This window comes from Colletotrichum chrysophilum, assembly GCF_026319265.1.
Source record: "Colletotrichum chrysophilum strain AFK26 chromosome Unknown scaffold_8, whole genome shotgun sequence".
NCBI classification, from domain to species: Eukaryota; Fungi; Ascomycota; class Sordariomycetes; order Glomerellales; family Glomerellaceae; genus Colletotrichum; species Colletotrichum chrysophilum.
The window spans coordinates 258,898-534,002 of record NW_026517295.1 but is presented as its reverse complement, the minus strand read 5'-3'; the positions used below and the strand labels follow the sequence as shown (position 1 = coordinate 534,002).

The following is a 275,105-nucleotide window of genomic DNA, read 5'->3' as shown; positions in this document are numbered from 1 at the left end:
AAGAACGTCTACGGCGCCAATTTACGCACTGCTAAGTAGAAGGGCTTTCGGTGTCATGCGTTCGCATGGCGGTCCAGAGTCCCCGCATGTCGTGGTCATGCTAGGGCCCAGGGATGAAGCATGATCATGACAGGGGCCAAGATTGTCGCGGGAAGCTTCCGGCGCGCAAGAGCAAGACTGGCAAATTTGGGAGTACCTCCGATATTGCTGATTCTGTGGAGGAAACAGTGTACTCGGGATGGAGCCCATGGTGTATTAGTTCCATGTAGATGACAAGAGAACCGTTGAGAATTGTGATATTGAGCACAGGTATGAAGCCTGGTAATGATTGTAAGTTGAGTAGGGCCGCTGGTGCTGGAGGCCGGTATCGCAGTGATGGGATTGAATCTCTCCTGTGGCGAAAACCGGAGTATGGAGAATCTTTCATGGAAAGGGTACGAAAAAAATACTCTTGTTCGAAAGACCACCCGAGATCCGCAGAAGGCGTGGACTATTCAATCGAAGCAAATCCTCCCATTAGAGTAACTGCAACTCAACATAATGGGTCGCATGGTTTCGGTTATGCACTGAGCATTGCACGAAGACGCAACGACCGCATAGTCTGACGCCATTCCTTTAGTCCCGTCCACGCCTTGTATAAGGTTGTCCCTGGCGACAACGTCGTGCTCTCTGGGTAGGGGATGACACCGAAACCATAGTGGGATTGCTGCCGGCTGAGAGACTGCCCAGTCCCCCAGTGCTTCTCAACAGGTCGGCTTGAACTAATAGTTCATCAAGCAGGCGCAACTTGAACCGCATCTCTGCATGTACGGTTTCGATATAGCAACGAGTGTGCTGCTTAGATCGTAAAGAGGCCTTCATAGACGCCGTCTATAATGCTGCAGAAGCCTTCTTGGATGCCGCAACAGTTTTCTTTATGGGCACATGGTCTTCCTGTTGGCAATCGTAGTGGTGTTCTTCGCTCGCGACGAAGCGAAAGTAAAGCTTTTGTGTCAAGCATCCATTGTACCAGCTTTCGTCCGACCATTCACCCTCAGTAGTCGCCGAGAGGCGAAAGACGACGAGTCAGTGAGATGAGATGCAAGGGATCCTTCAAACCCAGGCATCGTAAGACGCCGCCTGGTTGTGACGACTTCGAACATGTGACTGGGGAAGTGCCTCTATTTCCTCAATTACTGGTCCCGGGATGTTGCGATGGCGATCCGTTTCTGCGCTTATGGGCAAACTCTTTCCAGATACAGACTCCCCAAAACCCGACAACCTGTAGCCGGTCGCATGTTCACGTCCCTAATAACAATGGCTCGCATGTGGCACCGGCTATGTTCTTTCGAGATTCAGTAACTGTTCCCTGGAGTGGACCATACAGAGTTCGTCGATACTTACGAGCCAATTCAGACCTTAAAACAGGATCTCATGGGCGCGAATGACTGAGAGTCATGTTGTTCCTAGGTTGGGATGCTGAGCTACTGCTTCAGCTTCGGGGCATCTGGCACAATTGTTAAAACTGATGCTGGGCTCTTCTCTTCTGGCTGCGCAGCGGGTCGACTGCTGGCCCGGGTGGCGTCCTGGAACTGAGCGCCAGAGAGCAACATTTTCTCGTGCCGTTTCTTGTGTCCAGAGGCCTTGAAATGACAATCATCTTGGGCTCGGGGGCCCCGATGACTTCGTGTACCGAAGTATTACTAACCAGTGAGTCCTGTGGGAGGCTGCTGGCATTCTGCTCGACTTTAATCGAATCGCAGCTGAGGTTGAGTTTCAAGCCTGTTTAACACCAAAGCGCGCGTGAAATCGACCATCCACGGCAGCGTCCCCTTTATCAGGCCTTCAGCGGCTGCATCCACTAGGAATAGCAACTTCTCTTCCGCACTGTCCAGTCCATGGTTGAGTGAGCGCGAGTGGGTATCTCGTCACGCGGCGATGTTATGATGAGACTTTTGATGGACAGAAGGACCGTCGAATAGTTGCCTCGTTCCGGGAAACAGCCCGCCAGGCAAAGGAGCTGAGGTAGGCTATACAGACTAATCCGCGGCAGTCCCAGCTTCCACCTGACCTTGTGTGTGCTATCCTCCTGCGTGATAGAGTAGACGAGGTATTCCTGCCGCAGCTCCCACTCGTTCGCATATACATTATACAACATCATTAGCACCATGTCGATCTGCCTGGAAATCTTGATGTTGTCGTAGGTCTTCTTGGTATCTTTTCGTCGGCTAACGACCGAAAACTCGTGGTTCGCGATGCTCTGTTACAGCGTTGCCAGCATGTTCTCAACCCAGGCCGAGCCGTGTGTATCGTTGATAGCCGGTGCTACGTGGTACTTTCGTCGAGAATCAGTCTCCAGCGTGGCCTCGACCGTATTGAGAAGAATCGCATCCCATGATCGCAGTGGCCCAGGGAGGGGGGCGCAACGCAAGAGATGATCCCACATGGCGAGGTGAGTGATTAACATATACCCCTCACCGCTTGGTTAAGGATATCAGGATTCAATCAAGAGCTGTACTAATGTACAGCCAATATAGGAACCCATTCATCCATTGTCGCTTTACACCTCGGTGAGCATGTAATGACAAGCAGGATCGCGAGTAAATTCGCGTGTCGGAGCGCGGGCTACCTTGCGACAGCGCTGGGACTACCCCACCACTTCCGGTTATACTGGACTTGTCAAGGCGAACGAGGAGGTGAATTGAAATAGTCGAGAGTACCCGTGGGCAGTCGACAAGCGCTCCCTCAGAAGTTTGGCGAACGATACTGTCTACAGTAATCGTCATGCCCTTAACAAGCCCATGGAAGAGACCACCATATGACTATCAAAGGACCCAGCGCTGCGAATGGTCGAGATACGTTGCATTTGGCACCGATAAGAGCACTCCAAAAACTGTATCCGCTAAATTGATAAGAAAGAGGCTTCTCTTGTCTCTTCGAGATTATCGAGCCTGCTCTGCGGTGTACTCCGAGACGATTCTGGCATACTGGTGGAGTTTTGTGCCAGCGGAACTCATCGTTTGCGGTGGAACGCTAGTCAGATAGCAGTATATGCAAGTCTTCACCAAGCCTTGTGTATAGGAAGGGCCCGGTGTAAGAATGCTGGCTACTATCGGCGACAAGGATGTCGTCGTTGAAATTTGCTGTAGAGCTGGGTTCAGTTTGGCCTTCTTTGGCCGCTCCTGTTTCTTTTCCGCTAAACTTGTTGTCGCAGTTTGTATGTCCGAATCCCCTAGTCATCAACTTCATGGAGGCTGATAAACCAGTATGCCGTAGCCAGGCCGGTACTGATGTTATTTGAGCTGTTCATCGGCTGGAGACCGAGGTCGATGCTTCCGAGAGCAGCGTTAGGACACGCTGAGAGACCAACAAGAGCATGCCTGACCGCCCTGTTACGGGGTACTAATGAGAAGGATCCACAGCTCCTGGGGCGTACTTCGATTGACAGTCTTTCCTGGCCTGGACTGGTTGCTTTATCATCGGGCAACGTGCGAGTGACTATTTGGCGCCGTGCCGCCCTCTTCATCGTCCGAGTGCTTCATCCTCTCTCCGGCCCACTTGTTCTTGTTGTAGTCTCCATCGACCCAATAGATCCTTCCATCCTCCTCATAGATCGCCGCGCATCATCTCATCCTTTGTAAGGACAGACTTCATTGCGGTCGATGAGAATGCAACGTTGTCCTGACCCACACGGAAGAGCGTCCAAGACTGACTTTAAAAGACGAGAGTGGAACAACGTAGAGCATACTACCATAATTTGTTACCACGGAGCAAGCCTAGCAGAAGGCTGACCCATTTCTGGCTCATTCTTCTCTTGTCAATGGAGAAGAGGTCCCCGTTCTAGATCGCCGGCAACGCGATGGTTCCTTGGGATAGGCATTGACTGAGCGCGGGGAGCGGCCGCCTCCACAGTATCTTGTAAGTCCTGACCGCGAAGTAGATGGGGCGGTTAAGCAGTATCTTGATGGCTTCAACCACTGAAAGAGGCGGGTTTAGGAGCCAGGCGACGGAGCTTGCCAGGAGCTTGCTCCTCACGGTGTGCCATCAGACGCGATCTACGTCCGAGTCCATTGCAAGGCACCTGTGAATTATCCACCGACAGAGAGACAGCGAGGCTTTATCATGCGGCTACAAGATGATCAAGGTTTCTTCCGAATGGAGCTGACTCTGCGTCGCTCCTATCAGCGTATCTGCTACACCCATGCATTGCCTGTATAATTGGACGAGCAAGACCACTATCCGGTATACGGAGAGTCGATAATAGGACATCTTCGTACGCAACGCTCCCCTTTTTGGATGGAGAAAAGGAGGGAAAGAAAGGTGAAGGTGTAAGATGAAGAAGGTGTAAGTGGTGCCCGTAGTATACGAACGAACTTTCCAGGAGTTCCTTGAAGTTCACTCGCACTTGCTATGGACGGCTCTCTCAACTTCGTATCTGTGTAAGACACGAGGACAGCCTCCTGAGCTGTTTGGGATCCGCCTTAGCATATTACACACTAGTATTGATTGCCTTCCAGAGGCTTACTTGTGAGGTACTCCTCTATGCATCACCGAAAGCCCTCAGTGGTTGGGGTGCGGTTGCAGTATACGACACCCACGCTTCCATCTCTCATCCTTGTAACTGAATGTTTGCGAGAGACGACGATGGTCCCAAGCCTTCAACTGCTTGCTTCTAATGAAGAAGACTAGAGGGCATCTCCACGATAGCAGGGCCACGGCCAGTGGTAGATAGATCCCCGATGGAGTTGGATTGTAAAAGCCATGTATCACCCGCCCATTGAGACGGCGGTAGATGATCAGTCAACGGCCTTGAGGCATTCTGAAGTCTCATCCACTGTAATTACTGTCGGCTTTTAAGAATTGAGCGCAGCAAACGTGCCACGCCTCCGGAGTCCGAGCCGCTTTTTCATAGAGAGCTTCCTTCGTCCACTTTCTTGCGCGCCAATGAAGAAGAGAAGGATGACCTCGAAGGGCCTCACAAGATCTGTGCGCATTCAGGGAGTTGGCGGTATTATAAGTATATCATCGGCTCTCTCCCATTGGCGAACTTGATTTTCTCGTTGCGGTGATCATATAGGAGTTGACAGGTCGCGTAACGACCCATGCAAAGAAATAAGAGCAAGTTCCAGCATGGAACTCCCCCAGTTCAGATAACTTAAGAAGCCATCGAAATATCGAACAGCGAACTTCTTAAGCCGAGGTTTCCCGAGTCAATTCGTGCACAATTCGGTCCATGTCCCGAGCCAACGCAGCCATTCAAGTAGAGCAAGACAGCAACGTGACAAATGATGGCAGGAAGGGCGTCTGTTTCCAGCGATTGTAGTGTAAGTTAGCTCGGGTGCAGAAAAGAGTGTCGAAACTCGGCCGCAAATAGCGAATTAGGGGGCGCGCGGTGGCGCCTTGGTGAGTTGTGAAACGAACATCGCTCAAGTCGCAGTTTTGTGTGAAAGCTCGAGACTCCTGGCATATGTGCATGAGAACCGGGTAGGCTGTGTGAACGATGAAGAGCCCGCATAAGATTGAGGACGACGAAGGACGATTGCATAAGCTGCGACTTGCTGCAAGAGGAGTCACATCTCAACGAGCGCTTGTGCTATGCTTCGTTGAGTTCCATCTCGAAAGCATCCATCCTCTTCGCATTCAGCATTGACTTTCGCTGACTGCGCTTCCAGAGAAACCGTTACGTACGCCTACATCCATAGCGCAGAACACGGTGTACTGATTATTGCGATAAACACTGCGCGCTTCATGAAGGCCTAGCTGCCAAAGACACAGGCATGAATGGGCCAGTGACTCCAATGCTCTCACTCCTTCGGAGTATGAAACGCCACGCCTGCAATCATGAGCTGAGTGGCTTCTTTGCTTAATAAACGCAGGAGGAAGGACAACGACAGAGGATAAGCAAGAGCTTCAACATGCTTGTTGACCTGCTCAGATCTTCAGGATGTGAAAATCAATCTGCAAAATCCCTGAATAATCAGAGTGGTTGCCCGAGTTCTGACCAGGGCTTTAGGGCCCGGGATGACTCGCATCAGTTGCGGTGTTTCCAGAGAAAAAGAAGGGCATTTGGTGTCATGATTTTGATAATGAGATTGGAAGTCACTGCCTTCAATTCTAGTCTACGGCAGGTGTGATTAGCAGTCGATATGATGACTGTAACCGAAGGCTGACTTACATGATGTTATAGGAAGCTATTCTCTGTTAAGGTCCATCAGGAGCTCTCGGTTAATGAGACAGAAGAGCAAAAATCATGCCTTAGTACTGCAATATCAAGAGTGCCACGACTGGCTGATCCTCGTTGCAGCTTTCTGTCCATCTTGAATGAGTCGTCATGGGCGTTTCGCCGATAAACGCAACACCAAGATTTCTCAAGAAGTGAAGTCGAGTTTGCCACGGGTCTGGCACTAATACAAAGAGACCGCCTATTTTTCCTGTGCTAAAGCGACTACTTTTCCTGTGGCTATACTCTAATCACTCCACTACCGTCGATATCGTCGTCGTCGTCGTCGTCGTCGTCGTCGCTTCTATTATTATCGTCGTTATCGTCGTCCTCGTCCTTGTCCTCCTCGTCGCTGTCGCTACTATCGCTTTCGATAGTAATAGTCAAGTGCACAGGAAATGTAACCGCGCAGACACAGGAAAATTAGGCGATCTCAATACAAATAGTGAATAGTGCTAGTAGTGCACTCTCAGAGGGCTGCAAAGGGCTCTTGCACTGCAAGATACCAGGCAAGATCAGCGTCTCTAGCCTACCGGTGGTTAGCTTTCATGTAGCAAGGCAAAAAGCACGTCAACTTACGCAAGTCCACCATTTAAAACTGTTCAGAAGAGGGCTATGCTGATTTACGTCCAGCCAACGACATCCGATGGTGTAGTATATGCCTGCGGCCTACCCAGTGGAAGAGGTTACGGCTCGGGAACCGAAGAGAATGAGCATTAGCTCGGATCCTCGGCTCAGAATAACGACCGCCGGTCAGTCGGCTCCGACAGCGAGTCTATGAGAGAATTTGCGTGGGTAAGTTCGATGACCCCGGTTAGAAGGTATAAGCTTCGGTCAGATCAAAGTTCAACTTTGTCCCAGTGAACTGACCTTCGACGTGAGCATCATAAGATGAACGGGAGACCGAAGGTACGTCGATCATGATTCCATTGGGCATGACAAGTCTTCTCTAGAGAAGAGGTTGTGAACAATATCAAGAGATTGGGGAGATTGACGGGCATTGATGACGTCTTAATTAACTACTTTGACCGCAAGCTGACGGCAAAGGGTATAGCGTCTTAAGAAGTGAACACGAATTGGGTGAGATGAAGAGCAGAGTAGAGTTAGAGCCTGGCGGTCGGTGCCGGGTATATGAACTCGAAGGGGCGACGTCCATCCTGTGTTTCTCTCGGCTTGGTTGAGAATGAGGCCAAACAGCTGGCGTGCTTGCCTGCACTGCTGTACAACTCTGATCGTAAGTGGGTAAATGGCATCTTTAGACAAAATGCTTGGTCTGCATGCCGGGTATCTACATCTAGCGGTGTGAGTGAGGCCATTTGCTCAAACCTCCAGCGCCGTATCAGAGGGGAAACATGTTTCTGGGAACGGAGGCTAGCTCAACTCTAGCCCACGTCAAGCGCTTCAAGCGCATCATGGGCCGCAAGCTCGAATTGAGAAGATGGCATTCGCCTTTGTCTTCAGCGGAACGAATTTTTGTAGATTCCTGAGGTCGATTTTGAGTGCATGTGCCCCAAAACCTTGACGGCAACCCCCCACTCAGAGGGTTTCCATGACGAAAACATAGCAGACCAGACGAGCAAGATGAAAAGGGTTGTTTGCGCAATGAAAAAGTTTGAGACTTAAAGTCAAACATGCAGCTGTCAGAACTGCTTCCTCGCCTCGTGGCTCTTTTGGGCAAGCTTTGATGATGAGCGTGCCAGAGAGACGGGGCGGGAGGGAACCAAGCGGGTGCTCAGAGCAAACAGAGTTGCGGATGGTGTCGGGTGGTGTCGATCACGAATTTGGTGTCTCAGATATTCAACTGGCCAACTGGGAAATGTCCGAACTACCGGCAGAGACAACACAAAACTTCATACAGAGACGAAGAATGAGCATCAAGTCGATGACTGGAAGCTGGAAAGCTAGGGGGAAGTGGGGTGGCGGCGGCGAAGAGAAGAACAGGAGGAACCTGAAGGACGGCTATCAAGAACACACACGATCATGATGTTCCATGGTTGAATTGAAAATGAGTTGTTGCTCATCTTCAGAAAGATGCCGGATCTCTGACTATGTTGATGATGTTGAGATGCTTGTTGAAGGCTCCTTACAGGTGTCGAGGAAACACTGTAGAGAGACTGCGGACCTGCATGTCCAAAGTCACTAAACAGAGACCCCACTCTAGGTACTTAGTCAAGCTAGCCTCTGAGTCAGACATCCAAGAGCGGACACACAAGCATTCTTAGTGTAGCGGTTATCATCCCAGCCTTCCATTCGAGAGAATCTGACAGCTGGGGACCGGGGTTCGACTCCCCGAGGATGCATTATCTTTTGCTCTTTTGCGTATTCCCATCAGCTGTCGATGTGTTCTGCCATTTTGGCTGATTTTCGAGTGGTTGAGTGTTGGGTTTGCAGAGTCTTTTTTTGCCCATGTGCATATCTTGCACAAAATGCGCATAATGAGATATACACTAAGCCCGGCCTTGTGATTGGCCAAAGACCACCCAACATGGGGCACTCGGACCTCCAGTCTAGACTTCAGTGCGACAAACACCACGTCTTCCAGACGCCGCTCCCGACACATCAACCTGCAGCGTGTGTTTCTCTCAACATGTGCGGCTTGTGAGCAAACATCCACAGACTGTCAAAGCATCGCAGCTTTTTGCCTTTGATATGTCAGCCAAGAGCCCTATCTTTGGGGTCAAACAGGAAGAAGAGCGCCGGGTGATGTCACTGTACCGGGCCCGGTCGGTTTTCACAAAGCGCATACTTCCGTTCTGCAGCCTGGCAGCGGCCAAAACCTCACCCACAGAACAAATTCAAAGTCGTTTCATTGTTTGGCAGCTCTATTTTGCCTTTCCCTCCTCTATTCCAAATGGTTTTCCGTATGAATTCTGGATGAAGAACATTCGGCTCCGGTAGGATCATCACAACTACTCGACGTCTGAATTTGCCCAAGAGGTACCCTTATTCTAAGATCTGATCCAAGGATTTAGAGATGTTTCGTGCCATTTCCAAAACTCTTCTTCGAGTGACCAACACCGGCCGGTCCCTGCATCGCTGCTTATCTATGCTTGTTCTCTCCCGCGCGGCCTTTGGCAATGACACCGCAAGTGCGCTTAAACTGACCCTGGCGCTGGCGCTTCAATAGTTGCCTTTTGCTAATACTTTTGGTCTTCAACTTCACCCTGAACCAGACTCAATAGCCTTTCTCCCGAACAACTCGCTCTTCATACTCACAAGGCAACCCCCATCTTGGCTCAACTTTACTTCATCACTCGTAGTTGCGTTCAAACCTAGTCTTAGGTGCTTACTCGCACGGCATTACCCATCTCTCTTCATTTTCCCTGGTGAGTGCCGAGCCTCCCGGCCAACCCCAAACAACATCGACCCAAACCATCGACATTCACCAGACGGCGTGTTCGGCATGAAGACCACAAACGTCAACTCTTGACAATCACGCACCTCGGCTGGCGCGCCACTGCGGGAAAACTACCCTCATCGCTACTCTGTCCCGAGGAACAGGTCTCACACATCCATGCCCGACGAGTGGGGGGCCTTTCATCCCATCTTTTGCGCCTTCCAGGTTTCGAAGCTTCCTTGCACCTCCTTGTCTCGAATGGCATCGTCATATCGGGAGTCCGAGGGAAAATTTTCAATACCTTAGCCTACCTTCCCTTCGAGGCAGAGATGCGACCAAAGCTTCGGGGTCTATCTCGATGCTCTCTCCTGCCAAGACACCCCCAAGCTGCTACTGCGTAGGACGGCGTTGAACGGCGTTTCTGCCCCTTCTGCGCCTCACGGCCCACTGACACTGCGGTCTTGGCTATCGTCCTGCTTCTTGGGTCAACGACTGTGCTCGCTCTTGCTCGTATTGAGTTTACTCTGCAGACATCCCGGCTGAGCGTCATGTGCAAACGCGCAAGCTGCAGCATGCAGATCACCAAACTGTTTTTGACAACATCTGACAGAAGTCTGCTTTGTTTCTGCCTTTCTGCAGTCAGACAACGATTGCCAATCATCCAAGCCACAATCATTCAAGATATGGCTTCAATGGAAGCCAGATGCAGGCAGATCCAGATGCGGTTACGAGACCGAGCCTGGCCCAAGGATACCACAGAGGCCCGTTCCCATTCTTCATCATAGTCCCCGAACCTCCCCGTCCATGCCGCCGGGGCTACCTCCGACTCAAGTGGAGTTCTTTCTCTCCATGTTTCCCAATTCGGCAGTCCGGTTGAGAGAAGAGAGAGTGACCGTATCTTAATGCGAGCCGAGGGGTGTTGCAGTCGCCCTGCGGTTCAATTACTTGACAGCAAACATGCTGCCCGACCATCTTGAAAGCTTCCTCTTTCGGACATTGTCAGAGTTCGCGGCCCTACGGCGCAAGCCATACGATCCCGGACTGCCACGCCCTCGGCAGGGTCCAGACGTTGGCCCACCCCGGCATCAACCCTCCGTCACAGTCCTGAGGCTGCCCGTCGTCCCTGCAGAGCACCGGCAGGCCGTAACGACCCAGCCACCTGCGCGATGACAGCCAGTTTCAGGATCAGCCGCGAGGGAACCGTTCAAGGCTGCCTGGACTTGCAGAATGCTGAGCCAAGTGGCCGGGACAGCATGGAAAGATATAACGTCGTTATGTCTGTCGTTTGGTTTCTTTTTCGAAAACATCCCACATCTACCTTATCTTCAGTAGCAACTTGTGAACCAATCCCAAGTCTTCTTCACATACCGCAGCAATGGCGCCAGCAATGACAGCTTCGTCGTTCAGCTCCGGCCGGCCGGCATTCCCTCTACAACTTTCACCAACGGCCCTCAAATCATCATTCGCCCAGACAGAGATTCCCTCCCCAAGGAAACTAGCCAAGCAAGAACAGAACCTATGCCTCCCAGCCCAAGACAACCTCTTCATCAACAAGTCCGATCAAGACTTCTGGGCCGTCCGCTGCGCAGAAACTCTTGACAGCCTTATGAAGGCTGCCGGCTCCTACACCCCAGCCCAACGCGCCGCCCATCTCCAATTAGTATCAGAACTCGTCATCCCGTCTCTCGGTCCCCATCCCACTAGCGCCCCGATAAAGCCGCTGCTAACTGCCGACGGCTCCCCATTTGAGCCGTCGTGGAACATCACCGATTCGGGTGCCTCTTCCATCCGCTTTTCGTTTGAGCCCCTCGGCAGACATGGCGGGACCGAAAACGACCCCTTTGCTCAGAAGATGATCCCTGCCCTCCTCCCCGCGCTGCGCTCGCTCGGTGACAAGGTAGACACCCGCTGGTTCGAGCAGTTCGCATCGGCTCTCTTCCTCAATGAAGCCGAGACGAAGGTCGCTCTCGAGAGACTCGGCCCGGGCCACCGCGCCCCAACAGCCTTTCTGGCCTTTGATCTTGATGGCGGCAAGGCCGTTTTCAAGACATACTTCTTCCCCGTTCTCAAGCACATTGCCACCGGCGCCTCCACGGAAATAGTCACCTTCGATGCCATCCGCTCTCTCTCCCCCGGCGGCGAGCGCCTCAAGCCGGCCGCTGATGTCACGGAGGAGTACTTCAAGAACTGCCCCTTCCCCATCCCCGTCGAGATGATCGCCTTGGACTGCATCGACCCCGCCGCCGGCGCCCGCGTGAAGGTCTATGCCCGCACGTCATCAAACGCCTTCAACGTCGTCCGCCAGGTCGTCACGCTCGGCGGCCAGATCAACGACGAGGCCACGCTCAAGGGCCTCGAGGAGATGCGCAGCATGTGGCACCTGCTGCACAACGAGCCGGAGCCCTACGGCGACGACTTTGACAAGAAACCCAAGGTCTGGGACATCCTCCACAAGGGCATCTGCTACGGCTTCGAGCTGAAGCCCGGGTCAAAGTGGCCCGAGGTCAAGTCGTACGTCCCGCTGTGGCAGTACGCCGATAACGACGCAGTCATTGCTGCCAACCTGGCCAAGGCGTTCAAGTCAAGAGGATGGCCTGTGGCCGAAAGCTATGAGAGCGACCTGCCCAAGTGCTTGTGAGTTGTTTCCGCATTGCGCCCATTTGTGATCTTTGCTGACTGGTGTTTTAGCCCCCGTTCGAACCTGAACCGTGCAACTGGTACACACTCGTACATCTCGTTTGCCTTCTCCGAGAAGAAGGGAGCTTACTTGACCATATACTATTCCATCAAGCCCAGCGACTCAGTCCCAGCTCTCTGAGTGCTGGTCAAAGATGTCGTCGCATGGTGTTGTGGCGTAGTTTGGTGATCTTCTTGGCACATATTTCAGGGATGTTCTTGCTCTTAGGCAGTGCGCCGTGCTTGGTGGCCATGGCCACTTGGCAGGACATACTCAACATCGCTCTTTTCGTATCTATGGGTAATCTGACGAATGATGGCATTGGCATGGGATTCCTTAGATGATATATGACATGAAAGATTGACATAGTTTCGATAAATTATACCTTCCTATTCTCTCCGTCTCTTGTCTGTGCTATCAAAGATGGGTTGCTGGCTTGGCAATTCCTGCATCTTACGTGACGTAGAGAAATATCTACTTAAATCTGATGATCGAGGCTTACAGCAAGTTACCAAGCACCCAGACATCACCACATGCCTATATAAATCGAAGTATAGTTAACCAACGTCATTTACAGGGCAAATGTCGCAAAAGCCCATTCTTTGACCTCAGCGGTCATCGTTGGAACAGACAAAGACTATTGAGGAATCCTCACTGCGATTGTTTGTCAACTCGCTATCCCTCTATCGTCCTGTAATCGCTTCAAAGTATCCACTGAGAAATACATGACTGGCAAGAACGGTTGGTGTTCATCGACGATGAGTAGCATGGCTACCCCATCGGGTTCGACCGTTCAGGCCCGGCCACCTGATCTGACCTGTGGCACCTTCTCCGGCAAAGATGTCCCGCTCGCCGTTGGCTGAATCGTTTCCATTGAGATTTTGAACGAATTGGTCACCACAAGCTGGATCCTAGCTAAGTTCTCAGAACTATATTGTGTGATGAGGAAGCAGCTACCTTCCTCAACTCTACCCTTTCGATGGCCGAACGGATTGATCGGGCTGGGAGCAAACAGACCACCGAAGATGATCTCGTCAGAGTGAAGCAGGCCCCTCGGGACTGATTCGCATCAAAGATACAAATATTTCGTTATGGCGAACAAGTCGACCCTGTCTCCTTCAGCCTTTCGGCATGAGAACGATACAATAGTTGCTGAACCGTACATATAGTAGTACATCGAATAGCTTCGTTCCTTCAATTTGGACATTTTCAAGCTGCAATGCATGAAATACAAAACTAATAAGAAGGCTTAGGCATTTCTACGTGGTCTTGGGTTCCATACTATCTCGTAAACTTTTGAGTCGGTTGAGCACTTTATTAAGGGGTTTATTGATAAAAGCGCCGTGAGTGGGTGGTCTTGTAGCCCTTGAACACGACAGCTTAAATGGTAGTGCCAGTAGTTTGAAGACTCACAAGGTGTTCATCCACTAACCTAACTATCTAGCCAGTATGGCCATCTAATTACGCGGCAAGCATGAGATTTCCATCATGGGCCAACATTCCCGCAGTATTCGCTTACCTAGTCACGCAGAAGGGGGGAACCTTCGGAAGAACGGTAATCTGTAAGGTGAAATTTCATCCCCTTTCCACCCCATCGACTTCACACCTTGTGCCGGGAGCGAAACCCTCTTGTCATGGGAAGCGAAACAGATGCATCAAGATTTGGCTGCACCTTGCACTGACTATACTAAGAGGTTTATATACCAAACGCAGTACACATCTTGCCTACTTGAGTGGAAAATGGGCACTGAATCACAGCTTCAAGAACCAATGATGCCAGTGGCGGATGTGATTGAACAATAATCTGCTTCCTTTGTGACATCAATTCATCATTCACGAGGGCAATGGTTACCGTATTCAACTACACCAATCTCTTTCTCTCAGATAGCGCATTGAGTACCAAGTATTGGCTCAAATGACTCAGATCAACCACGAGCGATGAGCGCCAGAGACGACGGAGTCTACTCCAGCCCGGCATTAAGTCGCTTGATGTGCAGGACTATGACCGTTCAAGATGTCTTCAAGATCACGATCTATCCATGTAATGCCGTTTAGTACAGCTGTTCGCGGAATTCCATTGCTTGAACCATTCAACCATGTTGTTTCTGCGAGCCTGTATTTAAACATTGCTGTGCTCCTCGACAACCCTCGCAACAGTCCGTGTTTCCTACAGCAGACTGTCGCCGTGGTTTCCATCGCGGACCACTACCTCGTGCCGATTATCACCAGAGGGTTGAGTACTTAAAGGCCTCTGGAGCGAGAAGTCTCCAAGTAGGAACGGCAATGCTGGGGGACCACGAAATTGGAGGCAATGGTAGCGTTTGCCACAGCCCGAAAAGATGGCATGGAGTCTGCTTTTCAGTGTCAACCCCTATGGAACGATGACATGGGAAGACTTCTGCTCACGTCTTGTTTCCGCATCCATCATCTCTCCCAGATTATCACCGCACGTCAGTCGTTGACAGGCAAGGGCTGCGGACGACGAGTACAAGGCATATGCCCATCAACAAGGGATACAGTCCGGAATCGGTAGGTGGCCCCGATTTGATGAGGTGCTATCAACGACACCTTTGCGGCCAGCCATTGCTGCTGTTTTCCAGTCTATTGAGATTGAGGTACCTTCATTTTATCCATTTGACGCCGCTAACCATGTCCACCCGGTCGTGCTTCTTTTCCACTAGTGTCAATGTATAAATGACAACCAACATTCACAAATTCTGGGCCACCGACGAAATAAGTTCCTGCGGTGTTTCTGTTTTTGAAGCTGTCGATGAGGCTTTGAGCATGGCTCCATCACTCCCACAGGATCTGCATGTAAATGAACTCATGAAGACAGAGACACCTCTGTAATACTTTCCGATGGTTATTTGACTAGAATTCACGCAAGACAAGAGCTTCCACGGAAGATGGCGAGTAATAAGATCCTGAACTAACTGTGTTCAGAGTAAGCCTCATAGCTATGATAAGGGCATGAATGCAGATTGGACTTGCGGAACGAGCCCACTCTAGACTATGCTTACTTCGAGTTGAAGCATGCCTATTGTGGTGAAATGTGAATATCGAAATTCGCTGTCAGATTTTTACCCTGCCGCGTGCCACACAATGCGACTTGATGCAGATGAAGAGCCCCAATTCGAAGAGCGTACCCGAGAGACGACAAGTTTTCTGACATTAAAGACACTCCAACTCCTTATTCTACTGGCTTCTATTTCTAAGCAATATTGTGTGAATCATTGCTTCTGGGTACGTTTATCCCGGCATGGTACCATTCTTCAATCAAGTCCAGCCCGGCGAGGAAGAGCCCGTCACCAGAAGCCAACGCCATCTCCATCCCCCATCGTCCGCGACGTAATACTCAGGAATACACTAGAAGGAGCAAAAGAACAGGACACTCAGTCTGTATGGGAAGACAGCCACTACCACGAGCGGCCAGCTGACGCAACTTGACGGCCGCTCATCCTCTAATCGCGACTTTTCATTGAAGCTGAGAAATGCACAGCAAATTTTGCCGCCGTCTCTTCTTCAACACGAATAAAACGTAACTTTTCATACCATTAAGCTGCCAAGCCTGCCTGGACTAAAACCTTCCTCTTTTCGCCATGATCCCCAAAGATGGCTGTGAAGCATCAGAGTAAGGATGAAGGTCTTGAGTAAATAAAAGACATATCTACCTCGTGAGTGTTTACCTCCGCCGACCCCAGCGAACCAATCAAGAGTTAACTCCATGATGGGCATTGCGAAGCTATCGACCACACCACCCTGGACCTGAATATCTCAGTGCCAGCGCAGCACCTACAAGCCGGTGGGTGATGAAGACAATCCTCCGTGACTCTCCATCGCAATGGTATTCAGAGCACACTCTGCTGTCGAAGAAGGACAGAAGCAAGAGCATGATCCGCAATAGTTCCACTTGCGTCGAGGATGCTACTGATGTGGCCTACCAACAGCAGCATATCAATGGATGCTCACATGGGATGTGCAACCGACGCAATCAGCTACGATTCTGTTAGTCTTCTCACCACACGCTGGTGAGACAGATGTATTTGATGAAAATCAACGGAACCACGTGATTCCCACGTAATCAACGACAATAGCCTGCAGCCAGTACAGCGAAGTCAATAGAACATATCAGGTCTCACCAGGAAATTTCAAGTGAAGGAATGTGGGTATTTTCAAGCCTATGGATACAATCTCGAACCCTTCAGTTATTCCGCTGGTGATGGATGCCGGAGCGAGTGTGCTTTCTGTGCTGATAACATCCAAGCCACTGTCGTCCCCAACTTCGGTCAAAGCCAAAGATGCAGCGGTGTTTTTTTCCTTGATGAGATATCCCCCTCCATGTAACCAACCCTTTCCTGTCCTGGTTCCAACCCGCTAACGCCGCTTCTTTATGAGATGTGTGGTTTCCTCTCTTGTCCAATCTTGGATTGTCATGTGGTATTTTGGATTTTTTTTTCAGTTCCGACCTTTCAAAAGCAAAATGAGTAAAATAGAAAGTGGTATCATCAGTTCGCACGATTTCGTGTTTCGGTTCCAGCTGCTTAAACCTGGGCGGTCTCGGTCTTGGTGGCCTCCTCCTCGTCGTCCTTGTAGGAGGGGAGGTCCTCCTGCTCGGTCATCAGACCAGCCTTCTCCTCGGTGGCAGCAACCTCGCGGTGCGAAGACTTGCGAGAGCGGCGGCGGCAGTGCTTGCGAGCGAAAGGAGACTGGCGGCGGACAACCACACGCCAGAGGCAGACGATAAAGGTGCCGACCATCATGCCAATGCTTCAATTCGTGTTAGCGAATCTAAATCTCGAAAAAAGAGGGGTCACGCGACCCCAGATAACGGGGGTTCACGACAGGGGATGAAACACTTACATGCTAACACTGACGCCAGCAACAATGCCGATGAGGATGGGCAGGAGGATGTGCGAAGTGATGTTCTTGGCGAGCTGGCCCCAGGTGTGGTGGTGCTGTCTGAAGTGACCAGCGTTGTGAGCGTGGTGGCCGTGGTGGCCATGCTTGCCGTGACGGCCCTGACCGTGCATGCCGTGCTTGCGGCCGCCGCAGTGCTTGCCACGCATGTTCCTCAAGATGGCGGCGCGCCACTTGCAGTACAGGGTGGTGCAGTCAGTGGGAGTCTTCTCGTCCTCCTTGGGGGTGGGGATGGTAGTCTCGGTCATGTCGACGTTGGCGATCATGAGCTTGCCGTCGGGGGACTTGATGAGCTTGACGTTGACGTTGGGGACGTCGCTGACGAAGCTGTTGCCAACCTCGATGATCTGAAGGTCAATCTCGAGAAGCTCGAGCTGCTGGTCCTTGTCCATCGCGACGGGGCGGACGGCAAGGCTGTAGCCCAGCTGAGGAGTGTTGGGGTCGGCCTTGCGAGGGTGCTTTGTAGCAGCCTCGGTGAAGGCGGGAACCTGAGGAGCGCGGAGAGCAGAGTACCAGGAGGCGGCCTTGGGGTACAGCTCGAATTTGTTAACGAGGAGGTGGTCGAGGCCGGCGGCGTCGGATTCAACGGAGAAAGTCAGCTCGAGGTGGTTCTCGATGTTGGTCATGGTGTGGTAGCGGCCATCGTGGTGCCTCATGGTAAGGGGGCAGCCAGGGCAGTCGAGCTTGACGAGCTTGTTCAGGATGCCAGTCTCGGAGACGGGCTGCTCGAAGGGGAGGGAGTTGACGATGTCGTTGTCGGCGTCGGAAATCTCAGGGACGACGACGAAGGCTTGCGTGGCCGTGATCGCCAGGCCGGCGGCGGCGAGGGATTTCAGCAACATGATTGCGGTGTATGTGGTTCCTCAACGTCTCGATAAATCGATGGCAGAGGATGTAGAATTTGGTGTTTCGCTGGGTGTGGTGAAGTGTGTTCGACAAAGGAGAAGATGCAGTGTCGAAAGGCAGTCTTCAGAAGAGTGAAAGTTTGGGGTTTCGAAGCCGGAGTGGGAGGAGAGCAGGTGCAATGACATGAGTGCGGTGTTAATGGGTGGAGCACAGTACATGGCGAGTGCTGCGTAAAGGGACCACGACCAGCAGGTGCCTGCCTTACGACGCAGTACCTTACGCACCACGGCCTACGCAGCCAGGTACCTGCCGGGCAAAAGATGGGGATCAGGTGTCGAGTGGCGTTACGAATAGGGCGAGGGGGAAACTGGCACACGCTAGGCCTCTCTTGAGGGACCGAAGTCACCACCCACAGACTTTTGGCTGCACCGGTACATGCCGAAAGGGCCGCTGATTGAGCGACTTTCCCGGAACGTGCGGAGAGGGATGGGGACTTTTCTGTGCATCCTTGACTGCTGATGCTCGCTGATGGCCGGTTTTCTGCCTGAGGTCTCAGGCCCTTTGCCTATCGCTCAGAGCGATTATGTCATTCGCCCATCCCTTCCTCTCCTCTCTCCCCCTTTGGTCCCTTCTCTTCGCTTCCCCCCCTGCCACAGCCGCAGTGCCGCAGAAGCAACACGAAGAGTCGATCGGTTGCCTCACCTGTGGCCCAGCCCAACCATTCACAGCTTCGCATCTGCCACTCTCAGTCCCGTCTCTCTCTCACCCATGACGTGGGACCGGCCCAGCCACTCGCTGCCCGCGACGACACGACGTATCGCAGGGCCGTGGGCATTGAGCGTGTCTGTGCAGAAACGCAAACTTCCGCGCGCTTGTTGACTCTCTCTTGCCTGTCTCCCTCCTTCTGTCCTCCTCTCGACGCAGTCCAGAAAGCTTAAGCACAAAAACGCAGCTCCCTTGCGTAACCTTGCCCTTCTCTTGACATGCCATGACGTCGACGGCGTGTGACTGCGTCGACGGTGCCAAGTCGACGAGAAGCGCGAGGAGGCAAGGAGGCAAGGAGCACCATACACAGACGAGCAGCTGAACGACTCCGAGTAAGCAGCACAGAAGTCAGTAGAGAGCCCCAACTACAGTACACAGTGCCGTGCAGTCCTGTCAATCGCTCCGCTCGGCCAACACCGTGTAAGGGGCGGTTTCGTCTGGTCTGAAACCCTCGTCGCCGTATCATCATCGTGATACAGCCACGCAGAGAACACACACATAACACACGAGCGAATCCACTTTGCCCATACAACGGAAAAATAGAGAAAGAGACGAGGAAAAAAGGGCTCATCCTCTGATACAGCGATGCTGGCGTACCTCACCACGTAGTATCGCCGCGTAGCACAGCCGCAAGCGAATGGCATGGGGGCGTAGGTATCCATCCATCTTGACAACCTCTCGTCCCGTGTCCCGAGACTCTGGGCGGGCGCTCTGCGACGTTTGGCGATTCCCGGAAGTCTGGACACGTTATTTCCCTTTCCCCGTCTCCCGTGCCGCTCGTGGCCGCCGCCGTCGTCGTCGTCGGCGCGGGGGGCTTCTGGAATAATGCACAAAATAATGAGAAACCAGCTCGGTTTTATGAGAGTGTCTTGTTAATGAAAGGACAAAGGACCCGTTCCTACGTCGTGTCAGTCACTTATGCACTCTCTCGGTGAAGACCGAAGGTAAGAGTATCTGTGTACAGCGCCACGTGGGATATTATCCGTCTTTATGCTTATGCTTCTTTTTGAGGCGGTTATGCTGGTGGGACGTGGCTGAGATACGGGGAGCTGGGCCCTCAGTAATGTGGCAACTGCCAGCAGCCTTGGTCAAGACGGAGGCAATGCCAACTTCCATCAAAATAAAGCGACAAAGGCCAAGGTGTGGTAGGAGTCGGTTGACTTGGAGCTGTCAGGCAGAAATCACTAACCTAGCTTTCTACACTGAATTTCATTTCCTGTTGTTGACGAAATATACTCTGCGATGGCGTCGTTCTCCTTTCTCTAGACCGAGGTATCAGACATTGTCAAGGAAGCGGCGATATACTTGTATCTAGCACTCTTTTCTGCCCCTAGGCACTCAGCTTTGACGGATGTCTTTACCAGATGGAAACCTATGCCGCCCGGCGGAAGTAACCCAGATATGTAGACAGCATCGAGTAGCAAACGCAATGAACCGCACAAAAGGCAATGGTCGCGCCGAGCCTAGAGCTCGCAACTCTCATTTTGTCACTTTCATCTGCCATATTGCCTCGTCGAGAAGACCCGTTCGCTCCCCGTCATAGTTCTGACACACAATAAAATCCAATCACAGTTTGCTCCCGCAACTGACTCGGTCCGACGACCTCGCCTCGTCCGGACATGACCGCCAACGCTTCTTCCGCAGAACCTAGACTCTGCAGGCAGAGTATAGCATCTGAGGATTGATGGTGACGATAGCTTCCACGAAGCTTCCGCTACTTTGGTATCCCAAGCACCGGCCGAACCTTCTGCACCCCAGAGTTCACGTCAACCTTTTGCCAACGCAAAACCTACACGCCAAGATAGTTGTTCAGAGAAGTCTGATAAGCCGGGCGGACGAATCAAGCATCGTCAAACATCCCCAGACTTTCAAGCCAGGTTGCCTGCGTGGCCTAAGCCCGTGGTCGTCTGTTGATGCTTCAACCAAGCGTGAGCGTCCGAGCTGGCGTAGGCAAGGTCTTACTGCCGGAGCGGCTGTGCTCTTGTGATTGTCGCGTCGCGCAAGATTGAGTCCCTGCCGCTATTTCACGGCTGTTGTCCTCGACGACATACTTGATATGAGTCTCTCGATATTGAAGGAGGCCGTAGATTTCGCGTCTCCCTCCAACCCCTATCACGGCACCACTTGGTGCATATATACTCAGAGCGGTGGCATAGGCGGTCGAGGTCTAGTGACCGTATTCGTGATCTCGACTTAACCAACCTATGTGTTTGATGCCATATCCGGACACTTCCGGGCCGTCCTCAAGAGGCGATACTGTATCATCCTAATCGCTGGCTGGTATGCTATGAGGACTTCGACCAAACAAAATATAAAAAATTCTCAACACTAGGTAACTTCAAGGACAAGTAGCAGCCTATGCGGTTTCTATGAGTCGAAGCGTCGGATCGAACAAGTCATGAACATACCACTTCAAAGCGTCGCACAGGAATGTCTTGACTGAAAGATCAGGACAAGTGGGAAGCCATTTGCCAATAAAACCTAGTCGAAATCCGCGCTGAAAATGTCTTCTCGGCGAATAGAGAAAAGATAGTCAATTGACAATAGTTTGCCAGCTCATCTCCAAAGTATCAACCTGAAGCTGCGTGAATTTGCTGTACGCATTCTTCCACTATATTTCTCGGACATGTGCAAGGACTGCCTTGTTGTATAAAGCTCAACAGCAAGCCCCACGCGAGGGAAGGACTTAAACAAGCCCTTTCAAAGGCAATTCCCGAGCATGTCGTATGCGGAAGGTCATACGCCAAGAAGGTTGATCCTCACGACCCCTTCATTGCAGTGGTACACTGTTTCGCATCAAGAGCGTCTGGATATCGCGCTTTACACGCGGCGTGTTGGCAGACACAAGCGATGGCTTTTCAAGACACCCACGACACCTTCTTTGATAGACTTTGTGGTTGGAACTGATCACCTGCGCTCAAAGTCAACTTAAGCCAATTGGATATTCATGGCAAGATCGACGCCCCGCCGGAATGTTCGGCGAGGATGTTGACGATATCTCGGGCCGGAAAGTGGATGCCCTGGTCGCCCACTAGTCCGGAAACCGGAATAGATGTTCGTCGCACAAGGCTTCGCGAATGTCCTTACGTCAAATGAAGGGTTCTCCTAAGTTAAGGAAACAGCAAACATGATCGACTTTGAGTGTTCTAGTCGTCCAGATAATCGGGCCTTGTCGTCACAATCCTAGGCACGCCAGTCATTGGATTGGCAGGCGGAGCACTGCTTGGGATCTGTGTGTTGCGTCACGGATAAATGATGCTTGTCCACCACGAAATGTCCAGACCCAAAACTTGGTGAACGCCTCCACACCGGAGGCTAGATGGCGCCGTGGGGCCGAGGGTTTGACGTTGATGAGAGTCTGCGGGAGCTAGCGCGTTGCCAATGAGAGCAGAGCTCGCAAATTAGCTTAGAATGAACCGCCAAACTCAAATCCTCATATGGCGCCGCGGCACGCCTTCAATATTGCCACAGCAGATAGCTTGTACTTGGTAGTACTAACCAAGCCGTAGTTCGTCCCTGACACTATGGCTCGGAGATGACGTGCCGTGGGCAGATAAACACGACCGAGGATCAGGTCAAAATCGGTGAACGGATCACCTTGGCCTGCAAACCGGGCGAATGCAGGCTCAAGATTTGTTGCTCTGGAAGACGGCAGACCCGCGTAGCCGTCGGCGCATTGTTTCGTTTCGTCCCAAGGTCCACGTGTGGATGGCGAAGACGGCCATACAAATTGTGCGGAGACGAGAAGGCGAAAACAGTCATTCGTGTCATTGAGTTTTGTCTGCTGCTGCGGTTATGCAAAGCAAAAATCTGTCGAGTCGAAGAAGCCGCGGTGGCTTCTGGGACAGGGCATGGACCCTTGAGCTCAGTCCATGCTGAGCGATTTGTATGGACAATGCCATCCTGAGCAGACTGAAGCTTTGCCCATGCAGCGGGAGCCTTACCTCAGTATCAAGCAGCCGCCCGAGAGCCATTGATTGCACGAGGGATTCGAGGGGAGATCATGGAGTTGTCAGAGCTTTCAGCTGAAAATTGGCCAATCTACGGTGGCATCGACGGGTCTACCCAAGGGCGTCTTTGTACCATCAGATTGTCGAGCGAGCCACGGATTCAACAACTGTCATTGTTGAAGGTCAAGAAAAGGGACCACGTGACAGGGTGCATTCTTGTAGGAGTTGCGCCTGACACAGCCAATTGTGACGGATATAGAGGCCGAAGTAGCGGGACGCCTTCTGAAGAGGGTGTGGCCCCTTTGGCCCTGTTCCATGCGTGCAGCATGCATCTGGCAGCTGAAACGCGTCTAGAACTCGGCGTGCAGTCTGCAGAACAAAAAGGCGCATCTGCAAACGCATCCGCCGCATCTGCGGTGAACAGTTGACGGTGGATGTATGTAGGAAGTAGGTGGTGGTGGTGGACGGTGGGCACCTTGTTGGTAGCGGTTCCCGCGTGGCCTGCCAACCTGCTGTGCCCCCTCACGGCTTGCGCCCGTCTTGGGGCTTGTTGCTGGTTGGGTGGAGCGGCCCAGTGACGAGGGCTATCTCGATTTGTCCGGCTTGCGTTAAAGAATGCAGGTGATGAGCAAGGCCGTCAGTTTGCTGTGTATCTCGGGCCAAAGAGGAAGCGCAACATTGGGCACCCTGAACGGACGCGCAGAGATGTCGCAAAGTGACTGGTGCGCGTCGAGGTGTTCCTGGTTTTCCATGGTGTTCCTGCAGGAGGGATGATTACAGGAACTCTGGATTCTGCACACCGCAGGCAGACCCCCGCTCAAATGCCTTTAAGGTAATGCCGATCAGCGTTCTGCCGCTAGGGTTGAAGGGATCCGAGGCGACGAGTCACAATGGTAGGGCGAGATGCAGCAATGAATTCCCATTCTTCCGCCTCTTGCGCTCGCTTGGATCCGGACGGTGATGTTCGTATTGGCCGGTCATCGTGTTGCGCGGCGAGCGAGCCTGCATCGTGCAGCCAATTGTCGACCAAGACTCGCGAATTAGACAGCAGTCTCTATCTGCAACTGAGGGCGGTGTTGATCAAATGCCTCGGAGGCTTGCCGACTGGCGTGTCGAGTTTGAAGGCGGGAGAGGGACGAGGCATATGTCTTCGGGGTATTTTCCTCTCATTTTTTTGTGGCAGACATCAGCTCAAGGAACGAGACGTTTCAATTCGTCCCGTCTTGACGTGGAAGGCGCCATTCGGCACAGCAGAGGTCGGGATTGCTGCGGTGGTGCGTGCTGGTGTGAGGTGTTGTTTCCGGTACTGTTGTAAGTGGCCGTCGTCGTTACGCAATGGACGGCCGGTGTTGGTTGGCGGGCCGCATGGCTGGTTGGCTGCGGTGGCCCCCTCCATGGTCCCTTCAACGGACGGATCAGAGACATCCAGGATGAACGGTGCGGTCAATGTCTGAGTCTGGGGAAGCGCGCGCGGTGATGATGGCAACTTGGGTGTCGCAGTTTGGCTGATGGTTTTCTTTTGCCTTTTTCCTCTTGGTCTCTTTCCAAAATTGGGTTGTTGCAGACTGGCATTTCCTTTCTTTTTGCCGCTGCACACCAACACACCTCCGGCAGCTCTGACAGGTGCAGAGAACGCTAAGCAAGCGCAGAGAAGAGAAAACCTAAGACGCGACGACGGCAGGCGAGGAGGGCATCCAAGACTTCAGGCTGTACGGATACTCTGTCAGTCTGACTTCGTGGTGGCTTCGGTTCTGGGCATGCCGCAGCTTGCTTGCAGGAAGAGAATCATCCGTACGGAAGCTCGTAGCAGGTGGGTTGAATGGTGGGAAGCGGACGCCGGGGAGGTTTCTTATCCGGGCGAATCCCCTGTCGCGTCTCTGCTCCTGGTCTTTGCAACCGGTGGGTATTTTGCCAAATGGTGTCGTTGTCGACGACGACTCCTTGCTCTGTTGGAAGCGGTTGAGTGTTCGCAGAATCATCGCAGACCCTCACCCAAGTCCCGTCAGCAATCAGTGGAGCAGACAAGACCCCCCCAGATCGGGCCATCTGGACCGCAAGTGCAGGGGTTGAAGGGGTCGCGAAGGTGTGTGCCTGCGCTAGTGTTTCCGCTTAAACATTTTGAGCTCGTCATTGGCCCGCCGTGCTCTCTCTGGCCCCACCTCGAGACTCTGGGAGACAGGGGCGTGACGGAGAGTGACCCCCCAGGCGGGGCAGGAGCGTTGAAGCGTTGGAGCTAAGAAGGAGCGCCCCCTGCCCCCTGGCACGCGAAGTGCAGCCAATGGAAGCCACAGTCCCCTTGGTGAGCCGTGCTTTCCTTCCATCTGCCACTTTGGTCGCTCGACCTCCTAAAAATTGCAGCGAGAGCAGGCGCAATTGCAATTGCAGCCAGGGGCAACCCGTCACACATGCTCTTCCTCCTTTCGAAATAGCCGCCTCCATATTGCCAAGTGCCCTGCAAAAAGCGTGCCTGACTATTGAATTGAACGACGCCTCACACTTGCCATTGCCAGACAGAGTCTAGGCATTCGTAGATAGAGATGATATGATGACTGAGACTTCTCAACGGCCTCTGCGTTTGCGCTCTTGTTGGATCTTGACGTGACTCTCTAGGGAACCGTCTCGTTGGTGACATGACCAACACCCCTCCCCCCACCGCCGGCCAGGTCTTTCATTTCCCTGTTGCGGCTCCATTCTTTGATTGAGTTGAGGTTGTCGTTTGCGCAATCCCGTCCCAGGCCACGGGCACGTACCCGTATCTCGATTTTAGATAGCAGCGCATCTTGAAGTCTCGGCGTATCATTCTTTTCCTCGCACCTGCCTGTGTGCAGATAGACTGACAGGAGCACTGCAAAAAGGACAAGACTGACTCCAAAACTACACACCCCTGATTACCCCCGGTGGAGCTGTGTACTTGTCCTGCTCGCCATCAACGGACAAATGGGCTGTCACTCAGGCCAGACCACACCCCAATATTGAAGCGCACCCCCGTCGTCGATAGACCCATTCGATCCAATCCAGAGCCCCCCGAACCCTCCAAGCCTCTTCTGGCTCTGGCACCTGGCCAGCCCTTCCTCTTTTTGACTCCGGGGGATCCCTCTCATCCCCTCTTGTCCCGTCTCGACTCCTCCTTTCGACCTCTCCCCGTCGAGTCCTGTCCCGTCTTCTTCTGCCACCTCCCCGTCCCTCCTCGACATTTGCACGCCGCCGCTTGCGAGCGAACGAGCACGAACGACAGACAACCAACGACACTCCTCGTCGTCCCGTCCGCACAGTCGTCGAGTCGACCAACATCCCACCTGTCGTTGCTGTAACACTGTGAGATCGCCCTGTCCAAGTCCCTCGACAGATCCCCGATAGCCCATCTCCGTGTGTCGTCGTCGCCTACGGATACCACTCTCGCACAACACCCACAGACCCGGGACACCCTACGCGCACGCACTCACACACACCGGAACCCAGCTTTTTTCACTTCTCGACTTTCTTTTTCTTACTGTTCAGTCGTCCTCGGTCGACACCTCTTGGCCTTTGCTTGCTTCTCCCGCTGCCAGCTCGGGAATTTCAGCAAAAAATAAACCGCTACCGCCTTGTCTTGAAGACAAAGCCGACCCTTCTCTTAACCCAACTGCCATCCCTCCGTCTCGGACAGGAGAAGAAGAGGAAACAACTCGATCCCGCGTCATTGTCATTTGCTGCCGCTGCCTCGGGCTCTCTCATTTTGTTCTCTACGGGTTCCAAACAATCCATCGACCTCCCCACGCGGCCTCACCTGTCAGTTCGCACATCATATCACCCATCGAATCCACCACGGGCCTTCTTCTTCGCCTGATTGTCTCTTGATCTTCAAATCTTCAGACGTCATTCACAAGGTTCCCCCAGAGAGGTGCTGCCTCCCCGACGCCGGACACACCCTGCCCGTTCCGCCCGTCTGAAACACTCTCAGTCCCTCTCGCCAGCACCGCAAGACCCAGTGTGTGTCGTGCACCCATCCGCGCCCGTCTCACCCACCTGATTTCTCTTGTCAAGTCGTGCAAACAGACACTCACGTCGTGCCGCTTCGCCGACCATCGTAGCCAGCACTCCTGCACGCGCTTCAGACGTCGATGCCATCATCTTCCAGCCATCCATCATCCTGTGTCTGTTGTCGACTGTCGCCGTCCAGCATCGCTGTTCAGAGCAACGACAACTACGACAAATTCTCCCAGGCGGGCGAATCACGTTGGACAACAGCAAAGTCTCGAAACACCAACTGTACGTGATCCCCTTTGGGACTCCCCCTACCCGTGGCCCGGCTGTTCAGGTATTCCCTGCTTTGGGGGGTGTGGCCGACCTGAAGCGACCCTCCCGAACCGCCGGGAACCTCCTGCTTCTGCACCTGGGCAAGAGTGGCAGAGTCTCTCACGCGGCGTTGTGCAGACAGACAGTACATGCTGCCTTTCTTGCCTGCCTTGCCTCACTCCTCGCCTCTTCTTTCTGTTCTGTTCTGTCTCTCAAACCCTTCACACTCTCCGGTGCTGACCTGGACTTTCCCACGATAGATCGTCGGAGCCTCGTTTTTCATTCTCTACTACCCTAATTAATTCATCTAGCATTCTCTTTCCCTGCTGCCGCACCCGCGGACGCAGTTCATTCCTTCTTCGCCGCCTTTCCTTTCTTCATTCGCCACCCCTCCGATCGCATTTCGCCATCGTCTAGACTTCGATTCTCGTTTTAATAGGCCTGGTTCCTGTTTTCAATCTCGCGCAGTTACACCGCCTCGCAATAGAGTTGAGCGACCTTCGTTTGATATACCCACCCGCCAGTCGTTTCTGTCCGCGAAGCTGCGTCGAGCACCTACAGCAAACCACGCTGTCATTCGAGCTTATACGAGCAACTCGTCGTCGGGCAATTTCGAAAGCGCCGCCGCATCAGCAAACTATCGGAGACCCGCAGCAATCACTGTCGTAGAATCTGCACCCAGGTGATACCGCAGGGCGAATGGTTTAATTGTCGTGTCTGGACGCGCAGGCACCTTGAAACGGAAAAGAAAAAGCAGAGAGGCAGGAAAAGGAGACTCTGATGTCGCTGGACCGAATTCACGAGTACTAAATGAGTCAACCCCAATATGGAAGAGATATGGATCGACCACCTATCGCAGGATCCGTCAAGCGGGCGCGAGAGCGGGCTCAAGCCGGATTTCCGAGGGACCAGTACGCACCGCCGTCCGCAACACGATTCCCGATAATGGAAGAGGACTTGGACAGCCCCACGGATGTCTCACCACCACCGAGCCGCCAGAACCCCGATCCCGCACCGTCACAAATCCCGAGACCATTACCTCCGGCCGCGCTACAGAACAAAGATGGCGGCATCGGCATGGCCATCTCGCGGCCTACGCAAATCCCCCAATGGCCGCTGCCCGGACCCATCCCGTCCCCATCCCCCGAAGCCGAGCCGTACCGACCTCCCCCAGGAAGGGGACCACCACCGCAACGCCCACCTCGCCCAAGTAGGGTCCCTTCGATTCTGGACAGCTCCCGAGTGCAAGAACACACTCCCGTATTTCAGTACACCCCCCAGATCGGACGAGAATCGACGCTGAGCCAAGATCCCTCGTCCGCACCACTCACCCCGTCATCGAGACATACGCAGTCGTCAATGTCTTCCGTAGGATCGATTCCGGATTTCCCATTGCCATCGACCATTCCTCCCGCTCCGATCCCGCCACCTCCTCCCGCCGCTCTGCCGAGACGGAGCGTCACCCTCGGACCTCCTCCGTCGTCTCGACGAGGTGATTCGTCCTTCTATTCCAATGCTTCATTTGTTTCTCCGATTCCCGAAGAGAGCCCAAGGTCGAGGTCGCATACCTCATTTGCTTCTAGCGCCGCTATGCCAGAGAGTTGGGGCAGTCAATCGCCAGGATTCAGCCCAGGATACCCCGATGAATTTTACGAGGATGATGCGTACTCCACGGAGGAAGACGAGGACAACAGCAGAGCAAGCACGGCACAGTATGGCGAAGGTGATGAAAGCAAGCTGGTCAGGAGCGCGAGTGTTGGTAAGATGCAAAAACCATCAATCGTCATGAACCGAGCTCCGAGCGGCGGCGACCCGTTACCGCAGGAAGCATTCAGACCAACACCATCACCTCTCCAGAATCAGCTCCCGCACAGCCCCTTCGACAACGGCACAGGCTATCTTGAAGGGTCTAGTTCCTCAGGAACGGTGCCCACGATGGCAGCTACGGCAACCACGCCTTCAGTAACAGCTGATGCCATGCTTGGAGCGTTTGCTGCTGCCAGTTCAACAAACCCCGAGGAAATGAGAAAAGTCACACCCGAGCCACGGCCGTACAACCGCCTATCGGCGATTCGTCGCCCGCCAAAGTTGGGCCTAGACATGAACTCTGTCAGAGAGATGGAGTCCAGAGGCAGTATGACCAGTTTGCCAGACTTGATCAAACGCGCAACTCGCTTAGCCGCGCTTATTGACCGAGGACGCCGGCCTGCAAGCAGATTTGACATGGACGGAGAATGGCCGGATGAGAAAGCGTTTGGGCGCGAGGGGGAGCACCAAATGGCAAACATGTCAGGTGAGTGAAATGAAGTCTTTTGCCCGTAGTCATCCGCTAACGTCGTCATCTAGCTGCTGAAAAACATCAGTCAGGACTCTCTGACATGTTGGCTGCGTTTCCTCCTCCAGCAACAACTCCTAATCCTCCCCAGCGCGGCAGCTGGTTCAGGCGTAACTCTCAAGGATCATGGCCTCTTGCACCAGGAAGCCGTGGCGGTACGCCAGTGCAACCCATGACACGCGCCATGGCAGCCAGATCATCTCCCTTGGCAAGGTTGGAGTCCAACAGCGATGAGGGCTCTGTCAAACGTAAGAGAAGGTGTTGCGGCCTACCACTCTGGGCCTTTATTTTGATTGTTGTCATCGTTTTGGGTATCATCGCCGCTGCCATCATCGTTCCTCTCGAGTTCTTCGTCTTTCGGAAGAACAGGACAGGCAGCACTCCCACTACTGAGCCGGCTCTGGGTCAATGCCAGAACCAGCTCAAGTGTGAGAACGGCGGTACGAATGTCATTTCGCAGAATGTCTGCTCATGCATTTGCACGAATGGATTTACCGGTCAGACTTGTTCTGTGGCCGGCGCAACCGGATGCACCACGACCACTATCACCGGCACCTCATCTAATTTCAATAATGTCACCCTCGGCCAGGCGATACCCCGCCTCCTTCAGCAGGCTCAGACCAATTTCACCGTCACCTTGGACGGAACCGACATTCTGGCAAAGTTCAACACGGAGAGCCTCTCTTGCATTGCGCAAAACTCGCTTGTTACCTTTGATGGGCGCTCAACTCGCCAAGGCACCACCAACTCGCAAGAGGTGGTTGCCAACGTGGGCGTCAACGCTGACAACATACCCATCCAAATCATCACGCTGCTTCCTGGGCAGGCGACGACGATTACCTTCAACTTTATCGAGACTGGTGCCGTTATTGGTCCCTCTGGCGACATTGTTGGCGGGTTCACGACCCTCTCAGGCCCATTCCGCGTCACGACGATCCACGCCTCCAGCTCGACCATGTGGGCTACCATCCCTATGATGCCCACGCCGACGACAATTAGCTCGAGCTCGACGGCTCCAGTCACGATGCCTACAATTCCGCCAGCAACCTCGGTGCCGCCAACGACAACTTCCACGCCACCGACGACAACATCAGCACAGGGCCCCCTGGTTCCCTCAGTACCTGTGTCTCCATCGCCGTCGCCCACGCCTACGTTCAGCGTCACGGAAGAGACTCTTGACTTCGCGAGAGTCGCCGTGCTGCTTATTCTCGAGAGGCAGAACCTGATGGCCGCGACGACAGCACAGACGGTGCTCCAGCGGTTCTTCACGCAGGCAGGCACAGGCAGTCGGACATCAAACGGAGGCGTCGCCATCAGCCAGGCATTGAATGTGACGCTCGGCGGAGGTAATTCGGTAGACCTGGTCCACTTCCTCGTCAACGTCCCCGGGAACACCACGACGCCGACGACGATGACGGCGACGAACAGCACCTCACCCGGTGTCGTCGCCGCAGAAGGGAGCTGAATTTGCGCCATGTGAGGATGGGGGACGGTGTTCAGTATGATGATGGTCGTCGACGGCGTGCCGAGGGGTAAACCAAAAAATGTACATAGTGACGCTTAATGAGGTGATGAGCTGCCAAGCCCGAGCAGCAAAAGGATGGAATGTAGGCACGCCGGCGCCCCCCGATCATCTTGTATTAAAAAAGAAGTAGTGTGGCCCTTTTTTCTATTTCTCTATAGCTTTGGAAGTGGAGGAGGAGGAGGATATCAGCACGCATAGCGTCTTCGTTGTGTACGAGTAGGAAGCCAGTCAGCGAGGGCGTTGAGACTTTTTTGGAGAAGTCGAGGAGCTGTGCAGATACCATTGATATCAATCAAGACATAATCCGGTCTGATGACAATATTTTGACTCGTTCCCCATAACTTGCCGTGAGGCTGTCATGAATTGTTCTCAAAATGCACGCAATACTGTCCCCATTTTCATTGTTTGTTGGCGCAGAGGGATATACTTCGGACCAGACGTCATTCTCATCAGACATTTTTTCTCGCTGTTCGTTCATGTTGGTCACGAAATGGCCCCAGCGGTGGGATGGTATCCACACGGCTCCCCATCAGACAGGATCGTCGTCCGGGATCGCCGCCGGAGGCGATTTCTCTCTGATTTTTAATCTCACGGAACCAAGGAGAAAAAGGCACGAACGGCATGGCATGCTCGTGGTGGGTTCAGGTTTATTCTTTTCTCCGCTTGGGAAGGATGGATGGTTCGCTTACAACTCGACGGTAACAAAAGTTTTAGCGCCGCAGGGCCGGCGATTCCCCGTCTAGATTTCTTCGACCACTGGACGATCCATGGGGAGAGAGAATGAATGGGTGCAGCGGCAGGTCTGGAACTTCCTTGACATCTCCGTTGGGTGGGTTAAGGGTTTGTGCTTTTCTGTTCTAAACTTCCTCGTTAGGGCGGCGGTTTTAGTGAAAAGGATATAGATGGAGCAGGGAGCCACCCGAGCTCCATAAATGAAGCTTCGGCGCTCCGAGGAAGGGAATTTGGCCGTGGGTTTGGATTGAGTGCGCGGTATTTTGGGGGCATTGGTTGGTGGTGATTGGGGCGTTGCGGTCGATTTCATATTGATTGGAGGCACAATTTCTATGCGACGATAGCTGTTGGCTAGCGAAGGGGTGGACAACACGTGTTTAGAGTGTTGTTTACGCTGTTTTAGAGGAAATTTGGAAAGAAAAAGAAGTGAACATCCAGGGAATGTGCGTTTGGTGGGTTCCTTTTTGGACAAAGATAGAAACCGGGGAAGATGTGTGGCCGGCCCGCTGGCATTGAACGAGTGCCGTTCTCTGGTGATGACTCGGAAGAGGTGAGCCGGTCAGGCCGGTGAGAGTACGAGAGTGCGAGTAAGTTTTGATTTATCCTTTCAGGATTGAGGCTGAAAGACTAGATTGAAGTGAGGTCATTGAGGGGGGAGGCCGTGTAGCCTTGCTTACCGGTGGAGGATGGAATGAGTCGTGGGCTTATGCTTTTTTACGGATAGAGATTGACGATCCAAGATTGCAGATTGTAAATGAGGCCGAGGCGAGGGGAAGTTGTGATGTGCGGGTGATGGTGAGGGCGCTAGGACGGATGCGGAAGGGTGGGAAGGTGGTGGTTTGCTTTTTCTCAATTTCACCGGCGAAAATTTGAGTTGCCGATGCCTTGGCGTAGTTTATCTTCAGCGTGCTCTTCGTGTTCACTGTTCAAAGTCTGTTGATATCGTGGGTTTTTGCGCTGCGCTCTTGGCTTTTCCGCTTCTCGGCTGCCCAGTTTCGGTCTGCCGGGCACGGCGTGCCAGCCTGGGTAATCGCTCTCGTCAGGGGACGCGGTCGTGGGAACACAGCCCCTCTCTGCGCGTGGTTTGAAGAAGGGCGTCGGTAGCGTGGCGTGGGGGATGGCGTCCCCCCGGGAGCCAGACTTGCAGTCTTGTTGGAGTCTTCTTTTTTTCTTGGTCAAATCAGTGTCGCTAGACTCCGTCTGCCGTCCCCAGTCACCCTCCGCCCCTCGACACCCCCTTTCAAGGCGCAGATGTGGCCCTCCATTGCAAGGGTACCTGCATCGGTGGTCCCCCCCCCCCCGGTTCGCCATCGCCTTTCGCAATAGAAATGGGGCAGGTTTTCTGACAGGGGTGGCCCGCTGTCTGCTCCGGCGTCTGGATAAGACGGAGAAGCAAGCAACTGGGACTTTGGGAGGCGAGAGCGAAAGTGAAGAGAGAAAAAAGAGTCTGCCGTGTGGGAAGTCGTTATTGAAAGGGGGAGGAATAGTTGAATAATTGGACCTTGAAAAAACGGCCGAACCAGAAGCTGTCAATCAGTGTCATCGGGTGGTCTTGAAACCTGTCGCCCACCTATCATCCGGTCTCTGCGACCTGGGCAGACAGTTGGTTCGTCTGTGAGGAGGGGGGACTTCTCGAGTAGGAAGGTGAGGCAAGGTCGAGGTGCGGGAATAAGAGGCGTTAAGAACGACGATGTCAGCGGCAGGCTGATGGCTGAAGCAGTCGCGTACAGTACCGCAGTAGACAGATCGTAGCCGTTAGTGGCTCGACGCAACCATCGTGTCGCAAGCGGCGGCGTCGTTGCATGCCACACTGAGGAGTTGAAGAGTCAATCAATGCCGGGTGCCCTGCCCTGCCCTGCCACGTCCTGGGAAGCTCGAGCACACACGATCCCATTCTAAAGGGAAATAAGGTAGTCTTACCCGTCTCCCCCCTCCCCCCATTCGCAGAGTGCAGACAATATCCCTTGCTACGCGCGCCAGTGAGGCTGTGGTCAGATAACATAGCGGACAGTCTGCAGTCTGCAGAAGGGCGAGGTGAGGTGGTGGGTATGATTGAAGAGTCTAAAGAAGGGGAAACGGCCGAAAAGGGCGAAGGGCGGCAGGCTGGTGATGGTGGACGGGAGGAGAATTAAGTGCAAGGCCGCCAAGCAGCGTGGTAAGGCAAGGTAGCAGAGCCCACTTGGTTGCAGTGAACTGCCTTAGCCTTAGAGGGGACGGGACTGGGAGGGAAAGGGCTGATTGATGGTGCATTTTGGGTGCTGGTTGCATCCATCCATCCATCCATCCATCCATCCATCCATCCATCCATCCATCCATCCATCCATCCATCCTGACTGGACTGTCCCGGGCTGTCAATCTGAACCTGGAAGTGTGGGCTCGCTCTGCCGCTGCCGTTGCTGCTGCCGCAGCCCGGGTGACCCCTTCCTTGCGCCTCCTTCCCTCTTTCTCTCGTCCCTCATTCTCAACCGCTACCTTTCCCTCCTTCTCAACCTCCTCCTCCCCTCTGCCTTCAACCTCATTCACTCATTTGCGACACGACCGAGGGGGGAAGCGTTCCTACACACTTCCAATCGCTCACCTGCTCTACTATACATCAGAGCCTACTTCCGGTCGCTTCCTGTGGTACATCAACTACGCTACTCATTGCATTGACTCAAGGCCGGCTACTGAGGGAGGACCTCGACGCGCGCACACATCGAAAGCCTCCGTCTGGCGCGATCCCACGCCTAAGCCTTCGGGGCTCGCCCAGCACTATCTAAGCTGGGACAAAGAGAGCTCTCCGCGCAGAAGCTCGACCTCAATCTCTGAATCGACATCTCATAGCTACCTCTCATACACCACTTACTCACCATCACCAACCCCCAGCTCGCCCACCATGTCCTACAATCATCAGCAGTCAGACTCCATCTCCAACGCCATGTATCCCGCCGATTCTTCCTACACACCAGGCGGCGGCGCTCAAAACCGCCAATCCACAAACTCCCTCGCCAATGCCCTGTATCCCGTCGACTCCGGATACACACCCGGCGGCCAAAATCACCACCCATCAGACTCCCTCGCCAATGCCGCCTACCCCCAAGACTCTGCCTACCGCCCCGCTGCCCCGACATCCCACCCAGACGACAAGCTCGCCATGCCTCAAGCACGCTACTCCCAGTCTTACAACACCGCAGCCATGACAGGGCCCGGGGCTGCCAGTCGCCAAGCTCCCACAACAGCATACCCTCAGTACCCGCCCGCCACACAACAACCACAGGCCTGGACCCCGACGCACGATCCGTACTCCCCTGCCGTGACCCCGTGGAGCCCCGATGGCATGTCCGCCGCGAACCCGAACCTGCCGCCACCGCCGCCGTACGACCCCTCGAGGCCCGGGACAGGAGCGACTGGCACAAGTACGCCGAGGGACCCAACTTCGCCAAACCCGAGTGAGAGCGCACTTCTTGGGCAGCAGCAACAGCAGGCGGTTGGACAGCAACGTGGGGTGCCTGCTCAATCTCAGAGCATTTACACAGCTTCGCCGCAAGTCCAGCAACAACAACAGCAGCAAGCACCAGCACCCGCAGCACCGCACATTGCAGACCCAGAAGGACAAGATGGACAGCAGCCGAGGGCGTACTTGCAATCAATGACGGGTGGCATGCCTGCTTACGGTAACAGCCCGGGCGGTCTGGGGCCGGTTGCCAAGGCGCGCAAGAAGAAGAAGCAGAAGCTCGCCATCCTCGCCGCAGTTCTCTGTGCCATATTGCTGCTCCTGATCGGTTTGATTGTGGGCGTGTTGGTTGGCATCGTCAATCGCAAGGATGACAAGCCACCCCCACCAGGACCGACCGGGCCCAGGATGATGTAAACCGGAGAATTTCAATCTGAATTGAAGGCGAGAAAAGCGAGAGACTCGTTCCTGCGGGGCCGATATGGCTGGGTGGTGACGTATCGCTCCCCGGAGAGGGAAAGTCAGGGCGTTATTTACGACGAACCCGTCGATTTTGACGGGTTCGGGCAATTACTTCAACCAATACCCCGTTACGTTTTTACATATTTTGACAACTTTTCTTTGTTTTCATACCAACCACCCAACCTTATTTCTTCTTGGCATTACTTGAGCGTCGCACGGCGGATGGGGCGGGGAGCATTGAGGCAAGCGACGTTAATGTTTGATCAACCTAGGGACGGACTATGGAAGGTGTTGTGCGAAGAGGCAACGGCGATTGAGCGGTGATATATATACATACACATCATGGCATACGGGCGACTTTGCAGCCGATGGTGGGCTTATAGACGATGGACAGAGCCGCGAGAGCGTGCTATGAGATTGGAATGAAATGAAAGCGTACGTTGATCAAGAACTATGCGCCTTCTGGGATACGTGATACTTGCGATAACATACTTCAAGCCTTCGCTTTGCGAAGCACTTGGGAGTTAGCATTGGAGCTGTCCACCTGCTTGTATTGAGATTTCTGGCGACGCGAGCCTTCTCGCAAGGGCGTCGGAGCGATGCCTGATCTTCCCCCGCGCACACGGTTCTACCAACCGAACTGCGACCATCCGGGGAATATTCCAAGGATTTATGCCAGGCGGCGATGGCTGACAGAGAAAGTGATTGACTGTCGGAAACGCCGTGATAAGCTACTCTTGTCGAGGACATTGTCGATTCGACTTTTACCTAGAAAGGATCAGCTTGTCATGGTGGATGAGCGATACCATCCCAACACCGGGGCACCACAATATGTGGCTCACCACTCAGTCTTGTTTTTGGACGGACTGGCTGCTCTTCTTCTCTGTGCTTTTATATCGCGGAGCATTGAATAGGGGTCGTCCTTCGAAAGGTGAGTACGGTAGGTATATGGTAGGGTTGAGCTTGAGCTGTGCTGGGTCTTGCGCTGACGAGGTGAGGTCCGGACGTCATGATTCGAAGGTATAAAGATGGCATGTTGGAGCTTGATGTTACAATCTTCAGGAATGTCATTGCCACATGCGTCTTCGTTCAACCAGTGCTGGTCAATTCCTGGACGCTCGTCCAAAGACTTTGCTGTGATCTCGCGCAGCGGACGGGGGCTTTGGCCGGCCATGTCGGTCGTGATTCATCGTCTTCTATGTCCTAGTGTTAGGCATGAATACACCCCGACGGATATCTCGAGGTCCTGCAGGAATTGTCGTACAAGAGGCCAAAAACTCTGAGGAGCTGTTCACGATACCGGAACGGTTGTCTTTGGTCACGTCAGTGAGAAGCCGACCCGAGGATTTGTTCGTTCTGGGAGAAGAAGTCGCATTAGCATTAGAACGTCTAATATAGCACCGGTCACATCGGGTCGGGACTTTTCAGCATGAGGCTTGGTCTACGCATGGTGCTGGTGTAACTTATAAGACATCAGTAACCCATGACGTTTCTGCCCGCAATGATCGTTCTTGGTGGCTTTCGCCTCTTGAATGTGCCATGGTGGTTTAATTTGCTCCATCGGGTTGGCCTTGGCAAGGTCGATGGCAATTCCCCTTCTCCATTGGTAACACCACATGGTTCAGAGTATTGGTGAGAAATAAGATGAGAATAGCGAAGACGAAAACTGGCAACGATGGGTATTTCAAGAATGGGCTGAGATACAGATGCGATGCAAGCGCTTCAAGAACAGAACCGGCGTGGCTTCTCATGTACATTCATCAATGATGCCCTGCTGCAAAGCATCAGGCGGACCAGATTGTGATCAAAGATGAGAGCGCAGCGACCTGGATCTTGCTTTAAATCAAATCATGAGGCGGGGCAGCTGAGGTTACGTGGGGCGGGTAGACCATGCAGGCAGGGCCGCAATCTCTATGGAGAGACTGCATAGTCCACGCTGTGAGTCAATGAATTCTATATAAACAGGCTGACCTGCCGTCTCTAGACTAAAGTTGGGAAGGACAGAAGTCATACGCTGGTGCTCGTCTGTACCTCAATGATCCATCGGCCTCTGTACTGCTCGATCTTGATACTCCACAGTGATGGCTGCACGATGGAAGCATGATCCAACTTCAAAATCTTGCTGGCGATCCCTTTCGTGTTATGCTGAGATATTATGGGCGTATTCAGGACGTGCCAGGCGTCAGAGGGAGGACCCGGACGGCGGCGACGTGTATTCTGCAACGACGTGGAAGCGCCACAGGGTTGGACGTTGCCAGCGAAATACGACTTGTAGTAGGTAAAAAAGATTTCTCGACACCAGAAACTCTTGGGGCCGTTTCGTGGTTGCATTGTCTGAGGAGCTCTGGCGGAAGAACGATATGCGGAGGGTCTTGTACGTTCCCCAGCGCCGCAAGTGCTCGGTGTGGGATCAGCAGTGAGAGCAACATGGCTATAAAGTGAGCCGAGATTCTGAACTGATTGAGTATGCGGACGCAAATCGTCATCTCCTTCCTCATTATTGTTCTGTTTGAGGGAATGGGGCCTGAAGGCTGTATGGCATTACACTCATGGGTGCCATTTGGATAGCACCTCGGGGTGGGTGCCCACGGTTCACGACTCCTGTGAATTTCCCCAGAATACATCCACCACGGTGACAACTAGCGTCTAGGATGCGCGTCTCGAAGCGTCGGAGAAGTGGTCCATTACGGTTCATCATCTGAGCAGAATGCCTGGCAGATTGATGCTGTTGGCTAGAACAAAACAAAGGCAAAGCCCGAACGTCAGATTGTCTGTGAGGACCCAATAACGTGATGTTGGCTAGGATATTACATGAAATTCATCGTCGTCCCAAAGCTAGAAAAATGGACTGACGTTGGCCGCTGTGCGTGTCGCTCTCGGGCTTGAGATGGATCGATCAGACCTACAGCCCGGGTTGCCAGCTGAGCAAATTTGTTCGAAACTCTTGGTGAACATGTAATTGAATTTTTATATAAACATGTAATAATTGCTCCTGTTACCATACTGAGCGACAAGAGAAATACACCCAGTTCAACGCGAGGTGTCTGTGACAAGCAGTTAATTGTGCGGCCCCCTGCAACAATGATCTTCGACATATGCCAGTCTCAGCGAAGCTCCTGGAAGACGACATTCATTTCGTTGTCCACGCCTCTCTTATTAGTATTTAGGATCTTGTTGATGAATAAAATGAGCAGCTTGCGCGTGAAATGCGTCAGTCCCTTAGGGACTTGAAGCTGCATTGCTTTCACACCCTCAGTAAATAACCAACACAGGCAAGAATCTATAAACTCTTGCCTTAAGATGGTATAATTAGTTCATTTTGCACTGATATAAACATCTCACTCTTGTATTCTCTGCAGGCTGGGTTCGGATTATGGAGCCACCTCGACGAGCTGAACCATATGGACTATAAAAGCCATACTTTCAACATGCCAGCGATGAAGCAGAAATGGTCGCGTCTCTATTCATGAAGACGAACTCTCTGGGCCGATACTGGACAGTTTATAATGAGAGAATTTGGACAGCTCAGCACAGGTTCATGTACATCTCTCTCCTCGGGTATTCTCTTAACTTCATTCACAGACGACAGATGACAAAATGCGGTTATTTCAGAAAAAACGGATCTCATTTCGCAGTCCTCGAGAAACTTTTGAAACTACGCTGCAGAGCTCGAAGAAGAATGACCAATAGACTTTCGCGGCATTTCTAGTACTAAAAGCCCGTCCATGGATGTTTTCGAAGTTCTTTAGGACAGCGCTTCATATTATGTTGGTCTCCCAGACTTCAACCTATATATATACTACTAATGTGCTGAAGCAAATGGTCCCCCAGTCAATTCCACCATCCGACTACTTTCAGGACTTGCTGCAATTCATCCTTAGCATGGCTTCTTCCTCGATAGCAATCAACACCTGCAACGCGTGTCAACGGGCCTCTTCACGGACACCAGCCGCTGCCGCTGTCCATCTCGCTCGAGCTGCACGTATACTGCCACAGCAGGTCGTTGAAACTGTGCAAGATAGATTGGCAACTCAAAGACAAGATAAGATACACCACTGGCTAAATAATAACAGTCGAACATTCTTTTAGAAAGACAAAGTTCAGGAATCTAGACGCCAGCCTTTCTTTTGGTCGGTAGTAGACGCTGATGCGCAGGCCTCAGCTAGGCAAACTCAGCAGTATCAAGTCATATTGTGCGAAAGAGACCAGTGATTATGCGTTGTGGTATGGGCGTTGTAGGTAGGAAGGTGTCATAGCACGAGACCTCTTAACCGTATGCTCATCAGCACCCGTCGTACTTTGAATTTAGATAAAGAACCGCCGGTATCATCCATATGTGTCGGCTTCGTTGGTTCATACCTGGTTTATCACGAGTGCGGAGTCCTGGCACGTTTGAAGTAAGCATATGACATCGCCTCAGCTACCTCACTAGAAAGATACTATAAAGACGTCAGTAATTGTCCCGCCAAAGAAATTGCCGAGTATCCGGCCTGATTGCGGCTTCTCTCCGAAGAGACCGAGTCTATAGGTCGCATACCACGTCTCTTAATAGTGAGAAGTTCCCCTTCCCATGGTCGTCTTGACGCTACGGTTCTGGCCATCCGCGGTCTCGCCTTTGTCACGCTGACATCTCATGCAAATTGCGCTTCCAACTGCGTCTCCTCTTGGTTGATAAGCGGGGTTTTCTCTGTATGTTGGCTCTGCAATGAAGGTGATGCTCTTCAGCATTCTGCGAGACCATTCGAAGGAGCTGCAACAGCTTTGATGGCCCTCATGGTGGTATCGGATGTTAAATACGGTCTCAAAAAACGCTTACTGATACGTATAATTCCAAAATTGGAGAGATATCGGTGGACAGTGACGTGACCGCTATGACTCAAGGCCAGAGGCCGACGTTGTGTTTTCCAAAAGCCCCTGCCTTCATCCAAATTCTTTGAGTGTGGTTCTTGAACTGAACCTCATCGAGAGACTTTCGATGCGGTCTTCATCTTTGCTCAAACAGGATTCTTCTCTGGCAAGTGCCCGTAGTTAAATAGGATGCGTCGAATACCATCTCATCGCGGCACCTTCATGTCCAACCCCGCCAGAGCACGCAGCCAGCCTTATTTAATCGCAGACGGTACCTTGACAAAACCTTGAATTGTCCAAAATAATACACTGTCCAGGCTCGCAGTCCAGCACTCTTCAGGTTCTTGCTTGCGGCAGATATTCAGACTTCATCGCCCATGCTTGATGGCTTGGTCTCGCCAATCGACCTTTGTGACGATTGTGCTCGTGGTGTATTCATCATGACCAATACACGGGCAAGAGAGATGAAGCAGCTGTCTTTCGAATTTCACTCGTGACAGTTGAAATGTCTTTCCAACATGATGAAGTCAACAAGTTGCAGACAGCCAAGTCACTCGACCCGCCCTACGTTCATTCTTGTTGCTGTCTGCTCCAACATTATGTACGCTTGAGTTTGACTTATATACACATTCTGGTAGATTTTCCCTTCAAACAAAATGTTCTCACACCTTTCTCAAGACTAAGAGTTGCATAAAAAGGATGGCTGTTGGTGTTAATCGTCGCAAGCCACACCAACCCAATACGCAAACCCTTTTGTCCACGGCTTCCGAAGTCAGAGCAAGTGCCATTCGATGGCGGTCTGGGATATTAGACTGAGATGTACGCGTCGCATACAGATTCATCTATGAAGGGCCAACAAATAGTCCAAGAAGGCAATTTTCGTCCTTGTCCGGCGCTGATGGTATCAACAACCGGTGGGGCGAGAGTCCAAAGACGTGCCCATCGCGTTCTACCGTAGGTAGTGTTACGTTGTCCTTCACACCCACTTGGTAGCAAATCCCTGAGTTTTATGTAAAACGCTGAATAGGGCTGTATTCACAAAATGTCTCCGCCGAATTGTTTGGGAAACGTCGATCTCTCGTGATTCGGTTTTACACATATCGCTTCAACAACGACTCGACCACGTATTCTAACGCATCCTCGGCAAGCTTAAAAGGCCAATGTCGTTGCGCTTCTCGAAAATCTATCATCCAAACCAAATCCAGTCGGATGTCGTCCCGGCTGCAATAAGTCCAATTTGATGCATGTGGCAATGGTTTGCACCATCGCAACTAGCCAGCTTGAACGTCGACGTCGCCGTCCACCATACCTCAATCACAAGCTTCCCATCTCGCTGCGATCGGTTGCATTGTGGATACAACCTGGAATAGTCAACGAACAGAGAAGCCCGAGGAAAAGAGAATCCAACAATTCCCGAGGCGAGCCAGCTCGCCACCTCTTCACACAGTTCACAGTGCTATCACCGCGGCTAGGTTTCCTAAGATTGGAGGACATGACAACTTGAGCCGAGCTTTTCGAGGAACTTCAGGTACTTCAACGCCGACTTGTTATCGCCAGAATTTTGTTCCCGTCTCTCATTGTCATGTCCTGAACTACAGACAGAGTAAGATTCCCAGTCGCTTCGCCTCGATGTGCCTCGGACATGTCAAGACTTCGGTCTCACGCAGCATATAACCCGCCCTAAAACCAATGTGTTGACTCTTCCTAACCGACAACAAATACGGATCGCATCCTTGCAGTCTATTATCCCAGCAAAATGTGAGAACTCTAATCTTCTCTTCGACTCGAAACACACAAAAACATTAAGCCTGCCATACCAACCAGGCTCCTTCTCAAACCAGCCCCGAATACCCTCGAAACCAAGCGGGACGATACTGACGAACGGTGACTCATGGTCCAGCAAACTTACCACATTCGTGGATCGTGCCAGAACATGGCATAACTGCATTCTTGACAACCGCCACCAAACGATCAACGATCAACCTGGACTAAATGTGCACACTGCTTGCCATCTCGACGCAAATAACGATTTTGCATCATCTGCGCCCCTTTATATTTGCCCAAACAAATGGCTATGGAAGATGACATGAGAAGCGTATGACGCATTCCCGGCGACTGTGGTCTCACTCTCTTCCAAATGCCCCTCGTCTCGGCCCGTGCCGTCTGTCACGAGCCCGGCCTCGCCATGCGTATCTCCCAATAGCGTAGCAATAGATAGGTAGCAGAGCCTACGCACAGATGAGGAAGAATCCAGCTCTTCAAACTTACTCTCACCGAAGCCAATTTGTCTGCTTCGCGATGTATGCGGCACGATGGCCAGTCAAGCAGACGTAGTTGCAAGTCCATGCACTCAACTCTCATGAGAAACGCAAACTCCACAACGTCACTAGGCCACTCACTATCATGCACTCTTGCCAGCTGATTCACTTGGGATACCCAAAGGCCAACAGCAGCTTCACTAATAATCGAGACTCGCATACATCCTACCCTCCGCTCTATCAGACCAAAGTTCCCCAGAGGCATCATCACGTACCACAGAGATTGAGCAGTGCGGTCATCTGCATTCACTACGGCCTCAGTTCCAATTCGCGCGGCTCCCACGCATCAGCACACCTTTATAGAACTCGATATCCGCATCGATCCATCTCATTGATGTTCTTTCCCTTTGCATTAGAGCCCCTCACCTCAGTCTACGATCCAACGACCAACGACATCCCCATCCCTAACCTGCCCGTCCACCCAGCGTCCTAACCTCCCAATTGGCATCTTGGCTTTCATGCAGTGTAACAGGAACCCAAATACAGAAGGTGTGCATGTCAGACAACACGATTCTGCATCGAGACGCGCCGTGTTGTGGGGGAGGCGAACGGCCCATGTGGGATAAAGAAACGTCGAAAGGCTGTCAGATCAGCATCGAGGAACAAAAAGTAGGGCGCATCATGGGGATATGCCGGAATCTGGCCAGGCCCAGGGCCCTTCGGCGATCGATACGCTAGTTACCCCATGCGTCCATCTCCTCCGGGCCACCGCTCGGCTCCGAGATGATGTGATGTCCGGAGCGTCGTCACATTTTGCGATCCACAACACCCAGCTAGGGTTGCATCAGTCACATGCCTCCTCGGTATAACAGTCAAGCCCACGCTTTTCGTAGTCTACACCTTGAATGAGGCCTGGAATGCCATCAATTGCTCTCGCACTCGGCAGGTCGACAGAGACCTCCGAGGGCTGTGGCCGGCAACAGCTGCCGGCCTCACTACCTCTCTGTAGGACAAAATGTATCCGGCGCAAAACCAATGTTTCCCCCCAACGCCCAGCCGCGAGCTGTGTACCAATTGGAATCTGTTTTTGTTTGTTCTTGAAACTCCCAGTTCCCCCAGTGTTTTGTTTTGTCTCTGTCCCTAGGTATGATGATGAAGAAGCAGAATAAGAAAAAGGAAAAGAAGTGAGGTATGTGGATACTGGTTCTTTGTCCAAAAATCGTGCCATCATGAAAGAATAAGAAACTTGCAAATGCGAAGCACCAGAAATGAAAACGACAAGTGGTAAAAGTATCGCCTGCGCTCTGGATCTGGATCTGGAATCTTGCTGCTGCAATGCTTGGAAAGGAAAAGCCCCGCCTCCAATGCCGTCGCTTGGATGAAGTCAATGGACGTGTAGAAATGAAGTCGTTAAGCGTACAAAAGGCCGTGTCGAAATCTGAAGTGAAATAGTTGAATGTAACAGGAATGGGTGCAAGGTGTGTTGTTTCAAATCGAGGGCTCTCGCGCGCAAATAAAAGTCGCCGTGATAAGCGAGTGTTTTCTGACGCCAAAAAATAGAAAAGCAATGCCTCGGGTTCACCGTGGTGAAGCTGCTGCGCTCCGTGATGCATCAAAGTGACATGGATAAGCAGTCTGGCGCGCTAGATGCCCCGCTGGAAAGATGGCCGTTGATCGGGCCTAGAAGGCGTCGGTTCGGATAAGGCGGCACTCGTTTAAAGGATGACACATCGGTGGCCATCTGCGCGTCTCCGTCTGCGATTCTTCCGCTTGGCGAAGCCCATGATGCCGGCGTTTTTCTCATTCTCGTGGTCGTCCTCGTCGTGGATGGCCTGAGCCTGGATCTTCTCGTCTTTCAGGAGCAGCTGGCGACATATGTCGATGAAGACGGCGTCAACGTTTGCTGAGAAATGGTCAGCAGTCTTCCAGTCGACACATTGTGGGACAGTGACGTACTCCTTGTTCTAGCACTCGTCTCATAGTATGGGGCATCCCACATTTGAGAGCAGGCAAAAGCTCTTTGTCTGGGTACTGATCGCTGCTCCTCCAAGTCGGCCTTGTTGCCGACAATAACAATAGGCACGTTGTCGTCGTCTTTGATGCGCGTGATTTCCTCTCGAAGCATCTCAATCTCATTCATTGACGAGGATGATGTGATGCTGAAGACCAAGATGAATCCTTGACCGGATTTCATGTACAAATCTCTCATGGCCACTGCTCTCATGTTAGATTAGACATATGGTAAGATGGAAGACTGGCTCACCAAACTGTTCTGTTCCTGCAGTGTCAAGGCTGCGGGCATTGTCAGATGCTGCTGTCTCATGACGCATAGTGCTACTCACATTTCCAAGACAACCTGCCGTCCCTGCGTTTGACCGAGTCAGTGATTCGTTGAGCCTAAAATGACATGGCGACTCACATCAACCTGGAGCTGTGTCCGGTAGGTGTCCTCAATGGTAGGATCATAGCTCTCAATCCACTCATTGTGGACGAATTGGGCTGCGAGGAATTGTCAGCATCAAACTCTGACCAGGAATGCCAGCTGAATGAAGTGTGGATGCTCACCTGTTAAACAACTTTTGCCAACACCTCCTTCAAAAAGGGTCAGAGAGGAGCACGTGACGAATGTTTTCTTGGCATAAACTTACCGGCGCCCAAAACAACGACATGAAGCTCGCGACTGGATGGGATGATTAGTTTGCATTCCCCACGAGAGGAGAGCTCGAAAGGGATCAATCACATACCATGATTGATAGTGTCTATTGTGGCGTGACATGTTTGCTGGTTGAGACTGCTTTTTTTTGCAGCGGTGCGGGTTGGGTAAGTCTATTTGTGGTAGAAGTGCGTTGGATCAAACAGTCGAGATTTGGGCAAGTGAGTGAAGTCGCCGGTTGGTGATGCTTTTACAGCAGGTCGGCCTCGGTTGAGAAAGGACCACCAGGCTGGTATCCTTCGCAAAATGGCAATTGGCGCGTCATGCGGCAAGGCGGTCGCAAAGGTTAAATAGATTGGCGGGGAAAAGTTGCAAGAGCGAGAGGCTGGCGGAGTATTGATGAGGTCCGAAAGGGAAGCCGGTGACGAATTGGCGGCAGCGAGTGGAAATGCCGTGCAAATCTCTCTAAATCGGGGGAGAGCGATTTACGATTTGCAGACCACAGCAGCGGGCAGCAGTAGGAGATGCAACAAGGTACCCGAAGTGGACGAGGGAGGATGGCGGGGGGGCCCGAATGCAATTGTAGTTGAAGCGCAGAGGGTCGAGGTTTGAAGGACGGGGGCTCGGGTCAGGGAGTTCTGGGTCTGGCCCGTCCGAATTGATTGGAAGAGTGGGGAACGAAGGAGGGGGGTGTTAGCCTGGGATATGGGAAGGGGGGGGTTGACGGGGAACGGGGGACGAGCAAAATGCAGATGCAAATGCAGATGCACGGGGGGGACAAGAACAGGTGCAAGGTGCAAGGTGCAGCGCAGCAGCAAGCTGGGTGGAAGCCAAAAAAGAATAATGGAAGATGGGGGCGGCCAAGCAGCGGCAACACCACCACCACCGTATCTAGGTAGGTAGGTAGGTAGGCAAGCAGCTCAGGATGGTGAGTAGCGTGAAGAGAGAGGAAAAGACGGAAGAGGAGGAGGAAGAGACCGAGGGTCAAGATGAGGAAGACAGGAGGCAGAAAAGAGAGATCGAATCCAAGTTCGCGGCAAGGCTCTCTCTCTCTTTTTCTGTGCCCAATGGAAGTTGGCTAAGGCAGCGCGCGGTAGGTCCGTTGGTACAGTGCAGCAGGAAGAGGCGAGTTTGGCTTGTCCACCCGTCGTCTGGTCTGCAAGGGCCTCTCGTAAGGTAGGTAGGTACCTGAAGCAGGTACCAGGTAGGCAGGGGACGCTAGGTCAATGTCGGGGTCGAGTGAATAGGCGAGGCGAGGTGCCCTGTGGTGAGTGAGGGTGAGCTGTTGAAGTTGAGACGTTGATGGCGGTAGCCAGAGTGCCTGGCGGTAGCAGGTAGAGGTTAATGTAGCGGCTGCCCGGTGAGGTTACCGCAGGTGAGAGACTTTGCCGCAGCAGGTTGCCTTGGATGTGGTGCGTGCCGCTGCTGGGCGGGCTGTCAGCTCAAGCATGAGGTGGAAAGGTACCTAAGTTAAGGCACCCACCTTGCGGGCCTGAACGGGTACGTACTGGGTCTGCCCCAGGTCGTGGTCCAAGTACACTACACTACTACTGTGTAGGTAGGTATGTGTAAGGTGACGGGAGGCGGAGGGGCGTGTGAGAGAGAGGCAAAATATTCGCCGACCAGGCTGAACGGTCAGGGTAATGCAAAAGATAAACCCAGCTGAAGGAAGGATTTGGGAGGGTGGGGGCGTCACGAGCAGAAGTCAGGTAGCAGAAGCAGGGAGGTCAGTGATTGTCAAATGCAGTCGTCACTTCTGTCTTGCTGTAAGGTAATCGGACCTGGTTGTGCTTTTTCTTCTTGTGCTTGCAGTGCTGCAGTGCGGTGCAGTGTCGCCAATGGGGTCGTCAAAGACGACGGTGTGTCCATGTAAGTAACTGGTGATCCCGGAGAAAGCCAGCAAGTGATGCGTTGGTTGGTTGGCTGGTACTGTGGCTGTCGTCCTGGAGGCCCGGGACAAGACAGGACGATTGAGGTTGATCTGATCCGATACCTTACTTGAGGTCAGCTAAGGTTATTTCCGCTTGCCGGCTGCCGGGCTCGACTGCATTGGCTGACCGAAATAGACACTGTAGGAAAAAGCAAAAGCAACAGATAGCAGGCCAGGCGGAGGGGGGAGGAGGAAGAGAGAAAGTAAAGGTAAAACGATCAAGAGATGAAGTCAGCAGCAACACGGAGAAGAAAGAAAGCTCAATGCCAATGCCGGAGCGCCAGGATTCAGGCTCTGGACAGGCAAGGCGAGCCGGAGGGATGAAGCAAAAGGCATCGAGTTGATTGATGGCAGAGCATGTGTTGATGGTTGCACGCATTACAAGACACAACCGCCAGGTGACATACCGCAACAAGGGCCAAGGCAAGGAAGGGCTGTTCCGTTTGGTGGAAGGAGCCCAAAGAACAAACGACTCGTCAGGGCTGAGAGGCGAGAGGCGACGTGTGGCGGCAACAGATGGCGAGGGGCGGGTGCGGGTGCGGTGCGATGCACGCGATGCACGCGATATACGCAGTCTCTATGTAGGTACGCGTAGGTGACGGGATGGGATGCGATGTGATGCGATGTGGGTGATGTGACTGGCGGGCGACGACGGGTGACAGGCCGAGGGATTGGACGAAGAGACGAGAAGAGAAAATGCTTATTGCTGACGACGGACGAGATGGAGACGAGACTACGCAGTACATGAGACGAGGAAGCGACGGCGGGAGGGGCATGTAAGAATCCCCGGGCGGTCCACGGTCCACGGTCCACGGATGCCTGGTCCGTACCTTGCCCGATGGATACAGATGCGCTCTAGGTACAGAGCAAGGTATCCGTACCTCACAAAGCAAACCCAAGGCACAGTGTCCGCCGGAGAAGGCGGATGATGAGACGATGCGATGAGAGAATCATCAGAAGCAGGAGGCGACCAGGAGTGGAAAGGTGTCTCGCAGCTTGGATGCTGGACTGTCTCGAAATAACGGAGAGGCTGACGCTACTGTCGGACGCTTGCGCGGTAGGTCCAACGTCGTCAATGGCCCCAAGCTATTTGGGGCAGCGGGCTATGTCGTGTGCACAAAGGAACAACGTGAGATTTGGGGATTGGCGGTTTGCGAAGACGGCGGCGGTGTTTGAGAGTGAGGTGGTTCCCCGTTTCTGCCGTTGCATGGTGCGCCTACCCTACCATAAGGTAGGTATGGTGAGGTGGTGATGTGGTCCCGTCGTTGGTGCGTGGTGTCGATGTTGATCCGGGGGTCCATCTCCACGCTTCTTTCCTTCCTTCTTTCCCAAAATGGCATGCTGTCCTCGCTATATGTCCGATAGTTGAGCCAAGATGCAGTGATATCTCCCCGATGGACAGGTTGGGTTCCAATTGGCCAGTTAAGGTGGCCTAGTGTATGTGCAGTAATACCCTGGCATCTCGTCACTGGCGAGTGTCGTTTGACCGGGCGAGTCTCATGCCGCTTAGACGGGGTTTTGGTGTCTTTGGGGCAGGTCCAACGGATGAGGTGCTCTGCACTCCGGCCTGGGCGGTGCCGTCGCTTTCGGCCGCGACGGTCAATGGCCAGAGAAGGCAAGCCGGAAGAACCGCTGGATGAGTCTGAGGTGGAATCTATGGATGCCCTGAGGAGGAGAGGAGTAGAGGAGTTGTCGAACGGCGCGGCGCGTCTTCTCCTCTTCCAGCGAGTCAGGCTGCCGTCTACCCAGAGACCCAGAGAGCTGCGACGCACGAGCACCGCTCCTGCATGGCCGGTGGACCAGCTCCAGCGGTGCTCAACCGTCCCATGTGGTAAGGTGCCTCCGGCCAAGGGGACGGTGGGCTCACGAGTGAGTTGGTTGACCTCTCATGTGTTGGGGTGCTGGCTCTCGAGCCTTTTGACAGGAGAGAAAGTGGAGTTCAGGTCGCAGTGGATGCCGACGAGTTGTGTTTTAGCGCCCTCCTGGTGTTTCTGTTTCTCAGTCTTTCCTGGCTTTTTTTTTTTTTTTTTTTTTTTTTTAATGGCTCCGCGTGTGGCAGCTGCAGGTGCAAGTGCAGGTGCAGGGCAGAATGGACAGGGCAGGAGAGACAGGACAGGGCAGGAGCGGCGATGGGACGGTGGACAGTGGACAGTGGACCCCAACGACTGCCTCACCTCGTGGTTCGTCCCGGTGGCTTCTAGCCATTGAAAGCCCTTGCCGCGGCAGGCCACGCTGCCCCCCAGTCTTCCAGTTCTTTTCCATGCCGTCCCATCGGCCATTTTCCTCTCGTGCAACCTACCTACCTACCCAAGCTGCACTTTCGTCCGTAAGGTAAGAGGTAGAGACCAAAGCCGTGTATTCCGTTGCAAGCTATTTCCCGGCGAAGATACTCGAGGTCGATGCAGAGTGCGCCTGCCCTGCGTCATTGACCAAGTGGGGAGCTCTCTCCTTCCTGCAATCAACGCCTCCCGTCAAATCGTGCCTCCCCTAGGTACCTAGGCGATTGATTACATTACGGATCCATATACCTTCCATAGGTAGACACATTCGCTCCTTCTTCAGTCTCTGACTTGACACTCGGCCGAGGACACAGCATCCCGGCTGCTCTTTCCCACTAGCCCTTGAATCTTACCTAAGGCAAGGTAGCTATCGGCACATGGCAGGGAAAGTCTCCACTCCACGACACTCCTCTCCACCTTCTTCCTGTCCGCTGCCCGCATCACCTACGCACTCGGGGTAGTCCAACCACTGGCAAGAGCATGACTGACTCCCTCTGAATGCAGCTTCCAGCATCTCCGTATCAGAGTTTCCATCCTGCGTCTACCAAACATTTTAGCTCGCATTTTCTCCTGCTTCCTGCATCCCTTTCCCAGGGACTAAATGCACAGCCGCACTCCAGCCAATGCACCTTGGATGCAGATGCAGGGCCAATGCACAGGGAATCGGCCATGCATTCGTACCTTACCTAAGGCCTTGCTACCTGTTCCTCCTTCTCCGTCTCCGTCTCCTCCACCACCGCCTCGCAGCCGACAATGCAACAACTCGCGCTCCTTTCTTCCCCGAGCTCTAAACCTTAAGGTACCTATCTACCTTACCTGAGGTAGCTAGGTAAGGATGGAAGCCACCGACAGCAGACGGGACTGACCAAGGCGCTGCAGCTATTCCATCCTGCGAGTCTGCGAGATGCTCTGATCCACATGCACCACCGTATCCTAACACAGCCTGTCCATGCCAGCCCGGGGCATGCTTCCATGCACTTCATCGACCAAAGTCACCTTGGACACTGCCGAACACGCACGCGCTCTATGAGGGGTTAAACTGGCACCCGACTCTTCAACTTCATCGACATTTCCCGATCCGGTCACAACCTTCAACAGGAACCACCGAAGAATCGACCGCGACCCGTCTCCCACTTCCTGGACCCCAGTCCCTCAGACGTTGTCAACCACTTCATGACTTGCCAAGAGGTCCACCCCTATCAACCACAAATCCTTCGTCTACACTCAATCAATTGTCAGAATCATCACCGCGGATACCCGTATATCCACGAATAACCCGCAACCGAACCAAATTTGTCGCGGACACTCGGAGCCGAAGACTAAGACACGTACGTCACTGTCCGCCTGTCACTTTCAACCTCTACCAAGTAGGCAGCTTGCAAAGACTCGCAAATTTCCGGATAGACGAGGGTCAGCCGCCTCCCGCCTTATCCCCGGTGAGCAATCGGCCAGTCCAGAGCAAACCAACAAGCCAAGACTATGAACTCGCCGTTAATTCGCCAATGGCAACTCGTCATTTTCTGCCTCCAACCCGCGCTCGTCATGAAAATTTTCTCTCCTTCCCAAATAGCCTGATATCAACATCTCAACAACAGGCTCCCTTGCGCCTTACAACTGTGAACCGACTGGTGGGATTCCGGGGGCCCCCAGAATGCTAGCCGCAGATGCGACTGCAGTCTTCTCGCTTCTCGCTTCTCGCAAAGTCCACTCCCTTCAACTTTCTGTCACATCACTACGGCCCGATACCGAGGCCATGACGACTGCGACATTCCATTCCTCGGCCTGGGCGTCCTTTCTAGGCAAGATCCTAACTTCAACCCTCCTATCACCATCACCATGACGTTGCAAGTCCATGGCTTGTCCAGGAACCCAGGCCGGATTCTGGCCCCCGACTCGGTATGAGCTCCTGTCTGTGCTGCTGGATGACATTGTTCTCCATGCTTTTGGATTACTGAGATGAGGTGGTTTCGTTTACTCCTCATCACCCGCATATCGACCCCGTTGCCAACCAAACAAGACATCTCGATTCTGAGATTGCTGTTCCTTGACCCGCTCTCCATGTCCGGCCTGCGGGCTTTACCCTCGAAGGAACAACTTCTGCTTGAACCGAGGAACCGGTCTGCCGGGTTACAGACTTGGCAAACGGCGTCTAGACCCTGGGCCATTCAAGTGCCAGCGACGGCCTGTCAACGTTCCTCCACCTGGAGCCCTGGTCCGTCCTAATGCCTCGGTCGTTGCAGCGGCAGAGATTTTCGACAGCGGTTCGCCCCTGGTTCGTTCGATATGATCTCCATCGACATGGCTGATGTCGTTTATTCTCGAACAGCCATGTGGAAACTGACACCATACTCGCCAAAGAGCCGAGATGTCTACTGCGAGACAGGCGCCCAGGCCAATTCTCCGCCATCTCACCTTTCCACGTGGCGGAGATGAGACGGACTGAACCATTAGCACCACAGAGTTTCAGGCAGGAAGTCTAAATCCTCTAACCACCCTGACCAAGTCAATGCGCCAATTCGTCGTCGATCCCCTAAATGCTCGGCCCCCAATACTCGGTCCCAAAATCCGGGTCACCTCATTTCGACTATTGATGACTTCTGCTTCATCGTAGCAAACATCTGTCGATGCAATTTTCAACCGTCCATTCTTCTACAGACAGCTGTCATTGTCGTCCTTGGTCGAAACTCCCGTTGTACCATTCTGCCGCGGTCAAATTTTGCCAACGCAATTGCCGCAAGTGCCACCCAATATCGAGTCTTTCGATGTTTATGCTGTCGACGTTGTCCTTTGAGCCAAACCTGGTGTAGCCTGCGCCGCATTGCCATGGGTTTCCCAGTGCTTCTATGCGGAGGATCTGCAATCGCACGAGCTAGTCTCTAGTTCATCTCGCAATCCCCAGTGGTCAATATCGACCTTGCGCTAAACTGTGCAGACTTATCCCCAGGCTCTGTGCACGCATCACAGGCCTTCGCCTTGCCTGCGTACCTGAGGACAGCCAACAAACTGATCTGCCTTGGAGAGAACGCACTGGCCCGTGCTGCTATATTGAGCACTCCAAAGTCTGAGCTCGATGTTCCTTTCGCGCGAAGGTCGGGCCCGAGTCGCCCGGAATCATCAGGGGCCAGAGTTCCCGAAGCGCGCGGTCAAGTTGATACCCGAAAGCGATTGAGCCTGCTACCGCCACTCAAGAAACTGCCGGGTCGGCCGCGCGGTCTCGTTGAGTGATCCCATCGCGCCGCGCCTTGCAATCCAGGACTGGATTGAAAGACGCCCTCCCATGAGGCACGGGTTTCTGCGTATCACCATGGTTCCGGACTCATCCTCCAAGTCGCTTGTCATTGCCTGACTATTGGATAATCATTCCGGGGAGGCAGGCTGCCGCTTGTCGTGTACCACCACGTACGCCACGTGCTTCGTGATGACGAGCCAGTGTGTCTCCGCTGCCACCGCCGTCCCAGGAGTACCCGACCGAGCTGGACGTCCACGAGCGGGATGCGGCTCAAGGCTGGGGCTGTGCCGATCTCGTACTATAGATCCACAGGTCACATGGCATATTCAACTCCATGGCTGGCTGAGTACGGATAGAGCCAAGATCTTCAGGCAGGTGATGGGATCATCCGCACATCGACTGCCACATACCGGACTCGACTCCGCCCCGGCCATCGTGTGAGCTCAAAGGCGGCGTAAATACGAGGCTGACACAATCACAGCATCGGGTCAAGATGCCGTAGGCTCCGACAACGACCAGCCGTCTCACCCTTGTCCGCGTCCCTGTCAACCTACCATTCGTTTGGGAGACTGCTCGATACCGTCGAGTGCCCCCACGCTGGCATGACCGGATGAGATAACGGCCACAGGCAGCGAGAGAACATCACTGCCCGACACAGCGCAACCGAGGGAGACACAACCTTGGTTTTAGAGTTGAATCGCAACCGACCTTCTCTTAACGTGATGTGAGCCCGAGATTGATTGGTCTCTCATCTCGCCGACCCACCGCGCCGGAATGCACCCCTCCACGTCGCGCCCACCACCCAATACTCGCTCGACGACAACTTCCGGCCTCGTCGCCGACCGTCATATACGCACATTTCGAAATGTCTTTCAACAATTCAAATGGTTTCGTGGTGTAGTTGGTTATCACGTCAGTCTAACACACTGAAGGTCTCCGGTTCAAGTCCGGGCGAAATCATCATGGGCGAATGGTTTAGTGGTATAATACTCGCTTAGCATCGGATGATTCCATCGTCCAATCTGTGAGTGGTCCAGGGTTCGATTCCCTGTTCGTCCAATCTTTTGCTATTTGGCTCTGTTTTAGGGGCCGATATTGCTTTTAAGGGTTCCTGGGAGCTTTTCAGAGCTTTAGGGTGTAGTTTTGATAGTATTCGTGTAGACTGGCGTGGTAATAGAGCTATAGCGGCATTTGAGGACGACTCTAAAGTTCTATGTTAGATTGGCGTGTGGCATATTGATATAAAAGAGGGGAAATGTGTCTAAGACGTAGATCGTCTTGCTTCCTGCTTAGATATCTTACGTGACTTGAGGTGCTGGGGAAGTGGCTACTGAGTTTGAAAGGTTGGTCACCCTTCCCTACGTGTTCCTCTCTTTGAAGCTAGACACCGGGGAGCGGCATCTGCTTCACGCATGAATGTTGTTCTATGCTCCGTCAAGACACGCAAGCCCCGACAGGAAAAGCTGTTTAAATGTGGCAGTCTGTAGGAGCCACGAACCAAGTCAGTGAGACCTGATAGAGGAGCATGCTTTCAGTGGCCTTGATAATTTTTTGACAACGGTTTGGTAAATACCGGAGGGCACCAGCACTTCAAGATTCTCTGTTTCAAGAGCCCAGGTATGTTTGAGATACTGCGACTACTTAATCATATCGGTTTCAAAAGACAGACGAGATCCCGCCAATTCCATCGCAGCGAATTCTCCTTGAGTGCCCATGACTGTGATGTTATCTTGAATCTATAGGTGTTTGACGCTTCTCAGCGAGTACCCCCAAGTCTTAACGACCGATGGTGTTCTTCCCATCCACCGCCTTCATTCCTTCATCGAACATTTGACGGAGCTCCACGATGTCGACATACGATTTCTCGGCGATGCTTTGAGAGCGGCGGGTGATTCCATGCTTGGCGTCCAGATGTTGCACGACTTCCGTCACTTCATTGGAGACTTCGTGGGACCGAGGCCCATCCATGTCGCGCAGACGGTAGCTCCTCGAAACCCAGAACATGAGGACATCCCGGTACTGGGCGAGGCAGCTGTCGGAGACAGCAGCGTCGTGGATACCGGGGGGCACGCCAAAGCGCACGACGAATCCCATGAAATACTTCAGGTTGCGCGAGAGGGACTTCCATTTGGAGCGACCTGAGTCGCCCGCCTTGGGAGGAGGGAAGCATGCCTCCTCAAGCTGGTCGCCGGTGACATCGTCTGAAAGCCTCTCGAGTTTTTTGACGAAGTCCCGAAAGTGCGCCAGAATGGCGTCCTGTCGCTGCTGGGTTTCATGCGAATGCCAGCGAAAGCCAGCAGCTTCTTCCGTCTCTCGCTCAATCTCCGCCATCATCTTGGAGAAGCCGTCAACATCATCGCCAGCATCAGAGTTGACACGTCGCAATCTGTCCAGCCAGTCGTCGGTGGTCTCGCCGCGCTGGCGGAATTCGCTCGGGCGCTCAGGCATGATGGGAGGATCCTGCGCCGGTTGTTAGTTGAAACTTCATGCAATGGCCGTATGGTGAAAGGACCTACGAGGACGAAATTGACAGATAAGCAGGGCGAGGAGTGTGGTCTGGGGAGGGTGTTGGTATCAGCTAGACTTGGATTTGATGGGGGAGAAAGAGGACTCTGGTTGAGAAAGAGCGAGGGAGGTAAGGGCAGACGAGAAGAAAGACCGTTAGGTGGAACTTCTCGTCCCAGTATTCTTGGTCGTTTGTTGTTCAGCTCGCTCTGGTTGGTTGGTCAAAGCTGGTGCTCAGGTGACGGCTTCCGGACTGCCTTTGGCACTTGATAAGACCAACAACCGGGTAGCAGCTGCCTGGTCCGTCTAGGTGAATGTGTGAAGGAAAATCAACCACATATATAGAATCAGGTTCAAGCATTGCTGTAGCTCTGCAGATTCAAGGCCACCTGGGAGTGTTTGAGGAACTATCCAGTAGCGTTGGTCGTTGGTCCATCGCCGCAGACACTCGTAATGGAATGAGCTTTGGGTCCTGCGTATTGGTACCTACGGTACCTACATATCCGTTGGCACCAGATGAGTCATTTCTGTTGTTACTATATCAGCCTGACGGCAGCTAGACCGCTTGGAGCTGTATCGAGCCGCAACACAAAGTTCCCGAGGTCCTCAACGCCAGCTACATAGTCGATGTAATAGATAGACAATGGCCACCACCATCAACGCCATGAAGATGTTTCAGTGGGCTCGCCATCTTACAAACAAGAAAATCTAAAGTCAAATCGTGTGGCTGTTTTCATGGTCTGATTTCCGAGCTGAGCTACTCGAGACGTCGACTCTTTCCGTGTGAGAAGTGTAGACCGTCCACGTAAGAGCAAAAAACTACTTACTGAAACTCGTCTCGCCGGCTTGAGTACAGCTCCCCAGAATATGGTGTAGATATCCTTCTTATTGAGTAGGAAAAGAGAAACTTGAGCTTACAACACAAGAACCCGAGCGGTCTGCGTTTCCATACTCAGTAACCATCTCACCGCCAACCTCGCCATCCTTCATAGTTCCCCAAGCTGTGTGGATTATTCATAAGTGTATCATATGAGCCAAATCGACCATCTTCTGCAGATCCCTTTCTGCCGAAAACACGGGTTTAATCGTAGAACGATGCGAGTGCGCCACTGACACAGCGTATTCATACTTGGCTGAAGTATGCCAAAGTCTATGATTCCCCCTTGTCTCTTCATAGCCCAAGTGGTCTTAATTTATAGTATATATGCACTACATCAGAATATCTGAAAGACAATGTTCTTAGTCTCGGCTACCTCCGGGAAACCCTGCCCGAAGTCTGCTAGACCATGCCTGTCATTGGAACATCGTACACACATGGAAGTATTTAAATGACGTAGGCTTCATAGGCTTTTGCTCGTCACGAATAAAAGACTCATCCAGAGCGCTGTACAGTGGCTTTAAAGGCCTGTCATAGCAGAGTACGGGGCCTAAAGTCTTTCATACGCTTCACTTGGAAACCGGGTCCAGAACAAGGGGATATCTTGCATACACGCTGGCGTCCACCACCTCTTCATACGTATTCGGATTTTTGCATCCATAAAAATGCTGGAATGTATTGGGTTCTCCATGTCAGAGATTCCATCCCCCATCGCATCGCTTCTGCTGGTCACACTCTCTTCAAAAGACATCGCAATGACCATTCGCGGTGAAGAGTACAATTTGCCGGTTCTGTCTAGAAGACCTTGAAGTTCTATCATCTGCGTCTATTTGACGTCCCCAAACAAACAGATGCAATAATACTGACGCTTGCATGAAGCCCGAATCTTCACGCTGACGCTACGTTCTGCAAAAGTATAGACATCACCTCAAGTTTTACCTAATACCTGATGGGTCATCAAGGAACTTATACAAAGCATCAAGATTGTCTCAATATCTCTCCCCAGGGTTAATGTACCTCCTCTTTCTCCCCTCTACAACCATTCATTTCCCAGATCGCATACCCCACATCCACGGACGAAGCGTCGACATCAATGAGCTGGCAACTAGCATGCAATCTCTGCCAGACATGGAAATCCCTCCAGGACACATCGGGACGGATGTATGATCGCAGAGCAAATTAGTTTACGGCTCCCTGCTTGTATACATGTTCGGAACATGCGAAGGTTTCTCATCGCTCCGATGATCTGAAAATGCCTAACGCTTAAAAGTATATTACATACTTATGATGATCATTTCTGAGTTCAACAGATTAGCGAGACTATATCAATCTTGTCTCCCTCTTTGGTTGTTATCACGCGTCAGTACATGAAGGGGTCAGTAGGCTCGATGTGAATATCAGCTCGGAGGCAAACCTTTGGAATAGACAACGGGCAACATGAGAGGATGACAATAACGTAATGAAGATCAAAGGGGTTGGGGAACCAAAGGTTTTTTAGCTTGAGCTCGTCGATTGTTCTGTTGCCATCATCGATACTCTGGAATCTTCAAGGCGGTGGCAAAATTAGCGGCGATCCTGGCTCAAGAAAACAAGACTCTCTGGGATAATTAGACTTATATGCAGATACAGCGAGGCCATGAGCCTGAGGCGTATACTTTGCGAAGCTCATGTCTATAATTATGCTGCTTGCTGCGGATATATCCACTCGACCGCAAAGATGTTGGTTTTAGTTGGTTTTGGTGGTGGCGCTCATCGCCTTGTTTGGCTTACTTGGCGACGACCCCAAGGCTCATGTAAGGCGCCCAAGACAGCAAGTCGTCTCCGAAGATGAGTAGTGTCTCTCGCCTGCATCGGCGTCTCCTATAATCTCAGCATTATCCGGATGTACTGATTCCCTGCAGTTCCGATATCAGAGCTGGTGTGCTGCTTCCAAGCAGCTATGTCCCATTTTAAACAGGTTTGAGAACCATATGCCGTCTCGATCGTGTATCATTCGGCTTACTCGGGAGCATATTTATGACATATCCTGGTGATCTTGGTCAGAACATAACCCAATTCGCCTGGGCGTTTCGACATTTACCAGCACCTCTCAATCAGCTGACACATCTTCTTGCCATTCTTCCGATAGCTTCGTCACCTCTTCCAGCATATTCCTCCGCGCATACTCACGACTTTTCTCAGAAAGCTCTAGCATAGCCATTAAGCTGGGTGCAGACATGGCACAGCTTAGACCAACACAGCTGGAAGTCCATTTTCCTCTCCATTTTGAACAAAAGAGATCGACGCTAATGCCATTGCTTAAGAAAACACCGTAGAACAGGGCAGCTTAAATCAAGTCGCAAAGGATACTTGACACTCCGCGACACAATCATCTGTCCAAGACTATATAAACCAAACACCTACCCACCACTCACTCACACCCCAAGCAAATGTCGGGATTCACAAGCTTTTAATCCATCAGGACTGCTCACCCGACAAGTTTCCGCTGCAGAGCTTGATAGATTGAGCCCCGGCAGTTTCAACTCTCTCAGGCCATAATTGACCATCCGTCAGAACCCGCCTTCTTCATTGCGTCGAATCTATACGTGTAGTAATACCCCCCTACCCTCATACTCCCGAGAGCCACTTCGTAGAGAAAACACTTCCCAACCAATCAGGGCAAGCAAATGAGCCCCTACATGAGCCATAATACACCGGGAACATCGATACTCAGGACCTCTTAGTGAGGCCAAGATCCCTTGGCCCGATTTGGTGTCGAACGCAGTTTGCGCGAAACCCATGTCTATTTATACACCTCGAAGCTTTGAGAACACCAACCCCATGAAGGTCGACGTGAACACGACACGAAAGTACGTTCAAAACCTTCAGTTCTTTTCCGACTCATAGGTTGGTCCCCCACGCTGTGACAGCGCGGATAGTCTTCGTATAAACCAAGATGCTGACTGGACCACAAGGATCAAAAAGCTTGACCTTATTTCCCGTCAGCCGGATCGATCGACCACTACAGATCTCTCGTGTATCAGATCTCACAATGCAGCATCTCATCTTGCTCAAATTGGTAATATTGCCATGTTCGTCTTCTTGTAGACATTACTAAGCCACTTGTGTGCCTCGACACGGTTGGACGCAGCGAGCTTGCACAAAAGACTTTCTCAGTGTCCCACAGTCAGCAACAACCTCCCTTCCCCTCTCACCTCCTCGTCAAGATCCCAAAACAATCCCTCACCCAACCAACCCACCCCTTGGCCATCTCAACCGTGTTCATAAGCCTAACCCACCTCCAAACGAAAGCCTCACAATCCTTGTAATCCTCCGCATAAACATCCCATGCCGCGACCTCATCCTCAACCGCGTTTTCCTCATCCTTAATCTTCGGCCCAACAAGAAGAGCCCTCCCGATGACCCCCTCGTCCGCGACAAGCCTCGTGGCAGCATCGACCACGTCCCCGAACCGCGCTCCGCCTGCACCGCCGCCGAGCAGCGCAGCCTCACCGGCGCGGGGAAACATGTTGCTGTCGCTGATGAAGTACGGGCAGAGCATGTTCAGCCGCACGCCGTGCGACATGTACGCCGTTGCGCGCATGGCGCGGAAGAGTCCCGTCACCGCGTGCTTTGACATGCAGTACGGCGTCTGGCCGGGGAGGTGGACGACGCCGGCAATGGAGCCGATGAGCAGGACACACCGGTCCTTCGGCTTGGACGAGTCGTTTGCGCGCTTGCCGTTGCGGGGAAGCCAGAACATGCCGAGGTTCGTCGTGTAGCTTACCCCTGTGATGTTGACGGCGATGGTCTTGGTGGATGGCTCGCTGGGGGCGTCGGGGTCCGACTTGGAGGCGACGGGCTTGTCAAAGGTGCTGTTATGGCCGACGTGGTTGACGCCTGCGTTGGCGACGACAATGTCGATGGCGCCGTTTGGAGAGAGGCGCGCGGCTTCCTTGAAGAAGTTCACTTGCGATTCCCAGGAGGTGACGTCACAGTTGACGAAGTGGTGAGAGGCATTAGGGTGACTCGTACGGAGTGAGGCAATCAGGGCCTCGCCATCCGAGGCATTGATGTCCCCGATGATGATGTTGGCTCCGTGGGAGGCCCATTCCCGGGCGAAGGCGGCGCCGATGCCGAGGGCTCCTCCGGTGATGAGAACTGTTTTGGATGATAGTGTGGATGGGTCATATGGTTTCGTGGTGTCGACCGGCTCCGACAAGCCGGTTGTGGGAATGAGGTTGTGGTATCCTTGTGCGACCGTCATGTTGGGCGGTCAGGCTGCAGAAGATATGGACCTTGTTGAGACGCAGGAAGGCACCTAGTGGATTTGATGCAGGATGAAGCTGCAAAGCAGTATTTGATACGCGCGAGCCAGTTTTTGAAGAGGATGGGCCCCGGCTTTGTCTGTAAATATGTTGCAGAAGACGGAGAGTATGAAAGGATACGCAAAGACGACAGAATGTCTAGTTTTCGAGATTGGACGGCATCCTCAACAAGCCATGCGATGCGAGGGAATCAATGAGGGACCTCCATCTGTTCGGTGGCTGATGACAGCGGTACTGGACCCTTGGCGGAGACGCCCCAGAGTAAGCACTGTATGTTGTAGTGCGATTGCGGCTGAAGCAACTAGCATGTGTCAGCTCGGCTGATGAGAGCCGTTCCTGCGTTGCGTTGTTTCCACCCACGACACCCATCGTCGGCGGGAGGATCAGTCCGGCGCGGAAGACGACGAACACGGACTCGACAGACCGAACGGAACGGAGGACAGGGATATCTCAATTCACCCATCTCTGACTCTGCCACTGGAGAAACTTTTTGACAAGCCGAGTCAGCGGGTCGGTTGAAGAACCATCAACGGCCCCGCTTGCTCCTGAAGGCGCAATCCGCCAGGCCGCGGCGTTAGACTCGTGGCCGACGGACGGAATGGACCGTTTGGTACCTAGAGCAGAAACAGGCGTCGTGTACACTGCACCAGAGCAGAGTCAAAAGAGACGGGGGAATGCATCAGCAGAGCTTGGGGCTCTCAGGGCTCCGTGCCAGGCTTGTTCCACCACAAACAGTCTAGGGAGTGCCTGCCCGTATCTGTTTCGGTTGTCTCGGCGTCGCAGGGCTGGCTGGTGTTCTTCCGGATGTGATCCAAAATTAGGTTCTGGGGGTTACGGCGGCTTTCGGACGAAGACTGTTTTATGTGCTGCAGCTTGCATGCTTGGTGACAGACAGAGCTTGGGGATGGATGGAGGCTGCTGCTGTTGGCCGCTGCTTGGGACAAGGGCGGGAACCCTTCCTTGCTTTGACGAATACAAGAAACTTCAACCCTTTCCGATATGGGTTTGATGCTAGAATTTCTGCAGAGGAGAACATAATTACTGCGAAATATCAAGTAGAAGGAATGAACGATGAGTGGCTGGTCGTGAAGCTCAGTCTGTCCACGCGGGAAGAATGGCGCTTTGTCTCGGAATCATGGCCGTATCCCAGAGCTACCTCTGTTTGACCGCTGGGGTCAAGGAGCCGTGAAGAAAGCCGGACCAGCATCGCGGGTTCTATGCTGGCGACAACTGCGCATGCTAAATTTCAACGAGGAAGATGCAGGTAGGGTCGAGAATGAGGCTTGTGTCGTCGACCTGCTGGCAGTCGCGTTATCGCGTTGCTCATTGCAACGGGGTCAAGCCGAATACGCCTTCGCGGAGTCTGGCCAGTAAGCTCAATATCAATGTCAAAGCTGAAGTTTGGGCTCCGAACTCATGAACATGGACAAATGTGTTCAGATTTTCTGCCAGCTAGCCATCGGTTAGCAATTGTCGCTGTGACCCTCCCCTCCAAGTGCTTCGCTTCGACAGACCTGGCCCTCGGGACGTCGGGCTCGGAACTGCATAGCAGCCAAGACGGCCACGAACGCTTGCTGATAGTGAGAGGTCATGTTTGCCATGTTTTTGCAAGCCTCACAAGGCAACCCCACTCGCCGGGTTTCTCGTGTACATGAGCACCAACAATGGCATGATGCAGAGACAGAGCCGTATCGTACTCCGTCTCCAACGCCAAGCTTTCCCAAGAACCAGTCGAAAGCCCCGCAGGCTACTTTAGTGAACGGTGGGACGCTGTGTTCGTTGTCGTATCGGAAGTCTTCCAGTGGGACACCCTTCCGCCCAGGTACGCACCCTCAACTGTCTAGGGCCGTTTTCAGTAGCCGCCCCCGCTGCCGTTCATTCTTGACGATGTTCGCAATTCAAATCATGCAGCTTCCACCGAAGCATGTGCTCATAACTCGTCATCGCGTGGTGCATTCTTCAGCCCACAGGGTGTTCGTATTTCTGAGGACTGACTGCAGGTCTCAGGATGCATTTGTTCATCGGCTTCTTCTCTGGCTCCGCTGTTGACTCACTCAGATGCTTCTGATACCGCAGAAACAGAGTTTTTGTCGACCGCCAAAGAGACACGCAGAGAGTATGCAACAAAGCCGAGAATGAAGCCGTAGACGACCACTTAGGCAATCGTCCGCCGCAGTCAATCTCTCTTAAAAAAGGTGTAGATAAGCGCGAAACAATTGGTGTTCAAAGACCAATCATGCCGGGTTTCTGGATGATGAGGCGATGCGCCATTACGAATCGCCAGCAACATGACAGATGTCAGAAGCAGGCCGCAAGGTACAGACCCGACGACAGTTCCAGTGGAGCGTTGCGCCTGCACGGTACAATATTAGTGGGATACATGACGATAGCCACCGCCGTTTGTCTCTGGCAGGCCTTGTCTCGGTGGCAGATCTGCCTACCCGCACATGCATCCACTAACTCGTCGTGATAACCAAGCAGCGTCGCTTGGCCGAAAAGCTCCGAAGCTAGACCCTGTCGTCTTTCGATCCTTGTGCGCACTGAGTCGAACTCCAAAGTCTGTTGATGTTCAAGATGCTGTAGGCTGCGCCAATTCTCGGCCAGATGAAAAGCAAAATTATTGCCCATCTCCTCCAACGCTCTGCGTTGCTACCCATCCCATGACAACACGCTCCTCCACTGGTTTCAGGGCTCTGCATCCGGAGGTGACTGGCCATGGCATCCGTACAGTAGCGCCATGCGCTACGGCGCTGCCAGGGGTTATGGGCCAATGAAATAACACTCGTCAAAGTCTCAGTCGAGAGCTTTGCCCGTTGCGGTATCAAAACAGCTGCGTATCGAGTCCATGGAGTTGCAACATGTGCGACTCCTTTCGCCAGGCTGCTGGTTGTTCTCTACCGCGAGGAGGCGATTTGTAATCTGGACAGCAGTTAAAAGCCTTGGTATGTCGAAACAAGCGAAGGCGATAACTCAAAGTAGCGACGGATGTCAGAAAATCGCTGCCGAAGCGATGAAGGTTATTTTGGTCGCGGGCAAGGTCAAAACTCACGGCCTTTAAACTCTAAGTTGAGAGGAAACAGCACAAGGTGAACTTGTGCAAGGCTGTGGTTCCTCGAGAGTTCCTTGCCTCTGCGGTGTTGTGAATTCCCTTCCAGCAACGTCTCGCGTATCCTGCAGTTCAGCAAGGCCAATCCTTGGAAATTAGCAGCCGCGACACTGTTCAGTACCTCGAGTACCCTCAATAGTTGCCCAGAAGGTGAGGGGTGGTGAGAATGGTGCCCCTCGGTAGAATGGTTGTACGTCACCGTGGTGTGACTTAAAATGCCCATGATAGTGTGAGTCTGGGGAGAGAGAGAAAGAGAAAGAGACACGCGGCGACAGAGCTGGATAAGATTTCAGTGTTCTTTTCCTGTCTTTGTCGGCCCTGCGTGGACATCTCAAGGGGAGTCAGCCTAAGTCGGACATGGATGTCGTCCGTTGTTCCAATACTACCCAACCTCCGCGTGTGCCATTTCCCCGCGAAAGATAAGTCGGCATACCGGCCGCGTACCTCCAGCAGTCGTTACACGAGGGTTGCGTTCAAGCACAAGGAGTTGTTTCGGTCCAAATGCCAGGCATTCTCCTCCGCACAGAGCAAGACTGATGATTGGCCTGCATCGACGAGTATCGTCCGCAGTGCTACATCCTCGTGCTTTGGAAAGGCAACAGAGTACACTTGGGAGCATTATGACGGGACCCTTGCAGACTGGGTCCGGATAAAACTTGGTGTGGACGGTGTGGCTGTTCACACGTTGATAAAAGAGTTGTGTTGACCCAGATATGCGATGAGGAGCGGATGGCAGGACAAAACGGGTGTCACCAATGAGCCGCAGAAAACAGTGTTGACTACCGGGCCGCGCCTGGAGGAAAACCCAAAATCTCTTAGTTTGCTTGGAGATGACTAGGCCCCCGTCATGTGCAAAACGACGTCCAGGGGCGAAAGAATTGGAGGCATGTATCGCCATACATAGATCTACTAGTAGATATTCGTCACAAAAAGCATGTGAACGACGAGGTGTATGCAACATACCTCGAAAGTTTTTCCCCAGAGCAGCTGAAGCGCTTTAGGCTTGTCTCCGACAGCATTGATCTTAAGTCCGAGAGCTGTTGCGTTGAAGATTTGATCTAAATCAGTGAAGGCAAAACTGAAGCTGAGGAATCACTTGCAAGTAACCAAGCCAAGCCAGCACAATGATGGCTGCGTACCAAGAGAGGCTGGTGTTGGAACAACACTACAGCATGGAGCTCGTAGCCAGTGGCAATTGCGGGTGTATGATATCGGCATTGGAAAGAACCAGCCAGCGGTACCGTTGCGCAGCCACAGTCAACGATGCTTTGTCCCGTGTCTCGCATCTTGCATCTTTTCAGAGTTGCTGTTCGAAAGATTTGCTTACGAAAAGTTCCGGGTTTTGCAGAACGGACGTTTTGCCGAAGGCTTAGGCTCGAAGGTAGCGGGAGTTTACGGTAATAGAAGGCTTGTTTGCGGACGATTGGACGTTCATTTCGGATGATTCTGTATTGTTGTGGTGCGTATGGAGGTCAAAGTCAGCAAAAGCAGTCGAACAATGTTGATGAGGTACGTCGAGGTCGTGTGGGCAGCTCATATCAGCCTCCGTCGACTGTGCGTAGGCGTGAGGGAGAGAGGTACGTATAACGAGCAGCAAGAGAGTTCGCACGGCAGGGATGGCAGGGTGCGTCGAACGGCGCGCACCCATCTTCAAAGAGGCAGGACCCACCCAGATATCCTGTTTCGGAAAGGCGCAAACCGGAAGGCGGCTTGTGAGCTAGCGGACAGGGAAGCAAGGCGCTAGGGCTGCATTGGGCAAGGGAAGGTTCTGCTGGCGTGCAGATGTGCCGCATTCTCGCAAGCATCGACGAGGTCGAAGTCGAGGTCAAGGTGCAAGGTGACAAGGTCAAGCCCAGCAGGTCGAGGTCGAAGTTCGGGCTGTGGTTGAGGTCTCTTGGCCACCCTCTCCCCCAAGGACGGGAGGTTCCAGCGTCCCACGCCTCTTGGAGGTGGCTACGGCCCACCTTCCACCTTCCCCGCCGCCGCTGCGTGGCATCGCCCTTCTTCTCGGGGTTGACACATCACATGTGCCTGGGAATAAGTCAGAACAAGAACAGTCTTTGCTGAAGAATCGTGCGTGGAGATATGTTTCTTAATTAGGCGGACTACTACCGAGGTTCATCGGCGTCTAACGTGACGTTGAATAAGCGAGAGAGGCTTGCCTCACCTTGTTTCTCAGTGCCTGCCTGCGTCTGGTTCGGGTCCAGGTGGGTGGTGTCGATGCCCGAGCAGCCGATCCGGGACGAAGGTGAAAGCGAGAGAGATTGGAGACTCCGAGCCCTCGTAGCGGGAGCCGGGCAATCGGAGACCGGCAGATCACTGGCAGTCCCTTTTTTCTTGGGGTACCTTCTCTTGTCTTGGTGAAGGTACTGTGTATGTTGTTTTTGCGGGCAGGTCGGCCACCGTGGGACCCGTGGGATGTAAGTCCCGTCAGCACAGACGGGAGGGAATGCCTGCACGATGGGAAACCAGTCGTTCCGCGACTGGCTGAAGGAACTTGCTACCGCTGGCCCGCTATTGCTGCATACTTCGTACAGAGTACAGATACTACCAACCCGCGCACACTGCGTATTTCACCTAAGGTAGGCAGGAGAAAGAAGGGGGCGCGAGTGCCATCCCTGTCTGGGAAGGCGGGCAGACTTGTTTCTTTCGTCCTGCTGAGCAGCAAGCTCAAATTCCTCCATCTCCCGTCGCAGGCTTTCGCCTTCCATGACCACCCACTAGGAAGGCCAACATTCTAGTGTGAGAGTACTTACCTAGGCAGGTACCTCGCAGAGCCGCGTCCTCCCTCACATCAACAGAATTCTTGATCACACAATCATACGCGTCGGGGGACAGAGGGAGAGAAAGCTGAAATTGGCGATTATTAAGACAGGAAGTCTAAATCCTACCTCATGCACTTCTTGCGCGACTGGCACCGTGACTCACACGGAGTCGCAATCCACTGCCACTGCTTCCTGTCTCCCAGCCAGCAAGTGTGCCCAAGTAGCTTCAGCATCAGAGAGGACAGTGTCACACAGCTCGGGAATTCCTTGGGTATACTGACCAGACTGCCGTCTTCTGCTTGACCATCCATTCCGACATGCAGAACCCTAGGTTTGCAGATATTACCATGTCATGGGTGCGGGTGCGCTGCTCGCCTGCATACGATGCGGCTTATCATGGGTTTCAAGTCTCATGAGGTAGTATGATTATCAGTCCCGTCGAGCCGTTGAAGAGCAACATTGGCAGCCGGATTATGCAGGAGGTGAAGCGGACTGGAGATGATGCAGTCTGATACTGGCAGAAAAGCTGACCAGAAGTATCGGAATAGACTCGACAGCTAGGGATGTGTCTTCTTTGAACTTGACCGCAGGCGAGGCACAGACTGGCCCGCACGAACTCAAATAAGGGTTCAGGTTCAGGCTCTCGCTGCGGCGGATGGCAGACTGTCTGGCGTGCCGCCGTAGATGTCACTCCAGAACCTCAGGGATCTTGGCAGTCGAACGAGGGGCACCACGGCACACCGCACTCCGAGATCTCTGGCTCTTACCAATAACCAGAGCCCACGGCTCAAGTACGCACCACACAACTTCCTATGTCCCCGTCACCGCGAACTGCACAATGACGATCCATGATGTATGTTGCAGTGGGCTAGAAAGCCACTGCGTCGTTGATGGACGTGGATTTTTGCAAGGCTGGCAGTGGCTGGTTCTCGGCCATGAACCATGTGGTTTTCTTCTTTCTGGACGATTGTCGATGCCGATCTGCGGTAGTAACTAGCTTTGTGAAGTACCGTGGCTACCGAGCATTCGGCCGGTGTGCTCGCAGCCAGCAAGCACGGGCAAAGGGTCTTCTTGTCTGGTCTTGGTCTCTCTTCAGGTCCCTTGCTTCGCGGACGTGGTGTTCCTTGCCTAGAGGTGGAGCACCGGGGGATGTCTCTGGCTGCCATTGCTCGTGTGTGCGTCGATACGTACCGGGTCTGGCGTGACGGGCACATGGCCTCGTCTGGTCTGTGGTCTCGCGTGGTAGATCAGGGCCGACAGATCTGTCGAGGGGTTCCCAGGAAACACACTGTACTTTGTAAGGAAAGGCATTCGTAGACCGACTGGCCTGGCCTGGCCTGGCTTTGGGTCTGGCTAAATCCGCACGGATTATTCGTACAACATCTGAGGCCACACTCCACACTCCCGCGCGGTGGTGAGCTTCTCTGTGGCCTGTCTCGACGGATACCATGAAGCCTACCTATTGGCTTCAAGATGCCATAGAGAGGCACGAGGCACACTTCTCTAGCTCCATGCAATGACCCCGTCCCAATCCTCCCAAGTTTCAGCGGCAGCTTACGCTGCAGGCAGTAGGTAGGCGTCAAGCAAGCAGGGTAGTCGCAACAGACTGAAGAGTTTTGCAATTTTTTTTTTTAATTTTTTTTTTTTAAATTCTTTCTTTGGGAAGAGGTATTTGGTTTCGTGCGTCACCCTACCTATACAATCTCCCATATGATCTCAACTGCCCCTCGAGTTAGGTTAGGTGTGTGCCGGCATCGCATTGCATCCAACAGCGCAGCGCAGCGCAGCTCAACTCTGGAACCCCGAAGGCGATAACGGCGTGGATGCAGCGCAGCGAGCCTGCCTTGAGTTCGCGACGCTCTTGCCTTATCAAATGATTTTCCATCCACGTGCGCTCCTTCCCCGATGCGTGCGTGCTGCAACATGCCAAAAAGCAAGGAAAGATCACAGGAGCACAGGAGGGCATCCAGGGACAGTGCTGCCCTGCCGATAGGTAAGGTAGGCGGCCCCATACCTGCCTCCTATCCCCGGTCCTGCCTTCCCGTTCATGGGTTTTTGAGACCTCCCGGTTGGAAACACCGCACCCGCAGTCTCTTCCTTCCCTCCTGGCCCCCGAGCGCCTCGCCTTGCTTGCTTTACATACATGATACTGCTGCTGAATGTCAGGGAGGGAAGGAAGGGCTGAATTTGTTTTGCAAGCGGAATTGGCAGGTGCTATCTCTGTGTCGTTCCTTCTTTTCCTGTTTCGAATCATCGTCTCCACTCCCAGTCGACGCCCAGAACTCAGATAGGCGAGAGACGCCGTCGTAGCACGGCACGGCAGACTGCGAAAGTGCGACGCTGATGAGGTGCTACACCTCAGCATAGGTAGGAGTTGCGGTGCCCTTCTCCAGCTCGTCCTTCTTCTGCCCATCCATGCCCACCCCTGCCTTCCATGTCTTCCAAACCCCATCTGCTGCAACCACTCACAAGCCGAGCTTGGATCTTGCGAGCTTCCCCGGGACACGTTCCGCTGCCGCTGCCTCCTCTCCTCTCCTCCGTCCTCCTCTTGGAACGCGAGGCCTTCATCCTGTGTGGTTTAAAGCCGCTGGAGAACAGACAATCCTACTCTGCGTCATTCTCCCCCCAACACACAGCAAACACCAAGTAGCTTGCATATCATACCTGGTACATGCATCATCTGCGCTCGCACAAAGAGAAACCGAAGGAGCCTCTCACTTTCTGCACGTCCTCACACACTCGCTGCTCGCTCACACACACACACTCTCTCTCTTTCTCTCTCTCTCCCACACATAGACGCACACACACACACTTTTCAAGCCCTCAAGCAGACCAGCTCATCTACCGCACCACCTTACACACTGCCAGCCAGACAGACACACGCGCCTCCTGGTAAGCACCAGCCCTCAAACGGTGCCAGCGATCGCCGAAAGTCTACAAGACCCCTGAGCCCGGTCGCACTGCTACCACCATCTCCAACCAATCCACGCTCTCTCCTGACGCCGTTGTCCCCTCCAGAGGCTGTGCCACCAGGGAATCCGGTCTAGCACCAAGAGTGCTGGCAGGGGCCTTCCTTCCCCTTCTCTTGTCTCTCCTGCTTCGCTCGCCCGCTAGCCTACGTCCCGCCCTTCAGGTTGTTTTGTCTTGCAATTCCCATCCGTCCATTTCGATCAGAAACTTCCTCCACCACCGCCGATACCACCACCACAACCACACACAGGCCAGCACCACCAACACCACCACCAACCTACACACAACGACGGTACCTTGATGCTCATAACCTCGCTCATACGAAGCACGGTACTTCCTCCACACCCGGCTGCTGGCGCTACAACACTACTGCTGCTGCCCACACTCTTGCTGTGAGCGCCGTCTCCCTGCCTGCCCTCCCATCTCTCTCTCTCTCTCTCTCCCTCTCTCCCTTGGGGGATACTAAGTACATACAGACGCACGCAACAACTCCATCCCACCCACATCCCCTCGACCCGGGCGGGCGCCACTGACAAGGAGGTCGTCGACATTATTCGCCAATTTGTCCATATCAAACACTTTCAAAGAAACGACTTTGACGACCATTCAGCGACAACCCCTCTCAAGGCCCTGCCGTCCTCGAAGCCAAAGATAACGCAATTGTCATTGTCAGGGACCGCTACGAGCTAGTCACTTACAGGCGTCGGGAAACTTCTTGGAGTGGTCGCGTCGCTCCCCACCGGGCAAGGTACACAGAAAGTATACATTTCTACATATGCCTTAGCATTGCCTTAGCCCACACCGAACCCTTCCCAACTCTACGCGATCAGCCTCTGATTGGTACGATACGTCGCTCCCGAATACTCCAGCGGCGGCGCGCAATTGATACTCCACAACAACTTCCTCCCTTGTCCCTCCCCCCAACCCAAGGCCCAAGTCCAACCGTGACTGGGCTGCGGCCTGGACCAGACTCAACGCTCGAACAAGGGCCACCACCCCAAGGGAAACACCGTCGACGCCCCCGGGCCCAGCATCCAGTGGCCACTACGTCCATAGTACGACCGACTCTCGTTTCCACACACCCTCTCTCTCAGCGAGCGTTCAATTAACTGGCCTGCTGCGGGATAAGGTACCTTGGGTACGTTGGCGTGGGATCTTCCTCGATATCCCCCATCTCTCTCATCGTCCATCGTCCTGCAACAACCCTGGGCTTCCGTTTCCCCAAAGTACCTGCTGCATACCTACCGCGCGCCGGTACCCAAGTCCCAGTCCTGGTCTCCGTCCAGTCCCAGAAGCGACCCGACTCTCGAACGCAACCAGCAGCCCAGTAGCATCCACACCCGCAGATGCGTGCTGTTGCTTCCTTCCCCCATGCTCCTTGAACGAAGCAGGCCAGCCGCCCGTCCTCTCCTGTCCTGACGCACCGCACCGCACCGCGGCGCACCCAACCCAACCCATCAAGGCGCGCACACCACACCATACGCCATTCCTCCTGCTCTTCCCTCACCCTCGCACACTTCCCATCAACACACCTTGTCTTTACGTCCCCCCTCTGCCGTCAATACTACCACCACCTCGCGGTACATAGGCACCGTATCCTTTTCTCTCGTCGTCCCCGAACTTTAAGGCACGATATAACCTTGCGACAGCTCATCTCGCACTACTCGCACGCTCCCTCTCCCTTCCCTCTCCACCAAAACCGAGTCCAGCCCCCCCCCCAACTTTTCCACATCGCCCTTGTAGCAGGCTGCATTCTTTTATCGCCCTCTGGCTGGCCGCCCCTCAGAGACTGTCGTCGACGCACGATATTTTGGAGCGCGTTTACGTCCAGCAATCTGCACCCTCCTTCTCAAGTACTCAGGCAATCACTTCTGTGATCAGCGCGATTGTCGCAAGTTTCCAGCAATCTCCCGCAACCACAACGCAACCCCCCGGGAACCACGCGCCAGCGCATGCACCGAACCACCGGCGGATGACCGGCGAGTAAAGGTGAACCAGCCGCGCACACTCAGCCTCATTGGCGATACCTCGACTTTTCTTGAAATGACAACGAGTCGCGCAAGTCCATTCCATCCGACAAATACGATAACGAAGACTGCCATGGCTGCGCCGGCTTTTCTGCAACAATCGCACCCTTTCAGGTCGTCCAACGGCCAACCTGCGTTCCTGTCCTCCGTCAACCCCTTCGATGCGACAAAGCCCGTAGGCACCCCGTTCGCTAACGCAGGTCCCGCCGTTTCTTCCGTCCTCATTCGACGTCTCCCTTTGAACACTTCCGAAGAGTCGCTCCGCCTCATGGTCGTGTGGTCCAAGGAATTGGTGGACGTTGAGGTTCTTCCCGTGGACCATTCGGACGACAAGGGATTCCGATCGGCCATTCTGAAGTTCAGGACCACGAACGGCGCAATCGAGGCGAAAAACATGCTGGACGGAAAGTCCAACATTTCCAACGACGCGAACATGATTGTTGAGATTCTTGGAGGAAGTCCGACCACCTCGAGGCGATACGCCGAGCCTGCAGGTACTGGGCCGTCGAGCACCGCTTCCTCCGCGACATCCTCTGCGCCAACATCGCGACAGCCATCGCGATTCAACGGGGGGTTTCAGCCTCTCGAGAAGATCTCGCCGCCCCTGAACGCTATCTACGGCTCCAGCGAATTGCCAAATCCCGAGTCCAGCGCGCATTACCAGAATCTGTTCTCCCCGCAGTCACCAATCGGAAACCATCTGTCGGAGCGAACTCGCGCCACAGGGAAATCAATGATCAATGACGACGCCGGCGACGACGACGACACTGGTGAGTTGCTGAAGGACCCGGTCGCCTACGCGGAAAACGGCGCCACGTCCCAGCGACGGGCCACCGCCCCACAGCTACCCATCTCGCGTCTGGCCAACCTATCCCTCAACACCAGCTCGTCTTCTGGCCCATCATCTCTGCCGCAATATGGTCAGCAAGGGATGGGGCCGATGTCAGCTCATCCAGCTACCATGTCGCCAACCGTCTTGGGCAGCGGCCCACACGGGGGGATGCCCTTTCACATGGCAGGTGGCCACCCGTACGCCCGGCATAACTTCCCCCCGGTGAACCCAGCCGACCAGAACCCGCCGTGCAATACTCTGTACGTCGGTAACCTTCCCATCGACACTTCCGAGGAAGAGCTCAAGGCTATGTTCTCCAAGCAACGAGGATATAAGCGCCTCTGCTTCCGGACCAAGCAGAACGGCCCAATGTGTTTTGTTGAGTTTGAGGACGTTTCCTTCGCTACCAAGGCTCTCCACGATCTCTACGGCCAGCCCTTGCACAACAGCGTCAAAGGTGGCATTCGCTTGAGCTTCTCCAAGAACCCTCTTGGCGTTCGATCTGGTCAAACTCCCGGCCAGGCCACTTCACCCATGGGGGGCATGATGACGGGTTCTACAAACGGTTTCAAGACCGCCAGTGGGCCCCCTCCTGGCCTCGCAGCTCCCCCAGGCCTAGGCGCTGGCCGCTTCAACGGTAGTTCGACCGCACAGTCGTACACTGTTGCTGGATTCCCCGCTAGCAGCAACAGTAATGTATGGAATGGGTACAGCGGCGCCATGACGGCCGGCGGGCCTGGATCTTTGATGAACGGAAACAACTCCAACTACCTGCCACCTCACATGCTGGGCAGGTAAATGTTCAGAGGATGGGCTAAAGCTGCCCTAGGGCATTGGGACGCACTGTGGCGAAATAATTGGGCGTTACGGTGTTCCTGGATGAATATACGACGACATTGAGGTAACCAGACGGACTGGGGACGGCATCGACGGACAGTCCGTCTCGGGACATTGTCTCTCTACCCAAGCTTTTCAATGGGTTCAGACCCTGGGTTTGCGGCACTCTTTGCCACACGGCGCATACGCATTTACATTGGCATCTCATCTCGGCACTCATCTTCTCATTTCTTACATCAACTTTACACGATTCCCATCTTGGCTTTGAGCGACTGGGCCCTTTTTATGACTCGGAATCGCGTGAGCTTCTCGGGAACGGAAGACGTGCATCAGGAGGCGCTTCGTTATGGGCCACCTCGGTCCAGGGGCGCGGCAACGTCGAGGTTTTGATTGAAGTAGCTCGGTTTAACTCTCGTTTCTCTTATTCCCCCCTTTTTTGTTTTCGATAATGGCGCCGGTCTGGTTTCCTTTCTTTCATTCAGCATGGCGCGTGGATCGGACATTTACTACGGTAGACGAGCTTCGGGGAATCTAGTCTCACGTCCCTGCGGACTATTATACCCTGCGCCAACGACTCGAGGACGGAGTTTCTGGGTTCGATACGTTTTGCGATGCTGTTTTGCGAAGCATTCTCAGGATCTGGGGCAACGGGACTAAGGACAAAGAAACTCGCGGGGGAATGGGATATTCACTGGCACAGCGATTAGCGATTGATGCGTACGGGGGAGCGTTGTGTTGGGTTTTCAGGAGCATGGCATGAGTCAACCAAAAAGAGAAAATGCCCAAAAGCACAGAAGAAAGCGAATGGATTCAAAGTTGATCTAACAGCAAAACCCCTCAAAAGGCACGGAGGCCGAAAGTCATCGTTTTAATCGCGCGCAACGCACACATTTGGGTCATAAAGGACACGGATTTTTAAAGAACGCAAACACGGAAAGAGAGAAGGCGGAAGGGAAGAGAAGGCAGTCTGGCAACGGCGCGTCCTCCATTCTGGGCATGGGAGGCAAGACTGCATCTTTTCCCTCTGTCAGGCACGCACAAAGGCATGGGTACGCATTCAACTGGGGTTCTTGTTTGGCATCAAAGACGGGAAGGGGGGATCACCAGCATCGCGCAAAGCACAATGGTTGGGACACTCTGTGAGCAGGCTGCGTCATGGGGACCGAAGAGGCGGGGTTGGAAGGGTTGTCCTGGCGGGAAGACGCCCATTCCCGGCGTTTTCCCCAATTGTTTCGGTTTTTGACGTGTTTCCTGTGTTGTTTCCTTGCCAATTTTCTTTTTCACCATTGAGAGCGAAACATACCCTCTTATGGGATACTATTAGGCCAAGAAAGGAGTTTGATTTCTGTTGTGACTAGACAAACCGGGACTCAAGTTTGTGCCCATGATCTGGACCCATTGAGGTTGTGACAGCGCGTGACGATCCCGTTCCCGGTGGGAAGGTAAAGTTTTGGTGGGCTAGGTGGGTTCCGCGGCCTGTTTTTCGGTTGGGGGGGAACAGTGACTGCCAACACCTTCCTGTCTCGAGAACCGCCGCCGCCACCACACCGCCCCGCTTGATGGACAGGAACCCGAAGCTGGGCCGGGTGGATGATGGATTACCTTACCTTGCTTCACGTCGCACAAGGTCGGAAGGGCCCCGTCTTTGGTCTAGTCGCGTCGCCGCCCTTTCGCGCTCGCGCGCGCGCGCGTCCACGATGTATTTTCGGGGGGCCGAGGAGGGATATCCCTGAGCCCACCCCGAGTTACAGTGTTTGCATTGCCGCGGGTTTTATTTCCCCCCCTGTGCCAGTTCCGTTACCATCGGTGGTCCCCTAATTTTCTTGGTCCCCTTCTGAATTGCCTGAGCCTTACGCTATCTCTGTCTATCTACCCCGGATGATCCAGCGGGAAAGATGGGGACGCGGATTTTTTTTTCCTTTCGGCAGTGTCTTGGCGTTTTACTCGCTCGACCCTTTCGTCTTCTTTCGAACTCGTGATTTTTTAAGAGTGCATCTTGCGGACACGAAGACAAAAGTTGGGCATTGCGTTCATCGACTCGTCATCGGCGTTTGTATTGGACTTTGTCTGCTGCACATGCTTTCCATCCAGGTTGTTTTTGAGGAGGCGCGGTGAAGCCATAACGACGCCTTGGAATTTGACTTCCCCTCAACACTATGGCGCTCAACGACTAAGACTACGGACTACATTATCTTCATTGACGCCTTCTGCGCCGCATCAAGTATGGATGGATACATGGTCAAAAAGGCAAAAAGAATCTCCTCGACGGGGAATTGAACCCCGGTCCCCGGCGTGACAAGCCGATATCCTCACCACTAGACTATCGAGGATTGGTGTTGTCGTTGGATAGATCAGTAATCCTGGTGGTTGAGAGCCACACCAAAGCGGGCAAGCGGAGGTCCTCAGCTCAGATGCTCCGATTTCAAGCACTTTGAAAGTGATAAGATGAAGAAATAAAAGAAAATAAAAGAATTCAGGGAAATGTTCTCTGTGGTTTTAGTATATATTTACAACTGTATTTCCTTTTGTCTCTGTCCTCATCTCTGTCCCGCCTTGTCTAGTCTTTTCTTAGATGGTGAAAGAATACTGCCCACGCAAATCGCATGTGAATTCCAAACATCACGCATAAACATCACGTAGTCTCGATGCATGTTTGGTTCTTTGTGAGCAATCACCTGTCATAGTCTTCAAAGACCGCAGAATTTCGACGATGGAACGTCGGTGGAGTAGGTTTCCGCTTTGGATCATGCTGCCTCTACTCAGAAATAAGAAAAGTGCCATTTTGGCAGCGTGCATCTCTCAAAGGATACTACAGAAGGAATTACTGTCTCGTTGGCAGAAAAGCTCCCCTCCCACGACCACCCATCGCCCGTATCTACGTGATTTGTGACTGAATGGGCCCCCCGACTTGGCAACCCGGATCCAGCGATGTGCATCATCAAACGCATCTCCTTGCCGTCTAGATCCCGCAGGCGTGCGGTCCGAAGGCCGCAGCACACCCGGCCGCCTTTTTCTGGTCCATCGTACGATTGGTCTTATTCCCGTTATTTTTCGTCCCCATCGATTGTGCTCTAATACGTCCGCGGAGCAGTTCCGACTTACTCTCCACCGGTGATCTGCCCGCCAGGTGCCATGTATGTCTTGGACCGTTCGCCGTCGCGTTCGATTTGCATTTCTCAGATCTGCTTCCCCGTCTAGAGAGAGGGGTTTTTGTCGGGCGGCTAGGAGATATAATGAGATGGAGCGAGCCGCAAGCGCGCGCGGGATGTGACGCAACACGGGGGGATTCTCTCTTCTTTCTTCCTTTTTTCGTCTTTTATGTATTTTCTCCTGGGCTGTATATCTGACAGCGCGATCGTAATTGTTTCTGGAAAAGGACTGGACGTTAAAGACGGCGATTTCCTGTTCGAAATGACAGGCCAACAGAACCTGTAAAAAGCGAAATTTCCGACACGAGAGGATGTCCGAGAAGGCGGCGTCTCGACGCAGTTCCAAAGCCGGTTCGCCAGCCGCAGCGGCGTCCTCCCCGCCAGCGGTGACGGAGGGCCAGATCACGGCGCACCTCGACGTCGAGATTGACGCGGAAGATGTGGGGAAAGCATTTACCTTGATTTGTGTTTGTTCTCACGGCTAAGTGTCTGTTACTTACAGCCCGCGGATAATGATAGTGTTTTCGACACTGCGAGTGTAAGAGCGCCGGGCTTTCATACCACAATAGCAGAGGCTGACTTGTCGGAAGCTCGCCTCTTCAACCACCAGCGTCAACAAGTCGATTCTCAACTACCGGACGGAGAATGGGAGGACGTATCACAGGTATAAGGAGGGCAGTGAGTCTTCTGCACAAGGTCCGCCGTCGGTAGATACGCGCTGACATTGCCTTGAAGAATACATGTATCCCAACGACGAGCAGGAAGTCGATCGACTGGGTATGCCTCATCCAGGTGACTTACACCCACAGCTGCTGACCAGTTTTTTCAGATCTTCAACATAACATGTACCTCCTCACATTTGATAATAGGCTCGGCACGGCGCCGCCGAACGATATGAGCTCACACATAGGGCGTGTGCTCGACTGTGGTACGGGGAGCGGAATCTGGGCCATCGAATTCGGGGACGAACACCCGGAGGCCGAGGTATATCTGGACCAGCTCCGGCGGACCTGACTTGTGGCTGACGATTTCGATGTGCCAGGTGCTCGGGGTTGACCTCTCTGCGAACTTCCCAGAGTAGTAAGTCTGCCCAAGCAAAGTTGCCTTCAAGTCATGTAAGCTTAACACATCCAGTGTCCCGCCGAATGTCAAGTTTGAGATCGACGACATCGAGGAGCCATGGACGTGGTCGCGCCCCTTCGACTACATCCACAGCCGGATGATGACGTCTGCTATCAACGACTGGAGGGCATATCTCGCCCAATGCTACGAGTGAGTGGCCAATAGAAGTGCTCGTTGTCACGTTCATACAGCAGCTGACGCGAAACCCGATAGCCATCTCAACCCTGGGGGCTACCTCGAGCTTAACGACGCCGACGTGAACCCCTTATCCGACGACGGCACCCTCAAGCCCGACTCCGCTCTGTCGAGATGCATGTGCATGATGGCAGAGGCCTCGGAGATCTTGGGCCGCCCGTTTGTCGATGTGCAGGGGTTAAAAGACGTCATGGTGGACGTGGGTTTCGAGGACGTTCATGTCCACCGTTTCAAGTGGCCCACGAATCCGTGGGCGAGACATTCAAAGTACAAAGAGCTCGGTTTCTGGTGCGAGGAGAACTTTGCCGGGAATTGGGAAGGTATTATCATGGCGCCGTTCACGAGGGGGCTGAAGTGGACTAGAGAGGAGACGATGGTGTTTGCGATGGAGGTGAGGAAGGAGTTGAAGGACAGGAGTATCCATGCGTACTTCTCCATGTAAGTTGTATTTGAGTTGTGCTGGCGGCGGTACTGACTTGACACATAGATGGTCGATATACGGACGGAAGCCTGGAGGAAGATGAGCCGACCTCTGGCCATCGCCGAGGCGCTGCATGAACACCCCAAAGAGCTGGTTGAGCGGTGGCTAGTACAACGGAAACAACTAGACTTCAATAGACACAGCTGTCAAAACATCCCTACTCTCCCTGTTGTGCACTTTGTCCTCATCCATCGGCAATGGATCAAGAGGCGCTGGTGCAAGTGGCCGGAGAAGTTACGTGATCAAGGTTGGGCATCAGGCCACCTCCATAATCGATCAGTTGTACTGCATTTTGAATGTCTCAATAGCTCTCTTCCTTTGGTAACCAATGCGGAAGGTACACGAGAATTAGAGCCATGTATGGACATGCGTTGTTTGAGACATGGGCTCTGCGCTGGCAAAGTCACCGACCAAGCTATCAGAGACATTGGGGAACAACTGCCGTATCGCGTTAGCGACCAAAACCCAACTAGGATTGACAGCTTCTCTGAGGGTTGCAAGAGCAGCGTGTCGAAAAAAGCCACCGAAACGGCCGCTACACCCATTTCCCCGACTGACGGGCTTCGATATCGTGGCGTCTCAGACACGTAGACCAGATTTGGGAGGCAACCACGTTGCCTTTGGGGTTAGAGAGGTGTGGTGGATGGACAAGATCTCCATTGGACATAAAACCTTGGGTGCCGGTTCTCATTCGTCCGCCGCAGGGGCTAATGGTGTGAAGGCGACCTCACGCGTGGGATGTTGGAGGTGTCCTCTGAGTCTGAGGTTGCATCGCGGGCGGCGGCGATGGAGAAGGAAAAAAGCTGCCGTTTCGGGCGCCGTTTGCCTCGGCGCGTGGGACATGCGGCCTCGGCCATGGGGTGGGATGTCGGCACTTGCGCCATCCGAAAACTGCGAAGCTCGGATCGAGAGCAGCAAAAGCAATGTCATGGTGAAATGCCGTTTATTTTCCGCATTTTCCGGTATCATGTGAGATCACAGGCTAGATGAGGGTAAGCAATTTGTCAGTGCCGAGAGCGAGGCAACCGTCAAGGGCCGCGAGACATCCGGCTGCTGGGGTGCAGTTGCGCGATGGGATGAGATGAACATCTCAAGACAAGAGATGAGAACTGCAGGCAGCCTGAAGCTGCTTCTCGCCCGCAAGATCCTGCAGGCTAAATCGAATCTACGCCGCAGGAAAAAGACGCGCAGAAGAGGCGCGCCCGCGCGACCTCATGATTTGCCCTGCCTTTTCTGACGTGTTCTAGGCCGGGTTGTCCTCGGTGTGGCGCCCAGGAGTGACGGTTGCTGGCTTGCGCCGCGTGTGCGCGGGCGCCGACGAATGGCAGCGTGACAGCGACATTGTCAGTTTCGTCTAGCAAACGGACGGACGGGCGGTATGGGACGGCTCTTGTTGTCCCCTAAGCCTCCCCAAAGGGGTCCTTGGCAATCGTCTTGGTGTAGACATGTACACACTGGGTGGGCGGGGAGTGACTTGAGGTGTGTCTCGTGAGTGTGGCCGCGTTCTGTATCGCTGGTCTTGGAGCAGGTGGGCGGACGTGGCTGGTGGGATTCGCTTCACCGGTGAGGGGCCCTAGGGACGGGACGGGACCGGTGAAGGGAGGTGAGTGAGACTTGGTACGCGGTTGATTTTCGAGGTGGGATGTATGTGAGGCACAGCCATAGTGTGTGTGAGAAAAGTTGGAACCGAGGCAAGCCGCTAGGAGATGGAGGGTGGTTGTGGCAGGGGTTCTGGGGCGCGAGGAGAAAACTGTCACGCTGGGAATCGAATCCACATCGGAAAGTGCTCTTAGTAGCCCTTGATTAGCGAAAAGTGCGAAATGCGCATTCCGCATGCTGCAAGAAGCTCGAAAGAGACCTATTCGAAACGTTGAAGAAATGTGATGACGCCTGCATATGGAGATTGTCGATTTCCGTTGGCGATGGTGGTGTCGTTGGTGTGTGAGCAGGGAAAACGCGGAGGTGGCGGCGGTCTGGGCCTTCTGTTCTGCAGTGCACATCACCTCGACCAGGAAGGGGCGGGATCCGGCCCCGGGCCCGACGGGCGGGTCCGGTGGTGATTAATGTGGATCTGCTTCCACCGGTGGTCCGGGGCTGCGGTCGTGCGACCCCATCTCGTTCGAGGACGGTGCATCTCGTGCAACGGCGGTTGTAAGCGGACATGATTTTCGCCGCCGTGTAACCCGCCCGGTGTGAGCTGTCATTTGGAGGCGCTGGGAGGGGGAAACAAGGCAAGGTTCTGGCCACCGGCTGACCCTTGAGGCTGAACGTGGATGAGTTCGTCGAGAGATCATCTGCCAAGCGCGAGGGGTGAGACGATGTGAGCTGACTTGCATTTCCCGGTATACGGCGCTTGGGATAAGGAAACGAGGCACGGCAGGCGCTTGACTCGGGTGCGTGATACGGATACGAACGGCATGGTTGTCATGAGGGGAGGTATTATAGGCCTGCTCCGTCACAACAGGGTGTTGGGGCTCTATGTCCAATCAGTTCACTCTAGATTTTCGGTTTTCGTGAATGTTAGCGCCTCGAAAAGTAACATCAGGTCAGTCAAGTGGTTTCGAAGACGCAGGCGTGTTCTGACTTGCGAGCCTGATGACTCGGCAGCTTGGCGTCTAAGAGAGGAACCGCTGGTTTTATTTTCACGGAGATAACCTAAAAAATTGCTTATTGCAACGTCCTATCGAGAGACGAAGGACGATGGAGCTTGAAAGTTTTACCAGACTAGAATCCGGTGGATGACCGGCTCATGAATCTCATGCTATTACTTCAACGCGTGTGTTGATGAGCCCTGTCTGCAAATATGATCCGATTTTTGAGTTGTGCGAGAATTTTCAAGCCTCTTTGAATGTGTTCATGAATGACGTGATGTTTCTCACTTGCGTCCATACCAGAGGTAGCTTAGAATAAGTCACTCCGGTGACGAGATGAGACGTATGAAGTCTCCCTGAGAGTGAAGGATGATTTCCCCCCCTCATAATCTACGGTTTTCTGATGGTCACTGCAAGCAAGCCTTTAGGGAATTCCTTAATTTAACAGAAAATAAGATACAGATATATGAGAAGAGGGGGTGCGCAGGAAATGAGAAGTCCTCGTCAGAGAAGCAAGCTGGCATTCCAATCGACGGTTCTGTGAAGGTTCCATGCATTCTCAGTCATAAAATAGTCGTTTCTGAGGATTAAATGCAACTGTCTCTGGTGTCTGCTGATTTATGGTTATGTACAGGAGTTTTGCTGGTCGGGCAGTGCCCCCACACACCTAATCAATCCGTAGCCTATTTCTAAAGCGACTATACTTCCTATTCTCGCTTTCGTCGTCGTCTTCGTCGTCGTCTTCGTCGTCGTCGTTATCCTGATTACTACTTCTATCGTTCTCTCTATAATCACGAATCATAGGGGACACTTCCCGGATAGCTAACTAACACTGCCCGACTAGCAAAACCCATGTACAATGCTCCATGTCTTTGTTTAGAATGGATTTGATCCTTAGCACATATCAGAGCTTCAAGGCTGCCAGGGCAGCCCGGACCAGTGTGCCTAGCTGTTTTAATGTCCATTCAAGTGATTTTCAAAATAATCAAACTACTTGGTGATCTAAGTGACGGCGTGGACGCGGCTTCGGACTCGACTTGGCCTAGATCCCAACTAGCATACCAATTGCACTCCATCAGCCATCGGCGATAAGTTCTTTGGCAGAGAAGGAAGTCACCTATGCGTTCAATGTTCGCTACTTCTCTTTTCGCTCGAATTGTTCTTTTGAATCCATCATATGCGTCCAAGCCGGGCTGAGTTGTGCTTTAGCATCTGCAATGTTGTGAGTAGCGCCTTTCACCCGAGGCCTTTCCTGCCCCAAGCCAATATGGTTTCACTCTTTGACGACTGACCATTGATTCCCTGTCCAGATATCCACGTCTGAGATTCATAAACGAATAGAAAATCTGGTAGACATGGATAGACCCAAAACAAGTCCTTGGATACGGGTTCGGTTTAGGCGTTTGTGGCAAGAAACGGAGTCACGAAATCACGTAACGACTGCTCGAGGTAAGAGATGGGATCTATTGGCAACACGCCATCTGAGCAATGGAAGCTTCTTTGATCAGTCTCAATGGTGCTCAGTATTCTGGTGATCCTATCATGTTGTCACAGGCTTCACAACCTCGACCGCAGTTGGCCCCTGAATCCGATACCGATCCGAAGCGAGATCACAGCACACCGCCCAAAATTCCAGCTGAACGAGAACAAGAGTCCAAGTAAATCTTGATCCCCATGTCTCCAGCTCAGACCATTCTCTTGGCACCGTCGCCGTCCCCCTTCTCGTCTTAATCACATCTTCGGGATGTTCTTCTTGGGAGAGTAGACCCAGGGAACGACCACTAAACCCACAACGTCAGTTCCTTCATTCTCCCTGTGCCTGTTGCTCTCGATTCATGGCCTCTCATGGATGATCACGGAAAAAAAAGAAAATGACTTACTAGCGTAGACCTTGTCGTCGCGGTACAGCAGACGGATGCGGTTCGTGCCGTCGTCCTCGGCAACGATGATCTCGACGTCCTTGCCGTGCTTGGCTAGGATCTCCTGTACATCCTTCTGGATGACGGTGGCGCGGGTAAAGAGGTGCTTGAGCTCGTCGTCCATTTTTGCTTGTGTTATGGGGGGTTGTAATGGTGTGTGTTTGGGATTTGGTCTCGGTGATGTGAATATTTGCTGGTGGGTTGTTTGGCTTGGGAGTTGTTTGGTGGAAGGTTTGAAAACAGCCCCAGGTAAAGCAGTATTTGCAGAATTTGTTTTGGAAACAAAACACGGAAAGACAGGAAGGTGCTTGGTCTGGGTTGATGGCGGGCGCACTCGCCGAGAGGAGATGCACAAGGCGGCACCCGTCGAGGGATGGGCTTGAGGGGACGTGGGATGGGGTTGATACTCGAGCGGCTTCGGGGAAGATGACGGGCCACGGGAAGCAGTCAAGCTTGGCTGCGGGTCGAGAATATCAAGAATGCCACCGGTTTTTTCCAAGCCATTCAAGGCTTGTACTATTGCCCCCCCTTATAATTCATCTGTGATCTGATACCTGAATGTCATCAAGGCATGATATAATGTGAAGGAAGACTGAGCCCTTCACTCATGGAACAAGGGGGTTTGCAAAGACAAAGGGAAGCCCCATAACAAATTAGAGTCCTCAAATACAACCTCCAATGCTACTTATGCTTGAAACATATTGCCAAGAGCATGGTTTCTTATGTTCATCATCAAGAAGAGTGTCGGTATTGATTTTCTCCGATTTACGCTTCACTGTGCGCCTGCCTAGAGCCTTTCTCGAGTGTCTTGAGATGAAATCCAAAAAGATGATGATCCCGCCTCAAATATCCTTGCTGCAAAAATCTCCCTGCCCAAAGCCAAAGTATCCAAGCTCTTTACCAAATCCAAGGGTGAACTGCTCAGTGTCCCAGCGACACGAGCACCCGTCAACCACTCCCACTGGGCGAAGGGCCAAGATTCATAGTCGCCTGAAAAGACGGGTCCAGCTGCAGAGACGGATCTTGCCCTGAATCAAGATCGAACCCATCTTGCGCCTGGTTTGGGTCCCCGGCAGACCCATCCGGCCAGTTCATCGTCATCGTAGCCCAGAGGTCGTGATACACCGGCTGACCATTCACCATGGTGGAAGCTCCGTTCGGCATCTGCTGCGCCAAACCATGCGGACCATTCCGGTTGAAATCTTGATCCCAAATCGGGAAATACGGGTCCAAAGTCCCATCAAACATCGGACACCCTCGAATGGTCCTCGGTAGCTTGTTCACCGGCGTTTCGATGTTCGCCACGCGGGCCTCGTACTTGCGCTTGATCACCGAGAAGATGACTTTGCTTGCAGACAAGACATCCATTGTCTTCGTCGCAGGGGTGAGCTCCTCGTGATTTGCCGATAGCCTCGTCAGGTAGGAGTCGAACTGCAGCTGCTCGCGAGCGCGTGCATGGTCCCATTCCGGACATAGTGGCAGAGGAAAGGAGACGCGGATCGCGACGATGACACCTTGAATGAAGCGGCCCCAGTCTATTGAGGCGAAGTAAATGAAGTCCAATTTGTCCAGGGTCAGGATGTAGTCGAAGAAGCTGCGGAGCAGGGTGAGGATCTTTTGGAGGCGGCTGACGGGCATGGGAGGTCCGAGATCGCTATCGCCTATTTTTGATGTCGAACGGAGCTGGAAGATTGGGGCTGAGAGGAGATAGATCTCTGTGAAGAAATTTGCGATGGTCATTGAATCTTTTCGCGGTTAACACATGGATGTATCAAAGGGAGCAGGAAGCTTACGTTGATCGTTGAGACCACTGGGTATGTTGCCCTGCCACTCCCTAAACTGGCTTTCAAGACCCAAGTGCATAAAGTGGACTTGCTGCTTGACCTGCTCAGAGTTCGGCCTGACTTTTGCCAGCTCTGTCGCCTCCTCAACGATATGTTGCAGGCGAGCCAACCAAGCGAGCATATGATCGCCCTTGAGTGCGGAGGAGTGCTCGAGTATGTCACAGCATGTGCCGGTCCAGGAGGTGTACTGGAGCGCCGACGTGTTTGCCCAGCCGGTTGCAAACCTAGCATCGGTCAGAGAGGTTTTGCGGAAGTACTGTAAGAAAGGCAAGACGTGCGCTGAGATCAGGTAGAAGCAGGCGAGGTAAGCGCGGATGCCGTCGAGCCGATCTGGGGTGACGGGCGACGCGGCGGTGACGCCTGACGGCGGGTCGACGAGCTCGAGATCGTGCAGTATCTCGGCGGCCATGCGGACGTATTGAAATGCCTGCTTGCTCTTTGGGCGAAGATGAAAAGGGTACCTGGGTCTGTAAGTGTATATCCAAAGTCAGCCAGATGGAGGTGGCCTACCATGCTGTGTAGATGAGGAGGCCTTGAAGGAGCTCCAAGGTCCGCTCGCCGCCAGCAACAAACTTGAGGCCAAGAATCTTGCGGAACTCTTCATCGTAAAGCGTGTGCCCTTGTAATGCACTGGAACCTGATGCTGTCGCTAGGATGGCGAGAAGAAGGAACGGTTTCGTCTTTGATAGTGATGTGACGGTGGCATCGGGCGGTAGGGCGACACACGGAAAGTTCTTGAGCATGGTCCGGAAGGTCTGCAATAGTTTCTCGGCCGAGTCTAGGTTGAACTGAGGCTTCAAACCGAAGCTCGATACCGAGACGGAGGGTCCTGACGAGGGCGGTGAAGAAATAGTGGAATGCGAGCCGCTGCCAGAGCCGCTGAGGCCAAACATCATGTCAATCGAGTCCTGATCGGAGTTCAACGGCAAGAGTTCCTCCATATACCGCTCGTGACGCGCGGCAAGACCGTCAACATCATCAGGCTCTTCCAACTGGGGCATCTCAAAGTCGATGCTAAAAGTCTTGGAAGGGCCCGGCGGAGGAGGGGGCCGCGGAGCGTCCTGGTTCCTGTCAAAGAATGAGCATGGGGACAAAGGTTCCGATAGTGCCAAGATGACGGGATACGACCGCGATTGAAGGATTCGACAAGGGGAACGGGATACTCACAGTTTGGATTGACGTGGCCGGCGTGTCCTGGGGCCGGTACGAAAGACGCATTCTCGCTTGAATTCCAGACACCTAATTCGATCGGCCAACGGGTCAGTATGCACATGGACTTATACGCCGAAGCAGATCGGAAGATAGCATCTCGTCTAGCCAAGACGGAGTGGACACACACACCTTCGACATATTCCAGTCTGCACACTAGGCTGGCACTTCACCTTGGCTGCTCTACAGGCCTCGCAGGCGTTCGTGACCCTCTGTCGCGGGGGCGCATTGCTGCTGCCTGTGCCTTCAGGGTCGACATTGGATTCCATCGCGATGGATGAGGAATGAGGGAGGGTCCAGAAGGAACCGGCGGGGTGAATAGTGGACGAGCCGGATGACAGCGTGGGGAGCAGGACCGACAGCGGTTCTGGTACTTGGGGTCCAGCCAGCAGGACGGGAAGAAAGGACGAGGGACGATATCAATTGAGTCGCCGGGTCCGGACGAAGAGGGAGTTAAAGCCGTTGAACGCTTGGACAGCCGGGTCTGCCCCGATTGACGAGGCGATGGCACGAGTGGTTTTGAGGGTATTCCTTGTCGGCCGGGTTCTCGTCGACGCTGGTCAATGACCTGAGCGTCGCAGCGGCGAATGAACGATTGCTTTCAAAGCTCCACGCGTCTAGGGGTACGCAGCAGGCATCCGTCTAGTGAGACATCGCGGTGACGGGAGGTCAGCGAAGGACAATGGGATAAGAGCGACCAATGATGTTCCGGTGACCGTCGGATGTTGGCGATTGGCTGGCCGCAACAAACGTCCTCTGGGGAAGAGACGTACGTCGCGCTAATTCGACTCCGCTATTAGGGCGACGGCCAGGGGCCTCGACCGCTTGCAGGCCGACTCTGGACCCTGAGGTGGTGCACGCCGCGCGCCTTTCATCTGCAACGACGTCTGAGGATAAGTTCCGAACCACTTCGGAGTGTTGGGTCGCACAGGCACAGCAAAAGACAATCACATCCCCTGAAATACGACCCAGCTGACGGGTAAGCGGGAACACCGTTTGAGAGTTGAGTGAGAGCTTGACTTTGTCTCCTGGTTGTTTGAAGCCCGAGTCATTCACTTCAATAGTGGCAACAGCTGGAATCCACTATTTCTCATCTTGCATCCGAATAGCTTCATGTTTACTCTCAGTTCCACAAAGGATAAAATCTTTACAAAGGAACGGCAATTCAAAACCCACCGAAGGTGACAATAAAAACAAAGTCTTGTAATCGGGATCCTACATTATGGTATGCTATTCGACTTCAGCCGCTGACGTGACTGGGCTTAACGAAGGATGCATCATTACTACTACTGTATGTCCTTGATGTCAGGGTTGTTGCCCTTGAAGATGCGCTCGTACGCATCATCCAGTCCCCATACAAATTTGGAAATGTCGTTGACATGGTACTTGGTCTTCTCATCGTTGTCAAAAACCAAGTGCTCGCCCTGTGTATCGAGATCGATACCCAGGCCCTTCCAGTTGGGAATATGCACACCTTCACGATGCGCTTGGAAATCCGAGCTCGCGCATCGTGACGAGCAGTAAACTGTGCTTTGGCCTAGCTGCTCCGCGCACTCCTCGCAGATAACAGCTTCTTCTCCGCTGCCGCCCATCTCCTCATCCTCGTCCTTAAGTTGGATGCAGCCTTCGCCGGCAGCGCAGCTATGAGCGCTGTTGAGGTGCTCGTCCTTTCTGCCAGTCAGCTCCTTGTTCTTCTGCCTTGTAGGGAGCATAACTTACGTATCCCTCCTCGTAACACTTCTCCGAGTCAAAGACCGTCCTCTTAGTCAGGCTCAACTCGGCAAAGATGAGACACATCGGGCATGCCAAAACGTCCTCTGGAGGCACCTTGCCCGAGCACACATGGCATGGGGGAAGGTCATAGAGTTCTTTATTGACCTGCGGACCTTGAGGAAGAGGCTGCTGCCGCTTCTGAGCTTTTAAGATCTTATCCTGCTCATGTGCCGCCTGCGCCCTCTTGAGCTCGTTAAGTGTCCGTTTGTGTCTGTCCATGTTGCCGGACGCCTGTGACCTTGCTGGCCTGTCGCCCTCGATTTGCGCCATTACTTCTTCAATATCTGAACCAGATCGTAGCTTCTCCACATATTTCGTACAGGACGGCGGAACTTCGCCCGTCTTTGGATCGCGAAAGAAAACGTCGATGAGGACGTCGTTCTCCTTCTCCGAGGGAAGATTGTCGAACTTTGAAGCCAAATCCTCGAGTTTCGGCGCGTCGTCAACGCCCCTGTTGACAGCTCTACGGACGTCCTCGACAAGAGCAGCGGTTGGCTTCTCTTCGTCCTCCAATGCCGCCTGAAAGTTGGCCCTGCTCATCGCGCCCTCGGCGGTGCGGCCTGCTGCGGTTCTAGGCAGGGTCTCGCGGTACTGTTTTGCCTTCTCCTTGTCGATGCGCCCCTCAATCGCCTTGAGATCTGCTGTGAAGTCCTTCAGTTTGGCGAACAGATTGTCGAGGTCGTTCAAGAATGCGGCGTTGTTGGAGAACCACTCGTCCTGGGAGTCGAGGTACCTGCTTCTCATCGTCTGCACCACTTCCCCATAACAGTCTTTGCAGTGGGCAACGTGGGCCTTTCCATGCTGGTCGGCACATTTCGACTTGATGCTTTCGGCTGATTCGACCGCCTCCTTGTCTCTCCTCCGCTTGTCTTGCAACGCCTTGATCTTGCTCATAGCGACTGCCGTTGCTGGGGCGACAATGGCGATCTGAATTTGTTGATGCTGAGGTGTATGCCCTGACCGATTCTTGAACAAGTGTGGATTACGACCACCACAAGTTGATAAGAATGAGTGCGATGATATAAACGGGGGGAAGCTCGGGTTTATGGATGAAGTCTGTTTCTTTGAGAAGTTGAATGTGAAGTTGAGAGAACCAAGAGGTCCGTGGTCGAGGTGAAGTGGATCCTCAGAGCAACCAAGGTCTGGTGCACGGTGCTTCCCTGCCATTTCGGTGAATGTCAGCCGAGCTTCAGCCGGCGCATCCATTGCAGGCAAGGTCCGGTCCTTTCATCTGCCTCAATCTGAACTTTACAGAGTCAACACAAACACCACACTTATCAGCACAGGACAACATGGTTAGTTCATTTCTTCCCTGATATCGCAATGTTGCGCTAACGACGCGTTTGATAGGCCGACAAGCTCCGCAACCAGCAAGAACTCGAGCGCCTGCAAGCCAAGTATATTGGCACAGGACACCCCGACACGACGAGTTGGGAATGGAAGACCAACATCTACCGCGACACCTACTCCTCTATTGCTGGCCACCCACCCATGCTCTCCTACATGGCTTTGGCAGAGAACGAGCCCACGCAGCTCCTTAGAGCCAGACTGATTCGGGTGCGTTCACCTTCTCGGGATAGCTCGTCCGAAATACAAAGTACAGTCTTGCTAACGTGTTGCCAGAAAATGATGCAACCAGCTGGCCCGCCACCAGTACGCGAAGATTAACCATCCACCGTACCATCATGTCTGGGTTTTACAATTGGGAGACGACAGAACGGCGTTGGGGACATGCTCATTGGGATCATAAAGGAGGGCACAGATACCCTTGATTAATCATTGCGAACAAAGGCTATTCATAAACGCGTAAGCTTGGAATGCTGCGTTCCACTGGGTATTCTTTACAACCTCTTCGACAGACGTCGTTACACCACTCGTGCCCATGTCCATCATCGCGACGGCCCCGGCTCTGGAGCCTCCGACATGTCCACGTCACCCTCTCCATCCTCTCCTTGGATGCCCAAACTGGCGCCTATCTTTCTCTCAAGCGATTCGTCTGCCTGCTCCCCGTATACCGTACGCACCAAACCAGCGACGCCATCGATACCCATCTCCTCCTGTCCCCGCGGCCCGACGAGCCAGGTGATATCCTCGCTACCGTCGTTCGCCTGTGACGCCGGATTCTTCTGCACCTTGCGGACAACATAGCCCTGGGCCTGCATCCGCTTAAGAATATCCTCTGTCTTTTCCGCAGCGACGTTAGCTTCGGCGTTGACGCGGTTGAGGTAGCGCCGCAGCTTTTGGTCAGACAGCTCGCCGCTGGACAGCATGATTATGGATATGATGAGGGTGTAGAAGCCAATATACGAAGACTCGTTCTCGGCGCTGGGTGCCTTTGTAGGTGTGATAATCGTGGAGGTGCGGTATTTGGCAGGGAGTGTTGTGGAGAGGACGAAGACGCCGGAGCTGGTCTTGGCTTGGGAGCCGGACTTTAATGCTGCAGTTCTTTAGCGTTCGCCAGATCTAGAGATGATTGGAAAGCATTCTGTAGGCATACCCTGACGCTTCTCTGCCATCGTAAACTTTTCCTTAACCGCCAGCTCTCGTAGCTCCATACCCCAGACTGTGCGGAGCTGCGATTGCGCCAAGTCGAAGACTTTCCTGAATGATCTTCCCTGGTCTCCAAGAACTGGCAGAACTGTCAGTTGCCATCGATGCCGTGCCCAAACGATGGTCTTCTTTACCTCGCTCCTTGATGCCCTCACGGCGGATCGGAGTTCGTGAAAATTCGCACGCAAGCACATAGCGCACCAACTTCTTGGCAAGCTGATCCTCCGGGGTGGCGTCGGCCTCACCGTTCTCCTCGTCCCCATATTCTTCTGCATCTTCGGAATCGTCGTGCGCGCGGCATTGTCTACGTGCCGGGGCCTCTTCTTCAGACTCGTCTTCGACCTGCTGATTGTCAGCTTTGCCTTCTTTGGCCATCAGTGCATGCCGCGGGGCATACCTGTCTTCTGCGTCGTTGTGTAGGAGGCATCCTGTCTGCGTGAATAATGTAGCCGAATGAGATTAATGTATATCCGCACAAGCCCACCCAGGAGGTATATATCGTTTCAAGAATGCAATCGAAGAAGATCCGATTCGTTGCGCAAGGTTTAGCCACCAAATGATGATCTAGACGCGCTGGGACGCGATTTTGGCAGGCGCACTTTACTTCGCGACCCACTTATCTAATCTCTTATCTTATCAGGTGCCCGCTGCAGTCGCAAAATTTGGGAGCTTTGGCTCGTCACGTCCGAACAATCGTCAAAGGCTCGAATCACTTGTCCCTGACCTTCATTGGCGGGCGCCTTTCTTCCAAATGATTTCTCGAGCAGTTCTTGCTCGAAGTATATGCCTGCGATGCCAGTTGCGACTCCTCGACCGCCCCAGGGCTCTCAGTTCCCACCGAGTGACACCTTTACGATCCGAGTTCCTCCAGCGACGGCATTATAGTAGTCCCGATTCTGCATGGGATCGCCTCGAGGCGGACTCGCAAACACAGAAAGAAGAGAAGGATGGAGAGAAACCAGGAAGGAATCGAGAGCAATTCAAGGTCAAAAGTGGTCCCGACGAGCATATTGGACGACGTCAAGACCCCGCACCTGTAGAAGACAACATCGCATCGAGTAGCAAGGACGAGAACGAGCCTCCCGCGGCGAAACTAGACGGGCCGCTGTTATTCAAGAAAACATGGCAGGATAAAGGGGACATCAGAAGAATGAGCGGCCGCGTGGTGAAACTCAAGCATGCTGTGCTTCCTGGCAACGCGCTAGGCAAGGTTGCCAGAGCGGTCATCATGCGCGATTCGAATAGGGCCGTCCGCAAGCTGCCCGTCGAGCACATGGCCGCAGAGGAGCAAGTGAATCTTGCTGCAGACTTGGAGATACAGGCGCAAGAGCTTACAGAGGAGCAATCGCTGGCCAACATTGAGGAGCTGCGTCCCAGCGACCCCATCCTCTACAGGCACGAGTTTGATGAGCTGCTACAGAACCTGCTGAAGGGCTTCACAGTCTCTCAGCTGAAGGCTTATCTTCTGGTTGCGAGCAAGACTGCTCTGAAGAGCTCTGAACGCAAGGAACAGCCGATGTACAGCATTATAAGAGGCACCAAATGCGAGCCTTGGGCGCCGTTACGAAAGCTCAAGATTACTGGGTCGCCCAAGGAAAGAATAGGATTGACTCTGTTGACGGAGGCCTGGGGCCTCCAGATCAGAGAGTACGTCGATGGTAAAGGTGTATTCAGTCCCAGAATTGCCACGAGATTCCTGCGTATGCTTTCAAGTAAGTGACGGTTATCTGACACGTGCCTGGCAGATCATCGACTGACCCATCACAGGAGAAAAGAAGCGCCTCGACGCCATCAGAAAGACGTATCTCGATGCCGAAGAGAAGATTCTTATCGGGCAATCAAGCATCAAGGTCATCGCCACAAAGGCGAAGACAGACACCATCATGAAGGAATTAGAACAGGCGGCCAAGGATACGGTTGTTCAAACCATCGACGACGTCTTTTGGGTCCCCAATGATGACGAGACCGTCACGCTTTTGGAGCATCTAGGTCAGCTCACGAGCACCTTGATCACTCACAGGCCCCAAGAAAAGATTGTGGGTTATCATTGCCAACCGTAAAGGCGACTTTACTGACCAAAAGAATCAGATCGAAGTGGCATGGTTCCGCGACGGGCCCGAACAAAGAGGCCAAGAACGCCGTGCCGACGTCGTTCGACGTCTCCTGCTCACCGCGCTCTGGCCCAAAGAAGAAACTGTACACCTCAAGGGTCCGAAAGACACTGAATGCCGAACCATTCCCATGGTGATTGGGCGCGAGAGGCTTTCGTGGGTGGACAAGTTGACCCAGTGGTCTCGCTGGGCGAAACCCGTCGGCCGCAACTCCCGTCCCAAACCCCACATTTCAGTGAAACAGCGCGGCGTCCTAAGCAAGCCCATCGAGGCACCGCCGACGGAGTCGGAATTCCGCGAGAGGAGGAGCAAATCATACACCGCAACCACCGCCAGCTTCGGTCACATTCTGCACAAGAACGCCGACGCCGTGAACGTGGCCGCTGCCGCGGATCCCAGTCCACACATCTTCTCTCCCACCTCCCCTCCTCCCGCCAGCCTCGCTGCCCTGTCCGAAAGACTCGACTCGTCCAAACCCGTCACCACCTCACTCGTCCTCACCTTCCGTGCCCTCCCTTCAATCCATGAGTCAAAACCTGAATATTCCATAAAGACCCAATACTTCACCCGGGTCCAAAAGCTCGAAAAGCCCAGCGATGCCGTCAAACCTTCGTCCGGACCTGTTCGTCGTCCGGACCTGCTCGAGCTGCAACTCACGATACCCGACTACCTACCAGAAGGACCTCTCATGTGGGACTCATGCCCGAAGCGCCTCGTCGTGGTCGCGGATCAAACCCACACCGACGTCTCCATACCGGATCAGCCCGTCGATCTGCGCATCTCCCAGTCCGATCTGAGGGTCATGTCCGCCTCTGCTCTCGACGACTCCCCCTTCCGCGAGTACATCGACACCGCCGAACTCGACCTCCTCGCGGGACGGCTCGGCCCTCCCCCAATGATACGCATCGCGGACACGCCCTTCAATCCGCCAATCAAGAACCCCTCAGAACCGACGGACTACATGTTCACGGGTCTGGAGATGCGCCGCACGCTGGAGGCAGACTACCAGGGGCATAAGCTTCTGTACACGAGTGTCCAGGCCGGCCACCACGGCGGTCGGCGCGCAGAGATGGTTCTCGAGGCGCAGCCTGCTGATCCATCTCTGCCCCCAGAGGAGCAAGAGCTCCATGCTGCGAGCTTCCTGAGCCTGGCCAAGGACCTGGCTCAGGGCAAGGTGGTGAAGTGGGTGGGAGAGGTCGATGCTGAGGCGGAGAGCCAAAGGAGGTTAGCTGCCGCCAAGCCTGTGGCAGAGCCAGAGGTTTCGGACACCAGCATGTAAGATGAAGTGGATGGTAAAAGTCAAGCTGTAATATGTATTCTATGTACAACATACAAACAAGCCTTATAGAAAACAAAACAAGAGTTTATGGTTCCTCTTTCTCGCAACGATGTGTACCTGATCTTTCGAGGGATTGAGAGGAGACCCCAACCCAGAAAAAGCCTGCCTTGATCACTCATTCAGACAGCGCCAATCCCAGCTCAACTTACCAGCAGTGGGCCACACACAGCTTGAACAGGTGTCTCAACAAAGATTCCCCAAGGCGGGAATGAGTTAGGAGGCAAAAACGATCCGCACGTCAAGACTACAGTACCACGACCGGAGATTCACCGCATTGGAAATCGTCACAGTCAAACAACATCGACAGAAGCATCACGACATCAGGTCACAGGCGAGGGGGCACAGCAGTTTTAACTTGGGAATCACTTCTAGGACTCTATTTTTGTGCTAATTAAGCACGTATCATGAGAAGTTTTTTGACGTAATCATCCATCCTTCCTCCCGATATTCGTGCTCCGAGCCATATCATGTGTCCTCATGCCACGCAAAGGGAATTCGTAAAGCCGTAGAAGTGAGTGTCCATAGCTGGTGTGCCACGGAAGAACTCAGAACCCAACCCTGGTGAGTCAAGTAACTTATTTCTTGGCAGCCTTGGCAGCGGACTTGGTGACCTGTTGATGAGAGTGTTAGATGATGACATGCGGTGGAGAAGGATTAGGAGTTGAGAACATACCTTGCCGGAACCGCCAGCAGACTTGTCGACGGACTTGATGACACCGACAGCGACGGTCTGACGCATGTCACGGACGGCGAAACGGCCCAGAGGGGGGTAGTCGGTGAAGGGCTCGACGCACATGGGCTTGGAGGGAACCATCTTGACGATGGCGGCGTCACCGGACTTGATGAACTTGGGGTTGTTCTCAACGGACTTGCCGGTACGTCTGTCAATCTTCTCGAGGATCTCGGAGAACTTGCAGGCAATGTGGGCAGTGTGGCAGTCGAGGACGGGGGCGTAGCCAGCACCGACCTGACCGGGGTGGTTGAGGACGATAACCTGGGCGTTGAAGGAAGCAGCGCCGGCAGGGGGGTCGTTCTTGGAGTCACCGGCGACGTTGCCACGGCGAATGTCCTTGACGGAGACGTTCTTCACGTTGAAACCAACGTTGTCACCGGGGACACCCTCAGTAAGCTGCTCGTGGTGCATCTCGACGGACTTGACTTCAGTGGTGACGTTGGCAGGAGCGAAGGTGACGACCATGCCGGGCTTGAGGATACCGGTCTCGATACGGCCGACGGGCACAGTGCCGATACCACCGATCTTGTAGACATCCTGGAGGGGAAGACGGAGGGGCTTGTCGGTGGGACGCTTGGGGGGCTCGATAGAGTCAATGGCCTCGAGGAGGGTCTTGCCGGTGACCTTGCCACCCTTGCCCTCCTTCTCCCAGCCCTTGTACCAAGAAGCGTTGGTGGTGGGGGCAAGCATGTTGTCGCCGTGGAAGCCGGAGATGGGGACGAAGGCAACGGTCTTGGGGTTGTAGCCGACCTTCTTGATGAAGTTGGAGGTCTCCTTGATGATCTCCTGGTAACGGTCCTCAGACCACTTGGTGGTGTCCATCTTGTTGATGGCGACGATGAGCTGCTTGACACCCAGGGTGTAGGCGAGCAGAGCGTGCTCACGGGTCTGGCCATCCTTGGAGATACCAGCCTCGAACTCACCAGTACCGGCAGCGATAATGAGGATAGCGCAGTCAGCCTGGGAAGTACCAGTGATCATGTTCTTGATGAAGTCACGGTGACCGGGAGCGTCTGCATGACATGTCAGTGCGTGGTCCTTATGAGAGATTTCCACATTGCAAAATCGCGCCCATCCAAAAAGAAATTGTTTTTGGAGAGCCAATTTCCAGCGCAAAAGCCAGACTTACCAATGACGGTGACATAGTACTTGGGAGTCTCGAACTTCCAGAGGGCAATGTCGATGGTGATACCACGCTCACGCTCGGCCTTGAGCTTGTCAAGAACCCCTGGGACAAGTCAGTATTTTGACGGCATCACGGGGGAAAAAACGGGAAACCGCTAACATGCGTATTTGAAACTGCCCTTGCCACTATCTTTTTGTTAGTAAATGACGATGATGTGATGGGAGGGTGGTACTTGCAGCTCGGCAGCCTCCTTCTCGAACTTCTCGATGGTACGCTTGTCGATACCACCGCACTGGTAGATCAAGTGACCGGTGGTGGTCGACTTGCCAGAGTCGACGTGGCCGATGACGACGACGTTGATGTGAGTCTTGTCCTCCTTACCCATTTTGATGGTATTGGATCGAAGAAGTTATGTGTGGTATGTGAAAAAGCTGTTGAGAGAGAGGAAATGTCAGTAGCTGTTGACTCCGCGATGATGTCGCGAACTAAGATACTGTGGAGGGAAACTCACTTTGCAGGTACACTTTCCGTGTGGTATGCTAGACGAAGAGAGAAAGAAAGAAGACGATGAGAAGTTGTGAGGGGTGGAAGAGTTTTTAAAGGATGGGTGGGATGGAGATGGATGGTTGTGGTGGATAGAGGAGGGGAAAAGTTTGTGTCTGAGGTGGACGAGGGTGAGGTGGGCGCTCTAGGAGGGGTTGAAAAGTCTTGCGGCGGGGCAGAGTGGGTCCAGTACCGCTCGCAGATGAATGCCCTAGAATTGTACCACACGCCAGCGATTTTTTTTATTTATTTTCAGATGAAATTGCGAGTTCTGATTGGTTGTTTGCGTCCTTTTTGTGTGAGTTCTCGAAGAGGTACCTCTGAGGCGTAGCTGGGTTGTCCCTCTCACGTACCACCCCGCCACTCGACCGACCCCACCAAGGCAACCTCCTACAGGCTACGAATACCTTACCTCACCTTGAGAAGACCATCTACGAAAGAGCGGTATTGAAGCGCGCCTTCCCCTGGCAACTTGTGAATAGAGAATCTGGCAGGTCTTGTACTTCTCTTTCGCTTTCGATGTGTGTACGGCCGCTCCTGCCCGACCCTGATGTTTAGTGGTGAGTCGCGCGACAAGGACCTTCATAGCCCATGATATCACAGACGAGGGGCACTAGAAAAAAAAAGTTGGAGGGGCAATTTCTCGACCGCTGTTCGCGGGGCAACACCTTGCAAACGGGCAGCTACGGTAGCGTGCTGCCGCAGCTATTCAGTGGCCTCACCTTCCCTTCCCAGCCCCCACTCCAGGGAGCTCCAGACTTTCCGCCGCAAATCCAAGAGGTGATGTCAATTGACCGGCTCCTCTCTGGCCAAAAACAAATCCATCACGATGAATTTTCAGGTCGGGAGCTAGTTGCCCGTGTCGTCTTACGGGAAGGAGGGGCGACTAGGGTCGTCCTGCAGTTTGGCCACCTCACCTCACAGTCCTTCCGATCGACCTCGTCCACCCGTTTGTGGTCCTTGACCTTCTCCCTCCCCCCTTTGCCGTCTCAGACCGCGCGCGCTCCAGACACGCAGCACACACAATTTTTTTTTCCCTCTCGTGCTTTGTCCCATATGCCAGCTGCTACGTTTGAGAGACTTGGATGTACTTGTGCGGCGATAAGGCTCCCATGGCCGCCATTCTGCCCCTCCACCCCTCCTAATCCCTGTCAGTCAGCAAGGTTGCCGCGCAGCCCAACCTGGAACCCCCAGTTGGCAGTGCGTCCCAGGTCTGAGCCCAACTCTTCTTCGGCATGAGTCACGTAGGGATTTTGGCGCTGCTTTGGCACCTCTGGCACTGCTACGGCTGGCTCTCTGGCGCTGGCACCGCTGCGGTCTGCGGCAGAGTGCGACACACATCATGGTCCATCCTCCCAAAACTTCAAGGCTCCTCCGTGAGGCCTGTCCTTGCCTGGCGCCCCTGTGTTATCCTTCGGCCTAAATACCATGGAAAACTCGAGATCGTCTTCCTAGTGACAGACTGCACGGCCTCGAGATACGCAAATGCTTGTGACGACGTCCTGCGAGGGAACCAGACCCCCCAGCGCCTCGCCCCCTTATGACCGCACGCCGACCACACCCTGGCTCACACCGAAGACGCATAAGTCCGAAAATGTGGCTGATGGGCGCGGTCGGCGGTGGGTTTGGCGGGCAGCTGGCTATGCGGGGTTCCTCACAGAAGCGAAAGGGACAGCAAAAAAAAAAAATTCTGGTCGATGCTCTTTCACTCGCGAGGGCAGACCGGGGGGTGGCAAGAAGCAAGCAGAACAGAGATCCAGGCCAGGGTGACGTGCAGCACATTAAGCGCCTGCGCCGCCCGACCAGGGGACATGAATTTTTCCCTTTTAGAGGGGCAGTAGCATTGCATGATGCACGTTGCCATGGCGCCGGACCTCCAGGACTATTTCTTCTACTCTGTCCCAATCTCATGAAACCGAATAACAATTCGATAGGAGGCGAATTCCTGGTGCGGGTTGTGGGATCGCCCAGATTTGGCGTCTACTTGAAGCTGACCGCTTTCTTCGAGTCCAAGCCGTCCAGTGCCGTCGTGGGACAAAGCAACAAGTGAGGGGTAATCCCTTTCTAAGATAAGATAAGAATATGAGACATCTGCTGCAGCAACGTGATCTTGAATATCAAAGTTTGCGCAACTTCATTCTTCTGATTTCTTTTGAGCTGGCGTTCGAGACAGCATGGAATTTTGTTTACCAGTGTTTACATTGCCCAGATGGGAAGTCCGATGAGTGACGTCGAAGACGGCCCCACCCGGGACCGTCCCGATCGCACCACGTGATCTAGTCCAACCAAGACACGGCCCACTGGGCCGGCCAGGCCCGGAACTAACTCACGACAACCTCGTCCAAGCTTGGCTCCTGCTGTGACAGGCCATAGGGTGAGATTTTTTCCCCTCGTCGAACCTTTCCCCCTGGATAATGTAAGTTTCCTAGAGAGGTTGTTCACGACTTTGTTCAACCGGAAAGAAACCGCCCATTTTTCCTGTATACTTCTTGAATACTCAAATCACTAATAACGACGACGACGACAACGACGAAGACGAAGACAACAGTAATAACGACGGCAATAGTGACGACGATAGTAAAGCATAGATAGTAAGGCGTGTATCCATAGGAAAAGTACTTGCTCTGGCATAGGTAAAGTAGGCCGTCTCATTGAAAAACAAAAAACAAGCCAGCTTACCCTAACGAAATGAACCCCTGCAACGACCCAAGCCCGCTGAGGATAGAGCTCTTCAAGTTCTCAAGTGCCTTGGCTCCTTGCATCCTTCCATATACGATCCGCCCCCACCGTCTGTGCGTTTTGACGAACGCTACAGTGACATGCCCTCGTAGCACGATGTAGACAGTAGCGGCCCCTCCTCACTTCGACTCTTTAGGACCTTGCTCAGGGTATCTCCCTTCCACAAGCCGTTTGATGCGTTCCTCCATCCGGGCGTGAAGCTCCTACCTACAAGTTAGCTTTCTTTCTTGATGGACAGGTTCAGAGGTGACGGCAAGAGGTCCGTCCAACTTGACTTACAGTAAGTTTCTTGCTCTGCTCCTCAGCGGTAGGCTCAGGCGGCTTTGACTTTCTAATCAATGTTAAAATGGAGGATTCCACAGTTCTCCGAGCGTCACTTACGCCGCGGCCTCCTCCTTGACCTTCTCCTCAGCCTCCTGCTCCCTCCTCGCCTGGGGGTCTATCAAGGCCTGCTTCCACAAAACCTCTGCAACACTATTCGTCAGTCAACGTTCCAACAGCTAAGGCATAGCGCAACACGAACCCCACTCGGCCACTGCAGTATTGATTAGCAAATTGAACATCCAGTCTTCGAGTGAGGGATGTACTGACTCTTCTTTTCCTGCCATTCACGCGTCTGTTCGTTCCACGGTTCCTTTACCGTCAAGACTGCATTCCCGTCAGCAACTAATCTCATCCAGCTCAAACGACCAGAGATCTTTCATGCACATGACTTACCGGAATCCCAGTCGGCTTCTAAGCCAGTCCATTCTGGATTCTGGTTTTTCTTAGGGGCCATAATTATTGATGATGGTTCTGGAAGAAGGGAATCGAAGAGAAAATCCAGCTGCCGTATGTTTGGGATGAAGTGCTTGTTGGTGGTCTGCTTTTTGACTTGTTCCCTCCATGTCGGAACTCACCTAGAGCCTGCCTTTTATATCCTACGAAACCTTCGACGCCGACCGTCCCTCCTTGCTTTCATTCACTGTTTGCCTTCCGTCTCACATTCACCGCTTGGCCTCCTTGATTGTCCGCCCCGGCTTTCCTCCCTGCTTTCCTTCTTTGCTTTCCTTCCTGCTTCTACTCGCCTTTTCTCCCTAGGAAGCGCCCGCACCTCCTACCGAAGCCAAGGTATCTCACCATAATAGCCTCATGAGCTTGTAATTCAGTTAGCGAGCTCATCACGACTTCTTTATGTCGTTATGGCATCCAAGCGTCACTTCGACTCTTTGGAGCCTTGCTCGGGGTTTCTCTCCTTCACAAGCCGCTCGCAACGCTCATGCATCTCGATTTGAAGTTCCTTTCTCTCTACATTTGTTTGATGTCTGTGACAGCAAAATGGCGGAATAAAAACCTCATAGAGAATGATGGCTTGAGTTTAGGGGTGGTCGTGAGAGGCATACCGTGATGCTTACCACAAGTTTCTTGCTCTGCTCCTCGGCGGTAAGCCCAAGCCATGCCTTTCTACTCAGTGTCAATGAAGGCATTCAGAGTTCTTCAAGCGTTACTAACGCAGCAGCCTCTACTTAAGCACTCGAGCTTCGAGCAAGGGACAAACCGACTCTTTTTTTCCTGATACTCAGGCGTCTGATTTTCCCACTCTTTTCTCGCCTTGTCTACTGCTTTTCATTTAGTAACCAACTTCATCTAGGATTAACAGCATAAAGAGGTCTTACTGGCCTCAAAGCCGGCCAAGACTCCAACCCAGTCCCATTCTGGATTTTTATAGGCCTTGGTGGTGGGTGATGGGTTTATTGCGTTGATAGAAGGTAAGTTGAGAGAGCAAACACATAATTGCGATGGATTTGGGAGTAAATCCTAGCAGGGGGTCTGCCTTTTAATAGTCCCTTCAATCTAGATTTTCACCTAGAGCAGCTGCTTCCTTTCAATTCACCAGACCTTCGCCGCTGACCCTTCCCTCTCTGCCCATATCCACTATTCGCACTGCCTTTGTGCACTCTCGACCTGCATTAACTGTTTATTTACTTTGCTTGCTTGAATTCCTAATTTGCTTAGCTTCTTTGCTTCCTTGCCCTCCCTAATGACTCCGCATTAGCTCAGAATTTGTTCTTGTTCTGCCGTTGAATCTGCAGATTGCTTCGGTATCCGACCAGGTAGTACAAGATCACTGTACGTGACTCCTTGGCTTCGCTTCTCCCGCTCTAACGCTATGCTCTATGTAAGAATGCAGTCCAGCATGTCCAAAAAGATGGCGAATGGGTATCTTGCGCGACCCATATTGCTAGAGCCATTTCAGATCACTTCCCATTTCGTATATTAGGCTAGAGAACGATCAGGCGTTGGCGGCAGAATCACTTCCTGACTTCCCCCAGCACATTGAACAACACGCACGCCTTGGCTTTGTTTACTGTCATCAGCCTGCTCATCAGCCTGCTTTGACAGGTGCCGCTGCTACTGAGGCTGTTTTGCCCCGCGTTTTGTTCTTCGATAAGCACTGACAAGTCAGTTTCATCATCTATGGGAGCATATGGATTGCCGAATTATTATCATCCTTTATTCCTGATTGCTGTCTAAACGCCCAGTCTAGCACCATGCATAGTACTCATTATCCTCCCACACAGCCTCCCCTTCGCTCTTCCACCGCAAGCTGGGGATACTCCCGTCCAACCTCTCATCAAAAACAACCCTCACAGCGCCATCAGTACGATCACTCACCTTCTTCGCCGACGCCGCGACACCGTCGTCCGGGTTCCATACCAGCACCTTGGCCAGCCCCCAGTTCGAGGCTTCCAGCACCGCGGCATGCAGCAGCGCAGTCACATCGGCCTGAGGGTCTCCCGCAACGCGTAGCACCTTGAGCTTCTTCTCGCGGAAGTCGTAATCCCAGTAGACCCAGGCCTTGCCATCCGCCGTGACGGCCCCGCGGTTGGCCACTTCCCGCTTGGCGAGCTCCTTCGCCATGAAGCCGTCCCTGGTGAAGTGCCAGGTGATCTGCGCCGCCGACGGCGCAAACGCGATGTGAGGCTTGCCGTCCGCGGGCAGATTCTCAAACTTCTTCCTAAGCAGGGCGACGTCCTTGTCACAGAAGGCGGGGGCCTCGTCCGCGGTGAGATATCGCACGCCCTCCGGCGGCGTGGGCTGCAACGCCGACGCATCATCCGGGATCAACGACACCTGAAGCGAGGGATAAACCGTCCAGCCCAACTGCGCGTAGTACACCGTTCCGATGTCGCTGTAGAGCACACTTGCCTTGGAATCGGCGTCCATGGCTTCCTTGAGTTTGTTTAGGAGAAGTGTGGCCATGCCGTGGCCTCGGTGAGACGGGTTCGTGTACACGGAAGCGATAGCGTAGGCCTTCTCCTCGCGGAAGGCTCCGGAGGCGTCGCGGACGAAGAGAGTCTTGGCGGTTGCTTCGCAGGAGGAGATGATGTGCTGCGGGTCGGCGGGGTCGAAGAGGACATAGTAGGTGCAGTTTTCCGAGAGCTTCGTCTTGGAGAGCGCGGTCTCACGGGTGATGTACGCCTCGATGGACATAGGCGGGGCCCAAGAGACGCCGTTGAGGCGCCATGCGGCGTCGCGCTGCGCCGGGGTCGCGGGGCCGAACTGGACGTTCTTCTCGGAGCTGGCCTGGGTCGTGACGAGGTCAGCCATGTTGAGAATGCTTGAGGCTGCAGATGAGGGTCGGTTGTGAGACGGTTTGGTGAGAGGTTTATGGCCGTGGGGTATAGGTGAGGTTGCAGGTACGCTTCGGTGGCTGCGTTTCAGCTAGGACGACCGACTCTCAGACCTGATGAGAATTTCCTGAAGATGCGAACTCAGAGTCACAAAAACCAAACCGCTTTCAATATGTCTACAATGTGTATGTAGTAAAGCTGAGGTGAAGTCAACCTGGCAGCAGTTCCCAGGATGGCAGATCGCGGGCTCTCTAGCGGGCTTTGTAAGAGCCAGGGGACCTCCCACGGCGGGGTTAGGGGGCGTGTACCCCACTGTGGCAGCAGCTCGGGAGCTGGGGTATCCTAGAACCACACCCTGCAGTCGAGCTGCGATCCCACACTTCACCACCACCAATACGACTGCGCGAAATCGGGAGACCTGTCCCACGAGGTGCAGCAAACCAGAGGAGATGAGAAAAAAAAAAAACGGACATTCCCCCGTTGGTTGCATAGCTGTGGCTTGTTGCAGCATCATTTGGAGTGTGCTTTGCGCCATACAGAACTGAGAGTGTGGCCGGGGTGATGCTCAAAAGGGAGCCAGCTTCACGTTGGCCAAACTCATTGCTAGTCACACATAGCCGATTGCTTTCTAAGGGTTGTCCTCGACACTCTTGTCTCCAATATCTTCAGGTCATCAGGTGTTTCTTTCCTCCTGTGTCAAGTCTTACGAAGACCCTTCGAGAGACTTTCTTTGCAGCATGATTATAACCTCATTGCTTGATTACATCCGGTATTTCCCCTCATCTCAGAATCCTCCTGAAGCAAAAGCCTCGACTAGATGCTGAAACCCAATTTCGATCGCCTTCGTGATCCCGTCCGCTACTAGATCCTTATCCTCTGAGAAGGTGTCCTTCCACCGACCGCTCTTCGCAAAATACGTCTTGGCGAGATACACAAACAGAGTCTTGGCCTCACCCTCTCTCTCGGGACCCTCCATCCGATAATCCTCCAGGACTGCGGACAGTAATTCCTCGATCTGGCTGCAAAACATGACCTGGGTACCAGGCCTAATAGCATTTTGCAGTTCATCCCATATCGACATCCTTTGACTTTCTGTAAGCGGCCGCGGCTCAAGCTCCGTGTCATCATCGAACAGGAGCAAATTCAGCTTCTCCTTCAAGCCCGCCTTGATGTCTGCCGGCAGATGAATGTCGACAATGTCGATATGTCTTTGGATTTGCTCCCGCAGAGCGTCCATAGACCACTTGTTCCCCGTCCACACTGATACAGCAGCATTCCAGTGCTTTGCGTCAGTGTTAGTAAACAGTTTCTTCGCCCTCCTCTCCTGCCGTTCTTGAGAGTCATCTTGCTCGTTGCTCATGACGTCCTTTGCTCTCGCCGTGTCGGCAACTTTCTTGACCGCAATTTGGATGTGCTCCACCACCTGATTAAAGGCAATACCAATCACGGCATAGCGGACTTCTCTCCAGACAGTCTCCCAAAGCAGACTTTGGATGGTTTCAGACACCTTTTTGCCTTCGTTGAGCTCTAGGACTAGGACGTGATGCATGGCATCAGTCGTCGTAAGAGACGGATGTACATCGTACTTGTCGTCCAGATTGATGACATCCTCTGTCTTTGCAAATTCGTCGCTGAAAGGATGGATCAGCGTGACGTTGATGGCCGGCCCGTTCCAAGTCTTGGCCATCGCAACAAACTTCTTCACGATGGCAGCTTCGTGTTTGCCGACCGATCCAATGGTGATGTACACCATGCACCCACCGAGGGTTGACACTAAGTATGTGAAGAACTTCCAGAGGGCACGTGGAGAGTTGTTGGCTTCTTTAAACTGGTCCAGGTCCAGGCCCGCCTGGGCCATCACCTCCGTTTTCTGGAAGAGTATCTGGTGAACCAGGGAGGCTATAGCTGACTGCGCGGTCATGCCGCGGGTCCACATGAGATATGCGGAGGGGACATGTGAGGCGAACGTGCGCTGCTGCTTCTTCCAAATCAAGGCATGCTGGGGATCCGGGGCATCGCACTCGGCCTGGATGACCTTGGTCTCGTGGGAGTAGCCTGATGGAACATATTTCTGCTCCAACTTGAACCACTCTATCCACGCCTTTGAAGTTGTCGTCTTGTATGTGGACTCTAGCTCCTGGTGGTATCCGGCCTCTAGCTCGAATCCCCGGAAAAGGTTCTTCCTGATTGCTTCGAAAATCGCGGCGTTCGGGTCCTCGGCCATGGCTTCCTGTTATTAGCCTACGTCTTTGAACGAGTTGAGTAGCAAACCTTTAAAGCCCTGGTACATTTGATGTCTTTGCATCGGAAGATCCCTTCGGTAATGAGCCATCGAATGACTTGACCACACTTGCATGTGTCTAACGTGCATACAAAGATCCGCGTCGTCTTTGATCTCTTGCTGAACCTTTCTCATCTTCGTCAAAAGATCACCGTACCGTACTTCAAAAGGCTGCAGAAGGTCCACCACCGCTCTTCCTGCTTATGCGTAAGTCGTTGTCTCGAATTCATTGTCCATTCTGCTCACTGAAAGGGCTCTTCTTGAAATCAGTAATGACCTTCTCCAGAAACTCTGCGACAGCTTCGTAGAGCTCGACAGTAAACTCTGTTATCCGTGGGGTCGCGTAGAGCATCGCATACCCCCTGATCCGTTCTAAGCTTCGACCGATGTCGATAATGACCTCGAAAACCTTGGAAAGAGTGTCGGAACTGGTTTTGGACATCTGCGGCATGTTAGAAATTATCTCTGAATACATGATACGGCCCTCTCACAAGCAAGACGAGCTTTATGCCGCCCCATATCAAGGGCAAGCCCGAGAAGTCGGCTTGGGAGAGGATGTCAAAGACACCTTGGTAGTGATCCAACGATTTGACGAATCTGGACATTTTCTTCTTGTCCAGAGTACCCTCCTTTGCTTGTTGAAGCTGCTTGGCAACCATAGACAACTCCTGTTTCCCATCTTGGCCTGTGGCTGCGATACCGCCTTCGTCCTTGAGGAGCTTCTGGAGTGACAGGACAGCCGCCGTGTATGATGCTTCAGCCTTTCTATAACAATCATCAGTAGTCTGTTGTACGTGCTGAATTTGGCGCTTCGTCGACGGAGGCTGGTTTCCTGGCAAGAACTCTGGAAAAACCTGTTGCTGCCTCTGCAATATGTGTACCAACACATTTTGGAGCGTCTGTGTAAATAGAACTACGCTCAGGGTCACTCACTCGTACTTCGCCCCACTAGCTCGGACATCACCGTCCTTGGCTGGGTCGGAAAAGCGCCGAATCACTTCATCATGAGGATTCCAGATCGTACTTGGGCTGGAAACCGTCGTGGGGCTCCCATCGACGCGGTCCCAAGAAGGCGTACGAAACACGACAGCCGTGTTCAAAGAGGGCCTCTTGTGCATGGCGCCGCTGCATGCCGGCGAGGCTTGGCGCAAAAGCTTGGTGTTTCGGAAGCGGAAACTAAGAGAACAAGCAATCTTTGACGATGAGCGAAAGACTCTAAATCGTATCTTGATCAAGAAAATCGCATCTTGAAGGACTCCAAGCTACAGGTCTCCGAACAGGCTACGACGGGAAGTTCGGCGGTGATGGCACCTTGTTCATGAGCCTCGGGGGGCACTAGCTAAAGAAGCGCAATCCCAACGAGAGGGAGCGGCGCTCAAAGACCCTGACCAGGCCAGACTGCAGACCCGACCTTCCCATGATTCTTTCGCAGGGCAGGGGAACCGTAAGGAGGGGTGCGTGAAACAGGGGAGAAGGGTGAGTGTAGCGAATATTGCTTATTCTCCTCGAATCTACCAATCAGCGACACAGTTAGGTCCCGTGATACACATGAAAGCCTCAGCTCGTGGCACGAAAAGGAAACAAGCTCTTTCCTGCTTGGGGTTGATCCTGGTCGTCCTACGAATTTCGGCCACCAACTCGGCGGTCTAGATCTCGGGAGCAGAATGGTACAATGCCACTGGATAGGCGGCTGAATTTTGATAAAACAGGAGACAGGCACCCTCGACCCTGTATTCTCGACATCATCCAAACAGCCTACCATTATTGACTCCCATGATATTTTCGTGCTGTATCATTCTCAGACAGACAGTCCGATGGGTGGAATGCAATGCGGAACGCCACTATCACCATGGATGCCGTCGTTACCGAGCAGGGGTGCCTCAGCTCGCGGACAGATCACTTGCTTGTCATTGGAGGCTGCAAGGCATTTATTGATGCATGTGAGGTCTAGCGCCGTTCCTCTCTGCGGTGAGGATCGGGTCGAGTCCGTGATGCGGGAGCACAAGCGCTATTTACGGCTTCAACTAGCACACATCTCAATCTGAACGTCGCTTTGATAATGGCATTCCAACTTTCCGCCATCGGTGCCATGTTGTCGTCGCACTCGGGATGAACACACCAATGCCCGAGCTGCCGACAGGGAACGGGAGCTACGCGAATGACAGGACCGGAGACCGAGCGAACGTAACGGGGCCGATGTGGACCCCCCTTTAGCAACTTTCCCAAACAGGTCAGCCCGGAAAGCGGGGCAACTTTATTGGAACCAATGACACTCGAGGACCCTGCGCCAACGCGGCGGAATGGAGCATCCTAATCACCGCGAGCCATCCAGGTCCATTTACAGGGGCACCTTCTGTTGTAAGAGAAACACAATCCAACTCGAAAAAAAAGGTCTCCGGTTCTGCACACGTCTCATGACGGTCTCGTTCATGATCTAGGAAAGCCGAACGAAAGCCCCCTTTCCCAACCGGCATCCGCAGCCACCGCGACTGCGTCCCGCCACCCGACACCGATGCGAGGCCTCAACGCAAGGTCCCGCGGGGACCGCGACACAGCGAGCCTCCTCGCCCCTGGGAACTACGACGACGACGCCTCATCCCTGCACAGCAACCGGAGCGATCAGGAGAGCGACAGCGACGATGACCAGCTGCAGCAGCGCGCCCGCAACAGCCGCGAGCTGCGCGCCGCCGACAGCATCGTGTTCATGGAGGAGGACGAGGTCGACAAGCTCGTCACCGATACGCGCAAGAAGAAGCAAGACCTGCATCGCCGAGGGTCGGGGCTCGCGGTTCCGAACCCGTTGAGGATGTTCGGACGTGCCGACGCCGATGGCGCGCGGCCGGGGTCCAGCAACGGGTCCTCGGAGGACTTGTTGAGCGAGAAGGACAAGAGGCAGCAGAGGCGGACGAGGCGGGAGCAGAAGAAGCAGAGGTTGCTGGAAAAGGCATCGTACGGCGAGGACGGCGAGCTGATGTACGAGATGGAAGAGGGGGCTATGAAGGAAGGGAGCTCTACCGGCGAGAGTAGTGAACGAGACGACAGCGATGAGATCGACCGGCAACGATTGAAGATGAACGAGAAGACAAAGACCGAGAAGAGGAGGAGCTGGCGCAGGTCGCTGTTCATCTACGGCATGATCTCGGTCGGCTTCGCGATACTGGTGCTGGTGGCGTGGAAGCTGTCGATGAACAGGAAATCAGCGCGAAAAGCCGAGTTCGTCACCAACGGGACCGCGCTCTTTGCGCCGACGACGATTATCATCAGTCTGGACGGCTTCCGCGCCGACTTCCTGCAGCGCGGGCTCACTCCGAGGTTGAACGCCTTCGTCAAGGAGGGTGTCTCGCCAAAGTACATGAACCCGTCATTCCCCTCCGTCACATTCCCGAACCACTACACCCTTGCGACCGGCCTCTACCCCGAAAGCCACGGAGTTGTCGGCAATACCTTCTGGGATCCCGAAATGCTCGCCGAGTTCTACTATACCGATCCGGCGCGCAGCCTCGATGCCAAGTGGTGGGATGGCGAACCGTTCTGGGTCACTGCCGAGAACCAGGGTATCCGCTCTGCAGTTCACATGTGGCCTGGCAGTGAGGCGCACATCCTGGGCGTTGAGCCTACTTTCATGGACAAGTTCAACGGCAACGAGCCCCTCGAGAACAAGGTCAGTAGGATCCTGGAGTTCCTCGACAAGCCCGGTATGGAGGATGAGACGGCCAAGGTGGAGGACATGCGACCGCAGCTCATTGCGGCCTACGTTCCCAATGTCGATGCGGATGGCCATAGATACGGCCCCAATAGCACGGAGATCCGCTCCACCATCCAGGATGCCGATACCATGATGGACCAGCTATTCCAAGGGCTTGAGCAGCGCAACCTCACCGGCATCGTCAACGTCATTGTCGTTTCCGATCATGGCATGGCCACCACCGACACCACCCGCCTTATGCAGCTGGAGGACCTCGTCGATACCTCCAAGATCGCGCACACCGATGGCTGGCCTCTGTATGGTCTCAGGCCGAAGAACCCCGACGACCTCCAGGGACTGTACGATGGCCTGGCTGAGAAAGCCAAGACCAATCCCAACTTTGACGTCTACCTCCGCGACGTCAACATGCCCGAGCGCTATCACTTCTCCAACAACAAGCGCATCGCGCCGCTGTGGATCGTCCCCAAGACCGGCTGGGCAATCGTGACCAAGGAGGAGATGGACGTCGCCAAGGCTTTGAAGGACGGCTCGGTCTACAACCCTCGCGGATTGCACGGATACGACCACGAACACCCGCTGATGCGCGCCATCTTCATCGCTCGCGGCCCTGCATTCCCTCATCCGCCCAACAGCCAGATCGACAACTTCCGTAAGCTAACCTCTTATCCAGTCTTTAGAACGTGAACTGACAGAGACAGAAAACATCAATGTCTACAACATTCTTTGCGACTCCGTTGGTCTTGTCCCGAAGCCCAACAATGGAACCTTGCGCCTCCCGCTGTCACCGTTGGGCACCCACAAGTCCGAGGACACTCCTGCGGAGCCACAAGACCCCGTCCCCGCATACACCACCTCGCAGGCGCCCGCCTCTGTTGCCACACCGATGAGCGTATCACAGGCGGCTCAGTCATCCACGCCAGCAGTCGAGTCGGTCAAGACCATCCAGATTGACCCTCCTCAGCCGTCACCGACGGACGCCGCGGAGGAGAGCAACGGCGCAGACGAGGACGCCATCGAAAAGGGTAAAGAAGCCATGAAGGGATTCTGGGACTGGCTCACAGACAAGTTTGATAAAGTCTGGGATAAGATTACAGGAAACAAGGATGATGAGGGTTCGGAGAACTCAGAATGATGTGCTGCTTGTAATATTATAGACGGTTGAGACTCATGATATGGCGTTGGTGGACTGGGCGGCTCCTTTGTTTATACTGGCTGATACTCCAATTGCATTTTTTATCTCGCTGGCCATCATTCTATACCATTATAGTCTGTCTCCTTTGGAAATCGGCCCCCGCTTGTCTATACACCCTCGCTGGCCTGACTCGGATCGTATGGTGTTGTCTACATGCCAATGGCAGTATGCTCGTGATATTGCCCCCTCTGTTCACAGTCAGGTCAGGTTTTGCCAAATGACAGTTGATCTTGATCCCCGAACCTGTCATGCGTTATTCAACGAAGCGTCGGCCTCCGCAAATCAAAAGCTACCACCACCACACATTCTGGACCCTGACGCCGTAGTCGACATAATCGGAATGACACTAAAACCCCGGCAGCATGTATGTGCCAGCGTCCTTCCGAACGAAAAATGTTACAGGAGGCCCGTCAGGATAAAAGTCTGCAAAAACCTCTGCCGGTCCATATTGAGTATCTGCACTATGGTTCAACTTGAACATGTAGAGTCTGAGACCATTGTCCTTGGCACGCATTCGACTATAATCCCTTATGCCGGGGTGGAAGCTGCGTCGGAAGCGGACACCGATCTCGAGAGCATCAGCCGGGACATGGACCACGGGCTGCGCAATGACGTCGTTTAGATCGATGCTGAACCGGCGCTGGATGACTGGGTGGATGGGTATCAGGTCGTTGGGGTTGCGGCCCGCCAACCGGCTGAAATAGACACAAGCTCTTGTGAACTTGGGAAGGGAGAAGCCGTTTGGGAAATCGACTTGACGCTTGAGGCTGACAGCAAAGGGCTGTTCGATTCGAGGATCCTGGACAATACGGTGGTCCATTTTTGTCAAACTGAGGATGGTACTAATTGGTTATGATTCAAGCGAATGTTGGATGTCGTATTTCTTGTTGATGTGACAGGCAAGTTCTTGGACGAGGTCTTCAGAGACGCGAATGCAGGCCAGACTTCCTTTCTAAATATTCACAACACAGGGAAGGTAGCCTACCAAAGGTGTTACCACTATATCCGTCTGCTCCGCGTGGCGCCTGACCTACTTATCTAAACGTAAAATGGAAGGCGTGGACAGGCGGAAAGTGCCTCTGGAGCACATCGACATCAAGTAAGGGGGTTTCAGTGATCTTTCTGATATCTATCCCAGCAATTGAACCAGAATCCGACAAAGACCACGCTTTTTACCAAACCTCCACGAGTCTATACACACGATCATGGCCTTTTTGACATGGTTTTCTCATCTCCATCCGCGGTACATCCCATCTTCTTCCGTATCGCCATCGTAATCAATGTCCTCCTTGTCGTACACATGTCCTGGAGTCACAGGGTTGACTTCCTTTCGATACTCTGGTATGCAAGCTCCGTTGAGCAGTAGTCTAGCAGTTCGCTTCTCGCTGTCGGACAACTGTCGATGTCCTCCAAGCACTCTGGCATATCCGAGGGATTTGAAGTCATCGAAATGCTGGTCGAGGTGCCGTTCTGGGGTGAAGGTGCACACGCGTCCGACAGACACGCAGAAGTCGCAAGCCCATACTGTCTTGCGGCTGTTGGGAAGATTGACCTGCTGCGGAGAGCAATCCAAGCAGGTGGGTGGGCAGTGCATAGCGGCGGGGTTCGACATGGCCTGGGCATATTAGTCAAGTTGGTCTTGGAGGGCATGTCTGATTCATTTACCATGTGGCAGGCATCGCATGTCTCCCTACCGCTGGGTAGCAGTTTCCGAGACCAAGCGCCGATTGACATCTCCGGATGTTCTCTTGCGTACAGCTCGTCCATCATTCTCATGTTGTTCTCCACATGGATACGCTTGGGCGGCTCTTGGATCTCTCTGGGACCGGACTGGGAGATGACCATCTGCTGGGACGCGAAGCATGGCGTGATTTCTTCGACGATAACGTCGTAGGGTTGAATGGCCCAGTGCCGGAACCAACTTCTATTGGCCCACTTAACGTTCGTCAAGGCCGCGATCCAAGCCATTACGCGAGACCACGCTCCAGCGAGGAAGTTGGTATGCTCGGAACCCAGACCGTACTTCGTGTACGGGAAGGTGTGGTCGTGAGAGTGTTGGTATTGTCCGATAACTTTGCCATCCTTGATGTGATCGATCCTGAGCGCCAGGCGACGGGCTTGCTTCCAGTTGTCCCAGGGTCCGATCTCAGGGACGTTTGCATACGGTGTCGGATGCGAGTCGCTAGGGTTCCGGGTTATCTCAAAGGTCGGGATAACGTAATCGACATCGTAAAAGTCGCCGAGGGGAAGGATGCACCGAAACTCGTCTTGCCAACCAGAAGGAAACATACGTGCTCCGAGGAAGCAGTACTTGAATCCGCGCTCAAGGTTTCGGTAGACCTTCCGCGGTTGTCCAGTGAAGGTAAACATGTCGACCGTTCCTGTTTGGCTACTTGAAGTCGCAGTTTTGACCCAGAGATTGGACTGACCGAAATTGTATTTGATGAGAATATCGTACATGAGGGTGCCCATGTTGTCGTCCCACTCGACGGGGATGTCGGGATGCATTTTGTCGAAGTGGTTGTGAGAGGTTATGGGCCGTAGGAAGAGCTCTCCCAAGATGAGAGGAGTCTGGTGGTGGTAGTAGGACCTCGTGACGGTAGGAGTCTCGCTAAATGGTGCTGGGATATTGCGGGAGACGAAGGACGAATAAAAATCATATGAGGGGAAAACCGATGGTGGTCTTCTCTTGGGATGAAGAGGAGAGGAGGGCAGTTTTTCCCGTTTTCATTCTCGATGATGGGTGAAGGTAGACCTGCTGAAGGCAGCAACGGGGAAGTAGAACGCAATGTTTTCTGGTCGACTTTTTACTCGCGAAGATATGGTGTAATCGGGAGAATAAGAATCACCTGTCAAATGCTTTGGGGTCGTCTCACCTTGCAAAGCATCGCTTCGATGGACACGAAAGAGGGATGTGAAATTCTATGCGTCCACAACAAGAGCCATGACCAAGACATGAGATTGATCGGTAAATAATGAAAGAGCTATCTTTCAAGTTATGAGGCGCTGTTTCAGCAGCCTAAATATCAAAGCAAATTAGCAACTGCAGTCTTATGCAGGATCAGTATTTCACTCTTGGAGGCTAAGGATTACAAGAGAAAGCAATGGCAGCGCCTACCATGACATCGACACACGTTACTGCCTTCCCTTCGCATGGCCAGATTGTGCAGCGTTTGAGACCTCAAGTGGTGTCTCTGAACAATGCGGCCAGAGTTCAGCCTCTGAGTAGGACATTACGAAAGCCAGAAAAGTACAGGATTGGGGCCCAAAGCAGCACTTATTCAAGTCACTTGAAGAATCAATAGGAAGCCTAGTTTGTTCAAACAATGACACTAAACCATATGTTGCTATTTTGAAAAGCAGAGCCTCCATAAAACAGCGTATTTGGTCGATCTGACACCACCGCAACATCAGAGTCAGATTCTTCACTTGCTTGCGGAGTTCATATCATTTCACAACATGAGTACAGGGCTTCAGAACCTTGTAAAGATGAGGTTGAGAGCGTATATCCAGGCCTCTGAAGGCAGTTAAAATACCAGACGTTAATTCTGACTTGACGACTTTGCCAGGACACAAGGGCGGTTTAGCCAATGCTTCGGGCTTTACCTTTTGACTCTACAGGAAGACCGGCCGTATTACATCTTTTCGTGATGACATCCCTGTAGACCGTCGGTTCGAGTACCCATTACCACGGGTGACATCACTGTCAAAAGATACGGACGACGTTCAGTTACAGTAGTTTGCTGCTGTCTCCAAGGGGTATCACTTTTCGGGGAACCTGTATCATAGTAATGCAAAAATCTGAAGCGGAAGAAGTCTTGCAATTTATAGGGTATCTGCGCTGCTAAACTGGTGATTTCAAGCCTGTATGCGCAAGAAAGGATGAATTCTTGCCGGAGAGTCTCCCTCACCTACTGGTAACCTCCTACTTCGCCTATCCTTGCTTGGGTGCCCTTGAACCCACTTGAGACCCTTTAGAAGCACTTTGGCGAGTACCGTGGCCGGATATAAGAATGACGTGGGTAGGCCGAACAAATCCGGGGTGAGAATAAATGTCTCGATGCGCGACACGTTCTGGCATGCTGCCTTGTGCAGGGTCTGCTCGTCCAAGAAGTCTGAGCACATGGTGCCTTCGTGATGCAACTCATCTCCCATAAACGTAGAACCATGCGGAGTTTTCCTGACCGCCGTGAGACCCGAGGCAGTATGTATTGGAAGGGGTACTGTTGATCCTTTTACTGAGTGGGCTATAAACTTCCTCGGCATACATCGTATGGAGAAAAGGCCGGGTGAACGGGGAAGCGGCCGAATTTGCTGTTGGCATTGCCGGATCAATCACTTCCCTCTTGGCGTTTGATATGTCAGTCGCCCTCTTCAGGCATCATCGTCGTCGACCTCCTCCATCATGACCTTCCTGGGTCCAGACGGCTCGGTCTCCTCTGTAGCGGTAGTCGTTTTCAAGTAGCCCTCTCGCTCCAGTCTGTCTGCCTCCTCGGGCTCCATCAAGCCACCTTGTCCCTTGCCCTTGTCCAGTTTCATCCGAACAGCAGTTGGTACAAATGCAGCCACTGCCTCCTTTTGCAAGTTGCGCACCATAGGTTTGGCCTCGTACACGGTCTTGGCTTCCGGTGCTGGGGTTGGCGTCTTCTTTTCCTTCTCGTCTGATTTTTCGTTCTCGTTTCTCTCAGCCTGCTCGGCTTGCCTGCGAGCGCGTCTCTTCGCGTACCACTTGTCCAGCACTTCCTTCGGTATCGGCGGTGGCGTGTCGCGAGGCATCGGGATGCGCTTCACTTCATCGGGTACGTCCTCATCGCTCGTCAACTCATCGTCATTTCGTCTGCGCTTTCCTAGCACGCCTGCTGAGGAATCGCCATCGCGGTGGTAGCCTCGACCGAATGACGGAGCCTTGTCGCCGAGTGCCTCACGCGCCTTCTTTACGGCGCGTAGCTCCTTCTCGAGTCCATCCAAAACCTGCTCTTCATGTCGTGAAAGTTTGCCGCCTCCTGTTGTAATTGCTTTCAAGTCATCAATCTGCTTTTGGATTCGTTCGGGATTGCGGCGCGCAAGCTTTTCGTTTCGTTGTGATTGTATTGAAGCCTTTCCTGGATGCAAAAGTCAGTGACCGTCTGGATATAACTGTATGCGCGCGAAATTGGTCCCCACGTACCCTTCTTGATCGCCTTGGCCTTGTCAGCTTTGCGCTGGGCTTGCACCGGGTTGTAGTTGCGTTCCTTGGGCATGGTTGTGGTTCTGTCGTGTGAAACAAGGTTGATGATGTGCAGTAGACGGGTTGGCGTTGACGTCGAAAGCTTCCGTCGTCGCCAAGACCGATAAGGAGCTACGGAACCTTATCGTCTATCTTATCGCGCCTGATGAGGCGTCCAATCAACAGGGGCCCGATAGTTGCCCCTGCAACATTGTTGACTTAGGACCCCGCAACGCCCAATAACACTACTGCTTTGTTCCCGCTGCCCCCCTAAAACATTCTGGTGTCCACCCAGCGATCGACTGTGCAGTGGTCACTCTCTCTTGGGCAGATCTTGGGCCGACTCCATCCATCACCCTGGACTCCGACCCAACATCAACCCCACGGCGGAGAAGATAACAACACACTCCTCGCTTGCCAGCATCCTCTATCGCGAGTCGGAGTCCTGAACTTTATCTGTACCTTGCAGCGGTATCGACCATCCCTCCCATCTTCTCTTAACCGACCCCTCCTTACGGGTTGATCACTCTTATTTACTCCCTTTAACCGCCCTCCCCCAATCGCATTTACGAGCATCGTCAACGCCGCCACAATGTCGGGCTTCATGTCCAATTTCCTCCCTGGAGGAACAAAGGATGCTTCTGCCAGGCCCGAGACGCCCACCAGAAACAGCTTCATCAACCCCGCCAGCACGCCTCAAGGGAGCCCAAGCAAACGGACTGTCCCTCCTGGCGCCAACGAGCTTCCCGATGCATTCGACAGCGCACTCAAGTTGAACACCCCCGTCCTCGAAAGACCCAGGCTTGAGCGCCCGCTGAGCGTCATCAATACCCCGCAGTCACCAGGAAAGGGCAACTTGAGTGAGGCGAGCCCCAATGTCGAAGATAGCGTGCTGCACAAGGGCGTCGCATCCACGGGCAGCCCTTTGAAGAAGTCAAATGGCCAGGAGAACACTCCTCCGATCACGCGCCTGGGAGGCACCGATTCACCGTACCAGCAAAGTCACGCTGCCATCTCTCGGCACGAGCTATACCAAACCAAGGAGAAGCCATTGACGCCCAGAAACAAGTTCAACACCCAAAAACCGCTTACTCCTGAGGAGCTCGAGATCCTGCAACGCCCAAACGTCCGCAGATTGGTCAATGTCACCCAGCTCTGTATGTCCTCTCCCACAGGTTCTACTGATGCTTGCTAACCTACGATAGATTTCCTCGACTACTACTTCGACCTGTTGACCTACGTTGGCTCCAGACAGAACCGATTGGTGGCATTCAACTCCGAGATTCCTCCCCCACCCGAAACCGATGAGGCAGCATACAAGCAAATGTGGTCCAAGTACGCGGGCCGAGAGCGCGCCAATCTGCGAAAGAGGCGTGTCAGGCTTCGCCAGGGTGATTTCCAGATCCTTACCCAGGTTGGCCAGGGAGGCTACGGCCAGGTGTTCTTGGCTCAGAAGAAGGATACTCGTGAAGTGTGCGCTTTGAAAGTGATGAGCAAGAAGTTGCTGTTCAAGTTGGATGAGGTTCGTCATGTCTTGACGGAGCGTGACATTCTCACCACCGCCAAGAGTGAATGGCTTGTTCGACTGCTTTACTCTTTCCAAGATGACAGGAGCATTTATCTTGCCATGGAGTACGTGCCTGGTGGCGATTTCCGCACTCTGCTCAACAACACTGGAGTCTTGAGCAATCGCCATGCTCGCTTCTACATCGCAGAGATGTTCTGCTCTGTTGATGCCCTCCATCAGCTCGGCTACATCCACAGAGATCTGAAGCCTGAGAACTTCCTCGTCGACTCCACAGGTCACGTCAAGCTCACCGACTTCGGCCTGGCTGCCGGCTTCCTTGCTCCTGCGAAGATCGAGTCCATGCGAATCCGCCTTGAGAAGGCTTCCGAGACCTCAGTGCCATTTGGCAAGCCAATGGATCAACGAAGTGTCGCCGAGCGACGAGAGGGATACCAAACGATGCGCGCAAAGGACACCAACTACGCCAAGTCCATTGTGGGCTCGCCTGACTACATGGCGCCTGAAGTGCTCCGAGGTGACGAGTACGATTACACGGTGGACTACTGGAGTTTGGGATGCATGCTTTTCGAGGCTTTGACCGGTTTCCCACCCTTCGCCGGATCTACTCCTGATGAGACTTGGAGAAACCTGAAGCATTGGAGGGAGGTGCTCAAGCGACCTGTTTGGGAGGATCCCAATTATTTCCTCAGCAACCGCACATGGAACTTTATCACGACGTAAGTGACCCACAACGCCACTGTTTCTAAAGGTTTCTAACCCCAGGTTAGTTGCATCAACTCTCGGTCCAAGCGATTCTCCAACATCAAGGAAATCTTTACTCATCAATACTTCGCCGAGGTTGACTGGGAGCAGCTGCGAACGACTAAGGCGCCTTTCGTACCCGAGCTGGATTCCGAGACTGATGCTGGTTACTTCGATGACTTCACCAACGAGGCCGATATGGCCAAGTACAAGGAGGTGCATGATAAGCAGCAGGCGTTGGAGAGCATGGCGGACCGTGATGACGAAATGGGCAAGAGCCTCTTTGTCGGCTTCACCTTCCGACACCGCAAGACCACGGAGGAGGGAAGTCCGCGCAAGCCCCTTCCGTTCAACAACAACAACGACGATGCCTTCGGCACAATGCTGTAGAGCCAACCAATGTGGCGAATGGCACGGTACCACGCGCGATATGAGGCGCAGTGTCGAGCGAAGTATCGAACGCAAGCTCAGTGGTATGCGCAGACGCGGGCGCGATACCAAGCTCCGCGTCCACGGTGGAACGCTCAGGGGCCCTCGGTGACTCTGAGAGGTCTTCGTTGAACCTGAATTTGGCGAGTGCCTGTGATGATGATGATGAGGTAGACGTCATGAGATTAGAAAGCAGGTTGAGGCGGTGTTGGGAGGCAACGGACTTCTTGTATGAGTTTGGACAGCTGCAGCAACGGCTTGCTTGAGACGAAACATCGGGCTCTTTTCTTTTTTAACGTTGGAGTTTGCAGAAGGACAGGATCGGGACGACAGGCCTGCTGCATGGCATTAAGCAGGGACTTTTTTCTTGGGTCGGGATTAATTACAAGGGATGGAAAACGGCGTTGCAGACAGCCGACATCCGATATCATGTTGTACTAGAGACGATACACACACGCAGAAAATTGGCCTTGTTACTTCAGATCGGTGAGGTATCCCCCGACATCCCCGATGTAAGTCGATCTTCCGCGTCATCCGTTGAGGCTGGCGCAAGACACCGTGAGAGTTCCTGCCTTAGTGTAAGCCGAAGTGAGCACCAAATGCCAGCCTCGCCTCTCGGCGCGACGGCAGCTAGCCAACGATCTGCTGCCAAATCTGACTGGCGGCTGGGCTTTCGTAGTGGAGGTGGACACGATCAGCCCGAACCGAGCAGCAGCATAAGCACATATTCTGAAACATGGTCGTTTACACACACACACAAGTCTTCGGTCGGGCAGTCGGTGGTCACCATCTCGGCGCCTGGACAAGACTGTGGCTCGCCCTCGTGGAAGCAGTGGGATCGCGGTTACGACGGCAGTCTTGCGCGGCAGACGCAGACGCAGAAGCAGGCGCAGGCGCAAGAAGCAATAGGCAAATGGCAAAGCAACTGACCAATTCGGACGAATCGGCACAACGACGTCAGCCTGCCTCTACCTCGAGACTGGATGAGAATTTGGAGCTAATGCGACACAAGCTTAAGAGACAGAAGAAAAGAAGGATTTGACCGCTCTCCGGGGGACCGAGCCAACATGCTTGCTTCAAAGATGGTGGTTGGTTGGTCGTTCGTTTCCTAGAGACTAAGGCCGGCTCTTGACCGACACTAGGGGCCGCTTTGTCCGGTGTTCCCCAATCCTCATCCCGGACACTAACACAACAACCTACCTACATCCATCAAACCTCAGCAAACCTGTGCGAACCCACCATTCCCCGGCCAAGCAAAACCGCCGACGAGCCAGTGAGGAGCCGTCCGAATGCTGCAGTGGCTTGCTTACTACAAGCAGCCATGTGCGTTGGGGAATCGCGCTTTCTCCTGTGACACCGCGCCCGGTGGTGAGCGCCAAGCCTGCCATGCAAGAGAGGGCCGCGCGGTGTTGGGCCAGCCCTTCCGCTCTCTCTCTCTCTCTGCGTGTGTCCCATCTAGTCATCCTGCGTAGTGCGCCGATGGCAGAGTGAGCTCGGGACACTTTCAGCGGGATTGGATGTATGCGCGGATGCGGCTGCGGAGGATTGCCGTTGAAGGGGGGAAGGGGAGAGGGAACCAGCTGCGTGGTAGGATCTGCGGAAGTCCAAAGACGTCCACGCGGTGTCCGTGACCGGTAACACCACAGGGACGAAGGGGGGTGAGTAGGTATCGATGTCATTGCTTTCCCCCCCCCTTCTCTATGGGTATTCGACTTCTCGGGACCGAAAATAGTGTACTCACAACGGCTGCACGACGAGTGGACCAGCGAAGGGGGCGGAGGAGGCGGCGGCGTGCGCCAGAGGAGAGACACACAGAGAGCCTTGCCGTTTTGACAGAGGGTGAGATTTTGATATAAAGGTCTTGTTCGATCTTCGGTCATCCTTTGTTTGGTTTTGTTTTGAATCATCATCTCGGGACGCATCCTTTCGTCGCAACCTTCAGTCACCTTTTCTTCCTTCCTATTCAGTAAGCCAAAGAGCAATAACCAAAAGTCAAAGAGTCTATTTGCTGCAAAGCATAATTCGAATTACAAAACATACAAACCCATCCCAAAAAAAACTTTAGGAAATCAGTCAAGATGAAGGCTTCCATCATCGCCGCCGCCCTCGCCCAGAGCGCCGTCACCATCGCTGCCCCCGGACCGGGAGGCTGGGGCGGCTCTAACGAGAGCAACTTTGGCGGTTACGGAGCTGGAGGCGGCTGGGGCGCCGGTGGCTTCGGAGGATTCGGCGGATCTCCTGCCGCTATCTGCGCTGTAAGCAATTCCTCTTCTGTTCCGTCTTTTATATCAAGCTATGTGGTGGTCGGTGTGCAAAGAGCGGATGAACAGCACCCGGGCCATCTGCTCCCGCATGTTATCCCATCTTCGATAAACTCTAACTCAACCGTACAATTGGCTGACACGAACCTCCAATAGGCTTCTTGCTTCGCTTCCCACTGGCAAACCGCTACCCCCACTCCCGCTGCCTTCTGCACGGAGAACTCTGATCTGAAGTCTTGCGTCAGCTCCGCCTGCGCTACCCAGACCGCTGCCCTCTCTGCCTGGTCTTCCGTCTCCTCGTCCGCTTGCCACGCCTTCACCGACTGTGCCACCAAGAGCACCTTCACCTACACCGGCGGCTGGTGGGGTCCCGCCACCAAGACTGGCGATGCCGCCGCCGTTACCATGACCGGATGCCCCGTTGACGGTTGGTGGGCTCAGGGTGGTGCCTGGGGCGGTATGGGCCCCGGCTGGGCTTGTAAGTCACTCCCTCTCATCGTTGCCTTCCATTTCAAGACTGACACTCCATCCAGACAAGACTCACACCGACACCGTCACCAGGACCTTCAGCCAGGGCGGCCGTGTCATCACCACCGTTGGCCCCCAGACCGTCGCCCAGGCCGTCTCCGGCAGCAGCACGCTCATGACGACCTTCACCGGCGCCTTCGCCGCTCAGGAGACCGGCTCTACCAACGCCGCTGCTGCTATTGACCGTAGCGTCAAGGTCGCCGGTGCCTGCCTCGGTGCCGCCGTCGCCGTCGTCGGTCTGTTGTAAGAAGCCTCACCGCCAGCAACGGCAAGCTGAACACAGCTTCTTTGTATACCTTACCCATCCTCTTTCTCCCTCTTCTTGGCATGGACGCATGATAAGAATTGGGAACTGGGGTACATGATAAAAATATCTCGGAGCAAATAAGGGATCCGGCTTTTGGGGGATTAGGTTTATATCTTTTACTTTCTAGTTCATTCCTTTGTAATGACCCGGAGTTGGTTTTGGGCATGGCGGAAATTAATAAGGCTGGATACCTTGTGTAACGATTAGTTGATGAAGGTTCTCCATGGACGGAGACGATGACACTCATTACAATACCTTTAGAATAGTCACGGCCGGATACGATGATAGAACAGAGATGTTTCTACTTAAGCTGCTAGATTCTTACGTGAACTGGTATATGTGACGATTAAAACCATGATTATGAGGGTTCCAAAGCGTGGGTTCTTGCCTCTATAGGCGCACCATCTCTCCTCTCATTTCACCATTGTCAATGGTGCCAAGGGATGTATTACGGGCAGTATCCTATATGGATTGAGATGTTTTGGGTTGCAAGTTGGACATTAATAGAAGTCCTCCCTCTTGTAGATATACTCTGACACTATCATGGCCGAGGACCAGTAATAACCGAATCAAACAGCACATCGTTAGGGTTGAGTTACTCTGAGAAAGATATTCTGAGTGACACGCGATGGTCCATGGTCGAATCCGGCGTCCACCACCCGCCGGCGTTCGTTTGGGATGGCAGGCTGAACAACACAAATTCATCGATGAGGAAAGTTCCAAGCTAAGTGTATTATGCAAAGACATTAATTGACACGACGCGAACTTGGGAAGAGGGGATAATGATGCCGCTGCCTGACACTGGAAATCCATCTCATACCGAACGGCCCTCTGATCCAACACTGGATGTGCATCCGAACTTGAGGCTCTCCGACGCCCGCTTTCGGTAAGTGCCTGGATGTTATGGTCTACTCAGAAACTCATCGATAACAATGTCTTTTTGTCGCCACGAGGAGTATCACATGTCTACCCTGAGTACGGAACGTAGCAGTGAGTAGTGCAAAGGGGGTTTGAGTTTGTAGTTACGACGCAGCCCCCCCGCAAAAAGACTACGGCAAAATTCACCCTATACGGGGGCACAATTCTGGAAACACTATATGGGCACTTTGACCTGTGCCCTCTACCAATTAAGGTGCAAAGGGGTTTTAATACTCCTAAAGATCGGTTTCTCACAATGTCTCAACTGACTTGTCTTCTACAGTCGTGACGCCTTTGTTCTATTCGCCACTTTGCGCTGAAGTGATATTCGGGCCTCGATAGGCGATTGAACATGACTTTGGTTATTTACCCTTTCCATGATCCGTTTTCTCACTGCTAGTCTAGTTGTCTGTCCCTGACTGATATCGATAGTCTTTCCACGCAGAATGAAGGGTTGGATGGCAAGGCTTGGACAGCAAGCTCTTGCTGTTCTTGAACACGAGTGACCAAGAAATGCATTCATGTTGGCTATGCCCCAGCAAAGCTTTCGTCACGACCATGTTGCCCAAATACCACTGGCCGATGCACATGGGGACATTATGGGGGTTGTCTATGTAATTTCAGACATGATCACACACCACCCCAAGCCGTCTGTCGTTACCAGAGTCGCATCCAAGTAGGCGTGTGCGTCAGGACAAGGTCTTGCAGACAAAACCCGCCGCGCTCAAACAGCCTTTCAATGTCGAATATGGCCGGTGTTAGTTAGCCTATATCTCAACACATAGCAAACCCCCCACCACAAATCCGAACCGTGTCTTCCTTTCTCGTATAGGCCGGCATATCGTCGCTTCGTTTGCGGTTTTCGTCGTTCGACATAATGGGCCATATCAGGGTGGGAAGCCAGCCAGAGTTGGTCCATGGAACAGAACATTCGGCGACGAAGTGCCACGACTAGACTTCTTCCTCCTCGTTTTCGTCGGTCTTTTCTTCGAATCGAATATCGCATGGGAAAGAAGTTCGCCCATCCCACACCCGCCAGAACCGCCGGCTGTATGCCGGAACGTGGAAGATACTCGGTCCCGATGACACAAAGATGCGCCGTTGAGGCTGACGTCGCACCTGGAGACGTTGGGGTGCAACATGGGACAGCAAAAGTGCCCTTCGTTACACGAACCCAATGTCGTCGATGACCTGAGCTTCTCGTAGCCCAACGGTGCACCCTCAAGCGCTGAACTGGGTAGGTCCGTAGACTTATAGAGCATGCCGCGGAAAGGACTCGGAACGGAAGTTCCGACCATGTCTCGCGCAGTTTAGCCCGAGCAGCCCTCGGTGGGATGACGATGCTTTGTCTCGACAACCGGGATATGTCTCGTGTAGCTCATAAGCCTTTGCTGCCCTGACGTCTTCCCTCCCTATACATTCTCATCATCACCGTATGAAGCATCGGCCTGGGTTCTCGTCGCTCGGTTATCGTTCATCGTTTCGGAAGTTATATGGCATGGCATTGGGTGTTTCCGAAGAGCCACATCTTTCGAGAGGGTTCTCAAGTACATAGTAGCTCGCGCATCGGCCAAGACCGGGAGTGAACAACCATATCAACGGGCAAAGAAAGAAGGGACGAACTCGACGACTCAGATTCCAACAGGACGGTGGTATCTTTATCTAGAAGGTACCATTCCGACTGGCGGCATCGAATTCCGGGGAAAGTCTGGAGAAAGGGGGGAATCGTAGATAACGGGCCCCCTCGTTCCCGCCCAGACCGCCCATCTTCAAGATAAGAAGGTCGTCTTTTGAAACAAACACACGCACAAATCCCACGCGACGGGCAGCAAAGATAAAGAGCTGTGACCTGCAGTATAGGGCCAACCTGCATGTCCGCATCGCAGCAGCGCGCAGAGATTTTCGAGGCAGGTCGTTGCTACAGGCCTTACGGCTGAACCCTCCTTGCAGGAAATGGTCGACAAACGACAAGGGTGTCACGAGAGCAGCTGCCACAGGCGGCATGGCACAGATAAGAGGAGGCAGCGAGAGTTGCTGCAGGTGTTCCAGGTACATGGGATGATAGCAACGCAAAATACAACAACGCTCGAATCAGTGATTTCCTGGTGCCTCTCCTGACCTTGTGGTGTGCGTTCACCGGCCGATAGGGCAGGTCCGAGGGAAAGATAGAGCCAAGATAGAGAGAGATAGCACCGATACCGACAGGGACACGATTGCGCACGGGAGCCGATCTCTGGCGGCATCGCATTGCTAATTTGCTGGAAAAATGGTGCAAAGAATCAGCTGCCCTATTCGAGCAAGTCGTTGGCTCAGCCTTCGTCTTGGGAGAATCGGCACCAAAGATAAGAGCAGCTTATAAGTCAAGCCGTCTTCCCTTTCTCTCCAGACGTGTGAGGTAGCGGACCATTCGACGACGATTTCGACAATTTCAATATGCTCGACACAATTTTGTGTCGACGACCGGTGCTAGGATGACCTCGGAGGTTTCGACGACGCAACACTTTCCCGACAGCTTTTCTTGGACACCAGACTGGTAATATTTCCCGAGGCATCGGCATATGCCACGAGACCACTGCCGACCTTCTTCCCGAGAGCGACCCGGGAAGCGTCGTGGTGGATGGGCTCGTGGCTACAACAGATGGAGGACATGACTTCACCCGGCCATAGCGAACTGGTGATGTGGTGTTGATCATCCAACCACCCGCCATGGCAAAGGCGTTGAGTGGCATGCTGGCATGCTCCCTGCCTGGGCAGGCGCAGCCAGAGTGAACACAGAATTGATCCGGACCCCCACGCGGGGCAAGTTCATGCCTGACCACAGTTGAGGGTTTCACGGCGGAAGCACCCCTTTTCAGGTGTGATCGACCACGTACGCCCTCGCTTTGCGTTGCTCCGAAAACCATGGTGGTTTATATCCGACGTTGGATCAGCGGCCGTTTTGCACGTCGGCCGACCTCGCCCCGACGGACCCTGAATAACGGTGACATCGTCGGTAGGACAAGAGGTGGATATATGAAAGGCTCATGGGCCAGGGCACGAAATAACCCGCAAAAGCATCACAGGCGGTTGTCGGCCGAAAACCGCGAGCCTTTGAGCCTTTTAGATGACCATTCAGCAGCATTTGGTTGGTTTCTTGGATCAGCGACGACGCCGGAGGGCACACGACAAAGTCCCGCAGCTGGATGACGGTGGGGGGCACGCAATTTGACCGAGATTGCCGGGCCCTAAAATATCCAGGTGGGGGGGAACTCGATAAGAGACACCGGTCCAAGCCAATGGGCGGCGGTTGACTTGTTCTCGTCCGAAACGACCAAGTCTGCACTCTCGATTGGGAGGTATTCGTGCAAGTAGCCAGGGAAGCAAGTCATGGATCACTTGTCATCCTAGCGCAGCGACTCATGCCGATTCTCCAGGATGGCCGATGTTCTTTGACGAACAACGGTGGCGTTGCCGGGGACTTGGAGCCCACTCCCGACTCACCGCCATCCACAATAAACTCGCGAAGTAGACGCCGCCAGTGTCAATGGAGGGGTACCGGCCCAGCTCCGACATCTACTCAAGAAGGCTGACAAGGCTCGATGGCTCTGGATTCGTACTTGCATACAAGCGCTTGCTGGTGAGTCTGCGGTTTTTTGTAAACCCGCCAGTTTCACTGCGATACCGGCCAGATGCAGAAGCATTCTAGCAGGGGCGCACTCTCAGCTTCCGTATCTGTCCTCAGTTGAGCGGCAGGATGCACTTCTACCGACTCTCTTCAACAACAAGGTGTTGTTGGTGTCGCATATGTCGAGTAGGCAGAAAAGGCAACGGCAGATGTAGAACTCAGCAACATTGATCTGGTATCCGACAGCGTAATGCCTGCCATGCGGCTGCCATGCACTGTTGTCGTGTGGTATCCGTGGGGCCCCAAGCCGACATAACTCATTGAAGCTGTTCATGCACATCATCAACCTCCAAATCCCCATCGGTAGAAACGGGCGCTGGTGTAATGAGACCATCACACAGACACCGGGAACGTTCTAGACCACGACGTCAGCCATAGCACCGTTGACATGTCGAATGCTTCGATCGAGGGCTCCATGCTACTCCAAATGGATCACATGTGATGCTGGCTCCCGTCGTAGTTACGTGCTGTGCAGTAGATTGAGATTAGCGGTGGACAAAGCTCACTGGGCCCTTCGAAACCATGCCAGGACCAACAAGGCTCTGGATGTCAAGAAGCGTTTCCGGAAGGGTGCTCTGGCTCCGTAAGCCATCTAGGGCTCTGGTGAAGCCAGACGCTGGGCATGTCTTGCAGTCTCCGATCATGGAGGTTGGGAGGCGTCTTTCGTTCCGCTCCATTTTCGTCGGACCCTGGCCTCTCCAAAAATGTGCGGTAGGTCGGCCGCAGCGGCTGGACGTGCACGAATGGAACGGGGTCTCCATCCAGATGTCGATAATTCACGCTGCAGCCGGGGCACCGGGACTCGGGAAGAGGAGTAGATTCATCTTAGCCTCCGGTTCATGATTCCGTGATATCCTGTTGCAGCGTCGATATTGTGTTCGTGAGCTCTCTCAGTCGGCAGCCTGAAGGACTAGGTAGTTCCACTGTGATGCGAGTTGAACCGAGTCCAGAATAGTCTGCGCAGTCGGATGCAAAAGCCCTGTGCGCCGCTGCCGCAGTCGTGGATCGGTCCATGGGAGACGGGGCCGAATTGCGCACCCTGCGCCAAGAACAAGGGTCCCTGACTGGTTCAGTCCGGCTGCGGTGTCTTCAACTCGACGGCGGACAAACAGAATTTCGTCATGAGTTTGCTTGATCGCAGTATCGTGAAGTTGGAGGCTGTAAAAATGGACATTCGTCTCTAGTGAAACACTTCCACACATGATGCAACTTGCATCGCAGAGGAGTGCATGTACCGAGAGCTGTGAGTTGCAAGTCCGAGTTGATGCGAGCCTACCACGGGGCTTGATGCCCGGCGGGATCAATTTGACAAGGCCCCTCGATGTCGCTGGCGGCTGACGTCTCTCTCATCCTTGACGTGTTAGCGTCATACTCGGTAGGCATTGAAGCCTTTGAATGGGACCTGGCTCGCTGCCGAGGTTGATGCGAAATGGAGATCCATCCGACTAGCCCAGCAGTTGCGAGATGCCTGTACATCAACAACAAGACAGACAGGGTAGCAGCAGGTGAAGAGCTCTGCTCTGTGTCACAATCCATGAACGTAAGCAGGCGCTGTGGCTCCTGGAGGTGATATGTCCCATTGTTGGTTGGCGTGTGTTCCGGCTTACCGAATTAAGAGAGTCTGAGGTTGGGAAAGCGACCGAAGCGCAGAAATCAGGTCCTACACCGACCGCAAAGTCGTTGTGTGTTGAGTTTATTTTGGTTCGGCAAGACCCAGCAACTTGAGTCGTAACACGACAATTCTCCGATGGCCACCCTTGTCGCAAAACGCCCGCCAGGCGAAAGCTGAAGGCCAGGAAGATGCCCGTTTAAGGACCCTCTGCCACGAGGAAACGAGTGAGTGCTGGCTGCCAGTGGCTGGCCCGCCCTGTCTGCCCTGTGAAGGGAGTCATGGGTGCCTCTAAAATGACTCGCAATTGGAGAAAAGGACCGGTTGGACCGTGATTTTTGGTGATTTATTCAGAATTGACTTAACGGTGGCAGGGATGAACCAAATAACGTGCGGAGCAACCTTTGATACTCGTCATTCCACGATTCAAGGTCGTACTGTAGAAATCCGACGAGGGCTTGGAAGTTGAATGCTTGGGTCGCGGAGATGCTCCGGACGGCTTTTAGACGGGCAGAATAGCGGCGGCCGTGTTCGAGACGAACCGCGGAAAGTTGTTTGTGTCTGAGGCAGGGTGCCTCATCCGAGCGAGATCCAATGTCGTGTTTGGTTGGAAGTGGAGATGCTCCGTAGTGATGGAGGTAGGTAGGCAGGCAGAAAGCTCGATATCGATATCGATATCGTGGGAAGTGTACTGGTGGCCAAGGGGAAATAGCGGGAAATGCGTCTGGATGACAGGATAGCTTTCGGTAAAAAAGACAAGGAAGGCCGTGGAGGGGAAGCAGGTTTCGGATGAAGTGAGTATCTGCGGCAGGTTGCTGGAGTAAACAGTCCCGTCTCGTTGGTGGAGGAGGAGTAGGGGAGCGAAGTGAGGCGCTGGAGAGGAGAAACGGGGCCGCCGCACTGGAGACTGGAGACTGGAGAAGAGCATCGTTGTGTGAGTGAATGGAGTTCGAGTCTGGAGAATGCCGCGAAGGAGCGCCGAGACCCACTGCCGGTGATGTTCATGTCCATCGTTGCAGAGGGAAAAAGAGGGTCACGACCTGACCGGTGTTGCTGTTGTTGTTGGTGGTGGTGGTGGCAGTGGAGGAACTTGCCCCAACGACCTCACCGTCGATAACTAGGTGTACTCTGTATCCGCACCTAGTATCATGTCAGGTCGCTGTTGATGTGTCGATGTCGATGGCAATGGCGATGGGCTGGGCAGCTTGGGCAGGGCCCTTACTTCCTCCGTGGTGCCTGCCCGTTCCCGTTCCTGCCCGCGCGCGCCCGGCTGAGGTGCCCTGCTACTGCCTGCTGCTGCTGCCGCTGCCCTGCTCTTTCCCTTCCATTTGTCGCCGCGTCCGTCGCTGCCATTTGTGGTTGTCGTGTGGGGGTCTCCAACATGGCTTCCTTGTCACTTCCCTGTGCTCTTTCCTGCAAGTGCTCAACTTCCCCTGCCTGTTCGGTCTCGGGTACCTGCCCGTTACATGTGCATCCACCCCATTTCGCGGTATTCCATACCTGCCTGGCGGGAACATCTCTAACTCGCCCAACGGCTGTCAACTCACCTTCCAGCCGGTCCTCTTTGCAACGCTGGCTGCACTCTTCTGCAGACCTCTGGTGAGTCTGCAGGCTTGGTTGCTGCATCTCGTTCCGTCTGCTGCATGCTGACGCTTTCCCTCGTCCCTTAATGCCGGCCGAGTCTCGCGAGCTGCATCGACCTGCATCCGATTGCCATCGATGCTCCGTCACAGCACAGCGCACCAGAGCACAACAAACCACAACACACAGCACAGCTTCGAAGCTTGAGCTTCGAGGCACCTTCCTCCAGCCTTCAGAAGAGGAGTCCTCGGTGTTCTTCCGTCGCTTCTTGACGCACTGCGGCTTTGCACCTGCCAGCCTGCCTTCTTCTTGGTGAGCCGAAAAGTCGACGCAGCCATGTCGAAACCATGTTCGGGCGGGAAGGGTGCGCCCAACGGTGCATCGATATCCCACACAGCTCGCGCGGCTCTCTTTAGCCTAAAATTACTACGCACCGCGAGCTGACCATTCACCTCTCACCTCAGTATTGCACTCTCTCATGTCTCGTCCGTGCATTTGGGCGACTCCTTACACCAGCCTACCATCGGACGACGACACCACAACCCTCAGACGTTGCCGCGTGGGGGACCAAACCCGGCTGGAAGCTGGGTCGATAGCCGTGCGGGTTTACGAGTACACTATAAAGCAGAGCCAGCGACAGGCTGAAATATATCCCGCCATCTCCAAATCTCCAAGCCTAAGGCTGACCAGCCCCATCAACAACGTCTCCATTCCGTCTTTCCGCTCAAGCCCGGAGTGAGGGGAAGAAGAGGCTGGCTGTTATGTCCTTGGTCTGCCACACGTGCGAACTCCACTCAAGCTTCGTCATACGGCCACTGTCGACTATTTGCAGTGCTCTGCGAATACGGCTCCCAAGATCGACCTCACTTAATTCAGACCTTGACAACCCGGCGTGGACAAATTATTCATTTCATTTAACGGAAGCTACTGGCCAGACCTGCAGCGTGGGATGGTTGTCCGGGGGTCATTGTCGCCAATACACGCACATCTCATGGCGAGATGCCATGTTCCAGAGTTTCACCTACCCAACTGGCGTCTCCGATCTTGTACAGCCGCAGTACCTTGGACCCCAACCTGTTCGAGACTATTGCATGCGGCCCCCCTGATTGGCGGCATCATACAGGCGCACCGGCCAGGGAAGAAGCAGGTGAAAGTTGGTGGGGTTCGAGCCGGTCTCAAGCCACGCTTCCCACGGCCAAAAGCGCCCGAATTCTCGCTTGCTTCTGGGTGGATGCCCATGGATCAATCAAGCAACAGATCCGTGATGAGCACGAAGCCTCCAGCCTGCAGTTCCTTGAAGCCGTCATGCCTGCTCATTACCATCAGCAAAGCAACCCGCCTCAGCGGGCGCAACTCTCTTCACTAGCCACCAACACTCTGGGATTAGCTTGTCCAAACCTGGCCACGAACTGCTACTTTATTAAGGGCCTGCCGCACACTGTCATGAAGAAGGCCCCCAATGGCAGCCGGAAGCGCAAAATGTACCGCGGCAGCAGCGAGCCGCGTACGAATACAAGCTCTCAGTCCCCCCTGCTTGGTCTGCACTGAAGAAGGCCAGGCAGTGGCGCACCAGGGGCCTGGACCAATTGCTCCCAGCAACATGTGGCCCAGTCGGTCGTCTCCATGGGGCTCCGCCTGACATGGACGGGTACGACAGCCTAAGAATACAGCAGATCTCATTGACGAGAAATTGCCCCGTGTTTGGAATGCGCGTTCAACATGCGCAAGCAACAGGAATAACCACGTATTTCCGATATCAATGTGGATGATGGATGCGGGTATTGGAGAGGGGCCAAAGGAGGCAAACGGATGGGGAAAGATCTGATGAACCGACGACGGAATCAGATGCCAGGTCTGTGTCTCTTGACTGAGATGCCGTCCATGATCTATCGAATGAACGGCTTCGGTCAACCAAAACTCTCTAGAGCGACGGCTTGGCTCTGGCCCTGGAGTCAGAACCAGTCCCACCAGCGACGTCGTTGGACACGCGGGCAGGCGCTGCCAGGCCGGTGCCAGAAGGCCAGGACTGCTACGCATTGTTGTACCGCCACCAGGGACCGCCACCCGGCGCGCAACTGCTGCAGTGGTGCCTCGATTTACTCCTCACCCATGCTTCATTAGCGCACAGTCGAAGTCCTTTGGAGTGGAGTTCCGCCGAGATGGGACTTGAGGGGCGGGTTTTTGCCCGTGCCTTGCTTGTTGCAAGTTTCCTCCCATGCCCCGACAGGACCCTGAAATCTGACCTGACGGGCGGGATCATGTAAGCTAGCTGCCATGGATTCTGGACCAGCGGCGCGGAGTCGATGTCCTTGGACTACAGACGGTCGCATCGCCGGACGTAGATTCGGACGTCGTCACGCTGGTCTGTAGTCTCGATCACGCAGAGCGGGCCAGACACACGGGGAAGTGATGGAGGTCGTGTGCTGCTCGACTCTGGTCAGGAGGAACGGCCGAAGCGACGGCAAATGTTAGCTGATGCTCAGAAATCGACCAACACGGCGGGCAGTGCTGGTGATGACGCTTGTCTGTCTTGGGTGGCTGACCTGCCAGGAGGAGAGGCAGACGACGCAGGAGAGGGAGCAACGAGACAAGGCACTGCACTGAAGACAAGGTAGCGGCGAGCTGGACTGCCGGCCGGGCAGACTCCGAACGGCAGTACTGCGGTACAGACGAGTGCGTACGATTCGTCTGCCGCTGCCGCCTCTGGTCTCTAGTGGCCTCCACCTCTTCTAAATCAGTTCAACGTCCGCTGCCCGGCGCACTGGTTTCTCCCACGCTGGAGCAGTTCGGCTCGGTGCTACCTACCCTCTCAGAAAGGGCATCGTACGGTTGAGCGGTATTTTTAACCTGTTCCCCGTCGGCCTACGGCGTGCGATGGTCAGCCTGACAAATGCGTCTGATTTGTTCTTCGCGACGTTCGAAGACGCCGTGGCTTGAGATGGTGTCCGATGGAGTGGATGAAGCTCGTGCTGCCGACTGCTAGTAAGCTGTCAGGGACAAGTCAGCATGCGATGTAGGGCCGGGCGCGGCGTGTATTCGGATCAGATGTCAGTCCCCTCGGTGTCCCCATGGAGAATGTTCCCCTGAAAGGAAGGATGTCGATGATGGGCCATGTTAACGTCTCGTCTCGGTAGAGGGGTCCGACAGAGGGCGAGTATCAGGATGAAAGAAGCGGCATTGGGGATTTGGGCTCAAAGAGGGGTATTCCCAGCTCGTGGAGCGACAACGGTGAAGTAAACTACTTCCACCAACGAATCGTGAGGCTAAGCAATCTTCCCTCCGGTGGTGGTGGAAAGCCGGGAAGAGCAGTCCGCCGCTGTCGGTTCTCGCTGGGATCTGCCTGTGGCCTTGCCCCCTGGCGGAGCGACAGACCTTGGGATGCAGCGATGCCTGTGGTCTCTAGAGAGGAGGAGGGGCCCAACTGGACCGCTGCACGCTCTACCCAGCTCGAGGTAAGGTCGTGTACAGAGTGCAGCAGACAGGCTCCAGAGCGGCACGGAAGACAAGATGGGGCATTCTGCGAGGGCATCTCGAATGACAGACAGACGGACGGCGGCTTTGAGTGTGGATTATAGTACTGCGGTATTCCAGGCGCAGAGAGAGAGAGAGGAGAATGTAAAGCCGGGGCGTGTGTGTAGCGGCGGTCCCCCTCTTGGGCCTTGGGAGTTCTCGTTCTCCCCCACCACCTTGCTGATAGTTACAACAGCACCTTAATAATTTCGGTGCAAGATCCACCTTTTGCTTCGGTGCATTACAAGCAGCGCAAGATTGGCCAGTAAAACGGCTGGTCTTTCAGAGGTGCAGGAGCCGAACGAACTCTCTCTCTCTGTGCGAGAAGGAGGGGGGGAGATGAGTACAGCGAGAGGCACGGGAGGCTTGGATTCGTGCCAAAGTAGGTACTAAGGTACCACGGTAGGTGAGAGGTCGATTGGGCTCCACACCCACCTCCCGCATTTGCATGGCCAGGGTCAGGTCCGGTAAGGTAGCCACTGTAAGGTAGAGGGCGACCACGACGACGTCCGTCCCACGCCGACCCGCCCACTTCGACTCCCACTCCAACTCCAACTCCCACTCACCCACCACGCTGCCCCCCTCCCCCCTCCCCTCCTGCCCCCCCAGCACCTGGCACCTAGCACACACCCTGCACGAGGCACGGCACCCACTAGGTACGCTACCTGCGCTGCGCTAAGAGACTGAGGGCGTACCGTGGGTGGGCACTGATGCTGGTCCCATCGCATCCCAGCAAGCGACACCACTCACGGCTGTTGGTCGCGCGCTCCTTCTCTCAGTGGAGGTCGTCTCTGTCTCTCTCTCTCTCGCGCGCTGCGCTACCTACGCAATACCGCCCACTATTCCGCCGGCCCTCGCTGCGACAAGAGATCCCTCCCGCCGCCGACCTGTAGGGTCATGGTCATAGTACAAACAAACGTCTCTTCCCGTTCTCCCCCTCGACGCTTGCTGCACCGAACCAAAAAACCCAGCGCCATCGAAGAGACGGCCCAGTCATCGAAACCTTCCTCCTGATCTAAACTCCTTTCTGAACCCTTTCGAGACCTTTCCGACAGCACCAGAGACACCATCTGCCGTCAGAGTACGGGTTTTGTTCTGTCCAAACCTCTGCGTGCCTCTTCTGCGTGTGCCTTACACCACAGCCAACCTACCTAGGTAATTGGTAAGGTAAGGTACCTTGACAGAGTACCTTTTGCTGCCGACCAGCCCCAGCGAGAGAGCGAGTCGGAGACAAGCAAGCCACCCAGTCACAGACGACCACTACCAGTGTGGGAGTGAGAGTTGCAGCCAAGCGAACGTGGGGAAATTCCTTTCTTGTGACCCTCGACTCGCCGCGAAACCGAAACCTTTACCCTCTCCCCAAGGAAGCTTTTTTTCCTTTCCCTCTGCATCACTTGAGAGAGAGTACGAGAGACAGAACCTATTCACATGGCTGCCATTATATCGTCACCAATCTCGACGTCAAGTCCATTCACCTCAATGAATCCCACATCAACAGAACACGACTATCGCTTCCCGCGAAGGCCTGACGACCCGTTTGCTGCCATTACGTCGCAACCCCAGGCGCATTCCAAAGCCAGTCCCAGCGAGCTGCCCGCCGGCCTGAGGGACCTCAGACTCGACCTTTCCGCTGCGCTGTATCCGAATGCGCAGGACGACTTTTTGCGAAACTCGGCCTTTCCGCCATTTCAGAAGGCATCAGCCATGGAATCTAACCAGAGCCCCGAGGACATGCAGAGGGAGGATCCGCTGGCGACTCAGGTGTGGAAGTTCTTCAGCAAGACGAAGCAGATGCTGCCTAACCAGCAGCGCATGGAGAACCTGACCTGGAGAATGATGGCTCTCAACTTGCGCAAGAAGCAAATGGAGGAGGAGAAGGCGAGGTGAGAAATATCCCTTTCCGCCTTCAATTTTTTTTTTGTTGTGGTGCTCTGCTATTGCTGCATTGTATGCCGTGGCCACGAGGACTACTACGGCCGGCCGTAGCTGACTGACCTGGCTAACCTGTGTGGGATGATGCAGACTCGCTCGATCTGCGCCGGCACCGCCAGCTGCATCCGCTTCGTTCGGCTTGAATGCACCCAGTGGCATTGCTCAATTGCGCAAGTCTTCAGAGCAAAACGTCAACCACCCGGATTCCATGAATCTTGACGACTTCATCTTCTCCGAGAACATTGCGACGCCAGTGACGAACCCTTCCCCTCAACCACAGAAGCAAAGCGACGACAGGAACCAGATGCACTCGTCCTTCACCTCCGCCATTCCCATCAAATCGCGCAAAGACTCAGTCGCTCAGCAGCACTTTGTCCCGCAGTCGGTTCCGTTTCCTCCTCACCACCAAAAGACCCAAGATGAATTCAACTACATTACTCGCCATCACCGTAAAACGAGTATTGACGAGAGACGGGTGAGCCGCTTTTCCCTTGTCAAAGCTGCAACCCAATTCAGCGACGCACATGTTTTTTTCCCGCCCATCCATCACCTTTTTTTTTTATCTCATTTTCCTGTCTGGCGCACCCCCCCCAGCGCCCATCGCCACACCCCCCGATATCACTGTTAGTGCCTTTTTTTGGGCTTCGCTGACCCGTCCACACTTAGACCCGTAAACGTCCGGCCGACTTCTCTCCCCATGTGCCCGCCGTCAACAGCAACACAACAAACTCCAATGACTTGGATGCAGACTCGGAACTTCATGAATATTCACTCGACAACGCCAATCAAGCCAACATGACGCAGAACCCGCATCAGTCGGGAGTTCCCTTCCCTCTCGATACCTACATCGAGAACGACCCTATCATCACCTCAGCTGGGCCCTTCCAGCAGAACTTCTCATTCTCCCCCTCCACCTCGCCCATGGTGTCCCATGGCCCCTTTTCCAGTGTCTACAATAGTTCTGGAGCCCAGCCCTCTTCGTTGAACCCGTCAGATTTCTATTCGCCCCCGGGATCGGCTTATCATTCCACTGTATCGACGCCGCACCCCATGCCCGATAACGACAACTTCTACTTTGGATCGATGGATATGCGCGGCCAGAGGTCGCAAAACTTCCGCCCGGGCTCTCAAAACATGGGAAGCCAAATGAACCAGCAGTTCATGTACAACAATGCGAACGGGAACCCCATGTTCCCTGCATCTGCTCCTACTACCGAGTCTGTATCCGCCTTCAGCAGTGCGACCAGTCCTTTTGGGCACATTGATCCGACGCAGGTCTTCCAGCAAGATCATTCGGTACGCTCACCTGGCATATCCCTGCCGAATGAAGGCATGTTCAGTTTTGGTGCCGACTCGGACGAGGAGGATGGTGGTGCATTCGCCGATCGCAACATGGTCATGAACCAAGACTTCTCTCCCGGACCCATGGACGACGGCAGCTCGCTAGGCTGGGATCCTTCTCTGCCAGGGCAGTACAGCACGCAGGCTGCACGCTACCCGGGCGGGCCGCCTCGCAAACAAGTCACCATCGGCGGCACCACTACAGACTACGTCGACAACAATGACTGGGAAGGCGGCAACTTGCCGCGATCTCAGTCGCAGTCTTTCCGTCAAGGGTCAGATAGAAGAGGCAGCAAAGTTCCGCGCACTGCATCAACTCCAGCAGGGCACTTGGGAAGGAATGGAAACCCTTTCGACCGCATGGCACAGTCGACACCGAACTCACCCCCCGAAAACAACGGCACCGTCTCTGGCTATTCATCCGTGGCTCCGAGCCGACCTTCGTCGCCGCCTGGCTCTAAGTCTGGCTCGACAACGAACTTGCAGGCTGCAGCGGGCAACCAGGGGGAGGGAAACACGCCGACAACTTGCACCAACTGCTTCACTCAAACAACGCCCTTGTGGAGACGAAACCCTGAAGGCCAGCCCCTTTGCAATGCTTGCGGTCTGTTCTTGAAACTCCACGGTGTGGTGCGACCTCTGAGTTTGAAGACGGATGTTATCAAGAAGAGGAACCGTGGCTCGGGAGCAAGCCTGCCAGTCGGCGGCACGAGTACGCGGTCGAAGAAGAACGCCGCTAATTCGGGCGTTGGCTCACGAAAGAACTCGACCCTGGCCATCTCCTCTACCCCCGTCAACACCGCCACTACACCACCTGCTGCTGTGCGTGCCGGCAGTGCGAACGAAGGCGAGAGTCCCGCAAGTGGAGCCGCATCCGGAGGCAACACTGCTGGTAGCACACCTACCAGCTACGGAACGGGCTCGTCTACCGGCGCGGCTGCTGGTGGCAAGGGCGTTGTGCCGATTGCCGCCGCGCCGCCAAAGAACACACCGGGTCCTGGCGCCGCCTCCCTACCCCGGAACAGTGGCACTTCGTCTTCCTCCGGATCATCCAAGCGCCAGCGCCGCCACAGCAAGAGTGCTGGCAGCGATGTGCTCTCTGGCATGGAAGTCGACAGCCCCGAAAACTCGACGGGTTCAAACGAGGCTGCGAAATCTCTCGGGTCCACTGGTTTTACGCCTATGCCAACAACAGGCTCCCTGGGTTTGGCCAACGGTCTTGGCATGACCCAGCGTCCCATGATGGGCGCGGGCATGATGGGAATGCCCGGTGGACAAAATGGGCCGATGATGAACCCTGGCGGTACGGCATCCGGTCCTCAAGAATGGGAGTGGCTCACGATGAGTTTGTAAGGCCCTGCGACGGACCACTCGCACGGCATCACACGGAATGCGCCATATTTGAATTTCAGCGTTTTCTTGCGACTTATAGAATCAGCGGTGGGGTACACACTCTCTCCCCACTCTCGGGTCGGAGTTCGATTTGAGGATCGGGCCATGCTTTCTGCGCTGTTTACGAATTTTGCTTGATACCAGACCTTGATATCGGTCCTTACGTGGCGGTTGTCTGTCTTTTTGGCCAGTTGAACAGGGAACATAATGGGGTTGAACGGCTGTATTGCGCAAGTCTGTTCTCTTGGATCAGAGGCACCCTCGGGATGCCTGATCTGCGAGCGATATCCCAGGTAATGCGCTGAGTAATGGTGGCTTATGCGTCAGGCTGTAGACGCCGAAGATGATGATGTTTTTACGGAGGAGCAACGGTTCTCGGATTACGAGCATGACCTGGGTTTGTTTTATTTTACCCGAGCGCGCGGCCACCATCTGGATCTTCTCCAGATACGTTGGGAGGGACGAGCTTTCTGCTTCCAAGCGTTCTAGAGCGGCGTCTTTGAAAGACCTGGGTGAGCGCCGGATATACTGGTCCCCCTTGTACGCAGAGAGTGAGAGGGTTTCACGGATTGGTCAATTTCATGTTTTTATACCTAGAGCCACGCATCGGATGATATAAACTGAGATACCTCTTTTATGCCTTAAACTTGTATTGCTAAGTTAGACCCTGCGATGTGTCAATGTGGACGCTGGTGATGGTCATGCCTGACTTAGCCGATGCCGAGGTCGTGCGACCTGGAAGGACTACATACTGAGGCTTCGGCGTTTTCGCCCCACCCCCGGAGCACTGCGGGGATATACTTCGCTCCGTCGCCGGTTCCCAAGGTACGCTTGATAGGCCGGTCTGGAACACACCCTGGCAGACGGGCCCGAGATCACCAACCTCCATTGGGGCATGTTGCTCCACCCTCCCAGGTTATTTCCGGCCACCCACAACAAGCGCCGTCACCACCTCCCTTGCCAACCTAAACCAACGTATTGATATCAGTAAAGGGTTCCCCTTTGGCTTCTGTGGAGGTAAAATGACTAATTTATAACGAGGTGAGGAAGAGAGACAAGGCTTACACAGGATCCGTGACTGCACCTGTAATTCCGCCCGTTTGCCCACTGGCACGAATCTCCATTGCAAAGCTACATGTTTCCGGCCATGTTAGAAGCATTTATACAGCTTGGCGGGAATCTGGGGGCTATACTCACACCGTAATTTTTCCAACCATGCGGGCATCCCTTTCCCGTCAAGTAGGGTGAATCGGGTGAGAGGGGAGGGCGTTTCGACGGCTTTGCGGCGGCTTCTCCTCCAAGAGCGACGGCGAGGGCCAAGATGAATGCCAATTTCATCATGTAAGGCCTGTTTTCTTTTCTTGTACTTCTTCTCGAGATAGGCCCTTTGAGATTTGTAGGCGTTCTTGTTTTCCTACCCCCTTTTCGAGCTAGCTATGCGGCGAGCTTCCTGTCGCCTATGCGCCTGTTTTGACGTCGAGTTGCAATAGTCACAATCCTGGCAGACCACAGAGAGGTTGATGATGTGGAAATGTCGGGGCCAGCCCTAAAAAGACTGCTGCCCGTCGCTCTGGCTTGGTGGCTTTGGTCATGGGGCCCGACTGCAGTCGACAAGGTTGCTTCTTTGAGTTCGCCGTGGCTTTGGCGAATACCGGGGGCCATTGTTCAAGTACGCGTTCGATGTATGGAATGCGATTGGATAGTGATCTCTTCCCGTTGGTGTGTCTGTGTCTTTCGCTGCTATCAGCTGCAGACGAGATTATCAATTGGATGTTCTCTCCGTTACATATTTCATGTTGAAAGAGGTATCGACAACGCTGTTTGATTTTCGATCCTGCAGGATGAGCAAGGCTCGAAAGTAACACCCACTTATATCTCGACCTAACCACGGGAGTATCCGAGGAAGACGGGGAAGAGGGATCTATCTACGCCTGCGTGATGCATCTCCGCCACGATCCAATAGCCCTCCAGCATCGCGAGCAGACCACGATGGGAAAGAAGAAATGTGCCGACGTCTCTCGGCTTTTAGTCTTTCTATAATCCCAAAGTCTGCTACTTTGTCCAGACAGACGCAGACGGTGTTCGTGTCTACCGCAGCCCTTCTCGGCCCAGCCCTGTGGTCGTCGGCTTCGTCCTCGAGAGAGGGGGTCCCGCGTGTAGATGCCGAGTATAAGAAGACCGCACTCGTATATCTTTGGATCACGTCTCGCATGGTATGACCTGCGTGACTATCTTCTACCATAGATCCTGGCGCCAGGCTTTCACAAAAGTTCTCATCTCCCAATCCTTGAACCACCGCCATAGAGAAATTCCTCGTCATAGCCCGCCAAACGCCGCCTCGTCTAAAGAAAACAAAACGAAACAGCACCCCACGGCTCATTCGACAATGCGACAGTTCACTCTCCTCGCCTGCTTCGCGCTAGGTGGCGTCTTCGCGCAGCCCTCAGGGCATGATAAGCATCGGGAAGAGCAGCGAAAAATCGCCGCTGGGCTGCCCAAGCCAATGTTCGTCAGCGTCGCGCTGCCACCCGCGGTTTATCTAACGCCGCCGCCGGGTGTGCAGAAAGCAGAGGTTATCAGGGTCTGCAAGTCTCAGTTCGGAACGGACGATTTGGAAAAGTGCGCGGAGGCGATGAGGCAGACGGGCCCCCGGGCTTGAAGGTTTGGCAGGTTCTTGTCAGGGGCGGTTTGTTTGGGAGCGCTGTGTAGGGACGAAGAGGTGGTGGGAGGGAAGGGCGGAGGGTTACCTGGGTCGGGCTGGGATCTCAAGGTGCGCGTGCGATGGGCGATGCGTGGTGTATGTGGTAATTGACATGGACAAACTGTAGGAGGACTACTTCGAATTCATCCAATAACTATTGCTCTTGTGTATGAAGGTGCGGACGCTCTGAGCAAGGCTCTCGTCTAAAGCCTGCGCTACGAAAAGTGTTATTGTGCTTAGTAACGGGAACTTGATGGTACTAAGTAGAGTCTTGCTAGCTGGGTAGTATCGTAGACACGTCATACTTGCACAAGGACGACAGCAGTAGAGACAACAACAGGAATGGTAATAACAATAACGAAGATAAAACGATAATAGACGACAATAGATGAGGCTAACATAGGAATAACAAGTAATGACGACAGCGATAGCGACGACATAGCGAGCACATAAGGAATATATTTGCTTTAGTGGAGGATAAACAGATTATAGATCTGTGTAGATATTGCCTAGATAGTTAACTGACACTGCCTGGATGGCTAACCAATACTACCTAGCTAGCAAAACTCCCAGAACTGTGCCCAAAAAGCATACCCCTTTCCCCTCACTGACTGTTACCGACTTGAAATAGATGCAGCATTGTCAAACTTGCTTCTCCGTGAGCCACTTGGGCGATCATTAGGCTTGGAATTCCTTGCCAATAAGGCCCTCGTGTTCCTTCTCGTCATCCTCGTCAAGGTTGACGAAGGCGTCAGAGAGGTCCTCGTCAAAGAAGTCGTCGTCGTTAAAGGGGTCTTCTTTAAAGAAGTCGTCGTCAGAGATATCTTTGTCGTCAAAGACGTCTTCGTTAAGGAGGTCGTCGAGGTCGTCGGCGGAGCCGTCATCCTCCTTGACATCCTTCTTGACATCCTTCTTGGCATCCTTCACGTCACTCTTCTTGACATCCTTCTTGACATCCTTCTTGTCATCCTTCTTGTCATCCTTGAACTTGTCGTAGATGGTGTGGGCCCAGAAAGGCTCGCTCATGAGGGGGCAGTGTGCACAAGCGCCGTCTTGTTCATCGACGGCGTAGTCTCTGCAGAGGATGCCTCCCCACTCGTTCTTGGTCACCTCCCAAAAGGTGGATGCGACCATGCCCTCGTTACATCTAACGCTGTTCTCGAACCTCCAGGCGAGGTCGCCCTCCTCCATGCCGCAGAAAGGCTTCCAGGTCTCAAACGAGTTGGGCGTGCAGCTGCGTCATCCGTGTTAGCTATATCCATCCAAAGGACGGGATGGGGCTTGTGATGGAAACGAAAGACTTACATAAGACCCCATCTTCTCAGGTTCTCCCAAAATCTATGGCAGAAGGAGCCGGCGTCGCCTTTGAAGTCCTTGATCCGGATATGGAAACGCGACCGCCGTCCACCACCAACTTGTCTCCCCCTGCTATACTTGCACTTGGATCGGGCGTCGGGCTCATCCCAGGGTCCCGGAGGCACGATGCCTTCTGATCCGTGATAGTAACCAGCGTTTGACGGCCACCCAATGGCCGCGACGCCCGAAATTGCGGTCAGCAACAACGTGGCTGCGAAGGCGAACTTCATTGTAGTGTTGCAGTAGTAGTAGTAATATTAGTAGTTGTTGTTGTCGTTGAAATCATACAACTAATGTTGGGGTGAAAGTTGTATAGGAGGGAGAAGTTGTTCAGAGAGCCAGTGAAGAGTTTGGCGGCGAGCATGTGTATATATAAGTTTTCGGCATGAGATGTCAAGGTAGCTGAAGCTTCTTGCAATCTACCGTGTGGTGCCTCGGGCTATCATACTTTGATCTGGGGCGCGAAAAACTCGCAGAGGTTGACTATCCAGGGCCATGGACGGTCTCGTCAAAAGGCAGCTTGGCAACGTCTTCTTAGGTCATGAAAGCGAGAGTCGTTCTGAACAGTCCGACTTTTTGTCATGTGAAAACTTGAATTTCTGGTCCGGCTTACCTGGAGTTCGTCGTGCCAAGCTTGAGCTGCACGACGTAGGAAGATGGCCGCAAAATAAAAAGTATCCTCCGAACAAATGACCTGGATATAATAAGGGGGTGGCAAGAATCACCAGGCATGTTCTCGCTGGTAGCTTCTCTGAGTCTACATCTTGGGTTCCCTCGGTGGGCCATCCAGCCACTTTCTCCTTCCACCTTTTCTTGGCTGCTTGGAACCCTTGGATAGTCTTATCAAGGAAAGAAGCTAATGGGCCAAAAGGAGCCACCTATGACAAGCGTATGCAACAGGACCCGTTGATGGCCAGGTATGAAACCCTTGGTAACCTGACTCCCTCCGTGTTAGAGTCGCTAGGAACGATCCAGTATCTCGACCACACTGTCTTGGGACCTTTAGTATCTCGATGTGGGGATGTCTCTGGCTGCAACCTGTTCGTCCGTCAGCAGCCACCAAACCCTCACCGAGAGAATCACAGCATGATGCCAGAACCCTCAAAGGTATTGCCAGTCACCAGGACATAGACCAATGGAGTGGCAATATCAACCGCAACTGTCCTCGCACTCAAGATCTTGGTCCAGCAAGTTACCGGCAATGGCGTGGCGTCGAGTACTAGGCAGACTTTTTTCAACGATACGCTTTTGTAAAACCAGCTCACGCCGTGGTCAAGTAAGTTCTTGATAAAGTCGTGACTCAAACTTGAGCGTGGGGTTGATCCGGGTTGTAGTCCTTTGGTAAATCAGTCTTTGCGGTGTTTCGCTGTCTCCTTCTGGACCAGCTAAGCATGCTTCGAAGCGCAATAGCGTTCGAACGGGTGTCCGTCGCAGACAAAAAATGACCAACTGGACATAACGGAGGTGTGGATTCGACAAAGCTGGTTGCAGTATCTGACATTCGCCACCACGGTCAGCTATCTCGTCACGGCAGGGAACAGTAAAAGTGTTCGTATAGCAGGAGAAAACAGTCATATATTTCTCCTCGAGCGAGGGACCAGCTGGCCCAGGACATTCCGGAACGTCAGGCAGTCAAACATTGCGCATGCAGGCGTGACGAAGTAAAGACAATGAAGCAGCATGTAAAATGAATTTCCCCATTTCCGATTTGAATGCCAGAAAACCGAAATGATTTTTTACGTATTTCTGCAGTACGCATTCGTGTTTCTCTTTAATGCCAATCGTCGAGCCGAAAGGGGCGGGGAGACTTCCTCCACGTTTGCAGTGCGTGGGCACTTCCTCCGACGCCGAACGGGGGCATTTTTCCCATAAAAAAGATTTCTCCATTGTTCGCCAACCACCACCCTTTTTAACAACGTCCCGTCGATTCCACCCTCATGTCGGTGTGGGCCCAAACGTTCCTAGAGTCGTATCGAATGCATTATGGGAAACAGAAAGAGGGCAGGGTGCTTAAGAGCCGGGGTTGGGGTTCATCTGTGAGTCGGTGGCGTTAGTCAAATCTGTGTTTATCGTCGAGGGTTTCTGAAGACGGAGCGAGTCTTCATCGAGGAAATCGTACCTTGCGCTTGCCACCGGTGAGGGTGACGTTCACGAAGCGGCGGGTGTATGTGAGACGCTTCTTCGCGCGGCCCTTGGGGGTCTTCTTCTTCTCCTGGGGCTCAACCTTGGGGCTATCGAGAATGTCAGCATCTCATCGTCTTTCATCGATCAAATGTCCCAGCAAAAAAGGAAGCCCGGTCGGTCATTCGTTTTCTCATCGTCCATAAATCTTCTGTCGTCTTGCGATGGAATAGCCTGCACGCGTTGTGCGGTGCACCGAAATGATTCCTCCTCTTTCCGACCGACCGGTGTCTTTTCCCCCTCATCGTTTGCCGCGATGACCCAAGCGTCGCCTCCTCCTCCCAAAAACAAGCAGAAAAACGGCCGGGACAAGACTTACGTCTGAGACTTGACCTTTCCGGCACGCGCCAACGATCCGTGAACCTTTCCCATGTTGTCGGCTTGGGGTGGTGTTGCTGTGATTGATTTTTCGGTGAGTAGGGTTGTCGAGAATACTCGCGGGCGATGGGCGTCGGGTTGCTTGCTATGGGGTGAGGGCTGGATTGGAGCGAGGGCGAATTGTCCGTTTGTGTGCGTGGACCCTGGTCACGTGGGGGTGGGGCGAATCGGGCTTTGGCGAGCAGTGCATCCTTTGTTTTTTTTTTTCCCTCTCCCAGCGATTGTTTGGCTTTGGCGGAGAGAGTGGCCCGGCAAAAGTTCGGACTTAGGAGTTAGGACCTTCCCAAAGCGTTCGTGGCACGCCGAATGAATCATCGGCGAGAATTAGGGGCGATACTAGACTTCGCTTGACTGATTGGAAGAGGTTCATGAATATTTTGACATATATGGTAACCTTTCACTCATGTTGTTTTGTCTATGCCATTCCGTCGTTTCCAGGCGCGCGCCGGGTATCTAATCATGTACTCATCCATAATGTACTAGAGCATCGATCTCACACATCCCCGTCCTCAGTTTCCTCCGGGCCAGGGATCATGGCCAGCGACTCCCATTCAACCTGAACGCCCGTCTTGGGGTGGGCGCAGAAGCCGTTGCAGGCTTTGCACTTGTCCATCTTCTTGGACAGCATGTCCTCTAACGACGTAGGATGTAGCACCAGCTCCCTGGACTTAAGGTTCTCGTTGATGAAGATGAATGGTCCGCGGTAGTCGCCTAGCAAGGTCTCTGGCAGGAATGCCAGCTCGTTTGGGGTGTTCTTGCGGGCGACACCCGCAAAAGCGTCCCTAACGCGCTTCTCTACGCGGAACTCCCATGTGCCTTCCCAGCTGAGAGTTGTCGACCTGTCGTCTACAGTATAGCGGAAGACGGCGGCGCCGAACTGGTCCACCTTGTAGAGCTCCAGCATCTTGAGTGCCGGCATGTGTTTTGCCGCTGTAGCTGTGAGGAAGAGGACGGCGTTGATGTTCTCGGGTTGCACGCCAGAGATCATTGTGTGGGAGGTCAGAGTCAGCAAGCGCAGATTTTGCCAGACTGGGGTTGTGGTTTTGCGGCCGAGGACACCACCAAAGAAGTCCAAGGCGTCGGCAACATTAGACACGGCCATCTCTTCAGCCTGTAAACTGAGATATCCGAGATTCTGACCCAAGCTTGGACAGGCTGTTCTTGGTACGTCGCCCTGGTCCTCGGCGTCGTTGGTGTCTGCATTGCCGCCTCCATTTGCCCCTGCCGCAGCATCATCATCACTGTCGGAATCTGCGTCTTCCCATTCTTCGCCACCGGCACCGTCGTTGAAGGCGTCGAAGTGCTCGAAGATGCTGAAGCGCTTGATATACGACGGCCAAAAGGGTAGACCTCGCGCGTGGTCTTTGAAAGTTAGCATCACATGCGAGCAACTATAAAAGGGGGGCAAGTACCTGAGTCGACCTCCAGTTGTGCCTCCATATCCACTTGATGCCATGGCTCATATCGAACCTCCCTGAGATTGGGCAGACTCGAGTAGATGGTGAGAAGCGACCGGGATGAAAGGTTGCGATGATTCTGTCTAAGCACCTGACAGCTTGACACCACGGAGACCTCCGGCAACCCGTGTCGTCCAATCTGCTCGCATGCCGCAGTGATGAATGAAAAGTCCAGATCATGATCGAAGAATCTCGAATTGCCGTCTTGGTCGAGGCCCGCTTCCCCAAAGTACTTATTCTTATCGCTCGGTGAAGCAGCGCTCAACTCGAGCTCGATGCTACCTATCCCCGTCGACTCCCACTTGCTGAGGATGTCGAAAAAGGTCCAGATGGCCTGCGTAAAGGCGATCTCGTTGGCGTTCTGCTCTTCATCGGTCTCGGGGACCTTGGCGAGCTTGAGGGCATAGCGGGGTAGCTCGATACGCAGGGCCAACCGGCGAAGCAGCGAGCGGCGACGGGGGTCCTGGGTCAGCTCGTCGAAGCGCGAGAGATCCTTGGCGGAGTTGATCTCGAGCGAGCTAAAGTTGATCTCCTCGATGAAGCCCTGCCACTGGCGACATACGACGGCGTAGCTGCCCATGTCGTGGCGGTTGGCCTTACTCCGCCAGATTTTGGAGCGACGCTCGGCGACGGCGCTGTTGGCCAGGTGGCCGAGGATGAGGCCTCTGAGCTCTACAGGGAGACCGTTCCATGTTGCCATCTCGGTCTGTGTTTCCATCTCAATCTGGGACTTTTTGGTGTCTGCGAGGGCTCTTGTCCACTCCTTTAAGTCCGTGGCGGACGAGGTCGACTGAGATGAGATGCAGTTTTTCAGTGGGGTTGATTGAGAGTGAGACAACGGGTGCTGCCGAATGCCCTCCTTCGTACCACAGAGGGCGCCGAATGAAGATCAAACTCGAGAATCTCCCCCCGGTGACCAAGGCGCGCCTTCTATAGCGGTTCAATGTCGTCGCGTCGTCAAAAGAAGGGCTCAGTTTGTACAGTGTTGCCCCCCCCTACGTCGTGGTGTCTTTGTTGGCAGAGCGCGCCTTTCAGATGCCCCGCTGAGAAAACACTGCTCCACCAATCAAAGCTCGCTAGCGACAAAGCCCTCCTTCCCCTCCAAGGACGTTAGGTACCTCTCTGGGTCCCAGGCAAATCAGACCCTTTTACATCTAATCAAGTATCTACGTAATGCCATGTGGTATGCATAAATGACCAGACGTCAGTTTGCTTCGAAGAACTTTGTGTGACATTTTGGAAAATCCCCGTTCAACGCTATTTGTCTGACGCAGCCGCTCCTCGTGCTCATTCCAGATGGTGCATTCCCGGTTTGCTCTGCATGTGGCTGGCGCTGAGGGCAAGAACCGGAGGGGAACATGCTGCGATTTCCGCGCAAGAATGATTCACTGACGGCACGCAGATCTGAGCAAACCATGTTCTGGCAGGCTGTTTGTCCTTTCGCCCTCCCAACCAACCCATCAACATCACACATGCTCCCGTATCGAACCACTCGCTCCCACCATACATCGCAAATGATCATGCAACATCTTCCGTGCAAGGCACGCACACATAGACGCACACGTACACACAAACTGGTCTAACCTTCTCGGCCCAAGGCCAAGTGGGAGACCGACGCTCAACAAGCGATAGAGAGAGGGAAAAATCAACCAACCTGCAGGCTCGCATACAGCGGCCGATGCCCCTACCCATGCCCGCATGATGAGCCTTCCCAGTGGGAGACCCAGCAAAAACCTTCTGACAATTTGGCGCTAGGCGACGTTTGGCTTATCAGATCTAAACCACCCCGGCCAAGCGTCTCATCCCAGACATCACATGTCCACTCTTCCTCCTCATGGCCGCTGCGGAGTCTGCTTGCTAAACCAAGACCTGAGGTAACCTACTGACCAAACCCTACCTAGCCAACCTCCGTCCCCATCACGCCCGCTACAGAACCCGACTCGTCCAACACGCCGTGCTTCGCTCGATCCAGGGCTCTATTGCGATTTCTTCATTACGTACCCCGTATATTGCCGCCCAGCGCGGACCCCGACCGAACAAGACCAAGACCTCCGTCTCAAAAGAACCTCCAAAAGCAGGCATCGTCCCCGCGCCGCATCTGCACTTCAATAGCCTCTCACCCTCACCTAGGCGACTTCCCAAGACAAACTCTTGGCCCTCCTAGCCTTTCCGACCCGCCAGCCCAACCTCGTACGATCCGATCCCGTCCTCCCTGACCGACCGACCGACCGAATAAAGGAAGCCTCAAGTGAGGGACTACATAAACCGGCTGCTACCCCCCTCGCACAACTACAGTTATCTTCGTTTTTTTCCCCCTCTAGGACAACCACCGACCGGCTCTCTGAAAATGAAGTCCATCGCCTCCCTCCTCGCCCTCGCGGCCTCCGCCTCCGCCCTCCTCCCAGCGGGAACCCCCTCCCACATCCTCCAAAACCCAGACGATGCCGCCGACGCCCTCACCCGCATCCCGTCCTCGTACGAGTCCGCCGTTATGGCCCGCCGCATCCTCGCCCACACGAAGCTCGCGGAGCTCTCTACGGTCTTCCCGGCCGGCGCCCACTCCGCCTCCGGCTCAGATCTCTCCGGCATGCCCATCGGCCTCATGGACTACGTCGCCGATTGCGAGGACGAGGGAAACCCCACTATCCTCGCAATCACCATCGCCACTTCGTTCAAGAACGTCCGTGCCGGCTCAAACATATCCCTCTCCATGCACTGGGTGCCGCCCTTCCCCCCGGCCAAGCGCATCTCTCTCCTGTCCTCTCTGAAGCAGAAGATCTTTGGCGGCGACCAACAAATCATGGACGGTCCCGATACCGTTCCCTACTCCGCCGCGAACCTCCCCCGCTTCTCCCTCATGGGCTACCTCGAGAAGATTCCCGTCGATCCCATCACCTCCCTCAAGCTCGCCGGCTGCTTCGTCAAGAAGCACCCCGACAGCAAGTACTGGCTCCCCGGCAGCCCCGTCCACGAGTCCGAGTGGGACCGCTTCGTCGTCACCTCCGTCTACTGGATCGGCGGCTTCGGCGACCGCGCCTACATCGGCTGGATCCCCCTCGACGAGTGGCAAAAGGTCACCCGCGACGAGTACGAGGCCATCAAGCTTCCCGGCGAGGAGCGCGGCTGGAAGGAGTGGAGCGTCGACAGCTGGTTCGACGGCAGCGACCTCTAAGCTGGAGTGGGTTGGGATGGGGGAGAGGAAAACGTTTTCGTGATGCGCAAACGGAACAGAAGAGGCTATTTGTTTGTGTGCGTGTGTGTGTGATTTGGCATGATACCAATGTAAAGCTTCCAGATTGTGACGATGCGTGGTCTGCGTCGTGTGCATCACTTGCGATGATGAGTCTTTCGAGCCCGTGGTGCGGCTGTTTTCAGTGTAGCATTCTTGGTTTACGTATCCGTACCTAACTTGGCCTGCAGTGCCACGCGACATAGCACACTTTCGTTAAAACATGCATATAAACTGTTTTACTTTTTTGCAACGGTCAAGCCACGAACGGGCGCCGCTTTCCCTATTCAGTGCAGCAGCGTCTGACACCCACGTTACCTTCAAATGTTACACAACCGATGGGCTGAGGAGAGTTGATTATCTTCTTTACAGCGTATTTGTATATCAGGGGGTATCTCGCACTGCCGCTTTTACGTAACTATGCAGACACCTCGTTCCGTCTTTCTTCAGTCATTCCTTGGAAGCAACGCTTTATATGCCTCTCGTGTGTGCATGTGTACGTCGTGTACTCCATGTAGTTCCGTCCCAGTCCCCCGTACGCCCAAAATTGAAACACTGAAACCGTCTGCTGTGAAGCTTTTACATGTACGAATGAAATAAAAGGGTGGCCATCTACTCGACGCGAATGATGACCTTCCATGCCAGTGCCCCGGCCTCTCTGATGGCACAGGCAAGGCAGCCTCGTCGACGTCGCGAGATGATGGCGTTCCAGCCCTTCTCGGCGCAAAAGGCACGGACGAGGATCTCCATGTCGCTACCAAACTGACGACGCCGCGACTCGAGGTGCATCTTAGCCGCCGCGAGGCTGGCGCCGTTAGCGGTCCGCTCCAGGATAGGCGACGTCGGAGTCTCTTGCGTCGGCGGCTGACGCGTGATACCCGTGATGCAGTCAATGACCAGGACCCGGGGTGTCGTATTAATGGTTGGCGTCAGAGAGGGGCGCCGGACTGAGGCCGTGTTGAGCAGCAAGTCGTCCAGCGAGGCGGCCGACTTCTCGAGCAGCTCGGAAAGGTGGATCACCGTGTAAGTGAACATTTTGTGCAGGGGATGTCCTGGAAAGGGTAAGTATACGTGGCTGCGCGGCGAGAGAAGTAGGCAACTTACCGGTGATGGTGGCAGGGCTAGAGCTCTTACCGCCGATGCCGGTGCCGTCCACATCGATTTGCTGGATTGTGGGGCTTGAAGGCGACCTCATCACCTTGACATGAGATGATGGAGCACACGGATGCGCCGTAACGAAATGGATATCGTTGGACAGCGCAAAATTGTGCTCTTTGGACTCGCCGCCGAGAGAGCCGACGGAAAACGAGATGGAGGACGGATAAGTGTGGATCTCTGAGCTCCGAGTCACATCAGAGAGCGGAGTCACGAATTCCTCAGTGGGTGTTGTGTCAACCGAATCCACAGGCGCAGAGAGATTCAGAGAGATGAAATCAATGGTCAGACTGGGCGGCGGTTCAGAGTAGTTGTTCTCGTACGGAATGATGAAGTCCGCAGGCAAGACAGAGCTGGGATCAGCATCCCCCAGGACGCATGAGTCCCGCTCAACGTGTGTCTTACCCCACAGCCGAGCTTGTCTACCCGTCTTCTTCATATCGGCTGTCACAAGAATCAGCAATTACGCACAAATCAGAACTGTCTGTTCACTTACCGGAAACATCGGCAACGTCAATGTTGATCCAGCCTTCGCCGTGGCCTTGAGGCGTGATGTCGCTTGAAATCCAGCCCATGCATTGAGCAGAGCCCTTACCAGCTGCCAAAACACGGCCAACGATGCAAGCTGTGCTCCAAAAGCTTTTGCCCCGGTAGACAAAACCGCCACAGAGGTTGGCCATTGGCCCCAGCTTTGCCATTGCTTCTTTATCGTTTTCCAACAGAGTGGACATGATCAAGTGGTACAGTCCCTCGCCAGGAAGCATGAGTCCCGACACATAGGACTTGGAAAGCCAACCAGACGGGTGGAGAGCCGCAGAAACGCCACGCTTGCCTGACGAATGCTTCGTGACGCTGGCTTCTGCCCTGCCGCCACCAAAGTAGGACGATCTCCGGGTGTCAATACTCAATGGGGTTTCCGCGGGCGTATGAATAGGGGTTGCCTCCGACACCTTCCCCACGGTTTCTTCGATTTGCTCGGCGTAAATGTCCGATTCAATATCAGGCCATCGCAGTTTCCGCGCAAAGTGTGTGAGGCCGTTGACTTGTCTCTCGCTGTAACGACCCTGGATAGTGTAAATGGACATGCTCTCTCCTGAGTTGGCATGGTTGTTGTGATGGTGTAGGCTCATCTTGCCAGTCAACGAAGCCAGCCAGCCGCCAGAGTTGCGTTTCTGGCCAACATTGGCTGGGTCGACCTTGGCCTCGACAATCGCGATGTTCTCTAGCCAAGCCCGCGCAAGGTGTAGCGACCACTTGACGGACTGGTTCGCGTCCTTTTCGAAACGGTGAATCTCGGCGGGTCTAATGCTCTCAATCCCTAGCTCTTCGCCCTCGGTAATTGCGTCTAATCTTATTAGAAGCTCGCACGACAGGAGTATCTGAAGCAGCAACCAATATCTCTCTTCTTTACGTTCTTCGTTGGTTTCGGCGTCGTCAACTTCAGGATCGGTTTCAATCTCGTCGCCCTCAAACGAGCCCCAGAGAATCTGGCCTAGACGAATTCTCCATTCCACATGCGCAAAGTCGATCCAGACATTAGGCGCTGCAAGCACCTTAACGAGGGCCTGTATCTGAACCGAGAGGCTGTAGGGGTCGTGGTGATCGATCACCCGGGTGGGCGGGTGCAAGATGCCAAGGAACAGCTCGTTGTACAAGGTATGGGATATCTTCCTGTGAATCCGGTTTTCCTTGTACCTCGCGCCATTCTTAATAAGCTGGTCCAGTATAGCCGACTCCTCCTGGCGGCGAAGGCCGTCCTTGGAAGCAAGCAGCTTCTGGCGCGCATCGATGATGGCGTTGGCCTTGGATCCGAGAGTGCCAAAACCGAACTGTTCTTCCTGAAGGGCATCTCCAACGGGAACCTCGAGAGCGGCCTGGTAACCCATGGTGCCCTTCTCCAACCCCTGCATGCTCAGCATATTAGGCCGTTCTCGACATCGGGGGTAGAAGTGGGCGCGCTTCCTCTCTCTGGCGCACTTGATGGCAGCGGGATTGCTGTTCATGTCTCTCGTGATATGAGGCCATGCTGTGATGCAGCTCCAGGCGGCGTCTTCGATCTGAACATGGTCGGTCAAGTCGCGGATCTCGAGGGACTCGTCCCAGGGAAATGCAACAGAAGGATGCGGGGCACCGGTGTAATGGCCCTCGGAGCGGGCAAAGTACTGAGGAGCTCCGGAGAAGAGCTTCTCAATGTCGTCGTCGCTGAGGGTCGCCATGATTTTGGTCAGCTTCAAGACTGGTTTGGCCTTTTGGCCATTGGCTTGCTCGCTGTCGGCAGGAGGCGGGGAAGGAAGTGGCTTGTTGGGGTTAAGAGGGGGCGGCGATCGAGAGGAGCGGGATTCGGCACTGCTTTGCGGAGGGGAAACCTGGGGTTTGCTGGTGAGACACAACGGCTTATAATTTTTTGCAACGGCTGAAGCGAGGATGATCCAATTGGACGAAACTGAAGTAGAATGGCGGTTGGCAGGACCGGGTAGGCTTCTTTGAGGGAGTGGAAGTGAAGTCTTTGTTCTCAATGGCTTGACCACGCTCGTGGCCTGTCTTGAAAGGTGTTGTATATCGGTTGACAAGCAGCTTCTCTGACGTCTCTCACACAAGAAGACAAAAAAGAAAAGGAGGAAGTTGCGTTTTACAAAGACAAAAGGGGTGCAGGTGGGCAATTGGAGCTGGGTCCCGGATGGTGGTCACGCGGTAGAGCAACATGCAAGGGAGCAACGGGTACAGATCGTCAGAGCATCTCGCATCTCAGACCAGGGGAGAGGAGCAGCGGAGGTGCAGGTTCATCAAGCGAAACATCTCGGAGGACGTCACAGCAAGAACGAGTTTTTTTTTTAACACCAGCCGTATCCATCCAGTGGACTGTCGAGGACGGGAATTGCACCAGCGTGGTATATGAGGTGGGCAAGAAAAGAAAGACAGGGCATTGAAAGTGGCCTGATGCAGCTCCCATGAAGGGATTGGATGAGATGATGGCGGGGAAGTGCCATGACGGAGGGGAATTGGCAGTGACGACTGTGGTTTGGTTGCCATTGCCGCAGTAGGTAGGTATTCTTAGCTCCGAGGAGGGGACAGTCTGCAGCGGCAGCGGGACCCAGGGCAGGCACCTCACCTCAGGTGCAGGACCCAGACCCAGACTGGACCCGGGCAGGCCCTGGTGGGGAGGGCGAGCGCCGACGACCGACGACGGGGACACCACTGACACTGGAGCATCAGCAGGGCGTTTTTTGCAGGGAGCAGCTTCAGCCCGCCCAGACCCAGGCCCAGGGGCTGGAAGGCAAGACCCACTGGGCGTCCGTCCCCACGTTGCACGTTCGGTGCTTCCACGTCCACACTGAGGTGGTGACTGCCCACGTCCATTGAGGCATGGCCAACGGCAAGCGTAGGCTTAGCGCACGGGTGACGGAGCCCAGCAGCCAGCCTTAGGTAAGGCGAACCCACTGACGCCGCTGACCTGACCTGAGGTGAAGTGGGGTCACTGTGAGATGGCACCTCAGTCTCTCAGACTCACTCAATAGAGAGGAAGCGGGGTGAGCTGAGGGGTGGGTGACACTGAGATGCGTCCACTTGCTTTGGCGTGCTGCTGTGATTTCTTGCTGCGCGCTGCTTTGCCGCGTACATACATCATCATGCTGCGCCAATCTGCCGTCCTCTGCAACCAGGAGCAGGTAGGTATTCGCACTGCGTAATGTCTATGCATCTCCTGCCTGTCTGCCTGCACTCATCTGGGACTTCCCAGCACACCTGCTTCTATTCCGAGGACCCCCTCATTTCCCACTTCCAGACCCTTCCCCCTCCCGTCCTCTCGCCGGCGCGATCGGAGCATCGGAGCATCGGGAAACTGGAGATGGGCACTCGCCCGCCCGCCCCAGCGAAAATGCACCCTTCAGGGACCTTGCTTGAGGGGCACCGAAAAGCCAGAGCCACAGCGGGCCACTAAAAAGGTGGAAAATAGAACCACGGGTGTGTGTGGATGATCTCTGAATGTCAAAGGAGGGGAGGGGAAAGGAACGGAAAAGACACCAAAGAAAAGGATGACATGAGTAAACGTGCGAATGCCGACTTACAGGAAGCTTGGTTGGTGATTCGGCACCGGTCCCCCGCGCAGAGCTGGCCGGCGACGACGTCGATGTTGTCGGCGTTCGACTCCTGCTGCGACCCAAGAGCCCGCCAAAGAAGTCCCGTTTGGACGACTTGCGCTCCCGTTCGCCCGTCCCTGATCCTGCCAACGTTTCTGCGCCTGCGCCTGCGCCTCCTACCACCGATCCGAAGCCAGTACCCGTTCGCTGCACTCTCTCATCTTCTCTTCGCGGACTCGTCTGTGGTGTGAACGGTTGCTGCTGCTGCTCGTGTCTCTTGGTCGTCCCCCGTCTTAGGAGCGATAGCGACGGCATCTTTGTTTCTCGTCGTCTAAGTCGTCTCTTCTGGGATGAGATGAAGGTGGCTGCCGTGTTCGTCTCATTCGTCTCGACTTTTCCTCGGGGTTTCCAACTTTGACCTCTTCTGGGCCCTGTCTTCCTGGACCGTCCCTCTTTTTCTTTCCAAGTAAATTCCCTTCGAGTCTTGGAATACTTCCCTCCTTCCTGGTTGTCGTCGTGGTCTTCCAAGCTTCTCTTGCTGTCTCGCCTGGCCGTGGCTGGTTCAAGGTGGCGTATGAGGGGGGGAGGGGGGCTGAGGTCCTATCCCGACGTGCAAGGCAAAAAGCCGACTCCAACTTTTCTGCAAGGCGACCTTGGAGTTGCAACCGAGAGGGGGGCACCGCGGGACAAAATGGTCGAACCAAGTACTGACTGCTGCAATAAGACAACAATGATGGTGGGGGGTCGAGAAACGGGAAACGGGAAGAGCAGAATCGAGATGGAGGGGGAATGGATGACGGTAGGTGAAGAGAATAATAGTGTGTGACTGCGAGAAGAGAGGAAGAGAGGAGAGGGAAGCAAGGCGACGGGATGTTAAAACAAGAAATGCGAATCAAGTGAGAGCGAGAGACAGATAGAGAGACACACGCATACATACACACACGCAGCATACATGCACCACGGGCTGCCAAGGCAGGGGAAGGACATGTTCCTGTTATCGTCCACTCTCCACGTCTACCTTATCCTCTCTTCCTTCACCTCTTTGGGCAGCATCTGCTGCGCTGGTGTCTGTCTGGCTGGGCTGGGCCTGGGCTGCGTTTTCCCGCAACGACCCTCCTATGACTGGATGGTGACAGATGGCACAGGATAAGACAGGCACTGGATAGGACAGCCCGCGCTGCGAGATGTCCACTTTGTTGGTGCACCCCTCGTCCTAGCCGCACGCGCACGCGCAAGGGCAACATGGGCCTGGCTGGCTGGTCTGTGTTCTGTCCTGTCACGCAGGCTACGGGAGTCCTTGAATTATTATTCACGTATCTGAATATAGCCCCCCCGGAGCTGGGGGAGGAGGACGACGAGGAGAAGGGCAGCAGCATCAGCGCCGGCGGGACGATTGAGGAGGGGCGTCCAGACTGGAGATGGGCAGAGATGGAGACGTTCAGGGATCTGGGCAAGGACAAGCGACGGAGCCCGGCAGTCTCAGATCCCAGATTGTGCGATTTAAACGGGCTAAGGCTCGTCTTTCTCGAGCAATTCGAGGCGACAATCAGCGACGCGAGGGCTGAAGAAAAAAGAATAGGTAAATAAAATAATGAAAAATAACATGCAAAACAAAACCATCAGGACCTCTGATAGATCGCTCGTCATCTCCGCTATGCGAGTTGGGGGGTGTGGGTGATCCGTATCTTGCAGACAACAGAGCATGTACCATTTTCCCTCTCTCTTCGACTTCGCCTTCACAGCCTGCCTTCCGTGCTCTCATCCGCCGGATTTGATCCTGACCTGGTGCTGCAAGATGTACCAGAGTGATAGAGCCCAGGACCATGTCCCCTGTCCCGCCTTGCGTCGTGCTGCCTTACCGTGGGAAGCTAAGCTAGCATGGAGGGACACAAGAAAGCGACGGTTCCATGGCACGGGCTGTCACTCTGATTTGCAGGCCTATCCCATCTCCCATCTTCTCATTTCGCGGTACGGCACTCTTCGTCGCACAGGTAAAAAAGTGCGAGAGCTATAGCACCGCCGCCGGACGTGTTGTATGTATGTCCCCTCTCCCCTTTCCTTTTTGACGATGTTAGACTGCATGATAACGCGCTGCGTCCTGCCGAGGCCGCCTCCCGGGAACGTGTCAGGCCAGTGCCAGTGCCGGAATGGAAGACAAACATCCAGGGACAGAGACATCGAGACCGGTGACAGGTAGCAGACAGCAAAGACAAGACACAGACGGCGCCAGAGCACGGAGGCCGTAAGTGGGTAAGGGATCCATGGCCACGGCCGCAACAACACATCACTTTGGGAAATCCACCCCAGCTGCTTGACGTCTGTAGATTTTGATCTCTTCTTTCCTTCCGGAGAACCAGCTGGGAATATCAATGGCGGAGAAGGCAGCGCTAAAGAAATGTTCGGTGGAAAATGGAGCTCCAGCTGAAGATGAAGTTCCTGCGAGAGGCCAGAACAAGAACGAACAGCCACCAGGCGCGCATGTGAATGAAGTACACGACCGGGGTCTCCAGCAGATCTCTGATTAGGTGGTTTCGGGATCCGCAACATCACTCTCCACTTGTGCAGGAGAGGGTGTGAGGCGAGTCCAGCGTTGCCCAACAGGTGTCATCGGTCCCCGTCCTCCAAGAGATGACGACCTGTACGGAGATTTTACGTAGCAGTGGGCTCTTTCGTATGCTGAGTTGTCGCGCTGTTGATCCCTCAACTGCCTTGGTTCAAATTCAAGACTCACCGGCTTAGTTGGATTTGGGTTGGCCTTCAATTTGTAATACGGGCTGTGCAAAAAAGAAGCACCAGGGAAGGGGAAAAAGCAAGAAACCACGTATCATGCCGCAGACTAGAAGCTCGGCGAAGCTCGCAACCCTGGCAACGCCGTGCGGGATCGAAGCAAATTGGCATTGCCTGTGCCGTGGCCTTGCAGAATTGAGGGAGCAGACGAAGAAAATAAAAACGCCACCATCGTCAAGACGCTGTCGGCCCGTCGCGTATCCTGGTGAAGCATGCCGTGTGCCACCAGTGGATAACGCCGAGATACATTGTTCCTCTGCAATGCGTGCGGATGTGGCTTCAGCCTTCCTTGCCCGGGCCCCCCCCTTCCCATGCTGCTTGCTTCAGAGTTTCCAAACACAGAGAATGCAAGGAGTCCTTCAATTTTCTTTCTTTCTCGAACATCTTCTAACATTCGATATGGGGTAAAGAAAACCGTTTGCCGACCAGGTTCGGGGTCCGTGGTGGAACCGGTGCGGCCCAGCACTTTGAAGATCCCCCCTTCCCTATGCTGTATCTGGAACTATTTTCGAGACTTTTGAAACGTCGACGACGGGAGCTCTTGACCGCAAGGCTTTCGTCGCGGCAGACTTTCTTCTGCTGCCTCCCTCCGCCACGGCGGAAACCAAACCACACCCCCTAGCTTACTGCGGTATCAGGCTAAAGTTTTAGCCCCTGTATAGGTAGCTGTGGCTCAAGCAGACCAGGTGCGGTACATCGATCGCAGGCGAAAGGCCGGCCACTCAGCAGTTATTCCAGAGCTTCCTGTGGGACCGTCAGTCCCCACGATACGTGGCTCGGGGCTAATACTTACCCATAACACCATAGTAGCTCCCCAAAGCTCCAGAGAGGTATCCGCAGAAGCATTGGGCAGCTGAGGGCCCTGATCTTCCTTGACATGAGACGACAGTGCCATGGGTGAGAACGTCAATTCACGAGTGGTCGTCTGCGTACTCTCTGCTCTCTCCAGTGTTCTCGAACGTGGTTGTCTCAAAGTCATCGGGAACGGGGTCGAAGGGAGCATGCGAGGACACCGGGAAGAGGGCCGGCTTCATCCATCAAGTTGCATAAGATGGCACTCGACATCGCGAAAACTGTTCAAGTCTAGCAACTGATTGCGACACTTGGCAAAGGAATATGTAAACAAAACCCCGAACAGAGTTCAAATAGGTCGTGTCACTCCAAAACGGAAGGTTACACTACAAGGGCACCCTACCACAGGGCAGCACCAAAATTAAACACGCCTCGCAGCGAACCACGCCCAGAAAAATGCACGAATAGGTTAAAAAAGTTTAAAAAACTTCTTTGCCCACAAACTCTCGTTACGAAAGAGCAACTCGACACGATGACGAAAGGGGGGGACGGGGGGCAGGCCGGCGCCACGGAGTGCCCGGCAAGGATTTCCCATAGCTTGCTGAAACGAGATTCCCATTTCCCGCCTTTGCATGTTGGACCATTTTCTTCACGTTCCAAAAAGTTGTCCGTGGAAAGATTTCTCTGACGCGAGGTTACGAAACCTCGACTGCCGACTGGTCGAAACCAGGGGATGACGGCGGCGGCTTCCAGAGAGACAGGCCTTTAATCTAATCCTAGGCTTGTTATAAGCCCCCAAAACGAACGAGGGGGTTGTTGCTCTGAGGTGCGTCTGGTGTGGTGTGTGGATGGGTGGTCCTGCGTGCGGCTGGACGCTTAAACCAACCCACTTCCCGTCGACGGTCTGTCGCGCCACGGTTCTTGGTACCAAAACGTGGTGTTCGGTGAAGAGATGTCGTTCGTGCCTTCGGGGAGTGAACGACAGGAGGCGAACGGACCAGTTTGATGTTTTTGATGGACGAGTCCGCCTCGAAGCAAGGACTGGCCCAGAAGATCTCGGGGAGAGAAGCCGGTGGCTTTGTTTACGCGCTATTTCAAGCCGGCCAGTCCGGACCTCGTTTTCTCGTTTTCTCGTTTTCTCGACCTCGTTTGACTTTGGGCTTAGGTTTGCAATTCATCTTATATTCATATTCGTCCAACAGCGTCGAAAAGCTAAGCTAGTCAAGCAAGCGGCCCGGACGTCGTGACCGCACCCGCCTTGCCGACCCGGCTGGATTTCCGGGCCTAAATGCCATGGTCATGAATTTGTAATTTCAGGGTATCATTCGTGCCTCCGCGCCGCCCATCGACAGCCCATGTCGATTCGCCTGCCTGCAGCAATCTTATATGCATGTGTGTTTGTGCGTGCCGCAGAGCTTTCCGTCTTAGTCTTCGCCAACCTTCTGCACCGTAGGTAATCTTGGAGATGCCCTCATCTTCCGGCCTGCCCAATGGGCTCCCCTGCCCGCTAATATGCATGCATGCATGAAGCGCACTTCGCTCGATGTGGTCAAGAGGAAGGGGCCTCGTGAAACGCCAGATGAGGTCGTTCGTGATGACTGAGCGCGCCTCTCAAGCAGGCGGTGTGTCGTGGACAACGATGAGGAGGTACTTTGGATCCGGCACGATGACCAGCTCCTGCTTCTTCGTCCGTAGTCTCAACAGCTTCAGCTCGTCCTACCCCCGATACGTCAGCGCCAGCTCTCCCAGCGATTTTCCAATGTTGCGCTCCGAGTCTTGGGGAATGGGTGTCCTCACCTCTGTATCCAAGTCCAACACCAGCGTGCCCGACGCATTAACCCAGTTCCATACCTTGGCTGCGAAGTCTTCCAGACCTTGCGGCTGATCGCCTTCGCCTTCACCGTTCTGCTGCTGCTGCGCAGCCGCACCCTCCCCTGAGAAGGAGCCGCCGCTCGGCAGCGCTGAGGCGTTGAAGGACAGCTGTCCCGTCGTGCGGAGGATCGCGCCGGTGGCTCGGTCGAGGATGACGACGGCCTTGACGCCGGGCTTCTTGGAGAGTCGACTGAGAGTCTCGTCGAGGGCATCGGGGCCGTTGGTCTTCGTGTTGCACGCGCGCGAAGGGCGCGCTGGATGTCAGCTATGACGACATTGGCAGAGGGGTCTCGAGGTCGCTCACGGGTACTGATTCGGCCATTATGTGTGTGCTGCGACGGAGGCGGGGTGCTCGTCAGCCCGCCGTACTTGAGGAAGAGAGGTCCAAAGTGAGTGTGTGACTCGTTCTATCGTGGACGGCCGGTTCCGTAGAGCTCGGGTGTTTGGTCCGTAAGGCTGGATCAGCTTAAGCTCGGTCGGTGCTGTTGTACCTTACTGCTGCTAGGATTCACTGGGTAACAGCGTACCAACGCCTTGGTGGGGCCGAGCGCCGCTCAAATTCTGCCGTTTCTGACCGCTGAAATTTTCTGGCACCCGTTCTGGCAGGGGTCTGATTGCTGTGACATGCTGCTCTCATGTGAAAATCTCAGTAAAAACATATCAGACACGGTTTTGGGAGTTCTTATGCTTGACCGAAGGCGACATCATCACCGAAATATTTCATTAGTCTTTAATTACTTACATACACAGCCACCATGGGTTCCAGCACGAGGAAAAAGAACCAAAAGGCCAAGGACTTTGCGGTATGAGAATCCAATGAGGCGTGGATGGACCACCTTCAACCCCGTCATGGCTCTGAAGCGTTACTGACAGCATGGTATAGAAACCAAAGTTCAAGGTCGGCAAGACCAAGGCCAAGCCGGCCAACTTCACAGACACCAGCTTCAAGGCCAAGTCCATTGTGATGGGCCAGCAGTCCCTCGCAGAAGAAGCCCCTGACGTCGGAACACAATTCAAACACCACCTCTCCCTCGCATCTACCTCAAGATCAGACAAGGTGCGAAAAGAAGCGCTGGCACATCTCACGAGCCAGGTGGGCTTTGGCAACAACCCCGTCGGCACCGCCACCATCCTCGGCAAACTCCTGCCCCTCATCTCTGACGCCTCAGGTCCCGTCCGCAGTCAACTACTCAAGCTCTTCCGTGAACTCCCAGAAACCGAAGTCAGGCATCACGCCGAAAAGTGCATCATGTACATTCGCGCCGGCATGACGCATCTTTCTGCCGACATCAGTAACGATTCCCTGTCAGTATTGGAGTGGCTTCTTGATGTTGCGGAGGACGAGACCGTCAGCTGTCCCGGCGGCTGGGTCAAGACGCTCAACAGCTTCTGCGCGCTGATGGGATGGTCCGTAAAGTCGAGTACGGGGTGGACGAGTGCGCCAAAGACCGGTCTGAGATCTAAAGACTCGCAATCGCACGCAAGGCAGGTTGGAGTGCTAGCGAGGTTTCTCCAGGCAGGGCTCAAGCCAGAGGTTGCGGCGCCGAGTAACCCGAACGCCCTCTACGACAACATGTACCGCATCCCACGGGCACCAAATCCATTTGCGTATCTGAACCTATTCGGGACTCGTAGAGACGAAGAGGCGGAGATGTACAACGATCGCGAGTCTCGACAGCGTGTTTTTCATAAGAGGTTCTCGGAATCCTTCAGCCGCGGTATTGAGCAGGCAAAGAAGGAGGGCGGTGCGAGTGGTCGATCTGCCATCACTTTGGAGAAATCATTGAAGGAGGATATGGAGGGATATGAGCCTACTTCCGCCGTTGACCCTCAGGATTTGCTGGATTTATGGTAAGGGGCATAGGAGCATCCGACCGATGAAAGGCTTCCCTAAAGTCAGGATTACAAACAGGAGAGATTCCGTCGTCATTGTGGAACACCATCAGCCATTCAGCAACTCCTTAGAGCGACAGTTTGGCCCCAGGTGTCAAGCAGCGTATGGTCCGAAGCAGGTGTGTACGCATACGTTGGAGTCTGTGTTATCTCACATGCGGTCCAAGATGAAGGCTGGAGACTCAACCTAAGCTTCCACAAGATACCCTATAGATACGCCTATGAACAGACAGCGTTTGATAGATGTGGATGGATACATCAATGATACCCGCTCACCTCGGTGAGAATTCCGTTTCTATGTTTCTATGTGTCTGCCCTGGGCTTTGTTGAAAGTGAAGCAGCCCACCCCTACTAAATGTCTTTCTTTTTGGTCGTCAAACAGAGCCTCTCGTCTCTTTCTGCTGTGGTGACATGCAGGCTGCATGCTGGGTACGGCAAGATGCATCATGCAGTTCGGTTTGACCTGAGCCCTCTTCTAGAAAAGTTCCAAGCCTCAGGAGTTCGAGAAGATCTCGTCAAGCCCAGTAGTTGTGAACCAAGACGTAGGCTATCAAGAGATGTGAGATTGGCTTGTAGACTGATCGTATCCAGTGGTACAGATTCAGGAGGCTAACTAGCCGATGACATTGGATCTCGAGTTCTCACGCCAGGTCTCGACCAAGACCACCTACCTCAGGCAGGACCACGTCGTGCCTATGCCCTGGGTCCCCTTCCTTCCACATGACGCCCATGACGACTGCCCTTCTGCCCTCTTTCACTCTTGCCCTGTTGATTGCCGCCTGCCTGTCTACCTGCCTGCCTGTCTCGACGCGACGACCCTCGGGCCACCCGCCTTGCCGCGCGCCCTTCCTCCCTCCGATGTTTAATTTCTTCCCTCCTCCAAGATTCAGACTTCTTTCTCTTTTCTTCTCTCCACACAACACAGCCTTTCGAGACGGGAGGTTCACATCAGAAGATTTGCCTGTCTTCAACAACGTCGTCAAGCATCACGAGAGGTAGGTTGCCCCCATTTCTTCAGATCACCATCACCATCGCCATCATCACGTCTTCGTCCATCTTGTCTTCATCAGATCAAAAGCGTCACTTCGTGATCCTTGGCTTGGATGCTTCTCGTTTCGCAGGTCATGCCTCTTTCCTCCTGCAGACCTTTCCTGGGTTCCCTCAACCCCCCTTATCCCTCCTTCCTACCCAAGCACACCTCACTTTCCTTGCGCTTCGTTAGGGCGCGTTCTTTCCTCCAAAATCACAGACTCGAGTTCGGTCGGCTGGATATTTTCGCCTCGCTTCCATCCGACAGCACTCTGCCCTGCCCTTTTCCTTCCCACTTACTTGTCCGCGGAAGCTGCTTCAATCCTTTTGCCCTTTCTCACCCAGCCTTTTCGGTTTTCTCCTCAACAATTTCATCCTCAAATTTTTTGGTGAGCGTTCTATCCTTCCTCGGCTAACAAAAATCATCCAGCCGGAAGGATCTCGTCCAGTCTTGCCTGCGATCATCAGATCAGTCGCCCTTCACCGCGTTCTTGACCATCACTCGACCTTGGTAGGTTCAAAAACCAGACACCTTTGCTTTGATTCCCACTGCTAACTCCTACTTCTTTTAGCAACTCCATCGCCATGTCTTTCTCCGTCGGTGAGATGGAGGCGGCGCTGCCTGCCGCCTCTGAGAAGCCTGTCGCCCTTGACGCCGAGGGTAAGGAGTGGTCTAAGCCCGAGACGTACAACTACGAGGAGATGGCCCAGTCAGGCCCGATCGAGAACGGCAACTGGGAGGGCAATGCTGCCATCTACGAGTGGGACGAGGAGTACGGTGAGGTCGGTCCTCAGCACCCCGAGCTTGAGCTCATGCTCTTTGGTGACCCGGCCACTCGCCGTGACCACTCCGGCCTTGACTTTACCGCGTAAGTATCCTTACAAAAAGCCATAGATTGAAGCTGACATTCATAGCATCTCCGAAGTTGAGGTTCACCAGGAGGGCGAAACTCGCGTCAACCCCATCGCTTCCTACAAGGATGGTGGTCTTCACCCGGTCATGCTCGAGAACATTAACCTGTGTGGCTACGACGCCCCCACTCCCATTCAGAAGTACACGATCCCGGCCATCCACAAGGGCCTCGATGTCGTTGCCGTCGCGCAGACTGGTAGTTTTCTATCCTAATGATGGTATCTTCCACACACTGACTCCCTGATCAGGCTCTGGCAAGACCGCCGCCTACTTGGTCCCTATCCTCAACAAGCTCATGGGCAAGGCGAAGAAGTTGGCCGCTCCGCGTCCCAACCCTGCCTCGCTTCAGCTGGGCGAGGCTTCTGTTCGCGCCGAGCCTTTGGTTGTCGTGGTCTGCCCTACTCGTGAGCTTGCCATTCAGATCTTCAACGAGGCCCGCAAGCTGTGCTACCGCACCATGCTTCGTCCTTGCGTCGCTTACGGTGGTGGCCCCATTCGTGACCAGATTCAGCAGCTTGGAAAGGGCTGCGACGTCCTCATCGCGTCTCCTGGTCGCCTTTGCGACTTCATCCAGCGCCCCGACGTCCTTTCTCTGCGCCGCCTGCGCTACATGGTATTCGACGAGGCTGATGAGATACTTCAAGATGACTGGCGTGAGGAGTTCGACGTCATCATGACCGGTGGTGGTAAGTCTCGCCCTGATCTTATTTAATAGACCAAAGTTTGACTCTTTCCACAGAGCAGCAGGAGGGGAACATCAAGTACATGCTGTTCTCCGCCACCTTCCCCAAGGCTCTTCGTGACCTTGCGAGGGAGCATCTCAGCACCTCCTCCAGTGTCCGCATCAGCGTTGGTCGTATCGGCAGCACTCACACCAACATTCTTCAGCGCGTGATCGAGGTGGCTCCTTTCGACAAAAAATCGAAGTTGAAGGAGCAGATTGAGTCTCTCGCTGCCTGCCGCACCATCATCTTCGTGAACAGCAAGCGTACCGCTGACGAGCTTGACGACTACCTCTTCAACATGGGCTTCCCGTGCACCTCCATGCACAGCGACCGTACCCAGTTGGAGCGTGAGGCTTCTATGCGTGCGTTCCGTGCGGGCAAGGCTCCCATTCTCATCGCCACTGGCATCAGCGCTCGTGGAATTGACGTGAAGAATGTCAAGCATGTCATCAACTACGACCTGCCTAGCATGGACCATGGTGGCATCGAGGAGTATACTCACCGCATCGGTAAGACACACTCTGACTAGTATGGCCTATTGTATACTGACAGAACATCCAGGTCGCACTGGTCGCATGGGTCAGCGTGGCATTGCTACATCCTTCTACACCGAGCGTGATGAGCCCATTGCCAGCGTTCTGGTCCGTACCCTCATGGAGACCAAGCAGGATATTCCCGAGTTCCTGGAGCCTTTCAAGCCCACTGGCAAGGGTCTTGAGAACCTGAAGTTCGAGACCGAGTCGGACTTCGACCCTGAGGAGGCTGGAATTGCTCACCTCGGTGGTGGCGGCTGGGGCGGTGACTGGGGTGGTGATGCTGGCGGCGATGCTGGCGGTGATGCTGGCGGCTGGGGTGGCGGCGGCGATGATGCTGGCGGTAACCAGACGACCGAGGCTCCCGTCTCGGTTGCGTCTGCCGGTGGCGATGGCTGGTGATTGGTGTTTGGACATTTCGGTTCGGAAGTTTAGAGGATTTGAAGGTAGCTTGCCCACAGACTATTCGGAATGCTTTGGTGGATTTTTAGACGGCCAAAAGGAATAGGGTCTGGAGGCAACTAATCATAATTCTCTCGCGCATGTTCTGACTGTTGGCTTTGGTGATGTGTCTGCAATGATGGTCCTGTTACAAGTTGTCCAAGCTTGAGAACAACTACGGCTCCTAGATTCTATTGAACCGACGTCTACGCCACACCTATGATGCGACCGTATACCTAGATCCACGACAGGAATTTGTGAGGACACCACCTGGAAAGGCACAGTCACGCAAGATGAGACAGAGCGAGGATTCGAACAGACCAAACAGCTTTTGATTACCAGGTATTAGAATATGCTTTTCGCCGCCTCTCGCCATATTAATATGCGTCTATCTACCGTCTGTCTAAGATGCTCTAAGAATCGTGAATCATACGTCTCCACTCCTGTACTGTAAATCAAGCATTCTTCATAATGTCCAACAGACCCTTGATCTTGCCAACAAGACCGATAGCGTATCCCACGCCGACGACGCCCCTCGTGAACCTCCAGCTCCGCTCCTGGTCCGGCACTGGATACTTGACGGGGGGCGGGATGGCGGTGCGGACACCCATCCAGCCGAAGCGGTCTGCGCAGATACTCTTGACGTTGCAGAGACCCCGCAGGCCCTCTTCACCGGCGAAACGTCCGTAACCGGAACCGCCGACGCCACCAAAAGGAAGCTGGACGGCATAGGTCGCGCCGAAGTCGTTGATGGCCACCATGCCCGTCTTTAGGCCGTCGACAACGGTGCGGAGGACGGGGTCGTTGTCACCGCCAAAGATCGAGGCACCAAGGCCGAAGTCGGGAGCATTGGCAACCGAGAGAATGGACTCCGCGTCAGAACCAGGCGTGCGCATAATTGTCATGACGGGACCGAAGCACTCCTCGTTGGCAATTTCCATGTCGGGAGTGACGTCGACGAGGAGAGTAGGGGTGAAGTAATGGCCCTTGGGGTGTTCGGGATGGACGTGTCGTTTGCCGCCGGCGAGGAGACGAGCGCCTTGCTTAACGGCGTTGTCGACGAGGGACTCTAGCCGGGTGAAGGAAGCATCCGAGACCATGGCGCCGACATCCGCTGTGGGGCCGAGGCGGAGGGCTTGGACTTTGGGGGCGAGAGTAGCGACGAGTTGTTCATAGAGTTTAGGGGTAGCAATGATACGTTCGATGCCAATGCAGTTCTGCCCAGAGGCCTGGAAGGTGCCGCGCATAAGAATCTCAACAATACGCTTCAAGTCCTTTGCAGCAGAGTCGAGAACGATCGACGGATCCTTGCCACCCAGCTCTGCGATGACCGGAGTGAGAGACTTGGCGGCAGAGGCAGCAACCTTGAGACACACGGGACGAGAGCCGATGAAGGTGATGTGCGAGATCTTGGGGTGGGACGTGATGTGATCCGCGTTGTTGGGCCAGCACGCCACGGTCTGAACCAGGGCAGGATCATGTCCATGGGCAACGAGGGCACCTCTGGCAATGCTGGTGAAGTATTGCGAGCTCCATGCTGTCTGCTCAGACACTTTGACCAAAACGCCGTTACCCGCAAAGATGCTGGAGATGATGGGTCCGATGAGGTTGTGGAAAGGATAGTTCCAGCTCACAAGCGCACCGACAACACCGAGAGGCTCGTACCGCACCTCATTGCGCTTGTACGCCATCAAGAGGTTTGTGGGCCTCCGCTCAGAGGTGAGCGCCTTCTCGCCGTGGTTCAGCGTCCATGTAAGCTTCTCGACGGTGACCAGAATCTCGCCCAACTGGGCGTCAACCATGGTCTTGCCAGAATCAAGGCAGGCGGCGCGGCAGATGGCCTCCTGGTTATCGAGGACGTGCCGGAGCATGGAACGCAGAACGCGGCGGCGCTCGCGGAAGGAGGTGTGCTTCCATTTGGCCTGGGCCGCATGGGCGGCATCGACGGCGCGGTCTATCGCAGCAGGTGTTGAGGGGTTGACGAAGCCGAGGAACTGGCCAGTGGCCGGGGCGTAACATTGAATTGCAGTGGTTCCGGAGACCTGTAAAAACAATTATCAGCCATGTTCAGGCGCGCTCAAAGCGTGGAGTACCCGCGTACCTTGATGTTCGTCTCCTCGACGATTGTATGCTTCTCGGGAAGCTTGGGTGGATCGACACTGTAGACGATTGCCTTGTCCTCGTTCCAGAACTTAGCCAGCTGTAGGAGCCAAATGCTCAAGGCAATTGCGAGTGCCGCGAAGGCATATTGAGGCGCGCCGGGTCTGCAAACAAAGTGTTCAAGTCAGCGGGTGCGTTGAGCAGAAAGTGGCGCCATTTGGCGGGCGGTAGCGTACGGCATAGCTTCGACGAACCAGTTGAGCCTCTCAGCGACCTGGTCCCAAATCTCCGGGTCCATATTGGCGTTGAACTGTGCCAATGGTCACCAACTGGAGTCTTGTCGACGATGCTTGTGAAAGTAGCCCGCGCGGTGAAGAAGTGGCGGTTGGCCAAGGTAGCTACTCCGTAGCAGACAGCCAAAATATTGGTGGTACTGGCGGACCCTGAATGAACGCCGCCGCATCGGATGTTCTTGGCCAAAAATCAGCAGAGCTCGGGGGAGCTTGCCCCGGTCCAGGGCCCCCGCTGATGTGGATATGATTTGGCAGGGGCATGGCGTTCGGTGCAGGGGTACCGCATCTCAGCATCGTACCTGCGTGCGGTGTGCGGGGGAACCACGTTTACTGGCGGTTTGTAACACCACGAGTAGGAAAGAAGAAACACGAGACTGGATAGATCATAGGGAGGGAGCGTTTTTCCAAGTTGCTGGAGAGCCCTGAAGTGTAAATGCTCTTCGCGCACCGAAGCAGGCAGGGCGGAGATAACTACGGGGAAGATAAGGCCTGCAGGAGGCAGAGAAAACAAATATCGCTACCTACAACAAGGCTGCATTTGATTACGATCTGTAATGGGTGTTGTATTGATGTTATGGCTGCTTCCGAAATTGGCCCGAAAATGATTTTATACCCTTATTCGAGGCCGAGACCAAGTCAAAGCGGCTGTGTTTGAGGTCGTCACATGGGAATAGGCTTCTTTGGAAATATCCTGTTTTAACGATTCAAATAATGGCTGGCTTCTGTCCGCTGCTCATCTCCAAGCTACCCCTGAGGTATTATGTGTTTTTCGCTTCTTTTTCCTCCTCCTCCTCCAGTTTGCGTGCGTATGTACAAAAGGCGTCAGCAGCTGGAGCTGTGCGCCATCACTTTCTTTGGCCCGCCCAGACAAAACGCCATGAGGCCGGCCTAAGGAGAGATTCCAGCACCTTCAAACGGACTGGTTCCTGGCGCCCCCTCTCAAATCTAGGATGCACACCAAACTCGTACAAAACAATGCCATCCGAGTCTTCCTTTCCTTTGCCCTCCTTTGAACGCCGTCGCCATAGGAAAACCCTACAGAATGAGAAAAAGAAAGCCGAAAACGAATTCCGCGAAACCAATGAAAGAGCAGAGGCTGGGGTGGGGGTGAAAGCATCGGGTGTCGCTGGTACGCGACGGTGGGAACGTCGTAGATCGCTCATGCAGATCGTGATGCATCGGGGGATATCAACAAAACAGCAAAGAAACAAGGCCCTATTCGGAAGGGCATGGTGGATGGTATAATACAAGGAGTAACTTCGGTCGGTGGTTGTCAAGTCGAGGTGTCTATATGTTGTTGCTCTTTGTCAACGACAGACCTCTGAGCCGTCTCGGATGGAATCGGTCGCTGTATGATTGGCTAGACTCTATTCGTGAGAGACGAGCCGCCGAGGTGAAGTCGCTGCTCGCCTCGAAGCTCGCCCGGGTGCGATCCATCGAAGATCGCATTCGGTCGTAGGACGGTCGGGCTCGATCGTAGGAGGGGCGTACTCGATCGAATGAGGGCCGCATCGGTGGTGTCATATCGAGCGATTGCGTTTGCACCATGTCCATGGACTGCCGATGACCCGTGTAGTTGGTCCCGTCGCTTCCGTTTTGACTCCGTGGGTTGTGCGTCGTGTGTGTCGCAACTGAAGGTGGATAGATTGGCCTTCTGTCTTCATCCACGCTGGCGTAGTGTATGTGCTTACCCTTGCGCGAGCTAACTGACGAGTTTGACGGCGTCTTGCTCGCCGCTTCTTCTCCAACAACCGTTGCCTCGTCTCCCTGTGTGAGACGGGAGAACTTGCCTTGCCGCTCTTGCTCACGGATGATGTCGACGTCGTAAGGGAAGTAGACCTTCTGAATCGCCTTGATCGCGAATCGGGGGAATAGGCAGATGACGGGAACGATGAAGAAGACTGCCCAGAAGGACGCCTGAGCATAGATCTGGGGGGCAGCCTGGTAGAAGAACATTGATGACTCCGTCGCGGTGTAGATACCAGTGACGATGAAGATCATCAAGTCACTGAGGACGACGATAAGGATCATAACCCAATCCCAACGGTAAGTATTCATGATGGTGTAGGCGTTGATTGTGACGACGGCAGGGTGTGCGATATATGCGCCGAGTCTTGTCCGGTCCTCGATGTTCAAGCCGTTCTTGGTGACGAAGCTGGTGCCTACCACCGTGAGGTACGGAATGTAGAAAACCATGACAGATTGGTAAACGCCGTCAAGCATGTACATCCTGCAAACCTATTAGCACCATATTAGTTATCTCGCTCATGGTTTGACTTACCAGAATTTGGTCTGCGTCCATTCCAAACGCTCAATGCCTCGGCGGTAGAGCTGAGGCACTGCCAGAGAGACCTTGTCTGAAACGTCCTGATCCAACACACCCATAATGACGACCGGAACTGAGGTGAAGAGAAGGTTAAAGGTGAGGATGTAAGTGTACTCGTAGATGTACGTAACATCGAAGTCGCAGTAGATCTGGTACCAGAAGATACCCAAAACCCACACGACGTTCTTGTAGAAGAAGTTGGCGACAGTTTCTCCAAGGCGGCGGTACGACCAACGGCCGTGGACGAGAACCAAGCGTTGAAGGAAGCGGAACTGGGCAATGGCGTAGTCCGATGACATGACGGCTTGTCGACCTTCTTCACCAGCAATACCAACACCCACGTCGGCCTCTTGGATCATGGCGACGTCGTTGGCTCCGTCTCCAATGGACAGTGTCATGACGTTGAGGCCGTGCTTCACCATAGAGACGACGGCGGCCTTCTGGGCAGGACTCACACGACAGCAGAGGACTGATCTGCATTGCTTGCAGAGAAGCAGGAATTTCTGCTTCAAGGCATCATGGAGAACCCACTTCAGCGTGAAGCCGTCGATGACGAGACCGTGGGTCGGGCCAGGTGGTTCGTGGTTCTTCTTCGCCTTGGCAAGATCGTCGTCATCGCCCTTCATGCCAAAGACTTCCAGGTACTTGTCGAGCTCCTGTTCAAGTTGACCGAGGAAATGGTGATCAGGTGTCTCGCCGGTCTCATCCTCCTCAACCTTGAGATGAATCAATTCCATGTCGTTGCTCAAGAGGTTGCATGAGAAGCCGATGTTGATAGCGGTCTCGACCTTGTCGCCAGTGAGAACCCACAGCTTGATACCAGCATCGCCGAGCAGTTCAATGGTGTCAGGAACACCGTCTTGTAATCTGTCCTCGATAGCCGTGCCTCCGAGCAAAGTCAGATCGCGCTCAAGCTGGTCGGCAACCTCCTCCATCTTCTCTTCACGGTTCTCCAAAGCGGATGCCGCAGCGTTGTACTCCTTTTGCCACTTTTGATATTGATCCTCGGTGAGCTCACGCTGAGCAATGCAAAGCGTCCGCAAACCCTCGCGGGCGAACATTTCAAGGTGCTCAGCGGTAATCTTGCGCAATTCTTGCTGCTCACCTCGCTTGAGGCGCGAGTAGATGATACTGTCCGCGCCCTTGCAGATGAGAAGAATGCGATCGTCGGGCATGCGCACAATGGCACTCATTCGCTTTCTGCTCGAGTTGAATTCGATGGTGTTAAGGATAGGGTAGTGACGGTCGACGCCCATCACATTGAGATTGATGCCCTCGGAGGTACTGCCCAAAACGGTGAAACCCATGTCGCGAGCCGTGGCGACCAGAGCGGCCTCATCGGGAGACTGAGCCTTGAAAATCATCTTGGGAGGTGAACCGGGTACCTTTTCGGCGATGACAGTGTGGCAAAGGGCGAGGCAGAGCATAAAGTGTTCGTTGGCGATCTGTTGCTCTTCTCCCGAGTCGCCGGCCAGGTCGGAAACATAATCAGGAGCGATGAACGTAACATCGTCGTCGTGCAAGTACGGGTTGTCGTGCAGGTTCCGGAGACCGTCGACAGCTCGGATTTTGGCGTCCGCGATCTCGGCTCGAGCTTCAGCAGCCTGCTTTTCCACATCCACGCCCAATCGTTTTTGCATTCCAGCCTGTGCCTCCGTGTACGCCTCTCCGTATGGCTGGCCATTGATAGTTGCCTTCTTGAATTCCATGACATTCTGGGTCAGCGTGCCGGTCTTGTCCGAGAAGATGTATTCGATCTGGCCAACATCGTCGGAAATATTCCAAGACTTCGGAATGCAAGGTTGGTCGAGCTTCTCATAATACATCTCGATGTCGCTGTAGATAAAGATAGCCTGGAGTAGTCGGACGATTTCGAGGGTGATGTAGAGAGCGATAGGAATCAAGTTCTGGAACACAATGATGGCGGCGAAGAAGGTAATGAAGCCAGACATGGGCGCACTGCCTCCAATGGATCCGAAGTCGAAGAAATACAAAGAAGCGTCGGTCTTTGCCCAAGCGGCACCATTGATAAGGGCCGACAACAAACACAAGAGGAACAAGATGCCGAAGTTGCAAATGACGTTGAAGTTCATCTCGCGCGCAATTCTGGGGCGCTTACTGGGCGTAATGCCAGAATTGATCATAATCTTGGTGTCGTGTCCCGTGAAAACGACGACGCCGAGGGCCCATTCGGTGTTTCTCAGATTGCAACCGCGAAGAAGCATGTTGTCAATGGTCATGGGCTCGGTCATGAGCTCGGGTTCCGAGTCACCATCGAAGGTCTGATGCCATCTGATAGCACCGTTGTACTTGTAAAGGTTAGGTTGAGGAGGCTCGCTCTCGATCCAGAATTGGGCCCGTTCACAGTCGCGCGCGTGCTTGAGCGACTTGCCGCAGCGAAGTGCCTGTCGAACCTTGAGGTTGGTCTCTCCATCGAGGTTTTTGGTCTCCACGTAACAGGCTCCGTCGGGGTCCGAGGTTGACAAAACGATGATGTCGGCGGGAAGTTCATCATCGTTGTAAATTCTCACGAAATCTCCGACCCTGAGGTCCTTCCAAGCGTCCTTGTGGAATCGAGCTTCGCCCTTGGTGGGCAGATTACGGTTCAAAACATCGCCCTTGCGTTGCATCATCTCCCTCGCTCGAAGATGGTCCTCGGGCTTCGGTACATCGAGATTTTGGCGCGGCTGAGGAGAAGGAACAGGCGTCATTTGGATGTCCTCCCTAGCAGAGACGAAGGAATCCCGGGCGGATCTGGGTGAGTGGTAGGAATCGCGTGGTGCGTGGGTTTCGATCGATGGTCGTGGCGCGTCTGCTGATGCTTGCGGGGCTCTCCGTCTCGCCATTTCCTCTCTCGCCTTCTTGGACCAGAGACTCTCGATAGTGTGCCAGATCATGCCGAAGAAACGAGAATTGGCCTTCTTGATGCGTCGCCACAGAGAAATGTTGTCCTCCTCCACGTTGACGTTGTCCCACCCTCGCAGACGGTGGACGGGAGCGTTATTGAGCTCGATATCGAGTGCGGTTCGACGGTAGTCTTCAATTGCATCTTTGATTGCAGTAACGGTGACGATGAAAATCAAGGGCACCGCGCTGAGGCCTGGATTTTCACCTCCGAAGATGGGGAAGAACTAGAAGAGGTTGGAAACGGTTCAGCGGACACAAAAGGAGAGAGCCTCGAATCTGACTTACCACCAAGATAACGAGGAAAAGGAAAAACACGTTGGCAATGTTTTGGAACTGGAACCACAAGTTTTTCGGAACAAAGCTTAGGGGTGTATACTTTGCGGTGCGAATCTTGTTCCTCGTGAAGTGCTGTGAGGGATGGCCCTCCTCATCCTTGAGTTCCGGGGGCAAAGGGAGGTTGAAGAATAATTTACGACCGCCATGGCCGTCGTCCTGCTCGGCAGCCGTGTGATCTGTCTGTAGCGAGTCGCCGCCGCCTGAGCTGCGACTCTTTTCACTGTTCTTCTTCTTGTGGTGGGCGCGGTTCATTAGAGAGAGCCTCTTCTTGCTACTGCTCTTGATCGTCATTTTGCGAGTAGCCCATCTCGTGCGCAGGGTGGGATTCTCGGGATCGGGCGGAGGAGGACCGGCTTCGCCGTTGACGGATGCCATCGTGGCCTCGTTGTGTGCGGGCGAGAAGCCCGATCAACCCGAGTTGTCCTCCAGGATGGCCTCGTCCGGCGGCAATGTTGGTCCCGATTGGGGAGGGGGGACTCGGTGATGGTGCGGCAGTCCAGATCGGGTTGACTGCAGTTCGAAGGGCGAAATTAAATACGGTTGATGATGCCTAGGACGTTGTGAGAGGAAAACGAGTGACCGTGGATGTTCAGCGTAACGTCGTCGTCGTTGTCCGTCCGAGGTTGGGTGTTGTGGTGTTGGTTGAAGAGAGCGTGGTTCGTGCGAGGGAGTAGCAGAATTGGAAGGGAGTGGTCGGAAGGGGGCAAGAATTATTTTGGCAGAAAGGGCCGGGAGGCGCTGTCGCGGTGTTTGATGACAGCGTTACCCAAAAACCCGCTGAGAGGGGGTGTGTGCTGGGTACTGGGGGGAGGGACTGGGAGCGGTGTTATGCTGGGGGGGGAGAGGGGAGGGGGGGATGAGGTATGTACCCCGAGTCACCCTTTACAGAACGGCGTACAGAGGAGGAGCAGCAGTGTGCAGCGGTTGGGCGGTGCTTGGGGTGAGAGGATGAAAGTTATCCAAGGCTGGATAAAATGCGCCAAGGAGATACATATGGGTATCTCGCTCTTACTTAAGGCGCAGGCATACATAAGGTACCTACACACACTACTTTTTAGACACCCACGCACACACGCAGTACACTTGGCAAGGGGGAAGGAAGCGGGACGGGAGTTGCGGTACCTTAGGTAGTTGGCAAGCGGTACGTATCGTGCAGCTATCTACCTAGGAGAAAAGCAGGGTACTTGGAAGGAGTGTGGCGGTGGAAGTATCTCGCCCTACCGTTAGGTGGCAGTCTGTAGCAGAAACACCCTAACCAGGTACGGTCCTTGAGCACCTCAGATCAGGTACCTGTCTTGTAAATTGGTTCCTGTCTGCCTACCTATGAACTGTCGTCTGGCTCGGCGGTGCTTTTTCTTCCCATCCCTCTCTACGAGGCTGTCCGGCTCATCGTGGACTCGTGGCAGACACCTGAGGTCCACCGTCCACGTTTCCAGCAGAGTCTTACGAGTTACGGAGAGACAGTGTATCATGGAAGATTCGTAGGGAGGGGACCACATCTCGCTCACTAAGTCCGGGAGAGAGGGAGGCCGGCACAGGATGGGGAAAGGGAGGAGGATGACCGACGAGGGAATAGGAATAGGTTCATCGGGGGACGGGAGTCTGACAAGGGCGAGGCCGAGCAGCGGCTTCCGTCCTGCGTGCTGTAGGCAACGCAGGTAGGGTAGAACCAGTCAATCAGAGCCGATGAGAGGACAATGGCTGAGAGAAAGACTGGAGAAAGGAGCGCCAGATGCAACCGAAGCGCGTGCCCGTAGTGTCCGCAAAGCCCGCAGTGCCGCGTCGGCCGGGCGAGTTCCCACCTCTCTCACACCTTTTTTTTTTTTTTTCTCGTCCTGCTTTTCAGTCCCGCAGATGGAGTATTGTAGATGCACCTCAGGAAGAGCAGAGTGTGAGAGAAACAGCTGGTGGTGGTGAGGTGCTCAGTGGTCACGGTAACAATGGATGGAATCCATCGCAGCAAGCAGTAGCGTTCCTACTGCTCCGGGAGGGAAAATATCCCAGATGGGACGGAGGATGATGCAATGCGAAAGTCACTGGCTGTCACTCGTTCGCGATCAACCCGCCTCCGCGCTGCAAGATGGTCATGCCAGGTACATCGGGGATACGCAGCGACGACGGTCGTGGAGTGGCCGCCCGCCCGGATGGCCCGGGGACTAGCAAGACTCCACGTCCGACCTTGGACTTTTAGGGGAGGTGGTTGTACAGCGCTAATACTGAGGGCAGGTAGGTGAAGTGCGCATCCCATCCCCATGATCCATCCCGCCCATCCCTTAGTTGTCTCGCCGAACGGATCAAATTTGACTTGACAAGCACGACGTGCCCGCCAACCCGCCCAGAAACCGCCATGAACCCTGGCAAATCGCCTGCAGCACGCAGCTTGCAGAGCGCTAGCGTGTAGGGTAGTCGGACTGGCGGTCGCTCCCAGAGTCCCCAAGTCACCGCTCTGAGTCTGCAGTGCGGTCTGAGGTGGATGACGGATGTGCGCAATTGGTAATCAACCCACGACCCTGTCCTGTCATGGGGGCGCCGGGGGGAGGGGAGGGATGCGATTGCGCCGTGAGAAGTGCCTCATTTTCGCTACCACGGTGACAGCAGAACACCACCAAGTCAAACCAGGATCTTGCTATGGCTGGACCCTTCTGAGGTCGCTTGAGTCGCTGGAGATCCCAAGGCTTTTTGTTCTAGTCTGGCTCGAGGTGGAAACTGGATGTGCTCGTCTACAACATCGTATCGCTTGGGGGGGACGGAACGCCTTGATTTCGATAATGCCATGGATACCGACGGGAGTATATCTGTCTTTTCTCGTCGCAATAAACTAGCATCGGGCTCCAGAGATTCCCATGCTACCTTACCTTACTTTCCACGACCCTTCTCTTGCCTTTTCCTGGATTCACGCCTAGATCCCTTGCCTTTCAAACTGTCGCAGCCACTTGATAATGTGAGTTGTGCATGAGAAACAAGAACAGAAAGGCAAAGCGACATCCGGTGGTCTTGGTCTTCGTCTGTACCGCGCAGTATGTACGTACAGTACCTTGCCCTCTGCACCCCAGTCGTCATTCCATTTCGAGCTGTCCCGACCAATCACCGCCGCCAAATCTCCGGCTTCTTCATCTCGCCGCAACGATCCCTGTCGGTCGCCTACAACCTTGCTACTCAGCTGCTTTACAATCAAGCACCACGGATTTCTGCTTCTGCCTCTGCCTCTGCTTGCTGAGCTGGTGACGGACAATGGCTCATCGGCAGCTTCAAGCAAAACGCTAGGAGCGAAGCAACACCGGACCAAACCAGCACTGAGCGGACCGTGGCCGTGGCCCCGAGCTTGCAATGCAAGGTCTTACTGTTAAAACCAATCAACGCAGTCCGGCGCATCGTCTCGTCAGTCAATACCCACCCCTGACGTATCGCAAGCCGACGATGAGGAGAGTAACATGACATGGAACAATCACTGCCTCCTCCGTTTTGCCTAACGGTTGAGCGACATTATGCCCAACTACCGTTGTTGGACCAGTGGTTGCTCACATCAGCACTTTTCCATGTTCCTGCTCGTTGCGGCAAGTCAGCGGAAAGGAATACAAGCCAGGTACATCCTATGTGCTTACTGCTATCTCCGGAGAACATCATCAACGCGCTAACCCAGCCGATCCGGATCCGAACCAAAAACCAATTCAAATATCTGCGACAAGACCGCCCCGACGACTCAGGACCAAGGTGCAGGAGCGGATTTCTACTAAGCGCACCGAAGCCGCCCTCGCATCGTAGGTGTATGAATGTGTTTCTGCAAGCGGCGATGCGTTGCCCTGCATCCTGCTCCTGGGTCTCGGCTGCCGTGGTCTGCATTGCACAACCTTTACCTATCTTTCTCCCTTTCCGGCCGCCGAATAATTCAAAGATGGATGCAAGAGCCTTTTAGGCACGGAGAGCACAAGAGTATGCATGCACGCGATCAATTGGCGGATGGATTAGCATAGCCTAACCTCTGCTTACTGACCCAGCCCAACCGTGTGCTACCTAGCAACAACATTACATACTGCCCACCACGAGGCAGATCTCTCCTCTAGTACGCCGTACTGCTGCAAACCAGAGCGACAACTACAACACTGCCGACTGGCACCTTGGGGCGGGGTTCCCTTTTCATTCCTCCTCGTCCCAGGCGAATCCCGACCTCTAGGCGGCAACTTGTCGAACCTGACCGTCGCAGTGGCCCGCGGCGAGCCAGCGGTCCGGGATACACCCAAACCCAGCTGTTGCGTTACAGTTGTCCACTCCTGCGTTGCACGCCGTGCTGCTTGCTGATCTGAAGATTGAGGCTGAGCCTCGAACCGTGTTTATTACAGGAAGCAATCGTCGTCATCCTGACCCCCTTCCAATGCCCATCCATCGTCCGTCCCAACCCATATGGCCCTTACACACGCAGGAAAGGGGGGGGAGGAACGGTTCCAGACGCAAGACGCAGGCGCACACGCGGGCCCTCGCTGGGCCTCGCCAAACATTGGAGAAGCTGGTGTTAAATAACGACCCATACTTGGCCCCCCCAAAGGAGAAATTGGCCAAGCATGTGTCAGCCAGGGGAACCCGCGAGAGGTGAGCGAGTCTTTTCCCACCCCAGAGTCGCAAAGTGGCACCCAAGTCTTGTCTTGATGACTGGCGGAGCACGAAACCCGGCGCCTTTTGATGAGCCACCGATGGCCGATGGCCAACTCCAGCCTCTCTCTTCGCAACTTCTCGCTGTGGACTCCGCTCCGTTTCTTGAAATTCGATTGAACCTCAAATAGCAAGCGACCAAGAGGCTCCATCCGTTGGCCCTTGATGGTTCCAAGTGGGAAAGAGAAACGGGTCTCAGGGTTGCATCGTACCCACGGCGCCCGGACAAGATCGCGAATCTTTGCGCCTGTGCCACTAGGGCCTGTTGGGCGTGCGGGATTGAGATGCGCGGTCGACCAAGCCGGTTCCTCACCTGAGCCAAGCTTTCTTTGGTCTGCTGTGTCAAGTTACAGAAGCAACGCTCACGGCCAGACCACCTCCTCTACCGGCGCAATGGGAGGGGGGAAACAGCTTGGGGCCGTGTGAGGCTGCAGCATAATAGCATAACAAGACATAAAAAGTCAGACACACAATCGCATTGCAACATCTGCTTGTAATCCTCCGTTGGCGCAATCTGAGCAATCTGATTCTGAGGCTGAAAGAGATGGCAAAGCGACCCGCGATGAGGCGATCCTATCCAGATCCCCCCTCCCTCCCCCCCTCCACTCAACCGTCCTAGCCACACGGGAAGGGCAGCTTGAAACAAATCTACAGCCGCTACTCTGTGCAATACACAGTAGAGGGCACTCAGTCAGTCACTCAGCGCACCTCGGCAGGGCCAACCTTCCCTCCTCACGCTTGCTCTTGGCAGCCACTTCTGGGATGACCTTTGCTCACAGATCTGTCCGTGTTCTCCTTTTGCGACGGGAAAAGAAGAGTAATGCTTGAATGAACTGCTCACCGCAACCAGGGGACACCGTCGTCGTCGGCCTCGGCAACGGTTGTCATCGTCTAGGGGTGTCCCCTGCGTTCTTCTTTTCTTCCTTTCCAATCACTGGGGCGTAGGTACGGTCACTGCGCCGTTAAAAAACCACCCGACCTTGTTGCCCCCAGGCCCAGGGTCATGCCAAACCCGGGCCGGCCAGCATTGCCAGCAGGTTAGCTCCAAATCTCCCCTCTGCCCATCAACACGCAGTCTGGCCATTCAGCCGAGTCCATCTGCGAGGGAGGCTCCACCGTAGGAGTCGTCAAGCCTCCGAGTCAAGGGGCGCCCACTGGCAATCAGCGTGCTACTACATCGCAATTGGACTATGGAGGAATAGTGGAGGGAAATGCGGACGGGCATTCGGGGCTTACGACATGCCCATTCGGAGGTAGGACGGGGAATGGCGGGCCTTTGCAGGGGATGCAGCCAGCTTTTCTTGCAGCTCTTCTGGCGAGTTTGCGGCATGCTTTCACGGCGCATACGGAGCTCATTGCGCGCCGAGGACGAAGAGGAGGGTGGGGGATGAGGAGAGATTAGACCTCACACGCCGAGCCCTTCATCGCTGCAGGCCTTCCATGAGATCCATGAGGAACGACGCACAAAACGGACGGCACGCGACAGACCAGATGCCAAACATATGACAGGTGGCTCTTACTGATGGCGGTTGCTCTGCTTGTCTACTCTGCTTCCTGGGCTCTCGCTCTGGAATTCTTCCAAGTCGCGTCTTGTTACACGAAATTTGCGCCGGGGATTTCGTGCGACTCAGACTCAAACGCGGAACCAATCTGACCCAACGCTCACATTCCTCCACGCCCGCCAGATTGGTTGGTCTCATCCAATCCAGAGGGCAACTCGAACTTAGCCATGCCCCTCCCGCAAGAAACAGACGGAGGACACCGGATGGGAGGCGGGAAGGCAGGATGTGGCCCTGAGTTGGGGAGCCCACGCCACTGGCTTGCCCTACGCTCGCCGATGGTGCAGAGAGAGAAGTATGCCCATCCCCAAACCTGAGGTCGTCGAAGTAGCAGGAGGTTGGGCTGGGCGGCTTACACGGGACACACGGGTCGAATTAACCTTCTGGGATGATCGCTTTGATCGCGGCCCAAGGTCCTGGAACAGGTTCATCGATGCACCTCTGACCCGGACCGCCGTTTCTGCGAAAGGGTTCCTTGAGCAAAAATTTGGTCCGATGACAAACTCGGCGTGGCTTTGGGAGTGTCCCGAGCGCCTGGGCAAGTCTGGGCCAGCGCAGTCTCCAGGCCGTGACCTTCCATCATCATGTGCAGCAAGAGGGCGGAGACAAGGGACGAGAACTACGCCGTAGACAAACTCCCAGGCCATCCATACTTTCCCAGAGCCGCCCAGGGAAGTCCCTAACTGCGCCGTCATGCACTGCGACCACCGTGACCACGATGTCCCCTATTCCGGACTCCTTCCGACCCCTGAAACCGAAAATCTGAAGAGCATCGGTCTCCAACGGTTCGCGGCTGCTGGCAATCGTCGGGCATCTTCTCTTGGCCGCGTTCCTTTTGGAGGGGGGCCGGGAGTATGGAAAGCTCAGCAGCCCGCTTCCGTTCGTGCCGTCCTTTCTCTGCGGTCATGGTCCTCGATTTGTATCAGGTCTCCGAGATTTTGGCATCCGTCGCCGGTGGTTCCGTAGTCGCATTTCGCATGCCGAGATGACTCCGCCGTTGCGGACACCGAAAGGGCCAGCCAAATCTGTTCGTCTGACAACGACATGCCGAGTCGAGTCATCACCGTTGGCAAATTTCCTTACCGGTAGACATATATCAAGCCAGCGTGCATGGAGCAGGCGGCGCTTGCCTTCTTACAACGGCTTGATGCCTGCTGGCAGGTGTCAGGCGCAGTTGTCGTTCATTTGGGGGAATGTTGTAATCGCCTTTTGGAGGAGCATCCATGTCGCATCTCACCACATGTTGAAACGCGCTGAGGCTGCCACATAGAGACCACCTGCGAATTCCATAGGAATGCTTCTCTTCGTCATTCAACGACCTGTCATGCTTTCAATTAATTACTGCGCCACCGAGTTCTCCCCAGAAACCCAATGCCCATCGGAATTCTATTTGCGCCATATCAAAGAAAGGCTCCTGCTCGTAACAGTGTGATGACATAAGCAAGGGCGAGAAGATGGGAAAGCGCGCGGGCTTAAGTGGTTCCCCACTAAAATGGTCCGCCATTTGGCGACCGACGCGAAAACGGCCTCCTACGCGTCGGACCTTACACCGACGTCCTATTCCATCTGCACCGGCTTCATGCGCAATCATGTGACTGAGCTCATCAACATCGTCGCATTATACACCGTACACCTCGTCTGTCTCGTTCTGAAATCATCAGTGGTTCCCGCAGCGTTGTGCTTATCTGTCTGTCGGTGTAACCTCCGATATGGCACGTCCCAAGGGAAGCAGCGGCCAGGCTGCCGGCGCAACAAACGGTAACCGAGATATTAGGAGTTTCTTCGGTGCGAGACCAGCTGTCAAGAAGACACAAAACACCTTGACTTCGTCACAAGAGACCGGGGCCACCGGTGCTTCTTCTGCATTCCCGGCCTCGTCCCCAGGCGCTGAACTTCCGCCGACCGCATTATCCAGCACTCAAGTTCGAGATGTGAAGCAGGCGCCATCGCCAAGGCAGACGCAAGGCAAACGCAAACGGGCGTCCATGGTCCAGGACGAGAATTCGAAGCCGCCAGCTGATCACTCGGGCGATTCAATCACGGTCAGCATGTCACCGCCCCAGCCTGCTCCAAAAGCGTCAGCAGCAGCCAGTCTTCACACTTCGACTTCGTTATCTGAAATTCGCACCACATCCTCGCTCTTCTCACCCCAGAAGTCCTCGCTTCGCACACCCGGACGTAGGAGTTCGGGAACAAAGGACTCGAATATGCCGCCCTCCGGACGGGCCACTGGCTCGGCGCGGAAGGTCCGGTTCAGTTCTGCGCCCTCCACGCCAGGTCAGTCTTCTGACGTTGAGGCGACGACACCAAAACGACTATTATTTTCGGGAAGCAAAAAGCCTACAAGCGTGAGCCCACCTGAGGCACTTGCTGCCGACCTACCTTCGTTATCATCTTTGAAGAGGAACGACCTGCTCGGCACGCCCAGACGCGGCCAGACAGGACAGGCGGCAGGCAACGACACTCCTAGCAGCCTCCCATCGTTGCCTGACCTTCCCAGCTCTCCAAGTGAGCCAGTTTCCCCGTCGACAGCAAGAAAGCGTACTGCCCTGGACAGGGACGCAGTGATCAAGGGCTCAGATGATGAGGATGACGATGACTCGTTCTCGGACTGTTCTCTGCCAGATCTCGACATGTTGGGCCCGAGGAAACCAGGGGCAGATCCATGCGGCACGCCGCGCGCCAAAAGGAGGGCGATTATGGTTCACAAGTCGCCTTTGACAATTCAGCCGAAGCATAAGTTTGACTTCAAGACGTTGGATGCACACTCAAGAAGACACGACGTCAAGTTCGACAGCCCCAAGCGGTCGCCAAAGGTTGAGGTCAAGGACGAGATCATGGTGGACGCGAGCCCTAGCAGGTCTCGCCAGAAGCTGATTGAGATCGCCGGCGTCAAGACCGAGGAAGACGCAGACAAAGCGATGAAGGCGATGGAGCGAACCAACACATCGGGCTCCAAGACCAGATGGCACTTCTTCAAGGAGGTTGATGCTCAGACTCCTCTGCCCTTCCCAAAAAAGAGCGCCAAGGGGTCCTGGTCGTTCCTCGAAAAGGCAGGAACACGAGATCGACACATCATGTCTGGGATGCCTACCAGTCTGGCGGCGTCTATCGGCCTTCCTGATCAGCTCTACCTCTGGGTTCTGAACATGGTGAATGTCGAAAAGGTTGGCGTCCTGAGAGAGGAATACTGCAGGCTTGCCGCTGCCAACAAGAAACAAGTTAGACGTCTAATCACGCCTAAACAATTGTCAGAGGTTTTTCGTCAACTGGGTGCTGCGGATCATATAGGAGATGAAACGCTGCAGCCAGTTCGCGAAATTCGAGACATTTACGAAGAGCGAGATTGGAAACCTCTCCAGTCATGCCTGGAGTGGCTTCATAATATAGCTCGATATCTTCGGCATGATACCATCGCGTACGCAGTCAATATGCTTCTACGTATGGCGGCTGATAAGATGGTCATCGAGAACCCGGACGTGCTGATGGCACATCAACTTGCCTTGGCCGAACTGGTGGACAAGGTTCAAGATGGCGTCTGGAACGAATTCGTAAGTGAGCCTCCTGAACACGGAGTTTACCATGTTAACATTGCATAGTGCACTGAGATTTGCTCAAGTCTCTATCATGGATTTGACAAGGCTTCACTGCGGATTCTCCCGCTCACATGCATGCCGGTCACCTCGTCAAAGCTACATGAGCTTCGAAGACGCTTGGCTGTCTCGTTCTTCCTCCGGGACGCCGCGCTTGCCGACCAGCACCCAGACACTACCATGTCCCTCCGCCTCGTCATCGCCCGGGTCAAGGACAGCGATTTCCAACTCAGCCGCAAGACCGACTACGCCGACCTCAAGGCGCAGGTCTTGCTCCTGGACATGGCGGTGGACGACGGCTCCTTCACTTCGAACAAGGATGACCGAGAACATGAGAAGAACTTCAACGCCGAGATAGATGACCTGGCTCAGCGTCTTAAAGCTATTTGGCGCGGCATCAATGACACGGGCGCGGCTAACTTGACTCGTACGGAGGCGAAGAGCGTACTTGAATGGGTCGGACAACGCCTGTCATACTCTGTTCGCACTAGGCCCCCACCAACACAGAGCATCTTTGGGGATCAGGGGCCATCTTCAGCCAAGAAGAGGAGACAGCAAGACTTTATGAAGAAGTTTGTGCACGGTCGTAAGAACAAAGAGGTCACGAAAGAAGAATCTTCGGACGCCGACGAGACGTTCGTGAGTGCATTAGGGTAATGATAATGCAATTGTAGTATAACGACAACTACCTAATACGCCAATGGTTGGCCACGATCATACAGCATCTAAGATACACCACAGGAAGGTTTCAAACAGGAGGCGTCAGGAGTCCTTCATGCAGCAATGGTTTATCCAGCCCAGGGAGGGGCTGAAGGGAGGGTTGCAGGGCGCATTTCGGAAAGGGGTTTGGTTACTTTAGTCGGTGAATCTGCGGTTGGGGTTCTTTCCAAACAGAGTCTGTCGCACGGCGGGCAAAGAGGTGTCCTGGAGAAGGTTTAGACGCTCCTCGAATGTGTTGTTGATTTCGATCTTTCCTTGTCCACCAATGATGAAGATTCCTCCGGCGCTGTTGATAGCGTTAGTGATGCTGTCAGATAAGATTCCACCACAATCGCGTGCGTATGTGACATACCTTTCCGCAGGCAGGGGCTCGGACTCGTCAATCTTGGCCGCGGTGTCCTTGCCAACCTCCTTCTTGTACTCCTTGGTCGCCTCCTCGATGGCCTTCTTGACGGCGTCATAGTCGGCTTTCCGCGCGCGGATCTGGACCTCGGGCTCGTTGAGGGCGTAGAGGCCCTCGAGGACGAGGTTCTTGAGGATGCCCTGGTACTTGGCCTTGTCCTTAGTGGCGGCGGCGAGCTTCTTGCGGGCATCCTCAAAGATGTCGTCGAGGAGCTCCTGGCGGGCGCCGAGGACCTTGAGACGGGTCTTGTTGGTGACGGTGGAGCGGGTGATCTGCAGCGACATCTGGGCCTGCTTGAACTTCTTCTCGTACTGGGTGTCGATGGCGTCCGTCTCCTGGCGGACGAGCTTGGACTTTTCGATTGCGAACTCCTCGTTGGCCTTGATCTCGATCTCGCGGGCCTTTTCCATCGCCTCCTGCTTGATGAAGGCCGTCATCTTGCGGAGCTCCTGACCGACCTATTTGGGGGTGAGCCATTGCATCAGTATTTGACCTTGATTGACGGATGCGTTCGGAGGGGGCGCTGTCGTTGGGCCATAGAGAGAGGACGAGGGGAGCTTACTTGGTCGTCGGTCAACGGTGCGTGCGACATGTTGGCGGTTTGGGGGGTGTTGAGCGACTTTCTTCGATTAGGTTATTGGGAACGAGGAGGAGAGGAAGCGATTCGGGATCGCGGGAAGGTCGGGATGAAGCTGAAGAAGCCGTCGAGGTCGTGGGGGGAGGGCGGATGGGGTGCGGGATGGAGAAGGGTCGTGGGTTGGATGAAGCTGTTGTTGACGAGTGTCAATGCTCCAAGCCGCAGCAGCAAGCATCACTGGACGTTCGGCGCCGGCCCAGCTCCAAGCCCAGGACAGGAACCGCTACCGCTACAGCAGGCAGGCAGTAGGGAACAGCCACAGCTGGCGGACACCACGGGCACCTGTCTGACTGGCTCACAGCTGCTGCTGCACCAGTGGAACATTTGCTCCACTTTGGATGCCACAGACCGAACTGGTCTGTGCGCGAGGTGCTCGCTCTGCTGCACCAGCCTCACTTCTCATCAGGGCCAGTGACATCACGCAGGGCCTTCTTGACTGGACACCTCTCTGAAGCAGCCCCCAAGGATGCCCCAGCATGACCAGCGATAAGATTAGCCGACAGCCGGCGGTCAGCTGATGCCGGGCCGAAAAGCATCCGCACCGCCACATGCGCCATCATGGACCTCAGTGACCTTGGGTCCTAACCTGAATAATGCAAGGCGGGAGGCGGGAGGGTCCCCTACTGCGTGGTGCGTTCTGCGCTGCGTTGCGGCGTTAGTGTACCTTGGGGCCCTCACTGGGGGTGTGGGTGCCTTTCCCCCATTCGATTCGCAGCAAGCCAGCAAGCAAATCAATGGAGAGCCGGCATGCCCAGCACTATTTGGGCCAGACCTGACCGACGGGACAGCGGGCGGCCATTGCGTCGTGCATTGCCAACGTACGTCTGTCTGGTGTTTCGAGCTGAGCCATGATCTAACAAAGTGTTCACCGACTCCGGCCATGTGGAAGCTCCGTATTTTATAACGCGCATTAAAAGTACACGCAAACATCTTCAACAATCCTACCCCGTCTGGCGTTTCTGCGTCACTGACCGACCGAAACCGAGCAACGCGATCCTCCCCAGCACTACGTACAATCTCGCTGCAAGCTTGGTCTTGGCGGCTAAAGATCATCATTCGGCCGGGAGTGACCTTTTAGAAGTGGCGGGCTATTGGGCAACTTTGCAACCACCTCTGCGTCCCGCAACGGCTCAAACTTTTGTCCCGTTTTCCTGAGCATTTCGCAACTACCCTCCTCCATCCGCAGAAGCGTCCGACCGCCCGAACCCCCCGACGTCGATTGCCATCCGGCCCCGGAGCCAGCGAAGAGAGACACGGCACGAAAGCGCTAGCACAACAGGGAGGGCAAACGGTTGCGCGGATACAAGGGACGGCACGAGATAAATCCATGAGACCGACGGCCTTACGCCGCTGCTTCATTCTCGACCATCGCTGCCAGATGACCGACAGCTAGCTCTTGCGCGCGCAATGGGGTCCCTTGGCGGCATCTCCCCCGGGGGGACAATCGCCGTACGTCCACCTCCCCTTCATCTCACCTAGCCTGCATTCGTGACGGGCGACGCTAACACTTGAGCCTCTCTCCAGATCGGAATCATCGTCGGTCTCTTATCTACCAGCGTCCAGAGCCTCGGCCTGACGCTACAACGAAAATCGCACATCCTCGAGGACGAAAAGGGCCCGCATGAAATACGCAGGCCGCCCTACCGGAGGGGCAGGTGGCAGCTGGGAATGGGAATGTTCATCGCCGCAAACCTGCTCGGTAGCTCCGTCCAGATCTCGACCCTCCCTCTCCCCGTGCTGTCGACCCTTCAGGCCTCCGGCCTCGTCTTCAACTCGATATGCGCCACCCTGATACTCAACGAGCCCTTCACGCGCTGGTCTCTCTGGGGCACCATGCTCGTCTGCGCTGGTGCCGTGCTCATCGCCGTCTTTGGAGCCATCCCCTCTCCTGCGCACAACCTCCAGGAGTTGCTTGGCCTGCTCGGCCGCCGATCCTTTGTAATATGGATGATCATGCAGGCTTTGCTGGTCCTCTCCATCGCCATCACCATCGACTGCCTCGATGCCTTCACGAGCCTCTCGACCAATTCGCGATTCCGCTTCGTGCGCGGCCTGTCGTACGGCTGTATAAGCGGCATCGTGTCCGCGCACTCTCTGCTGGTTGCCAAGTCCGCGGTCGAGCTCATCATTAAGACGATCGCCGACGGCGACAACCAGTTCATTCACTGGCAGGCTTGGGTGCTGGTTCTCGCGCTGGTCACCCTGGCCCTCAGCCAGCTCTACTACCTCCACCGCGGCCTGAAGCTTGTGTCGACGTCGGTCTTGTATCCAATGGTCTTTTGCATCTACAACATCATTGCCATTTTGGATGGTTTGATCTACTTCAACCAGACCGACCTTATCAGCCCCCTCCGCGGCGGACTCATTGCTCTAGGCACCGCCATCCTATTATCAGGCGTGTTGGCGCTATCATGGCGCCTTAGCGACGAACAACATACACCGGGAGTAGGCCAGTCTTCCCTGGCGCCCGGCTTGGGTCTCGTGGAGGACACCGAAGACGAGGAGGAGTCCCTCCTTGGCGGCGACGACTTGTACAGCCTTCACGAAGAGGACGACCCTCTACCCGTAACATACTCAACATTTAACGTAGCGAGCGGGGAGACAACTCCACTTACGCCTAGCCGTCCAAAGAAGGGCAGGAGATGGCAAGAACGTGCCGAGATCTGGGGCGAGCTCGAGGATCGCGATACGTCAAGCCCGCCCATCTCGCGCAGGCGATCAAGCACGATGCCCGACATCACCGAGTCGACTTCCCTCCTCGGCCACCGCCGCACAAGCGGCACCCAACCCCAAACATCCTCTTCAGCAGAGGCGGGCCCCAGTAGCGAGTCCCCTTCGCAGCGTCGACCCGCAGGCCGCAGGCGGCGCAAGTCGACCGGGTTCCCGGGCTTCACGGCTCGCCGCCGCCGCAAGAGCCAGAGCAGCCAACCGTCCCTGCAGGAGGCGCTTGGGGGTATCTGGAAACTCAAGTGGTGGCGGGGGTCCGGCGGAGGAGACGAGGGTGCGCCGCCGAGCAGCAGCGGGAGCTGGCCCGCGTTCTTCCGCGACGAGGCGAGGCCGGAGAGCAGTAGTAGTGCTCACGGGCCACGGAGGGGAAACGGAGGCGGCGGTGACGACCGGGCCCAACAGCATGATAGGGGGCGGGGCGGCGGCGGCGGCCGGACTAGTGATGATTCGCCTGTATGAGTATTGGAAAGCCACTTTGTCACGTCATTATTCACTTTATCCTTTTTTTACCTCCTTCATTTTCTTTTCTTCATGCTTCATGCGAAATGTTGGCTGCCTCCTCCTATTTCTCCTCCTCGGCAGGTTGCCCCCTTTTTTTCATCGCGTGCCTCCCTCCGGCGTAATTCCCATGTGTACATTTTGGTGTGTGTGTGTGAGCGTGAGGCTGGCATGATGAGATTGGGTGACGGGTGGGCGTTTGTCCCTCTATTGTTTCATCTAGAGTATAAATACACGTGGGTTTCGGGGTATATTGTAGGATAGGATACCTGACCCACGTTCCGAGCTCCCTTGGCGAGACGGACTTTTTCGACAGTATGATATTCATTGACCATTCTTTTCAAAAGAAGAAATAAATGCGAAGCTTTGGCGAGGACTTTTTGTCTGTGAACTGTGCGATGTATGTGGTGGCTGTAGAGCTCATCATTTGAAGTCTCTCGCACGCTAGCCATTCTTGGCCATTTTCGATTCAAGCCTATGAGCAACGTTTATCTCTGCACCAAAGACCCCGTGGGATTCTGTTTATTTCAGAATTTAAGAGACAGAGTCCTGTGGTTAATTGTTTTTGCAATAATAGACGTCCTCCATTCAAGGTACTCGTAGGGAAAACGGGAAGAATATGCTGCCTGGCAGTACATGAGATAGTCCGGAGAATATCAACATGGCGCATTGGGTGCTGCTGGCACATGCCACTCAGAGAGGAGGCCTTCATCGTGGATGAGACGGTATGGCTGTCTCTACGGCCAGGACTTCCTCTTCCTAAAGAGCTTGTAGTTCAGCCAGGCAAATCCTTCCGCCGAGATGACCCGGGCGCAGCCTTCCATCCCCCAGCGCGACATTCCCAGTCCCGCTTGATCTTAGGGTCACTTCACTGCCCAGGACATTCAGCCGCTTGCTAGTAATCCCCAAGGGATGTCTTCTCATCCTTCTCGTTGTCCAGGTTCTTACATACGATTACTCAGGCTACAACCTGTGAGTTGGTCTTGAATGAAACCAGCAAGGCAGATGAGCTCGCTCGGCCTCTTGGCTTCCTTGGCGCCTTTTCTCTAAGATCTGCGTGAAAGCATGCTATCTGGATCTCGACCGTGGTCAAATTGGTGAGTTTGGCAAGGGCTTTGACGATGACATCTTGTCGCGTCAGACCGGCTTCCCTTTTATGATCATGGATCGGATCACTCGAGGACAGGGTGCTTCTCGGCAGGGGGACTTCGCCGTTGACAAAAGGGACCATCACTGGAGCCTGGATATGGAACACGTCGAGGTCCCTTCTTCTGCCGACAGGTTTCGGTGGTTATGGTTCTGTGGAGGACGATTCGCCATCCATCCATTCTGATTGCTATAACTAAACACAAGGCAAACTTCTTTCTCGCAATTTACGAAGTTCGCTCTTAGCACGAGGGTGGTTGAGGGGTGTTTCTGTGCACACAAATGTTCACCTAGAGATAGAATGGTTGACAAAGTTGAACCCGACTCGATTCAATTTTACTCCACGACAAATAACCGACGAATTTACAATTCAAAAGTGGGATCAAACACCGCCAGAAGTTAAGAAAGTTCCAAGCCTTCAACTCCCTACACCAGGCTCTGAGAGAGGTTCACAGCCCATCAGCGTTCTACGTGCGGCTCCCAATCTATCAATATCATAGTTCGCACTAGCAAAAAGACATGACAACGTCTCGCGGAAAGTGTATGTGACGGCATGCCAAGTACGGTAAGTTCGGCACAACGGAGACCATCGGGCTGACTCGTTAGCATCGGCCGTGTTCACGGTGACACGGAAGAGCTGAAGTCATCGGGGGTTCGTGCGTATACGTGCATATATTTCGGATGGTGGTGGGTTGCACTCTCTTCGGACATATTTGGCGGCTACGGGCATGTGGGAGGAAGGAGGCGGACCATAGTCGGTGGCGCCGCAGACTCAGCGGGTTGAAGGTTACGTCGTTTTTTCTTATTCTTTGACGGCTGGCTATTCTGAGGTAATGGAGATGATCGACATGTGCAACATGTGTCTGGCGGAGAGATGCAACGCGATTCCGTCATTATGAAGAAGAGTATGGGTAGAGGAGTCCAGTCGACAGCGCCCTTGATGCCGATGGAAGAAAATACTGTCACCTCGACGGAGAACGGCAACTGGCCAACTTCGCAGACCATAACAATTCATCAAAATACAACGTCCCTCTTCTTCCACATCATCCTCGAGATCGTCATCCAATCTACCCGAACCATCCATCTCGTCAATCTCCCGTCGTCGTTGTTTATGCGGGGGGTGGAGGTGGCCCAGATCGTTTATATCTCACGCACCGACGACAGGGCCCTCCGCCCGCTTCCATTGGCCAGACTCCTCATCATGAACCCGCTTAGGTTTACTTGGCACGTCTACCCCAGACGCTGTTCGTTCTATTTCGAGCGCCTATCAGTTTACATCTTGCCAACGACCTCTTGGATTTTGGTCTTGATTCGTTTATCTGGGCCTCTGGGGGCCTGTGGCAATAGATTGGGGACTTCTTGGCTCTCTTAGCTCTTCACGTCAACGTCGTCGCAGGTAAACATGCTGTAGAGTGACCCAAATGGATCGGAGATTGTGTATATATGCACTCTTCTCCCCTGGGAGGATTCTGTGTAAAGAGCTCCTGAACACACTCGGCTCTGGCCGAGTCGCTCACGGCTCAAATTGCATCGAATCACACACATATTCACATCACGGCGCATAGGAACGCAATGTATAGAAACAGGATTGACTTCCAGGGCAAGTTCCCCCCTTCTTACAGAACAGAGATAATCAACACTAAAAATCTATATATGATGTCCACACAAAAAAAGGGGTCTGAGAGAGGTAGGTTTGGAGAGAGGAAGAGACAAGTGGCCGTCACACAAAACAGACTTTCGCTCGAATATCTCCGTCCAGGTTTCGTTCCATACGTCAAGAGTCGTAGCCGTGTCCCTCGGATTAGGGACTGGCTCAGAGGATGCCAAAAAGGGGGGAGAAGGTTTGATTTCTTTTTGCCTGTCCACGTTGTCTAAGAAGGCGGGTTGAACATTAAGACCAATCAATGGCCGCGGGCGCGGAGCGGTAAGGCGATTTCAATTCAATCTTCCCCATCCGAAAAAGACAGAAAAAAAGGGGGTCGCGGTTTTGCTCTGCTTCCAAGTTTCCACAGCAAAAAAGTCGTCCAAGGAGAGACAAGAAATTCGGTTCCGATTCATTTGGCCTGCGGCTGTGCCCCAAAGGCAGAAGAAGGGGGACCCATGGAAGGCGCCCCTTAGAATCCACGGTAGCCTGCCTTCTCGTCGATGTGGCGATAGCGCTCGCGCTCCTTGCGGTCCTTGAGGAGCATGGCGGTGCAGACGACGAGGAGGGCGTCGATGCCGACCATGCCGAACACGGCGGTGAAAATGTTGTCGACGAAGACGTTGGCGAAACTCGTGATCGGGGCGGCGCAGCCCTTCTGGAGTGCGGCGGCGGCAGGGCTAGGGCACTGAACATCGGTGACGAAGGCAGGAGACGTGCTGTTGAAGTATCCGCAGCATTGGAACTAGCCAGTGTTAGTCCGCATTCTTTTGCTATGCAGTCGACGAGGGCACTTACAGCAGTCTGCATGAGTTCTTGGACGCTAGGGTCGGCGGCAATCCAGAGCTTGCCAAAGTCGGCCTTGGTGGTGAGAGTCGTGACCCAAAGGTAGGTTCCGAGGACCAGACTGAAGAGGCCGCAGAAGGTGACGAGATAGCCCGAGAGCTTGAGCCATCCACGGGCGGGAGTGATCATACCCGGGATGGTCATGAGGAAAGTGACGAAGATGAAGACGGCGTTGACGACACCAGCTGCTTATTGTTAGTGCTTCATGTTCCCACGATATGCCCGTCGCCGAACCATCGCATTGGCGCTCGAGTACGTACCGGTCAGAGGGAATTGCTTCGTGAGCAACTTGGTGGCGGCCTCGACGCCCTCTTTCGGCGCTTCGTTCACGGTGTTTTGGTTGATGAGGGAGTAACCGAGGAGAATGGCTCCGGTGATGACGAAGACTGCGTCGGCGGCCACGTAGGCCAGCAGCACCTTGTTCGCCATGGCGGTTTGCTGTCGTGATAATGAGCAGCCACGAGACCCGAGAGAGTTGTCGCCCGGAGAGACTTGGCTGCCCCTCAACCGTTCCAGATAATCCTCCTCTTAGATTGTCCTCCTCTTTCGAATAGATTTAAGATTTTTCGAGGTTTTTTGGTTGACGACCGGCGTCTTTGTTTACGGACTCAAAAGTCGTATGCGGGTTCGTCGGGGTCGATGTCGTGGGTAAGGACTGTCTTCGACCAGCAAAAATACACGAAACCTCCACGACCCAGCGGGGGACGATCGCAACGGTAAAATAAAAAGGTATAGAAAGAGAGAAGGTGACGAACCGAAGGTATCGCCAAAGAAGTGAATCAGGTCGGATTGAACGATTGTACAAGAAGATGAGTATGGCCAAAGGTCGCTCTCCAAAAGGAACCCAGCTTCGCGTAGGACTGGGAGGAGAAGAAGGGGAGCGAAGGAGTAGAGGCGCAACTGGAAGTCTGAGGAGGTGGAACGGGAGAGCGGCCGGTATCCACACTGCTGTCTCGGACGAGACTGAGACCTGAGAGACTTGAGCTGGCCAGGGAGACCCCAGAGAAGAATCGCCAGATTCTTGGTGGCAGGAGAGGGGCCCGTATCGAGAAGGGAAGTCAAGAGAGTGGACGAGAGCCAGTGAGAGGGCGACCAGGGGTGGGCGGCTCTTGGGTTGTCTTGGTGGTGGTCTTGGTCAATGGTGGCAGCGTCCGGTGGGTTACGTATTGGGGCGCGGCGGCAGGGACCCCTCTCGACTTTTCGGTGGCTCGAACAGCAGATGGGAGAATGAGAAACGCACCAGAAACAGCTGGGGACCAGCCCACCGGTGTCACACTGTGTCTAGCGCACTGGAAAAGGGGAAGAAAGGGAGGAAAGGATAGTGCGAAAAGAGACTGCCAGAGGGGGGGAGGGACTGTGGACGAGGAAAGGGAGGTCGTGATGATTCGAATTCCCTGACGAGACGTGTTTCAGGGCCGAGGGGCGCCCTCATGCAGGCGGTAGAGGCACGCGCCAGCGCAAGAGCCGTGCAGCCACCGATCCGGGGCTTGTGGCCAATCATGACGCTCAAAATGTCCAAGAGTCGCCTGATTGGGGTGGTCGTCCGTTTGGCCCCGTTGCTTAGGGCTGCTGCTGGCTGGCTTGGGCCTGCCGCAAGAAACCCGCTGACCTAAGGCCATGAAAGTCACTTTTCACTGCAAATCAGCACAAACGATACATCCTCCTGGTCCCAAGCACTGCCTTATGTAAGGTCTGCTTCCCACTTTCACGTGGTAAAGCATGGCTGATGCCTGCTACACCGGGGCTTACTTCAGCGGGAGCGACGATTACAAGGGAACCAAACGCGAACTGCACTGCTGAGTCTGAACGGACGACGGACTTACATCATCGTCTCTGGAGCAAAAGAGAAACAGGAGTCGACCAGCCAGCAGAGCCTCCCTCTTCTCTCCTCGAAGCCGTGCACCCTTAGCACGTCGAATATGCGCTGCACGGCATTACGGCACTTGCAGAGGAACCGTACGCGACATCAGCCAGCGAGACATGTCGCAACCGCTCGCCAAAATACCACTCTACACGCGCGTCCATTCTCCTTCCCTCCCGTTCATCGGTCAATTTTTCCCCCTTCACGCTTCACAAAACCACGGCTTCCTCCGAGCTCTAGCGCCCGGTGCCTCTCTCTCGTACGAATGACCCCGGAACAACTCTACGGATTGAGGCGAGGTTGTTAATTGATTTGCCCCTCATGGCACCATCTCGCCCAACCATGTCGCTGTTTTTCAGCGGCGGTGGCACGACATTACCGCCCGCCTACGTCCAATTTCCATACTCTTGGCTCCCCTGGTGAACCATGCTTAAAATGCTGGACACTTGCTACAGGCCGTCTCCACTACCTTACTCCGATCAAGGTGTGTGCCGGAGATGGGCGACTAAAAAAGGCGCTGTGGGCTTAGCCTGTGGGCTGCGGTTGCGGTGGTGCTCGGGAACGACGCCAGGGATCAGGGCCGTTAGTGCCATCTCGGGCCCTCTTCTCTTTTTTCTGCTGTCTCTCTTCATTTCGTCCGTCCGCTGCCCCGACTGCGCCGCTGAAGGTCCAGAGCCTCAACATGAGGAATGTGATTTTCATACACGAATTGCTTCCAGGTTTGTTTGGACGCCCAGACCTGTCATTCTCGCTTCTCGCTTCTGCTCCTTGCATCTCATCGCGTTGTCGTCTCCTCGCAGCCGCAGAAAACCCTCCAAGTGGGCATTAAATGCACAGCCGTTGACGCGCCTGAAGGCCCTGCATCACGTTTCGCCCAACTTGCGCTCCCGTTCCCGTTCCGTTGCGTGTGTCGATTCATGGGATCATGAGAAACGAGAGCGCGGGTCTCGGGAAACACCCAACTCCACCGGCAACTCAATGCCGTGCGCGGATAGGGCTACATTGCATCTTGCGGCTCATCTTCTTCGACTCTTGGTCTGTGACTGTTCCCACGTCTGACAATTTCATGGTTCGCTACCAAGATCGACTGCTGATTGCTGAGGGGCAATTCGTTTCGATTTGCACTTTTTTCCCCTGGAGCTGCACAATTGCACATTGTCTGCTCAGTCCTCACAAACAAGACCAGGCTGACTCGACGAAACAGCGAGGTCTGATTTCATTCACATATCCGGGAGAAACTATTAACGAGTTGTAATTGCTTTCAGTCGAAATTTTCATCGTACGCTAAAATGGACGAGACGTTCCTTTCGACCGTTGAGTCACTAAAAAAGCCACCCAACGGCGTCGGTCTGACGCTCACCGCCACATCTGCACAACACGCAAAAAGGAATGGGCCCTAACCAGGGATCGAACCTGGGACCTCTCCCAGATCGAACCGTCGAACTGACAACCCTAAGGGAGAATCATACCGCTAGACCATCAGGGCTGATTTTATTGATGCATGCTCGTCGCTCGTTGAGGTCGATTGGGCGAAAATTCACTCATGTCGGGCGCGTGTGATGTGGTGCGGTGGATTCGCACGACTAAGGGGAACGAAGACACGACAGGGATGGCCCCGAAGGACGGAATATCGGAACGGCCTGAGACAACTGCAACGGCTCCAATGGAGTGAGCAACCCGCTTCTGCCCATTCACCACCCTGCGCCACGTTCTGGCATGTCGGAGAATTGTCGATCATCTCGGTCTACTATCGAACTTCATGGCCGCGCTCACTTCCCTGCCCTAGCAGTTCTTATCTATCGTCAATTGCGCCCCCAACAAGTGCGCGTCCACACTAGCAGTATGGCAGTGAAGTGTCAGAGCAGCTCCCAGGGATGAACTTCTGGCCCGCCTTCGGCCGGTCGGCTTCGAAAAGCTGCGCCGAAGGGTCTAGGACTCGGTCGGTGATGTGGACAGTACCCTGGTTTTAATCCGTTAGTCAGTCATGCCGCGAGGGGTGACAGCAGCGCGTACCTTGGTTACCCTCAAGTCCCCCTCTGTGACTGTTGCTACGTCGTTAAGCCACAGCGTGCTGTCTTTGATCTGCGTCCCGATGTACAGATACGACCCGGCCTGTATCCGCGACGCTGTCTCGTTGAAGACGCTGATGTTGAGCTGCGTGTTGGGGATGTAGTGGTGCTGTATGAGATTGCCTAGCCACCACTTGCCCTTGGGTGTCGGTGTGAAAGTGTTGAAGTACTGGCCCGTGTGCTTTGCAAAGGCCTCGTTGGAAGGGGCGAAGAAGGTGAAGTCCCATGTGGGGGTTGTGTCGAATGCTTCAAGAAAACCTGCCGTTCATTAGCTTCATTCCTTGGGTAGCCGCGATGTGCTCTCAGAGGTTTTGTTACCTGCTGATCCATTCAGGACTTTGGCCAATTCAGTCAAGTCGCTTCTAGACTTGACGAAATCCAAGAGTGTGGTAACTCCGTCAGCTTTCGCGGGCACATACGTGCCGTCTGGCTTCGGGGCATACGATAGCGGCCGTCTATCGGAAGAGCCCCTAGCACAGACAACTCCAAAGACGATGAAGCCCAAGACCGTAGATAACTTCATGACGAGATTTCTTGAGGGCAAAGCCTCCCAGCCCGGGATGAAGGTTGGGCGGGAATGTCTATTTATGTTTTTGCATTCCTGTAGTCCTCCATCATGAAGAGAAGGTTGAGGCACATGAAAATCGGATCACAGTCTCCCGGGCCGGCGCCGAGCCCCGATAATCATCCCGGAGTTGCGGGGTACAACTTTACCCCGACATCCCTCGCAGATCATCGGCGAATCGGGACAACCCGCATCGGAGGATTCACCGGACGATTCAGGGGAGTGACGAGTTTGCTATGTGCCATATTTCTTGATATTTGTGGCTACATGCTGGTATATGAATGTAAATATCAAGATGAGCTGGCGGATATTGGACATTGGGTCTGTCTAATCTTGTCCCTGTCGCCGGCACCATGATTTTCTTGCTCTGCTTTCTCGTCACAGCTGCTGCTCCAACCCTGGGAGCTCCTGGAGGCATGGCTTCCCGGCCGCAGATGGGTAAGCCTATAGCGCAACACGCGAGCAGCATGGCAAACTGATGTTGCATCAGGATGGAACTCCTGGAATACATTCAAGGCAAACATCAACCAGTCCATCATCGAAACCACGGCCAAAGCCCTTGTTGACACGGGGCTTGCAGCAGCAGGCTACAAGTACCTGATCATGGACGAAGGCTGGCAAGCCGACGAACGTGCCACGGACGGGCGCCAAGAGTTCAACTCCACGCGTTTCCCCTCGGGAGGCTCAGCTCTCGTCAACCACATTCACGACATGGGCCTCAAGGTCGGGATATACAGGTGCCTGCGCTCCCCCCCTTTTTTTCATCACATTAGGCAGATTAACTGACATCTTGCCTGCTCAGCGATTCCGGGATCTTCACCTGCGGCTTCGCCCCCGGAAGCTGGGGCTACGAGGACCTCGACGCCAAAACCTACGCGGACTGGGGCATCGACTACCTCAAGTACGACAACTGCGGCGGCTTCCACGCGGGCACGCACACGCAGCAGGAGCGCTTCCAGACCATGTCCAACGCCCTCCGCAACACCGGCCGCGACATCTTCTACTCGCTGTGCCAGTGGGGACACCAGTTCCCGTGGTACTGGGCCGACCAGGTCGGTGCGGGGTCGTACCGCATGTCTGGGGACATCCACGCCTCGTTCGCGCAGGACAAGGCCGGCGTCTGCCCGACTGCGTACTGCCTGAACACGGGATATGCGGGGGTGAGTGTGCTGACGATGATCCGGAAGATGAGAGAGATCTCGCCGTTTCAGGAGAAGGGGCGGATGTCGTGGGCGGATATGGACATGCTTGAGGTTGGCGTTGGGAACGTCATGAGCGAGGTCGAGGAGCAGACGCACTTTTCGTTCTGGGCGGGGTTGAAGTCGCCGCTTATTATTGGTGCTGATGTGACCAAGATTCGAGTGCAGTCGTTGAAGGTTCTTCTGAACCGGGACATTATTGCCATATCTCAGGACCAGAGGGGCGAGGCGGTGAAGTATTTGCCGGAGTTGTCGACAGAGGGCAAGGTGCAAGTCTGGGCAGGGCCTGTCGACACTGGAAAGTATAGACACGTGGTGCTGGCGTTGAATTATGGGAACGATCTGGCAAATATCAATGTGCCGCTTGATGGCATCGGGCTGGAAAAAGGGTGTCCTGATGGGGTGAAGGTGATGGAGGTTTGGGCGGCGGAGGATGTGGAAGTTTTGGAGGGCAAGGTTTTGTTAAAGAACGTGGAGGTTAGGCAGACCAAGGTGCTCTTGATATCTTGTTGATCTCAAAGGTTTGATCATGGGAGATCTCTGTCTTTTGCGTCGATTACACCACTCGAGTATTGTGTTACAGTTTTGCATGGACTCGTTTTGACACGGCTTTACTCTTAGGATGCCAGGCGTTGAGCCCGAAATGATGCGAAGTACGATACAAGAAATCCACAAAAGAAGCTGGTAAAAAGGTCTAGAAATACGCTTCAAATACAAGATTGAGATTACTCAGTGACAGAGTATACTGTTAACTGTAAAATCGGTATGGTTATCTTCGCAGCTACCTATATTGTCTCGAATTGGTATGTGGGAAGAAACGCCCAATCACTTCCAAGGCAAGCAACGGGTTCAATGCTTCACGCTATCAGGAATGTAACCGTCATCTATGAAGAACACAGTACTGCTCTTTGGTTCTCTTTGGTTCTTTCTTTTCTCGCCACTTCGTTTTTAATCCTTCCTACAAAAGTAACCTGCACGTTCATTCCAGTACATGCTACCTCCCTCAAGAGCCTACCATATATCTAACAACCACACCAGGAAACTTTATCGAGCACTATCCGCTTATTATTCAAAGATTTCCTGTCGCGCCTTAACGCGGGGGATCCGAATTGCGGAAAGATGATGCTAGATGGAATACGGCATGGCCTCCACCGACCGGAGCCGGGGCATATACCGGAGCATTCTCCGACGGCGCCGATGAACACACTACCCTAGCACATCATCATCATTGACGATCTTTCTAATGGCCCGACGGCCCGAAATCTCTGCCGAGAACGAATCAGTGTTCTTGGCATGCTCTGCGGAGGGCAACAAGGCAAGTCGCGCCTAAGAGAGCGCTTTCTCGTGACTAAGTCCGTTTGGGAGGAGCGCCTACTTGAAAGGCTTGCCCCAAACATGAGAGTCTCCTGAGTTCCGAAAAATTCCAGCTTGGTCAAATCTTCGGCCGAAGATCTCTTTCACGTTTTGTGGCGGACTTGGCCTCTTTCGATTTGATATACAAGACTATGGCACCCGACACAGGTACAACTACTGGCGTCAAGAGAGGCCGTGCTGGCTTTGAATCGACGATGAACGGGACTGCTTCGGTAAGATAAGAGAATTCGTCTAGAGAAAAGATTTAGGACTTACATGACATCAGATACAGAAGCGCAACAAGGTCTACCATGAGCATGCAGAAGAGACAGACGGTCTAACGACTCCTCCCCTGTCAACGAACAGCAGCGAGATACCCTTTTCGTACATGCTCTTTTCTACAAAAGCAGCCGCCAAGATATGGGGTGTTGCCCAGCAGAGCTTTTCCTCAGTGAGCAGATGCAACCGCCCTCCGCAGGCTGGAAGTGGCAGGCTGACCGACTATTCCTAGCCCGCACCGCCAACTTTGTTTCCGGAGTACACCAAGCCAGGTGGTACGAAGTACGTCTATAGGGAGCTGGACTTCTGGACGTCGGGATTCTTCCCAGGATGTCTGTACCTCCTTCTAGAGCGACGACGGAAGCATACCCACCTGCTGAGGCATCTGGGACAACGCGGCGGACAAGAACCCCACCAGATGCATCTGGAGTAAGATTGCAATTTCTCAAAATCCGATTCCTTAATCTGACCCAAACTGCAGGTTTGCCTGTACATGGTGGACGGAAAACCTCCATCCCAACGCACATCTCACGACGACCCATGACCTCGGTTTCATGATTTTCCCATGGGCTCGCCCGGCGTGGGAGCTTAACCATGACCGACGGGCGTTCGAGTCCGCCATCACGGCCGCGAAGTCTCTCTATAGTCGATACGACAACACCGTCGGATCGATTCGGTCCTGGGACGTCTGCGTTACCAAGCGGTACAAGTTTCTGGATCCAAGCAAGGACTTTCTTGTCATCATCGTAAGGGATCCCCAACACAACCAGTCATCATCAGGAGTACTAATGGCCCCTCTAGGATAACATGATGAACCTCGACATGGTCTTCTGGGCTGCTGCCCAGCTCGGAGACCAGGACATGTACAATGCCGCTGTCAAGCATGCCGAAACGACCCGGACCCATCACATCCGCGAAGATTTCTCGACATTCCATGTGGTGAATTTTGAACAGAAGACCGGCGTGCCGAAGGAGAATATCACAAACCAAGGCTACTCCGACACATCCTCCTGGTCGAGAGGCCAGGCATGGGCCATTGCTGGCTTTGCGCAGACATACAGCTGGACTCGTGACGTCTCCTTCCTCGAGACCGCCATTTCTTGCGCGGAGTACTTCATCGCCCAGCTTCCATCCACTTGGATCCCTCCGTGGGATTTCACGGCTCCGAAGGACGAACCGCAGCCTCCGGATGTCAGTGCCGCGATGATCACTGCCTACGGCATGCTGTTGATCCACGAGGCCTTGTCTTCTCTCGGAAGAGAGTCGACGTACCTGAAGCATGCGATCAAGCTCATTCGAGCCACATGTAGTGTCCATATGAATGGTGGCGGTCGGTATCTGAAGTCGAAGAGGACGATCGACACCGTTGAGCATGGGACCGTGGAGGAAGATATCGGCTGGAACGTGGACGGGGAAGGTGAGCCTGAAACGATCTTGAACGGCGCGACCATCAACAACTATGAATTCGCACCGAGAAGATGGGCAAACCACGGGCTGGTGTACGCCGACTACTTCTTCTTGCTGGCAGGGAACAAGCTTCTAGAGATGGGGGTTCCAGAATTATTCGAGGAGCGTGCTTGAGTATACAAAGCAAGTGCATAGATCCAATAGATTGTGACCATGTGTATACTTTCCATATGAGATTATGCTACGTTGGGGGCAAAACAAGTCTTCTCCTAGTGATTGAAGGGTGTCGTTCCATGTTATTCCTTCTCCGCCGCCCCAGAAAACATGCTCACCCGTTGATTCGGCAGGAAAGAGTAGTCCAGGTAAGCGTTGAGGTCCTCAAATTCTCCAACCATGCTTTGTCCTCCATTATGACCATTCGGAACCCCAATATCGTAGTGATCGTAAGCGCCCATATGAGGTTGCAGGTTCGCCGGCACAGGTGATGGCATTGCGGTAGGCCCTCTGCTGGGGTTCTGAGCATGGAAAGCCAGAGGAAGCGGGGGGAAGGCCATGGAAATGCTGTCAGGAGACGCTTCTTGATCAAAATCCACAGCAGAGGCGCCGAATCCGTCCACATACGCACCGCCAGGCCTCGGAGAGAAGCCATTGTTGGGATGACCCGCCCCGGAACGGACGGCGCCGGGCGGCCCTAGACTGTTGCCGGACAGCGGAGAGGATATTTCGTGCCTGTCATCCGAGTATACAGCCTGCCTGATGTCCAACATGCCATGGCCTTGTTGACGAGCTTGGACAAGCCTCCCTGCAAACTTCGAAGCCAGGTTCTCCGACGTGTCGCCAGGGCCATTCCACCTCTTTGCTATCGTCCGCAAGCTCCCCACCAGCAAATCAAAGCCACCTGGCAGCGTCACGCTGTAGTAGAGTGAATGCGCCAGGAACATGCGTCCGCAGATGAAGAGACAGAAAGCAAATTGAGGACTAACGACGTGCTGCGAGTCCTGGAGAAACTTCTCGGCTATGATCGCGACCTCTGTAGCAGCTGCGAGACATGTTTCTGAGCTAGAGGCGGATGGTAATCGGATGCGGGTGGATTGCCATTCGGGCAATGGGTAGGCGATGCCCTGGTGGAGGAGAACAACAGCGGTATTGTGCGTTACGTGGGCCAAGGACAGATTGGGGTCCATGATCCCATCGTTGTTGAGGACGCATGCTTCACGCCATTGTTCGGGCAGGAATATCTTCCATCTGCTAGTGTCAGAAACAGCACGTATTTTGGCGCATCGAACCAGACTTACTGCACTAGACGCAAGTCAAGCTGCTTGAACTTCATCAGCCAGACCTGTATCTCATGGGGCTTTGAGACATCAATCGCTTGCTGGAGGAAGAATGACGTGACCAGACTCAGGCTTTCAGTGGCCTCTATGCAGTACGCAAACCCTCCCAGCGAGTCTTGGGCCGCTTCCTCTGGTCTCGCGGACGGGAGTGTTCCGGTGGCACCGCTTGACTGATCAGCGACACCGAAATACGGAGTCGGTGTCTGGAGCGGCTTGCCGGTCTCCCAGAGAGCACCTTCGCATGGAAGGCGTCTCTTGACATCTGCACTGGTCAATGAGAAGTTCCATCCAGTCGCAATGCTGCAGAACCGGTCCATTAGGAAGATGTTCCAAAACACTCGCCGCCTCTCTTCTCTTTCACTCCAAAATCGACAGGGTTTCAGGAACTCCATTCTCTTTATGAGACGTTTCGAAGCCGGGGGCTGGTCTTCGTCTTCCACGCTGAGTTGCAGCTGCTCCACAGTTCTCGTCATGCTTCCAACGATTGACTACAACATCAGCTTTGTGACGGGGAAACTGGCAGGATGTCTTACCCATGCAGAGGGCCCTCGGCCGCTTCCAATCTGTCAAGCCGCTGTCAGAACGTGTGACATATTTAGGGTGAGCTGATGGACTAACAGTATCAAACGCAATAATCGTCAACGCCTGTAAATTTTCCACCGAGAAAGATTCCATGCTGTTCAAGATAACGAACTGCCGACATCGTTTTGCGTACCGAGTCTTTTCCTCGGGAGAACCAAGACGGGCATCCTGGGAGAATCTCGCGCAGAGGCTCACAATGGCATGGAATATCGTACTCAGTTGCGGTCGTTGTTCGGGATCCAGCATGCGCTCGCGAAATTGGCGGACATGCAGCATCGGGATCCAGGGGTGGATATTCGCAAAGTAAATTTCAACAAGATTGTCCACGAGGTCCGCCTCAGGAAGTAGAGGATCACCAAACACGGAGTCCAGCTTGGCGTTGACGCGTGTATTTTCTTTGGGCGCTGTCGTCTGTGTTTCTGGATTCTTCGGGCGCCAAGCTGCGAGAGTTGCCATCGCCGGCTCCCCACCTTCAGCAAGGGTCGCGAGGGTGTTCTTCAGCGAAGCAGCCGTTTCGTTGAGCGACGGGTTTAATGACTCCTCTTGACTAGGACTGGAAGAGTTGAGGTGGGTTGCGGTGCTCAAGGCATTGAATACTTGCTGCCATAGGACTCCTTGGCCTAGAAACATGTTCTCAAGAGTTGCTGTGAAACGTCAGTCATCAAGTGAAGGCTTTGGCGAATGATCGGAAATGTTGATGGATACTCACCGACCCGCTGGCTGAGATTCTCGACAGCCCCAGTTCGAAGTCCTGGCTTGGACCTCCTGTCGTCGTACACGCATTCGACATCTGGGGTTTGATATCAGAGAATTGCTCCCATAGATCCTGGAGATATGAACCAACTGTATCGCACGCAGGCAGAGCAGGGTTGTCGTCTGGAACAGCGCGCTTTCTTTTTCCGACACGATTGACAGCTGAGATTCTTCGTGAGCCAAATCACAAGCGTACCAGAGTTCGTTGCGCGAGAAATTCTTACGCTGGGCCTTCCGTATCACAGCCATTCGTGTTCGAGTTTGTACGTCTCTTCTTGGACCGCGGCTGGCCATCTTCTTCACCGCCGGAGCGACCAGACATGGCCTCGTCATCGTCATCGAACGCCATTGAACCCGAGACCACGGAAATCACAAAGCACTTGAGGCTGGTGAATGGAGTTTGTAGGAGTCAACATTTTGATAATAAAGACGTGATCGGGCGAGCTATCCAAGTTCAGAAAGGGGTGCCGTTCGATCCAAGCTAAGTTGGGGATCGAAACTCGAACGTGGGGAAGATGTGCGGGGAATGCAGGCCTGTCACAAATAACATGCCACGCTGATGGACCGCTGAGAGAAAGCCACAGCGGGTTGGACCCTTGCTACGCGTCCTGTGATTTCCGCTCGTGCACTCGCTGTAGCTGTGCCGATAGCCTACATGATAGCTTCCTTGAACGGACGAACAAATGTCCACACAAGATTCTCCCACGAGGATTCCAACAAAAGTCTCTTCCTAAGAAGCAGAAGGTTTGGCCAGAAACGTGACTAAGTAAAAGTCCGATTCTTTTGTATGGCTAGTCTGCCCTCTGCCACCGAGCCAGTAGCAAGACGCAGCATGTCCGGGACACGAGAGGTTCTTCGACGTCTTCAGGTCAAGACCTCGGTTCAAGTGCTGCTTGCCATCAACCGCTCCAACCAGGAATCACCATCACATACCACCAGCCCATAAAGTTGTAGTACAGGAAAAGATTCACCAGCCAAGGGGGCAGCAAACAATTTAGCGGCAGCCAAGTTTGCATTCTGAAAGCTCTGAGGCCTAGGTGGCAGGCCCAATGCAAGGCAACACCCGAACGACGATCCGCCCACCTTGAACCAACCCCCCGTCTCCGGGCACCGGGGTAGGTACCGGAGACGTGTCCGAGCAGCCATTCCGCCCGCGTCGCACCCCCGGCATCACCATCAGCTCACCTTTCTAGCGCGAGGAGCTTCTCTGACTCCGCCGCTCCGGATTTGCAAAAGTTGGGGTCCCCAGAAAGTCTAGCATCGTCTGCATATAGGAGGCTCACTAACCAGGTCAAATCCGGGGTAAAAGGGGGCATGGAGACACACGACCAAGCCATTTCGATATCTAATCACTAGAGACCTCACCGGATCCACGGAACCCACTCACAAGACATCATGAAGCAAGGTACACCGGCTCAGGGAGGCAGCGCCATTACGCCTGTCTCTGAAGTTCCCGTCGAGCATCGCGAGGGAGACAAGGAGGTCAGCCTAGTGTATTCCGAAGGACACCCTGACAACACCACTAACAACATTTTGCTAGACCCATGAATATGCCGGCATGACGGCAACCTATGTCGATGAGAAGAAAAGCAGAGAGTTGTTTTGGATCATCAACCGCCGCATTCTGGCCTGTATGCTGGGCACCTACTTCTGTCAGTCTCTCGACAAGGGCACTCTTGGCTTTGCTTCTGTGATGAACATTAGACAAGATGCTGGTCTTACGCACAATAACCAATTCAGGTGTGTCCATCTTACTAAGAAAGCTAAAGTCAAGTGTTCTGACATTACCGCAGCTGGCTCGGCACCATCCTCTACATGGGCGTGTTGGTCGGAGAGTATCCGACCAACATGTTGCTGCAGAAGTTTCCGGTCGCCAAGTATCTCTCCGTCAACGTCTTCTGCTGGGGCGTGGTCATTGCCTGCTCTGCCGCCGCCAAGAACTTTGCCGGGCTGATGGTTGTTCGGTTTCTGCTCGGAGTCTTTGAAAGTTGTGTCCAACCTGCCTTCATCATCATGTACGTGGCTCTTGATCCTCGAAACTTTTGTTGGATGTGCTAACATACATGACAGGACTTCCATGTGGGTATGCTACTAACCCATTTACCCCCTGAGCACCCAAGTTCAGCTAATCTAATTCGCGTCCGCAAGTACACCAAGAGAGAACAATCCATTCTCACATCGCTTTGGTATTGCATGACTGGTGTTCAGTTGATGGTATGTATTACGATATGCTCTGACGGCTACTCGAGATTAAGTTCCCCAGTATCTAGACTTGATCGGGATATCCGCAGACAAACACGATGCCCTTCAGGATTACGAAGTCAGCTGACACAACCACAGGTCGGTGGCCTCATCGCATACGGCGCGTCGCACTACAACGGCCACGACATCAAGTCGTGGCAGTTGCTTTTCCTCGTCCTGGGCGCCGCAACCTGCGTCTGGGGCTTGTTCATCGGGTGGTGGCTCCCCGACTCGCCCATGGCCGCGAAGTGCTTCAACGAGGACCAGAAGCGTCTTATGATCGAGCGTGTCCGCGCCAACGAGACCGGCATCCAGAACAAGACGTACAAGCGCTACCAGATGGTAGAAGCCGTGACCGACCCTGTGGTCTGGTGCTACGTGTTGCTCCAGGTCACTTCGACCTTGATCATCGGCGGGCTGGGCGTCTTCTCCAACTTGATCATCTCCTCGTTCGGCTTCACGTATCTCCAGACACAGCTTCTGAATATCGCCCAGGGAGCGGTCACGATCATCGTCATGCTTGGTAGCGCAACGCTGGCGACCTGGTCGAAACAGACTGCTTGGGTTATGCATGTAAGTCGGCGTCAACATACCATCTCTCCCCCATCATGACCTCTTGTACTGACACCGCTTCCCACAGGCTTGGACAATGTAAGTCCTAGATCTCTCCCTTCAAGCAGAAAACTAACTCGCATCCAGCCCCGCGATCATCGGCACAGCGGTAATCTACAGCATCCCGCCGTCGGGGTCCAATCGCATCGGCCTCCTGATCGCCTTCTACTGCACTCAGTTCTACCTCGCCGAGGGCAACCTCATCTTCTCCCTCATCTCCCGCAACATCGCCGGCCAGACCAAGAAATCCACCACCTTGGCCATGACCTTCATCGGCTGGGCCGCGGGCAACATGACGGCGCCCCAGATCTTCCAGGACAGCGACGCGCCGCGCTACCGCAAGGGCTTTACGGCCCACTTCTGCCTCTACGTCCTCTTCAACCTTTTCCTCGTTCTGATGCGGTTCCTGCTTGTCCGCCGCAACAAGGCCAAGCGCACGGCTGCCGCCGCCGCTGCAGACCCTTCGAGCATGGCCGGTGAGGAGATATCCGAGGATGGCAAGGCTGGTGTCAAGGGGCATGGGGGCGAGGACGAGAAGATTGAGCATTCGAACGCTTTTGCGGACTTGACGGATAAGGAGAACCCCGATTTCAGATACGACTTTTAAGGTGACATGTCTTCAGCATTGGCAAGTAGGTGTCAACAAACAGAGAGGGCTGTAGGACGATGGTGAGTGTTTCCGGGGCAGCATGTATGAAGAAACGAAACTATGTGGTTTCTTTCAATCATAACCCGCAGATGGACTGAAAGTAGAAGACAATCATTCAGTCTGCGAGAATTAGCAAGTTTACTTCTATGCAGCATCAACTTCTCGTCCTAATAATGAGCATATAGCCCCACAACTGCTCGGTTGTATCAACCCTCGACAGTGTTTAAGTATGGGATCTATTGTCCATGTTTGGCTCCTGATCCTCAACTTGATCTTCGTGGTCATTTGAATCCCAGTATTGGTAGTTGTCATGAATGCCTTTGTAGACAGCGAGCTGACCTTCCTTTGTCTTGCTCGACATTGGAGTAGGATTCTGTCTTTGAATTGCCCCTCGTCTACACGGCATCGTTCGTCTTTAGATTGTCTCTCAACTGCCTTTTGATGCTGTATTTTTTCAATTATCCCGGCCAAGGTTATCATCAATTTCTCGCCGATTACTTATCTTCGCCGCTGTCCTGCTCTCTGCTGTCCCTCTGTTTGACAACCTCTCTTTCGGCATTTCACTCCGGAACACTTCTTTGCTTCAGACTCTGTGTCATCTCATTGCTTATATACCATGCAAGATGAGACAACCTCGGAAAGTCAGCAACAAATGGTCAAAGATGCTTCAGCTATCGCCAACCAACACTGAGCCTTGAATTATATCAACGAACACATGCAACCAAGCACAGCGTGAACGTGACATTCGGCATGTGAAAAAGACCGTAGCATATCACCTTCCCTAGAAGAAGACGCTTGGCCAATTCAAGATGATTTCGCGAAGATATCATGCACTTCGTTTCCCAAACGCCAGAGACCTGGGCCGTCTGGAGTTAAAAGACAATGCAAAGCCACCAAACAGAAGCTTGATACAGTGACAGGAACCATCGTCATTACAGACCGAAAGATTTGGCAGCTGCCATGCCAATGCTGTCGTTTTTTTAGCGCGACACCCTTATCAGCCGCCGAGGTTTTTCGGTCTCTTCCTCTACGAGAGGGTCGAGGCATGAAACTTGACGCAACATGCCAAACAGCCCACAGCAAATCACCAAAGAGAGTTCAGAACCAGAGACCTGGGACAACTCTGAGTTGCTTACTTTCCCAGTCAAACTCAAAGCAATGACACCGCTGTCAGAGGGAAATTTAGGCAGGCTCGGGCGGGAGCCAGGGAGGGGGGCTTCAGTGAGGAATGACGTTCTTGGGAGCGTGTGGTCTCTGCCTCTCCGCCGTCAACTCAATTTTCGGAGGTCTTGAGATGAGAGAAAGTCTAGGGCAATTGCTGGCTGTACGATCTCCTTCGGAAACGTCCACGAAAGAGGCAACCCTCTCGCAATTGTCACGAGCCAGCTGGCGAAGAATGCCCCAAAGAGGTTAAAGGCGTTTGCGCGCCGGCGCGCACTTGATGGACTGTCACATTGACCGGATGAAGACGGTTGAACACAGTCTGGAGGTTACGACACATGCTCGGACAAAGCTCTCGCTCAGGGACTCGGGCTGATACCGAAACCGAGACTCTAATCGGCATCATCTCTCTATGTTCCTAGCGATGCGCTGAAGGCCTGAGAAATTCTGGCATGAGATGAGGGCATATTTCGAGTTTGAACGTGAAGCGAGAGACTCGCCACTGTGTGTAATTACATGCAAAGTGTTTAGAGGCATTCCGGCGAAGTGGCGACATGCGACAATCGCTATTTTGGAAGACGTTAGCCGCATGAAATGGGTCCGGGAGCAATAAACGTTTGTCAGCACCGTCGTCTTCGGAGATGCTTTTTACATCCGTCAAAGGCGGAAGAGGCAGCCGAGCCAAGGCTTAGGATCTGTCGAGGAATCTTTAAGCAAGACCGGGGCTGCGGAGTGAGGTTGGACCCGGAGCTGTGGAGATGGCACCAGGCGGGGTGACACACGGGGCCAACAGCTGCAGCAACAGTGTCTGAACAGTTTGAGGTCGCCGACCCCTCGAATGAGCAGCTGTTCGAGAAGATGCATGCTTCTGCACAGTTCTCGCCAATCCGAATTCATCGATGGCGAGGGGTCCGTCTGGAAGTGAAGCGTTCGCGGGATTGACAGCTCAAGGGGCATCCTCTCTGGATCCCTCAGGAACCGCTAGCAGCACGGTCTTTTTGACGACAGTGCACATGCGACGCGTACTGGACTGGGGCTAGTTGGCCATGCGATCGTCCCAGAAACGTATGGTTCAAGGCCATGGCCGTTGAACAAGGCAGCCCGCCAAGCTGGATTCGTTGTCCATAGAGAGCATAGCGTGATCGAACTCGGCCGATAGACTTGGACAACCGGGGCCGTGAATTTCATGGAAGAGCGGGAATCGAATTATCGTTGACTACACGCGCCCATCGAGGGTTTGAAAGATGCAGATTCTCCTCAGTGGCGGCAAGGCCTATCAGTCCTGTCGGTTGGTAGGCAATTTGAAGCCCCCAAACCTGCCCTGCAACATTCCTTTTTTGGAAAGTACTTCGCAGAAGTAATAGCCACACGGGCCTCGTCTCTTGGATGGGTAATGGCTTAATCTTCTGAGCTGAAGTCAGCGCAGTCAGCCGTGCCACATCCGCGGCGAGATGCTGCTTGTTCAGTTGCTAAGATGACGTTCGTAAATCAAGACAGCTCCTTCGTGACAGTAATGATAAGATTGATCCGGGCCGAGTTCGTATGATAGTTCAAGACATCAGCAAAGGGACATAGCCCCTCGGAACTATGCTTCATAGGTTCAAAGGTTGCGTGAAAACTTGCTCGCTGCAAGTGCGTATACCAAGCTAGAGCATGCAAGTTGACATGTGCGCACACCGCAGTTGCCCGATGAGCAGGGCTGCGAATCTCAAGGACCCCGGAGCTCCCGAGATAGGCCTGAGAGCCGCTGAGATGGCGCATGGAAGGTGCGAAGAGGTTGATGATGAGATGCCACGTCTGTCACAGTCTGCTACCTGTTCTAGGCCTGGGTGCGTGTTGTGCTGTGGTGGTCCAGCCCCCAGCTGACAAGTGAGGCCATCCCTGGGGGAGAATATGACAATAGACACCAGACGGTCGTTAACGGGCTCAGATCCCACAAGATTGAGTTCATGCACCTCGCTCAACTTGTAGCATGAGCCGGGTTCTGAGGAGAATTCGGCAAGCGCAAATCGACAACTCAGGGAGCGAGATTGCGATGATTCCCGCGAAGCACTATCGAGTGCCAGTGACTAGCCCCAAGCCGAGTCGAGGCCTCGATGCGGGAGCTTACAGGCCATGGCGTTGAGCGTGTCTGCGCCGAAGGAGTCTCTTTCTGCCGCGGGGATGGACGTAAGACATGGGGGCACGTAGGCGGGCGCTGGTGCGTGAAGACGGAGAGGGTGTGAAGGCGGGAGAAGGCGCTGCGAGATGTGAGCTTTGAACCCAACCAGCGCCGTGTTCGACGCAAGCGAAACGGGCATGATGGCATCCCGCAAACGAATACTGCGTACATGCTTTTCGCATGCATGACCTAGGGAGAGACTGAGGGTCGATAAATCGACAAACGTGCTGAGCTCGGGGTCATCCAACGAAACGAAACGCAGAGTGAGTTGCAGTCCGAAGTTCACCGGGGACCTGCAAGGAAGCGGGCGGATGTGATGGACGGCGTCCTCCCGGGGAGTGGGGAGTAAAGATGGATGCGATGCCCTGGATGTTGGGTTGGCGGCAGCAAAGAAAAAGGCACTGTGAAGGTGCAAGGAGCTGCTGTGAGGTCTTGCAGGAACGTGCAGGCAGAGAGGAGCAGCGAGCAGGGTATATGGTGGTGAGTGAATCAGGCGCGAGGTGCTTCACCGGAATCTCTGACGCAGGACCCCTAGCTAGCCGCCCGGGGATATGGAGTCACGTGCACGGAAAAGGCCCGGTAAGACTGGGTTTGACTGGGGAAGGTGCAGGGAGACGCAGGGAAGGCGCGGTAACGGTAGGGTAGGTGCCGCAATACATCCATCCTACGGGCTGGTACTGGGCGACGTACTGCACTATGTACTTCTCCGTCCCTTGCCCTTGGGGACTCGTGGGCCTCCTAGGCCTCCTGGGAGGAGGAGCTGGGAGGAGAAGGGCCCTGAGCCTTAAGGTATTTTTTCTTTCTTTCCTTCCCTTCCCATCTCCTCCTCTAGGCTCCTACACGTGTAGGTAGGCTCCTCTCGATCGGCAACAGCTCGCCAGCTTTCCGGGACCTGGGATGGATCTGACATGGACTGACGGGACGCTGGTCGTTGTCGCTGTCGCCGACGCCGACTCCGACTTGCGCCTGAGGCCTGCAGCCTGCCGCATGCTACCTACCCACGCGCTGCTCCCCCAGCCCATCTCATCTCATCTTTGGATGTCTCGGGACGTCTGGAGCGAAAACACACTGTGAAGCTGTAAGCTGTTGAGGGTGTTGAGGACATGCACAAGGGCGGAAGAGAGAGGCAGTGAGTGAACGCTACGCACTGCCGCAACATGTTTCCAACGCCGCTGCAGAACGCTCGCTTCCTGTTCCAACGGTTGTCCTAACCTCAGCCCTCAGCTCGCCCGAGAGTAAGCAGGGTGATTCCATTGGCGACAGGGTAGGTATGGTCAGCGGTTGACCGCGGCCGGTGCTGAGGAGACGAACGGACCACAGAGCAGACCTTGCCGCGACTTGACACCAAACGCGCAGCGCAGCGCAGACCGCAGGGCAGGGCAGGGCAGGTTCTTTGCGCGCCCGAAGTCCGAGTTCGTTTGATGGTTGATCGAGGCTGGACCGCATGCCCTCAATCTGTCTCCTTCTCAATCTCAGGTGGCTCGCGCGCTAGAGGAGAAATAGCGTGCTGCACATCCGGCCCTGGTCCCGGGAGATGGAGCGGTATGGGGTCGTGGATAAGATTGATATTGATGTTGATGTTCATATGTCAGGTAGGTATGTGTAAGTGAGGCATCCGCAACCTATTAGCTTCCAGTTAGCAAAGACGGTCACTGGCGATTCGCAAAAGGTAATTAGCCCCCCTCATGAGCCTGAGCAGCAGGTCAACAAGACAGACGCTTGCCTGCCTGCCTGCCTGCTTGCTTGCCTGCCTCCATGGCCATGCTGCTTGCTCTGCTTGTTTGCCTTGCCTTGCCTTGCCGTGCGCACAATCCATTCTTTCATTTACCCTGCATTCTTTTCATTATCCTCGACTCGGGCTTTGCCTACGGCTAGCGGATCATGTACCCCGACAACCCTGCGAAGGACGCACACTGTGTGGGGTCTTCAACTCCTGCCTGATGAGGAATGGTCGGCTGTCCTTTTCTCGCTCGTGCCTCACAGCAGTAGCAGTAGCACTAGCAGTAGCACTAGAACTGGCATTGGCACTGGCAGCTGTGGCAGCAGCCATCATCTCTCGAATATGCCTGCCATCGCGTGGTTCCAGACGCCGGGCGCCATCCACCTCATACGCAAGCCTGGTCCAACACAACATCATCGCCGTCCATCGCCATCGGTGCGCCGCCCGTCTGATGGATCTCGGCTGGGCCCTGGAGATAGATAGCCAGCCCACAGTCCGCTGGACGTTCACTCCGGAGCGGATGCTCACATACCCATGCAGTGTACCATGCGCCTGCACCTCTTGCCCGTCGTGGAGGCCTTCCCCTTCCTTCGGGGGCACCAGCCCACTGTTGCCTGCCCAGTCAGGTAGGTGAAGGTACGTACCTTCCCTGCTCACCCCCTGTCCCGCAGCACGTTCGCGTCTCCATGTCCCCCCATCCGTATCGCTTTCTTTCTCTTCCTGGACGGTTTGGACCAATCTCGGCCCCCTTGCTCCCCGCTTCGTTCCACTGTCCTATCTGTTGCTCGTGGGCACTCTCAATCTCATTCCACCCAGCTCCGACCCGACAGCAGATCCAGCACCAGCACCAGACGACCAAAACTCGCAGTTGGTTGCTCGTCTCTCGTCGTCACTCTCCCGACCCTAAGGTACGAACACCGCTGTTGGCTCTCGGACTCACTGAGCTCGGTCCAGTTTCCCTGCCCGCCCTGGGTACCCATACTTGACAGAGTGCTCTTTGTGATCACTGATCAAGCAAGCAGCCAACTGCCTCCACGCTTTCGACAGCACGCGCCGCCCAGGCCCAGCATGGCAAGCCCAGCAATGTCCGGGTCCGTGGTCCTTCAAACGCTGTCCTGAAAGCTGTCAACGACGAATCGAGCAACGTCCAGATCTCTTATTCGGGAGCACAAAAGTCAAAATCGACACGCCTTACCTTGTCAGGCTTGACATCCCACCTTGTTTAGGCTTCATCTATCCCTTCCCGCCTCAGCCTCTTCAACCTCACACGAGCTTACCACAACCTCATGCGACTTTCGTTCTTTCTTCTCTGCCGTCCGCCAACCCCAGTTTGATCGATTCCCAAGTTGCTTCCGACACCCAGAGACATTGCCAAACAAACCAAGGCTTCTCTGCCCAAACCTCCTTGACCGATTCAGCTTCAACGGGCTGCTCTCCCACTCACCGGTGGGTGATCTCAGATCTTGCTTTCTTTTTCCCACCACTCTGCCGTGGTCCTTGGAAACACATTGCTTTTTCCAACTCACTCTCCACGTGCGGGCAAACGCCTGCCTTGTAATTTTACCTTTTCCACATATCCTACGTACCTGTGGACGGGTCCAAGGCACGCTCCGGCAACGTGCAATCGCGGAACTTGCCTCGACACTTGTTTTGACTAGCATTCTCAAGTCTGCAGCTTTCGCTCGACAGGACGCACCGAACCGCACCTCCCGTCCTCGGCACGCACACTGCGGTTTTCCCTTCTTCGACAGAGTGCTGACCTGCACAAGTCAGAAAGCATCTGGCCCCCCAAGGGCTCAGGGCGCAAAGCGTATATTGCTTCCGTCCAATCGAGGCTGATGCTCACCGCGCTGCGAGGAAACACCTCCGCGACCCGAAGTTTGCCTGCCCTGAGCCCTGACAGCTCCGTCTGCCCATCAAACATGTGCTCCTCCATGATCCGCCCCGAAGCTCCGAATCCTCTCCCAGCATCGACCCAGTCTACTTGACGCCGTTGAGCACTCAGGTTGGCCACTGAGTTGCATCCATCAGAGAATCCCTGGAGACCGGGCCCTCGACTCCACGCTCACGACATTTGCTCCGTGCCCGTGGCCGCTGCAATCACACGCTACCCATCCTTAGCCCGCCCTGGCTGCCCCCGCTCTGGGGCCACGTTCTCGACAGCACGTCCCATGTTGAGCACCAGCAGCCAGCGCCGCCAGCGAGCACCGTGTGCTGTGCCGCAACGCGACGGCACCGACAGGCGACTCCCATCCCCCTTCCCCATCAAACCACCAACCAGACCCTGGTTCGACGACACTCCCATGCCCGCGCCGTGTCGTGTCGTTTGATTTCGGTCAGCGACGGCGTGGGGCATCTATCTCGACCGAGCGAACGAACGAACGAACATCGACCCGCCCACAGCCAGAGACACATCAAAGTCACCCCTCCGAGCTGGGTCTGGCCAGCGCTATCGATTCTGCTCTCTTGGATCCCGCCGTCGAGGGACACACAAACTAATCCATTGCCAATTTCCGCCAATCACTGATTGGTCAGGTTGGCCCTGCAACTGCCACCTCTGCCAGATGATGAGAGTCGTCTACATAGTGCCATAATACGCTACGGCGCGGCGTGATCGTGCGTCCAACGTCTTTGTGGCCCTTGTTCTGTCATTTTCTGATGCAGCTTGACATCGATAGTCTCTGCAAATCAATGGAGTGATGTGTGATAATGATTGCTGGGGGAGCATGTCATGCGCTTCTGAGCAGGCCATGATGCGCAGCGGGCCATCCGTCATTTCTCTCGGCCGATGCAACTCGCACTTTGGGTTGCTTGCGGACGTCGCTGAGCGTCAATCCTTCGCCAGCCAGCCTGTCGCGCCGCACGCTACGATGAGCAAATTGCCCCATGCGGATGACATGCCACGGCTGGCCGCTGATTGAGGCAGGTTTCTAGAGCTCTGTGCCGAGTATGGGCGCAAATGAGCCTAATGGAACAAGAGCTCTCCAAACCAGGAAATCAGCTTCCTAGCGGCACCTGGGACTACCCCTACACCCTTTTCGAATCCCTCGAGTTACCAAGCAGACTGTTCACTGTCCAGATGCCAGACACCAACCAAATGCCGTCGTAGGGTTCCACGCACTCCCGTCTCCAGAATGCAGTGCAGGATACCGACTACGTACCCGCACACTCCTAATCAGAAGCGCTGCGATGCAATGCGCAATGCAAAGGTGTCCAACGAGCCGACGTCCAAGCCGTTGCGCTGTGGGTAGTGCTTGCTCACCAAGGACCGGAAGCCTTACGCGCAGACCTTGCTCCAACCAGGCCAGCGGGGGCGTGACAAGTTGACATTGGAAAGCAGCCCTCTTTCGACTTGAGCATCATCCAGCTGAAAGCAGCCAACCCGAAGGGCGATTGGCGGACGTGAAGAGAACGGAAAGCAGACAAAGACAAGCCGAGGTCCTCGATACCGCTAGTCGCGGTAAGCAGCAGGGGCGCAATTTTGTGCCTTACACACTGGTCGCACTGGGCGCTTTCCCGATCATTCATTCCCCCATGATCCCAATCAACAGGCCGGCAACAGACCCACCTGGCCCAGGAATCATTAATTATTCGTTGGCGCGTTCGTTCAATATTGTGCGGTGCCTCCTCGTGTCTCTCGAGGTCGAGGCCATAGGGGCTCCTCTCTAGAGTGGTTCGGTCATTTTGTTTGGCTGGACATTTTTTCTCCCATCGTCGTTGGTCCCCTCTTTACGGGAGCAGGCCCTTTGTTCTATCGCGCTGCCATTGAAGCCACAACGCCAATGGAACCACTCGGGGACAGTCGCTGCTATGACCATTGTTTACGAGTCGCCATGGTGCATACTGTGTTACACTGTACCCATACCACGATCGCTTATTTCCCATGGATGCCACTGGTAGTCTGGCCCTGGGATTGAGGAGCTAAAAATGAGGGGCAACAGTGAGTGCGAGACATACGCAGTAGAGAACCGGTGGTTGGAGTTGGAGCCGTCGTGGGTGTCTTTCTTCTGCTGACGTGACTGACATGCTCGCCGGCAGAGACAGGGTCTGTCCCCGGAACCAAGTCGACGACAGATGGGCGGCGCCGTCATGGTTCAGCGCATGGCGGCCAAAGCCATTGGAAAGGCAAAGCCACGAACGCGACCGCAAGCGAGAGAAGCCAAAAAGAAGGCGTTGACAGCGCCAGTGCGAATGTTCTAGGTTCTGACAGGACGTCGACCTCTGCCGTCAACCCTCTGCCTTGCGTTAGCCCGATACTCGAGGCGAGCAGTTTCGAGACACAGGGAGCAGATCCCAAACCGGACAAGTCAGGTACGTTTCCTGCACACGGTCCTTGAGAGCTCGAGCTGCTCGGCACGAACCAGGAGACAGGAAGGTTGAGGAAAAGGGAAAAGAAAGAAAGGACCAGATTCGACGCGTCAAATCGACGACCCCTTGTTCATCGCGACGGTTGCACCGCGTTTGCTCGCCCGCCCCCTTTTCAGGAAAATTCTACATGACATAGATGACCCTGTAAATGCCTCTGAATCTAAGCGTACAGATAGACAAGCAATATTGCTCAGGGCCGTACCTATTTACAGGTGTACCGCAGCCAACTGCCCTACCTGTGCGCGCATCGGCGAGACATGGGAGAGTCAAGCTGCAGTAGGTACGAATGCTGCGCACGCCGCAAGTCATGAATGAGTGCGGAAACAACCTAACCTTCGACGTCCACGGGCCAAAGACCATGGGCGTGGGAAACTCCCCAAAATCCGCGTCCAGAAATCCAGCCAGCCTAGGGCCGCGCGAGTCTGGTCCGGTCGGCCGCGACCTGACCGACATGCCCCACAGCCATGGCGGGACGCAACCTAACAGTGTCAATTGGCAGGGCATGCCATCGCTTGGCGTCTATCGGGGACGGGGACTACAACCGGGGCTGGTGCTGGGGGTTTCTCTGGCATCGTATTGCTCAGAAGTTGAGTTGTCTACTCGTACCTATGTGCTGAGGATACAGATGCGAGGCGCGAGGGTTGGGCCTGGTGTTGCTCAAGGCACCACAATGCCGTTTTGGAGGCGCCGAATGTCCAATACATGACGGGAAAGACCATGATGTGTTGATAATAAAGTGTGGAAGAGAACGAGGCAAGAAAGAGGAGGTCAAGTTTTTGGCACGGCAGGCGGTACATGATGAGTAAGGCAAGGCAAAATACATATTGGATGCGGGTGGTGCTGCCGCGCTGCCGGTACTGATACGTGCGGATGCAGATGCGGGTAGTCGAGATACTGACTGATAGCGATTCCTACTGATGCTGATTCGCAGTGCTCTCTGTATCTTGTGCGAATGCCTGTACTGCGTACTTGCGCTTGAGCTGGGAGAAAACCTTCTTAGCTGCAGGTGGGTGTGGGCTAGTATCTCTCCTCATCTCTCGTCCCTCAGCAGGCTGCTGGGGGGCCCTGGAAAGACAAGAGGAGGGAGTACATATACAATGTGCTTTGTTGATGGTCAGTGAAGATTAAAAGCGACCGTTATCGAGACTTTGCTAGTATTCCGTCAACGCAGGCATGGCGAAGTGGGCGAGAGAAGACGCCTGCCGGATGAACGAGCCTAACTGGGAGCAGGAGGCAGGTGGTGATGGAGGAAGGAAAGGGCTGAAGAAATTCAGAGCTGAGACCTGAGGGACGGAGTATCTCAGGATAGCGGAGAGAAACTCGGGATGGAGCGTGTGATGTGAACGAGAGAAGGGAACAGTGTAAGGTACCTGGGAGGTCGTCACTTTGTGGAAGGACCCACTCTCCTCTTTCGACACCACCTCACCTTCTCGACCAACCCCGTTCGCTCGTCTGGTCCTGCTGGGAAGGTACCCTATGTACTTAGTATTCGTACACGCGCTTCCCTGGACATCTCCCCGCCGCCGTTGTCTGCGTCCGTGGTGTAGCCCTTCCGTCGATGGTGTCCTGTTCCGGACTCAATTGTCTATTCGCTCTTGCGGTTTTTGGATCACAGATGCCCACTGCTCCTCCCATCAGCTTATTGTATCCGTTGATTGAAATGTGATTAGATAAGCTGGAGATAGAGTGACCCATGCGAGGAAGGAGGGCAGCATCCCGGAAGAAAGGCACCAGAAAAGCAGAAGCAAGTGGGAAGCAAAAGAGAAAGAAGGGAAAAAAAAAAAAAAAAAAAAAAAAAAAAAAAGTACGGATACGCACATCCCATCCGCCCATCCCATCCCACCACCTCTTACCTAGCCAAAGGTACCTGACCCCAGGCACCCTCACCATAACCACCATCATCTCAGTCTCTTCATCCACCCATTCAACATCCATCACAACCTTCCCTCCCACACCCACCCCCTTCGAGGCCAGGTATCTTGTATCGCGCACTGTACGCTACAACCTAGCTAGCACTCGACACCCTGGTCTCTCCCCCAAGGCCCCCCCGTCGCGACTCTGAGGTCTCCGTAGAGTCCCAGAGCCCAAGACCGCCACCCCCCCGCCTTTCGTTTTTCCTTAAACTGTCTGGTCGTGGCCGCAGCCCGTGCTACCACCTCACTATCCTCTTTTCATTCACTCCGCAGTCCCCTTCGCCTTATTCTCAATCGAGCTTCTTCCCCAACTGACACTTGTTGCTTGTTTCTTGAGCAGCAGGGGAAACTACTTGACAGCCAGAAGCGTCTACCGATACGCATCGACCACCGAAGAGAGGAAGAAAAAGAGACGCCAGTATCAGCGGCATTTCTCGATTTTGACCCTTTATTCTGCGTCAAGCCAAACCCGTTTATCGGTTTAGTGCAAAGGCAATCACAAAAAAAAAAAAAAAAAAAAAAGAAGGACCATTGCAGCACATTCCCGGACGTGTTGTACCCATCTCAGTTTGCCAGGCTCCCAGGCACATTATCACCCTCGATCTCAGCTCACTCACCCGTGGGCCCCCCAACCCAAACTCCGACCCGAAGAGCCAGTACCCAGTCCCAGGTTCCTCGAGTCGCGTTTTTCCTTTTTTCTGCGCGCCCACCCACCCTCCAATCCACTCGAGCGCACCCGCAGAACCGCAGACCAACACCACACAAACCAAACCCGCTCGGCTCATAACCCGCACCGCAGCCCAGTTCGTTTCGCAAGGCCAAGCCTCTCTCCCACCTTACCTCCTTGCCTTGCTTCGTACCCGCGAACCAGAACCGCGACCACCACTTACCCTTTTTAAACACCACCACCCCATCCTTCAACCACACGGCGCGCCTGTCAAAAAAGATAGTCGATTTCGACTACCGCCGACCTAGACAACTTCTGTTCCTTCGCTGCCCCGACAAGCACAAGCGCATGCCAGGCACGGCAGCCCCAAAAGTCAAACAAAGCAAATAAAAAAATTAAATCAGCAAATTCCTCGCTTCCGTTGGTCGGCAAAAAACGCACTACACGCACTACCCACCTGCTGCCACCACTACCCGAGCAACCTACACCTGCCTTTCCCGGTTGTGGTTTTGGCTCTTCGCCCTACTTCCTTCCTGTCCCTCCTCTCTACCTACCATCCTTCCACCTGCCACCACCCTCCACCACTCGCAAGGCACCAACCACCACAAGGCCACCGCAACCGCTCTGCACCAGACTCGATACAGGTTACGTCCCGTCCCGACCTGGTTTCTTCTGCGACAGAATCAAGCTACACACAACAACAGCCCTTGCCTCCTGATCAAGTATAGATCAATCGGCACCACGCTCAAAGCAGCATCTCCACCGTTATTTTACTTTTTACTGCCTCGTGATACCATCCCACAATCACAAAGTCCACAATGGCCGACATCACCGATCAACACGACCAGACCTCGCCCACCGACCTCGACGAGTCCCAGGTTGGCAACGGCAACGCTGCCGAGAACAGAGGCGTCAAGCGCCAGCGTCCCAGCACCGCTGACGATGAAGATGATGATGACGACAAGGGCGGTCGCGAGCGTCGCAAGATTGAGATCAAGTTCATCAACGACAAGTCTCGTCGTCACATCACCTTCTCCAAGCGCAAAGCAGGTATTATGAAGAAGGCAAGTACCCGTCGCATTCCTCCACACGCCTGCTTGTTATCACCATCACACTTCGCCTGGCCGCATGCAAACCATCGTACTCGACGCATCAATTGCTAACTTGACGCGTTCTCTAGGCCTACGAACTCTCTGTCCTCACCGGTACTCAGGTCCTGCTTCTCGTCGTCTCAGAGACTGGTCTGGTTTACACTTTCACGACACCAAAGCTGCAGCCTCTCGTCACCAAGGCTGAGGGCAAGAACTTGATCCAGGTATGGCTTCTCCCCGTTTTCCATCCGGAGTGTGGACCTTGAGGGCTAACTCGCGATACAGGCATGCCTGAACGCTCCCGAACCCTCTCAGGGTGGTGAGAACGGCGTCGACGACTCGAACCAGGTCGACTCTCCCGAAGAGCCTCCTCAGCAACAACTTCCTCCCCAACGCCAGGGCATGCCCCATAACCCTCACATGCCCCCCAACTACGGCATGCCCGTCGGTGGCATGGACCCTTCGCAAGCGCTCGCCTACCAGAGTTATGTTCAGCAACAACAACGGGGTGGTGGCTACGCGATGCCTCCGTCTGGTCTCCCCCAGCACACGTCGCACCAGTCATGATAGCCAACAACAACAACTCCATGACCAATGCATTTCTCGTTGATACCTGACATCCTCTGCATTCTGGAGACCTCGCTCGTCGGCACCGGACATGGTCGGCATTTTTTTTACTCAAACCCGAGGCTCTGGCGGTTTGGCGTTAAAGTTCGGTGTTACCACTTGCTGGATCTCGTTCCACTACGTTTCTTTTATTTCCCTTGCTCCCGATTTCCCCTTCTTCGATTCCGTCGCCAGTGCGCGGTGGTCTGAAGTCCTTGGCCAATGACCACAGTCGCAGGCTTTGGCATTAAACGAGGATCAAAGACTTCTGCGCACTGCCCTTATTACGGAGCGAGACCTAATGCTATCTTGTGGTGGACACCTGGGAGGATGTGACGAGAACACGGCAACATGGATCACACTCGATGAGAGAGAAGTCATGACGGACGGACAGGCATTGCGCAGGCGGTCTCGTTGAACACAACATTTTTGTGCCGTGGGCCTTTTCTTTCTGATGCTGGCTCCAGACGGGAGGTTGGAAGCGTGGCGCGTTAGTTTGTATGGCGGTGCTAGCCAAGTTTTTCTCTCTTTCGTTTATGCGGGGGAGGATGTTCGCGTGGTCTGCCCTTGAGAAGGGGTAGGGAAGGAGATTCCGGCGCGGGTGGATTAGGTTTTTTCAGCATGAGAGCATGATATCTCACGGCTGGGGCAGGCACATTTTCCTGGAATGGGACTGATGATTTCTGTCGTGGATCATGAGCCAAGACGCGCGCGACCTCCTCTTTTTATTTTCTTGTTATTCTTCCACAAAACCTCCCCTGAGGATTTTCGTAGGACTCGGCTTCGATACCCCGGCCCTGGGCAAATCAACAAAACAACTATACACTCACATACACACACTTTGTCTGTATTCTTGCTCTGTCTCTCTTGAGAGAAAAGACCTTGCCTCTATCGCCCTTCCGCGCCCGAATTGCTTTTGGAGTCAGATGAGATATGCCCAGGGGCACAAGACGAGAGAGACGAGCTGCTTCGGAAAAGGGGAAACGAATCACGATGCGGACAAGGAGGGGAGGACCGGGCCATGGGAGAGGGGTTGGAATCAGTTGAATTGTATGATAGCACTGTACTTCCTTGACCTTTTGCGCGGCTGTTTTTCTGTTACTAGAAAGTCAGGGCCTGACCTGACAAAACTGCTAATCACTTTCACGTCTTCACGATGTTGCCTATTTCCCCTCTCTCTCTCTCTCTACCGTCTACCAAGTATTTTGTCCACAGTGTTTAACCCCCCAGTTTGCGAGTAAACGAGGAAACGGCCCGTGAAACAAGTCGGCGGTATCCTTACAAATCAGCACCGCCAATCATTCGTCGTCTTAGGAACCTTGCCGTTTGCGGAAGGGGAGGTAGGCAGGTAGGTGTGGCGAGCGCTGGTGGTGGTGGTGGCCGTCATGGTGACATGACAAGTGACTGAACTCTAACGGAGTGATGCGAGACACTGTGAGCTTCCTCAAGGGCGGGTTCGCTGCAATTAAGATTTTTTCTTGGGATGATTCTTTGTGTGTAGTGTGGACGTATCTTCTTAAAATCCATGTTGCGTCGATGTCCCTTTGTCATTGTATGGTGTTTTTTTTCTCCCTGGAATTACCGTATTTATCCAAACATCGGGGGTTGGGCCGGACTTACCTCACGGAGAGAATGCAGCATCCACATGCGAACCCGCTCTGAGCGAGTACGGTCGGTATTTGAACAATCGCAGCCAGCGGGCGGGCGGACGGGCTGATGTCGTCGGATTGGGAGGGAAGTAAGCAACATTGCAAGCCACCGGGATTTCCTCAGCAGGCAAGGCGACATCTTTCGCGCCCAATTATTGAAAAGAAGTGATCCTCGCTCGGGCCTGGGCTGATCGGGTCGAATGCAAGGGCAGCTACAACTGAGAAAGTCGAATGCTGCTTTTGGCTGTCTGGCGGATTGTGATTCGGCGGCTGGGAGGCCCGCCCGCCGCGCCGGCCTTGCGCTGCGATCGCTGTCAGTGGTAGGAAGGGTTAGACTCAGCGGTTTGGCTGTGGACCTGACAACCCTGGGGGGGGCCTAATATCAGCGGCTACTATCCGGGGCGCACTGCTGCCCGTGGTGCTGGTGCTGCCGCCAGTGTCTGCAATGCATGTCCGCACGGCGGGCAGCGGGGTAACTGGTAGCGCCTGGGTACGGATGCTTCCAGGTGCCTTTTGGCGGGCTGACTGTCTTTCAGCTGAGGTGGTGGTGATCAATTGTCTTTTTGTGTGTATGGATACGGCTGCTAAATCGACTGCGGCTGCGACGATGACTTGGCGTGGATCGTGTCAAGAAAAATCACATGTGTTTTATCCGAAGCTTCATTTTGCGCTTTCTTTTTTTCTTCTCGCTCGTCGCGTCTCTTTAGCGGGGTAGAAAACGCGTTTCCATTTCGGTGAAGCTGTCGATGGTGGGGAAGGTCCTGCCTGGATTGGGACAGGATGCAGGGACAGCTCGTTGCCTTTTTGGGCCTGGTGGGCTTGATGACATTCGCGGCCGCTTGTGACGGGAGCCTTGAGCATAATTTGGTTGGTGTATTTGAAAAGACACAGCAGTCATATTTTTTTGTGTCTTGCCTGGCTGACCTTTGCGGAAAATCTGTAGGGCAGGTCGTTTGTCGTGATACCTTTCGACGAGGCTACAGCTGTGGTTATGGGAGATGCCATTGGCAGCAGCACCGCTCAGGAGGAAGCACCGGCCAGAAGATAGTCCCCGTGAGCAAGGATGACCAAGAGCGAGGTTGATTTTGAGTTGCGGTTTTTGCGACTTTTCGGGCCTACGCAAAGGCTATCTTGCCGAGTTCCAAGGATATATCTCCTTGATCGGATACTGCTCCCGAGGTCGTCGTTTTGCCCTTACTGAGTGGCCTTCAGTAAGTAATCAAGACTGACAATGGATGGTTCGTTCTCTGTTTTGACTGTTGACAACTCCAAACACTTCTCATGCTCAGTTCACCTGTCAGACTGCGATCATGAGCCAGTAGGAACGTACAACGGAAGTCGCTTTAACGCTCCCCGGAGCCCGTCGGACTCTGCGTATCATGCGCCGCCCTTCCGACGTTTGAAATAACGGCGTCCGCGCGCTGCCCTCCGGATGGTTGGGCTGCATTCTCCACCGACGTTTGTCTCCCAATTCAGCCTCACGCCTGGGTCCTTGTCCTTTCCAGACAACCACGAACTCTGCATCATCCCAACGACAGCCGCTGGAGTCGGACAGCATCGTGGAGGCCCACATTCGCCCGAGGTCCGTTGATGGGAGATTTGTACCACACAGTGCTCGGAGTTGCCGTGTCATTCCCTCGCTTTTTTGTTTTTTTGACATGGACAAATCCGTCGGGTTTGGGGACCTGTCATACAGCCGTCAGAAACATTTAAGGTCTAGTCGACGTCGACATTTCCATCGTCCGGTGTTCTATCCCAAGACCCGTGAAGCCAGTCGACGAGCGGCAACGCGGATGATTCTGAACAGGCAAGGTTCAGCCAACCTCCAAGTCACCAGTCAGGCCCAAATTACACCGCAAATAGCAGCGAAGCTGGCTGAGAAGCTTCTTCAGAACTGCGCCAACAATCTTCTCATGAGTTGCCTTTCGGTTTTTCTGACACCGACGCAGGCGGCGACGACGTCTACTGCGGTACACTCTCGTAGCTCAGCCATTCATAGCCCTAGCATGGAGAGGGGATCTTGGGACAGCATCATTCGCATGCTTGCTGTACGCCACGTGGAACTTTCCGAACTCGTTCGTGGATTGGCCAACCGCGTGGTTTGAGTGGCAGCCAGCGTCGGGGCAGTGAAACTTCGAAGTGTTATTCGCACAAGTGGTTCAGATGAAACGGGCAGAAACAAGCTCTCTGGACAGACGGGCCCTCTGAAAGTGCGGCAATCAAGACCTCCCACGGCGTGATCGGGGGTTGCGCCTGGTCCGGGTGACGTTGCCCTCAGGCCCCACGACTCGGAGGTTCGGAAGTTGTGGAGGGAGGATGCTTGCTTGTCGACAATCATAACGTATCCGTACTCGTGAGGATGTGAACATGTGAAAGAATCGACGATATCGGAATATCGTACCCAGGGCGCCCGAGTAACGTGATCCAGGAGCAGAGCAAGTGTTTATCCAAATGCCTAGCGTGGATCTTATCGTGGACGATGGGCAGATTTCCCCAAGAGCATTAGCTTCTGGTCGTCGTCTGTGCAACCTGCAGCGGTGAGTGGGCGCTGGGCAGGGTCCTGGCTGATGCAATCGACAGCTTACCTAATAATCCGTGTTTGGTTGCCAACACTGGTGGTGTTTACATGTCAATCCCGTTGAGCGAGCGGCTCACTTATTGTCCGGTTCGATCACAGTGGAAATGTATCACATGAACAATGGATGGCCTGGCGAGATGGCACTGGTAGGGTCCATGATAGTGTCTCGGTTAGTGAGGAAGCGCAATTGGGAAAGGGCTGAGGGGGTTTGAGAAGGTTTCTGCACGGACCAGTTGCTAGCCCCAGCGGATCTGTACTTTCTACATTCGTCACTATCACTTGCAGGAGGGCAGGAACACCACGCCAGGCATTTGGGGACCAAAACTCGCGACGGCTTCATGTCATAGCTGCCAGATTGGCAGTACCACCGTCACAGCAGTATGTGATCGTGCTATTTACAGCACCTCTGAACGAGTGTCATATACTAGCCACTGGATGCCTGGAGGCTCCCTTGACAAGGACCCAAAAGAAAAAAAAAATCCCAAAAGTCTGAAGGTTTGTTGTTGTTGAAGGTTAAGCTGGTTGGTAACTGTCCGTACTCGTGGTCGCATAACTCGTTTCCATCTTTTCAGCATCCACGACCGCTGGTGGATTACCGAGGAAGAAGACCTCGTCAGCCTGTCAACCAGACTGCAGCCGGTCATGTCCGCCGCAAAGTCGTCGCAAATCGGGGTAGCCTAGTGCTCGCCCATGGTGGCAAACCGGCCAACAGCGAGACTGCCCAGGAAGACACCGCCGAGAACCGAGAGAAGATAGCCAACATTCATCGTCATGACAGCCAGCATACTATGTGCCCATTAGTACCACGTTTGAAATCGAGTGTGGGTGATGATTGCTCACAGCAGATATCCAACACCAGCGATGGCCGTGTCAATCAGTGCCCGGACGGGATCAACCGAGAATCTCCATGGTCGCCAAATACCGTGCTGCTTCTGAACGACGGTGACATTTTCTTCGACGCCATTCTCGGAGAGGACCATTTTCTGCGCCATGCTGTCCGATGACATCTTGTCGGCCATTCCCAGTCTGCCGTTCACACTGACGTATCGGCGCTTGAAATCCTTGTCCAACCACCGCTTCTCTTGAATGGACTTGAGGGCAACCATACTGCGCATGGCGAAAGCGAGGAAAATCAGGAAGATACAGGTGGCGGCGTAGGTTCCAACGCTGTTCGGAGTCCAGGTCTCAGTGTAGAGCGGGGTCCGGAGGTTGGTTTGGAAGATGGTCATCATCATCATGCTCATGCTTGAGCCGCTGCTGGTCGAGCCGTTCATGTTCATCGATCCGGATCCCATATCCATGCCGGGCATGGCATCGGAGGCGGTGGCCGTTCCCGTCGTCGTATGCTCATCTCCCCCATGCCTTGCCATAAGAGCGTCCATGGTGGCGGTTCGAACGTGCGAAGCGGTCGACGCTGTCGTGAAGGAAACAAAGCGCTTGATATTAGAGTGTGACGAGGGATAGAAATTCCAACCAGGCTCCAGTCCCGGCCGTGTATTTAGATATTAGATCTCGAAGCGACGTATGTGAAAGAGATCGACGTGATCTTCTTCGGACGGGGCGTGGAGGAGAAGAGTCAGGCGGCGAAGACGGTGATATAGATTGGCGGCGAGAAGGTTTGCGAGGGATCTTCAGACGCTTCAAGCAGGGAGGGTGTTACGAATGGGGACTCGCAAGGCGACGGCGAAACAAGAGCATGTTGTGCATTAACGCGAGGTGACTTGGCTCGTGCCAAGATGTTGGAGACGGGCAGATGTGACTTTTTGTCGTTCCTGCCGACCGGCCATGGAGCTTGGATGGTCCTAGGTGAGACGGACGGCTGGACGCAGATGGTCCTAAGATGCCGTTAGCAGCTCGCCGTAGCAATGATGCCGAGACGCAGATAAGGGGTCCCGTGAAGTAAGTCACTGGCCTCGTGGGACGACCCCCTGCCAAACTTGCGCAGATATGGAGTTTGCGACAGCGCCAAGGACGGATAGTAAGCGGAGGCCCCCGAGAAGCTCTTTCTGATTGGTCGATCTCGGTTTAGTGTTCGCCCCGCCCGGGGCAGAAGAAAGTACTGAAAGTACTGCTACCTGGCCCTGCTAACAATTTTTACCTCGAGTGACACGCGAACTCTAACGTCCGGCCACTCTGCGCTCAAACAACCTGCTCATCTGGGATGCCGACATCAGCCTTTTCTCTACTTTGCCTTACGCCGTAGTCTCTCGCTATCCACACAGACTTCGAACGAATGACGAGACGAAAAGATGCAGAGCTGCAGCTAATCACGATATACTGCACTTAGCTGCCCGACTACCCAAAAACACGATCAACAGACCCCATTATATGCGCCGTGGTATGCCTTATCCTCCGGCGGAAGACACCGTGGATGACTCGAACGCCTCTGAACTCCCAGAATAGAAAACTCCCCCGGGTTTCTGAACCATTTGGAGACACGAACATGGGCCGCCGAAGCAGATCAGTCCAGCCAAGCCCAGGCCTGACAGAACTCAAATACGCACCCTCGAACTTGAGATTGCGTGCGAGGTGGAATGAGCCCGCCGGCGGTCTGGTCAGTGAGCTTGGCAAAATCAAGGGGCCCTCGTTTGAGTCAATATCACGCTTATTCGACACAAGCTCAGGGTGCACTTGCGGCTGCTACCATGAGGCTCAGAGATGCAGCTAGACTGTCTCATGTGTCGTCACCAAAGCATGATGTTCAGGCCAGTCTGAGCATTCGTCCGAAATCAAGACAAAACCCAACCTATTCTCGGCCGGTCTCCCCTTTGGAAAACAATACTCATCCTGGCAGTCTGATCCAAACCCGCCAATCGCATCCGTTGGAACTCGGTCTTTGCTGGGATTGCCGTTCAGTTCTTCGTCCGAGAGACGTGATTGGCGATCTGCCTGCGCATCATTGCCCCGATACTTTGATACCGCCCCACTTCTCGCGTGTTACCATGATTCTGTTCCTATTGAACGTGGCGATGGCGCGAAGTTCGGGTTGAAAGTTCTTCGGCCGAATCAAGAACTTCACTTCATCTACCCAAAACAGCAATCAGCTACAGTTTCACGATGAACGGCCGTATCGAAGGACCACAAGACGGACAGATGATGAAAATATTCAATCACGAGTAGTCCATGTGTTTTCAGATGGTCAAACAACGGTGACCCGTCTTCAGTTCTCGGAAACGTCCTAGAAAACACCTACCCGTGTCTGACCCACCAGCGGCTTTTGAAGTTGTCGTCAGCAGCGGCTCCTCGGCGCAGCAAGAAACGAATCCACAATCTTGCCTCTGCGCCTTTGTTGCCAGCTTGGAGCTGATGCAAGCAGTATGGCATTCAGAAGGACTAATGTGGCTTGAGGTGGCACGAGTCTCAGCTAAAGTCGGAATCATCAGCTCCCATCTCAAACCACCAGCCTCATCCAAACTCTCTATTAGAGTTGCTTCTAGTTGAGTTCAATTGCGGGCGTATGCTTGTCCTGACGAGTCAAGACGTTTGGTTTGCTCAATCCAGACAAAACCTGCCAAACAAAAGACCCTCAAACTCAGACATAGAAAAAGAGCCGTGTACCCCCTATTCGTCATCGGCGGCTATAGTAACAATTGCTCCCAACATTTCCACGGCAACGAAGAGCCAGTTTGTGGAGGGTATGCAATACTCGATCGATTCCATGGCAGTTTGGCATTTCGCAGCCTGCCGACTCCGATGGCGATAAGCAGTATCTTCCTTCAAATCTTTCCATCAACGCAGGAAAGCTTTTCCCTGTCGAGTGAATTTCCACCTCTGAACCGCTCGGATACGGCGGTTCTTGAATCAGGCCGGCAAATGGACTGTGCTATTCGTGCTTATCCCGCCCCTGAGCCGGCCACCGGGTTTCCTGTGGGTTGCGATCGACGAACTCTCCGGATGAGCCATGCCGGAAAACAACCTATCCTGGCAACGATTCACAGTGCTTCGGGAATGCTTGAAGATGAATTGCCCGATGCCCGAGCCGCTACACTGCTGATTGAACGCATCCTTGGCTTGCTGGCTAGGATGGGACATGGAACCGTCAATGGTGTTGGAACACCTGACCAGTGGTCTTTGCCATGGGGCAGTGAATCGACTCGAACACCAAGATCGTATTGACTACCTAGATAGCGCATGTGCAGTCAACATCTCATTCGTTATGACTGCTGCCGAAAGGATTATTGTAATCCCAAAGCCCCATGCAGCTTCCCGTCAACCCGGCCATCCAGAACTCACCCGCTTTTGACGCCGGCGCAGCCTACAATAAAGTTCGGCGACGTCAAGTAAGTGGTTTTCCCGCTCCGGCCGTTGAATTCCTTTGGTTGGTACTCTTGGTGACCTGTCTCCGTCAGACATGGGGAATGATCTGCACCAAGCGTCCACAGAAATTGGGTGGGTTGGAGCCATGGTTGGTCACAGGCGGGGAACACAGGCTATCACATCCCCATCTGCATCCAACCCAAACCGCGGAGCCGGGATCAAGGGGCGGGTGAAGCAGGTTGCCGAGTCTATTTCGACGACTTGCAACGGATGCCCTGGCTTCTTTCCCGATGAATGCCCATTTGGTTCACGGCGAACGGCGTTCCGTTCTACCCAATAATTTTCTTACACTCTCGACCAGGATGAAGTCTTCATCTAGAAGGCTCAAGGTGTCGCTCTTCAGTATCGACGGATGCATTCGGTCGACATCAAGCAACCTCCAGTCACCATCCTTGAAGTGATCGACAAGTGCGATGCCGTTTTCCTTAGACAAGGAAGGAAATATCCGAATCTGAGGAGCTGTCCGCGAAGATGATATTGGGCACATGCCTGGCCCGGTGACCGTTGTCCTCGGCTGCATGTGCGAGACTTTGCTGCTTAGAACAGGCTCTTACAATTGCGCGAGCCTGCGCACTATTTTAAGTCAGTCGTTGTCAAACCGAACGACAAGTCAACGTACACAATTGCGCCCACCACTCATTGACATTACATGCTGTACTCTGTGCTAAAACGTTCTACCAAAGAGGTGAGGCCGATGATGGGTGGGAGGAAATGACTGGCTTACAGATAACACGAGCGGCAAAATTGACGCGGACGCCATCTTCCACAAATCATTCCCGTTCCAATCAACTAGGGTTTGGATTCTACTCGGGTATCAAATACTGTCCTCTGGTTGAACGAAAATGGGTCGTCCTAATTGAAGCAGGAAGCCGTACAGCATCAGCGGTGTCACTGAAATAAACACCACGCCGTTCATCTGACCAAAGAATAATCAAGAAGACGTCGCTCTGGAATTGAGCTTGTGCTTTTCGTCATTGAAGGAACTTGATCGCAAAGAGGACATACGGCCGGGGTCGACAAAGTCACCGTCAGCTTACTGCAGGCAATTGAGTACCATGACTTCGAACGATGCGATGGCCATTACGGTGGCTGTCTGGATTCGAATAGTGTTTGAAGACGAGACATAGAGCCGCAAAATGCTTCTTCCGCTCCCGTTTGCGCCCTCGTTTTGCGGGATCTCGCCGACGCGTGTGTCGTCCGAGGCGCCCAGATGCTCAAGGTTCAGCCAGTCAAATCTCCAAGAAACCCACCTCCGCTGACCAAAATTCACCGTGTTCGTTTGGTTCGGACGCAGAGGTGAGATTGGTGGGAAGGAACGCGGCGGAGCTGTAGCGCAGGATATCGATGGAATTCCCCAATCCCGCATCCGGACGTTCAGCCGCTGCCGCCGGAAGGTAGCCACTAGCCTTAAAGTGGAATATCGAGCAGCATGACGACTTATCTTCCCTCCGAGTGTGCTGATCTGTACGAGATACCTCGCCAGAGTGTGCTCCGCCTTGTCAGCGGCGGCACATTTGGCAATGCCCCTGCCGACAGCCGGCGGTCCTCCACCCCTTCATTCCTCCTCGTGGACACAGCGTTCACCCGGCTTCGGGAACCGCCTTTGGGGCGTACGGCATCGTGGACATGCCTTCAAAACGGCGTCTCTCAGGAACGACGTGGCGAGCAGGGCTTGTGCCATACCACGCCGACTCGAAGAAAGAGAAGAGGAAATGCGAAAGAACACCAGGAACGTCCGCCAAAACCGGCAGCCACGGCGCTGAAGGACGGCGTGGCATGCCTCTCCAAAACGGAGGAGTGAAGGAAGTGGTCACCGCCTCCGACTGCAATGCTTATTGCGACTGGGATAGGGAAAGGCATGCGTCCTGCTCGCCAAGGATACGCGCATATGCGACATCGCAAAGTCGACCGGCCGCTTGGGGGGAGAGGAAGCAAGGTCCTTCTGCCTGCCGTGTCTACCCACCCTACGATGTGCTCTGGGTAGTACAAAGGACGATCAGGAGTCGACGCGGTTAGCCCATGGTCGTCAAGTGATCCCCCACTCGCACCTTCAGAGTACGAAGTAGCACCACACCAACATGGGATGTGAGGGACCCGTTGGACACCAAGGGCTATAATGCCAATTCGTTCGGATGCAATCATGGAGACAAACTCTGAGAGCCCCCTCGTGCAAAAATGGCGTGGCTCCTTCTAGCTCGTCAACTAGCGATGCCACCAGCATGCCACCGAAACCCAGGTAAAGGGGGACAGGAGAGCGGAGGAGGGGAAGGCTAGAAGCCCCCTCGTCCTCCCGAGTGGGAGGCGCTGAGTGGGAGGCGAGAAAGAGTAGGATGGTTGTTCTTGGACTGGTCCCCTAAAGCGCCGCTATTCTTCTATTCCTCCGCGTGAGCATGTCTCAGCTCACCTCAGGTTTGGTTCAGCTTCCAGCCAGCCGTCTCGCCTCTTCAGCCACGCCCCTTCACCCTTCCTGCCCTACCAAAGGCATTTGGGACTGGCTTTGTTCACCCCGATACTCGGGCCATCTCCAGAATTGAACGCGTCCAGCTCGGATGCGATAACCCTTTTGGATCAACACTTGGTGAGGGATTTTAGCATTGGAACGGGAAAAAACAAACCGCAAAGTCACCTGTCAATGATCACTCGCTGCCGCATCTACGACGAAGCAAGGGGTTCACTAACACCGCATCACCTGTCGTAACAGTATGAGGAAAGTTAACTGCAGCCTGCATCAAAGGCGACTCACCAACCACATGCTTCTGCTGCCACCATCACCACCACCACACCTTAGCGGCTGGCTGTGATGGGCGTTTTTCTCAACGCGGGGAGGAGGCACCAGGTGAGCTGCGGTTCTTTTCAAACCTTCGACGCCTCGACGCCGAAGCTTGATGTATGGAGTACCAATATTGGTCGATAAGCTTCCAGATTCTCCAGTTCATCTGGACTTGCTGGACTTGCTGCTCCTGAGCTGCAGAAAGAAACAATCTCTCCCGGCCGGAATGGGCGAAGCTCCACGACCGCCGCGCATACTAATCTATCGAGTATCACAGAACGAGTAAAAATATGGGTTTTATTTTCGGTTATGGCAAAGGACATGCGCGGGGGAGAAGAAGATGATCTACTGCGCGCTTTGTCGGTAGACTTGCGCTTTCCGCGTCCCATCATCCGATCTTCCGACAAGCACTCAGAATCTAGGCTCTGCGTCTGCATGGTCCCGGCCCTCTCTAGCCTTGTATCTCCGGTTCTCTCTCTGCCTCCCACTCGCTCTCTGGCCCGCCCCTTTACCCGTTGGTGGTTGAATGGCAGAAAACGGAGAGGCGAAACCATGGCTGGACTAGAGATACCGCCCTCCAACTCGCTGCCCATGCAACCGTGCTCGTCGCCGCGCCCCCCAAATCTCATCTCATCTCGTCTATACGCCTCTTTTGTTTCTCTCCCTATGCCTCCGGTCCTGTCAGCACGCCCGCGCCGTCCTGACTTGGGGAGCTAAAAATGTCGTTCTTTTTTAGTCTGTGAAGCTAGATCAGATGAAAGGGGGGGCCCGGGCGCGGGGGGGAAGGGGGTGGGGCGTGAGGCTTCACGGTACACTGTACCCGCAAACCTTCCTCAACCTCACCTTGCCCGTTTGCTTGCTTGCTTCCGCTCTGCTGCTACTGCGCGTCACGATATAGCTCCATGGTTTAAGTCGTGGAGCAGTGATCTAGGAGATTTACGGCCACGTCAGGAAGGGGACCCGAGTGTCCTCCTGTCTGTGGTTTCTCGTCTCTGCCTGACACGACGAGGCTATCTCGACCGCGGACCACAGGTCATCGTGATGACCGTGTCTGCGAACCTGGGTTGCCGAATTCCCCCACGACCTTGTTCACCCATGACGCGCAGCTCGTACCAGTCAGTCATACGGATGCTGCCATTGCGTGATTGACTTTCACTTCCGGCAGCATGTCGGTCATGATATCTAGGGCAGAAGGGTTGTCTCGGGCCAGCTGATGGAAGAGGTTGGTCACGAACCGCATGTTTTGACATCATCGACCATGACTATCCACGACGCGCGGTCACTGGCCTACAGAGCTTGCGAGTTGCTGTCACGCGAAAGATGAGTCTAAGATATGTTCCTGAAGTTTAATCGATCAAGGTAAACAACCCCGGTTTTCAAAGTTTCTTTTGTACACAAATGACTTCTTATTCACCTGTCCAATTTTCTGAATAGATCCCCACAGCACTAGATGTCCCAGACAGCCTTCCCCACCCCGTATGGTACATTGTACTGGTATCTTTGAAGCAATAACAACAAGCTATGATTTCCAAACACCGTATAGCATTTCCGCCTGCTGCAATCTCCAAGGCCCTACCCTCTTGCGCCGAGTTCCGTGTCCGATCCCATTATTCCCCTTTATGATGGTATGTTGCGTGTGTCGCCCTTCCTGAGCACCCAAAGTAGATGTCGCAATCCGTTCCTTCGCCACCGATTCCGTTGCCCATTGTCGTGATTTCTGACCCAGAAAGTGAAGCCTTATAATAAGGTTTTGGTATCCCCGGTGAAACGACCCTTATAGCCTCACCCCGTATTATTAAACCCGAGAAATAGTAAAGTGTCGTATAGAAAAAGACCAATTCGATTTGATGGAATCGTGATCTTGCTTAATTTGTCGACCCATTTTCCGAACGCCATTGACGCCAACGTGATTCAGTTTCGTAACCAAGGCAGCCATTCCACCTTGGGTGTAGATGAACGTTGAAAGTGGCTTGCTTGAGAGGCACAACCTTGACAGCCACGTCCCTCGCGCGCCACCGGGATAGGCATCAGTTCATGCCTCGCGCTTGACCGAGGTGGGTGTCCCGGCATCGGAGTGATCTCCCGGCGAACGTCGGTTGTTGTCGGTTGAAGCATTCTCGCCATCCTTGTTTCCGCAGCCCTTGACGAGGCGGTGTCTCTACAATGTTCGTTAGCGATGTTTCTCAGTGTCAAAGATTGAAATATGAGAATGGGAAGCCATACCTTCAAGGCATCCTTCCTCGAAAAGCTCTTATCGCAAAAGTTGCAGGGGAAGGGCTTGACGGCCAGATGGATTCGCTTGTGTCTCTTCAGATCGTGGTTCCTGTTGAATGATTGTGGGCACTGGTCGCACTTGAAAGGGCGCTCCGTTTGGGCATTTGCTTGACTGCCGTGGCCGTGACCATACATCGAGGGACCCATGTGGTGCGGGTAACCAACGCCCATACCAGATACGAGAGACATTTGATGCCCTGGGGTGTTGAGGTTCGACATGATAGGCCCTCCCATTGGAGGAACGCCATAAGCGTATCGACCATATGGCTGAGGAGGTGCCATTCCGGAAGGGTGGGGCATAGAGGCCAACCCCCTTCCCGGTCCGGCAGAAGTCGTGGGAGACGGTGCGGTCGGGGATGTGTGCGATTGGAAGCCGGGGAATCCAGATTGCTGAGGAGCTGAGGATGCGTAGTAGGATGGTGCAATGGATGGTCGGGACTGCGCATATGAGTCAACATTCGAAGATAGAGCACCAGGCGTGGGAGGCTGCGTCGAAACTGGGGTCTGAGAACCGAGAATGGCTGTTTGCGCAGTTTGAGAGGCCTGGGAAGGCAAACTAACTGGAGTAGATCCTGCTTGGGAATAAGCCGCTTGGGAAAACTGGTGACCCTGGCCGTAGGAGGGGCCCGGCAGACCCTCTCCGCCGGTTGCTGGAGACTGAGAAGTGCGGGAGTATGGCAAGGGGGATTGCTGTTCGTAAGTGCTCGCTCGTGAGGAACCGTACGGCGATTGCTGGATGGCTTGCGGTGTCCCAGAGCTAAGCGCGTAGGAAGAGCTCTGAGGGGTCGGCCATGCTCCGTGCTGCGAATAGTAGTGTGAGCTTTGGGAGCTGGTGGTGTTGACACCAGAGGAGAGGGGGCTGAGCCCTTCGCCCGTCACTCCTGAAGGCGATGTTAGACCTGAGCTGGCGGTATTTGGAGAGTGGTGCGCGTTGGAGGCTGCGGAGGAAGAGGAGGGAGGAGCCGACGACGGATTCGTGCACGTCGCCGGCCATGGTGAAGGAGTGTGTGTAATCTGATTTGAGTAATTGAAATAGTTCCTCATACTAGGGATATCTTGGTTTGTCGATGGTAGCTGGAAAGGAGGCAAGGCTTGGGTCGCCTGTCGGCGAGCCGTAAAGCTCTGGGAGGTTTCCATCGCCATTTTGTAAAGAATGATCTCCTTTCTTTGAAAAAAACCGGGAAGGTCGACTGTCAACCTCTACGGAGAAGGTTTGTGGTCTCCGTGTGACCCGCTACCTTGAGCTGGGCGTTGCCTGATGGTGTAGCTTCGTCGAAAGGGTTGATCCTCCCGGAAAATGCTGATGGTCGAAAAAATGGGGCCGACGGCTGAAAAGAGTTGGCACTCAGGCGCAGGCACTGAGGAATGAAGGAGCGGGAGCGGTAACTCTTATGCTTCTTCTCGCTCCTGGCTGCTGACTTGTCGGTGTCGATTGACTTCAGTTACCCCGTGCCAAACACGATCGTGAGTCTGCTGCTGCCGACGTGTCCAGAGAAAGACCGGGGATTATTGCAGGTAGATGTATGTCCAAAGACGACTGAGTTTAAGGGTGTCCAAAACAAAGTTCAGAAGTACTTGGCGGAGTGGAGGAAACTAGATCGATGGTATGCAGGAGATGATGATGAGAAAGAGAAGATGTCCCTCAGGGTAAAGTATGTCTGCCAATGGAAAGATCGAAGGAGGCTTTGTGCAGGTTTTGAAAGCTATCCTGGTTGGGATGTCGAAAGGAGTTATCGTGCGTCGATCACCTTAGGGCGCCAGTCCAGTCCGTCCCTCCATCCACTGTGGAGGCGGCTGTCGAATATATGTAGCTTCGCAATGGTGCGGGACTTCGTCTTGGGGGCTAACCCAGGTTTTGTTAGGCCAAAAGCCAGCCAGGCTTTAGTCCGGGAGGGCTGAAGGGGGGCTTGAGAATGGGTAGTCGGACACCAAAAACTGAGAAGACCCTGGCGCCTCAGCTCCAAGTACCGGGGGTGTACTGTCTGACAATGGATGGGATAATGAGGAGGGTAGCTTCTGCCCTACGGAACGAAAAGAGTAGTATAGAACCTCGCGATTGGTTTCTTTGCTCCGCTGGCGGAGGCGACAGCGGGAGTTGTTGGAATGTCTGAGGTAGGTGAAGCGGGGAGAGGATGGAAGAGAGATGTGATCAAAAGTATGCTTTTCTCTCCCGTTCAGTGTCTCTCCAGCAATTCTGTCTCTGACTTTCCCTCTCTCTCTTCTCTGTTATGTGCCGTCCGGGCTTATAATTCATCGAGGTCCAGCGGGAAGAGGTACCAAGGTCTAGCACCACGCAGCTGGGTGGGTGAGAGTAAATCAAGTTCAGGTAGTTCTCAACACTCGAGATACCTACTGACCTCCGCACTGCTGGTACCTTACCTGGAAGACGGGCGACAGTGGCGTATTGAATGTCCCTTAGCTTGGGGCAGCAGAGTCTGGGCGTTACAGGTCGAAGACGGAATACAAGCAGGCTGCCGGGACGGTGGGTTTGAAGAAGGGGGTGGGCTTCTCAAAAAGTAGGCGCCAGTCTCTGGAGATTAAAGGTTAATATTTCATTGACGGACGAGGTAGTCAGCCTCTGTCTGGTGTGTGCTAAGTACACAACCAAAGGTAGGCATCAGGAGTGCGCGAGGCTCCTTGCCTTGGGGAAACACACGGACGAGGAGGGTGAGTACAAGGAGGGAGGGGAGGGGGTGAGGAGCGATTGGCAGCCAAAGAGACCTGGGCAAGGGGGGCTCAAGGGTGTGGATGCACAGTAAGAAGACGCATGTATCTGTGGATTGGCTCCAGTGATTGGGTTGGAAATGGAAGTGGAAGAGGGAGTGCGAGAGTGGATGGGAGTGAGGCAAGTGTCGTTTCTGCAGAGAGCAAAGGCCGTGTTCCAGCCAGGTCTGTCATCAGTCAGTAGCCATTGCTGAGGAAGAAAAGTAGGGGGGAGGGGCCAACCTGCCAGCCGGAAAAGAAACGATGAAAGAAGCAATAGGCGGCGTGTGCGAGTGAAAGAGAGAAGGATGGGGTGTCGTCTGAATGGTAGACACGGTAAGGAAGATGGGTAGGTAGTCGACGACGGGCCCTACTTGGAGTCTTAGACGGGAAATAGAGAGACAGGCAGTAGTAACATGCTGGAAAGAAAGAAAAAGGGACAGAAAAACGGACAGTCAAAAATGTCGAGGCCAGAACCCTGACCTCGAGACTGGCTGCAAGGCAGAGGTACTCTGTACAGAGGACGGATACCTGGCTTTGCTTTCTTGTTCAGGCGAGACTCCCCAAATCCCCCTCCATGCACCAACGCCAGCACCAGGCCGCCGGATTCCCATCTCCCTTGTCCCCTGAGTTTGACCTTTCCCAGTCGAGCAGCAAGACGCATGTGCTTGGCTGCTCGCCCGCTGGCATCTGGTTTGGGGTCTGGGTCAGGTCTTTGCCCACTCGTAGCGGGCCAGAAGAAGAATAGCGAGGTAGCTTTTTGCGGCGAAGCGACGTAATAAGCTACATGGTATCATGCTCGAAGCGTGTTTGTTGTGGTGCTCCAGTCAACCTTCTTTTTCTTTTCCCCGAACTGGCAGACTTTGGACGACGTCGAGTACGAGATTGGAATTGGCTTTTCGGAACGAATGAGCCAATGTAACAACGCCGCCAGCCTGATGATCGGGAGGGAAAATGACCGTGTGGGTAATATACCGGGAGACGAAGAGGGACGGCTATCCTGCGGGTGCACATATGGGCGGCTGCCTGTAAGTAAGGCAAGGCAGTGACCGAGCAGACCGGCTCGAGGTACCGTGCCCGCGAGTGCAAGCACGAGCGCTGGCAGGCAATGAGAAAGAGTCTTGTACCTCCATCTCGGGTTGGAGAGCTGGGATCCCATCAGCTAGGGCCAGCACAACCCCTGTCCCGGAACCTCAGCTTATTCGCACTTTGACCCGTATTATTGCTGGGCCCACCCTAGGCCATTGTCCTCGGGCGCGACCTCCTCATCCCAGAGACAGTGAAGTGATTGCTTGCGTAGGTAGTTGCCCACCGTCAGGTACAGAGGGCATCGTGCTGTGTGTGGGTGCTGACAGTCCTGTTCTTTGCTCTGCTCTGCTCTGCTCTGCTTTGCTGTGCTGGACTGGACTGGCACTGTCAATCATCTTGCCTTGGGCGGTGGGCTCTGTTGGGTTTGGGTGTGTGTCTCTAGGATCGACTACACGCACCCGGGGGTATCCCCGGGACAAGCGACATTGACGCTGCCTCCATGTTCTGGGTTAGGCCCTGCAGCTGCTCAACCCTTTACCACAGACCCGAGGTCACTATCTGGGTCCAACACGCAGTCTGGTCTGCTGCGGTGTTGCTCTCCCGTTATCCCATCTCATCTCATCACATCCCACCTCCTGAAGCGATGTGATGCTGGCGGGTGCTAACTGGATGGCCAACGTCATTGCGGTGTCTAATGCTGCCGTACAGTGTGCAGCCTGCCTCAACCATCTGGGTACAGATGATAGGCCAACGGGGGGAGGCTCTACCAAGAGCAGATACCGTCACAGACTCCTTTGTGTTTTTGGGCACGAAAATCGGCGTGTGGCCGTCCACTCGTCGTGATGGGGAAAGCAATAGCTGACAGAAGCCAGGTCCTGCTTGGCATGGGAGCGTCTCGCCACATCTTAGATGACACCTGGGCTCGTGCATAGCCATGAGCTCGAGCGGATACCGGGGAATGACGGCGCTGGGACGCGGTATGAAGACCAGTGCTGAAGACCGCCCGTGCGATCAAGGGCCAAAAAGGATCATCGTTTGGGAGGTTGCATTCAAGAAGCGAGACCTGATGCGCTTTTGGATTTTCGTCATATCTAGCGTTCCTGGAGTTTCAGCGCGACGAAGTGCAGTGGCTGTTTTGTATCCCACGCAGAAGGTAGTTACGGATACCAGGGGCGGAATCCGGCCAGGTAGGTTTGCCCGTGGGTGAAAGAGAGTGATGGGAATGGGAACGGGCACGCGCCAGCGGTTCCCTTCGCAGTGTCGTACCCAGGTATTATCAGACGAGGCCTTCCTTTCTTGTTGGCTTGAGAGGATTGATTGATGCTTGTTTCCTCGGCAGATCGGGGCACATGATACCGTTGGATGATGTCCCGCTTGACCCGGCGGCACATCTTAATCACCCGTTTGGCGTCCGTGGCCGATGGCCGAGATCCCATGTCGGCACAGGTCATGCCAATGTCTGTCATCGCGGAACGAGCAGAGAGAAGCAGACTGACACTTCACTTGTCGACGCTGGGGTGCATCGGGAAATCTGAGATGTGGGTTGGGTTGGTTCTCTCCCCCAGCGGCGGCGCTCAGCTCGCGCTTCAGCCCGCAGGGGTCGAGCCGGGTATCTCTTTGCTGTCTCCACGGGCCCCTGGCTCTGTGTCAAGTACCCCAAAGACGCCCGCCAGGGTTCAGCTTGTTCACAGACGAGGTAAAGCGAGAAACGCTATCGTTGCTGGTTTGGTTGACCCGTCGTTGCGCGCTCCCCAATTGAAGCTCGGACAATTTTGCGCCCCAGTGCCATCTGATCTGATGAATGATGAGATGGCTCGTGGGCTGGCTTGACAGGCTGTCACAGGCGCATGTACATACATGGCAGCCCGCTGCGGCTGCTCGAGCTTTTGCACAACGCCCTCCGTCATGCATCCATCCCATCGTCAAGCCCAAGCCGCGCGACTATGCGGCGGCCCGGTCCAATACCTTCATAAGCTTGACGTGACGGCCGCTTCAATACTTCAGACGAAGTCTTTGCCATCCGGACTAGAGAAATTGCATATGCAAAGCAAAGTCTGAGATGCCTCAAAGCACGTCCGTTTTCAACTTCAACACCTGGAACTCCCCGGAGAGGTCGGTTCACTGCCGCCTTCGACCCGGCTTCCTTTCTTTGCTCTTTTTCCAGTTGCGTCAATCCCGATATCATTCGATGTCCACTGGTCTTTCAAAGTGTGTGTGTGTGTGTGTGTGTGTTGTCTCCTTGCCTGCCTCGGCCATGTAGAATGCCGCTCCAACGTCCAACGTGGGTGTCGTCGCTTGGCCGGCAGGCCGTCTTCTTGCTTTTCCCTGCAATTCTGTCTAGTCCTGGCCATCGGTTTCCTGAGCCAAGGCACGCCAAACGTGACCGCCGATTCCTCTGCAGACCGCCACGCCCTCAGCTGAACCAATTCATTGCAGCATTTCGAGGCAGGGACTTGCTCCATTCGCTGGGACCAGGGATTCCCCTTGGACTTGGCCCAGCCGTGTCTCGCTCTACTGGCCATTCCGCCAGGTGCATGCGCTAGCCGCCAGCTAAGAGCGCCACTACTGCATGGTCCAGCTGCGTGGGAATGCATACGGCTTAGCATTGTCGAGGTGCCACGGTGCCACGGTGCCGGCGGGGAGGGGAGACCATCTGCACGTTTGATCGGGTTTGTTCTGTTGATCATGACATGGCTAGATTCCGTTCCCACGAGCGAACCGAGCTGGGATGCCACAAGGATGCTTCCGTTCCGAGCCAGCGAGAAAGTCGGCATTGAGCAGCAGAAGACCACGTTTAACGTGGCTTCTTTTTCCCTGCGAGGAAAAAGGGAAGAAGTTGGGTAAGCGGTGCACTCGATGCATGCCTCGGCCCTGCACCCATTGCTAGTCCACATTGCGACGGGAACTGTGGTGACTCGACAAGTGACAGCAAATGCAATGTCCTCATCATAAGCCTGCAGCTTCCTATTGATCATGCAGGGGCTGTTCCTCATGTCGACGAGGGGCCTTTTGACATTGTAAACACCCGTAAGCGTGCCTCACATGGGTTGGTTGTCCTATCCCTCACCGCAACGGTTGAAGTTGGTCTTGTCCTTGTGCACTTTATGTCTCCTGCGTACCATCATGCTGCATGAGCCTGGTCGACCATCGGTATTAGACCTAAGCGACGTTGTAAGTGCTTTGCGGCGGAGGGGTTTCGCGTCGTTGTCATCAAAATTGTGCCGGCGCTGCTTGTGCCTTGTGCGAGTCCCATGCACCCATCCACGGGCCCACTCCCACGTCGCACTCCTCTCCCAGACGGGAGGGACGCCGGGGTTCCATGTGCGTGGTGTCGTTCCGCTCTTGGCTGCCCCGACACCGCGTGCCTCTTCATGCCTCCCTCAACTCCTGTCTCCCCAGGTTTGTTCCAGCTCCCCTCCCCGACTACCGCCAGAATAGTCTAGTCCCGACTCGTCCTAAAGCCTGAACTGGACGATGGGCTTACCTCCTTCTGGGAATTTTTGACGAGCGTTAGGGAGCGTGTTCTGGGCACCCTCCTTTAAGGTCGCGCGCGTAAAGGAGACATGACCTCAAGATTGAATGGTGTCGAGCTTCTCAAGCTTGGAGAGTATGGCTACTGCATCACCAGCCGATAATGAACTCGATATGTCTATATTGTTTCCAATTTTAGTGCTTTGCGAAATTGACTGACCTACCCATGTAAATTGGTTACCTGGAGTAGGTCTTTTTCCGCGATTGCGGATTGGCGTCACATCTTGTGTAACCCATTTTGGGCTCACGTCGGGCAAACAACGACGCGTATGTAGTGTCAGTCAAGTTAACGGCACGGCTGCGCTGCTTCGCCGTTACACCTTTTTTTATTTTACTTAAAGTTGGACCTTTTGTTGATGGTGGTAGAAATTCTGCGAGAAGATGGGTTTGACCACGGATGCATGTGTTTGGCCATGCACACCGTTGGAGATTGAAACGTGGGGGCAAGATCGTGGCTTTTCACAAGCCGTCATGTATGCGTGAGAAGGACAGGACGTGCTCGTTGAAGTGGAAAGCTGGTGCTGGGATCGTCGCACCCATGGCAAGAGCCAGGAAAAAAGCCACCACTGCCCACCAGTACATATGGCTACGTAGTGCAGATCGAGGTTGCAAAACGGCAGTGAAAACTTTCCCGCCATTTTGCCATAAGCGGCAGGGGTTTGTTTCTCGTCAGACAGCCACAGCAGCAGGTCCCACGCTGATCAGGCTTGATTAGTGAGGCTAGAATGTCTCCGTGGCTCTTCCTAGCATGTAACACGCCTGCGGAATCCAACGATGGGAGCTGGGGGTACACATACGGTTGGAAATGGGCCAAAGAATGAGCCGTCCTTCTCAGAACAGACGACATAATCAAGCCTCATTGTCCGATCCGTATCCTGGGCCGTCGGTGCCTCGAGACAAGATGGGGCTTTGCGAGGGCATAGATGGTGCTTGTGAAACAAAACATCATATATGGTGCCAATGCCGGGCCAGGTCGACCAGATGCGTGTATCGTCCTTTTGAGAGGATACGTGTGAAATAGGATGACACGCGGACCTAGTGAGATTGGGACGCAAACAGAATTGCATGCTGTTCTGCTCAGACGGGTGGTTTATCCTCCGTTGCGACCTTGAGTCGACGTACCCTCAAGAGAATGGCGTGGGAGATTGCGGAACTCGTGTTCTGTCACGGGGAATCGAGAGGGAAGAAAGAGCTGAGACCGCAGGCGTTGCGAGAGGTGACAGAGATCTAAAGACCGCTGAAAGATTGTGTGAGAAGCATCCTCTGGTAATAGCGACGATCTGGACATTTCGAAACGTCTTTCTGAAGCCATGGTCCCAAGGTCAGCACTCGTAGTAGTGTATTCACAGAAGCCCATGTTTGAGGAGTCTTGGTTGAGCAGAGGCGGGCGGGCGAGGCGTGGCAGAGGCGCGTCGTCGGGGGTGTCGATATCCGCCACACGCAGCATGTAAGGCAAGGTAGGGGGTAGGGAAGGCCCTGTCGGAAGGTGCCATTGAGCTGTAGGCAGCCAGCGCTACGGACGTAGTGTGGTTCCGAGCCCTGTCACGGACAGGGGATAGTGTCGATTGCTGAGGGAGCGTTTCCGACCTGTCGGGCGAGCCCCCCGGATGTTTCCTGTTTGGTGTTTGTATGTGCATGTTAGGGACCTCATCCGGGCATCCATCGCGTCGGATAGACACCTGACACGGATAACGAGTGACGGCGGATGGTGACAAGAACAAGGGTGAGGAAGGGCCATGGGCAGGATGGATGCCCATCCCGCCAGCGAAGGCAGGGAGAATGAATGAGCGAAATGGTGGAAGTTGAGGCTATCGTCAGTTGCTGTTGCAGGCATTGGTACCCGGCGTGGTGGCAGGCAGGCGGCAGACGCACAATAAGATGCGGCGCATGGGAGGCGTATCGGCTTCGCAGGCGGAGGATCAGCGCCACCTTGGGCGGGCAACAAACCATGGTGGTTAGAGGGCAGGCCTTTTCAGGGGTCGAGCGGGAAGGCTTTCAGAGCTAGCAAGACCGTAGACGGGCCAAGGGCAGGCCGGGCCAGACCAAGTCAGACCAGTGCAACGCGGGCAGGGTGGCATCGGGACCGAGATGAAAATTAGATGGGCGGGCGGCGTGTGATTGGTTGGGAGTCTCCGCAAGTTGGGGGTGACGGGCGACTGGATTGTCTGTCTGTCGAGGGGCGGGCTCTCGTGGTGCTAGGAAGGGGCAAATGCAATATTTGCTGCGAGTTGTCGGCGAGTACGACTGATCAGGACGGTGGGTTGGCGAGCTGTGATGTTGGTCCGGTCCGGCGGTGACAGCTTTCAGCTATTACTGCGGCGCTTGGCCAGTTCCGGGACGGGGTTCTGGTCGACAGAGAGAGGGGGGCGGTCATGTTCTCGGATCTTGGCACATGATGCGAGAGGATCGGGTGGGTTGAAAGGGTGCTGAATAAGAGAAAGAAAGGGTCTTGATTGAGGTGACGATGCGTCGTGGGACCCAGTTTGGAGGATCGAGGTGAAGAAGCTTTGGGGTCTGTTGGTTTGGCTTGGGGTACTGTATCCAAGCGAATCGTTTGAATCCGAGAGTTCGGTCGGGGCTGCAACGGCTGGCAAGCCATGAATGGCAATCTGCGATCAAGACGGAGGCGACTCAACACAGGAGGCGTTCTGGCCCCGACAATGAGGCACGGGCAGGGAGAAGAAAAAGAACGTGTTCATCGGCGGGTGGTGTTGAAGTTGGGTGGAGATGGAGGGAGGTAGGCCCACGGGTGGAGGTAGAAGGTGGAGGTGGCAGCAGCCCCATGGCAGATGGCAGTCGCCCCATGGCAGTCGTACCTGCCTTCCTCACTCTCGACCTCCCTCTTACGCATTGGATACTATTCGTACCTAAGGTGAGGTCCGGTACGGATACGACGAATACCTACCTACCTTTGGGAAGGAACGAGTCACCCGCAACGGCAGGCACCCCGTAAGCTGCCATGACTGCACCTATGACACTGGAGTCTCAGGGTCCAGCCCGGCACCACCCCCCGCGCTTCAGGATTTCAGGACTCCCTCCAGCAAGGCAGGCCAGTCGCGTCTGGACTCCTGTACTTTGTTTCTTACTTTTGCCTTGTGCTACCTCACCTACGGATACCTCAACTAGCTTACCTACCTGCCGATGTACATAGTATTCGTCTGATGTACTCTGTATCCCTCTCCACTTCCCAAAGAGGCAAGGCATCGCACAGCGGCACAATGTAAGCGCCAAAGCCACTCAACCCAGGAAGCCGGTCCCTTCCTCTCTCGAGGCTCCCAGTGAGCGCCCCCTGACGGCCTGTGCTTGTTTGCTTGTTGATTCGCGCTTCATGGCTTGCAGCGGCCGCCTGCCATCCCAGCCCGAGTCCAAGTCCAAGCAAAGCCAAGTAATGGGACTTACCTTGGTCCAAGATACCTTACCTTACCTAAAGCGCCTTAGGTAAGGCAGGTAAGTTCCCGGGGGACGACTGCCTCAGCCCCCTAGCGACGCCCGTCCCGGCTGTCTGGTTAGGTTTGAGTGAGGGTCTTGGTGGCACGCTTCAGAGACGGTCCACGACACACAGGCCTCCTGTTCGAGGTTTCGACAATCGCAATCAAACTATCCCAAAGTACTGCACCTTAGCCATCCTTCCCCATCTCCGAATCATAGCCTCTCCACCCTCTCTCTCTTGGTCACATCACATCATCGGATTTGCTGCTTCCCGTCATCGTCGATCTCCATGTTCCTCTCCTGCTACCTCACCTTACTCTACCTACCCGCGCTACCTATTACGCAAGGTACCTACGCCAGCGCCACCCTCCAACGGTCTCTGAGCCATCATCGCGGCAGCCGTCAAGATGTGTTCCTTCCCTTTGCCAGCCGCCAACCTCTGCAGCCCACACCTGCCCTGAAGCAGCACAGCGTGTTCACGCCTCAAGCCTAACCTATCCAGAAAGAGCTACGCCACCACGAAAGTTGCCTGTCTCCTTTCAGCCTTGTCGATCTGGAGTTCAGTCTTCACCATCTCTCCTGCTAGCATCATCTCCCACGCGAACCACCTCCCAATATGCCTCTCTCTTGTCACCACCATTCGACAGCCCTCCCTTTATTCTAATTTCCCTTTGAACCACCCTCTCTTGCCATCTCTCCCACGAAGCTTGTCCCAACCGCCTTCCATCTAGTTGATCTTCAAGGTTTAGCTGGACAGCGAAGTGGCACTTTCAAAGAGATCATCCTTGCTACGCTCATATCACACCATCCTTTCCTGTACCGTCTCCCCCGCGCCCGCACTTGTCCACATACGACATCAGTTTTTCTCAACAAACCAAGCCTCTGGCCCTGTCTAGGAGCCTGGAGCTCGGTCAACACGATACTTGGAACGGACTTCCAACGTCCTCGGTGCCTTGGTCGACATCATCTTTGTTACCTCTGTGTCGATCGATCCCAGATCATCGTTCCGGCGATATTGTGCAATGACTGGAAAAGCCTACTAGTACACTGGCGGCCCTGGGGCACAGAGAGTGCGATTTCGACACCGACAACGAATTTGGTCAGAAATACTGCTCTGTAACGCACACTAGACCCAAGCTACATGTGCTCAGAGGGGCTGCCCAGTCAGAGAGCAAGTGGCTTACCTCCCATAGTCATTCGACTGTTAGCAATTGCTCGCTTTGTCGGTCATAACTACTGTGCTACGTTTTCTCTACGAGAAAACCCCGGTTTTGTTTGGCTGCGTATCTGGCGAGCTGTACGAATGAACAGCACATGACACTCTCGCTGACGCTACACCGACGTCTTTTGTGCGAACCACCAATACGAAAATCGAAGGTTTCGAGGCTCCGTAGGCTCGGTAAGTGTGCTCGTTCGGGTCACTCCAATGTAAATTTCTCGTGGTTCTGTTGCATTAACCAGAATGTCTTAGACCTTGGGTCCAGGTTGCAGGATTTCCCGATTGTCTGGCTGAATGGCCTTGAAACCACGACATTCGGCGAGATTGTAAGTATGCATACGCTTGCAGGCATCAGCTAGCTATCCCGAGCGAGAACCAAGTCGGCGATTTCTCGTCCTGGGCCGCCATCCATTGTTCATGGTCACTACGACGTTCTACAAAAGACATGGCCGTTTTGCGTTCGACACCCTCAGCTGCGTTCGCCCTGAATCAGTCTGCTGGTAAGTGGAAAGAGGCATCATTAGCCAAGAAGATGTATTCTTCATGACATCTTCCTTGACCTCCCATTTTGGATGTCACAGCCAATGTATGTCATGAGCAAATACACGAGATGCTTTTGGCACGCTCAAAAGAAACCAACGATGCTTCTCTCTGGCTCCGGACCGACGCATTCGCAGCAATGTGAGGTGGTCATTGGCACTCCCAATTGCGCTGAATGAAAGAAGTGGCGCTGTCAATGGATCCTGCGAGCCGTAGTCTCCTGAGACGATGCTCTTGTTTTGTGTCAGCCCTGCGTATGCGAGACGGAACCTCGATTCACCAAGGCCGGGCATAATCGTCCTGTACATGAACACCTGGGCGCATTTGTACCTCGCTTCAAGTACGGAGCATATTGAGTATACGAATCGTTCTCGCAGCCTCGCGGCTCGTCATGCTCCGCTCAACATCAATAGCAACGATAGTCTGGACAGTTTATCGGGGGCGCATAGGAGTAAAGAGTCCACCGCGTCCTTTCACGCAATATGACCGACAACAAAAACGGACCACGATCTCGCCGAAAGATCACCTATCAGGTGGTCTTGACTATTCAATACCAGTAACGAGCAATGACAAGGTCGATGGTTCGTCACGTTAGAGCGAACGGATTGATGTCTTGAAAGCTTATTGCAAAGATTGCTGCTATTCGAACGAGTCCAACTGGGTTGGCTAGAGACTTCCTCAACATACTCCAACAAGTATCGAAGAATTGCATTAGATGCATCCCTTCTTTTCACTAAGCTCTGGATCCCGTTCTTCTGAACACGACAGTTCGCTAGCAAAAGTAGCTATGATACCCCTGCATCACAGCTGCACCGCGACCTTCACTGCCTCAATGTTGATACACACACCTGTGCAGCACAATGCGCTAAAATGAGGTCTGAGACGCCCCCATTGCTTTTGGGAAACACAATCACACTAACATGACATTCTTGGGGCAGAGAAAGACCGCTAGTCTCACGTCTTTCATACTCGGGCTCACCATATTTTCCTGGTATCCAGAAGGCTCCTCTCCCTCCTGTCGACCGTCCCGGTCATGCCCGTATCAAATCCGGTGAAACTTGTTTTCCAGATGGGGTCGACGCGATCCTACTTGCAGCCGCGGTTCAGTGCTCATCAGTCAATTTCAGCCCTCCACACGACACACTTGTTCCGGGCTTTGGAACCCTCCGAACTCTTCACGCCTATTGGAATATGATGCCGTTTACATTGCCTCCGTTGTTGAGATAACTTGATCGCTCTCTCTTGCTTTGATTTGTCCTTCAATAGGCGCAACAGTCAGGTGAGAGAAACACACGTAGAGGACGAGATATTCCCCACCTGATTTTCCGCATTTGTCCGCTCTTTTACCCGGGCCATCATAGCCTACAGGTCCAAGACTACATGGCTCGTTCGCCAGCTGGCGGGAAATCGAGATTGGGCCTTCAAAATTGTCTCGGCGAGGGCGACGCTGAGGTGACACCTGGACCATCCAGACAGATATGGCAACTTGCCTTTTTGGAGGAGAAACATGGCCGCCTCGAAGCATTTGTTCTGTTGAGGCTCATTTAGGGGTGACTCTGGCATATCTGCCTATCAATCACCGAAGAGCGCCGAGAAGGCAAGAGGAAACAAACATCGTGCCGGTCTCTCTTGACCTTTCTTTTAGGCTATGAGGCTTTTCCAGCGACACGGAAGATGAGAGTCGCGGCCCAGAAACAACATCAATCGGGTGAGACCAAAGCAAAACGCAGTAGCTTCTTTCCTTATTTCTTTTTTCTCGGCGTTCTTTTCCTTCTTGTCCTTGCCAAGTTGTGCCGTCAAGATCAAAGACACCGAGATCTAAACACCGCAAAGGCTAAACGCTTGCTTTGTGCAACCATCGTCGGAGGGGTTTATTCCCAATCGATGGATCATAACACAACCTCCGCCCGGCCGTCCAACGCCGTCGCGGCTCGTCAAACCGTCTCGCGCCCTCTTTGGGGGGCTTATCACTTCTATCATATCTGATCAGACTAATAAGCGAGGCAATCGAAAAGAAACGTTTGTCGCCGTCGTAGGGTGCGAGTTATAGTTGAACCATGTTTAACATATTTTGAATCTTGACACAGACATCTGGAAACACTCCCTTTGCCCTCACTTTCGCTCAGTATGACGCATCACATTGCTATGACTTGCGGCAAAGCCAGTGAATGTAGGAGAAACTGAACACCGAGAAAAAAAGAACCAAAGTCACCCGATCAACAGTTTGACCCCGTACGGAGGGGACACTTGCCAATCCCAAAGTGGTCAAAACAACGATCCAAGATATGGCAACCCATGCCCCCCCCCCATCACCTGCCCAGTCCGATGCGGACTGCAAAGATCATCTTCGTCTTTGAACCAATGGCGGTAGTAACGTACATGAGGCAATCGTGGGCGTTGGGAAAAAGAAAACGCTCCGGTCGTTCCGGCGGTGGCGAGTCCACTCCCCTCCCCCTCTCCAACTCAGCCTTCGGTGATGGCTTCGGTGTCGTGCATCTATTTGTCTACCGGAGGCCAAACCGATCCAATCCCACCTTCCATCGTTCACTGCCGACGGCCCGCTCCGTCCTGGTCACGGGGCCTCCAACCTTTTCCCGACGACATGAACCCTCGACACCCTCCTCCGCGCGCGAGGGTCTTACTCTCTCTGGCCTTGGAACCCGAACTTTGCAGAGTCTCTGGAACGCAAGAATTGTGACAGGTCAATTAAGCAGAAACCATGACGATGTGATTCCCGACCAATATCTCTCGCTTTCACTTCGTCTCTTACCAAACCCATCACGCGTGCGTGAACGACAACCACCACCACCACCACCACCCCTTGTGTATGTCGCACATGCGGGCGGCGGCGGCCCGCGCTTCTCTGTGGGTGGGCGACGCATCGTGAGACCGTACTCCTGCATAGCCATCGAAGCACGATTTGTCTGAACCTCATCTTTTGAGAGGGGGTTCCCATCTCAAGCGGCCCCCGAAAGAGTCCAAGACGTCACCACTCTACCCCTCCGGCCGGAGTCAACGCCGAGACGAGCGTCGACGCCGACAGTATGTCTGAGGACGCACACAAACGCACATGTGTATAGATAGGGGTCTCATCACCGGCCAAGCAAACATATCGGCTCGGGGGTGTGTATTTCATCGTGTGTTCGTTTCTTGTTCCGCCGGGTTTTTTTTGAACCACCGTGCCGCAACGCCCACCAGTCCCTCGGGCCCATCGTCCTCCGCCACGATGGCCACATCTACGCCTCACAGGCCTCCGAGCCCGGAAACTCTTTGAGAAGCAAGACAACCGGTGGAGTGCCATATCCAATCACAACCCAAAGTTATGGTGTGCCCCGACCATCCCGGTGATGAGCAACTTCGAGACGGGAAACCTTGGCCCGCGTAGGCGATGGAGGGCGGTGGCTTACGTCCACCAGATAGGAGCGGCATGTTGTCAAAGAAAAGAAACGGTTTCTGACAATATCATTCATTCTTACAATCGTGAACCAATACAACCAAAAGTAGCTTCTCTCCAAATTCCCATTTCAATAGCTTTTCTCAGTATTCTCCAACGAAGCTTTCACCCCGAGACCTTTCCGTCCAACCGAGAGACATCCTTTGCCCCGACTATCCAATTGCCTTTCCGGAGTCGGGTGGCTCTCAGCTATCAGATCATTTCAAAATCCATCACGCATACATTCTCGCCTCCCCCGTTTCACATCAGACATCGATCAAGCGATGGGTGCCGAGGCAATTACAACTTGGAAGCGGGGCGCGCGCTGCCCACAGCCGTGATCTCGTCGTAGAGCAACCTGTCAAGTCGTTAGTACATGCGATAGTAGATGCAATCACCGGAAGCCACAATGAAGAGTCATCGCCGACAGGGAAGAAACCTCAGAAGTTTGGGGCGATGATCGAGAAACGGTGGGTGTAGCAAAGGGGGGGTAAAACGTACGTGGTGAGGAAGTCGGCGTAATCCTCGCCTGTGACCTGTCCGGCAAAATACTGCGCGGCGAGGTGGTACTTGTTGCCCTTGGGTGCCTTGCTGGCGAGCTCGTCGGCGGACTCCTTGAGGAGCTTGAGGGCGTATGCCTTATCGACCTTCTTGCCCTTGTCGGTCGAGACGCCGTGCTTCACCCACTGCCAGAGCTGGGAGCGGGAAACCTCGGCGGTGGCGGCGTCCTCCCTGCGTCTTGTGAGTTCCTCGGTTCCTCTCATGATCTGTAGTTGAGCGGGTATTCACTTACATGAGGTAGTTGATGGGAACGCAGCCGACGCCACGGATCCAAGCCTCCATGTAACCGAGGCCGATGTTGAGGTTCTTCTTGATGCCCTCCTCAGTGATGCTGCCGGGGACGTTCATGTTGAGCAGGTCGTTCTGGCCAATCTTAACATCCTCACGGCGGATGAAGAGCTGGTTCGGCGTGGGCATGTGCTTGTTGAAGATTTCAGAAGCAATGGCGGCCAGGGCAGGGTGAGCAACCCAAGTTCTGCAACTCCGTGTTAGTGGCTGACTCGACGGCGAGGTGAGGCAGTAGAAAGAGCGAACCCATCGTGGCCGGCACGCGCTTCGCGTAGCTTGTCGGCGCGCACACCCTCCATGGCCTTGTCGTTGGCGGCCTTGTCATCCTTAATGGGGATCTGAGCTGCCATGCCACCCATGGCGTGGACGCCTCTCTTGTGGCACGTCTGGATGAGGAGCTTGACCTGTTTGCAAAGTAAGTGTCCTGCGTATCAATCGTAAAGGGACAATCCACTGACGTATGCGTCCATGAATGGAACGGTCATAGTGACGGCGCTGCGGTCGGGCAGAACAAAGTTGGAGTTGTTTCTGAACTTCTTGATGGTGCTAAAGATGTAATCCCAGCGACCGCAGTTGAGGCCGGAGGAGTGATCTCTCAGCTCGTAGATAATCTCGTCCATCTCAAAGGCAGCGAGAATGGTCTCGATGAGGACGGTACCGCGAATGGTGCCGCGGGGGACGCCGACGTAGTCCTGGGCGAGGTTGAAGGCGTCGTTCCACAGACGGGCCTCGAGGTGAGACTCCATCTTGGGGAGGTAGAAGTATGGGCCGATGCCAATCTTTTGGGTCTGGTGGGCATTGTGGTAGAAATAGAGGCCAAAGTCGAAGAGGGAGCCGGAGATGGGCTCGCCGTCGACAGTGACGTGCTTCTCTTCGAGGTGCCAGCCGCGGGGGCGGACGATGAGCGTGGGAAGGGTGCGGTCGGTGCGCAGCTTGTATTCCTTGGAGCCCTGCTTGAAGTCGACCTGGCGGCGGTTGGCGTCGTAGAGGTTGACCTGGCCGTTGACCATGTTCTCCCATGTGGGCGCGCTGGAGTCTACGCAAGGAAATCCGTCAGCTCTTGAAGGAGACAGTCACACCGGATCACGACGTTTGGAGACTCACCCTCAAAATCGGCCATGTAAGTCCAGACATCTGAATTCAGGGCGTTGACGACCATCTTGCGGTCGGTCGGGCCGGTGATCTCGACTCTACGGTCGACCAGACCGGGAGCCGGAGGGGCGCCCTTCCATGTGGAGTTCTCTCTAATGTGCTTGGTCTCGGGGAGGAAGTCGGGCAGGGCGCCGCGGTCAAGCTCGGCCTGACGGAGCTTGCGGCGCTCAAGCAGCTGCTTGCGAGTGGCATTGAAGGAGCGGTGCAGCAGGGCGAGGAAAGCGAGGGCATCGGGGGTCAAGATCTTGCGCTGGGATTCCTGAATGGAACCCAACACATTGACGCCCTGGAGAATCGTTTCGGTAGTCGCCATGTTTGCGATGTTTGGTGATGGTGTTTACTGTGTCGTCGTCGGTTGTGGTCGGATGGCTGGCTGGTAGGTACGGGTTTCACGTGTTAGAAGAATGCGCAGCTAAATTGTGAGACAGGACGACAGTTGTGGTAAGCGTTTGTATGGAGGGGTATCTTTAGAGGTCGAAGTTGAAGAACAATTGATCACAAAAGGGTTGGGAAAGGAAGAAAAGGGTTGACGTTCTGGAAGAAGTAGGCGACAGGACGGAAGTTTGCCGGCTACAGATGACGAGAAAATGGTATGTAATTGTGGTAGTCGAGAGCTTTTGGACGGGTCTGGTTCGAGGAACGAGTGCCGCTGTCGCAAGCTCGGCACAGTCGCCTCGAGCGAGGGGTTGGCCGGCGCCCATCTCCCATCCATGACATGCCCCCCCCCCCCCCGGCCTGGGAATGATGCATGCGAGGAGCAGAAGAGGCAAGACGCAAAGACCCCAGGAACCTCACCGGCTCCACTTGAGGTACACGCAAACGGACCCCATGGACGCCGGCGGGGGATGTATCATGACCTTCCATTCAAGGTACCCGTCCAATAGCGTCCGCCCTGCTCGACGGTAGAGTGCCTAGGGACGAGCAGCCAGCATCCAACCTTGGTCGGCAGTGATCGGGCTGGTTCGGGTGGATGGAGAGCTTCAGAGCCGGACCGCGGGGAGAAGAGGAGGAGACGTCCATGCGCCTTGTGGTGTTGGACAGCCATCCATGAAGCACGGAGGGTTCATCAAAGACGCGCCTGGAGTGACGCTTGTGAAAGTGTGGGGAAAAGGGAAAGGTGTGAAACCGCAGAGCCGAACTGCAGACAAGATGCCAGTCTGTGACTTTGCATGTGCTTGCCCGCCTCGCCCAGTGGAATGTACCTTATCCCATCCTTCCTCCTGCGGAGGTGCTCTGCCTTCTTCTCCAAAGCGTCGGTGCATTCCGCTGCAGCGAAATGGCAAAACCAAAATCAGAACTGGGCAGGGATTGACCACTGGCCGAGCAACAGTGACCTCATCCTTCTTCTGACACCTCCACTGGACGGGCAGACGGAGGAGTGGGGTCAAACACCGATAAGACCTTCTGTGAAAGAAACCCTTCATTAATAATTCAGTCTTTGATTCGGGAGCATGCATCGTGAGTGTGCACTGATGTCCTGACTCGAGCATCTTTGGCTGCTTCAATTCTGTTACTCGATCCTATCGAGCAACTCTGAAAAATATTTTCCTGTTGAGGCTTGCGTCTTCATATAAATCCAGGGTCCTGGAGACTTTTTTGCCCCAGGTCAGGGCCGAAGTCGGATCCGCCGCGATAAGGACAGGCACATGTCGCCGGCGCCCAAATTGGAGCCACGGCCACGGCCCGCAATTGAAGCTCTTCTGCTGGGGTGCAGCTGTGGAATTCCTACCTTGGCCGTCAATTCAGCATCAACCGCGATGCTATGATAATTACCATATTTCACACCACCACTGAACCACGAGTCCATTCCAACTTCCCCACCATCTGTATGCTCGTGACGCAGAGTCAAGAACATCCGAGCTCTGCCACAGAGCTATGTCGATCCGATTCACCGAGATGCCGAGGTTTGCTCTCGATACCCCAGCTTCCCCTAGGCCCAATCAGCTTCCCCACCAAAGCCGACTGTTTCCGGGCCTTTCCGGCATCGATTGTAAGTGCGTTTTGTAGCTTCATCCTACTGACTCGACTCCTGGACATATCACTGTGCTTTGAGTCCAAGGCTTCTATCGTCACAATCAACTTTTGATGTGCAGCTCGAATCTATGGACTGTGGTCTGCCAACCGTACAAGGAATCTGAGTAACCATTACCGCCCTTGGCAAGGCGGTCTCCAATCACCCAATCCTCCAAACTTCTGTGTATACAAGCCACAGCTGTATACCACTGGGCAAGTCATCCAACACCATTACCTTCCTCCTGCCAAACCAACCTGAAATCTCTGTCGAGCCGCAATCCTCATGCTCTGGTGAATCAAGCCCTTGCCGCCCATATGAAGTCCTGGCCATTCCTGGATCTGGACGTATGTCCCAACGTGAAAATGAAAGAAAAGTAGAAACTCCGGGCATCATCGCTGCCCGATGATCAAGCAACCCGCCCAAACCGGCCATGAAAGAATGTCGCCTCCGTTTCTCTGACGCCAAAATGCAATGTCGTCCACTCTCAGGAATTGAGTGTCTTGATCATCATCTTCTCCTTGCGTTTGTCGGCAACAAGCAGCGATCGCGATCCGAAAACCGTTCGGACCGTGTCCACCACTCGGTGGAAACTGCTGGCCGCTCCACGCTCTTGTGTAAATCGTACAATGCATAGGTGTCCTTTCTTTCCATGCTCAATCACTGTCATAATCTCCGCGGCAAATGCAACCTCCTTGATGCTTAAGTCTACTCCTTGTCAGCCATGATAGCGTCTCGGGTCGACTGTTGGACTTACAATTCTTAGCCCCTACGCGGGCGAACACAATGTTTCTCTCCTTGTCGACCTGGATATCTCTCATACCATAACGTCGCCAGTCTTTAAGGAGAATCGCAATTTCTTGGCGAGCTCGCTTGCGCGATATGGCCAGGCACACGTAGCTCGTGGCGGGCTTCACACCAAAAAGCCGAGCCAGCCAATTCTGCTGCACCTCAATGTTGCGCACCCCGCTCTCAGAGCCATTCCAGCTTCTAGCGGAATTTCGGCTCGGCTTGTGTCCAATACCTCGGGTGGGCTCAGGAGAGTGAGAATCGTCATATTCCGGGCCTACAAAAACAGCTGTGTCAGTAAAATAAAGTCAACTGGAGCAAAAACATTACCTGCAATGGCCATCGTGTTCTCTGATTTACCCTTGTTGCTCTTCCAAAATAGAAGACCAAAACCTTTCTTCTTTGCCGGCACCGGTGGGGGTACAACATGAGGCTGGATCTCTGATCGAGCAGGGTCGGTGGACTGGCTTGTCATGCTGTACGCCTGTGTCTCTTGGGTCGCAACAGTATGGATACTGCCCTCTTGGGAGGTGCTGTCCTTCGAGGATCGCTTGAACCACAATGACTTCTTCTGCTTGCCGGGCCCGCTGCTGTAAGTTCCCGTCGATGGCGTTGGCGGCTCGTCTGTGCCGGAAGCTCCGTGCATGTATACACATCGCTCGTCAACTGGGTCACCTTGAGCTGGGCGGTCGGCCGTCTTCTTCCGCACGTTGAGCGGCTTGGGAACGGGGCTCGTCGCACTAGGAGAGTTGACCACCCGTATCGTGTCGCCTCGTCCGACAAGATACTCCAACCCATCTGCGTTGGCCCGGCCACTTGGGGTCTTAGGCGGGGCAGAGACGATGCGGTTTCTGTCATTGTCCCCTGGATAGTATGAAGACTCCGACTCTCGTCCATTCTCATTGATTGCTGGAAGACGGGCAGATGTCATGCCGTTTTGACTGGGTGGAGGTGCAGAAACAGTACGCCGGTCCTGCTTGGCCATCAAAGAGGGAAAGCCCAGGCGGTTGACTTGATCGACAAACTTTCCGACTCGGCCAGTCTGATGTCCATCTCTCGTCTTATCATTAACCTTTTCGGTCTTCGCCGTCACAGGTATAGGCGGAGCTTGCTTCTTGGGAGGAGGCAGAGGGGGCAGAGGGCGCGTATCCCACGGATGGAAGGGAGTATTCGCTTGCGCGGATGTTGGAGTCGGAATGGTGAACGAAAGTCTGGAGTCTCGCTTTCCATCTGAACCATCGTCCGTACCTAACTCGCTAGGTTCGTCGGCGATCATCGAGTTCCCGAAGATTTCGTCGCAGTCTTTGGCAATGCTGTGACTGAAGTTTCGCACTTCTTCGTTGACCACGTGAACAGGATCCCGAGGTTTAACAATCTTCAGCTTCGGTCTGGGCCTGTCCATGACCGAAACCTGCTTCGGGGGGCTCACGGGACTGACGGGACTGACGGGACTCGTTGGAGACTTGGCCCTCACCTCGCCCTCGGTGGGAATCGTGAGGGGAGTTCCTCGACGCCGCTTTTCGCCGTGCTCGTTGGACTTTCTTCTTATGTGAGAAAAGTCGATACCGCGCTTGTGGCGAGAAGCTGGCCGTGCGTAAGGCGTTCCCTGTCTGCTGCTGTGCAGGGAATTCATGGAGTTGCGAGGAGATTGGAAGCGAGAGGCAACCGTACGCTGAGAGTTGACGCGAGAATGACGAACCGTTGAGCCAGTTTTAATGCGCGACAGCTGGCTTGTGTGGGTGTTCTCTCGTTTCATAGATCCACGACGAGTGCGGTGTACTACAATCTTGGCATGACTGGCCTGAGAGTGGCCACGCATCGGTTTGCTAGAGTTGTAGGGATCATAGCTTTGAACCGTTCCGTCATCTGTCTCTGCGACATGAGAGATGACGGTGAAACGAGAAACACTTCTGCCAGTGCCGTCTGCACGAGGCTGATTGAACTCGACCGTCGACACCCTCTTCTTCCAGACAGGCTCATGAAGATGATGGTAATCGCTCGGAGATTGGGTGAGTTCTGGAAGAAAGTTCTCCAGTTGCTTCTTCCGATAATCATACAGGAGCCAATAGAAAAGCTTTTGGTCATTTTTCCTAAGGGAAGTCAGTTCAATGTTCAGACGAGATGAGTGATGGGATGGCATACGCGGAATCCATAAGCTTCAACTTGATCTGGTGTTCTGTGAGCATGTGCCACATGGACCGAAGTTGTCTGACCAGGTGGGGGTCAACTTCGTGGGGCTTCAACGGGGTGTAGTGGAAGCTCTTCCGGAGGTCCGTTGATTGTCCGTTGGTGCTGAGGTTGTCGAGGTAGTCATATTTACGGATCAGAGGATGCTGCCACATGTCCTTGATGGAGATTCTTGTGTCAGGATTGGCGATGAGCATACGCCGAATGAGATCCTTGGCCTCCGGACTCAAGAACTCTGGAATCTCGTATGTTCCCCTCTTGGTTTTCTGTAACAGAGCTCCGATGTCCGGGTCGTCGAATGGAAGACATGCAGCCAGCAAGGCATAGAGAATGATCCCCAAGGACCAAATATCGGCCTTGTCTCCTCGATAATGCTTGTGCTTCAGAAGTTCCGGGGCAGCATAGTGAGGACTTCCACAGGCAGTAACCAGGCGATGATCCGCGGATTGATGCAGGGCAGCCATGCCAAAGTCGGCAATCTTAACCTTGTTGTCGGCCGTCAAGAGGATGTTCTCGGGCTTGAGGTCACGATGACAAATGTTGAAGGAATGACAGTATTGCAGTGCGCTCATCATCTGCCGAAAAACGAACATGGCGCCTTCCTCCGAGAAGCGACCATGGGTATTGATGTAGTCGAATAAGTCACCCTGTTCGACATACTCGAGTACCAGATAACTAAAACATCATTAGTCTTACATATTGAGCGACAAGAACATGGAAGACAAACATTTCTGAGCGATTCTCCCAGATATCATACACCTTCATAACGTTGGGGTGGTCGACCAGCTTCAAGATGGCCACTTCGCGCTCGATGGACAAGGGCACGCGCATCTCGCCATTGATTCTCTCAGGCAGACTGTCGTCATAGTCGTGTAGCTCTGCGAGGCTACCGGCCTGAATCAGGTAGGCGGTTTTCTTGGGAACAATCTTGACGGCGGCCAATTCGCCAGAAATGCGGTGCTTGCAAAGCCTCACACGAGCCGAAGAACCCTTTCCAAGGGTCTTGCCGAGTAGCCATGGTCCGATGTGTGTCTTGTAAGAGTAGCCGCTGCTTCGTTTGCTAGAAGCAGCGGTAGAGGCCTGCGATACCTGCGAGTGTCGCTTCGTTGGGTCGGTGTCTTGCGACGCTCTCGCTCTTGCCACAGGGTTACGAGAGCTGGCGGCGGAAGCTGCTGCTCGCGCATGGGTTATGGGGAGCTCATCGGATGTGATGTTGTGATGGGCTCTGCTCGAAGATTTATCGCGTGACTTTGATGATTTGACGACGGGGACTTTGGATGAAGTGTTGTTGACGCGCTGGGTAGCATCTGCGAGGGGCGGCCGGGCATTGGAAGCCCTTCCGCGGCCAGTCTCCGACATGATGGCGAATTAGTTTTGCGATCAGAACATTGTCGGTTGTCGGCCCCAATTGGTCTTTTTTTTTTTGCCCCTTCTGGTTGTAAGGTGTTGAACAAGGGAGGGTAGAGAGATTGGAAGATAAAAAAAGTCTCGGTCAAGTAAAACGAGTGAGGGAGAGGAAGGAGAGGATGAAGACCAGAGACCTGAACGAATGGATGGATTTGATAGACTGGTTGCCAAAAAAAAGCCAGACGATACAGTGAGGGTGTGGATGAGTTGGGATTTTGGTAGTGAAGATGGAAAAAGGAGAGGCAGCGCGAAATCTCGGGGACGAGTGACGACTGGGACGCGCAGGACAAGCTGAGGCGAGTCCAGTGTTGTGTAGATTGGAATGCAGGTGGACCGCCTTGGTGCCGGGGCAAGCGAGGAAGTTGAAGCAATCGGCCGGCGGAAATAGAAGGTTCGAAGGGAGGTTGATGGACGAACGTTGCCCCCTTCCCACGAGCGACCCCGTTGAAAGCACAAGTACAGCCAACGGCAGAGGTCTCACTGGGTTTCACGACTCGACAGGCAAGACCGTCTGGAATGAGGTCCAAGCTCTAGAATGCAGCCAACAGCCTGATCCGGGCTGACTTCTGACCTGGTGGAAAGAGCGAGCCAGTTGGGTGATACGTGACCTTGGTCCGAAATTCCCCAGGCATGAGGTGGAGGATGACCTCGACGTCACTGCGGCTGCTTCTGACCTTATCTTGCCTGCCCGAGCGCGGATAGCGCGGTCCTTGAAGATTTTTTTTCTACGACAGATGGAGAAAGAATGAGGTAGAAAGAGGGGCAGACTGTGTTGATTAGTGAATTCCTGGCAGCCATCGTCGACTCAGCCTTCCTTTCTCATTAAGACGGTGGGCAGCTCTTTCTTCGCCTGTCAAGGGCTGAGGTGCCTTATTATAAAGTCCGAGAAAGACATGATGAGCCACTTGGTCAGCAAGACTACGAGGCAGAGACATCACAAGGGCGCTCTTGGTAGAGATTGAGGGACAGGGCAAAGTCAAACACATCGGATGACAGATCAACGGTCGACTCGCGAGGGATGAAGTCGCAGTTGCAGTTGGGCCAAACTGCCTTCCCCAAGCCACATCCGACCAAAATCCGTGCGGCATTAGCCCCACCAGAGCTCCGTAGCAGCCCCCACTTCGGTTGACGCACAGCTGCATCTCAACTCAGCATCTGCACGCCGCACTGACTCCGATCTCACTTACATAATCCGCCGGGATACCCTCCATCAAACTTGGCGCACCCTTGAGGCTTGCAAGGGGCACGCGGGGTGGACAGAGACGCGTCTGAATTAGGTCTCGCGTCGCACTCAACTTCACCAACTGCCTCATTGCGCGCTACCTGCCAAAATTATGCCCAAATCGACCACGCCTTCCACATCTGTCACCACTCCGATCTGAACCACGCGAAAAACTGGCTGTGACCTCGAAGTTACAATCGACCCCGTCGACCCCGTCGTGATGTCGTCCTTCCCGGCGAGCCGTCGCCGCCGTCGCGAACCGGAAGACGAGAGCGACTCTGCGTCCGATGCCTCCGATGCACCCAAACGCCCCCGCCTCAGCCGGCGTGCTGACGATTCCGACGATGACGATGGAGGTGTGCAGAGCAGACCCAGAACGAACGGCGTCAACGGTGTCAAGGTCCAGCATGACTTGGATGGATTTCAGGCTGGCGCTATTCGCCGCGTTACAGTCAAGAACTTCGTGACGTACGAGATGGCAGAGTTTTTCCCTGGCCCGAATCTCAACATGGTCATTGGACCGAACGGAACGGGAAAGAGCTCGCTCGTCTGCGCCATCTGCTTGGGTCTGGGATTCAGTCCAAAACATCTTGGCAGAGCTGGCAACGTCAAGGAGTTCGTCAAGCACGGAAAGTCGTCGGCCACCATAGAGATCGAGCTACAAGGTCGACCGGAGGATAGACGAAACCCTGTTATCAAAGTTCAGATCGATCGCGAGAGGAACAGCCAGAAGTGGTGGCTGAATGGCAAAGAAGCCACACATAAGACCATCCAGCATCTTATGAGGGACCTTAAGATCCAGGTCGACAACCTCTGCCAGTTTCTCCCTCAGGATCGCGTTGTCGAATTCGCATCTGCCACCCCCGTTGACTTGCTACACGAGACTCTGCGCGCGGCGGCGCCAGAGGAAATGCTCGACTGGCAGAAACAACTGCAGGAGCTGCACAAAGAACACAAGGAAATCCAGCGCGGCTCGGCAAATTACGCTGAGCACCTCAAAAGTATCGAGGACAGACAGCATGATATGCAAAACGATGTTGACAAGCTCCGCGAGCAGCAGGAGGCCCAACAGCGCATTGCCGACCTGAAAGACGCCCGGCATGTTGCCGACTACCTCGAGGCAAGGTCACTTTACCAAACGAAGAAAGCCGAGGAAAAAGAGGCGAAGAGGAATTTGAGAAGGTTGGAAGACGAGGCAGCTCCGTCTCTGCAAGCTGTGAATCAGAAGCAGGTTTACCTCGAGAAGGTCTCCGCAGCCGTTCATTCCCGCAAGGGTCTGGTACGGCGTGCAGAAGCTGAGGCAGACACATTGCTCAATCGAGTCGAGGACGCCGATGAGCAAATAAGATCAATCACCGCCAATTTGGAGACCAACAAGCGTGGATATGATGCCAAGAGGCAGGAACTGGGCAAGATTCGTAACAGGATTGGTGTACTGGAAAACCTGCAGAAGAACAAGCCCGCGGAGTTCAACCCTCAAGAACACAACACCCAAATTGTACGTTCAATCCTGGTCCTGAATCATGATCCTGGAGGCTGAAGCTAACTTGAACGTAGCGGGAAAAAGAGCATCAGCTTCGCGAAATGGAGGCCGAGACGCGTCAAATCGACGGAAAACTGAGAGATATCAAAGAACAGGGCCAAGCAAAGAGCCACATCAGAAACAAGCTCAAACAAGATCTCGAGAATCTCGATTCCCAGCAGGGGCAGCTTCTCAACTTTCTGCAGAAGAAGTTCCCCGATGTTGCCAAGGGCTGGGCCTGGCTGCAAGAGAACGGCGATCAGTTTGAAAAAGAAGTCTTTGGACCACCTGCTTTGTGCTGCTCCGTCAAAGATGAGCGGTATTCGGACCAGGTCCAGGCACTGCTGCACATGGACGACTTCCTTTGTTTCACCGCGCAAACCAGAGAGGACCACAAGAAGCTGAGTGATGTCTTCTACAAGCAACTCAGTCTCTCCGTCAACACACGCTCCATCTTGAAGCCCCTGGATGACTTTAAACCTAGGATGTCACGGGAACAGGTCAGATCTTTCGGTTTCGATGGTTTCGCAATCGAGATGCTGTCGGGTCCGGAGCCAGTTCTTGCGATGCTTTGTAATGAAAAGAAGTTGGACGTATCTGGCATTGCAGCGGGAGAAATCAGCGATGCTCAGTACGAGCGTCTGGTTCAAGATGCTGTTATCAACAGTTGGTCAGCTGGCCGGCATCTATACAGAGTGTCTCGGCGCAGGGATCTTGGCCCCCAGGCGGTCTCCACAATGACCCGAGGCATCTCCAAAGGCGTGTTCTGGACGGATCAACCTATTGATGAGGCAGAGAAGAATGACATCCTGCGCCGCCTGAGGGAAGTCGAGGCGGAGTTCGGGGAGCTGAAGACGCAGAACACGGAACTCAAGGAACAGCTTACCGCGATAAACGGGAGGAAGAAGGAGACACAGGAAGATCTCGTAAGTCTAATGAAGGAGATCTACGGAGCAAAAGTTAACAAGGCGCCAGAAATTACTCAGAGATCGAAAGAACGAACTGCAGAAAGCACACAATGCCTACCAAGCTATTCCCATCAAACTTGGTAAGGAGCCTACATGGTACTAAGTAGTTTCCACCACTGACGCATATTTGCAGAGTCTGAAAAGAAGTCACTGGAACAGAAGAGGGCAGAGGTCGAAGAGGCGAGATCAGCCAGTTCCAAGCTGGATGTCGACAGAGACAACGCTACAGTGGAAAAGCTCAAAGCTGTCCTCCGCCATCATGCGGCAATCGCCGCGATTCGGGATGCCCAGGAGGAAGTGCTTGAGGCTCAGATTCGTGAGATCGAGGCCAAGTCTGATGTTACGGGTCTCAAGGCTAGGAACACCGACCTGATGCAGCAACTTGAAGATGAGAAGCGACATATCGGTGCCATCGCAGAAGAATCTGCGCGATGCAGAGCCCGCGCTGAGGCAGCCAGAAGCAAAGTGGCTGACTTATTCCATGACGACCCAAGCAGGAGAGAGCTCCTTGAAGAGCTGGCCAAGGAAAAAACTGTCGAGGACGTCGACAACGAGATCGCCGCTGAAGAAGGCAAACTCGAGCTCATACATGTCACCAACCCCGGCGCCCTGCGCGAATTTGAGAAGCGCGCTCGAGAAATTGAGAAGCTGCGCCAGAGAATGGAGAGCTCGACGAACAAGCTGGATGAGCTGAACCGCAGGATATCGCGGATCCGCGACAAGTGGGAGCCAAAGCTTGACGAACTTATCAGCAAGATCAACGACGCGTTCAGCTACAACTTTGAGCAAATCAACTGCGCCGGCGAGGTTCGGGTTCATAAAGATGAGGACTTTGATCAGTGGGCCTTGGATATCATGGTCAAGTTCAGGTATGTTTTAACCCGCGTTGAAATATAACGGAGCAGCTGACAGCAAGCAGAGAAAACGAGACACTCCAACAGCTCAACCAGCATCGTCAATCCGGAGGAGAGCGTGCCGTGTCTACTATTTTCTACCTCATGGCCCTCCAGTCCATGGCGCAGTCTCCATTCCGTGTTGTGGATGAAATCAACCAGGGTATGGACCCTCGCAATGAGCGCATGATACACGAGCGCATGGTCGAGATTGCGTGTCGCGAGCACACATCACAATACTTCCTCATCACACCCAAGCTTCTCACAGGATTGCGCTACGACCCACGTATGCGTGTTCTCTGCATCGCAAGCGGAACGCATATGCCTGAGGACGGTAAAAAGCTGGACTTTGGCCGCTGCTTGCAGATCCACAAGCAGGTGACAGCCAGCGCCTAATCTCGGCGGAGCTCGGCTCTGTGGGGACCTATCGAATTATAGTCATTTGGCCGGAGTTTTTAGGCGTTGGTGAGGGCAAGTGTCAAGAGGTCACGATACCCTGGGTTGCGTCCGGTAGGTTTTAGACGGCACAGGAAGAGCAGAGGGTTCAAGCTCGTTCATGATGCTGGGGCTTGGTGGTGATCTTTGCATCACTCATGCTGGTGTATCATTCCATCTTTGAGAGCGACAGTGCTGCATGTAGAGGAACAATGCTAAAGGGAGAAGCCTTCAGGGCTTACATGAAGACATCTAGGATTTTTCCCGCCTTTGTCACGTCTACACATCCACCTGGACGGCGATTCGCTTCGGAGCGTTTTTGGCAACAGGGATAACCCAAGCAGCATATCGGCGAAGCATGCTTGGCTCTCCCGTCGAGATCGATACCTATGTTCTACAACTCATTTGCCGGGGGGTTTCAAGAGCCCACAGACTAGCGAAGGCGCTAGACACGAGGGCATTGCGCAAGACGTCGCTTCGTGGACATGGATGATTCGATGCCGGAAGAAACTCGCTTGTCTTGAGGCGAGCGGCGAGTGGGGACGGTCATGGTCTTCTCGGCCGACGTCTACGATGACACAAATGCCGGGACAAGGAGTGTATTCTAAAGGTCCCGGCCACTCAGCCCGGACCGCGGCACTCTTCTTCTTACATCGCCTCCTCTTCTCGTCCGCCTCGCCGTCTGGCCCTCTCGAGGGCCCGGGCCAACCCCGTACCTCAGCTTCTCCATCCCATGACGCTCAATCCCCTCACCATCTCCTCACGAGACCCCAAAGTCTAAAGCCCAACGACCTGCTTTCGTCACAGATTCTCCGCCAAAACCCAGATCGTGTCGGTGATCCGGGCTTCCAGAGTGTGGGACGCCTTTCTAGTGAGACGGCCTCGAGGTCACTCGAGAAATATCTCCTGTCAGTCGAAATACGTCGCCAATTTGCCTGCTCGGAATCCTTCAGCAAATCTGACGCTGTGGGGCTGGTTTGAACATCGGCCGCTAGAGGACCAAAGTCCCGGAACGGCTCATGTTGCCTGATGTAGAATAAATGAGCTGACGTGAGAAGTGTATTCTTGACAAGACGGCCGTGCTATTGGACAATCTGTTATGGCGGAAAAGGCTGTGACATCCCGTCTCTAACTGACCTGCCCGCACCCCGATTCCGTCCATCTGCTACAAATCCCTGAATCAGTCTCTATTACACTACTTCCTCCCATCCTTCTACAAACCCCAATAGCTCTTACTTCCTGTCTCGATTGTTTCTTTCATCCAACATCAACATAGTGATACCCCCTCATCAAATACCAGTTCATAATCAACCACCATTACGTTCAGTTGAACCACCACCGCCGCCATGGAAGCCCTCCGCTCAAAGATCCAGGCCCAGATCCCGGAAAACATCAAGCAGCTCCCCTCAACCTTCAAGCCAAAGCCACCCACGCACCTCGAGAACGGCGCGGAGTCCATCCCCGCCTCGCTCGCGCCCACCGTCGTCTCCCCGACGCTGCCCACGCCCAGCATCGGCCACGAGGGCGCCGTCTTCACAATCGCCTACGCGACACCGATCGCCAAACCTCCCCTGGCCGTTCTCGCCACCTTCATCGACCCGTCCACCTACCCCTCCTGGAACCCCATGTTCCCCAAGGTCACCGTCACCAAGCCCGCCACCGGGCCCGTCCCGCCGCTGCTCGCCGAGTCCACCGTCGCCAAGCACAACCCGGCCGACCTCATGCTGCAGGGCGCCCAGGTCGCGTTCGAGGTGCACCTGACGCTGGACCCGGCGCGCGTGACGTCCAACTCGCCGTGCATCATCACCAAGATCGAGGACTTTCACAAGGTGACGACCTCGTCGGCCGGCGAGGAGCACAAGGGCCGCAAGGGGTACCGCGTGGTGTGGAAGACGACGGGGTACACGCCGCCGACGTTCCTGTTCAAGGCGGAGCGCGTGCACGAGTTCCTCGAGAGCGAGGACGGCACCGGCACCGAGTACCGCCAGTACGAGACCTTCTTCGGCCCGCTGGCGCACGTCGTCAAGCTCACCATGGTCGGGCAGCTTGAGTCCGCCTTTGCCGCGTGGATGGACGGGCTGAAGAGGTTCGTCGAGGCTGGGGGGAATGTGGCGGCCGCCAACAACACCGATGGCGCGACTGATGCCGCGGCTGCCCCCGCTTCTGCTGCCGCCGCCGCTGCTACCGCTGCCTCATGAAGGGTGGTGACACTTGATCTTTGGGAGACAATGTTGCGACTGGCTTTGCTTTGGGAATTTTGACGGCTCGCACATACGAAAATGGGGTGGACAAAAATTATACCTGTTGGAGGAGAGAGTGGAGAATCGGATCTGAAGGTGCGTGTTTCTATGTATGCTAGTAGCTTGATACCTGTCCATAACCGGCAACAAGGAGTTCTTTTGACATGTATGAACAAGGGGTTACAGGTGTGTTATGAGCCACATTCCTGTTTATGCCCTCGGGGAGGCCGGCATTGTCGCAGTGAGAGCAATCCATCTCCATGACCTACACCTCCACGATGCACCGGTTGGTCCCCATCTACAACGATGCAACAGCCTCGGGCTTGAAGTAAACCGACATGACGCCGCCGACGGTGAGGTTCTCCTTGACGAAAGACTTGAGGGCGCCGTGGGCGGCGCACTCGTCGTCGTAGTATTTCATGTCCTCGAGCGAGGCGAACTCGGTCTTGGCGACGATGGTGAAGCCCTGGGCGCGGGGGTCGTCGACGGCGGGGCCGACGACCATGGAGAGGATGTACGGCTTGCCGTCCTGGGTGTTGTTTGTTAGCATCGTGAGTCATGTTCTAATTGCCTCCTTCATCTGTTCCAGTCCCCATCTCTCATATTTTGCTTGAATTTTAATAATGCCATTGCCCAATATCTTGCCCCCCACGAGAGAGAGGTTGTGTGAGAAAGGCCAATGGAAGGACGTCAGGATGCAAGTCAAGCTACCTTCTTCTGGGAGTCTCCAAGCTTCTTGTACTGCTCAATCAACTGCTTCTTCTGCCCCTCGTCGGCAATCTTGAACATGGTGACGCGATGAACCCGGTCCGCCATTTTGATCGTCTCTCCGCCAAGCTGTCTGAGTGTAGAAAAGGTCTTCGGACTCCTCAAGGGCGCTCCTATCCGTCGAAAGGCAGGCGGTACGAAAGAAGACGTCTTTTGTGTTTTGAAGGGACCTGTCTCTGTCCTGGTCGTCGTTGTCGTCGAGAAGTGGTGGTAGCCGAAGCCGGAAGCGGAGGTTCGTAGCGGGGTTCCGTTGATGTTCCGAAGCCGATGGATACAGGTATGGCGGAAGGTGAAGGCCGGGGAGACGGGGGGCATGGTTTTCCTTTTAAAAAAAGAGTCTAAGGAGACGGAAAGAGGCGGCGGGAGAGGTCTCTAGCGGGGAGGAGGGGAGTGTGCAGCAGAAAGAGGCTCTCGGACCATCCCCAATTGCTACTGCGAAAGGTACGGGCGGCAGGGGGCATGGCGGCGGCCGGCTCACACAGCAAAGAGGATGGATGGATGGATGGATGCGTGCGGGTTTGTCGGTTGAAGAAGGCGCGGCGGCGCCCTGGGACGGAGTCGGGTGGAGGAGGTGCAGTGAGTGTGCATTGAGGGTGGCCCATGCAGAAGCTAAGCTCCCCGAGCTACCTATGTACCCATCGTGGGACCTTGCTTATGTTTGGGGACGGGGTACCTCTGCTCCGCCTGGGCCTGTTGCTTCGCAGGATAGGATATCTTCGCCGGCAGTTTACATAACTGAAAGCCAAGTTCTCTTCAGGTTATTGTTCATGTGAAATGGATACTGTCTGGTTGTGTCAGCAAAAGGGACCCCCATGATTGGGTTGAAGCTTCAGATGCGGATGCCCGGACCGCCCCACGAAGCTTCAACCCACAGGCCGACACTTACACATACTGCAATACACCTATCTAAGGTCCCTACCTCAGCATGCCTTGGCGCTACGATTGGACTGCTTATCGGCGCTGCCTTACTGTCGACTTCAGATGGTCCCATCAGCAGTGCCGAGGGCTGCATTTCCCTCTCACCTACGCACTCCACTCACCATCAGACAGCCCCCATCACCCATATCTTCCAGCCCGTCCCCAGGTTTCCCCGTGTAGGTAGGGCGGAACCATTGACAGCATACGCTCGCTCAAAATATCCCCTTCATCCCACTATGCACTCAGGAGCTTCAACGCATCTGGAAGGTCCACATGTCTTAATGAGAAAAACCTCCATCGGGGCTTACATCGGCCCTGGCCCCCGCACCCAAGCCCCGCGAACGTCCGCGGTGGTGGGGCCGGTGGCTTCATCGTTGCAATCTGCAATCTGCACCCGCACCCGCACCCGCACTTGTGCTGCAAGGTGCAGCAGCAGTCCCCCTCACCCCTCCCCTCCTTCAAAGCCAAGACTCAAGAAGAAGAAACCCCCTTCCCACCAACCAATCACGAATTTCTCCGTCTCATCTCACACTCTTTCTCGTCGACCTCCTTCCTTCCCTCCTGCGCCAGAGGACTTCACCTCATTCACCTACACTGACTTACAGCCGACTTACACGAACCTCACCTGATGCGTTTGTATGTAATGGATTGTCTTGGTTTGTGGACTGGACTGGACAAACACCCTTTGCCAAGCAGGCACACCCGTGACGAGACGGGAAATTTTCCCAACGCCTCCTCGCAAGAAGCAGACAAGCCTTCCCAGAGTGCGGCTTGCAACCCGCCAAAGGGACACTGCGGCGGACCCGACGACCCCTGAAAAGCCTCGGCCAAGCCAGGAGACTCATACATCGTCCCTGGGATAGGGGACGCAAAATCCCGTGCGTTGTGTGGTTCACATCTTCTAAGTGCGGGCATTTCTTATTAGGCCGTGGTATTATTCCGTCTCATCATCTAGGCCGTTGATGCCCATATGCTCATAGAGAACGCTCTTATGCGTCCTTCCCTGAAAGCATTCCCGGGAGAACATCATCTCTCATCTACGCCAACTGCCCTAACACCTATAGACGTGGCCAGATTGAACCAAATCGTCAATGCCAAGGTTCCTGGCCAAGCTCTCGCGTGTGGCATCCAAATGCTACAAGTCACCCCTGTTTGGCGGCCAAGCCTGGTATATTTCGTCCTTCCCACCAACCGTCACCGCATGACATGAAAAAGGTGCAACCGTATCAGTATCCGGAAGCACTCCCAAGTTCCCGAGCCCAGTCCTGCTGCGGCCCCCCTTGAAATCCCCCAAAACGCCATATCCGTCTTTGCATAGACCGCCAGCTCTTGGTGGTCCATGTGATCAATCCCGCCATTTACCCCCTCTTTGTCTACATCATCCTTGACCAGCCATTATAGTACGGGTGACGCTGGAGACAGTCCCCCCATCCGACGGACGACCACCTGCATCTTCTCAATCAGCTCCGGCATCCGATAGGGCTTGACGAGCACGTCGTCACACCCCGCGCTCTTGGCTTGTTGCATCTGCTCCGGCCTGGCGTTGGCGCTGACGGCGATGATGGGAATTCGGCCGCCACTGGCGCAGAACACCTGCCCTTCGCCTTCCAGCTCTCGAATGCGTCTTGTGCATGTCAAGCCGTCCTGGATTGGCATCTCTATGTCCATCAGGATCATGTTGATAGGCACAGGGGGGCCCTGAATGCTCGAGACGCTGCGGCTAAAGTACTCCTGTTCCTCCTGATGCTGCAGCGACGTGGACTGCATGAGCCTTTCCAAAGCTTCGACGCCGTGATTGGCCACATCAACCTGGAAGCCTCGGTCGCAGAGGCCTCTCCTGGTGATCTGCTGATTGATTAGGTTATCCTCCACAACCAGAATGCCATCGAGGCGAGGATCGTGGATGTTTGGCTTTGGTCGTGAGCCAGGTGTCCTCTGGTCGTTTGCGTTGGATTTGGTCCTCGGTGCCGAGAGTGGAGTGCTGGTTGCAGTGGCCGCTGTTGTCATTCTTACAGCCGCGGCCGCGGACTCGGCCTCTCTCCTCGATGCTTCCGACGGGACGTATGCCTCGATGAAGAAGGCAAACGTCGATCCAACACCTGGCAGGCTTGATACGCCGATCGCGCCCCTTTGCAGCTCCGTCAGGCGCCTTGATATGAACAAGCCCAGACCGGAACCGCCGTATTTCACATGTGTACGCGAGCTTGCCTGCACAAACCTGTTGAAGAGGTTCGCCTTCTCATCTTCCGAGAGACCCTGGCCGGTGTCCTTGACCTCAAACATGAGATACACCGGGTCCCTTCGGTCGTCAAGGGCGGGCTGTTCATATTCCGATTCCTCTTTGCATGACCGCGGGATGAAAGTGACCGCAGAATCTTCGTCCGTGGGCCGTGTTCGGGAGGCTTTGATGCTGACTGATACATTCCGAATAGAGCCTGACTTGGTAAACTTGAGGGCGTTGGTGAGTAGATTGATGAGAACTTGCTTGACGCGAGACGGGTCGAGGTCGAGAAAGTTGTAGCCGAGCTCTCGGTAAGACTTATCAACCTTCATTTTGAGGTCGATATCCACGCGACGTGCTTCCACGTCAAACATCTTAATAGCTTCCTCTCCAATTTGTACCGGGTCGACCGTGCAGGGCGTGACAGCCAGCAGCTTCGAGTCCAGCTTCGACATAGTCAGAATGTCGTCCACAATCCGCTTCTGGTGCTGAGCACAGGCAACAATCGTCTCGGCGTTTTCAATGCTGTCGGAAAGCAGCTGCTTCACGTCAAAGTGCCTGTCTCCATCCTCCTCCGTTGATGGCTTGTATTTTGTCACGGGGGTACGCGGGCGTTCAACAAGCTCCTCGCATCTCGCGAGGGAAGCAATGATGGCGTCAGAACAGTGGACAATGGCACTGAGAGGGTTGCGCATTTCGTGAGATGTCATGTCGATGAAGTTGTCCTGCTGCCGCTTCGAGTCGATGGCTTCTTCGGTACGTTGCGTTTCCAGCTCAAGCTGCCATTTTTGCAGAGAAACATCGCTGATGCAGCCAGTAAATGATTGGACGATGCCATCCGAGTTGCTGACTGGCATGAAGGTGGCATTTACCCATCGCGGTGCCGTGATCTGGTTTCCTCCGGCATCGTCAGCTGTCCAAGTGGTTTTCAATCGGATTTCAGCGGTCTGCGGCTTCTTCACGGATACGAGGCGGTTTAAGCTCTCGGTCAGGATCGGGAGGTCCTCCTGGACCACAGACACTTGCCACGGCCTCACTTCGCGTTGCATTGGATCAACCTTCTCGATGCCACACAGCTCGAAGAAAGCATTGTTTGCACCAATCAAACGTCCTGCGGTATCCATGTCAAACATTCCCACTGTTGCCAGCTCAGCCATTCTCTTCAGGTTCTCTGCCTGCTGAGTCCTCCTGGTTGCTTCGTCAGCCGTTCTCTTGTGTGCTGTGACGTCCGTCAGGCAGGTGAAAGTTCGAATAATGGTCCCGTCCATGGAGCGTTCCGCCTTTGCTTGGGCCATGACATACCGCTCCATTTCATCATCGAGGTCGCTGCACAAATCGGCCTTGAATGGTGAGCGGCGCGAGAGGAGTCCGTTGGTGTGCTCAGTTCCTCGTACGCGGAACTCAAACTCAACCTCGTCTTTTGTCCGCAGCTCTTTGTATGCCTCGCGTATCTTTTCTCGATCTCCTTCAAGAACATAAGAGAATGCGCCCCCATCCTCAGCCTGGCTGTCGGGGTAGCCTGTGATGCGATACCAAAGGCCATTGGCGAATGTGATGTTCCCTTGGTGGTCTCCAATAGAGAACCCATTGGGGATGAAGTCGGATACGGTTTGGAACAGCCTTGTATACTCAATGGCCTCCTTTGTTTGGTAAGCAAGCTTTTCTTTCAGCATAGCCTGGTCATAGGCGGCCTGTTCAGCTGCATTTCGTCCCCTTCGCCTTTCTTCCTCCAACAGGACAGTGCATGCTAATGATGTGGTTAGCTTTTGGGCGAGAAGCTGGATATACAGTGTGTAGGCATCGTCATATGGCCGTCGAGGGTTCAGCCCAAGCACGAGCAGCCCCATGACTTCTTCCTCCTTCGTCGGTCGGATGGGCAAGACGATGGCTGTTTCGCACGGGTCCCCAAAACCACGCCACTGCAAGCCCGTCAGCAGCTCCTTCGGCAAGCTGCCGTCGGAGGTGCTGATGATCAGTGGTCCCTGGCTGCGCAACGCTGCACGGTACCGCGAGGCCAGACCCGCGTCTGTTTCCTTTAGACGCAGGTACTCAGGCATGATCGGGTGGTGGGCTGGAACGCCGAGAGCCCCCTCCAAACGGCAGATGTAGTCGAAGTTGTGTCGCGACTCGCTGCCAGATTCCGACGAACCTTCGCGCTCAATCGAATACAGCATAGCGAGCGGGATGTCGTACGCCGGGTCGCATTCTGAAAGCTCTTCTATGAGCTTGCTCCAGTACGATTTGACGTCCTTGGCGGTCACCAGTTCCTCGCCCATGTCGACCAGCATCTGGATTCGCCTGCGGAAAAGGTGGTACATGGTTGTGTCGGATATCAGATGGATGAATCCGAGGCATTCGCTGTTGTGGATGACGGGGACGAGGGACCATTTCAGGTAGGTTTCCAGAGGAGGGCCGTCTCGTTGTTCGACGAAGAAGCAGAACTCCTCCTCGCTGCTTGCCCGGCGACTCTGTCCTGGATTCTCCATCATGCCTCTCAACTGATCCGTGATTTCTGGAAAAACTTCCGTCACAGGACGACCAAGCAGATTGGGGTGCCGCGAGCCGATCATCTCTCCGTATGCCTCATTGTAGACGGTGGTAAACTTGGGTCCCCAGTAGATGGCCGTGGGCTGGGAGTTGCACAAAATCTGGCTGTAAGACTGATGCAGCATGGAAGGCCATCGGTCCATGGGTCCTAATGGAGTTGCGCTCCAGTTGACGCTGTCAACCATATCGAGGAATGGCTCCTGATCCGGCATGAAGTCGGGCAAAACCAACGGAGGCTCGGTAGTTGCTCGAACGATACGAGGATGCGGGAGATCCTCTTCAGATGAGTCTGGTGAAGACATGGACGGAACAGTAGAGGTGTGCGGGTGCAGGATCCCGCTGCTGGATTCTCGTCCTCGCGATCCGTCGAGGCGTATCTTCCTAGGCGGCTCTGTCATGGGCGGGAAGTCGTTGGAGCTCACCACGACCCATTTGGATTGTACAACACTGCGAGTCCAGAAGTGGTTGTTATACAAGAAGGACTGCGGTGGGTTTACGTCCTGTGCGGTGATCCAGTCCCAAAATCTCGTGTGGTCGAGGCTCGATATGGCCTGTAACACCTCGAGAAGGGCGGGCTTGCCTGTCAGAGCTGGGTTGTTGTAGACGACCTCGGCGCGAGAGGGATCCTTGAACGAAGCAGCAAGGGCAACAACAAAGCTCGGTCGGGGGTCGGACTCGAGCAGGTCAACGATGCCCACACCGAGGAGCGGGGGAGGATGCATGGCGGCGGGCAGGATGTGAGTCGTCCGCTCAGCCAAGGGATCGGCAAGTGTTGTTGTCAGTATCTGCGTTTTCTCTCATTCTCAACCAATGGGCGTTTTTGGATCAGGTCCTGGACTCAGACCAATAACACTCTTGGGTGTGTTTCTTGTGTTTCTTTGCTTGGCTTCCAAGTCGGTGTCGGTCCCGCCGCTGAAGGTAAGTAAAGTTCGAGTCGGCAGGCGCGATGTGCGAGCAGGGCGAGTCACGGCCTGGGGGGGATTTTGTTTCTCGATGCAAGAGAGGAGATGCGGGAGACGCGCAAGGCAGGTGGACGAGAGAAAAAGCGCCAGAAGCGAGCCGGGGTGGTGTGCGCAAAGTGGCGCAAAGTGGATGAGGCAGACGAGGGTGCCAATATGGTCGGTCCGGAAGCTGCGATTCTGCTTTGCCGGGTGGAGACGGGCGCGCACCGCGGCACACCCAGCCTGTTGTTTCCTGGCCGGGGGTTGACGTTGAGCTTCAAAGCCGGTAAATGTAGGGCGGGTCAGGACTAAGTAAAGTACTGAGCAGGCTGCAGGATCCCCGGCCAACCTTGTCGGATCAACTGGACGCGCGGGATGTTCGCCGTGAGATGCGCTGTTGTCTTTTGGAGTTGTGGTTGTTGTGGTTGTGGAAATCTGCAGTGCTGGATGTGGATATCGGACCTTGGCCGACGTCGCCTTGGGTTGCGACAGAGTGAATCCGGAGGAGGATGGAGAGGAGTAGACAAGAAGAATGCGAGTAGAGAACTTTTTTTCTGCTTCTGTCTGGGAAGGCCTGCGCGTGGAATGATGGAAATATCCAAGGATGCAAGCGTCCCGTCTCGTATGTGGGAGAAAAGACGAGGTGACAACCAGGCGGGAGCGGGAGAGGTAAGACGTGGGAGACGGTCGAGGAGAGGACAGGCCAGGACGGAGGAGAACGACCGTTCTCGGGGTCGGTTTGGGGGCTGAAGGAACGGCGTCGCAATGTGGCTTGTTACGCAGATGGCGGTCTTGTCCAAAATAAATCTCGACCTTTTGGTTGGTGATCTTTGTTTTTTCTGTCTTTTTCGAGACGACGGCGACCGTGACTCTGACTCCCCCGTGTCGATCCCTCTGCTTTGTCGTCCAAGAGCGGCCAGGGCAGACCTTATTTCTGGTGGCACCGTACCTACGAATACGCACTTGTGCGGTGGTCACCTCCGTTGGATGTCGGGGGTCGGGGAGATTGGAAGCTCAAGGTGACAATGGAGGTGATAAAAAAAGCAGAGAGATGGCCGTAGCTTACGGAGTCTGGTCCTAGGGCAGGTGGAAGCCGGGGTTGTTGGGTGGGCATGGGACTGGGGTGGAAGAAACTGAGGTGGGCGGGCTGGGCGGGAAGCAGACCGCAGCGATCACCGGTGACGACAACGGGAAGTGACAGACAGGAACAGACTGAACGGGAGGCATGTCTCTGCTATCGTGACTGACCAGACGGAGCTTTAGCTAAGGTAATCGACCTAGGTAGGTAGCTACAAAAGAGGACGCAAAGCCTCGGGAAACGCACTGGAAACGTCTCTAGTCGATCAAGACTTGACTTGAATAAGCGAGGGGCTGCGGTGGTAGTTGGTGGTTTTGAACGGCCTATTGCTGTAGTGCTTCCGTCGCTTTCCCCTTTTCGATGGCGCGTCTCAGCCCTCGTCGACGGCAGCAGCGTCTCTCTCTCCCTCTGCCTCTGCTAAGGTAATGCTAAGGGCCAATGGCAGGGACGGCGGTGACGGCAGCGTGATAGGCAGGCAAAGAGGTGAGAGATCGTGATCGAGCGGACCAAAGCCACGCAGCACACCGCGCACATCACACAGGCCGGGCACACAGACCAACAACACAAATACCATGTAGGCAGGCACACCCACACGGTACGGGGACACGGCTCCCGGAATCCTAGAATCGGGACTCGGTGAGCAAGGCAGACTATGTCAGGTCTCTGTGTCTCTCTCTCTCCATCTATTTTTTGCTGCTTTTTCTGCCTGCTGCAAGTCAAGTCTGCTCGCTGCCAACATCGCATCCCCGCAACGCAGATTAATGGTGAGATGATGTGGGATTCGGCATGGTACCCGAGGTTTGGAAATGTTCCAAATTGGTCCAATGTGTCCAGTGTCCCGGCGTCTCTGCCAGGAAAATGGAACCGCAACCTGCAAACCTAGAGGCTACCTAGGCAATGTAGTGCGCACCGCAACCCGGCACGGGGGCAGGCAAAAAAGTGGACGGGGAAAAGCGCACTTGTCCCACCCGCCGCGAGCAAGGAATTCGCATCGTGCAGCCAATCATGCTCCCCCAGCGTGGTATCGTGGCGTCCACCCCCTGGATCATGGATGTCTCTAAAAGCTTCGATGAGAGGGGTCCAGCGCACCATTGGAACCAACCAAGACGCCATGCGCCGTAAAGAGCTTTTTGCGTGAATCCGGCGGTGTTGAATAGATCGCCCCGTGCCTCTTCTGACCATTCTCTCTCTTTACTTGTATTAAATATCTCTCTTCACAAAACTGTAGCGTTCTCTAGTAGGACATCGGCTAGGTAGCACCGGCGCCGTTCATTTGCCAGTGACGTTATTGCCCCACGTCATCCCGACTTCACACGTGGAGTCGCAATAAGTCCTCCGTTATCCCCCCTTGTCCAACCTTTTCCCACCACTCCCCGGTCCCCGCGACCTGTCTTTTTTTCTCTTCCTCTTCTCCTCAACTCATTACGGCAAACCAGGGCCAGGCTAAGCTCGGTTCCCGTCTCCTCCACCACTAACAAGCCTCATCCAATATTTTCATCTTGTCCGTAATTGTGCCTCAGCCTCACGCGGCTGAAAACATAGGAGAGACACTGATGGGATGCGGTCGGACGTTGTCGTCACATCTGCCTTCCGCTCCCGAAATGCGTGTGATATAAGTCCCAAGTGGCCTCTGCGCTCGTGACGTCACCTCCCCCCTAAGCAGCATCCCCCCTGTTTCCCAACGTGGAAGGAGAGCGGAAAGGAAAAAAAACCAGAGTTGAGGTGCCGGCTGCAGTCGTCTCTTTAGCCAATCAGAGCCTCGAGCCCGGCTGCTCACCGATACGACTTCCATGGCCAATCGCACACCGGCCGGGAGCAAGCTCCGGAAGGTCAAAGATCGCACTCGACGCTAACATCCTACGACCGCCCAACCGACTTATTATTGTTGGTTTTGCTCCCGTCGCAAAAGTTGGCCGAAAAAGGGACCACACACTCCCCATCCATCTAAAGCATATGAAACTAGCATCGAATCGATCGGCAGAATCCGCCCAGTCGGCCAAGAAACACCCTTCCCATCTCCACTATCCATCTCATGTGGCCCGTTGATGGTGTGTTTCCCGCGATATGAACACGACTCGAGTTCTCCATGTCAGGAACATTTCAACCGAAATGTCGCAGGTGTGAGGAGGGCACCATGTCCTGGCTATTTCGTTCAACGGCCCAATCACGGACTGTGGAATACAGAGTCCCTAAGAATGACGTTACACAGAATGCCAATTAGGATATCTTACTACTGCAAGGCATTGAACGTCATCCAAGCCGGGGAACCACTTGACGTCTCACAAAGGGCCTGACGAGGAATAATGAGTCTCATTTCAAGAGATGACCAAGCCCCCTTCAGCCAGCCACATGGCTTCTCAGGACAGCATTTCGACCATGTGCTTCTTTCCCCCACCGTATCGGCATTTTCATAAACCTGGATGCGACTCCATGCAGATTGAAAGCATCATGACTCGGGGGATGGGAATTCGGGTTTACATAAATGAGACAGATGCTGGCGTGGGGTTTTCTCGTCGCAAGAATTTTCAAGTCTCACCTGCACATCAGAACCGTCCCGGTTTGTAGTGCGTATCGTACCAGAGTGTCTCACCCAAAAATGGCAGCATCGAGAACCATCGGATTTGGGGCCCGGCTCCGGTGCCATGGATTATATCGCACGATGTCTTCGTCGCTGAAGTCGTTCAATATCACGGTCCAGAGATTGTCTGCAAGATGTGATGTTTATTCGGTGCCTGGTACTCAATATGTGAGTTGATTTATCCCGTTCATCTGAGATGAATCGATTTTTCATCCAAAATGAGGTGCATATATCTATGTTCTTCACACTCGGGTTCACTGTATGCCACCCCATATTATAAATTGTCCATCTCGTGACCTACTGAGTTTCCAAGTCTTACGTTGTTGCTATAGTTACAATCGCAGCCTTGGTAGTCACATACGACTGTCTCGCGTCTGTAAT

The 275,105-nt window shown here is 54.2% G+C and overlaps 57 protein-coding genes and 5 non-coding genes across 62 annotated transcripts; 26 read left to right on the top strand and 36 right to left on the bottom strand.

Moving 5' to 3' along the window:
- Positions 1–8,411: 8,411 nt before the first annotated feature.
- COL26b_001823 lies at positions 8,412–8,499 on the top strand. The gene has a single exon. It is a non-coding gene; the product is annotated as a tRNA-Gly (tRNA).
- A 2,412-nt stretch (positions 8,500–10,911) lies between these two features.
- Positions 10,912–12,354, top strand: COL26b_001822 (uncharacterized protein; the record flags this gene model as incomplete). Its single annotated transcript, XM_053174760.1, has 2 exons — positions 10,912–12,170; positions 12,225–12,354. 2 exons carry the CDS (start codon positions 10,912–10,914, stop codon positions 12,352–12,354), a joined length of 1,389 nt encoding a protein of 462 aa, XP_053041383.1.
- Positions 12,355–16,754: 4,400 nt separating this feature from the next.
- Positions 16,755–17,972, bottom strand: COL26b_001821 (uncharacterized protein; the record flags this gene model as incomplete). Its single annotated transcript, XM_053174759.1, has 2 exons — positions 16,755–16,980; positions 17,074–17,972. 2 exons carry the CDS (start codon positions 17,970–17,972, stop codon positions 16,755–16,757), a joined length of 1,125 nt encoding a protein of 374 aa, XP_053041382.1.
- A 9,939-nt stretch (positions 17,973–27,911) lies between these two features.
- On the top strand, positions 27,912–28,462 carry COL26b_001820 (uncharacterized protein; the record flags this gene model as incomplete). Its single annotated transcript, XM_053174758.1, has 2 exons — positions 27,912–28,176; positions 28,248–28,462. 2 exons carry the CDS (start codon positions 27,912–27,914, stop codon positions 28,460–28,462), a joined length of 480 nt encoding a protein of 159 aa, XP_053041381.1.
- A 94-nt stretch (positions 28,463–28,556) lies between these two features.
- COL26b_001819 (uncharacterized protein) lies at positions 28,557–30,766 on the top strand (the record flags this gene model as incomplete). Its single annotated transcript, XM_053174757.1, has 2 exons — positions 28,557–29,259; positions 29,445–30,766. 2 exons carry the CDS (start codon positions 28,557–28,559, stop codon positions 30,764–30,766), a joined length of 2,025 nt encoding a protein of 674 aa, XP_053041380.1.
- Positions 30,767–34,433: 3,667 nt separating this feature from the next.
- COL26b_001818 (uncharacterized protein) lies at positions 34,434–35,408 on the top strand (the record flags this gene model as incomplete). The annotated part of the gene is made up of 2 exons (XM_053174756.1): positions 34,434–34,953; positions 35,074–35,408. 2 exons carry the CDS (start codon positions 34,434–34,436, stop codon positions 35,406–35,408), a joined length of 855 nt encoding a protein of 284 aa, XP_053041379.1.
- Positions 35,409–44,274: 8,866 nt separating this feature from the next.
- On the bottom strand, positions 44,275–45,335 carry COL26b_001817 (uncharacterized protein; the record flags this gene model as incomplete). The annotated part of the gene is made up of 8 exons (XM_053174755.1): positions 44,275–44,462; positions 44,516–44,773; positions 44,823–44,851; positions 44,902–44,924; positions 44,979–45,058; positions 45,125–45,151; positions 45,208–45,239; positions 45,304–45,335. The coding sequence occupies 8 exons, from the start codon at positions 45,333–45,335 to the stop codon at positions 44,275–44,277; spliced, it is 669 nt and encodes a 222-aa protein (XP_053041378.1).
- Positions 45,336–53,536: 8,201 nt separating this feature from the next.
- On the top strand, positions 53,537–53,610 carry COL26b_001816. Its single transcript has one exon. It is a non-coding gene; the product is annotated as a tRNA-Val (tRNA).
- Positions 53,611–53,614: 4 nt separating this feature from the next.
- COL26b_001815 lies at positions 53,615–53,709 on the top strand. Its single transcript has one exon. It is a non-coding gene; the product is annotated as a tRNA-Ala (tRNA).
- A 717-nt stretch (positions 53,710–54,426) lies between these two features.
- COL26b_001814 (uncharacterized protein) lies at positions 54,427–55,098 on the bottom strand (the record flags this gene model as incomplete). The annotated part of the gene is made up of 1 exon (XM_053174754.1): positions 54,427–55,098. One exon carries the CDS (start codon positions 55,096–55,098, stop codon positions 54,427–54,429), a length of 672 nt encoding a protein of 223 aa, XP_053041377.1.
- A 4,124-nt stretch (positions 55,099–59,222) lies between these two features.
- On the bottom strand, positions 59,223–60,278 carry COL26b_001813 (uncharacterized protein; the record flags this gene model as incomplete). Its single annotated transcript, XM_053174753.1, has 1 exon — positions 59,223–60,278. The coding sequence occupies one exon, from the start codon at positions 60,276–60,278 to the stop codon at positions 59,223–59,225; it is 1,056 nt and encodes a 351-aa protein (XP_053041376.1).
- Positions 60,279–71,280: 11,002 nt separating this feature from the next.
- On the top strand, positions 71,281–72,837 carry COL26b_001812 (uncharacterized protein; the record flags this gene model as incomplete). The annotated part of the gene is made up of 1 exon (XM_053174752.1): positions 71,281–72,837. The coding sequence occupies one exon, from the start codon at positions 71,281–71,283 to the stop codon at positions 72,835–72,837; it is 1,557 nt and encodes a 518-aa protein (XP_053041375.1).
- Positions 72,838–75,134: 2,297 nt separating this feature from the next.
- Positions 75,135–75,206, bottom strand: COL26b_001811. The gene has a single exon. It is a non-coding gene; the product is annotated as a tRNA-Asp (tRNA).
- Positions 75,207–76,765: 1,559 nt separating this feature from the next.
- Positions 76,766–77,784, top strand: COL26b_001810 (uncharacterized protein; the record flags this gene model as incomplete). Its single annotated transcript, XM_053174751.1, has 5 exons — positions 76,766–76,802; positions 76,855–77,009; positions 77,068–77,105; positions 77,160–77,297; positions 77,361–77,784. 5 exons carry the CDS (start codon positions 76,766–76,768, stop codon positions 77,782–77,784), a joined length of 792 nt encoding a protein of 263 aa, XP_053041374.1.
- A 4,361-nt stretch (positions 77,785–82,145) lies between these two features.
- COL26b_001809 (uncharacterized protein) lies at positions 82,146–82,457 on the bottom strand (the record flags this gene model as incomplete). The annotated part of the gene is made up of 2 exons (XM_053174750.1): positions 82,146–82,195; positions 82,295–82,457. 2 exons carry the CDS (start codon positions 82,455–82,457, stop codon positions 82,146–82,148), a joined length of 213 nt encoding a protein of 70 aa, XP_053041373.1.
- Positions 82,458–83,281: 824 nt separating this feature from the next.
- On the bottom strand, positions 83,282–85,395 carry COL26b_001808 (uncharacterized protein; the record flags this gene model as incomplete). Its single annotated transcript, XM_053174749.1, has 4 exons — positions 83,282–84,048; positions 84,127–84,638; positions 84,688–85,238; positions 85,345–85,395. 4 exons carry the CDS (start codon positions 85,393–85,395, stop codon positions 83,282–83,284), a joined length of 1,881 nt encoding a protein of 626 aa, XP_053041372.1.
- Positions 85,396–86,672: 1,277 nt separating this feature from the next.
- On the bottom strand, positions 86,673–88,053 carry COL26b_001807 (uncharacterized protein; the record flags this gene model as incomplete). The annotated part of the gene is made up of 2 exons (XM_053174748.1): positions 86,673–87,080; positions 87,106–88,053. The coding sequence occupies 2 exons, from the start codon at positions 88,051–88,053 to the stop codon at positions 86,673–86,675; spliced, it is 1,356 nt and encodes a 451-aa protein (XP_053041371.1).
- Positions 88,054–88,451: 398 nt separating this feature from the next.
- On the top strand, positions 88,452–88,827 carry COL26b_001806 (uncharacterized protein; the record flags this gene model as incomplete). The annotated part of the gene is made up of 3 exons (XM_053174747.1): positions 88,452–88,454; positions 88,510–88,716; positions 88,783–88,827. The coding sequence occupies 3 exons, from the start codon at positions 88,452–88,454 to the stop codon at positions 88,825–88,827; spliced, it is 255 nt and encodes an 84-aa protein (XP_053041370.1).
- Positions 88,828–89,048: 221 nt separating this feature from the next.
- COL26b_001805 (uncharacterized protein) lies at positions 89,049–90,084 on the bottom strand (the record flags this gene model as incomplete). Its single annotated transcript, XM_053174746.1, has 3 exons — positions 89,049–89,596; positions 89,657–89,788; positions 89,844–90,084. 3 exons carry the CDS (start codon positions 90,082–90,084, stop codon positions 89,049–89,051), a joined length of 921 nt encoding a protein of 306 aa, XP_053041369.1.
- A 775-nt stretch (positions 90,085–90,859) lies between these two features.
- COL26b_001804 (uncharacterized protein) lies at positions 90,860–93,099 on the top strand (the record flags this gene model as incomplete). The annotated part of the gene is made up of 3 exons (XM_053174745.1): positions 90,860–91,421; positions 91,477–91,745; positions 91,798–93,099. The coding sequence occupies 3 exons, from the start codon at positions 90,860–90,862 to the stop codon at positions 93,097–93,099; spliced, it is 2,133 nt and encodes a 710-aa protein (XP_053041368.1).
- Positions 93,100–93,734: 635 nt separating this feature from the next.
- COL26b_001803 (translation elongation factor EF-1 alpha) lies at positions 93,735–95,403 on the bottom strand (the record flags this gene model as incomplete). The annotated part of the gene is made up of 5 exons (XM_053174744.1): positions 93,735–93,770; positions 93,833–94,905; positions 95,022–95,120; positions 95,178–95,203; positions 95,255–95,403. 5 exons carry the CDS (start codon positions 95,401–95,403, stop codon positions 93,735–93,737), a joined length of 1,383 nt encoding a protein of 460 aa, XP_053041367.1.
- Positions 95,404–98,419: 3,016 nt separating this feature from the next.
- COL26b_001802 (uncharacterized protein) lies at positions 98,420–99,078 on the bottom strand (the record flags this gene model as incomplete). Its single annotated transcript, XM_053174743.1, has 4 exons — positions 98,420–98,503; positions 98,580–98,631; positions 98,682–98,766; positions 99,018–99,078. The coding sequence occupies 4 exons, from the start codon at positions 99,076–99,078 to the stop codon at positions 98,420–98,422; spliced, it is 282 nt and encodes a 93-aa protein (XP_053041366.1).
- Positions 99,079–100,823: 1,745 nt separating this feature from the next.
- COL26b_001801 (uncharacterized protein) lies at positions 100,824–101,891 on the bottom strand (the record flags this gene model as incomplete). Its single annotated transcript, XM_053174742.1, has 1 exon — positions 100,824–101,891. The coding sequence occupies one exon, from the start codon at positions 101,889–101,891 to the stop codon at positions 100,824–100,826; it is 1,068 nt and encodes a 355-aa protein (XP_053041365.1).
- Positions 101,892–102,698: 807 nt separating this feature from the next.
- On the bottom strand, positions 102,699–104,204 carry COL26b_001800 (uncharacterized protein; the record flags this gene model as incomplete). The annotated part of the gene is made up of 2 exons (XM_053174741.1): positions 102,699–104,140; positions 104,186–104,204. 2 exons carry the CDS (start codon positions 104,202–104,204, stop codon positions 102,699–102,701), a joined length of 1,461 nt encoding a protein of 486 aa, XP_053041364.1.
- Positions 104,205–104,421: 217 nt separating this feature from the next.
- Positions 104,422–105,326, bottom strand: COL26b_001799 (uncharacterized protein; the record flags this gene model as incomplete). The annotated part of the gene is made up of 3 exons (XM_053174740.1): positions 104,422–104,637; positions 104,687–104,960; positions 105,220–105,326. The coding sequence occupies 3 exons, from the start codon at positions 105,324–105,326 to the stop codon at positions 104,422–104,424; spliced, it is 597 nt and encodes a 198-aa protein (XP_053041363.1).
- Positions 105,327–106,707: 1,381 nt separating this feature from the next.
- On the top strand, positions 106,708–109,033 carry COL26b_001798 (uncharacterized protein; the record flags this gene model as incomplete). The annotated part of the gene is made up of 2 exons (XM_053174739.1): positions 106,708–108,550; positions 108,600–109,033. 2 exons carry the CDS (start codon positions 106,708–106,710, stop codon positions 109,031–109,033), a joined length of 2,277 nt encoding a protein of 758 aa, XP_053041362.1.
- A 406-nt stretch (positions 109,034–109,439) lies between these two features.
- Positions 109,440–109,913, bottom strand: COL26b_001797 (uncharacterized protein; the record flags this gene model as incomplete). The annotated part of the gene is made up of 1 exon (XM_053174738.1): positions 109,440–109,913. One exon carries the CDS (start codon positions 109,911–109,913, stop codon positions 109,440–109,442), a length of 474 nt encoding a protein of 157 aa, XP_053041361.1.
- A 408-nt stretch (positions 109,914–110,321) lies between these two features.
- COL26b_001796 (uncharacterized protein) lies at positions 110,322–111,601 on the bottom strand (the record flags this gene model as incomplete). Its single annotated transcript, XM_053174737.1, has 2 exons — positions 110,322–110,708; positions 110,759–111,601. 2 exons carry the CDS (start codon positions 111,599–111,601, stop codon positions 110,322–110,324), a joined length of 1,230 nt encoding a protein of 409 aa, XP_053041360.1.
- Positions 111,602–113,467: 1,866 nt separating this feature from the next.
- COL26b_001795 (uncharacterized protein) lies at positions 113,468–114,333 on the bottom strand (the record flags this gene model as incomplete). Its single annotated transcript, XM_053174736.1, has 2 exons — positions 113,468–114,195; positions 114,261–114,333. 2 exons carry the CDS (start codon positions 114,331–114,333, stop codon positions 113,468–113,470), a joined length of 801 nt encoding a protein of 266 aa, XP_053041359.1.
- A 558-nt stretch (positions 114,334–114,891) lies between these two features.
- On the top strand, positions 114,892–116,958 carry COL26b_001794 (uncharacterized protein; the record flags this gene model as incomplete). Its single annotated transcript, XM_053174735.1, has 3 exons — positions 114,892–115,456; positions 115,505–116,543; positions 116,595–116,958. The coding sequence occupies 3 exons, from the start codon at positions 114,892–114,894 to the stop codon at positions 116,956–116,958; spliced, it is 1,968 nt and encodes a 655-aa protein (XP_053041358.1).
- Positions 116,959–119,075: 2,117 nt separating this feature from the next.
- On the top strand, positions 119,076–120,033 carry COL26b_001793 (uncharacterized protein; the record flags this gene model as incomplete). The annotated part of the gene is made up of 3 exons (XM_053174734.1): positions 119,076–119,252; positions 119,415–119,736; positions 119,792–120,033. 3 exons carry the CDS (start codon positions 119,076–119,078, stop codon positions 120,031–120,033), a joined length of 741 nt encoding a protein of 246 aa, XP_053041357.1.
- Positions 120,034–132,854: 12,821 nt separating this feature from the next.
- On the top strand, positions 132,855–136,001 carry COL26b_001792 (uncharacterized protein; the record flags this gene model as incomplete). Its single annotated transcript, XM_053174733.1, has 3 exons — positions 132,855–133,258; positions 133,398–133,782; positions 133,974–136,001. 3 exons carry the CDS (start codon positions 132,855–132,857, stop codon positions 135,999–136,001), a joined length of 2,817 nt encoding a protein of 938 aa, XP_053041356.1.
- Positions 136,002–139,419: 3,418 nt separating this feature from the next.
- COL26b_001791 (uncharacterized protein) lies at positions 139,420–140,327 on the bottom strand (the record flags this gene model as incomplete). The annotated part of the gene is made up of 2 exons (XM_053174732.1): positions 139,420–139,975; positions 140,047–140,327. 2 exons carry the CDS (start codon positions 140,325–140,327, stop codon positions 139,420–139,422), a joined length of 837 nt encoding a protein of 278 aa, XP_053041355.1.
- A 1,780-nt stretch (positions 140,328–142,107) lies between these two features.
- RPS30A (ribosomal protein S30A) lies at positions 142,108–142,650 on the bottom strand (the record flags this gene model as incomplete). The annotated part of the gene is made up of 3 exons (XM_053174731.1): positions 142,108–142,131; positions 142,217–142,328; positions 142,598–142,650. 3 exons carry the CDS (start codon positions 142,648–142,650, stop codon positions 142,108–142,110), a joined length of 189 nt encoding a protein of 62 aa, XP_053041354.1.
- Positions 142,651–143,149: 499 nt separating this feature from the next.
- Positions 143,150–144,813, bottom strand: COL26b_001789 (uncharacterized protein; the record flags this gene model as incomplete). The annotated part of the gene is made up of 2 exons (XM_053174730.1): positions 143,150–144,018; positions 144,069–144,813. 2 exons carry the CDS (start codon positions 144,811–144,813, stop codon positions 143,150–143,152), a joined length of 1,614 nt encoding a protein of 537 aa, XP_053041353.1.
- Positions 144,814–146,460: 1,647 nt separating this feature from the next.
- COL26b_001788 (uncharacterized protein) lies at positions 146,461–147,285 on the top strand (the record flags this gene model as incomplete). The annotated part of the gene is made up of 1 exon (XM_053174729.1): positions 146,461–147,285. The coding sequence occupies one exon, from the start codon at positions 146,461–146,463 to the stop codon at positions 147,283–147,285; it is 825 nt and encodes a 274-aa protein (XP_053041352.1).
- Positions 147,286–147,954: 669 nt separating this feature from the next.
- On the bottom strand, positions 147,955–150,713 carry COL26b_001787 (uncharacterized protein; the record flags this gene model as incomplete). Its single annotated transcript, XM_053174728.1, has 3 exons — positions 147,955–148,394; positions 148,447–148,941; positions 148,994–150,713. The coding sequence occupies 3 exons, from the start codon at positions 150,711–150,713 to the stop codon at positions 147,955–147,957; spliced, it is 2,655 nt and encodes an 884-aa protein (XP_053041351.1).
- A 7,155-nt stretch (positions 150,714–157,868) lies between these two features.
- COL26b_001786 (uncharacterized protein) lies at positions 157,869–158,346 on the bottom strand (the record flags this gene model as incomplete). The annotated part of the gene is made up of 2 exons (XM_053174727.1): positions 157,869–158,249; positions 158,329–158,346. 2 exons carry the CDS (start codon positions 158,344–158,346, stop codon positions 157,869–157,871), a joined length of 399 nt encoding a protein of 132 aa, XP_053041350.1.
- Positions 158,347–158,779: 433 nt separating this feature from the next.
- Positions 158,780–159,879, top strand: COL26b_001785 (uncharacterized protein; the record flags this gene model as incomplete). Its single annotated transcript, XM_053174726.1, has 2 exons — positions 158,780–158,827; positions 158,908–159,879. 2 exons carry the CDS (start codon positions 158,780–158,782, stop codon positions 159,877–159,879), a joined length of 1,020 nt encoding a protein of 339 aa, XP_053041349.1.
- A 1,652-nt stretch (positions 159,880–161,531) lies between these two features.
- Positions 161,532–163,519, top strand: COL26b_001784 (uncharacterized protein; the record flags this gene model as incomplete). The annotated part of the gene is made up of 5 exons (XM_053174725.1): positions 161,532–161,815; positions 161,862–162,055; positions 162,108–162,545; positions 162,599–163,093; positions 163,146–163,519. 5 exons carry the CDS (start codon positions 161,532–161,534, stop codon positions 163,517–163,519), a joined length of 1,785 nt encoding a protein of 594 aa, XP_053041348.1.
- A 494-nt stretch (positions 163,520–164,013) lies between these two features.
- Positions 164,014–165,956, bottom strand: COL26b_001783 (uncharacterized protein; the record flags this gene model as incomplete). The annotated part of the gene is made up of 3 exons (XM_053174724.1): positions 164,014–165,600; positions 165,660–165,822; positions 165,895–165,956. The coding sequence occupies 3 exons, from the start codon at positions 165,954–165,956 to the stop codon at positions 164,014–164,016; spliced, it is 1,812 nt and encodes a 603-aa protein (XP_053041347.1).
- A 1,282-nt stretch (positions 165,957–167,238) lies between these two features.
- Positions 167,239–171,895, bottom strand: COL26b_001782 (uncharacterized protein; the record flags this gene model as incomplete). Its single annotated transcript, XM_053174723.1, has 3 exons — positions 167,239–168,181; positions 168,233–171,408; positions 171,470–171,895. The coding sequence occupies 3 exons, from the start codon at positions 171,893–171,895 to the stop codon at positions 167,239–167,241; spliced, it is 4,545 nt and encodes a 1,514-aa protein (XP_053041346.1).
- A 7,537-nt stretch (positions 171,896–179,432) lies between these two features.
- On the top strand, positions 179,433–181,973 carry COL26b_001781 (uncharacterized protein; the record flags this gene model as incomplete). The annotated part of the gene is made up of 2 exons (XM_053174722.1): positions 179,433–181,274; positions 181,323–181,973. 2 exons carry the CDS (start codon positions 179,433–179,435, stop codon positions 181,971–181,973), a joined length of 2,493 nt encoding a protein of 830 aa, XP_053041345.1.
- A 198-nt stretch (positions 181,974–182,171) lies between these two features.
- On the bottom strand, positions 182,172–183,031 carry VMA4 (V-ATPase V1 sector subunit E; the record flags this gene model as incomplete). Its single annotated transcript, XM_053174721.1, has 3 exons — positions 182,172–182,322; positions 182,389–182,897; positions 183,002–183,031. The coding sequence occupies 3 exons, from the start codon at positions 183,029–183,031 to the stop codon at positions 182,172–182,174; spliced, it is 690 nt and encodes a 229-aa protein (XP_053041344.1).
- A 1,713-nt stretch (positions 183,032–184,744) lies between these two features.
- COL26b_001779 (uncharacterized protein) lies at positions 184,745–186,262 on the top strand (the record flags this gene model as incomplete). The annotated part of the gene is made up of 1 exon (XM_053174720.1): positions 184,745–186,262. One exon carries the CDS (start codon positions 184,745–184,747, stop codon positions 186,260–186,262), a length of 1,518 nt encoding a protein of 505 aa, XP_053041343.1.
- Positions 186,263–189,561: 3,299 nt separating this feature from the next.
- On the bottom strand, positions 189,562–190,364 carry COL26b_001778 (uncharacterized protein; the record flags this gene model as incomplete). Its single annotated transcript, XM_053174719.1, has 3 exons — positions 189,562–189,834; positions 189,888–190,120; positions 190,196–190,364. The coding sequence occupies 3 exons, from the start codon at positions 190,362–190,364 to the stop codon at positions 189,562–189,564; spliced, it is 675 nt and encodes a 224-aa protein (XP_053041342.1).
- A 2,824-nt stretch (positions 190,365–193,188) lies between these two features.
- COL26b_001777 lies at positions 193,189–193,282 on the bottom strand. The gene has a single exon. It is a non-coding gene; the product is annotated as a tRNA-Pro (tRNA).
- Positions 193,283–193,630: 348 nt separating this feature from the next.
- COL26b_001776 (uncharacterized protein) lies at positions 193,631–194,388 on the bottom strand (the record flags this gene model as incomplete). Its single annotated transcript, XM_053174718.1, has 3 exons — positions 193,631–193,756; positions 193,810–194,123; positions 194,184–194,388. The coding sequence occupies 3 exons, from the start codon at positions 194,386–194,388 to the stop codon at positions 193,631–193,633; spliced, it is 645 nt and encodes a 214-aa protein (XP_053041341.1).
- A 395-nt stretch (positions 194,389–194,783) lies between these two features.
- COL26b_001775 (uncharacterized protein) lies at positions 194,784–196,142 on the top strand (the record flags this gene model as incomplete). The annotated part of the gene is made up of 3 exons (XM_053174717.1): positions 194,784–194,868; positions 194,921–195,167; positions 195,233–196,142. 3 exons carry the CDS (start codon positions 194,784–194,786, stop codon positions 196,140–196,142), a joined length of 1,242 nt encoding a protein of 413 aa, XP_053041340.1.
- A 1,537-nt stretch (positions 196,143–197,679) lies between these two features.
- Positions 197,680–198,842, top strand: COL26b_001774 (uncharacterized protein; the record flags this gene model as incomplete). The annotated part of the gene is made up of 3 exons (XM_053174716.1): positions 197,680–197,690; positions 197,743–198,007; positions 198,063–198,842. The coding sequence occupies 3 exons, from the start codon at positions 197,680–197,682 to the stop codon at positions 198,840–198,842; spliced, it is 1,056 nt and encodes a 351-aa protein (XP_053041339.1).
- Positions 198,843–198,964: 122 nt separating this feature from the next.
- COL26b_001773 (uncharacterized protein) lies at positions 198,965–200,319 on the bottom strand (the record flags this gene model as incomplete). The annotated part of the gene is made up of 2 exons (XM_053174715.1): positions 198,965–199,913; positions 199,964–200,319. The coding sequence occupies 2 exons, from the start codon at positions 200,317–200,319 to the stop codon at positions 198,965–198,967; spliced, it is 1,305 nt and encodes a 434-aa protein (XP_053041338.1).
- A 212-nt stretch (positions 200,320–200,531) lies between these two features.
- COL26b_001772 (uncharacterized protein) lies at positions 200,532–201,686 on the bottom strand (the record flags this gene model as incomplete). Its single annotated transcript, XM_053174714.1, has 4 exons — positions 200,532–200,565; positions 200,718–201,204; positions 201,294–201,374; positions 201,605–201,686. 4 exons carry the CDS (start codon positions 201,684–201,686, stop codon positions 200,532–200,534), a joined length of 684 nt encoding a protein of 227 aa, XP_053041337.1.
- Positions 201,687–202,732: 1,046 nt separating this feature from the next.
- On the top strand, positions 202,733–204,797 carry COL26b_001771 (uncharacterized protein; the record flags this gene model as incomplete). Its single annotated transcript, XM_053174713.1, has 7 exons — positions 202,733–202,819; positions 202,878–203,077; positions 203,131–203,352; positions 203,408–203,420; positions 203,678–204,151; positions 204,219–204,229; positions 204,278–204,797. 7 exons carry the CDS (start codon positions 202,733–202,735, stop codon positions 204,795–204,797), a joined length of 1,527 nt encoding a protein of 508 aa, XP_053041336.1.
- Positions 204,798–217,647: 12,850 nt separating this feature from the next.
- COL26b_001770 (uncharacterized protein) lies at positions 217,648–218,487 on the top strand (the record flags this gene model as incomplete). Its single annotated transcript, XM_053174712.1, has 3 exons — positions 217,648–217,897; positions 218,065–218,144; positions 218,206–218,487. The coding sequence occupies 3 exons, from the start codon at positions 217,648–217,650 to the stop codon at positions 218,485–218,487; spliced, it is 612 nt and encodes a 203-aa protein (XP_053041335.1).
- A 4,943-nt stretch (positions 218,488–223,430) lies between these two features.
- Positions 223,431–224,135, bottom strand: COL26b_001769 (uncharacterized protein; the record flags this gene model as incomplete). Its single annotated transcript, XM_053174711.1, has 2 exons — positions 223,431–223,539; positions 223,594–224,135. 2 exons carry the CDS (start codon positions 224,133–224,135, stop codon positions 223,431–223,433), a joined length of 651 nt encoding a protein of 216 aa, XP_053041334.1.
- Positions 224,136–231,872: 7,737 nt separating this feature from the next.
- COL26b_001768 (uncharacterized protein) lies at positions 231,873–232,261 on the bottom strand (the record flags this gene model as incomplete). Its single annotated transcript, XM_053174710.1, has 2 exons — positions 231,873–231,998; positions 232,064–232,261. The coding sequence occupies 2 exons, from the start codon at positions 232,259–232,261 to the stop codon at positions 231,873–231,875; spliced, it is 324 nt and encodes a 107-aa protein (XP_053041333.1).
- A 16,037-nt stretch (positions 232,262–248,298) lies between these two features.
- Positions 248,299–250,312, bottom strand: ACU9 (Malate synthase, glyoxysomal; the record flags this gene model as incomplete). The annotated part of the gene is made up of 6 exons (XM_053174709.1): positions 248,299–248,356; positions 248,500–248,730; positions 248,792–249,034; positions 249,094–249,251; positions 249,306–249,883; positions 249,952–250,312. The coding sequence occupies 6 exons, from the start codon at positions 250,310–250,312 to the stop codon at positions 248,299–248,301; spliced, it is 1,629 nt and encodes a 542-aa protein (XP_053041332.1).
- A 2,406-nt stretch (positions 250,313–252,718) lies between these two features.
- Positions 252,719–256,345, bottom strand: COL26b_001766 (uncharacterized protein; the record flags this gene model as incomplete). The annotated part of the gene is made up of 5 exons (XM_053174708.1): positions 252,719–252,754; positions 252,784–253,076; positions 253,160–254,889; positions 254,942–255,661; positions 255,714–256,345. The coding sequence occupies 5 exons, from the start codon at positions 256,343–256,345 to the stop codon at positions 252,719–252,721; spliced, it is 3,411 nt and encodes a 1,136-aa protein (XP_053041331.1).
- A 1,490-nt stretch (positions 256,346–257,835) lies between these two features.
- COL26b_001765 (uncharacterized protein) lies at positions 257,836–261,394 on the top strand (the record flags this gene model as incomplete). Its single annotated transcript, XM_053174707.1, has 5 exons — positions 257,836–259,113; positions 259,173–260,063; positions 260,113–260,185; positions 260,239–260,974; positions 261,025–261,394. The coding sequence occupies 5 exons, from the start codon at positions 257,836–257,838 to the stop codon at positions 261,392–261,394; spliced, it is 3,348 nt and encodes a 1,115-aa protein (XP_053041330.1).
- Positions 261,395–262,779: 1,385 nt separating this feature from the next.
- Positions 262,780–263,631, top strand: COL26b_001764 (uncharacterized protein; the record flags this gene model as incomplete). The annotated part of the gene is made up of 1 exon (XM_053174706.1): positions 262,780–263,631. One exon carries the CDS (start codon positions 262,780–262,782, stop codon positions 263,629–263,631), a length of 852 nt encoding a protein of 283 aa, XP_053041329.1.
- A 340-nt stretch (positions 263,632–263,971) lies between these two features.
- On the bottom strand, positions 263,972–264,489 carry COL26b_001763 (uncharacterized protein; the record flags this gene model as incomplete). The annotated part of the gene is made up of 2 exons (XM_053174705.1): positions 263,972–264,202; positions 264,385–264,489. The coding sequence occupies 2 exons, from the start codon at positions 264,487–264,489 to the stop codon at positions 263,972–263,974; spliced, it is 336 nt and encodes a 111-aa protein (XP_053041328.1).
- Positions 264,490–266,754: 2,265 nt separating this feature from the next.
- On the bottom strand, positions 266,755–270,849 carry COL26b_001762 (uncharacterized protein; the record flags this gene model as incomplete). Its single annotated transcript, XM_053174704.1, has 1 exon — positions 266,755–270,849. The coding sequence occupies one exon, from the start codon at positions 270,847–270,849 to the stop codon at positions 266,755–266,757; it is 4,095 nt and encodes a 1,364-aa protein (XP_053041327.1).
- Positions 270,850–275,105: the final 4,256 nt, after the last annotated feature.